This window comes from Myodes glareolus, chromosome 7 (assembly GCF_982192425.1).
Source record: "Myodes glareolus chromosome 7, mMyoGla1.1, whole genome shotgun sequence".
NCBI lineage: Eukaryota > Metazoa > Chordata > Mammalia > Rodentia > Cricetidae > Myodes > Myodes glareolus.
Window position 1 is genome coordinate 77,104,242 of NC_142032.1, and position 271,945 is coordinate 77,376,186.

Sequence of the window (271,945 nt, forward strand, 5' to 3'; positions counted from 1 at the left end):
ACTGATATCTGATGCCGTCTTCTGGCCTGCAGACAGACACACAGACAAAATATTGTATACATAATAAATAAATAAATAAATAAATATTAAAAAAATGTTCTACATGAATCAAATACCTCAACATAAAACCAACCACACTGAACCTCATAGAACAGAAAATGGGAAGCACACTTGAATGAACTGGCACAGGAGACCACTTCCTAAATATAACCCCAGCAGCACAGACACTGAGAGAAACAATTAATAAATGGGACCTCCTGAAACTGAAAAGTCCTGTAAAACAAAGGACATGGTCAACAAGACAAACAACAGCCTACAGAATGGGAAAAGATCTTCACCAACCCAACATCAGATAGAGGACTGATCTCCAAAATATACAAAGAACTCAAGAAATTGGTCATCAAAAGAACAAATAATCCAATAAAATTGAGATCAGACCTAAACAGAGAACTCTCAACAGAGGAATCTAAAATGGCTGAAAGACACTTAAGAAAAATGTTCATCATCCTTAGTCATCAGAGAAATGCAAATCAGAACAACTCTGAGATTCAATCTCACACCTGTAAGAATGGCCAAGATCGAAAACACTGATGACAACTAATGCTGGAGAGGTTGTGGGAAAAGGGGAACACTTCTGCATTGCTGGTGGGAATGCAAGCTGGAACAGACCCTTTGGTTATCAGTGTGGCGATTTCTCAGAAAATTAGGAAATAACCTTCCTCAAGACCCAGCAATACCACTTTTGGGTATATGTCCAAAGGATGCTCAATCGTGTCACAAGGACATGTGCTCAACTATGTTCATAGCAGCTTTGTTTGTCATAGCCAGAACTTGGAAACAATCCAAATGCCCCTCGACTGAAGAATGGATAAGGAAAATGTGGTATATTTACACAATGGAGTATTATACAGGGGAAAAATGGCATCTTGAAATTTGTAGCCAAATGGATGGATCTAGAAAACATCATATTGAGTGAGGTAACCCAGACCCAGAAAGACAAATATCATATGTACTCACTTATAAGTGGCTTTTAGGCATAAAGCAAAGAAAACAAGACTACAATTCACAATCCCAGAGGACCTAGACAACAAAGAGGACCCTAAGAGACACATATTTGTATCAAATCTACATGGGAAGTAGAAAAAGACAAGATCTCATGAGTAAATTGGGAGCATGGGGATCATGGGAGAGGATAGAAGGGGAGGAGAGAAAAAGGGAGGGAAGCGGAGAAAAATATATAGCTCAATAAAAACAATTTAAAAGGAATTCAAATAAAAATTTAAAAAAATTCTGTAACACACACAAAAAATAAATTATTGTATTACCTGATTTTACCTAGAAATCTATTTCTGTTTTTCTCCTAGAAAATCAGGCTGGGCGGTGGTGGCACACACCTTTAATTCCAGCACTTAGGAGGCAGAGGCAGGTGGATCTCTGTGAGTTGGAGGCCAGCCTGGTCTACAGAGTGAGATCCAGGACAGCCAGGACTACAGAGAAATCCTGTCTCAAAAAACAAATAAACAACAACAAAAACAAAAACCAGAAAACAAACAAACCAAGAATTTAGAAAGATGAGCTGGTGCGTGTCTATAATCCCAGCACTTGGGAATGGAGGCAGCAGGGTCAAGAGTTTGAGGCCAGCCTGGGATGCCTTGTGAGGAGCAGGAGAAGGGTTCGGAGATACTCAGGAACATACATTCTGTACGAACACAGGGACCTGAGTTCGGATTCCTAATATCCACACAAAAGCCGGGTAGGGAGGCATGAGTCTATAATCCTAGCACTGGGAAGGTGGAGCAGACAGGTCCATCCCAGGAGTTCATGGGCCAGCCAGCCTGTCCAAATTAGAGATTTCCAGGTTCCGTGAGAGTCTCAGTCTCAAAAAAAAAAAGGTGGAAAATGATTGAGAAAGATATCAACCTGTGTCCTATAGACACACACATGCACACGCATCTACGAGCATGTGTACACACATTCACACAAGCATGAACATACATCAAAAAACAGAGATGGGGAAGGAGTATTTATTGAGATTTAGGGGGGTAAACATTGTTGGTATTCTGTTTTGCGAGGGTCCATGAAAGAAAAGGTCCCACCAGAACGAATTTTAGGTTTAGCCAAAACAGCAGAGGAGCTAGTTTCTGGTGAACTGACTGCCTCTTGCTTCACAAAAAGTTTTTTTTTTTTAATTGTTACACAATTTACACCCTTAGCAAGCAATTTCCGCTTACCAAAACCTCTTATCTGGAGTTGTTTGAAGGAACCATTTTTTTGCCCAGGCAATTTCCAGTCATAAGACTTCTTGGTTTGTCAACTAAGTTTTGCAAAGACTCTGAACCCCTCAGGAGGAACCCAGATGAGAATCAAACACTGCAAACAGGAGGTGACAGTAACAAAAGGTAGCATCGTGAAAGGCAGTTCAAAGCCCAGGTGCCAACTCTGGGGGGTTCAAACCAGAGGCAGTGTTCCGCCGGACCTCATGCTACAGGGCAGGCAGTCAGGCATGGCCTGGGAGCGGAGGTAGAGGGAGACGACTGGGAATGGCGTGGGCTTTTGAAATATTATCAGCCAGCCCCAGGGACACCCTTCCTCCAACAAAGCCACACCTTCTAATCCTTCCTAAACAGTTCCTACTGGGACCTAAACATTCAAATAGAGGAGCCTATGGCGGGGGGGGGGGGGGTCTTATTCAAACCACCACACTGACTGTGGGTTGAATGTGAGCAGCTGCTTCATGTTCCTGAGACCACACTTCCCTTTCCAGGAGGGACCACAGCCTCCAGCTTGGAGATCGAAATGAATCCTTCCTCCCTCCAGTAGTTTCTGTCTGGTATTTTGTCACAACCATACGGCAGGTGACTAACACAAGATACACTGTGAGAAACGGAGGGAGACAGGGCGGTAGTTAGGAAAGGAAGTGGGCAGACTAGGGGCGGCTTGCGATGGTGGGGGTGGGGCACGAAGCAAGCTTCCCTGAGTGTGTGTGGGAACACACCTGAGGTAACTGTGAGGGAGTGGTTAGGTGTACTAGGTGACTTGAGTACAGGAGGGACCTGAGGGTATCTGGTCACTCGTGGAAGGGAAAGTGACTGCAAGAACATGAAGCATTTTAGTCAGGGCATAGGTTTTACTTCAGGTTACACAAACCCGCAGTGGCAGTGATTTTTAGAAAATGAAATGTTAGTTTTTAACATGCAATAGCACTAAGTGGTGTTCCATAGACCCTCCAGTCCTTTCCCTCTGAGAGTTTAGCTCTCTCTAAGACACTGCCCTTGTCTGTGATCTTTCATACCATGTCCGGATTCTAGTGCAGCTACATAGCCGTTCTTAGCTGCAATGGATTCTCGGAAGTGGAGCCTCTTTTGGGCGGCCATGAAGCCCGTTACAAACAGTACCATTGTTACTGCAGAATAACAGGAGGACAGATTTAGAGGGGCCCTATTTGCTGCAGCTGGAGGCAGGAACTCTGGAATCATTGAGACAAGAGGCAGCTGAAGTTGGAATCATGGGTGAAAATGCCCAGGACGAGTGTGCGGAGACAGGGAAGGGCTATTCAAGATGAATCTCTAAGGAAGCAGACAAGAGATGGGGTCGAGGGAGGAGTAGGCACCATAGGGTCACAGAAACTGAGGGAAGAGAAGGTCTCAAGCTGAGATCAACACATCTAATACTAGGCTGAAGATATGGCCCAGTGAGTAAGATGGCAGGAAGAGTGTGAGCTCAGCATGCTCATGAACCAAAGGTTAAACGAGAGTGATGATGCTCAGAGATTAAGAGCACTGGGCGCTCTTCCAGGGGACCTAGGTTCAATTCCCAGCACCTACACGGTGCATCACTGTATCTCTAACACGAGTCCTAGGGAGTTGACGCCCTCTTCTGGCCTCCTTGGGCACTGCACACAGGTAGCACACAGTCGTGCATGCAGGTAGAACACCCATACACATAAAATAAAACTTACAAAAATAAATAAAGTGGAGCGGGACAGTGAGATGGATCAGTGGCTAGAGGAACCTGCTGACAGCTCTGATACCCCAAGTTCAATTCCAAGGACTTACAAGGTAGAAAGAGATAACCAACTCCTGCTGGCTGTCCTGAGACCTTCACATACATGGTGTGTGTGTGTGTGTGTGTGTGTGTGTGTGTGTGTGTGTGTGTGTGTGTGGTCTAGAAGAATAGTTTACATTAACTTCTGGCCTCCACAAGTCATGTGTGTGCCTGTAAATCCAACATTTGGGGGAGTGAGGCAGGAGGATTGGTAGTTAAAGGCCAGCCTGGGCTACATAGTAAGACTTTGTTTTAAAAAACAGATAAGGGCTAGAGAGATAGCCCAGCTGGTAGGAGCACTCTCTGTTCATGCAGAGAAATCAGGTTTAGTTCTCAGTACCCTCACGGTGGCTCACACCATCTGTAGGCACGCGTGTGGTGCGAATACAGAAATACAGGCAAAGCTCTCCTGCACAACATAAAATAGATAAATCTAAAAAAGAAATTAATTTAAAAAAATACCAACTTGGTGTTCCTCCCCTGGACCCTCTCCCATTCTTGGGAGTTCCTTCTCACTTTTATTTAGTAAATCTACGTTCAGGATGACGAAGACAAAGAAAACTCTAACACAACTCCGTTGTCCTCTTCAGAGAAGAATTCTTCCAATTCATAGTTTGTTTGCTTTTCTCACTTGGGAAGGAATTTTATTACGCTGCTCAAACTAGACTTAACCCCTCGGGCCAGCCTGGCGACCAGCCTGGCTAGCTGGAGCTGCAGACCCTGGGGCATGCCTGGTCTCAGGTCTGCTGGATTTGATCTGTTGATCGGCTGGCCTCTGTCACATGCTTTTCCTGCAGAGACGTGAGCAAACATCTCTTCATCTCAGACAGTATGCAGAAGCCAGACCAGATAAACAAATTACCCACCCGAGTCCAGCGAGAACCTGTCGATTATTAGGGTTTCTCACTGAAGCAGGGATGACTCAAAAAACATCTGCTGTCAGCGAAAGACCTACCTCAGCCTGGGGACAGCTCGGGGGCGCAGCACCGGGGACTGGCAGCTCCTGGAAGGGGTCCCCCCCTCTTCCCGCCACTGCTCATTACTGTTTCCACGGAGAGGAAAGAGCTGTATGACACCAGTTGCCTTAGGCCTGCATCTGGACAGCTGCACATCCTGCTCAAAATGCTTGCAGAGCAAACTCACTCAGAGTGGGGGCCAGACAGTAGAGAGACCGGAAGGGTCAGGGTAATATCTCCGCCTACCCATCCTTCCATCCGTCCATCCCCCATTTATAGAACCTTCCCCGCCAGTTTCACAACTAGACGCGCCCAATCAAGCACCTGTCCAGCTCTGAACTCCCTTATTGTTCAGTTAGAGTATGAGACCAAAAGGGAAAAAAAAGGCCACAGAAACCACTTTTCTGAAGTCTCCAAGCGGATGGTTCGAGGGTTCGGCAGGGCCAAGTCAGGATCCAGCAGGGTCAGGTCAGGATCCGAGAGGAGGAGCCCTGCCTGGGTTTGCCTTCTACACTATGATGCCTCTCCTGGTTTCCTGTGATGTAGATGGACAGGCTCTAAACTTTGTCCCTTCTGTCTCCCTGGTGAACTGTTCTCTCCTCATACTAGAACCCAAAGCTCAGTCCTGTTTGCTGATGGCGAATGAGAAACCACTGTTCCCCCAGCTCCTGAGTCAGAGGCAGAGCTAGAGCCCCACCCTTCCATCCTCCTCCACCCACTCTTGTCCTTCCTTTCCTTTGAGACTAAGTAGCACAGGTTGGCCTTGAACTTGGGACCCTCCTGTGTCTGTCTCCAGAGTGCTGGGATTTCAGGCACGTACCACCTCTTTTCTTTTAACGAGGAACAGAATCTGAGGACAATGTCTCCAGTAAGCAACCTGCCTCCTTAGGACTTCATCGTCTACGCTGTATTTATTTTCATATTCTTGGTTTCGTTTGAGTCATGTCTCAATGCAGCATTAGCTAGCTGGAAAATCATAGACATCCTCCTGCCTCAACTTCCTGTGTGCTGGGATTAAAGGTGTGCACTGGCATGCCCGGTTTATTTTCACACTATCTTTTAGTCGTGGCAAATAATACTGATTTTCCATTAATAGAGGCCATACCAAAAAAAGGTTCCTTTTAAAACAAATTTATTAAGCAAATAGTGAGCCAATTTAAGTAAAAGTCTGCAAAAAGTAAATAATAAGACAAGAGGTGGCAAACCTGATATGGCAAATCTTCATATTTTCGACTGAAGTTTGGGAGCTCAGCCTTCCAAGGACTAGCAACTCTCCCCCTATTGTCTCCTCTCCTAAAAGGGACGTCAGCCATGGAGGCCACAGATAACTGGGACTCCGTTTCTGTGGGATGGGTCATTATAACTAAGTCTGTCTTGTAGCAAGCCTGCCTTTGTGGAAAGATGGCGTTTGGGGAGTTTCTCTTCTCTGGGACAATCTTCATTTCCAGACTGGGACAAACTCAGTTCTTTTCAGTCCAGGCTCTCCTTAACATGAAAGAATAAAACTCCATGTTCTAGGATGTATGCAGCCATAAGCTGACGGGCATAGGAACCTGCTGATCCTTTCTGAGTCTGTGTCCCGACTCTAGTCAAGAGATGGCCGCTTCAGCGTGGCTCAGCAAATTCCATGTTGCCATTGAGTGGACAAAGCCAAGGTTTGTATGTAGTCACAGACTCCTTCTGGATCTGACCTTTATTTTGCTGGAGGGCCTCGGAGTAGTCAGTGAGGGTGGCTGGACACTCTCAGGGTCTGTGTCTCTGGAGAGCAAGATCCCTGCCACCTCCCACCCACATGATGGACACCAGCACCACACAGTTGGTCAGCATCCCATATGGGACCTCTTCATTCTAATATGGTGTCTTAGGTAAATTTGTACCTTGACATGCCATCTTGAAACCTTCTGGCCCACAGTCAACTAGCCTTGTCGCCAGTTCTCAGAGTCACAACCTGGGCAGTTTAACCAAAGCCGAACTTGAATGCAAGCCATGGCCTACAGGCTGTCTACACTCTAGCCTGCCCACCAGGCAGATGTCAAAGATAAAAATTTCCACAACAAAAGGCCCTAGGCTTTAGGCAGGGCCTAGAGAAACATCTGGAGTGAGGTCCAGGCCTGAGTCTGGAGCTGACCCCTTTCAGCCCCTCTGGAGTGGAAGGCTAGTCTTACAGGCTCTGAGGATTCAGAAGCCCACACTGGTCCGGCCTTCCCTCTTCCAGAACGCAGAGATCTGTTCCAGGGTGACCCGAGGCTGGAGACCCCAGTCAGGCTCAGGGCTCCCTGGCCTCGTCCTCCAGGCCTTAGGGCTCCCAATCTGCATTCCAGCCTCTAGCCTGGTCTCAGGCTCAACCCAACTCACTAGGCCTGCAGCATGGAGCCTCTCAGCTTGGGTCTGAGGCCTCCAGAAGGTGCTCTGGGCTGGGACTTCCGGTGCGGTCTGGGGAGCTAAGGAGCTGGGAGAAGACTGTGGGATTGAAGGGGCTGGTGGGGCAGTTGCTCTGCCCTCCAAGGTTCCCCCAGGAGTCGGGGGATCTGGAGCCCTGTCCATCAGCAGGGGAATGGAGGAGCCATACCAGTCTTCAGAGCGCTCCCGGGCGCTGCTTGTGGGCTCAATCCACAGCTCTCCTCCAGGGCGCCATACAAGGGTGGGTGCACGCTGACTGGGGTCTGGGTGCGGGCGACGGAACAGGCGTTCGGCCAGTACTGCCGTGGTTATGATAAAGAAGGCTACAAGAGAGGCCAGGCCCAGCATGATGGGAATGCAAGGACCACAGGGCAGTACTGCCCACATGGCCACCTCCTCTGTAGGCTCTGGGAGCCCCTCCGTGTGCCCTGAGGGCTGCCCAGGAGTTGTAGGCATCTGGGAGACTCAGTGGTGCGGAGGGACAACAGGTGAAGCAGGGAATGCCTCTGCTAAGAGAAGGAACGGCAATCAGTGAGAGTCGGGGTCCTGAGTCCTGAAAAGGCGATTTCGAAACAGTTCTAACAACCTGACTACCTCACAGTGAGGCAGTGGGTGGACCACATCATTGGCCTTCTATTTAAACTGTAATTTCACTTCAGAACCTCAGAGACAGACTCGTATGTGTTTGTGTATGTGTGTGTGTGTGTGTGTGTGTGTGTGTGTGTGTGTTTGCCCATCTCCCCAGTGTGGCCACATCCACATCGAATAAATTTCCCTTTCCAGCCTCCAGCTATCAATCGGCTCCTCTAATTGGCTTATTGAGGATGGGTGGCAAGGCTAGAGAGGAGCAGAGGCGACCCAGAGAGGACAGGAATGAGCCAGGGGAGGCTGGAGAATGAGCCAGCTGAGGCTCCCCTGCACAGGCCTTGTTTCCCCTCCCAGTCCCCCGCGGTGGCAGATCAAGGTCTAGGCTCGGAGGTCTTGCTTTAGCCTCGAGAAGTGGGGAGACGGGAATGAGAGAAACTCCCTTGCTGGCCTGCTCCCGCCTATGCGCACCCGCCTATGCGCACCCTCTCTTCCAGCCGCTTTGCCATCTTCCTAGTGACCCAGCTGTTGGTCCTGCTGTGCTGTCGGCTGTACCAGGTCCGTGGGCTGAACACCTATCCAACTTGTCCAGCTCTGCCCAGTCACTAGCCTGTCTGCCTCCCTCGCTGGTGGTCACCGACGTCTCTGCCATAAGCCCCCCTCCCCATTTGCACTTGCTTCTGAACCCCTCACCTCACCTTTCACCTTGAGTCAATCTTGGATTTCTCTGTCTTCAGAGCAGTTCGTCCCAGTGCATGCCGGGAGGGTGTGTGTGACTATCTGAAAGGCCCTTGAGGGCTGGCCTCAGAAGAAGGCGGAAGGGAGGCTACCACCTGTTGCTGGGTGACTGTGCCCCAACTCTTCCTGCCCCCAAAGAGTGTTTCCAAGGCAACCTGGGGATGTGGTCAGCGTGGTGAAGAATCACTTCCTGAGTAAGGTGGGGCCAGAATGAGAAACGGCTCTGCTGAAGTTGGTCTCACCCCTTAGCCCAGAGCCGAGCTCAGACCCCAGCACGGTCTCCCAGAGGTGGGGAAGACTAGACACTGGCTCAGCTGCCCCCAAAGCACTTCGGTGTGGCCTCCTGCTTGCTCCCTGGAAGGTGTACAGTCCCTGTCCCCAGCAGGGCCCTCTGCAAGCCTGTCCTGCCTTGGAGCCCCTGCACAGCTCTGCTCGCTTCATCCAGCTGCCTCCACACTTCTTGTTTTGTTTTGTTTTGTTTTGAGACAGGAACTCAAGATATAGCCCAGATCGGGCTTGAATCCTCCTGCTTTAGCCTTCTGAGTGCTGGGGTTTCAGTCCTGAGCCGCCATGCCTAGTCTCATATGGTTACTTCTGACACCTAATAGATACAATGTAAACACTACTAGAATACTGCTACCTGCCTGCCATTGTTTTGGCCACCTTTGCAACTGTGTATGTAGTGCTTGCACGTGTGTGTGAAGACCAGAGGTCTATGTCATATCTACTTAACTGATTTTCACCCTATTTTTTATTTCATGTGTTTGGGTGTTTTGCTCACCTGTATGTATGTGCGCCATAAGCATTCCTGGTGTCCAAGGAGGCCAGAAGAGGGCAGCAAATCAGATCTCCTGGAACCTGAGTGATAGAGAGTTGTGAGCCACTTTGTAGATGTAGATGCTAGTAATTGAACCCAGGTCCTCTGTAAGAGTATCAAATGCTGAGCCATCTTTCCAGTTGCTACTTTACTTTTTTGTTTTTGTTTGTTTATTTGTTTGTTTGTTTGAGACAGGGTTTCTCTGTAGCTTTGGAGCCTGTCTTTGGAACTAGCTCTTGTAGACCAGGCTGACCTCAAACTCACAGAGATCCGCCTGTCTCTGCCTCTGGAGTACTGGGATTAAAGGTGTGCACCACCACTGCCCGGCTCCACCTTATTTTTTAAAGACAGGGTCTCTCTCTCTCTCTCTCTCTCTCTCTCTCTCTCTCTCTCTCAACACTGAGCTCATTGATTCTTCAAAACTGGTTATCTAGTGTGAGAACCAAAGATCCTGCCTGCTTCTCCAACCTGAGATTACAGGAACACGCTTCTGTGCCCAGTGTTTTGAAGTGGATACTAAGGCCTGATCTTAGGTCTGCCTGTTTGCCAAGCACACTTTTCGACTGTTTAAGATATTTTTGTGTCTTGATGTAAATTTATTGTTATTTTGGTTCTACTTTATATATGTTTCTATTCTTTTTTAAGGTATTATACCTATGCAGCTCATTTAAAAATAATGTGAAGTTTTAGTCCTTGACAGCTATTTAGGATAATAAAGAGCTATAGGTTAATGATTATTCATCTGTAATTATCAAACTTAAAATCATATTATTAAGTTTTCAAGGTCACTCAGAGATATTTTACATTGACAGGTGATCTACAAACACATCAGAGATCTACAGAATATGGCATTTAAAATGTGTTACTGGCATAAGGCTTTTCTTGACAGTGAGACATGTTTGTTCCTGGCAGCACCCGTTTACTTTGAAAAAGGATACTGGGCATAGTGGCTGGATCACACCCAGAAAACCCAGACAACAAAGAGGACCTTAAGAGAGAAATAAATGGATCCACCTAGGAAGGAGAAAAAGATAAGATCTCCTGAGTAAGTTGGAAGTGTGGGGGCATTGGGGAGAGGGTGGAAGGGGAGTGAGGACAAAAGTATAGCTCAATTAAAAACAATAAAGTATAAAATAAAAAAGAATTTAAAAAGTGAAAAACAATTCCTGTAGGGTGAGAATATTAAAACAAATGACAAAATCCAAACAAATAAGCAAATAAACCCTGAAATTTTAGTTATTTTTTCTGGGTCTTTGTAGCTCCAGCTGGCCTCCAGCTCACTGTGTAGTTTGAACATCTGATCCTCCTGCCTCCATCTCCTAAGAGTGCATCACACCTTGTTCACGTGGTGCTGAGACTCGAACCCAGGGCTTGGTATGTGCTAGGAAAGCTGAGTACTTGATTAGCTGAGCTAACATCTCAACTCTCTTTTAATTACTACTTCATCATAAATAGAGGCGAACTTCTTAGAGTAATGCTAAATACTGGGAAGACCAGACATGACTTCCCTGTTGTTAAAGGCATCAAACTATCTATTTTGATTCTTGTTTTCCATTGCTTAAGTTAAAAAGATTAGCAGTTTTTACAATTCTTATGAAAGAAACCATTATTATATGATTCAAAGGTTCTGTGTATATATACATACATACATACATACACACACACACACACACAAAAGAACCAGAACTAGTAGATGTTATTGTTGAGGTAAGATCTTGCTAGATAGCCCAGGCTAACCTTGAATTCATGATCCTCTTGCCTCAGCCTCTTGAGTGATGGAATTCCAGGTGTGTGCCTCCATGCCTAGCTGTCCTCTCCTTCACAGGTATGTGCCACCGTGCCCAGTTGTCCTCCTCCTTCACGGAGGAGCCTAGCTGCCCTTCCCTCTCCTCCACAGGTGTGTGCCACCATGCCCAGCTGTCCTCTCTCCTTCACAGGTGTGTGCCACCATGCCCAGCTGTCCTCTCTCCTTCACAGGTGTGTGCCACCATGCCCAGCTGTCCTCTCTCCTTCACAGGTGTGTGCCACCATGCCCAGCTGTCCTCTCTCCTTCACAGGTGTGTGCCACCATGCCCAGCTGTCCTCTCTCCTTCACAGGTGTGTGCCACCATGCCCAGCTGTCCTTCTCTCTCTTTCACAGGTGTGTGCCGCCATGCCCAGCTGTCCTTCCCTCTCCTTCACAGGTGTGTGCCACCATGCCCAGCTGTCCTCTCTCCTTCACAGGTGTGTGCCACCATGCCCAGCTGTCCTCTCTCCTTCACAGGTGTGTGCCACCATGCCCAGCTGTCCTTCTCTCTCTTTCACAGGTGTGTGCCGCCATGCCCAGCTGTCCTCTCTCCTTCACAGGTGTGTGCCACCATGCCCAGCTGTCCTTCCCTCTCCTTCACAGGTGTGTGCCACCATGCCCAGCTGTCCTCTCTCCTTCACAGGTGTGTGCCACCATGCCCAGCTGTCCTCTCTCCTTCACAGGTGTGTGCCACCATGCCCAGCTGTCCTCTCTCCTTCACAGGTGTGTGCCACCATGCCCAGCTGTCCTCTCTCCTTCACAGGTGTGTGCCACCATGCCCAGCTGTCCTCTCTCCTTCACAGGTGTGTGCCACCATGCCCAGCTGTCCTTCCCTCTCCTTCACAGGTGTGTGCCACCATGCCCAGCTGTCCTTCCCTCTCCTTCACAGGTGTGTGCCACCATGCCCAGCTGTCCTCTCTCCTTCACAGGTGTGTGCCACCATGCCCAGCTGTCCTCTCTCCTTCACAGGTGTGTGCCACCATGCCCAGCTGTCCTTCTCTCTCTTTCACAGGTGTGTGCCACTGTTCCCAGCTGTCCTTCTCTCTCCTTCACAGGTGTGTGCCACTGTTCCCAGCTGTCCTTCTCTCTCCTTCACAGGTGTGTGCCACCGTGCCCAGCTGTCCTCTCTCTTTCACAGGCTTCTGTAGTGTGGGGATTGGAACTGAGCGTCTTTTTTTTTTTTCTTTTTCTTTGCGGTTTTTCAAGACAGGGTTTCTCTGTGTAGCCCTGGCTGTCCTTGAACTCACTCTGTAGACCAGGCTGGCCTCAAGCTCACACAGAGATCTGCCTGCCTCTGCCTCCCAAATGCCAAATTTGGGTGTCTGAACTCACAGACTCCCCACACCCAACCATGCAAGTGGTCCCGAAAGGTAACAGGAAGTTACTCAATGAATCTCTACCTGCAGCAGTGGCCACTGGCCACGTGGGAAGTCTGAGCAGAAAGCTGCTCCTGCTGCAGGATTTCAGGAATGAGTTTGACCAGGCTTAGAACCAACAGGAGGAAAGACCTTATCTCTCCACTGATTAAGGAACTGGCCTTTCACCAAACCTGATAGCAGGCTGGTGACCAAAAGACTCTAGTCATTCTCCTGCCTGTCCCCCAGACACCGAGTTTACAGATGTGTGCAAGCTTGGCTCTTTACACAGGTTCTGGAGGTCTGAGCTCAGGTTGTCCTGCTCACAGCAAGTACTCTTGCTCACGGAACCATTTTCCCACACCCCGGGATAGTTGTTGCTTGCTTTCAGCCTGGTGTGCTTGCTGACTAAGGCCGGGAACTTTCATGTCTTTGGCTTGGATCCTACTTCCCCAGTCTGGCTGCCCCTTCCTTTAAAGTCCTCTGTTGCCCTAAACAGAAGCTGAAGCTCAGAGGCCCCAGCAGGAGAAACAGGAAGTACCAGCTTTCCGATGCTCCCCGGAAAAAGCAATTCGCTGAGCTGAGTATGTGCGGGGGCAGCCTGCCTACTGCTACTCAGTATGGGTTAGTCTTTCCAGACTTGAGTTTTCAGTGGCCAGTGCCCGACCCTATGACACACACAATGTCATGTATGTGATGTTTCCAAAGCAGAAGAGGACTTAAAGGACCCCCACATCTCTCTAGGCTCCAGCCGCATGTGACAGCTTGATCAAACCGAGGCTCTTCCCCCAATTTTGTCGGAGATGGATGCGCCAAAGAAAACATTGTGCTTGGGGCTTGGATAGATAATTCAGTATTTAAGAGCACTTGCTGCTCTTGCAGAAGACACAGCCGTGTTGAGCAACTCACGGTTGCCTGTAATGCTACTTCCAGGCACCATCTCTGGCCTCTCAGGCACCTGCACACACAGACGCACACATACACATAATTAAAAAGAAAGTAAATCTTAGAGAAACTGTAGTCTGGACTGGAGAGGTGGCTCAGTGGTTGCAGAACTCACAGCTGCTGTAACTCCAGTTTCAAGGGATCAGATGCCCCCTTCTGGCCTCCTTGGGCACCAAGCGCATAAATGGAGCACAGACAAGCATGCAGGCAAAACACCTATGGAAAAAAAAGGAAAATATAGGTCGGATGTGATAGCATGCACCTAGCACTTGGGAGGCAGATCTGGGTGGATACCTCGAGTTCAAGGCCAATCTGATTTACGTAGAGAATTCTAGGTCAACAAGAGCTACACAGGGAGATTCCATTCCAAGAAGAATGAAAGGGAGAAAGGAAAGAGAAAGGAAGGAAGGAAGGAAGGAAGGAAGGAAGGAAGGAAGGAAGGAAGGAAGGCTGTGTTGGGGCTGGTGAGGTGACCCGGTGGGTAGAGGCACCTGCTACCAAGTCAGTCAAGCTGAATTTCATTCGTGGAACCCACATTGTGGAAAAAGAGAACGCACCCGTTCAAGCAGACCTCTGACCTCTACATGTGTACATGCCCCCCCACACACAAAATAAATAAACAAAATGCATTTTTTCAAAAAGAAAGAACATGCTTAATACTTCTTGGCAGGTGTGGGGAAAGGACCCAGAAACTGGGCAGGGGGCTGGACTTGAGGATAGCATGTATTTGCTGCTGGACCCTTGCAGGCTTGTCTGCAAGAGGATCTGAGCCAATGCGGGGTTCAGAACCTGGGGGTGTCTGAACTGGAGCTAGTTCAGTCCTTTGAACCACTTTACAGCTATGTGACTTGCTGCCGCCAGGGTCCCCAGAAGTGTTCCGCCTGGCATGAACCCAGGACTTTTTGGCATGACTCAGACTGACTGACCTCTAGGGAGGTTAGAATTGTCTTGAGCATGGGGGTGTCTTGGTGACATGAGCACCCTAACTGAATACTGCAGAGACCAGAGTGCCTCACTCTGACTCCAGACAATAAACCGAAGGCAGATTTCCTGCAGCCCATTCCATCTTGTTTCCTTGGAAACCTCTAGACCAGGACTTCTAAAGCCGCGTGTGCTGTTTCAGAGAAACAGTGATTTGGGGTGAGGGAGTTTTTAGTTCAGGTATGGTGGGGGACAGAGACAGGCAGAGGGTACCTGAGGACACCCGAGCTTCCTCCCTCATCTCTGTGTGCCACATGTGCGCACGCACACATACACAGCTGTTTGGTATTTCCTTATGTTTTTTTTAATTGACATTTGCTTTGTTTTGCTGGTGTTCTGAGGTAGGATTGTAATATGTAGTCCTGGCTGGTCTTGAACTTATCATCTCCTGCCTCAACCTCCTCCATGCTAAGATCATGAGTGTGCACCATTCTGACTGGCAACTCTTTTGATTTTTGGGTTTGGTTGTTGTTTTATTGGGTTGGGGTTCAAACCCACAAGTCTCTGCAATTAGGCAAGAACTCTATACTGAGCGGCATGTTTAGCCCCACTGACAGGTATAAATTTTATATATATATATATATATATATGTATGTATGTATATATATTAATAGAGTGCAGCATACTTTCCTTCATTCATAGGAGGTGTGCCGATCAAGCTCTCTCTCCCTTAGTCTCTCTCCCCATCCTTAAGCCTTCCCCACCAAGCAGTTTATTCATTTATTATTTATGTGTATAATCGTTTTGCCTACATGTATGTCTGTGCCCCCACGTGAGTACCTGGTGTGTGCAGAGGTCAGAAGAATAGGTTAAATCCCCTGGAACTGGAGGGAAGAATGGTTGACCAATTCTGGAAGCTTCTCAGGCCTCCCTGACCTCAGACTCCCCATCTCTGCTTCTCCTCACCTGGGGACACTGCAGATCTCCAGTGTGGTGGTTGTGGCCTGTGGTGTGTGCACGTTTGTATATATGTATTTGTGATACATGAAAAGAATGGTGGGCCAAAGGGATCTCATGGCAACCCCAAACACCTCAGGCTATTTCCAAAGACTGTTGGCTGTTCTCTATAAACTGATGCTAAGGCCCAATTACTGAAGATAACGTTTAAATATCTCATTCAACACTGAGAAGCCAAGCTGGTGCCTGCCTAGAGCCTTCACACCTCCTGACTAGTGTTCATGCTTCTGGAAGGTTCACTGTATGCTACCAGAGGAGAAAGGTAACCAGCAACCCAGCTACAAAACCTGAGACCTGCAACAGTGACCTGCCTTCAAGACATGCAGCGTAATGGTGGCACAAACGTTGTGGGAGTAACCAACCACTCTCATTGGAATTGAGGTCCACTCTGAGAAACAGAATCCATGCCTGACGCTGCAGAAAGTCAAGAACCTGAGACTAGATAGGCCTTGGGAAAAACAAAGTACTATTTATTGTTCTGCTAAAGGACCATGGCAGTAAAACGACCCCTAATGACATTTGCTGTAGCATAGAACAGCGACTCGCTCAACCATCCTCAGAGAAGCTGCTTCTTACAGCAGATGAGAATTAACACAGGGACCCACAACTGGACAGTGTGCAGAGAATGAGAGACTTTGGAATACTCCATCCTAAATAAATGAGACATTTTCACCAAACCCTTCCCCTCAGGACTTGGAGATCAATTCGGGAGAGGAGGTGAAAAGATGGTAGGAGCCAGAAATGATGGACGTTGCCAAGGAAACAGTGGCTTCCGGACAGACACAACAGGGCTGATACACATATGTCCTCACAGACTGTGACATCATATCAGGGTCTGCACAGGTTTAATCCAGATGAGGTTTCAGCATTGAGAGGGCAAGTGGAGGGGCCCCACCGCTAACCAAGATAAAACAACGGCACCGTAAGCTTGGTCAAAAGCTCCAGACTGGAGAGCTCACTGGTCCTATAGGGAGCCTATTGCTGCTGTCTTGCTAAAGGATGTGGTGTCTTCTCAATATTTATGTTTGTACACAAATTAGTACATCCTTCAGTTTTGGTCAGGAAAGCTTTTCCCTGCAGTAGGCAGCAGTTAATGCAGGACTCATAACCAATCAGAGCGCTAAGAATTAATGATGGTGGAGTGATCGGCCCTAAACAGGACACCTGTGTCATACCCTCCTCCCAGGCGCAGGGAACTTGCACGGAGAGAAAAAGTTTAAGAAACGGTAGGATGTGGAGGCTGTATTCCAGGTGTGACAAGGCTGTTGCACCCCTTAGCTCAGATCAGCAGCAGTTAACCTGCCTAAGACTGGGGCCGTTCACTCCATCATGCATGGGTGGGGGTCATGAAGCCCCACCCCTCCCTGAGAAACTATAAGCAGTTAATGGTGGCGGGTGAGGGGCAGTTATAGTTTCAATGATGGAACCCACTGGTAAATAGCCCTTGCTTGAGTGAATAATCTCAGCTCCCTCCCCATGTTCACACAGGCAATCCTAACTAAATGCATCAAGGGATCTGGGTTTGGTGGGAGAAGGGGAGTAGTAGAAAGAATAACGGGCCATACATAGCAGGGCACACCTTTAATCCCAGCACTTGGGAGGCAGGCCAGGTGGATCTTTGTACATCTGAGGCCAGCCTGGTCTACATAGAGAGTTCTAGGTCAGCCAGAGCTACATAGGGAGACCCTGTCTCAAAAAACAAATAAACAAAAAGAAAGAATAATGATGTTAGGTATGTTGGCATATTGGCATACACCTTTAATCTCAATGCTCCAAGGCAGAAACAGGCAGATCTCCATGAGTTCAAGACCAGCCTGTTCTACATAACCAGTTACAGGCCAGCCAGAGTTGGACACTCTGTTTTCACTTTCTGCCTCTCTGGATTTTTCTGTCTGTGCTGGGTATTCTGTACAAAGGGAATCATAGGATATGTAATCCTTTAACACTGGCTTTTTTTTTTTTTAACTGACAAAATCTTTTCAAGATTCATTCATTCTGTAGTATGTATGAGCTCTTTCTTCTTCCATTTCATTCCTTTATTTTTAATTCTCTCTGCTTGTCTTTCTGGGTGTGTACATGTGTGAGTGCCTGTATGTGTGCACATATGTGTGCAAGCCTGTGAGTGCATGCATACGTGTGTGTCTTTGTGCCTGTGTGTGTATGTGTTTATGTCTCTCTCTTGTACCTCTGCGTGTGCCTGTGAGTGTAGTACCCAAAGAGGCCAGAAGAGGGAGTGAGAGCTTCTAAACTTGGAGTTACAGAGCTAGTTGTGAACTGCCTGGGTTAGTCTTGGGAATCAAACTCAGGAAGTGCTTTTAACCACTCACTGATCTATTCCTACAGCCCCATTTTATTTGTTTTTATTTTTATAGAATATTCTATTATACGATACCATTTTGTTTATCTAGTCACTGTTTGATGGACATGTGAGCGATTTGCTCTTCCTTACTATCATGAGTCCTGCAGTGAAAATCCATGGGCATGTCTTTGTGTAGACGTACTTTCAATTTACCTTGGTGTACTGGTTTGAATGAGAACAGCTCCTATTGGTTCATAGATTTGAATACTTGGCCCTTGGTTGGTGGAACTGTTTGGGAAGGATTAGGAAGTGTGGCCTTGTTGGGGGAGGTGTATCATTGGGAGTGGACTTTGAGTTTTCCAAAGTCCACACCATTCTTCGTTAGTTCTCTGTTTCTGCCTCCCACTTGGGGATCAGATATGAGCTCTCAGCTCCTGCTCCAGAGCCATGCCTGCCTGCTGCCATGCTCCTTACTGTGATGGTCAGGGACTCACCTCTGAAACCATGAATTCCCAACAAGCTCAAAAGCCTCCTTCTTCTCTAAGTTCCCTTGGTTATGGTATCTCTTCACAGCAATAGAAAAGTAACTAAGACACTTGGGCACGTGCCTGGGAGTAGAATTGCTTGACTCTATGGTGCCTTGGAGGCCCTGTGAGTGAGCACATTTATAACAATTAGGCTGACTCAGTTTCAACTGTTTACTTAGAACTCTTCCTTCCCATCAACAACAGTTCCCACATGTCTCCAGCCCCTACACAGAGTAACCACCAGACTCATGTAAGAGGAGATTTGATAGCTGGTGTGGGAGTAAGGAATCCTTCACGAAGACTCTGGCTATTGGCTTGTCCGTGCCTTCCATTAGGGCTAAACCTTGAGCATCTGTTTCTCTTTCCTTTCCATTTTTTCTTCTCTGTCTGTATTATACTTTAGTTTTGTTTTATGTATATTTAGGAACATGCTCTAAGGTAGCCCAGGCTGGTCTTGAACTTGCTAGTCAGCTAGAAATGACCTTGAACTCCTGATCTTCCTGCCTCTATTTCCCAAGTGCTGTGATTATAAGCATGCAACACCATGCCTGGATCTGTCTTACAATTCCTCCTTGCACACCTAGATCCTATCTAGCTCAGTTCACTGCTGAGTATGGTGTGCCTGGGCCTCACTTTGCACCCCTGGTGATGAGACAGAAACTGTGAACATAAGGAGAGAGCTTGTGGTTCAGACGGCAACACGAGGAAAGCTGAGACCTTCACACACAAGGGTGGCAGAAAGTGCTTTGCATTTCAGTAGACAGAGGAAAATGTGACCAGCCCTGAGTTCTTCCTGTGCAGAAGTCAGTAAGGCCCCTGCCCTGGTGTCCTCTGAAAGGCACAGCCTGATGGCAAGGAGGAGCAAAGGCAGGCTCACATTAAAGCCAGCAAGCGGGGGGATTCCATGTCTTATAGTTGGAGACTGAGGCGTGGAGGGGTCCAGTGGTCTGTCTGGGAGGAGCGTTTATCCTGTGTCACCTGCCACTCTTCTGGTTTTAGGATTGAGCCCTCTGATCTTGAGAAAACAGAACCTAGATCCAATAACTTCAAATGCCCCCTCTGCTGCTGATTTCCTGTCAGACCTGCCAATCACGTGAAACATTTGGGCCTCCAGTGAGAGAGTGCAGGGACCCCCTGTATTTTCTTACCCTTTGCTCTGTAGTAGAGACTAGCCTAGCAAATAGCTCCAGCCCCAGCCTGGATCTTCCTGCTATCCATGGGAATAAAGCCAGGGCTGAGCTCTGGAGAATTCTGTCACCACACAGTGTCTGCCTTGCTGTCTTCTAGGGTTGTCTTTAACTGGTCATCAAATTCCCCGGGCTCTGAGCCTGTTCTACTTCACTGTTTGGCCCATTGTGCACACACCTCATTTCCCTGGAACTCATAAGCTGTATGGAACCCAGCACAGATGACTATCTTCTCAGACCCCATTCTGGCTCCTCTAAGACTGGTCTGACAGAGAATTGCTTCCTTCTCTCACTCCAGTATGTGCAGCCTTATCTTCCAGCCACACCTTCCTCACACATCCTCTACCTTGACCATGGCACCCACCTTCCTTCCGTCTTGTGACCAGGTGAGGACTCCATCTCTGGATGCTCCCCACAGCAGGAAGACATGTTGCTCCTTGTCCCCAACACTGACCTTTCTTACTGCTCACAACTGGAACCAAGTGTGAGTCCATGTCCCTAACAGATTCCTAGGCACCCCTGTGTATTTCCCTCAGTCCTGTGATGTAGACTCTTTTAAGCAGGGCCTTGTGCATGGCAGGCGAGCGCCACTGAGCCCAAGCCTCAGCCTTTTTCCTTCTTTTACTAACACAAAGCAGGCTGACATTTTCAGTAATTGGTCCAAAGTGACAGGAGAGAACTTCAGCCTCCTTTTTTTTTCTGTCTTGATTTACTCTCGTCTGACCCCAAGTGTCCACTCTCCCTGGGCAGTGAGAAGAGCTGGGCTCCCATGTGTCAGGAGAGGTGTGGGGGAGGCAGCAGAACAAAGCCAATGACATTACAGAAGCAATCTTTAAAATCCATATAGCTCCCAGAGAAAAGAGGGCCAACGGGAAGAGGCAGCACGGTGAGCAGGCACTGACAGAGACTGCTACACTAAAAGCCCTTACAGGAGCCTTTGTGTCAGCCAAGCAGATTTTCTGGGATTGCTAACTGGTGGGTTCAGTGCAAGTAGGCAAAATTCCAGAAATTACCACAGTGGCGGAGGGAGTCTCTGTGGCATACCTACATAGACCAAACAGAGTGAGGGGGTCTGTTGGGGGAGTCAAATGGTCACCAAGAGGCAAATATCTGGATTAATCCCACCAAGGAACTGGGAGGAAGAGGAGAACAGGGCAGTGTCCAGGCAGAGACGCCCTGCTTCTGGAAAGGGGGAGTTAAACATACTAATTGGATGACAAGGTGTGAGAACACAGGAATTCTTGGTGTTCTGACTCGGCTGAAATTCTCTCACTCTTTGGCATCTGTGGGCGCCCTTCCCGCTCACAGGCAGGGTCAGCCCTGTGCTGTGCATGGCTGTGCCTGAGCAGGTCCCTGTGCTGTGAAGAATTATCTGCTTGTGTCTGCCCTTCGTGAACCCGTGAACCCTCTGGAGCAGGAGACCCTCACTTTACACAGGGTGAAGTGGGGGCACCTTCAGGAGAGGAGGGTACACAGTGGCCAAAAGGGCGCAGAAGGGAAAACCGCTCTCACTGTGTTTCACTATGCAGCGTGAGGGGCCTGGGCAGAGTGTATGTGTGGGGGTGCGGGCTATAGCCTGCCACCTTTGCTAAAACAAACAGGGAGACAGAGATTGCTGGACAATATTTCATTCAAGTCCAGGCTTGATAAAATGTGATAAAGACCATCTTTTCCGAGGGGCATTTTCCTATCTAGGTGACTGACAGACCTCTTTAGGTGATCTCTCCTCTCTCTCTCTCTCTCTCTCTCTCTCTCTCTCTCTCTCTCTGTGTGTGTGTGTGTGTGTCTGTCTCTCTGTCTCTCTGCTTTTTAAGACAGGGCTTCTCTGTATAGCCCTGGTTGTCATGGAAATCGTTCTGTAGACCAGGCTGGCCTTGAACTCACAGAAATCCACCTGCTTCTGCCTTCTGAGTGTTAAAGGCAGATTAAAGGCATGCGCCACCACCGCTTGGCAAATGAACTCTTTAAAAAATTATTCAGACTTCCACGCTACTAGGCCTGTGCCAGGGAGTTGACAGAACTTGGTTGGCCTCGGCTAGGGTATAACTCAGTGGCGGAATGCTTGCCTAGTTTGAGTGATGCCCCAAGTTGTGACTGTCGTTTTCATTACACACACACACACACACACACACACACACACACACACAGTTGGTCTTGTTAGCATCTGTGTACAGAAACTAGTGCTCCTAAGGTTTTGTAGAAGTAAAGAACTGCAGTCCCTGGCTCTTCATAATACCATTTCCGTGAGGTGTTTCTGCCCACTTCCAGCTTGACAGCTTGACCAGAGTCCTGCAATGCAGAGAATGCATTACAAGGAACCTTGAGGAAGAGAGACACATACCTGGGAAGAGACCAGGGGCGAGGGCTGAGCAAAGTCTCAGGAGTACGTGTCAGCTCAAAAACCCTGCCTCGCCTACTCACTCAACAATCATTTATGGCATCGACTACTCTGGGCCAGATGTGATGCCTTCGTTTATATTGGCAATGCACAGGTGACTCAGACATGCCTAATATGAGTTTAGTTTAGTGGAGGAGTCCTTCATGTAAACAGACAAATTACAGCAGGGTAATCAGAACCACAGTAGAGGAAGGCAGCTGAGGTGTGGGGTGGAGTGGAGAGCGGAGGAGGCGGGGGCAGGGCGGTGAATCCTGGAGTGGACTGAAGCCAGGGTGTCTGAGGTAGCTGAACTTAAGATAAGGGAGGAGCAGAAGGTGAAAAACTAGGCTGCCACACACTCGAGCTGGGGGGACAAGGAGATGGGAACAGAGTGGCCCCATCGCCAACCTGGCAAAGCCACTTTTGCTTGTGAGCCTTGTGTATTTATTGGAGCTGTTGAAGGCGAACTGAAAATGGAGTACTCGGGCGGTCTTTGTGACAAGACTCTGCTGTTCTGTACCCATCGGCCTGTTGTGTTTAAAAAGGAAGTAGAAAAGGCTTTTTCTAAACAGGAAACAGATCTGCCATTGTTTGGCAATACATTTATTTGGGCATAATTTGTTTGGGATTTTGATTTTCAGATAGGGTCTTTCTCTGTCCTGGAACTCCTTTTGTAAACCAAAATGGCCTTAAACTCACAGAGATCCATCAGCCCTGCCTCCTGGGGGCTGGTGTTAAAGGTGTGAGCCACCCTGCTCACTGCCTCTCCTCTTTGTTACACAGAGCAATAGACACCTTTATTACATGAGCTGTGAGAATGACTAACTTGCCTTTCTGGGATTTGATCTTGCGCACGTAGAACTCCAGCTCCTTGCCCTCTAGCACATTGCCTTCTGCTCTAGCACACAGCCCAGTCCTGAGACGATGACGCCTGCTCTACCACACCGGCTCAGTCTTGAGGCCATGAATCCTGCTCTACCACACAGGCTCAGTCTTGAGGCCGGAAGCATGCCCTGCGATGCTCCTCTAGAAGTCTGGACGAGGAGAAAACTACTTCCTGCCGAAGGCCTTCTTTTTCCTTTCACTATTTTCATTTGAATTTTCTTTGATCAGTTTTGTTTAAAATCTCTTCCTCCTCAGGAGCTCCTTCCTGCAGCCAAGGGGCAGTACACAGTGGGACTATACCGCTGTTAGTAATGTTTGCACCATGCAGTTCTCCACCAGGGTCCTCATTGGATGCATTGTCCATCATCAACCTCAGTGATCCTTGATTTGCTGGTTCAGCACTCAGAGTCCCAGAAGAAGTTCTTACACACATTCTCAAGGTGCTGGATACTCCTAAAACTTGGACTGTGTATATATGCTGTGGGAGCAATCTTAGCGTTGACAGCAGGCTATCCCAGCATGCACTCTGCTTCCTGTGGGAGGATTTTTCTTGCCCCTGTCTTGTGGCACTTGTGACAGATGTCCTTAGAGATGTCCATTGATTGTCACTGGCTGAAATGAGCCTCCCTCTTTTTTAAAAAGATTTATTTTCATTTATGAGAGTGTGATTGTATGATACATGGGACTGCCCATGGAGGTCAGAAGGGGGCGTCAGATCCCCTGGACCCAGAGTTGCAGCTGGGAGATGCCTGATGTGAACCAAACTCTGGGTCCCCCAGAAGGTACTCTTAGCTGCTGATGTGTCTCTCAGCCCTTGTTTGCTTTTTAAAGACAGGGTTTCGTGCAGCCCAGGCTATGGAGCTGCAGATGACTTAAGTTAAAACTTAGGAGACTCTTGTCTCAACCTTCCAAGTGCTGGAATTGCAGACACGGGTCACCACAGCCAGCTCATGTGGCATTAGGGAATGACGCCATAGCTTTGTGCATGTTAGGCAAGCACTCCATCAGCTGAATCTCGAAGGGGTTGTCAAGGGTCATGCTGTCTTGTCATATAGCACAGAATGTAATAGGACACAAGGACGTGTTTTGACTTAAACCATGAATCACTAGCTGTTTTAACGTTGTTTCTGAAAATTCTCAGAGAAGGCGGAAGAGCCCTTACAAGAGGACTTGGAAGTCAAAATTCTTGACTCTTAGGAGCTGAGAGATGGCACAGTGGTTAAAGAACACTGGCACAGCCGTCTGTGACTCCAGTTCCAGGGGACCTGATGTCCTCATCTGGACTGCAATGGCACCAGGCACACATGTGGTGCACAGACATATACGTAGGCAAGACTCTGATTCTAATACTGGATGTGGGATTCCCCTCTGTATGCTGTGAATACCATTAGTTAATAATGAAACTGCCTTAGGCCTGTGGTAGGGTAGAGTAGAGCTAGGTGGGGCAAACTAAACTGAATGCTGGGAGAAAGGAGGCAGAGTCAGGGAGAAGTCATGGAGCTGCCAGAGACAGACATGCTGAAACTTTGTTGGTAAGCCACAGCCTTGTGGCAATACCCAGATTAATGAAAGTAGGTTAAATTAAGACATAGGAGTTAGCCAGAAATACACTTAAGCTATTGCCCAAACAGTAATGCAAATAATATAGTTTCTATGTGGTTATTTCGGGGCTGAGCAGTCGGGAACAAACAGGCAGCTTTTTTACAACAAATACTAATATATTCATGCTAATACTATACTCATATTCATATTAATACTAATACTATATTAATATTATATTCATGCTACACTAATACACTTACTACACTAATATTAATACTCATTCTATATATTATTACTAATACCATACCTATATGAATTCTTGGCTCTCAGCCAGTGAGAGCCATAGCCAAGAGCTAGGGGAGTAGATTTTTCTTTCCTTGACCATGTCCCTTTAATGGACCCTTTTTTCGTTTTCCCTCTTTGAGACCTCAGTCCTTTAATTAATTAATTAATTGGTTTTATGAGACAGGATTTCTTTGGGTAACAACTCTGGCTGTCCTGGAACTCACTCTGTAGACCAGGCTGGCCTTGAACTCATCACAGAGATCCACCTGCCTCTGCCTCTCGAGTGCTGGGATTAAAGGTGTGCGCCACCCCAACCATCAGTTTTGATCCTTTAATATCAGGGCTTAACAGCTGTTGAAATCAGTGTGGGTCCTGGGAACTGAACTCAGAAAATGTGGACCCTGTCTGACCTACAGGGTCACGAGAAGGTCCAGGCTTGGATTCTGGAGGTTCATCACTCAGTAGATCAGAAAGAAAAGACGTCATTCTTGAGGTTATATACTCAAGGACGTAGCAGATTGTTACATATAATCCTAATGTTAATACCAAAAATAGATATACTATATTGCACCGAGAACCATAAAGCTAATAAAGAATTAAATCTTAAGGACCCACGTGGTATAAGGAGAGAACCGCGAGCTGTCCTCCAAGTCCCACGTCTGTGCTGTGGTAACAAATGCAAAATAATAATTAAAGAGACAAGGCAGGCAGTCTGATGCTGCCTCCAAAATATCAAAGTCAGTTTAGGACCACTGACTGTGCCTGACTTAACTTCTGAGTTAGTGGTGATGTTCCTACAACCATATCAGTAAGGACCCTCCGTGCATATTTGGGGACTCTAAATAAACGCAGAAGCTAAGTTGTCATGGCAGTGAAAACAGACCTGTGCTGTGAACCAAGAGGTTTCCCAGGGTGGTTTGTAGTTTTCAGCCAGCACTGGTGCCACCTGACGGCATCCCAAAACACAGCTTCATCCATCCTAGGGCAGGGTCAGCCAGAAGCCGCTACTGTAAAGCGTTTGGTACCACTAAGAGCAGGTCGTTTGATTCCACGTCTTCAGGTCCAGCTAACAGTGATTCAACCTGCTTAGTTTACAAATACTGTTGAAGGACATCTGGTAGCAAGCACCCATCCGAACTGTTGAGAAATTCCATACACAAATTCCCCTATCAGTAAAGTGAATGCTTTCTTCCCCCTGAAAAAGTGGAGCCAGCTGGTTCATCTGACTTGGGCTGTCTGGATGTAACCATCCCAGGCCTTAAAATATCTTCCTTTATATCTATGGTTAACCTCTAAAACTCTCCAATCCAGGGAACCATCAATTGGAGTTTCACCACAGAAGATTCGAAAAATTTCTTCCATGGCTGGATTGGTAATATTTATAAGCCATAGAGAAGCGTTCGAGACGTGTGGCTGTCTGAAGTATGGACGAATCATTGCTCATCATCAATGAGCTGTCAGAGCTGTAGTCGTGACCTTGTGAGAGGGATGCCCACTAGGCCGATCCAAACACTAGAAATACAAACCCAGCACTCTTCTCTGCAGACAACACACGCCTGTGGCCAGCTAACAGGAATTTTTCACAGGGTAAACAAGACTTAGTGGAATTGGGGTAAAGAAGCTGAAAGGCTGAAACACATTCTGATGTCATATGCTGGGAATGCGGCAGAATCCAAAAGAACAACCCGAGAAGAAATCCAAGGAAAAAGAGATGAGGGAAACAGCGCACGTTCGCGGCTGTTGAGTGAACACGGCTGCATTAGCAAGCAAGCCTCAGGCAACAGCAAAGCCAGGGGCAGCGAGAGGCTCAGCAGGTAGAGGGGCTTGCTACCAGCCCTACCAGCCTGACTCCGATCCCCACTGCCCACCTGCTGACAGGAGAGAACTGACCCCTGACCTCCACACACTGTGGTGCCCACGCATGCATGTCTGCACGGGTGTGAATATGCACGCAAGCAAACAAACAAATGGAGAGGAAAGAGAAAGGTTAGGAGAGGCCTGTCATAGTCTGGGGTGGTGGCACAGTCCTTTAATCCCTCCATTTATGGGTGATCAACAGTTCGGGGCCTTCCTCAGCTCTGCGGTGACTACAAGGCCAGGCTGGGTGACCTGAAACCCTGCCTCAAAACAACACTTTAAAAAAAAAATCTGTCATAAAGGTGATCATTAAGGCCAAAGTCATTAGTCAGCCTTAGGAATGATTCTGCTTTTTTATTTTCATAATTGTACTTTACTTATTAGTTGCAGTGTTAGTACTAGGTGTGGGGGAGGTCAGAGGCCATGTTTTTGGGAGTCTGTTCTGTCCTCCTACCGTGGGATCCAGAGATTGAACTCTGTGAAGCAAATATTTTTAATGGCTGAGCCACCTCACTAGCTCCTGACTTGAATTTTTAATAAAACAATGGACAGTAGTGCTGGCTTTTATGTACTTGACACAGCTGGAGTCATTTGGAACTGAGAACCTCAATTGAGAAAATGTCCTCCAACAGATTGGCCTGTGGGCAAGCCTATGGTGCATTTTTTAGGTTGCTGTTTTGTGTGGGAGAGCACAGTTCCCTCTGGGCAGTGCTACCCCTGGCCTAGAGGTCCTTGGTGTTCTAATAGAGCAGGCTGAGCCAGCCATGGGGAGCAAGCCAGCAAGCAGCACTCCTCCATGGCCTCTGCATCAGCTCCTGCCTCTAGGTTCCTGCCTTTGAGCTCCTGGCCAGACCTCCCTTGCTGAAAGAGCGTGACCTGGAATTCTAAAATAAAACAGACCCTTCTTCCCCAAGTTGCTTTTGGTCATGGTGTTCTTATCACAGCAACAGAAACCTTAACAGAGATAAAAGCAAATGCAGCCAAGTTTCTGAATGGGGTTTCTTGACCCAGTTTGTGGGTTTGCCTTTTTACCTTCTACCAGACGGAGGGTGCCAAAAATCGTTACGTGGAAAGCCTGTGAAACCTCTTGGCTTATTACAACAGAAAAGGCCTATTGTCACTTTGGGAGACTTGGGGAGTTCAAAATGAGGAATGATTCCTTTTAATAAGGCCTCAACAACTTGCTCTGGTATTCCCAGTGGTAGAATAGTCCTCTATCCACCATGATAGCAAACACTTGACTGTACTTGTACCCTTTTCAGGGATCTGAATGAAATCTAACTGCCAGTCTTCTCCCGAGACTGCCCCCTCTGCTTTGAACTGCGTAGGATAAGGTGGGGTCTTGGTTGCACACTCTGGGTTTGATGGAGATGAAGGAGACAGGCTCTCCCCACTTCTCTGATTGTGTCTTTCCCCCTAGAGGAGGCACCAGACGGGTTAACCCCTCTCTTTCCCGGTGTCATGGGTCATGAACTACTTTCGCCATTTCCCCCTGGTCTGCTTGGGGCACCAGAATCTTGTTACTTACACTTCCCTGGAGCCGTTTTCTGTGCCCTCTGCTTCTGCACAGCATGGGCATTTAAATGAGGTAACAGGGCAAAAGTTACCCCATCTCTGTGACCTCCTGGAATGCTGTCTGTTTGTTGGTCCGTTTCCCCGGGTAATGAGGGGATTGTCATTCTGATGTCACTTACATTGCTACTTGTGTGAACTGTCACAGAGTCTCTAAAAAAGATAAAGCTGCAAGGTCACACTTCATAGGAGATTTTTTTTCCATTAAAAGCCCTGTGTAAATCACTCCACAACTGGGTTTATTCCCACCTCACACCACCCGACTGTACTCTACACGATTTTTACTCAAGGTTGGTTTTCGTTTTGACCCAGTGCCTCGCTATCTAGCCCTGCTGGTCTGGAGCCCACTGTGTACAACAGGCTGGGCTTCAAACGGCTTCTCAAACAGGCTTGCTAGAAGACATTTGGATGACTTCCACACAGTGCTCAACGTTCTCATTTGTTTCTAGAAGTAAAATCAAAGATGCTCGGCATCTGACGAACTATTTAGTTTAGTTCAGTTCCGTTTAGGTGTATGAGTGTTCGTCTGCACGTGTGTCTGTGTCTCCAGCATGCCCGGTGCCCTCAGAGGCCAGAAGAAGGTATCGGATCCCCTGGAACAGGAGTTACAAACATTTGTGAGTCTCTCTGTGGGTGCTGGGACTTGAACTTGGGTTCTCTGGAAGAGCAGCCAATGATCTTAACCGTTTAACCAGTGCTCTGTGTCTGGAAAGCTTAAAGGATAAACTAGTTTTTTTCTTCAATGCTTTGGGTTGAACCTGAAACCTTCCACATGTTGGACAAAGCACTGAGACACTGAGCTGTCTTCCCATTCTCTTTATTTTTACCCCTTTTAAATGTGCGGGTATGTGTATGTTTGCTCGGGCACACGTATGTGTGCCTCTATGTGTGTATGTATGTGTATGTGTGTTTGTGTACATTCATGTAGAAGCCAGTGATCATCCTAGGCCTGGAATTCACCAAGTAGGTTAGGCTGACTGGCCGTCCAGCCCAGGGATTCCCCTGTCTCTGCCCCCAGTGCTGGGATTGCAAGTCCATCTCATTATACTCGGTTTCCTTATGTGAGTTTAGGGATCAGACCTAGCAGTTTACTGGCTGAGCTATTGCCCAGCCCAGTTTTTTGCTTGTTTGATACAGGATTCACTAAGTTGCCCGGGCTCACCTTGAACTTTTCTTTAGCCTAGGGTAGCTTTGAACTAGTGATCCTCTTGGATCAGCATCCCTAATATCTGGAATTATGGGCCTCTGCCATCACGTGTAGACATTTCTGATTGCTCAGAGGGGAAAGGCGTCTGCTGCCAAACCAATGACCTGAATTTGATCCCTACAACTCACATTGTGGGAAGGGAGAACTGACTCCCAGAGATTGTCTTCTGACCTCCGCACAGGCCCTTACAACCACTTAAATAAAATAAATAGATTTTATTTAGTAAATAGATGTAATTTCTAAAAATCTCTTGGGGTTCTAACAAGAGAGCTTGGCCCTCAGATAGCAGGTGCCAGTTAGGTGGCAGTACTTGACTTTAGGAGGCTTTGAACTTGAGGATTGACCTCTGAGAGTCACTCAGCCAGCGCTGCTATAGTTGCTGCCGTGCACAAGCGCCCCCATCCCTCACTCCCCTACGGATCATAGCTGTCTGGACAGTCAGACTGGAAGTCTGGTAATATCCCTGTAACTGTTGGGTGAGGACACCCAATGCCACATCCTATCGTTCTACTGCAGATTGAGCAAAAGGTCTATCCAAATTGGGAATTCTCCAGGCTGGGGCTGCTACCGGTGAATCTTTAGATTTCGGAAAGCCTACTCCAGCTGTTCACTTATCTCTTACAGGGATTCAGAATATGAGCCTGTGTAAAGGGCTTAGCTATGAAACCAAACATTGGAATCCATAGTTGGCAGAATCTTGGCAAGCCTAAAATGGCTCTGAATTGTGTTTTAATTTTGGTTGTTGTAATCTTGATTAGATTTGAGATCACCATGGAAACAAACCTCTAGGTATACCTGTGAGGGAGTTTCTAGGTTATGCTGAAATGAAAAGACCCACCCTAAGTGAAATCACACTATTCAGTGGACTGGGGTGGGGACTGAGTACAAAGGAGAAACAGAACTGAGTAGCAACTGGGTTGGGCTAGATGGCGTCTACCACCAATTCTGATAACTCAAGTTCGATTCCCCTGAGGTTCACACTGTAAATGGAGAGAACAAATTCTATGTGCTTGCACATGTATGTAAGATAGAGATAGATAGATAGATAGAGAGAGAGAGAGAGAGAGAGAGATAGGATAAGTGGATGGATGGATGGATAGATATAAAAAAGAACTAAGCACCAGCATTCATTCATTCATTGCTCTCTGCCTCCTGACTGTGGACACAGTATGAACATTCCTACATTCCTACTTTCCCTGCATGAGAGACCGTATCCCCTGGGACTGTAAGCCAAATTACTTCCTCCCTTCTTTATGTTGCTTTTATCCGCTATTTTGTTGCAGCAATGAGACAAGTAACTAATTCTGTAATCCTATTTTTTTTAAGTTTGTATTTGTGGGTATGTGTGTGTGTGTCTGATGTGCATGTGAGTAGATGCACATACACAGGTGCCCTCGGAGGCCAGAAGAAGGTAGCCCCGGAGCAGGAGTTACAGGAGGTTGTGAGCCACCCCATGTGGGTGCTGGGAAATGAACTTAGAGCCCCTGTAAGAGCAGCAAACACTCTCAATCGCTGAACCATCTCTCCAGCCCCCAGTGGTTCTGCTTTTCAGGTGGCTTCCCTTTTTCCTTCCTAGGCCCTGAGTTACAGTCTGCCCTGCCCATTTTACCAACGGTGGAGAAAGTTGAGCCTTCTGTGGAGCTGCTCGGAGGACTACATTTTCTGGAAGGGTTACAATGTTAATTCTATTGATTCCAGAGTCTCATTTGTGGGGCTACAAATCACATCATCTACATGCTGAAGCAAACTCTCGTCTTGAAGCTAGAGACAAGTTCTTCAGCTAATGTGTGCAGGTGAGAACAATCTCTAAATCCTAGAGCCAGCATTGTCCAAGGACGTTGAGAGCTTCCACAGTACCAGGTCAGTCCATGCACAGTCAAACAGCTATTGAGAGTTTGAATACAATGGGATACAGAGGAACACACCCTGTAAGTACGGTAAACCAAGTGTGTTTATGTAGAATCTAAATTAAAAATGCTATTGGGATTTGGGATTACTTAGCGGGAAGAAGTCACTGGACTCAGGATCCTTAGGTTTGGGGCTAGTTGAATTCTCCATTAGGTGGTAGTGGTGGTGATGGTGGTTTTTTGAGACAGGGTTTCTCTGTGTAGCACTCCTGGATGTCCTGGAACTAACTGTAGACTGGGCTGGCCTCCAACTCAGAGATTCACCTACCTGTGTTTCTAAAACAAAAAGGGAAAGAAGAAAAGGAAAACTCAAAAGAAACTCAAGACACCCAACACCTTTGAGCCACTGCCCTTTCATCCTCCTCTCCGGACATCCCCGGGCCAGACTTCTCAGGCCCAAGCCTGGGTCCTTGCAGCCTGTCAAGCTAGGCTCAGACATCATCCTCAACTAATGAGGGCTCAGCAGTTAAAAGCACTGGCTGCTCTTCCAGAGGACCCAGGTTCAATTCCCAGCACCCACATAATAGCTCTCAAGCACACGATACTCCAGTTCTGAGGTATCAGACACCCTCTTCTGACCTCCTCAAGCGTCAGGCGAAACACTTTGTTTTATTAAACACTTTGTTAATAAACACTTTATTTACATAAATAAACAAACTAGGAATCAGTGTATAAGTAAACTACAACTTTTATAAAAATTAATATTGAGCAGCGGAGAAAAGAGCTTATCTAAGCGGAACACTGAGAAGAGAAATGAAAAGACAGCTTCCTAAGTCCATCTTCTGGATGCTGACAGCAAATTTAGATTTACATCTAAGGAAAGAGACATGCATAACTAAGCAGTCCTGGCCAAGGTGTGGTCTCTTCTGTTGTCGTTGCTACCACGGTGTGGGTTCCACTCTCTTGGGTAGGATGGTCTGACAAGTATGGAAACTCTGGAGACAAGCTCCTCCGTCCGCTGGCACTAAGCTTCAGTATTTTTATCTCTTCCTCTCAGCTCAGGCGTCCTAGGGAAATTCCAGTTCCTAGGGTAGCAATTTGAATGGCTTGATAATCAGAAGGAGGGCATAAGCATCCTTTTAAAACATCTTCATTCCTCCCAGGAGAACTACATCACTGCCCTGGCTGCTCCGTTCTACCATGGAAAGGCTTTGGGAGTCTCTGAGGCTCCAGTGTGTGGGGACCTCTAAGCAAATGAACCACATCATATCTCTACAGTCATTTTATTTTTTTTTTTGTTTTTATTTTGTTTTGTTTTTGTTTTTTATAAATATTTAATTCTACTAGTTTTTTTCCCCCATGATATTTATTGAGCTCTACATTTTTCTCTGTTCCCCTCCCTGCCTCTCCCCTCCCTGCTTCAACCCTCCCCCAAGGTCCCCATGCTCCCAATTTATTCAGGAGATCTTGTCTTTTTATACTTTCTACTTCCCATGTAGATTAGATCTATGTAAGTCTCTCTTTGTGTCTGCATTGTTGTCTAAGTTTTCTGGGATTTTGGTTTGTAGGCTAGTTTGCTTTGCTTTATGTTTAAAAAACCACCTATGAGTGAGTACATGTGATAATTGTCTTTCTGTGTCTGGGTTACCTCACTCAAAATAATGTTTTCTAGCTTCATCCATTTTCCTGCAAAATTCAAGCTGTTGTTATTTTTTTCTGCTGTCTCTACAGTCATTTTAAAAGACATTAAAATGTCTAGGTCAGGTGTGGTGACTCACATTTTTAACCCAAGCACTCAGGAGGCCGAGGCAGGGCAGGGCAGCCTGTGAGTTTGTGGCCAGCCTGGTCTACAGAGCAAGTTCCAGGATAGCCAACGCCATACAGAGAAACCCTGTCTTGAAAAAACAAAACAAACTGTCTAAGCTTGAGTTTTTATTGCTGTAAAGAAACACCATGACCTTATAAATGAGAACAATTCATTGAGGGGGCTTGACTACAGTTTCAGAGGTTCAGCCATTATTATCATGGTGGGGACATGCCAGGGAGCAAGCAGACAGGGCATTGGAGCTGAGAATCCTAGATCTTGAGGCAACAGGAAGTTGACCATCACACTGAGGGAAACTTGAACCAAAGAGATATCAAAGCCCGCCCCCAACAGCAACATACTTCCTCCAACAGGACCACATCTCCTAATAGTGACACTCCCTTTGGGGGCCGTTTTCTTTCAAACCACCACACAAAAAAAAAAGAGAGAGAAGGAGGGAGGGAGGGAGGGAGGAAGAGAGGGAGGGAAGAAACAAAGCAGCTTAAGATATAGATGGGTCAGTTTTTACACAGATGTCTTCTCTGACAGCTGTCATTGTTCCATCGAAACCAGGAGGGGATGAAAATCCGGTCAGTGGATGCCTGTTTCAGCACCCATAGTTTATTATACACTAGGTGGTCTCTGGAAACAAAAATCAAAATGAACTGGTCAAGTAATCAACAGTCAGAAAAGCTCACTGACATGCTCACAAGGATCCTAGAGAGTATCCCAAAGAAGTTGGGCACGGTGGTGCATGCTCATAAAATCCCCACACTTGGAAATTAGAGATGGGGTGCTAGGGGTTCATGGTCATCCTCATACTGAGTTTGAGACCAGCCTGGTCTCCATGAGATCCTGTCTCAAAAACTCTGAATTTGAAAACTAAAAACAAAGTAGAAATCACTGGCAGTGAATGAGGTAACTCAACATTGCAAGCTCTGTGTGAAGCCTGAGGTTGTCCTCCCAGACCTCTACGCTGGTGTAGTCAGAACCTTGACTTATGCTGCAGGAGACAAGTTCAACCCAAGTCAGAATGAAGCAAAAATTGGAGGTTTTTAAGTGAAGAGTGCAAATTCGGAGAACAGAGTGCAGCCTTAAAGAGAAGTACACATTTGAAGGCTGTAGGAATAACCACAGGAGCTAGGCGTGGCCGTGGTCACTTGTGCCTGCAACCAAGAGATGGAAGACAGACACAGACAGATCCTGAAAGCCTGCCTGGCCAGCCAACCTAGCCAAAATGGTGAGCATCCCATTCAGTGAGAGGTCCTGTCTCAAGGTGACCAAGGCAGAAAGAGAGAAGGAAGACGCTCGATGTTCTGTTGTGGACAATCTCTTTGTGCACTGTGAAGATGTGTCACTCTGATTGGTTTAATAAAAAGCTGAATGGTAATAGCTAGGCAGGGTTTCCAGGGCAGAGAGGATGCTGGGAAGAAGAAGGCAGAGACACCAGGGGATGCAGAGTGAGCTGCATTGGCAGTATAAAGTAAAAATAACCAAGTCACGTAAAAGGACGTTGATTAAAAGATATGAGTTAATTTAAGTTATAAGAGCTAGTTAGAAACAAGACTAAGCTATCGGCCAAGTTCTTATAATTAATAATAAGTCTTCGTGTCTTTGGGGAGCCTATGGTCCTGATGGAAAACTCTGATACAAGGTCCTGTTTCAATCTCTGCACATGTCTGCTCAGCGCGTGTACCACACATATGCACTAGTCAGACAGACAAACAGACACATACACACACATACAAACAAACACAGTTAAATATTAAAGAAACAAATAAACAATAGTGATATTTAGGTTGTATTCTTTAAAGAATATAGTCTAGATATTTAAATATCAAGGAATTCTTACACTACACAGGACATGACTGGTTAGCTGTTTATTTTGTTTGTTTGTTTCTGGATAGCTGATTTAATAACCCTGTTTGTGATACTTCTAAGAAAAGAGAGTATATAGCTCCTAGGATATTGTGAGATTTGATCAAATGTATCAAGATTCTTGACTTTTGGCCAATGAGAAATGTAAAGTAGATCTAGGAGTGGGAGGCACTGTTTCCGTTCTCCTTCCCCCTTAACTTTCCCTATCGTCCCATCTTGCCTCAGGCTCCGCTCAATGGAACGTTTCTCCTGTTTGATGAAATGAAGTGTTGCCTGTTCCTTGGACTGCAAATAAAAGCCAATTAGCATTTTTGAACTAAATTCGCCATTTTTACTTCCGATAGGGTGGGGAGGCAGATCCTTACCATGGGGTCTGAGTTTGCACCTAGGGAGCGAGGCCTGTTCTCTTGGAGAGACTGCAATCTCTGCAACAGTTCAGGAGAGGGGAGAGGACTGAGTAAAATGGGAGGGCTATGCCACTTTTCCTATGCACCCCGTTTCCGCCTTTACTCGACCCATTCTGCCTTCCACTTTACCAAAATCCAGAGAACATTTATTTCTTCACAGTTCTGACTAAAAAGACTCCTCACAGAACAGCAGCCAAATTCCTAACCCCTACTTCCCAGTCCTGCACCAGCTGCCACCGCTGCCACCAGCTGCCGAGGAGACATCACCTCCTGCTGGCTCCCTCTGCAGACTACCCATCTTCCCACCCTCCTTTCTCTTCCAGATTCTCACACTCACTACCCAGGGCTTTGACACTTCTGTCTGGATCAGCAGTCACCCCAATACCTACCTTTCTCTTCCTCACGCCAGTCTTCCCCTTGCAGAGATGCCTCCCAGCTCTTTGCTTTCCCGCTTCCCTAGTGCCCGTCACGCTCTCACTCCGCCTTACAGCTTCATAGCTTTGACATACTTTATGGTAGCATCCACTTGTCTAGTTCCTCTCACTGGGAGGGAAGAAAGTCCCTGAGGTGCACTCTTGGCGCTCCTGCTACCTCTCCGACAAATGAGGCCTCCAACATAGGTTGAGTGAGTCTCTTTATCAAGAGGGCAGAGAAAAAGGAGAAATGCCAGGTACCCTGCCGTAGCAAATGACTTTGGAAGGTATGGGCTATTTGTTATGTCCAGGGGAAAGGAAAGACTATAAAGAAAGAGCCTCAGAGTAAGAAAAGTGGGGAAACATTCGGACATAAGAACTGAGACAGAAAAGCAGGGAGCACAGTGGACATAACAGGACAATGGGAATGGAGCCAATGTTCTCTGCTTATCTTGAACTTAGAAAAAAGGAAAGGAGGGGGAGCTGGAATCTGGCTATGTTCCTGGAAGCTGGCACCCGGCAGCCCTGCCCTATTCCCGGCCCCTCGGGGCAGGACACCTGTGCTATCTGGGATGAGTCTCCAGTCCCAGATGGTAAGCCTGCGAGGAAAGGGTGGATGATCTGAATGTCTGACTGCTGCGGGTTGTTAGGGTTGTTGTTACTGCTTATTCTAGCCCCTCCCTAGGCTCCATCCTCTGTACCAGAAAAGTCCTGATGACGCGGCGGGATCAAAGGGCCAGTCTAACAAGGGCAAGCACTAGGACTTGTGGTCAATTCTAGGGACTTTAGATCAAAAGGGAATCAGTCCTGGAAGGAAAAAAACCTAAAGAGAGGAGAAATCTACAGCATTGTTTCTGGTGCTGTTTCAGGCTTAAGGAGAGGGGCAATTCGCTCTGGTGGTCTACCACCGCGGTACCTAGAAGTCCTGAGGTTCCAAGTCCAGAACTCACAGAGGAGGACTTGTACACTCTCAGCTTCCCACACGCCCATTGGGCTGACTGGGTCTGGAGGAAGAGATGGGGAACCCACAGATTTAGAGCCCACCTACAGCCCTAAGTTCCCCTTCTCAGAGAAAAAAGTCTTGAGAAGGGTCTGGACTAAGGATGGCTGGATGTAGGCATAGAGAACAGACAACCCAATGTTGGTCACAGCAGACTTTGTGATAGAGATGTTCACTATATAAATGTTTAAACTCTATGAGTGACTTTTTCATAAGAAGATGTCAACACACAGAAAAATTGTCAGGCAAATATTTGGCACTGCTCAGTGTTGAAAGTGGTTTTGTATTCTGGGAGAAGGCATATTACAAATGACTGAAGAGGGCAACATTTACCCAGCAGAAGGCAAGAGTACCGACAGACCATTTAGGGTAGGGAGAACCTCCCTCCAGGACTCTTGGAAGGCATTCTCATTTGCTTGTGTCTTCAGACAGGGTCTCCAACTGTAGCCCAGACGGACCTGGAAGTCACAATCTCCTTGCCTCAGCCCCTCCCCACCCCACCTCCCACCCCCCAGTCCAGACCTTGGCATTGTGCACGGGAGCCACCATGTCTAGATCAATTGCACTCTTGAGAAACGAGCTGCTTTTCCCACCCTTCAGCTGGACTTTAAACATATTTATTCTGTCTCTTCACAAATCTTCACTGTATCTAGAGTGGACCCCACCTTGCCACCTGGAACCCTTGGGGAGAGGCAGAATAAGATGTTCCAGACCCTGCTTGACACCTGACCCCAAGAGGCTGGTCCTGTTTGCTCAGCAGGTGAGGTTCACATGGTAAAGAAGAGTGAGAGGGCCAGGACCTGGTATAAAGGCCTGGGAATTTCTAGAAGATCTGCACCTGAAATTGCTAAGGGAAAGGTGAGTTGGTACAGGGGGAATGGGGAGATGGGTATTCAAATCTGAGCTAGAAAAGACAATGCCTGGACGGTAGCAGGGGAGACCTGGGCAGCAGTTCCTGGATGTGAGCTATTTTGGGGTGCAAGGATGTCTGGTTTTGGCTAAGGGGGTGGATAGGAGCAGATTTAGCTGGTGGAGACAGTTGTGACACATGGGCAAGTTGCCTTGAACCTGTTGTCTGAGCTCGTGCAAGCTCCTCCTGAAAGCTCTCAGCCTCTTGGCTCCACCAGGGAGGGATCCTTGGACGCTGGTGTTGGTGCACCATCTTCTACTGTCTCCTTTGCTTCGGAGGGGACACAGAGGCCCTCACAGATGTTCCTTGCCTTCATTTAGGAGTAGGGTGACGCTCTAGATTTAGCTGTGCCTCAGATAGCTCATAAACCATCAGATTTCAGGGAAGTTAGGCTCTGACTGTCAGAGCTGGGAGAACCAGAGGGATTAGGGGCCTAGAAAATCTGGAAGGAACGAGACTGTTCATCGACAGTTTTCTCTAGGCTTGGGGCTAGGTCTGCAGTGATGCATCGGAACAGCGTGGGTCTGTATTCCAGGCCAGAGATGCCTGGGCTAATGAGGTTGGAAAGAAAGGAATGAGCCCTCCTCTCCCCCTTCTTCCCACTGCAGCCTCAGAATGTTGGCCATCATTCTCTTAGCCCTTCTTTGTGCCTCGGCCTCCGGCAATGCCAGTAAGTGAAATGCCACGGAACCGGCCGTGGGACCATGGGAAGGCAGCCTGTGAGCTGCCACTCAGCAGGGCTGTCAGACTCTGCATTGGGGTGGCATAGGAAATGAGGGTAGCTCCCAGAGTGTTTGTCCCTCCAAGCCTTTCCTTCTCCTCTAGTTCAGTCTAGGTCCTCCTCCTACAGTGGGGAATATGGAGGCAAAGGAGGAAAGCGGTTCTCCCATTCCGGCAACCAGCTGGACGGCCCCATCACCGCCATCCGTGTCCGAGCCAACTCACTTTACATCACTGGGTGAGCATCTTCATGTTTCTGTGACGTGGGACTTTACTAGGACCTTACTAGGTTGAGAAAGTCTTGTTCACTCTGGATCACACCTGTTTAAATGGGTAAGTCACAGTGAAGTGGCGTGCACCCTGAGTCCGGAATGTGCTATTTAGTCCCCTAGTGCACATAATCTTGGTGAGTCATAACCCCGGACTCTCAGGGGCCTCTCATTACCTGGGCTGGATCTAAACCTGAGATCTAAACTTCTTTTCAATGTTTCTTTCAGGCATCCTTAATCTTTGCTTGTTTCTGTCCTGGGATAGTGCCATTCCTCCCTCTAGCTGGAACATTTCCTTTTAGTCTGAGTTCTGAACTGTGACCCGGTGCTGATTTGCCTCCTCTCTGTCTCGCCCGGGGCACCTTCCAGTGTTTGAAATCCTCAGACTTCTTTAAAGTGTGTGTTGGGGGTGAGCTCAGACTCGCTGTCTGAGTGACTCTGAGAAACTTACCTTAGTTCCACAAGCTGATTTTCAGCAAAATGAGAAGTTGAGATTCTCTGCATGGTCTCCTAGGGCTGACACAGTCTTTGTGTCTTGTAGAACATGTCACCAGTTCAAGATACAACATATAGACTAAGAAGACTTGATTTTTATATATATAAATGATATTATATATAATATATATTAAATATATGTGATGTATATAAAATGTATAATACATTTATTTTATGTTTGTGTGTACGTGTGGAATTGCTCAAGTGTCCTCTTATACATGTGGAGGCCAGAGGTGATCTTCTGGGAATGGGTTCTCTCCTTCCACCCTGTGGACCTAGGGGCTGAACTTAAGTTGTTAGGCTTGGGAGCAGGAGCCTTTACAAGCTGAGCTACCTCACCATTCATCCCAGTCTTGATTGTGATAACCAATGTGTTCCTTCTTCCTTCTCACCCCTGCCCCCAGTCTCCAAGTGCGCTATGGCACAGTGTGGAGCGAATACGTGGGTGGCAAACAGGGAGACCTGGAGGAGATCTTTCTGCACCCCGGGGAATCCGTGATCCAGGTGTCTGGCAAATACAGACTTTATGTGAAGAAGCTGGTCTTCGTGACAGACAAAGGCCGCTACCTGTCTTTTGGAAAAGACTCAGGCACGAGTTTCAATGCTGTTCCCTTGCACCCCAACACCGTCCTCCGCTTCATTAGTGGCCGATCTGGCTCTGTCATTGATGCCATCAGCCTACACTGGGATCTCTACCCTAGCCACTGCAGCACTTGCTGAAGCCCACCTTTCTTTCTGGTGGGGTTCTGTGGTGGGTGTGAGAACTCCCTCATCACCAAGCCCCATGCAAATGTGCAAACAGCTTAATAAAAGGATATGACTGAGACAGTGTTTGTTTACATCTTAATTCTAATAGAATTGTGAATTTCTTACTTCTGGATTTTTAAAAAAATTTAAAAAAAATTTTGAGACATGACCTCTGGACATACCCTGGTTGTCCCTGAACTCACTATGTAGACCAGGCTGGACTCACAGAGATCTGTCTCTGTGTCTGGAGTGCTGGGATTAAAGGGGGGTGTGCCACCATGCCTCACTATATCTGCTGCTCTTGAACATTAATCTGGAAAATGGGAGAACAAGAAAGAGAAGCGCTAGAGGCTTTTCTTTACATGTTATTAAAAAAAATAGGACAAAATCATGCCTGTACTGATTCTTTCCAAGGATAGCCCCTGAGAATTTTCCCAATAGGAGTTCTGAGGCTAGGATCCGGCTCAGCTATTCCAACTTGCCAAAACCCACTCTCCAGCTCTCCTCTACTCCTTGGCTTGGAAAAATGCTTTCCTGCCCCAGATGTCACCTTCTTCCATCTACATGAAGCCTCTTGCTGTCCGTGGCGGGAGCACTCTCCTTTCTCCTTTCTGGAACCCACTTAACTTCTAAAGTTTGCCACGGACTTCACTCTGTTGTCCTAGCCCAGATCCTCTTAATTTGACTCCCAAGCCTGGGTGTTTCTAACTTAGATCTCTCAAAACTGAGACTCTTTCCTCAGGAAGCTAACACATTCCCAGTAGTGTGAACTCTATCTGTGCACAGAAAGGAAAAACCCCTGGCCTGACATGGTGAGCTGACAGCTTTAATGGCGGCACTCGGGAGGCAGAGGCAGAGGCAGAGGCAGAGGCAGCAAGCTGTCTGTGAGTTCCAGGACAGCCAGGGCTACAGAAAAAAACCTATCTCAAGAAATCAAAAACAAAAGGGGAAATCCTAAGTGAGCCATGGTGGTGCACACCTGTAATCCAGAACTTGAGAGACTAGCCTAGCCTGGTCTACATGGTGAGTTCAAGGCCAACAGTTCTACATAGTTAGACCCTAAGAGGTTTCAGGAGACAAAAAGATTGCCACAAGTTTAAGGCCAGCCTGGGGAACAGAGTGAATTCCTGGTTAGTGTTAGGATATTTTATTTGTATTGTTATAAATAACGCTTGCCTGAAGATCAGAATGCAAAGCTAGAGGCCAGAAAGTGGTGGCATATACCTTTAATCCCAGGATTTGAGAGACAGAGGCAGATGGATCTCTGTGAGTGCAAGACTACCCTGGGCTACCCAAGATCGATCCAGAAACAGATCCAGGTGGTGGTGGCTCACACCTTGAATCCCAGGGTTTGGGAGTCACAGACCTTTAATCCTAGCACTAGGAAGAAGGAGATAGGAGCAATATGGCTGGGCAGAGAGAGGAATATAAACGGGGAAGAGACAGGAACTCAGTGGAGTGTGGAGTCTGAGGATTCAGAAAGTCAGGATCTCGCACATTCGGTCTGAAGATCTGGTAGAGGTAAAAGGTCTCTCTAGTGACCAGCTGCTTTGCTTTCCTGATCTTCAGCTTGAACCCCAATATCTGCCTCTGGGTTTTTATTATTTGTTCTACAGGTTAATCTTGGATATAGTGAGACACTGTCCCAGAAACCTCGATACGTGAATAAATAGATAAACGGGCAAGAGGGGAGCTTTTCATTGTGGGCATTCATGAATATAAGGGGTTGGTGAGAATATGGGTCACTAGATAAATTCAGCAAAGATATAAAGTTACTTTGAAAATAATACTTAGGATCCAAGTTCTGAATTCTACAACACTAAGAGGTTTAATGGGTAGCAGCATGGAGCTAATGAAGTCTGGGTTACAGAAGTATGCCACCACATCCATATCCCATTTATAAAATACTGTGGCTTCATACATGGTAGGAGAACATTCTATCAAAGAGCCATGTCCCCAAGTGTCCTTTCTTTCAAACAGTTACATGAAGGGGATTATGCCATTGTCTTTTATATGTAAATTATATAGCATGAAATTCACCCCTTTAAAGTATGCAATGTGGAGTAGGGATATAGTCTATGGTGTGTGTGTGTAAGTACATGTAATGACATGTAATGAGTATGTGTGTGATGGGTGTGTGCTCACTTGTGTGGAAGCTAGATGTTGATATCACATGTAATAGATAGATGCTGATATCACATGTAATAGATAGATATTGATACATATGTAATAGATGTTGATATCACATGTAATAGATAGATGATGACATCACATATTTCTGTTGCTCTCCACCTTTTTGAATATTTCTTTTCTTCTTTCATTTTTGTGTGCATTGTATATGTACAGGTACACACACTTGTGTACATGTATGCATGGGGAGATCACATTCATCATTGTGTCTTCTATCACATGCCTCCTTGTTTTGAGACAGGGTCTCTCGTTGAGCCTGAAGTTCACTATTTTGGCTACGCTGTCAGCCCAGAGACCTCCCCAATGCTGAAGCTGCAGGCATTCTAACGGCCACACCTGACTTTATGGAGGAGATTTGACCTCTGACCCTCTCGCTTTTAAAACCAACCACATTTAGACTTTTTTTTTTCTTTTTTGCAAAACACATGTATTTGAAGAATTTTAATCCCAGCATTCTGGAAGCAGAGGCAGGAGGACCTCCGTGAGTTTGAGGCCAGCCTGGTCTACAAGAGCTAGTTCCAGGACAGGCACCAAAGCCACAGAGAAACCGTGTCTACAAACAAACAAACAAACAAACAAAAACCCCACAGAATAAGAAGAAGGAGAATGAGAAGAAGAAGAAGTTCATATATTTTAAAAAAAGAAGTTTTTAGCAGTGTTTGGGAGACAGTTTGGAGAGGAGGAGCAGCAGGCTGCTCTTGCAGAGGACCTTGATTCAACCCCCTGTGCTCAGAACACTCAAATGGCAGCCCACAATCTTTTCATGGTGTGGGGCAGAGGTGGGGGGGTGTGGAGAAACAAGGTTTCTCTGTGGAACAGTCCTGGCTGTCCTGGAACTCTCTCTGTAGACCAGGCTGGCCTTGAACTCACAGAGTCCTCCTACCTCTGCCTCTCAAGTGCTGGTACTAAAGGCATGTACCACCACGACCGGCCGGCTCACAATCTTAACTCCAGTTCCAAGAGATCTGATAACCCTCTTCTGGTACACATGTGGTGCCTGGACAGACATGCAGGGAAAATATTCATTCACATAAAATAAAATAAATAATACTTAGCATGGTAGAGATTGTCTTTAATCCCAGGGCTGGAGAGGCATAGTCAGGCAGATATCTCTAAACCGCAGGCCAGCCTGGTCTACATAGTGACTTCCAGGATAACCAATGCCACAATGAGAGACCTTGTCTTTAAAAAAGCAAACAACAAAAACTCACTGATGCTTGCCCATAACAGGCAAGGTAACTTCTTTTGCAGTGGTATTGATGATGGTGGACTCAAAAGTGAGAATCAGAGACATTGAAGGCATCTGTGACAACCTCCCACCACACCCCACCCTACCTCCTAAAGAAAAAGATAATGTTGTAAAATAATCCTCTTGTACACTGTAAAGACTTATCACTGAAACTGGTTTAATAAAACACTGATTGGAAAGTAGCCAGGCAGGAAGTATGGGTGTGGCAACCAAACTAAGGATGCTGGGAAGGAGAAGGGCGGAGTCACAAGATGCCAACCAGATGCAGAAGAAGCAGAAGAAGCAGAAGATCAATGTGCCTTGCTAATAAAGGTACCACCATGTGGAGGAGCATAAATATAGAAATACAGATTAATTTAAGTGCAAGTTAGCTAGTAACAAGCCTGAGCTATTGGTAAAGCATTTATAATTCATATACACCCTCTGAGTCAATTATTTGGGAACTGGCTTCCAGCTATTTGGGAAAGGGCAGTCGGGAGAGAAACATCTGTCCACAAGAAAGTCTAGACAGGAAGTCACTGAAGTAAATCCTTTAAAAATGTGATAAAGTGTAGTTCTTTATAATTGATGATTTCTGGTGGGTGGAGCACAAGGGGACAACATGGGACTCAGATGTTTTCAAGGACTGGCCACTGGGAGATTGACCATGCTCAATGAACAGCACAAACTGGACTTGGATAATATAGGACAGAGGGCACGGGGGTGGGAGGGTGGACCTGGGAGGAATAGGAAATGAGTGTGATTGGGTGCATTGCATGAAGTTCTCAAACAATCAATAAAAATATTATGTTGGGGAGAAATAAATAAATAAACCTGTTTTGTTTTAGTTTTCAAGACAGGGTTTCTCTGTAGTTTTAAAGCCTGTCCTGGAACTAGCTCTTTGAAATCAGGCTGGTCTTGAATTCACAGAGATCTGCCTGCCTCTGCTTCCCAGTACTGGAATTAAAGGCATGTGCCACTACCGCCTGGCTAATAAAATGAATCTTAAGAACATTTTCCAGGAGGCTGTGGCTCTGGGTCTGATTCTCACCTCATCATTTCATCCTTGATTCCGGCTGGACTTTCCCATCTTCTCCATCACACAGCTTAAAGCTGAGAAACGTGGCTGAGGGCAAAGTAAATGGGCTGCCGGATGGGATATACTTCAGAGACAACCTGCAGAGCTGAGGCTGCAATGTCCAATGTGGTAGCGGTGGGAGGTAGGGTAGGGGTGAAGCTGCTGTGTGAAGGTGCAGCCCACCCCAGCTCACCAGCCCTAAGGTGTGCTACCAAAGCATGGTGGACTGTCTCATGCAGATTCCTCAGACAACAGTTTCGTCAGCTATCCGTGTGGAAATTTGGCAAGTATTGATATTTTCTAAAACAAGCTTCAAATTTTGCTGTTCAAGACAATACATCCATTTCTGTCTAGAGCTAATGAGACCATTCTGGAGCTTTTTGTTCTGTCTTGTTTGTGAACCTGGCTGTGGTGGTTCCCATAGCTCATATATTTCAATACATAGTCACCAGAGAGTGGCGTTATTTGAAAGTATTAGAAGGATTAAGAGGTATGGCCCTGATGAAGGAAATGTATCATGGGGGTTGGCTTTGAGGTTTCAAAAGACTATGCTAACCCCTCTATCTTTATCTACAGATCAGGATGTAGTTCTCAGATACTGCTTCAGCGTCCGCCTACCTGCCACCATGCTTCCTGTCATGTGAATATGACTAAACCTCTGGACCTGTAAACAAGCCTCTTTGGGCCACCAACTCACAAAAAATGACAATGACTTTTATAATTAATTGTAAAAGCTCAGCCTATACTTTAGACTTATCCCATGAGCTCTTATAACTTAAATTAACCCATTTCTCTTCATCTACGTGTTGCCGTGTGACTCGTGGCTTTTACCTGTCCTCCTGCACCTCTTGCTTTCTCATCATCTGGCTGGCATCTCCATTCCCCTTCCCAGTATCCTCTGTGCCTGTAAACCCAGCCTAGCTATTGGCCATTCAGCTTTTAATTAAACCAAACAGAGTAACACATCTTCATAGTGTACAAAAAGGCTATTCCACAACATTTCCCCCTTTTTGTCTAAATAAAAAGAAAAGATTTGAACTCTAATACCGTAAGAACAATTATCAGGTAAAATTTACATTAACAATGTCCAGTCCATTTGTGGTTGGCAAATTTGGAGAAAGTACACCATTATCTATCCTATCTTAGTCCAAAGTTATATACCTAAATCATTTTCTATCATAACTTGTATTACCATCTCAAAATTATCTTTTTAGACCTCAAAACATTCTCCTAAATGAATAATTCAAGCTTTGAAGTCTCTCGACCCCATATACTTTATACCCCCTTTGTGACTTTTCTCTGAATTTGGTAACAGAAAACTGTGACTATAACTAACTCATCATTGACTCCATCAGCAATGCAAGAAGGAGATAATATTACCTGAGTAAAAAGAAAATTCAGAGCAAACATCTTCCAAAACTATAGAATGACAGAAAAAGCTGACTGCCTGGACAATCAACCACGGTTCCTCTGTGACATTACGGCATCCATCTTCGGGCTGCAGGCCTAGCAATCCTATAGACTATTCTGTGAAGGAAGAATTTTGAAGGACTCTCCCACTTTGTCTTAACAAAGATCAGCAGCTACTTTCTTGTGTGTCCTCCTTGTCCACCTGGACACCATACTGTCAGCAATTGAGGCAGGGCAGTCTCTTGCTCAAATGGCTAGTTTTTGTCACAAAGAAAGCAAAGTGCATATGGAGGTTCTTTGATGCCAACCATCCTTTTTGAAGTAAATTGGTGCTGCCAGGAGCAGACGTGTCTCACTGTCATGAAAAGCTGTATGTTATTAAAACACCTTACATGTCATATTTCTGTAGATCTCTGACGTGTTTGAAGACCACCTGTATACATAAGTACACCTCTTTCACCTTGAAAACATACCTAACACAACTACAAGTTTAATTGTTATAGGTGACTAACTACTAACCTGCTTTTCATTATTATCCTATATAGTTTGTAATAACAACTTTCAAGGATTAGAAATTTACATTAAAGTGTTAAATGAGCTGCATAGGTACAATAACTTAAGCAAGAGTAATATATAGGGGCTGGAGAAATGACTCAGCGGTTAAGAGCACTGATTGCTCTTCCAGAGGACCTGGGTTCAATTCCCAGTACCCACATGGCAGCTCACAACTGTCTGAAAATCCAGTTCCAGGGGATCTGACACCTTCACACCAATGCACATAAAATAAAGATAGAGAAATCATAAAAAAATTTTAAATCATCAAAAAAATTTTTTTAATTTATTTTAAATTTTAAAATCCCATATATATATATGTGTGTGTGTCTGTGTGTGTGTGTGTGTGTGTGTGTATGGTATGTTCAACAAAAACAACCTTAAATTTTTATCATTATAAAAAATTCATACCATTGTAAAATATTTAAGACTAGTAGTAGTTGCTTTTTTAGTTTAAAAGTAGTTTCAATAATCTATCCTTTCATCCTGTCATTTCTATACTCCCTTTTTTTCTTTACAGAATGAAATCCCTGAATCTAATTTCCTCTGTTTAACTTTTTTCCTGAGCATTACTAATAACAACTTGTAACCAACCCCCATAAATGATGACAAACATCCATAATCCACTGATTGACCAAAAGCCACCTACCCTACTTCTTGGGAATGTGGGTGTTGTGTTCTCTAGACTGCTTCCTGTTTCTGGGGCATTGGCTGGGAGACCCTGACAAAATTAGTATAACGTTCAAGTCCTGGGTAGAATAGTCTGTGAGCTGAACCATCTCAGCCATGAAACTCCCAACTCCTGCCAGGTGGTGGTGGCACATGCCTTTAACCCCAACACTCAGGAGGTAGAGGCAGGTGGATCTCTGTGAGTTAGAGGCCAGCCTGGTCTACAGAGTGAGTTCCAGGAAAGGCTCCAAAGCCACAGAGAAACCCTGTCTTTAAAAATCCCTACCCCCCCCCCCAAAAAAAATAGAAAAGAAAGAAAGAAACTCCCAACTCTCTAGCCTTCCTTTTTAGATAAGGTCACATATACTTCAGGTGAACCTGGAACTCCTTCTGGAGCTGAGGACCTCAAACTTCTGGATCATCCTGCTTCCACCTTTCAAAGTGCTAGAATTACAAATATGTGCCACCACACTCGGTATACAAAGTACTGGGAACCAACCACAGATGACAGCCTTGCTTCTTTGCATCACTGGGTCCCTCCACCTAAAATTGGCATGATTGGTGGTCCCTCCCCTTTTCCACCTCTGTCTACTTCTTGAGTGACGACTTGCCTCTCAAGTGTGGTTCCACAGAGCCTGGTCAATGAAGTGAAATGGTTGGATACTCCAGGTATGTGGCCAACACCCCTGCTTTCCCAGGTTCCGCAAAGATGAATGACGCCCCCAGGTCAGCAGGAAACATCCTCATCAGGCCTCACCTGATATCCCTTTCCAATGCCTCACCTTTAACAAAAAAGGGAGAGGTTAGTATTCAGGCATCTACACTGGCCTGCCCTTAGGGTCCTGACAGAATACATTCACAGCTACAGCCACTAGGATCATCCCCCAACCCCATGCACATTCACTAGGGCCCTGCCCACCTCTTGTGTCTCACTCTGCTTCTTTCTCTGCTTCCCTCAGGTTTTCCTTCTCACTCTCCCTCCTTTCTCCAGAGGCCTGACTCCCCTGTCTCTGTCCCCCTTTTTCCATCTCCTTTCCTCTAATAAAAACCCCTTCACATGCCCTCTGCCGCATGGCGTCTTTCTCTCTCGCTGGTTTTTAAATTACAAATTGGGTATAGTGGCACACGCCTTCAACCCCAGCACTCAGAAAGCAGAAGCAGGCAGATATCTCTGTGAGTCTGAGGCCACCCTGGTCTTTATAGAGAGTTCCAGGACAGTCAGAGCAACATCGTGAGACCCTGTCTTGAAGTAAACAAACAAAACACCCCCACAAAAAAGTGCTCTTATATTGAAAGAATTATACATGCAGTACAGCGCAATGCTTTGATATATACTTACAATATGGAATGATTAAGAAAGCAAATCTGGGGGCTGGAGAGATGGTTCAGTTGTTGAGAGCACTGTCTGTTCTTCCAGAGGTCCTGAGTTCAAGTCTCAGCACCCACATGGTGGCTCACAGCCATCTGTAATGAGATCTGGTGCCCTCTTCTGGTCTGTAGGCATATACGCAGGCAGAACACAGTATACAGAATAAATAAGTAAATAAATCTATAAAAGAAGAAAAAGAAAGAAAGCAAATTTATGCTTGCATACTGTCTTGTGTGGTGAAAACGTTTTAAATATTTTATTTTGCCAGGTGTGATGGCTCAAACCTGCAATCCTAGCATTAAGAGGCTAAGGCAGGAGGGTTCCTTAGAGTATGAGGCAAATCTGGCCTACATAGTAAGACCCAATCCAGTCTGGAGTACTGAGTGAGACCCTGACCCATAGAATAAGAATGAGGAGGAGGAAGAGGAGAAGGAGGAGGAGGAGGAGAGGAAGAGGAGGAGGAAAGAAGGAGGAAGAGGAGGAGGAGGAGAAGAACAGGAGGAGGAGGAGGGAAGGAGGAGGAGGAAGAAGACGAGAAGAAGAAGAAGAAGAAGAAGAAGAAGAAGAAGAAGAAGAAGAAGAAGAAGAAGAAGAAAACAGAGAGAAAGAGAGAAAGAAAGAAAGAAAGAAAGAAAGAAAGAAAGAAAGAAAGAAAGGAGCCCAGCCCTAGCAGCTCATACCTTTAAGCCCTGCACTCAAAATAGAGGCAGGCGGGTCTCTGTGAGTCTAGCCTGGACTACACAGAGAAACCCTGTCTCAAAAAACAAAAACAAAATAAAATAAACAATAACAACGACAAAAAATTCAGAATGATGGAAAGTTTATACAACATCAAACAGAAAGTTTCCATTCAAGAATTCAAAAAAAAGTAATAAGCAAGATTCCGAACAACCCAGCTTCCGTTGCCACGGTAATGCAGTTAACCTAAAGTCAACAGACCATAACCAATCAGTATTTACTGTGTGGAATGTGGTCCCATTCTAGAACTGTAAATAATGCCAAGCAATATTTTTAATTGAGCTGGACATGGTGGCACAGAACTTTGATCCTGGCTTTAATTCAGCCCTAGGGAGGCAGAGGCAGACAGGTCTCTGTGAGTTTGAGTTCAACCTAGTTATACATAGTGAATTCTGGGACAGGCAGGGCTACATAAAAATACTTTGTCTCACAAAATAAAACATAACCAACACTTTACATTGTAATACCCCTTTATGGACCATAAATCTAAACCTTGGCTTTTATCATTCATTTTTGTTTCAAGACTGAATTTCTCTGTGTATCCTTGGATGCTCTGGAACTCACTGTTGGACCAGCCCGGCATAGAACTCACAGAGAACCGCCTGCCTCTGAGTTCCGAGTGCTGGGATTAAAGGTAGGAGCTGTTTGGGCTGGACTTCTGAACCCTGGCCAGGCAATGGTGGTGCACGCCTTTAATCCCAGTACTGGGGAGGCAGAGACAGGCAGAACTGAGTAATGGCCAGCCTGGTCTACAGAGTGGCTTTCAGGACAGCCATGGCTACACAGAAACCCTTTTTCTTCTCTTCTCCTCCTCCCACTCCATTTTTTTTTTTTTTTTGGAGACAGTGTAGCCCTGGCCCTTGGAACTCACTTTGTAGACCAGGTCCAGGTTAGCCTTGAACTGAAGAGATCAGGCTTTTTTCATGAAAAACAAACGCAGAAACAGAAGAGCATGGTGGTGTCATTTATTCTGGCAGAGGCAAAGGCAGGTACATATTTGTGATTTTGAGGCCAGCCTGTTCTACCTAGTGAGTTCCAGTTGCGGGATAGAAACCTAAAGACCACTCAGCATGACCAAAATTCGAGTTGAGAATCTGTAGTAAGCCGATCTGCAAATGCTTGGAGAGAAACTCCTCATGGAGAAGCCCCAAATGCATTTTTCATGGAGCTTTTATTTTAATCACAGAAAAACGACATCCCGGTTGGCAGTTACAAGGAAAAGTAAAACAAGCAGTTTAGCTGGGGCATTTCAACCCCAAATTTCTAGAACAGGGTTGGGTAATTTCCCACAGTAGAAAAGGGATGAGCGTGTCAATTTCGGGTTACCACAGAGAAACCTTTGCCCTGCCTGTCACTCCGGGACAGCCAGGGCTCTATAGAGATCATGTCCGCTCCAAAAGGCAAAACTTGTATATTCAGCGCCGATAACGTTAAGATAAAAGCAATCAAGGGTTTTCAGATTCGTAGCTGAGGAGGAAAAGTTTGCACTTTGCCAATTCCGTGCCTGGAAATCCAAAATCCTAAAGGTGCAGCACCCTCGGGTGCGCACCACTTAATGACAGACTGCAGGGCCTATCCCTTGGAAGCGTTGCTTCTGGGACCGGAAGTGAGCCCAAGAAGGCGGAATTGTAGTACGTTATAACAGAGGCTTCCGGTAGTGAGAAGTCGTGACTGGTCGAATCTGATAGAGGGGCGGGACCCGGGCAATTCAAAAGAGAGAAGCGGGTCCCGAAGAAGAGAGGCGTATGGACTCTGGGGCTAAGGCGAGGCCGAGGCGGCGGGAGATGGCGGCGGCCACTTCAGGTGCGCGGGCCGGGAGGGCGAGGCGAAGCTGTGTTCAGCTTACGGAGTAGCGGTTGTCTCGAAGAATCCGGGGGGGCCGCGGCGCGGGGCGGAAGTGCGGGGGTGGACACCGCAAGCCCCTGCCCTCCACTCCCCGCCTTAAGCCCGGTTGAGACCCGCTGCCCGGGCTCCGGTGCCCGTCTAGTGTCTGCACATTTTGTGCGCTGCCCTTTGCTTGTCTGTAAAGCCGGGCAGCCACCCCATCTGTGAGCACTGAGCAGTGAAGAGACCTGGTGTCTGGGTCCCCAGAGATCTCAGGGGATTCGCCGGGACGCCTGAAGGCTCTGCTTGGCATCGCTGCGAGTTCTGGCAAAGACAAATCAAAGACTTGAACTTCCCCTCTAGCCGTAGAATTGAATTCTATTTTCATGTTGGAAAGGCAGTCAGAAATTTCGGAATCGTTTTTAAGTGGATTTGCATATGCCTGTCTTTTCTTTCTTTAGACCGAATTCTGGTCTGTAACTGCTGTTTGTTCAGCCTTTGGGGGAGGCAGACATAAGGAGAACGCCACGCCCCAGGCACGGCTGCAAGCATTTTATAATGAATGGTTTAATGTTTGTACAGAGATCCGAGATGGTAACTGCTTTCAAGAAAAAGGTTTATTTTTATCTTGTGTGCGTCACCTGTGTGTGGATGCCCGCAGAGGCCAGAAGAGGGAGTTGGGTCCACTAGGGCTGGAGTTACAGGTGTTATGAGCTGCCTGATGTGTGCTGAGAACCAAACCCGGGTCCTCTGGAAGAGCAGTAGACACTCTCAACCTCGAAGGCTCACCAGCTTCCTGTACTTGGACAAGAGGAAACAGGCATGCATGAGCTAAGTAGCTTGTTCACCCAAGGTGACACAACTAGCTAGTACTGGGAATTGGGGAGGTCTAAATTCACACTCCAGCAATGCGCTTCCCTTGTCGATTATGCCCAAGTACAGGCTGAGACCCCCTGTGTCTGGTCCATAGTAAAACTGAAGTCTTTGAATGAATGCTGCTCCTGTCCTAGAGGTAGCTAGGTCCTTTTCAAGCAGTCTCATGAACTAATGTTGTATCATGAAAACAATGGTAGATAGACAGAAACTTGTAGAAGCTGAAACAAACCCTTCAGTGTTTTGAGAAGGCTTTTGTTTAGTTTAGCTTTGCTTTGTTTTGTTTGTTTGTGAGATAGGGTTTCTCTGTGTAACTTTGGAGCTGTCTTGGAATTTGTTCTGTAGACCAAACTGGCCACAAACTCACAGAGATCTGCCAGCCTCTGCCTCCTGAGTGCTGGGATTAAAGGCATGTGTCACCACCACCCAGTTTGAGAAGGCTTTTTATTAAAAGAAACAATAGTTCCATGCGTCAGTGGTGGCCCACATCTTTATCCCAGCTCTCAGGAGGTACAGGCAAGCAATCAGGTCTCTAAGTTCAAGGACAGCCTGGTCCACAAAGGGAGTTCCAGAACAGGCAGGCTTACTCACAGGAAACCTTGTCTTAAAAAACAAAAACAACAACAAAAAGAAACAGTGATAGTTAGGGCTGGACTTGTTCTTCCAGAGGATGTGGGTTCAGTTCCCAGCACCTCATGGTGGCTCCCACCTCTCAGTAACTCCAGTTCCAGGGGATTCTAGGGTATCAGGCATGTACACGGTGGAAATACATACAAGCAGGCCAAACTCTCATACACATAAACAGAGAAATATGAAAATGGTGGTCAAAACAGGTTTCAAAGTTTGGGCAGGATTTACTCAACCTTGAAAAGGACCAAAAGACCTAGTGTTATTAGACATAAAGAAGGCCAAAATGTTCTTTGATTCATTTTTCTCCTCTTAAAAGAGAGGAGTGGCCTGGGAAGATAGCTTGGTTGGGCAAAGCCCTTATCACAGGACCTGAGTTTCATCCCGTCTTGGGGAACACCAGAGGTTGACCTTCGGCCTCCATGCATTCCCACAGACACGTGTAGGTCCGCACACTCGGAGACGAGTTAAAGCCCACCACTGGTGTAACCCTAACATTCAGGGGGCTGAGGCAGGGGGATTGGGAGGTCAAGGCAGCCACTCTCACAAAACAAAAATAAATATTTAGAAAGATAGAGCAGAGGCTAGGGAGGTGGCTTAGCAGCTAAGACAGTTGTATGCTCTTCAGAGGGTCCTGATTGGGTCCGCAGCACCCAATGGGAGCTCACAACCATCTGTAACTCCAGTTCAGAAGATCTGATCTCCTCTGCTGGCTTCCACAGGCACCAGGCACATACAGGCTTTTGTAAATTAGCATAGCTGTGATGAAGCTCCATGGCCAAAAGAAGCTAAGGGAGAAAGGGATTATTTGGCTTCAGTTCCACACTGTAACCCATCACTGAAAGAACTCAGGGCAGGAACTCAAGAAGGGCTGCAACCTGGAGATGAACTGGTGTAGAGGTGAGGCCTTAGAGAGGCGCTATTTACTGGCTGCTCATCGTGGCTTGCTCAGCCTGCTTTCTTATAGACCCCAAGACCACCGGTCCAGGGATGGCGCCACCCATAATGGGCTGGGTCCTCCCCCGTCGATCACTAATTAAGAAAATGCCCACAGCTGGATCTTATGGAGGCATTTTCTCAGGTGAGGTCCCCTCCTTTCAGATGTCTCTAGCTTGTGTCAAGTTGATATAAAACTAATCACAACAGTGGTACACAGACATACATAATATTAAATATATTTTAAATTAAGAAGAACTGACAGGTATTGATGATTATGTGGAAGAAAGAAGACAGTTTAAAATTCCTATTTTGGAGTCTGAGGCCTTTGTGAGGAACCTGTTGCAGAGAGATAGATGGGAAAGGTTTAGCGCAGGTGGAATTAGAGGCACCTCAGAACCATCCTAGAGATGGTAGCTTGAACGGAGGACCTGCAAATTGGAGTCGGCTCTCTGCTATGAAGAGGCTAAAGGGCATCATCGGCTTGAAGATGTTCGTTGAAAATGACAAAAAAGGTGATTGGTGTTGAGAGGAGGTGGCTGTTGCCTGTGAAGTGAATCTGAGCTGTCTCATCGTGGGTGACATTTGTGCCCCGGGAGCATGTGGAAGCGTCTGAAGACATATTTTGTTTGTTACGACTTGGAGACGAAGACGGAGAATGCTGCTGGGCTCTAGTGGGTGTATGTGGAGCAGCCTGCAGTGTGAGCCCCACAACAGAGAATTACACAACTCAAAATGCTAATCATACAGAAGCTGACAGGGTGTAGGTCATTTAACCTGTAGCTGACAGGTTAAATGTAGAAACATTTAACACCATTAAACTAAGGAATAATCGAAAACTAGTAAAACAGTCAGGGAAATGGATGGCATAGAAACCAAGGGAAAAGGGTATCTCATAAGTGTGTTGAATTCCGGGGGCTGGAGAGATGACCCATAGGTTTAGAGCACTGGCTGCTCTTCCAGAGGTCCTGTGATCAATTCTAAACAACCACATGATGGCTCACAACCATCTGTAATGAGATCTGGTGCCCTCTTCTTGTGTGTGTATACAAAGAAACGAAGGAAAAAAGAGTGTTGAATTCCTTAGGAAGACAGATAGGGTTCAGGCTGAGACTGAGTGTGTCTGCTGAATCTGGCAGTATGAAGTCCCTTAGGATCCTGGGTAGAAGCAAGCTGCTGAGATTAAAATATGTCAAGAAAGAGAATGATAATTATAATAGCAACAACTGACATTGAGACTTGCAGGGCACTATGCTGAACGCTTTATATACATTTTTTGTCTGGATGGGTTTTCTGTAATAAATACTGTTATTTTTGTAGAGAGAAATTAAGTTTGGAGTGGCTAAGTGACTTTATTGGGGTCAGAGAACTGCCAGACAGCATTGTCTTTGACTCCAAATGTCATAGGTATACACAGAAGGGGTCTGGTAATTCGTGTGTGGACTTCAGAATTAGACCTCATTTGAAGCTTTGACATTAACAAGCTGTTAGAGGAGGGGCAAAGTGCCCAAACTGTGGTTCTCCACCGTCCTAATGCTGGGACCCTTTAATACAGTTCTTTGTGTTGTGGGTGATCCAAACCATAAAGTTGTTTCATTTCTACTTTATAACTTTGATTTTGCTACTATTATGAATAATAATAATGTTAATATCTATGTTTCCCGATGGTTTTTTCTAATTTTTTTAATATTTATTTATTTACTATGTATACAATATTCTGTCTGTGTGTATGTCTGCAGGCCAGAAGAGGGCACCAGACCTCATTACAGATGGTTGTGAGCCACCTTGTGGTTGCTGGGAATTGAACTCAGGACCTTTGGAAGAGCAGGCAATGCTCTTAACCACTGAGCCATCTCTCCAGCCCTCCCGATGGGTTTTTAGAGACTGCATAAAAGGGTCCTTTGACTCCCAGGGGGTCAAGGCTCATGGGTTGAGAATCCCTGGCCTAAATCCTTCATACTGTGCCTGTAAGTGGGAAGTAGGGGATGTCAATAAAACAAAGCACTTACTAGCCTGGATCTAATACCATGTACCTGTAATACCAGCACTTGAATACTGAGGCAAGATCGTGCAAATTCTAAGCTACCTGGGCTATACAGTGAGTCCCTATCTCAAAAACAAGGGCTAGAGAATTCACTTCAGGGTTGAGCTCTTGCTGTTCTTAGGGGTTTTTTTTATTTAAGATTTATTTATTTAGTTAGTTTTGCTTTGTTTTTCTAGACAGGGTTTCTCTGTATAGCCCCTGCTGTCCTAGAACTGGATTTGGAGACCAGACTGGTCTTAAACTCACCGAGTTCTACCTGCCTCTGCCTCCCAAGTGCTGGAGATTAAAGGCATGTGCCACTATCACCTGGCTGTTTTAGATTTACTTAGTTTTGTTATTTTTATGTGCATGAGTGTGTTTACCTGCATGTATGTATGTGCACCACGAGAGTGCCTAGTGTTTGTGGGGTCAAAAGAGGGCATCAAATTCTCCTGGGACTGGACTTAATAGACAGCTGTGAGCTGCCACATAGGAGACCTCTGCGAAACCAATAAGTGCTCTTAACTGCTGAGTCGATTCTCCAGTCCCACTTGCTGTTCTTCCAGAGGACCTGGATTTAATGCCCTGCTTTCATGTGGAGATGGTGGCTTATAAACCACCTGTTGGCACACATGTCGTGCATATACATCCACACACGCAGAATACTGATAAAATAAACGAAAATAATTCAAAACAACCCACCAAATAAATAAATAAAACTGGATTTCTTTTTAAATCAAGTACCAGAAGATAAGCACTTTTATATGAATTACATTTATTATTATAACAACCCCAACAAGTAGGTTTTTTGTTTTGTTTCGTTTGTTTATGTTTTTGAAGACAGAATTTCTCTGTGTAGCTTTGACTGTCCTGGAACTTCTCTGTAGAGCAGGCTGGCTTCCCGAGTGCTGGGATCAAGGTGGTGTCACTGTGCTCTCCTTGCTTTCAAGCTGCCATACGTAGGATGCACAGGGTGTAGCGATTGTCAGATGAACAGCAGAGGTCTGGATTGGAAACAGCTTACCCGCTTGTATCTGTCTTATGTTTCGCTTCCCCTTAAGAGGCATCCCTGGGCCTCCGGGAAAAGTTGGCTCCCGTTTCTCTGTGCTTCCATCAAAATTTAACACCGAAAACTGGTCTCTTCCAGGAGCTGGTCGCTGCCTAAGCAAGGTAGGGGCTAGCCGGCGCCCACCTCCAGCGCGAGTGAGGGTGGCTGTACGACTGCGGCCATTTATGGATGAAGCAACAAAAGCAAGCGAACCCTCCTGTGTACGAGGCATAGACAGCTGCTCTCTTGAGGTGGCCAACTGGAGGAAATACCAGGAGACACTCAAATATCAGTAAGGTTCAAGCTACTCCTCTATCTAGACCTGCTCACTTTATCACTTTCCCAGGTCCTGAGATCTGTCTCTCAGGATCCTACTCCTTGCTAGGCCAATCTTTGTTCCCCAAACCTCATTTGATGATTTAGGTGCTCGTGGTGTACAGGTGAATACTGAAGACAAAGACCAGAGGTTGAACTGGATCTCAGTCTTGGGGAAATTGGGACAAAGGGAGGAAGGAGCAGTGTTGCCTCAAACAGGTTCTAGAAAATACATAGAAAGGGTAGGAAAACAGATGTGGTAGCCAATCCAGAGAAGACTGTGCAGATTTGGGAATGGCACACAAGAGAGCAACTCCTTAAGGGAGTCTATGGGATTTTAAAGTTTAAACTTGGCCTGTAGTCTGGCCTAGAGGGTAGCAAACCACAGCCCACAGGTTAAGTTCAGTCAGGAGTCTTCAGTTTGGTTGTTTTATTTGTTTGTTTTAAACAAGGTCTCATAAAACACAGGCTGAGCAGGGTGGTGGTGGTGCACACCTTTAATCCCAATACTCAGGAGGCAGAGGCAGGTGATCTCTGAGTTTGAGGCCAGCCTGGTCTACAGAGTGAGTTCTAGGACAGCTAAACTGTTACACAGAGAGACCCTGTCTTGGAAAAACCAAAGCAAACCACAGACTGGCCTTGGCTTCCCAGTTTTCTTTCTTGAGGCACCTTCTGAGTGCTGGGAGCTCAGGTGGTGTGCTGCCCGGCCCACTCAGACTTTTCCATTAAAAAAAAAAAGTTTATCTTTTATTACACAATAGAGCTGTGTGACTAGCCTTAGAGTTAAGTGGTTTTGGAAGGTCCACATGGTCACAAAACCTAAAATATTTGTTGTCTGGTTCTTTATAGAAGATCAGTTTGCTCCAGTTGTAGGTCCTTAATAGCTTGGCTTCCTTCCTTCCTTTTCAGCCTTCTCTTGCCGCAGTGTAGTGAATGAGCTGTGTTTGAATCTAGACTGGCCTTTTATCCGCCCTGTTAAAGTGCCACCTCAAGAAAAAGGTTGAGAGGCCGTTTCACACCATGTTGTGTGACGCTATTGCTGGGGATATAATGAACAAATGTCTACTCACCCCAGAGTGGGAACCAACCGCAGACCAAGTAAGGACACCACCAACGTCCAACTCGGTGATCCAGTGCATTGTATTGGGTTTACTTACAGGAATAAGTAAGTTACTACAGGAGCAGAAGTGACCCAAAGATAGCTGCATCACCAAAGCTTAGCCCAGAACAGCTGACAGCTCAGACAAGCTAGGGACCTGGAGATGACTGCACAGTCTGCAGGCAGTGAGCCTCTTCAAGCTGCTCTGCTGGTCTGAGAGCGACTCTCGGCAGCCCTTACTGCTTTATATGCTTGGGGAGGGAGATGCCTGGTTTACCTGGTCATTCTTGGGACTTCCTGAGCTTAGGCTTCCCTCCAAAATGGAAATTGCTGCACAAAGCACCATGTCTTGTTTCTGTATTCTTCTGCTTGGCAGTGCTTCCTTGCCTTAGCACAATCATTTATTCCTCCTAGTGTGTTCTTATCTTCGTCTCCTGAATCATTGCAAAGTATGGGTATCTGATTGCAATGTGAAATTAATTTCTGTTTCCTATTATCAACACAGTGACTGGAATACAGTAGATTTTCCAGGGACACTTTCAAGGTCTTTGTTCAAGAAATGGAAGAGCCTTTAAAGCCGGCATCATCTAGGTTTAGGGTGTCAACCTAATGCCCTAATGCCTTCCTTTTTCTGCCTACAGGTTCGATGCCTTCTATGGGGAGAAGAGCACTCAGCAGGACATCTATGTCGGCTCAGTACAGCCTATCCTAAGGCACTTGCTGGAAGGGCAGAATGCCAGTGTGCTTGCCTATGGGCCTACTGGGGCAGGTGAGAAGCCAGAAGAGAACTGTACATGAGAAGGAGTCAGGAAAACTGAGAGGAAAACCTCACAGCTTCCTCTGCTCATTCCCTAGGGAAGACACACACAATGTTGGGCAGCCCAGAACAACCTGGAGTAATTCCCAGGGCTCTCATGGACCTCCTGCAGCTCACAAGGGACGAAAGTGCAGAGGGCCGGCCATGGGACCTTTCCGTCACTATGTCCTATTTAGAGATCTATCAGGAGAAGGTGAGGCGTCAAAGAGTGCCTTCTAGAGCATGAAGCTCCGCTCTAGATTAAGGAGGTATATGTAGTGAGACCTGGAAAGGTGGAGTGGGCTATCAGATGGAAGAGCTCTGGCAATCCAGTAGAGACAAGAACCCTAATCCCCGTGAAGCAAACACCCTCTTCATGGAGAAATGGCCTTACTATCACTGCTCAAATAGGTATTAGACCTCCTGGATCCTGCATCAGGAGACCTAGTGATCCGAGAGGACTGTCGAGGGAACATCCTAATTCCCGGCCTCACACAGAAGCCAATCGCTAGCTTCTCTGACTTTGAGCAGCACTTCCTGCCAGCCAGTAGAAATCGCTCTGTGGGAGCCACCCGGCTCAACCAGCGCTCTTCCCGCAGTCATGCGGTACTCCTGGTCAAGGTAAGACCACTGACAGGAAGAAGGGCCTGCCCTGGGAAGCCCCTGAAGCCTAAACTCAGTCTGGGCCCCTTGATCTTCCCCTAGGTGGACCAGCGTGAACGTTTGGCTCCATTTCGCCAGCGGGAAGGAAAACTCTATCTTATTGATTTGGCTGGTTCAGAGGACAACCGTCGCACAGGCAACCAGGGCATTCGGCTAAAAGAGAGTGGAGCCATCAATTCCTCCCTCTTTGTACTAGGCAAAGTGGTGGATGCATTAAGTCAGGGTCTCCCTCGCATACCATACCGGGACAGCAAGCTCACTCGCTTATTGCAGGTCATGTCTACCCATATTGGGCCAAAGGGGACTAAAGAAGGTGGCTCTTAGGCCTGCTGGTTAGGGTAGTGGGAACTGTCGTCAAGGAATAAGAAGGCTAGGAGTCTGAACCATACTCCAATTCTTACCCCCTAGGACTCTCTGGGTGGCTCAGCTCATAGCATCATCATTGCCAATATTGCTCCTGAAAGACGTTTTTACCAGGATACAATCTCAGCGTTAAACTTCACCGCTAGGTCCAAGGAAGTGATTAATCGGCCTTTCACCAATGAGAGTCTACAGCCTCATGGTGAGGACAATTGGAGTTTGTCAAAACTGCTGAGCACCAGCACCAGGGGGACCGTTCTGATTCTCCTTGCTATCCCTCCACTCTTCTCAGCTTTGGCACCTGGTAAGCCGTCTCAGACAGAACTGCCAGGCCCGTCAGAGGCAAAGAAAGCCAAAGGCCCTGAAGAAGAATCAGCTGGGAGCCCTTCGTCTGTAGCAGCTCCAGCCCCTGCCTCCGAGAAACTGAGGTGAGAGTCAGGTCTTCCCTGCGGCATCTGTAATAGCTGTTGGCTAGCAGGAGGTTTAGCCTGTCAAATCCTTGAACCTTTTCCCCAGTGAATTCACTCTTACGACCTAAACTCACCAAAGGGCCAAATTGTCACTCTGGATAAGAGCGAGCTCCGAAATGGGGCACATCAAACTCAGACCTTGACCTTGAGGATTCACTTTTAGGAAATGGGGAACCTAAGTTTATAAAAAAGCCAGGTAGATAATAGAGAAAAGAATGGTACCAGGCAGTTAATCCCATATCTTTACTTCCAGCACTCAGTAGGCAGAGGCAAATGGATCTCTGAGTTCTAGGCCAACCTGGTCTACAGATCAAGTTCTAGGATAGCCAAAGCTATGGAGAGGAGCCCTGTCTCTAAAAACAAAACCAAACAAACAAAAAGAATGGCTTGTTCTGTGAAATTTGGGAAGAAAAATTACTTGTGCTGTTTACCTAAGCTTTCTGCTGCTGCTCTTCTGCGACCTCTGCATAAAGAACAGGACAGGATCGATTCCGTGTTTTTAAGGAGCTAGTTCAGTGTAGCACAGATAATCTAACTAGGCATTATGGGAAAGACAGTTTTCACCAGGGGTGAGGGTGAATATTTCAGAGAGAACAAAGATGGCTAGAAGTTACTGTGCTCGGATAGCCAGGACTGCTGGAACAAGACTCCTGTGTGTACAGCCCACTGGACAAAGGGTCTTATCCTAAGTAGCTGTCATATACCTGCTAACGAGGACCTCTTCTGTGGCGTTTTCCCCACTTGCTTCCAAATGGCTAATCCCTCAGCTCTTACTCTTTAGTTCTTCGTGTATACATGTTTGTAGCATTTATGTATGTGTGTACACACACGTGCTGAGAATCTTCTTCAATCACTCCTGTACCTTATTCCTTGAGAACTCCCTGTTGTGACAAATATACCTAGCCTGCTTGCACTTGGGGCACCCCGAGTCTGCCTTCTGAGGCTGGAATTATAGGCAGGCCGCCACACCCGCTTGCCATTTATTGTGGACTCTAAGGATCCAACTTCAGGCCCCTTGCTTGCATGGCAACTATTTTAATTGCTGAGTTAGCTCCCTAGCTCTCTTTTCTTTACCACACACAAATGCTTCCTAGACAGAGCAGAATGCTAGGTCCCTAATGTGTGGCATTCAGTGCTTATTAGCTGCTTTTAACCTAATATTCTGGTATCCCTGAGGATTTACTTCACCTGATAAAGACACTATACTCAGAGGCTAGTTAACTGTTTCCAAACAGATGACACCAAGGTAAGGCGTGACAAAGGTAGTCCTGCTCTACTGGAGGTGATGAGGTAGGTGCAAGCAGCCCTTTTTCCTACTCAGCCTCTTAGGGAAGCTACGCAGTATGGACCCAGCCACATTGGAGAGCCTCCTGAGCTTGGATCGTTTACTGGCCTCTCAGGGGAGCCACGGGACACCTCTACTGAGCACTCCAAAGCGAGAGCGGATGGCGCTTATTAAGACAGTGGAGGAGAAGAACATGGAGATTGAGGTAACTGTTTGGGAAGCTGACCTAGTATTCTAACCAGCTTTGAGAAGCAAGGAAGAACATATTTTCATAAGATTTATTTATGTATATGGGTTTTTATGCTGACATATATGACTATGAACTACATGTATGTATGTTCATGGGAGGCCAGAACAGGATGCCGGATACCGTGGGTCTGAAGTTAAGACAGTTATGAGCTGCCATGTGGGTGCTAGGGTTCAAAACTGAGTTAAGAAATAATTGAGATGCTGGGCGGTGGTGGTACGCGCCTGTAATTCCAGCACTTGGGAGGCAGAGATAGGCGGATCTTTGTGAGTTCGAGGCCAGCCTGGTCTACAAGAGCTAGTTCCAAGGCAGCCAAGACCATTATACAGAGAAACCCTGTCTTGAAAATTAAAAAAAGAAAAGAAAAAATTGAGATCAGATAAGAGGGGACGTCCAACTTAGAAATACATTACTTAAGTCTAGAGAAATGGCTCAGCAGTTAAGAGCACATTGTTCTTGCAAAGGACCAGAGTTCGATTCCTAACACCCATGTCAGGCAGTTCACAACTGTCTAGAACTTTCAGCTTCAGAGAGCCTACATCTCTCTGGCGTCTTTGGGCACATATACAGACACAAGTACATAGACATAATTACCTAGAGACATGACTTAGCAGTTAAGAACACTGGGGTGGTGGCGCACACCTTTAATCCCAGCATTTGGGAAGCAGAGGAAGGCGGATCTCTGAGTTCATCGCCAGCATGGTCCACAAAGTGAGTTCAGGACAGGCTCCAAAGCTACAGAAAAACCTTGTCTTGAAAAACAAGAAAAACAAACAACAACAAAAAAAGACGGGCTCACTTTCTAGCAATCGCATGACAGCTCCCGACTACCTATAACTCCAGTTCTAAGGGATCCTACCCTGTCTACTGACCCACAAGGGCACCATGCATACATATAATGTACAAATATATGTGCAGGCAGAATACCCACACACATAAAAATATATAATCTGCCTAGAGGCAGGCAGCTCTTTGTGAGTTTGAGGTTGGCCTGATCTACATACCAATTTCCAGGCCTGCCATGGCTACATAGTGAGACATTGTCTCAAAAACAAACAAAAAAAAAACTCCATTTCACAAGGCTTCCTTGCTTGAAGACTTATTCTCTTAAGTAGCCCCCTGATCATTAGAATACCCTTAGTTATTTTGAACTCTGTCTCCTCATCGATTCTCCTACTGGTCCTACATCTATCCTCTTGGACCTCAGAGCTCTGCCTGCTCACCTTCCTAATCCGCTACTTCGGGACTGAGGCTGAGTCACATATTCCCATGATCCTTCCCAACAGAGGCTTAAGATGAAGCAAAAGGAACTGGAGGCCAAGGTGCTAGCCCAGGAAGCGCTGGATCCAAAGGATAAAGAGAACACTCCGACAGTTCTCCAGCCCCTTCCCTCTTGTACAGACACAGTGGCAAAGCCTCTGAAAAAGGCTGTGGTGATGCCCTTGCAACTGGGTAAGTTTAGCCCCACGGTCTGGGCTGACCCAGCTGTCCTGTCGCTCACACCCTCCCCTGGGGTCTGAAGATGCCCTGGTGCTTGTCATGCCAGTTAAAGACAGCAGGGTCTTGGCTGGATATGGTGGCACACACCTGTGATCCCAGCACTCAGAAGGGCGAGGTAGAAGGGTTGCCCTAAACCCCAGGTTAGCCTTGGTTATAGAGTGAGACCCTGTCTCAAAAAACAAAGTTCTTGGAAACAACAAAACCTAGAGGTTGGAGAAATGGGAGGCAGGGAGGGAAGGAGGTTGCCTGTGCCCTGACCAGTTCCTAATCCTGCTTTCAGTTCAGAAACAGGCAGAGCCAAAGATCCATATTCTGAAGAGAGGCCACAAAAGAAAGGTGAGCCCCACCCCGCGTTTCCACTTGGGAATGTTTTACATACAGTGATGCCTTAAAAAGACATTAGATGAAATGTGGTGTATCTCAGAGTGGGTATCCACCATCTGTTGGATGAAAAATGGTGTATCTCAGAGTGGGTATCCACCATTTGTGAGTTTCCTTTTTGGATGCCCCTTACACTTGGACTTGCTACTGATTGGTTCTCTAAGCTGTAAGAAATTTAGGGAAAATGACAGGCATTTAAGAATCTCTCATGCAGAATGGTCTTCACACAAAATGAACACTAGTTGAACTGCCCCAGAACTGACAAGCTGGGGATGTTTTTTTTTCTCCTGTTTTTTTTTTCTCGAGCACCAGTCCTCAAGCACGGTAGGCACTCCCGGTGCTCCACTGCTGAACTGTAGGCTCCTCCTAGTTACTCCATGTGTGGTTCATAGTCATTGAATCTTCACAGCAACTGGGAATTACACCAGGCCAGCAAAATTAGTACGGGTGGGGGGGGAAGGTGATTAGGTGTTCGCAGTCATCCACAGACCTTTGCTGTCATTTCTGTTACCTCATAGCTGGAGCCATCAATTGCGTCCAAGCCTGTGGAAAAGGCAGAGGACTGCTGGGAGCTACAGATTAGCCCAGAGTTACTGGCACATGGGCGCAAAAAATTATTGGATCTGCTGAATGAAGGCTCAGTTCGGGATCTGCGCAGCCTGCATCTCATTGGCCAGAAGAAGGCCCAACTCATCCTGGGCTGGAGGGAGCTCCATGGCCCCTTCAGCAAGGTAACAACCTAGGAAGGCAGGTGGAGAGGGGTGCCCCTGCTCTCTGTCCACCTCCTTCCTACTGACGCTGTCTCACTAGGTGGAGGACTTGGAACAGGTAGAAGGCATCTCTGGAAAGCAGGTGGAGTCTTTCCTGAAGGTAAGAGCATCTCTTACCTTTCTCTACCAGCCTGCAGGCTGTGCCCCAGTCCCGCCCCGCCCCGCCCCGCCCCGCCCCACCCTAGCCCAGCTGCTACACTGACGCATTTTATGCTTCCTTACAGGCGAACCTCTTGGGCTTGGCTGCCGGCCAGACCTGTGATTCCTCCTGACTACCAGCTCTTCACACTCTTTCCCTTTAAAAACCCTTGTATAATGTTTTTATTGTAAATACAGTTTTTGTTCCATGCTTGAGTCTGGTTTTTAGGGATGGCAGGGCTGGGGTGGGAGCCACAATTGGCCTTGGGATCAGGGTCACGCTCTGCGGGGATACTTATCTGGGCGCCATCTTTGGGAAATCCCGACTAGGCCAAGATTGTAAATAAACCACTGGAACTGGAAGGGGACGGTGGCCTAGATGAATCAAAAAGCTGAAGCGAAAGCCTAAGAACAACGACCGTTAGGCGGGCACGCGCTTCTAGCTTAGCCCCGCCCCACTGTAACTCCCTGGGCGCGCTCCCCATTCTGCTCTGGACGACGTCCGTGTTGTGTGCGCGTGCGCGCGGAATAACGGCTGCTAGCAGAGGGAAGTGGGGGGTGGAATCGTTGAAGTGGGGGAAGAGAAGCCGCCTAGTCTCCCGCGCGCCCACCACCTGCACCATCGCCAACCAATCAGCAGCCGTCTCGAGGGTCTCGCGCTCGGGGCGACTCGGGCTGCTGGGTGGCTCCCCCGTCCCTCCTCCCTCCAGAGTCCCTCCCGTGCCTCCCCCTCCCGCTGGCCCCGCGCGCACCCGCGCTCGCGCCCGCTCCAGCCTCTTGTGTGTCCTCGCGCCCCCCGCCCGCCCTCCGGCGCGCCGTGTGCTCCGCTCCCCCACCCTCTTCCCCCCTCCCTCCCTGCGCGCCTCCTCCCCGGGTCCCCCTCCCCCCCACCGCCTCCTCCCGCCCCAGGGTGAGCGCGAGCCACCTCCCTCCTCCCTCCGCCATGGATCCCAGCAACTGGAGCAGCTTCATCTTCCAGGTAACAACCCCCGCCCCCCCGCCCCTGCCCCCCCTCCCACACCCCCTTCTGCCCGCCCTCCCTCCCGTCCCACCCCCCCTCCGCGCGCCCGGTGCGCGCGCAGCTGTCCCCCTCCCTCCCTCGCGCCCTCCCCCGCCCTCCCCGAGGCGCCGGCTGGGCGCGCGCGCGCGGCGGGGGCCGAAGCTGCTCCCTCGCTCCCCCCACCCCGCCCCGCCAGGCTCCAACTGCCGCCACCGCCGCCGCCGCCGCCCGGGCCCCCCGCCCCCGGCCCCGGCCCTCGGCCCCGCGGGGCCTCTCGCCCCCACCCAGGGGGCGTCGCCGCCGCCGCCGCGCTCCGCGCCCCACAAGACGCCCTCCTTCCCTCCCTCCCGCCGGCCGGGGTGCGCGGGCGGCGGGGCGGCCCTCGGGCCATGCGTTCGGCTCGGCCCAACCCGGCCGGCCGGGGGCGGCGCCCCGAGCCCGGGCCCCGCGCGGCCCGTGCCCCCGGCTCCCGCTGAGCTCCGGGGGCCCCACTGTGGCCGAGGCCATGTTCCCCGTGTTCCCTTGCACGCTGCTGGCCCCCCCCTTCCCCGTGCTGGGCCTGGACTCCCGGGGGGTGGGCGGCCTCATGAACTCCTTCCCGCCACCTCAGGGTCACGCCCAGAACCCCCTGCAGGTCGGGGCTGAGCTCCAGTCCCGCTTCTTTGCCTCCCAGGGCTGCGCCCAGAGTCCATTCCAGGTGAGTAGGGGCCGGGCCGGGCGGGCAGGCGCCGACCAGCGACCGCGGCCCACACGGCGCCTTGTCTCTGCAGGCCGCACCGGCGCCCCCACCCACGCCCCAGGCCCCGGCGGCCGAGCCCCTCCAAGTGGACTTGCTCCCGGTTCTCGCCGCTGCGCAGGAATCGGCCGCGGCGGCTGCAGCCGCGGCGGCGGCGGCCGCTGCAGTGGTTACTGCACCCCCAGCCCCTGCTGCCGCCTCCACCGTGGACACAGCGGCCCTGAAGCAGCCTCCGGCGCCTCCTCCGCCACCCCCTGCCGTCTCCGCACCAGCCGCCGAAGCCGCGCCCCCCGCCGCGGCCGCCACGATCGCCGCCGCCGCCGCGGCAGCCACCGCTGTCGTCGCCCCAACCTCTACAGTCGCTGTGGCCCCTGTTGCATCTGTCTTGGAGAAGAAGACAAAGAGCAAGGGGCCCTACATTTGCGCTCTGTGCGCCAAGGAGTTCAAGAACGGCTACAACCTCCGGAGGCACGAAGCCATCCACACAGGAGCCAAGGCTGGCCGGGTCCCTTCGGGTGCTATGAAGATGCCCACCATGGTGCCCCTGAGCCTCTTGAGCGTGCCCCAGCTGAGCGGGGCCAGCGGGGGAGGGGGAGAAGCCGGGGCTGGCGGAGGCACAGCCGCCGTGGCGCCCGGTGGCGTTGTGACCACGACTGCCTCTGGAAAGCGCATCCGGAAGAATCATGCCTGCGAGATGTGCGGCAAGGCCTTCCGCGACGTCTACCACCTGAACCGACATAAGCTGTCGCACTCGGACGAGAAGCCCTACCAGTGCCCTGTGTGCCAGCAGCGCTTCAAGCGCAAGGACCGCATGAGTTACCACGTGCGCTCACATGACGGCGCTGTGCACAAGCCCTACAACTGCTCCCACTGTGGCAAGAGCTTCTCCCGGTGTGCAGGGGCCTCGGCTGCCCACTAGGCCGATGGTGGGGGGGAGGGCAACGAGGTGGCCTGTCTTTGCCTAGTGGGGAGGCGGCTCCCGCTGCTGGGGACGGGAACCACTCCCCGGGAGGAGGGAAGTGAGCCTCGTGGTTACTGGGAGCAGGGGGTGGTACTTTAGAGGAGGTGGGTCCTTGCGCTGAAGCAAAGCTGCCTCCAGGGCAGAGATAGAATCCCGGCTTGAGGGATTTCCTGCCTAAGGACCGAAGCTCTGTGGGAAAACGCTGGGGCTTTTGGAAAGGCACTTTGGAGGAAGCTAGGCAGATTTGAGGCACACTTCACCTTGGAACCTTAGCCCTAACCCCCCTCCCCCACCTCAACATATCCCTAGGCCGGATCACCTCAACAGTCACGTCAGACAAGTGCACTCAACAGAGCGGCCCTTCAAATGTGAGGTAGGAAGACCGCTGCCTCCTGTCCTGGTGTTCATGATTTTGATCCTCACTGTAGCTGTCTGAGTTCAACCTCTCAGACCCCCTTTTTCTCTCTCTTTTTGCCTTTTCACTCCATTTTCGCATTTCTCCTTCAAGGCCTGGTCATCTCACGCCCATTTCCTACAGATCAAAGATCCCCAAGGCTCTGATCCCTTTATCTTGCTCCCTTCTCTCTACTCCCCGAAGCTTTAACTCTCCTGTGACCCCTCACGCCCTCCCCCCCAGAAATGTGAGGCAGCTTTTGCTACGAAGGATCGACTCCGGGCGCACACAGTACGACACGAGGAGAAGGTGCCATGTCATGTGTGTGGCAAGATGCTGAGCTCGGCTTATATTTCGGACCACATGAAGGTGCACAGCCAAGGCCCTCACCATGTCTGTGAGCTCTGCAACAAAGGTACATGCTAAGGGATGCCAGGAGGGCAGGGACAAAGTGGGTGGGTGGGTGGGCACGAAGCTGTTGGTGTGTTCACGGATGTGGGTTAAAGGTGCTGTAGCCAAGAGCTCGTGGCATGTAGGAGAGCCCTTTAAGAACTAACTGGACCTCACTAAATTCTGTGCCCTGGCTCAGAGTCCATCTCCTGGGTGCGCCTGGGGAGAATGAAGTGGGACATGGTTGATTTGTGAAAGGAGGGCTCAAGAAAACCAGTCCCCAGGGTTTCAACTTCACAGCCACAAGTTCTTGTCTCCAGCTCCTGGGGTAGGTGGAGCACAGCAGCACGGGTGTAGCAAGCACACACCCTGCCCGGTAACAGAGAGAGCTGTTTTCAGTGTGGTTAGTTCACTAAATGAGCTGAGACCGGGGCACTGGAGAGGGGGGACACAGCCGTCTCTACTGAGAGTCAACCCTTCAAAAAGCTAGGCAACAGTGTCCTGTCAAATGGGAGAGGTCTCCCGGCTATGGGGGAAGATCTCTGTAGAATACTGTTAAAGATCAAGGACCAGGAACCGTTCAAACCAGGCCCCAAGCTCAGGGAAGGGCTATGTCCCAGTGGAGTAGTTGGCCCCAGCCTACCAAGGATGTGGTGGGAGGAGGACAGTGCCATGTGAGGAGGGTGTCCCCAGCCTAGGAGAACAGCCCTGTCTCTGGGGTCTCCACCAGGCTGACCCCCACCCCCCATCGCAATCCACCCCCCCCCCCATAGGCTTCACCACAGCAGCATACCTGCGCATCCACGCGGTGAAGGACCATGGGCTCCAGGCCCCGCGGGCTGACCGCATCCTGTGCAAACTGTGCAGCGTGCACTGCAAGACCCCTGCCCAGCTGGCCGGCCACATGCAGACCCATCTGGGGGGGGCCGCCCCTCCTATCCCGGGAGATGCCCCCCAGCCACAGCCTACCTGCTGAGGGGGACCCCTGCACCCACCAGGCAAGGCGTGGGACATGGCTGGGGGGGCAGGATGGGATGTGTGGGACAAGGGAGTTCAAAGGGCCCAATAGGGGATCTCAGGAAGGCTAGGGATGCCAATCTGTCACTCAGCTTAGGGAGATGCGGGGTCAAGAGAGGGCAGTACAGAATTGTTGTTGGGGTAAGCAGGCAGGCCAAAGCCTCTGGGGGCCAGATAGGAAGTGAGTAACGGCTGTGTCCCAGGGGAAGTAGGGAAATAGTTGGAAAGTCTGGGACATGGAACATATTTCTTGCCATTCAGGTTGTGCTGTGATCCTTGGTGTTTCTCACTGTAGGTACTGGTGAGGTTTGTCCAATGGCGGCGGCGGCGGCAGCAGCGGCGGCGGCAGCAGCAGTGGCAGCCCCTCCTACAGCTGTGGGCTCCCTCTCTGGGGCAGAGGGGGTACCAGTGAGCTCTCAGCCACTTCCCTCCCAGCCCTGGTGAGCTCCAGGTTGATGGGGAAGAGGGGAAGAGTGGAAGAGTGGAGGAAAGCTCTTGGTACAGTCTCCTCTTCCCACCAACTCACTGCTCACCATCAACCACGGAGCCTCCAGACAGAGGAGGAAGAAGGAATTCACTAGGTTTTAACAATGTTTCTCCTGCTCCTTTCTTCTCCCTATCAGAGCTGACCCTACAAACACCTGTCCCCTAAGTTGTGTTGAAGTCCCTTGGACAGTGAGCAGGGGTGGCAGAGGACAGCAGCAACCACTGCCCTCAACCTTTAACCCCTTGCCTTTCCTCCCAGGGATTTGTGAGCCTTTCCCTAGAAGGTCCTGTGCTCTCCTCCTTGAGTCCCCTCTCCTACTGTCTGCTGCCCCTTCCTGGGGAGTTGGTGCTTTCTTTTTTTGTTGTTGTTTTTTCCCAGGGGGAGGGAGGAGAGAGAGGAGGGGGATTAAGATTCTGTCCCAGAGAAAGGATACAGTAGTATTGAGGGGCAGAACCAGGGAAGGCAGAGGGATACTTCAGTAAGGTGGAGTGACTAAATCCTAACATCTACTGGAGTATCTCCAGGGAAAAGCCAAGGGGAGCATCAGAAGGAGCCACTAGGGCCAGAGGCAGAACAAGAGAGATGGAATCTTAGGGGGCCAGGGTAAAGGAGGAGAGCCAGGGACAAGAGGTGCTTCCTGGGGGTGGGGGAATGCAGCCACGGTGTCTCCCCCTTCCCTCTTCCACCCCAGCTCCAGCCCTGGTCTTTTCTCCTCTTTCCCACAACAGAAGCTGTGGCCCTGGCCATGTCATCGTGTTCCTGTGTCCCTTGCATGTTTCCCCCCTTCCCCTCCCTCCTTTTGCGCAGACCCCATTACAATAAATTTTAAATAAAAATTTGTCTCTGGGTTCCTAAGTTATCTTCATCGTGCCCCCCATCGTATGTGCACCTCACCCCTTTTAGGGAGAAGAGGGAGCTCTTTGTTGGCCTTCATCTTGGTCTCAGCTTTTCTTGTCCTGCAAAGTGCTGACTCCCCTCCTGAGATACAGCCTCTAGCTATAGCACCGATTTAGGATGGACCCAAGAATCCTGAGGCTGTGGGGAGCAATTTCCAAGTCTCTAGGGAATACCCACTGGAGGTTTGGGGTGCCCAAGCTGGCTGGCTATTCATGCTATCCTCCCTTCCAAAACCCAGCAGCAGTCTGTATAGAGCCCTGCCAAATGCCTGCACATTTAGATCCCGGAGGCCATGGTTGGCGCAGATGCAGAAGCATTGGATAAACTGTTCAGTTCTACCATGGTGGTCGTGGACTGCTTGCCCTACCCATTCCAATGTGGCCCAGCACATCTGCCTAGCTTGCTGGAATTTCTTTCTGGGTTTTGCTCAGATCTTTCCATAAACCCTCCCTTAAGCTTTTCATCAGGCATTGCTGTTGCTTTCCTGGAGTAGCAAGGCTTCAGTTCTGCAGGCTCCCCTCTCTTGAAACCCGATGCGGTACCCCTGCAGCTGCCCCAGACTTAGACCTGTCTCCTTAACCCATCTATGCTGCTCAGGATGCCTCCTCCCAGTCTTCACTGGTCGGCCTCCTCACAAACCCAGGTCTCTGCCAGGATCCCCCGGTGACCGTTGGCGGGAGGGGCCGAGGACTTAAGAAGGGGGTGCCCCACCAGGAGATGCGCGTGAGAAAGGGCAGGGAGGGGGCACGAGTGGTCCCCGGGCTGGTTACCCAGGTAACACGGAGCTGGCACGAGGCTCCCTTGTGCTGTCCGGGAGGGGCAGGAGGCGTGCTAGGGGCGGGGGCGGCGCGGCAGCAGTGCAGCTTAGGGGAGGGGACCAGAGAAGAAGGGCCGAGCAAACCCGGAGGAGAGAGGAGGGGAGATCCGCCACCTCCCTTCATTGCTCACAGACTTGTTCCCTCCCGGTCTGCGGCTGCTGCGGCAGCAGTGGCGGCGGGACGCAGGAGCAGTCCCGAGGTTGGCAGCGGATGAGACTGGGACGAACTGAGGCCGCTGGTAGGAGTGGACGACAGACAGCTGGGTGGCATGGGAATGCAGGTGCCAGGCGAACTAGAGGGTGGTGCTGGGTGCGCCATGCCATCGGGAGAAGATCCCCTCCCCCTCGACCTCTCTGAAGGCAGCAAGGGAACCCCTAAATGAAGGGCTGAGAAGGGACGGACAAGATGCTAGGTCTCTCTGGAAAGGGGCGGGGAGGAGGTGTGGGGGGATATTTGAGCCCAAATGCGCAGCAGGAAAACCCCGCACTGCTCAGGTGGTGCCCAGAAAGGAGGGAAGGGCACAAAAGGAGCAGAATGTGTGGGGTTCTCTGTCAGTCTGCCTGTTGGAGTGGCTGTTATATGCACAGATTTTGATGAGCTGGGGGTACCTTCAAGGTGGGATCAGAGAGTCTGGGTCTTGTTGGCTGTGTTGGATGGATTCAGGAACAGACCTAGGGTGGTTCTGTTTAAAAAGGGATTGTCTTCCCGGGACTTTCCAAGCAGACTTTAGGTAGAACACTTCTCCACCAAGGGTGTCCCACCTCAAAGCAAAGGGATCTCCAACTTTTCCTCCTCTCCCTAGGGACAGTACAGGTTAGCCTTGGCCTGTGGTGATGAGAGCCCTCTTCCCTCCTCACCAAACCTGTCTCTCTTCCAGGACTTGCCACTGTCACTGCTGGTTCCTCTTCCCCACGGGCCCTCTCCTATCTCCCTTCTCTAAGATGGCAGCCAGCAGCTCTGAGGTCCCTGAGATGAAGGGGGTAGAAGATAGGTCCAAGACCCAGAGAGAAGGACCTGACCATTCTGAAACTGGACTAGGTCCTGCCCAGGTTGTAGCAGAGATTCCAGACCAGCCAGAGGCCCTTCAACCAGGCCCAGGTATCACTGCAGCCCCTGTGGACTCAGGGCCTAAGGCTGAGCTGGCCCCAGAAACCACAGAGACCCGAGTTGAGGCCCCAGAAACAGCCCAGGCCACAGACCTCAGCTTAAACCCAGGAGAAGAATCCAAGCCCAGCCCCAGCCCCAGCGAGGCATGCCAAGAGCCGGCACCTAAACCAGATGTGAGCAAAGAAGCTGCAGGAGAACAGGGGTCCGAGCCGCAGTCTGCAGCCCCTCCTGAGCCAGTCTCAGAGCCTGCTTTCCAGTCAGACCCTCAGCCAGCTCCCCAGCCTTCTCCTAAGCTACCCCTTCAGCCAGAGGCCCCCACCCAAGAGGACCCTACCCCTGAGATCCTGACAGAAAGCATAGGGGACAAACAAGAAAATGGAGCAGTCGTTCCCCTTCAGGCTGGTGATGGGGAAGAGGGTCCAGCCCCCGAGCCTCACTCGCCACCCTCAACTAAAACACCACCAGCCAATGGGGCTCCCCCTCGTGTGCTGCAGAAGCTGGTCGAGGAGGACAGAATAGGAAGGGCTCATAGTGGGCACCCAGGATCTCCACGAGGTAGCCTGAGCCGCCATCCCAGCTCCCAGCTGGCAGGGCCTGGGGTGGAAGGGGGTGATGGCACCCAGAAACCTCGGGACTACATCATCCTTGCCATCCTGTCCTGCTTCTGCCCCATGTGGCCTGTCAACATTGTGGCCTTCGCTTATGCCGTCATGGTGAGCCCCAAGGGACCCTGGCCCAGGGATATCGTGGCTCCCAGCTTCCTGCCAGTGCCAGAAGAGAGCCCCAATAATGATACCTTCCCAACCCTCTCTCTGCATGGATCCCACTTTCCCAGTTGCTGGGCCTTTGCTTGCCTCTCCCCAGGGCCTAACCCTCCCAGCCACTCCTGGCTGCCCCTTCAAGCGGGAGGGGACCAGAAAGATGTTTCATATGACCTTGCTGACCTGTGCCCTCTTCCTCCTGCATTCCCAATCCTTCCTTTCTTAACCCCACGGGGCTGACCTCCTTCCTCTGGACTCTCACCTGATCCATGCTGGGCCGGCTCCTGCTGACCTGGGCCATGATACCTCCAAACCCCTCACCCTCACCCTAGTCCCGGAACAGCCTGCAACAGGGGGACGTGGATGGGGCTCAACGTCTGGGCCGAGTAGCCAAGCTCTTAAGCATCGTGGCTCTGGTAGGGGGGGTCCTCATCATCATCGCCTCCTGCGTCATCAACTTAGGCGGTGAGTGGGGGTCGGGGACAGGAAAGGGAGGAGTGGAAGGGTTGACAAGGGCAGCTTTACTAACCCCTGACCCTGCTCTCTCCTGTCTGTTCTCCCTATTCCTTTGTCTCTTCCTGTCTCCTTCCCTGTCTGTCTTTCCCTCTCCTCTCCCACAGTGTATAAGTGAGGGGCTCTGCCCTGCCTTCCAAGACTTTTCTTCCTGTTGGGAGCTGTCTTGGGTCCATCCCTACCCTGGGGGAAGCCCAGTCCATGGCCCTGGCCCCCATCCCTAGGGACCAAGGGAGCCTGAGCAGCCTTGTTTACAGCTTATGTCCTGCTCCTGCATCCTGCCAGGCTCCACTGCCAGCCATTGGCTTCCTTTCTTCCTGCACTTTTGCCTGCGGATCTCCCTTCCTGCCTCTTGGCCTCCCTAACCCTGCACTCTGAAAAACCTCTCTGCACTTCTGGAAAGCCTCCTGAACATCCAAATTGTACTCCACACCTCTGCATCTCTCCCCCCCACCCCCGCCCCCAACACTTCTTCCTGCCTCTGGAATCCTCTGAACCTTAATTAACCTCGACCTCCTGACTTTCATTGTCTCGGCATCTAACCCATTTTTTCCTTCCCTTCCTTAACATCTTTTCCCCTTGCCACATCCCCTGACCCCTTCTGCCTTCTCATCTTCCCATCTTCAACCCTCCTGCCACCATTTAGTCTGCAAAAACTGCAGTACTTAGGTCAGGCTGAGGGAGGAAGGACGGTGTGGGAAGCGGACTGCCTAACTAGGGGCTCTGACTGTTCTCTGCTGGGGACCACCCGGGCCCAGACCATACCCCGACCCCAATCCCTAAGGTGCCTATTGGGTCGCAAAGTTGGCCAGCCAGGCCTCTCCTGGGGGACTTACACCAGAGTGGACGTCCTTATTCTGAACATCCAGGGGAGAAAGGAGTGCTGCAGCGGCTGAAGGGTCAGCCTGAGTTGACCTGCCCATTTGGGCTTAATTATAACCTCAGAGTTTCGTATTTGAAGGTCTGAGGGGTTTGGGCCATCCACTTGCTTTGTAAACAGGCGAATTTAAAAAAGAAAAAGAAAAGGACCAAAGTTTCCAGCTACAGGGAGCGAGGGAGGGGTGGAAGAGCTCTGTGATTATTTTCTAAGAGGATGAGGGAGGTTTGTTGCACGTGACAGCCCTCTGAGGAGGCAGGGAGCCAGCTGCGATGCATTTCTGAGTTGGTGAGGGTTTTTTGTTTCTTTCAAAAAAAAAAAAAAGTTGGGGGAAACTAAAATTCCTTTAAAAAAAAAGTAAACTGAGTCTCCCTTTTTGTATGCTGAATGCTGCATGAGTTTTAAAAACCAATAAACAGAGAATGCATGAGAGTCGCCTCAGTTGGTCCCTGTGTTCGTTTGCAGTGTCAAGGCTCTGCTTTCTGGCAGGCCCTAGTGAACGAAATACGCATGCGCTGCCGCAGTGGCCATCTTTAGTGTGGGCCGAAGCTAGTGATGCCTATGGGCCTATCGCACATGCGCAAGCCTTCTCTTTCCTCTTTCGAGTAGCTTTGAGTACAGTGGAGTCTCCGCGCGCCATTTCTCTGCGCCTGCGTCCTGCGGCCCTGCGCAGCCTGGGAGGCGGGTTTTAGTTCCAGGTTTGTACAGCCGCTGAGTTGAAGCGAACTAGGTCTGCGAGGTCCAAGGAAATGACTCCCATCCCGGTGTTGGAGAGGGCGATGTGAAAACAGGCCCTTCCCTTTCCAGCTCTGAGCGTGGTTTCTGCGGGTCCCCGGGAACGGCAGGATTCTGGATTTGGATCCGTGGGGTGGGGTCTGTCCTTGCCGGGATCTGAGCGCCCCCTCCTGGGGACGGTGCTCTGGCCGCAGTCAGTGTTGGACTGACTGCTTGGAGATTTCGTAAAATCCGGTGGGATCGCAATCCTTTTGGGGAGGCACCCTGGTTTGGTACTCCAGACTCTCCTATATTGCTGGGCTTCCCTAGTGCTCTATGTCCTTGGGCCATGGAACCATTGCAGGCAGCACAGCGGCGCCTCTGTCTGAAGAAGGGGAAGTGACTTCCGGCCTCCAGGCTCTGGCGGTGGAGGACACCGGAGGTCCCTCCGTCTCGGCTAGTAAGGCCGAGGAAGAGGGGCAAGGAGGTCAGGAGGAGGCCGGCCGTGAGGGATCCAGGGCTGAGGAAGCACTAGAAGCTCCCAGCGCTGTGGACGACGAGCGCGCCGAGGGAGAATCCGAAGACTGGTGCGTGCCCTGCAGCGATGAGGAGGTGGAGCTGCCGGCCAATGGGCAGTCCTGGATGCCCCCACCCTCCGAAATCCAGCGACTCTATGAACTGCTGGCAGCCCAAGGTACTCTGGAGCTTCAAGCGGAGATCCTGCCCCGCCGACCCCCTACTCCTGAAGCCCAGAGTGAAGAGGAGAGATCAGATGAGGAACCGGAGGCCAAAGAGGAGGAGGAGGAAAAGTGAGGCAATAACTTTACTAACTTTACACGCTGTCCCTGGGACCACTCTCCTAAGCACAGAAACTGGAGGGAGGGAGAGCGGGAAAGGATGAGTCAGCAGGCGGGGGTGTACCAGTAGGTGTTTGGGAGGGCCTCCCTCACCCTCATTCTCTGTTCACCCTGTCTCAGGCCGCACATGCCTACAGAATTTGACTTTGATGATGAGCCCATGACACCGAAAGACTCCCTGATTGACAGGAGACGTACACCAGGTACGAGTAAGAGGGAAGAATTGAGGGGAAGTAAGGGGCTTCTGCATGCCCCAGAGTGATGCACCAGCTGCAGGAAGGAGCAGACACGGTGGTAGGGTCGCTGGCTTAGGTCAGTGCTTACCTCACTGGACCTTCCCACCAGATTTCCTGTTCCTTTCGTCTTCCCAGAACTCCAAAGTTCCCTGGTCATTATTCCCCAGAACACAATTATGTAGTGCTGTGTCCATCACCAGAACTGACCCGCTATCCCAGCCCACGTGCCTTCCTAAAATTTACTCTCAGAGTCATTGAGTTCTCTCCCAGCTGGTCCAGCCAGCAGCAAGTTCCATTCACTCCACTTCTACAGATCTACCTCTAACACCATCGCTCCCTTGCTCCACAGTCTCCCTGCTTCTGGTCTCAGCTGCCAGAGTACGCCCTTTAGGTGAAGTCCTGTCATTTCTCTGCTTATAGTTCTCCAGATGATTCCATTGTAGGGAGGATGAGCATGTCCAGGGAGAGTCTGTCTGTCCACTCTCTCCACCCCAGTGCCCCAGGACCTTTGCATACCCCCCCAGCCACCCCTGCTAGGTATGTTCCCTAGGCATCGCATTATGGAGGTCAGTCATCCTGTGTTTGGTCCATCCTGAAGCATTAGCTCCTCTGTGCTGAGGCCTAAAATGAATGTGCCCAACAAAGTCTCTACAAGTGGGGGGGCAGGGAGGTGCTCACTGCCTCAATCCTGTCCCATCCTGTCCCGTTCCCGTTTTCCTACCTTCTTAGGGAGCGCGGCCCGGAGCCAGAAACGCGAGGCCCGCCTGGATAAGGTCCTCTCGGACATGAAGCGGCATAAGAAACTAGAGGAACAGATCCTTCGGACTGGGAGAGACCTCTTCAGCCTAGACTCAGAGGGTCCCAGCCCTGCCAGCCCTCCACTCCGATCCTCGGGGAGCAGTCTCTTTCCCAGGCAGCGGAAGTACTGACTGTTGCTGCCATGGCCTGCAGGTGCAGACTGTTGCTGCTGGGTGTGGCCAGCCTTTCCCAGCCCAGACTCTGGGAAACTTGTCACGGAGAAAAGCCTCAAGCTCCCAGTGCAGTGCCTTGTGGGAGAGTGTGTTCTGTTGAATGTCTCCCTGTAGTTCTAAGCTGGATTTGCTGAGTCTTAATAAAAGATACAGAATGGTCTTTTCTTAGCAGAGACTTCCACTGGACCCAGGCAGTTGTTCTCACTTGGGCGGAAACAGAGCTGTATTCCTCCACACTGGAATATTGAAGCCAGATAGGGCAACAGTGTACCCAGCTGTCACCATAACAACCTCCACTTAGGTCCTCTGACCCTTCTCAGTCTCAGTCTAGCCCCACCAGATGGTGCTGAGGCCGAAATTGCTGCTGAGTATGGATCCAGCCCTAGTGTCTTCAGAAGCAACCTGGTGGGGGAAAGGATCCAGTGGCAGGGCCCTTTAAATCTAAGCTCCACCCCTGCCTGTCCAGCCCTATGGGGAAGTCATCCCCAGAGTTGGTGAAGGAAATTCCAGCGGGCAGCAGCCAGCTAGCTACACAGCTAAATGTGAGTACGGGATTGCCACCCAGGCAGGACCCCCTGACTTCAGCCCATGAGTAGGTGTTTGGCCCATGGCTCTCTAATGCTCCTGCTCTCCAGTGCCTTTGGGAGGGGCAGAACCCTTTAGTTACAAAGGGCAGGAAGGAGGGCGGTGGCAGCTCTGCCTTGGGAGGTTTCACTTTCTAGTAGTGTTCAGGGTTTTGAAACGCCCTGCCAATATCACTGCCCCCAAACCTTAAGCCTCCCTGACCGCAGGATCTCACAGAAGATTGGAGGTGAGGGGGTACTTTGGTCGGGCCCAGCTGCACACATGTATTAGTGACCTACTCTGGAGGCTGAAGCAGAAGGATGCCTTGAGGCCAGAAGCTCTGAGCCTCATGTGGGAGGCCCCCACCTTTTTGTTTCTGATTTGTTTCGTTGGCTTTTGTTTTTATGAGAGAGGGTCTCATGTTTCCTAAGTGGTCTTGAACTCTCTTTATAGCCCAGGATGACCTTGCCTCCACCTCTTGAGTGAATGCTGACATAGGTGTCTGCTACCACTATCAGTTTTGTTCAGTGCTGGGCCTCAGGCCTAGGGCTTCATACATTTTAGGCAAGGACTCTACAAACTGGTGGATGGGGTGTAACTCAGTTTCACTACATAACTACATACCCAAGACCCTGTTTTTAGCCCCAAGCACACTTTTTTCTTAAAAAAGAAAAAGCAAACGAAGGTACCTTGCCAGACACAGTGCATGCCTCTAATCCCAGCCCTTCAGTAGCTGAAGTAAGGGTCTCCAGAGGCTTGCGGCCAGCCTGAGTTACATAGTGCCACCCAGCCTGAGCTACAGTGTAAGATCCTGTCTCAAATAACAAAAGCCAATTAGAAAAAGTTACAGCTTCCATTCAGACTCCATCTTTGATCTTACTTCCCTGCCCTCCCTCCCTGAGGACCCAGGCTCTGCTTTCTCTTCTTGAATGACTGGCATGTGACTTAACCCCCTGGGTTCCCTTCTCTACCAGTTGTAGAAGCTTTCCTGCTGCCCTGTGCAGGGCTGTGCCAACAGAACTGGCCTTGGCCAGTCACTTGAGCACTGGCTGGCAGGACGATCAGAAGGGTAGCTTGATTTCCAGAAGGCACAGAGTGTAGTGAGAACAAGCGTCTCTGGGAAAGAGAAAGTGAGACTAGTAAGCTCGGTTAGACAACCAGCCTGTGTTCTGGGGCCTTGGAATCTCTGGTTGGAGCCCAACTCTGGTAGGAGATGGTAAGTGAGGCAGCTAACTGTTCTCGGCTTCCTACCTGAGGACCCAGGGGCAGAGAAGAGGGCTGGCCAGCACAGTAGCACTGGATGGCCCTCCCGGAAACTGTCTTCTTATGCCTTTGGTATATATCTACCCTGCCCTGAGGTGGGGCCCTTGGGCAGGACAGCTATTACCTTGTGTGCCTAGGTGCTGGTTGCTCAGTCCTCCTGTGGTGGTGAATGCCACACTCCCAGCTTCTCGTGTAGCCAGGGCTGGTCACTAGCTCAGGCTATGGAAAATGTTTTTACCTTTGGATGTCCATTGGTGTTGTTTTCTTAACAGCAACAACCCACCCATAGTCTCCATGTCCCATGGCCTCCCAAGCCATATTGCCTCTAGTGATGTTGACAGGGACACTGCGGGGCGCCATCCTGTCCAGCAGGAATGAACCCCACCAAAAACGAGAATTCCTTCTCTGGTCACATCTTTATTTGGAGCATTCCCTTGAGGAAAATTGGGGGAAGGGACGATAGAGCAGGGACGAGAGAAAGCTTAGAGAGAGGAAGTAGGGTCCCGAGGCATCTGCTTTTAAACGGTGGAGCAGCTTGAACGCTGTCCTGATTGGTTAATGCCATTCTGCTGGTCTGAGCATGTGCAGGCAAGGGTGCAGGCAGGGTTGCTCAGCCCCACGTGGCTACCTCCAAACTGCAGGACCACCTGTGCCTCCAGGTGGCTCCCAACATCTCCCCCTAATTATTGTCTTTAAGAGCAATAAGGCAAAACTATTTTCCAATCTGGTCCCCACCTAGACGCAGCATGCCAAGGATATCTCTGCTCCCACCCATCTCCAAGGAGGGAGAAAGGCGTTGCGGGGCGCCATCCTGTCCAGCAGGAATGAACCCCACCAAAAACGAGAATTCCTTCTCTGGTCACATCTTTATTTGGAGCATTCCCTTGAGGAAAATTGGGGGAAGGGACGATAGAGCAGGGACGAGAGAAAGCTTAGAGAGAGGAAGTAGGGTCCCGAGGCATCTGCTTTTAAACGGTGGAGCAGCTTGAACGCTGTCCTGATTGGTTAATGCCATTCTGCTGGTCTGAGCATGTGCAGGCAAGGGTGCAGGCAGGGTTGCTCAGCCCCACGTGGCTACCTCCAAACTGCAGGACCACCTGTGCCTCCAGGTGGCTCCCAACATCTCCCCCTAATTATTGTCTTTAAGAGCAATAAGGCAAAACTATTTTCCAATCTGGTCCCCACCTAGACGCAGCATGCCAAGGATATCTCTGCTCCCACCCATCTCCAAGGAGGGAGAAAGGCAGAATAGAGTCAGTCAGAAAATTGTTAAGAGATAAGAGGTTGCACAGGGTGTTGCTCAAGTCGATGTTGTGAAACAGCTGCTCTTGGCACCGCCCAGAAGGTCATCTCTGCTGTCTCCGCACGAATCTTCCACAGCAGGACACTCAGCATCCACTGGGTCATCTTTCTTCTTTACTTCTCTCGTCAGTCTTGCTGGCATCCAGATGTATGTCAGCATTCCTAGAAAAACATAAACAAAACTCTCCTCCCAAATTAACATTTAAGAGTACTAAAAACTCTCAGTGTAAAAATTCAGCACAATCAGTACTGGAAGTAGGCTGGTTTTGAACTTAGAGATCTGCAGGTCTCTGCTTCAAAAAGCAAATCTTGTTTGCCTGTACCAGCAAAATTTTGAATTAAAAATTAAGTGTAAAGAATGCAAGAGAAATCCTTTCTCTGGGGGAAGCTGTCACTGGTAGTGTAGTCCCCCTCTATTGTTTAAAAACCAAAGCAGTTGTCATTGGGAATTGAACTCATAACCTTTGGAAGAGCAGGCAATGCCCTTAACCGCTGAGCCATCTCTCCAGCTCCCCTATTCAGATGGAAAAACCTCTAGGTAGCATTGTTTATCTCACCAGGTGCCTCAGGCAAAAGGTCCGCCTTTCTTTGTTACCTAGGATACGGTAACCAGGTAAACATGCCTTTATTATGATAATCACGACCAGTTCTTTAAGGGAGAATGGGCGTAGCATCGATCATCTGGCTACTTCCTGCTGACAAAGGGGCGATGTTTGGGGGATAAATGTTTTTATCTGACTGAATTCTTGGCGACAAATGTTTTTATCTGACTAAATTCTTAGCGACCTTGGCTGAGGGCGGCAGCAGCAGCGGACGGTGGCGGCTGCCACAGCTCCGCCTCTGAAGCCCATAATGGCACGCTCCGCATGGCCCAAAGGCATGGCTCCGCCCCGGGCCTTGCGCGGGCTCTCCGTTTCACCTCAGGCAATGAACTCGCACCGCCGGCTGTGAGTCTTTTTCAAGCTCCGGCGAGGGGGGGCATCCGCCCACCCGTGGAGGGGCTTCTCCTGCCCGGTCCGCCCGCGCGCAGAGCCCCGTTCTCTGGGAACTCATCTCCCCGCTCAGGGAGGGCCCGGCCATGTTGCTATGGAAACACAGTTTTTCCGCAGAGCCGATTCAGCTCCTCTCTGCCTTCTATGGCGCCGCTGCTCACCACGCAGCTTCCGCCTCAGTCAGGCGAGTCCGCTCAGGTGCTGAAAAAGTCCTCCAAAAACCATAGCCCCGCCAGAAGGCCGGGACATATAGCCTCTGATGTCACACGGACTTTAGCCTGCCCGTCGCCATGGCGATCTGGCTTTCCGTAGGCCCCCAGCAAACTCCCCGCCAGCAACCGGTTGCGTCTCCCTCCTGAGTAGCTGGGATCACAGGTGTGCACCACCGTGCCTGGCCCACTTCCGTGTTTTTAATCAGGCATTACCGCTCAAAGGCGGGCCGGCTGCCGCCAGCACTCTCAGCACGATCAAGCAGCTTGTCTTTCTCAGTCAAAAAATTAAAGTTTTTTGTACGTGAGAGCCAGAGACTGAGCTCTCTTAACAAAATTAGGCGAAAATCACCTCAGAAACTCTGTGGCTCTTTAAGAACAGGGAAGGCAGTCTTAGAACACGATCAAACTCGCCTCCCTACGAGACTGTTGCCCCGAGTCTCTTATCAGCGAGTACGCACGGAGGAAGCCGCGGATCTCCCAACCGTAAACCTCGCCCTTTTTGCTGCTGTTTACATTCCTCCTGCACTGAACTTAAGGGATTTTTCTTCCCCGTTGCTTTCTGTACCTTCTTTCAGATACCTTAACTTTGATTTTTTTTTTTTTTTTTTTTTTTTTTTTTTTTTTTTTTTTCTATTTAGGCCTATCCTTTGAAATTCCTTTTTACATTTCTTTTCCTCCCCTTTCTGGGGATTTCAACCGACGTCACTCACCGCTCCATGTTCTCAGAGTTCTGAAATTCAAGGCTCTCTGTGCTGGTGTCTGATCTTGGCTTTTTCTCCCGGGCTTTCTCAGGGTCCCCCGGCGTAGTTGTCAGGGTCCCTCAGCGTCCCGGAGTTTCGAGCACCAGTTGCGGGGCGCCATCCTGTCCAGCAGGAATGAACCCCACCAAAAACGAGAATTCCTTCTCTGGTCACATCTTTATTTGGAGCATTCCCTTGAGGAAAATTGGGGGAAGGGACGATAGAGCAGGGACGAGAGAAAGCTTAGAGAGAGGAAGTAGGGTCCCGAGGCATCTGCTTTTAAACGGTGGAGCAGCTTGAACGCTGTCCTGATTGGTTAATGCCATTCTGCTGGTCTGAGCATGTGCAGGCAAGGGTGCAGGCAGGGTTGCTCAGCCCCACGTGGCTACCTCCAAACTGCAGGACCACCTGTGCCTCCAGGTGGCTCCCAACAGGACACCTTCAACATCAACCTTCTGGTCAACCTTCCAGAGCAGAATGACTGAGTTAGACCCTGCCGGCTCAGGTTACAATGAGTCAATCAAAGATATTTAACTCATGGTGGGTTGGGTTACTCCAAGTAGGAGCTGGTTATGCCTCAGCCAAGTTCCAGTAAAGCCTGGGAGACAGTGTGGATAGGCTTAAATGTCAGCCAGAAGCCAGGTATGGGAGCATGAACCCCTAGTCTCATCTACTTGGGAAACAAAGGCATGAAGATTGTTTTATCCCGAGTTCAAGGCCAGCCTACCAGTAAAATAAGACTCTTAAAAAACAGAGTGTGTGTGTTGGCGGGGGCAGGGGAGCTAGAGAGATGGCTCTGAGGTTAGGAGCACTGCTCTTCCAGAGGTCCTGAGTTCAATTCTCAGCATTCATGTGGTGGCTCACAATTACTTTAACTCTGTGGGATTGGATGCCCTCTTCTGACTTTCACGAGCCACCTGCACATACGTACACTCACAGACTGAAAAGTTAAAAAAGAAAAGAAAAGAAAAGAAAAAAAGATAGAAAAAAAGAAAAAGAAGAAAAAAGTCCCAGGCAAGACTTTTCCGGGAGAGAAAACTTGGCTCTAGATTAGAAGTTCTGAGCCCCTTCTACTCTACACACTCACTCACCTTTGGTGATTGGCATTTATTTATAACATCTGGGGGCAAAGTTCTGGGCTGGCAGAGCACCTTATCGCATGGTGAAGCCACCAAACTGTTCCCCTACCACAAAGTGACCTGGCCGGGCCACAGTTCAGGTTAAGATTGTCTTCTTCTTCCAGGGTGTCATTCTATCTAGCCTTCCTTAGCCTGGCATGCCTATGCTACAATACTGCAGCGTGGGCTGCCACTCCAGGCATAGGTTGGTTAAGATTTTCCTAGGAGGTACTAGTGAGCTTGCCACCAAGCCTCACTGATGAGCTGAGTTCAAATCCCCAAATTAACATGGTGGAAGGTGAGGTCACCGAGGGAGCGTCCCTGCTTTACTGAATGTGAATCTTTTCTTAAACCCAAAGCCGGTGATGATCTGGTGGCTGGCCTGGGTCACCACTTTCCCTGTGTGTCTTCTCCTGAGGCAGAGAGCAGTGCTGGGGACAAAGAGAGCTACTTGAAGCTAGGCTGGGGAAGGAGTGGAGAGCAAATAGTTTCTGGGTGTTGGTGTCACAGGCCTGTAATCTCAGAACTTGGGAGGTGTGTGTAATGAAAAGAAAAATGAAGAGACTTCAGGCTGTGTGTGTGGGAGGGGGGCAGACAGGTTAATGTTTGGAATGAACCTCAGAAGGGTTCTTACCAGAGAAGGCAGGAAAGTGAACTTTGGTAGTGTTAGCGCTTAAACTAGGAAGCGCGGGGCAATTGGAACTATTATCCACAGGAGGGAGGCTATTCAAACTGGAATGTTGGCACAGGGCGGGGTTGAGGATACAGGTCATTGTCAATGAGCCTCACAGTTGGCTCAGTGCTACCCTGGACCAGATAGCCCCAGAGAAGGGAGGAAAAATCTCTGTGCTCCAGACGTGGTCTGGCTTATTGAGCTTGGAGTGCTTAGGATGGATGCTCCCCCAACAGGTGATGGTTGTGCGCACCTTCGGAGGCAGAGGCCATCTGTTCTCTGTGAGTTTGAGACCAGCTTGGTCTACAGAGCAAGTTCCAGGACAACCAGGGCTACACAGAGAGAAATCCTGTCACGGAAAACAAATAAAAAGATGGGTTTCTCCACCACCACCCCTCTGGCCACAAACCTGTAGCTTCGGGACAGCCAATTTTCAGTCCTGCAGAAGTTCCGTTGCTGGTCGTTCAGAGTCACGGTAGCTGTAACAGAACCCTGATAGACATTTCCTGCTGTTGAGGTTTTGTTTTGGTTCTCAGAGACAGGGCTTCCCTGTGTAGCCCTGGCTGCCCTGAAACTTTCTTCCTTGACCAGACTGGCCTCGAACTCAGAGACCCACCTACCCAAGCCTCCCAAGCTCTGGAATTAAAGGTGTGAGCCACCACACCTGGTTCTGTTGAGTTTTTGAGATAGAAGTTTTGAGAGACTGTACATTCAGCTAACTGAAACGTGCTACCTGGCTCAGTCCTTCAAACTGCAGTCTCTGCCTACTACCTAAGTGCTGGGATTACAGGCCTGAACCCCTAGGCCCAGCTTCCCCGACACCTTGACATCTGTGTAAACCAGGCTAGCCTGAACTATTGGGGTCACCTTCACTTCCAGAGTGGCTCTCAGTTTTTGAGACATTGTGAAGAATGTTTAAAAATATTGGTGCTCAGACCCTACCCTCTACCAAAAAAATCCAAACTGGGCGGTGGTGGCGCATGCCTTTAATCCCAGCACTTGGGAGGCAGAGGCAGGTGGATCTCTGTGAGTTCGAGGCCAGCCTGGTCTACAAGAGCTAGTTCCAGGACAGGCTCCAAAGCAACAGAGAAACCCTGCCTTGAAAAACCAAAAAAACAAAAAAAACAAAACAAAAAAAAACCACCACCAACAAAAAAGACAAATCCCCAGATTTATAGGGTTTTAAGAATCTCTGGGGGGCATAGCTCAGCAGCTAAGGGCCTGCTCCTTCAGAGGACCCAAGTTCAAGTTCAACTCCCAGCACTCACATGCATATACCCACACACAGACACATCCAAGGGTCCTTTACCACTGGCTTATTTTGAGTCAAGGTTTCATTATGTAGTCCTGGTTGACCTGCAACTCACCCTGTAGACCAGGCTGGCCTCCATCTCAGAGCCTTCCCGCCGGTCTGTCTCCAGAATATTGAGGTTAAAGTCAAGCTCTACCACGCCCAGCATACCGCTGTCCTTTGAGGGCCTTGACTTAACGGAAATAAAAGCCTGGAACTACACGTATCATCCAGTAAGCCGCTAGAGCCTGCGCCCGGTCACGAATCCCGCGCTGGGGACATAAGGGCTATGTGGGCTCCAAGGGAATTGACTGGTGGTCTTCGCGGAAGGCACAGCTGTGGGGCGTGGCAGGGGAGCGGGGGGGGGGGGGGGGGGGGGCGGGATGGAATGGGATCCTTTTACTGAAGCAAGGGCTTGGCCTCAGAACAAAGCCGGAACCCAGCCTGATTGGCTTTGAGGGAGGCTCTTGCTGAGTCACCCGAGCTGGGAGAGGCTCTCAGGCCCCCTGACTGTTCCCAGCTGGGGTGACAGATGGTGGAGAGGCCTCAGTCTTGGGGAGTGGAGCATTGTACAGCGAGGAGCCAATAGAGGCTGTGCCTGGAGCTGACCCCCACCTCAGAGGACTTTCTACAGCGCCCTTCTTCCAGGTGGGGCCTCCGAACCCTGCTGGCATCCCAGGCCCTTCCTCTTGGCCCATCTGGCTTCCTGGTGAAACCTTTCCAGAGACCCTGCAGAGGAGCCCTGGAGAGACGCTCTGCATTGCTGTGCCCCGATGCTTGGTTAGGCTGGTGGTGCAAGACTAACCTCCTTCCTCACCAACAGACAAGTGAGGGTTAAGCCCTAATGCCAGGTGGGGAAGGAGGCCCCAACCACACCCCTCTCTGGGTTAGGAAAACTGGGCCTTGGGCCATGTCTATTCTCAGTAATAAACACAGCACTGGTGAAAACCCAGGCTTGGCTCTGGGTGCTTTCTGCGCAAACATGCAATCACAGTGCCGGGAAAAGACTGCCCGTCAGGCCAATTTTGTCACTGAGGAGGCAGATAGAAGAACAAAAGACTTGTCGAAGGTCGTCCGTTGGGATGTGGTGGCACATGCCTTTAATTCCAGCACTTGGGAGGCAGAAGCAGGCAGATCTCTGTGACTTCGAGGCCAGTCTGGTCTACATAGTGAGTTTCAGGTTAGAGAGAGTTATTCAGAGAGAGAGAGAAAAAAAAAAGTTAGAGTCACAGTTTTGGGGGCCCCAACCTTCCAAAGCCTTGAACGTTGCTCTCCTAGAACAGGGCTCCATTTCATGTCCTGGAGCAGCTGGAAAAGAGACCAAGTGCAGCCAGATGAACGAACAGTGGCCAGGAGGGCTCCGGGCAGAGGGATGAGAGTGGGCCCAGGGTCTGCAGGACAGAAGGCAAGCTCTGAGACTGGAACAGCTACTCCAGAGAATTAGGGAGCTTAGCCTCCTGTGGAAAGGGAGCCCCGGAAGACATCTGGGTTAAATCCCAACACGGCTGCAAGGGTAAAGAAAGAGGCAGTGTGTTAGTTACTGTATGTGTGGCAAAATCCCCACAAAAGCAGCTTCCGGAAGGACTTGATTTTTTTCATCGTTTGAGGTTAAGCAACACTGCATCCCTCTCGTGTGGGAAGCATAGCAGAAAACCATGGAATGGAAACTATAACCCTGGGCCAGGGAAAGGCTCAGTTTAAAGTGTTTGTCGTTCAAGTGAGAGGTTCCGAATTCGGTCCCTAGCACCCAAGTGAAAGCTAAACTCTGTGACTGCGATGTGAAGACAAATCCCTGGAGCTTGCTGGCCGGCTAGCCCGCCGGAATTGGCAGCCGCCGGTCCCCCCAAAAGGTGTTTTGGTTTGTTTTGTTGTCTCAGAAGAACCTAGGTGCAACAGAAGAGATGAGGTGAAGGTTCTTCCTGCTAAGCCTGACAAATTGAGCTTGAACCACGTGGTGGAGGTGTTGTGTGGTGTTTTACTCTTTTGGCTTCACAGAAGCTTTTCAGTTTCAGGAGGTTCCATTTATTAACTGTTTCTCTCAGTGTCTGTGCTACTGTGGTTATATTTAGGAAGTGGTCTCTTAAACCAATGCATTCAAGTGTACTTCCCACTTTCTCTTCTATGAGGTTCAGTGTGGCTGGCTTTATGTTGAGGTCTTTGATCCATTTGGACTTGAGTTTTGTGCATGATGATAGATATGGGTCTATTTTCATTCTTCTACATGTTGATATCTAGTTATGCCAGCACCATTTGTTAAATATGCTTTCTTTTTCCATTTGATATTTTTTTTTGCTTCTTTGTCAAAAATCAGGTGTGTGGGTTAATATCCAGATCTTTGATTCAGTTCCATTGGTCCTCCTGTCTGTTTTTATGCCAATACCAGACTGTTTTCAGTACTGTAGCTCTGAAGTAGAGTCTGAAATCAGGGGTTGTGATGCCTCCAGAAGTTTTATTGCACAGGATTGCTAAACTAATACATCTTAAGATAATTTTCCACAACAGGAAAGAACCAACTTTACTGTTAGAAGTTTTCTTATGACTTTCACAGGTGCACAATGGCACACACACTCATGATATAAAATTTAATTTAACAAATTTGAAAAAAAAAAAGTAGCTCTCACCTGAAGATAGCATCCAAGGTTGTTATCCAGTACACCTGTACACACCCCAAACAACAAACAAAAACACTTCATCCTGTGTGGTTTTTGGTTGCTGTTTTGTCTTCTTGTTTTGAGATAGGGTCTCATGAACCCCAGGCTGGCCTCGAACTTGCTGTGTAACTAAAGCTAAATTTAGACTCCTGATCTCCTCCTGGGTGCTGGGACTGCAGAGGGAAGCCGCCGTGCCAGTCTCTGTGGTGCTGAAAACTGGACCCAGGGCTTCAGGCATCATAGGCAACCACCAGGTCCCTAACCAATGTTGCCAGTGTTTCTAACTACCTTTATAGAAAGAAAAAATAAATAAAAAAATAAAGGCCAGCCGGGATGTAGCTCAGTGCCAGAAAGAGAATTTGTCTAGCATTTGTAAAAATCAATCCTCAGTTCTGTCAGAACAATTAAAAATAGTAACAACAATAATACAATTTTTTAAAAAAAAAATCAGTCATTGCCTCAGAGCTCTAGTTCCGATAACACCACATCTGTGTGACCCTGAGTGACTCCCAGTCTCTGAGTCACAACTACTTAGAGCTACAGTATCCAAATGGCAACATGGCATCAACCAGTCACAATGGCCTATTTAAATTAGCTTTTTTTTTTTTTTTTTTTTTTTTTTGGTTTTCAAGACAGGGTTTCTCTGTGTATAGTTTTGCAGCCTGTCCTGGAACTCATTTTGTAGGCCAGGCTGGCCTTAAACTCACAGAGATCCTCCTGCGTCTGCCTCCCTAGTGCTGAAATTAAAGGCATGCACCACCACCGCCCGACGCTAGCTTATGTTAAATTGACAAAAAATTAACCAGGACAGGAAGTAGTGCAGCTCAGTGCCCAGTTTGTGCAAACAAGGCATGGGTTACATTCTCAACTCGGCAGAAATAAAAATGCTTTGCCCAAGCATGGTGGAGCATGCGAGCGAGCATGTGTGTAACCCCAGCACTTCAGGAGGCTGAAGCTGGGAGATGGAGAGTTTAAAACCAGCCTAGGCTAAATGAAAAGTTTCAAAATCTTATCAAAATAAACAACAACAACAAAAAACTCTATTTTCTCAGATGCACTAACCACATTCCAGATGTTCGGTAGAAGCACATATGGCTAGTCTAGAGATAGAAGACAGAATATTTCCAGGCACAGGAGAGAAGGCTCAGCACTTCAGAGCACTTGCTACTCCTGCAGGAAACAGGAGTTTGTTCCCAGCGCTGATAATAAGCAGCCCACAACTGCCTGTGTCTCTAGCACCAGGAAATTCAAAGCTTTCTTGTATTCTCTGCAGGTACACGCACTTGAAAGAACGGAAGGAGGAACAGCTCAGGTATAGTTTCTGGGTGAAGGCTCTGTATTGCCTAGCAAACTTAATTGCCTTTCCTGACTCAAACAGACTTGTCCAAAGTCCAAGGGGTGCTGGGTATAAAGATGGGCAGTGGTAAGGGTGTGTGGCACTCACAAATAAGCCAAGCACTGAATGAAACCACCTGGGATTCAGAGGTAAAAAAGAAAATGGAGTGGGAATCGGGCAGTGGTGGCACGCACCTTTAATCCCAGCACTTGGGAGACAGAAGCAGGAGGACCTCTGTGAGTTCAAGGCCAGCCCGGTCTACAGAGTGAGTGCCGGGAGTGTTACACAAAGAAACCCTGTCTCGGAAAAAAAAAAAAAAAAGTGGGGGGAATGGAGTGGGTAGATGCCAACTGCCACCATTTGCCTTCTTTTTTTTTTTTTTAACATATGATGGATTACATTGACAGATTTTCGTATGTTGAACCATCCCTGCATCTGTGGGATGAAGCCATCTTGATCCTGGTGGATGATGGTTCTGATGTGTTCTTAGATTCGATTTGCCAATATTTTATTTAGTATTTTTGCATCAATGTTCATGAGTGATATTGGTCTGTAATTCTCTTTCTTAGTAATGTCTTTCTGTGGTTTGGTTTTGGTGTGAGGGTAATTGTAGCCTCATAAAAAGAGTTTGGCAATGCTCCTTCTGTTTCTATTGTGTGGAATAATTTGAGGAGTATTGGTATTAGTTCTTCTTTGAAAGTCTTGTAGAATTCTGAGCTGAAACCATTGGATCCTGGGCGTTTTTTGGTTGGGAGACTTTTGATGACTGTTTCTATTTCTTTAGCAGTTATATAGGTCTGCTTAATTTGTTTATCTGGTCTTGATTTAATTTTGGGAAGTGATATTTATCCAGAAAGTTATTCATTTCTTTTAAGTTTTCCAATTTTCTGGAGTACAGGTTTTTGAAATATGACCTGATGATTCTCTGTATTTCCTCCATGTCTGCTGATATGTCTTCCTTTTCATTTCTGATTTTGTTAATTAAGATATTCTCTCTCTGCCTTTTGGTTAGTTTGGATAAAGGTTTGTCTATTTTGTTGATTTTTCTCGAAGAATCAGCTCTTTGTCTCATTGATTCTTTGTATTGTTTTCTTTGTTTCTATTTTGTTGATTTCAGCTCTCACTTTGATTATTTCCTGCCGTCTAGTTCTCTTAGGTGAGTTTGCTTCTTTTTCTTCTAAAGTTTTCAAATGTTCTGTTAATTCACTAGTGTATAATTTTTCCAGCTTCTTTATGTAGGCATTTAGTGCTGTGAACTTGCTTCTTAACACTGCTTTCATTGTGTTCCATAAATTTGGGTATGTTGTGTGGTCATTTTCATTGAATTTTAGGATGTCTTTAATTTCCTACTTTATTTCTTCCTTTACCCATTGATGATTCAGGTGAGCATCGTTTAATGTCCATGTGTCTGTGGGTTTTCTGGAATTGGTATTGCTGTTGACTTCTAGTTTTAAAGCATGATAAGGTACATTGGGTTATTCCAATTTTTTTGTATTTATTAAGGTTTGTTTTGTTACCGAGTATATAGTCAATTTTTGAGAAGGTTCCATGAGGTGCTGAGAAGAAGGTATATTCTTTTCTGTTTGGATGGAATATTCTATAGATGTCTGTTAAGTCCATTTGAGTCATAATATCTGTTAGTTCTCTTATTTCTCTGTTCATTTTTTTGTCTGATTGACCTGTCCAGTGGTGAGAGAGTAGTGTTGAAGTCTTCTACTATTAGTGTGTGGGGTTTAATGTATGATTTAAGCTTTAGAAGTGTTTCTTTAACATATGAGGGTGCCCTTGTATTTGGGGCATAGAGTTCAGTATTGAAATTTCCTCTTGATGGATTTTTCCTGTGACTAATATGAAATGACCTTCCTTATCTCTTTTGACTGATTTTAGCTTGAAGTCTATTTTGTTAGATATTAGGATAGCTACACCCACTTGTTTCTTAGGTCCATTTGATTGGTATATTTTTTCCCAACCCTTTACTCTGAGACATGCATGTCTTTGAGGTTGAGATGTGTTTATTGTATGCAGAAGACATTTGCCTTCTTTTCCTCTCCTCCCCTACTCCTACCTGTAATACTGTGGCAGCCTGACAGTGGGAGCTGGGGCATCCACAGACCAGAGAGCCCAGGAGGGTGAGACTAGAGAGGGCTTTGCCATTGCGTTATGAATCCACCGGCCCCATGGGAGTGGCGCTTGGGTCTTTTCTGTGATAGGGGCCACTTCTGCCACTTCCGAAAGGCTCACCTCAGGGCCCCTTAGAGCACAGGAAGGGAGAGGGGTGCGGATAGACATCTGAACACAGCCAGCCCTTCATGAGTCATGGACAAAAAGCTGCTTGATGCTGGAGAAACCAGCAAGCTTCACAGAGTCATGGCTCCCTAGCGTGTGCAGGACAAGGCTGCATAGTCCCAGCCTGATGGGCTTGCCCAGCTTGGCCTGGTGCACCTCAGGAACTGGGAACCTTTGATCTACAGGTAGTGGTGGGGGAGTGGCCTGGAGTGAGGGAAAGGTGGCAGTACCTCTGGGGTAACTGAAGCAAGCAGAGGTGAGGTCCAGGGTGGGGCTAAGAAGAGGAGAAGCAGGTGTGGCAGAGCCTACCTTTCCTTCCAAGACACTGAGACGGGAAGAGCGTGAGCTCAGAGTCAGCCTAGGCTATAGAGTCCGACCGTCTCAGAAGTGGGGCAGGGCAGGAAGAGGGCGTCGGAGCAACAGCAGCAGCAGCAGCGCTGAGAGTCGGCTCAGAGGTGAAGCGTGCTTGCAGGGGACCCAAGTTTGAGTCCTAGCACCCACATCGGGTGGCTCACAGTTACCTCTAACTCCAACTCCAGGGGATCTGACACCCCACTTCTGACCCCTGTAGGGCACCAGGTACTACACATACATACATGCAAGCAAAACATTCATACACATAAAATAAATCATATATACACATTAGGAGAAAAAAAAAAAAGAGGGGCTAGAGAAGCGGCTCAGTTGAGCACTTACTGCTCTTGAAGAGGACCCAAATTCAGTTCCCAGCACCCATGTGCTGGCTCACAACCACCATGAATTCTAATTCCAGAGGATCTGGCTTCCGGGGTCTCCTGTAAGCAAACACACGGTGCACATAAACTCATGCAAGCAAATGCACTTGACAAGAAATAAAATATTTTACTTTTTAAAAAACAGAAGAGGAGGAAGTGGGAGTGAGATGAGAAGGGGAGCTGGAAAGAGGAGGCCATTTGTGAACTGCCCTGCCTCGTCCCAAATGCCCTGTGTTTATTTATCTTCTATCTTCTCCTGTCCTGCTCCATGCTGCCATCAGGTTTGGCCGGGGCTTGGGATTCACCATGGCAACTGAAGAGGCCATCATCCGCATCCCCCCATACCACTATATCCATGTGCTGGACCAAAACAGCAATGTGTCCCGTGTGGAGGTTGGACCAAAGACATACATCCGGCAGGACAATGAGAGGTTGGTGTGGAGGTCTCCCAGCTGAGGAGAGCCTGGCTGGCAGGAGAGACCCTTGCCTGGGTGGCTGGGAGGCTTCTCTTGCTTTGGCTGCCTCCTTTGGAACAGCATCCTGGGTCCTCACATCCCTTCTTACGTCACAACAGGGTACTGTTTGCCCCAGTGCGCATGGTGACAGTTCCCCCACGCCACTACTGCATAGTGGCCAACCCTGTGTCCCGGGACGCCCAGAACTTGGTGCTATTTGATACCACAGGGCAGGTTCGACTTCGCCATGCTGACCAGGAGATCCGACTGGCCCAGGACCCCTTTCCTCTGTACCCAGGGGAAGTGCTGGAAAAGGTATTTGACTTTCCTCCCTTGAGACGCACTCTGCCTGCTCTGCCCCTGCTCCTAGGGCTCCTCACTGCCTTCTGATGGGAAAACAAGGGGCCTGTGGGAAGAGTGAAGGAGGAGGGATATTAAGTTGACTCACTGTCCCTCTGCACGCACACCTCAGACTTGCCCTGGTGTCCACACAATCCTACATGCCTGTGCCTGTTGCAGTGGGGGCCTGCCCCACCACCACAGCCAGACCCTCGTCCACGTTGCCCTCAGGCCTGAGCCCCCAAGCAGGGGAATCTGCTGAAATTTCTTTAATAGTTCTATCTTTATCTGCTTGGTATTTTATACCTTTAAACTGACTTTCTACAGAGCAGTGCATTTTATGCTATGATTATATTTTATTTACTTATTTATTTGGGGGACGGGGTGTGATGCGGGCTATTGATTGCATGTGGAGGTCAGAGGATAACTCGCAGGGGTCAGTTCTCTCCCTCTATCATGTGGGTCCTGGGGTTGAACTCAGGTCATCAGGCATGGCAGCAAGTGCCTTCACCCCTGAGCAATCTAGCCAGCTCCCTTTTAAATTGTCCCCCTTTTGCCATGCTAAGGATAGAACTTAGGGCATTGAGTATGCTAGACAAGTGCTCTCTGTCCATAAGCCCTAATCAGTGCCTTTGCTCTTGAGTGCCAAATGGCAGGACTCCGGGAGAGCACAGAGATACACACAGCTGGGGGGAAGCACGGCACAGGGAAATAATGAGGGGTCAGGGGGATGGTACAGCAGGTAGAAGCATTTGCTGCACATGCCTGTCAATCTGAGATCCATCCCCCACAGCCGTGAGGGGAGAGAGCCTCCTCCTGTAAGTTATCCCCAGACTTCTGAACTTGCATGGTCATTCATGCACATCAACACGCACACGCACGTGCACAGAGAGAGAAGTAAATACAAGAAAAAATTCAACGAAACTAAAAATAATGAGGAATGGTTAAGACAGCAATCCTTAAAGAATCCGAGTGAAGTTCAGCAGTGGTGGCGCAGGCCTTTCATCCCAGCACTCAGAGACAGAGGCAGGCGGAGCTCTGTGAGTTCAAGGCCAGCCTGGTCTACAGGGTGAGTCCAGGACAGCCAGAGGTACATCGTGAGACACTGCCTAGAAAAACAAAAAACAAACAGAAAATCTATACCCTTGTCTTAACTTCGACTAGCCAAGTCCCGATCTGGGTGCGGGAGCCCACAGAAGTAGTAGGTGCAGGAGCCCTGTGCTTAGTAAGATGTAAGCCCTGGAGTGAGGAGCAGAGCTTTCTGTCCCTGCCTCACTTTAACTGCTCCCCCTACAGACTCCCACCGATGGTTCATCCTCTCACTCAGGCTGGGAGGGCTGGGGTGTCACAGAGAAGGGTCTTTCCATCTTGAATCAATATTCAGCCTTCCACGGTGCCACCTTCTCTGAGGCTGGCAGCATTTGCTGACGGCATGAGAGACATTTTCTGATTCAACCTCCTCTTTTGCTGTGACCATGACAACCGCTTGACCTTTGCCTTTGCATTTTGTTTTGTTTGTTCTTGGTTTGGTTTTGTTTTTGAGAGAGGGTCTTACTTTACCGTGTAACCCCGGCTTGCCTAGAACTCTCTATGTAGATCACACTAGCCTTGAACTTGTGGCAGTTCTCATGCCACAGGCTCCCAGGTACTAAGATTACAGGTCTATAGAGCACCAGATCCAACTCTAGGTATTTTTTTTTTTAAAGAACAGGATATTTTATGATGCTGCTGATGATAATGATGGCGGCAATGGTGGTGGTGGTGCTGGTGCTGCTGCTGTGTGTGTGTGTGTGTGTGTGTGTGTGTGTGGTGTGTGTGTGTGTGTGTGTGTGTGTGTGTGTGTGTGTGTGTGTGTGTGTGTGTGTGTGTGTGGTGTCATGTGCAGGTCAGAGACTAACTTGCAAGACTCAGTTCTCTCCTCCACCATGTGGGTCCTGGGGATCAGATTTGGGCGGTCAGACAGACTTAGCTGCGAGTGTAGCTTACACTCTGAGTTACACACTGAGCTACCTTTCCAGCTCCCTCAGATCTTTGTTTTATTTGGAGATAGTAGTCCTGGCTAGTCAGAAGGCAAAGATTCACCTGTCCAATGGCTCCCAAGCGTTGGGACTAATGAGACTTGCCAGGTGGGAGGGGTGCATCTTCTACTTCTTTTCTTCTTTCTTTCTCTCTCTCTCTCTTTCTCTCTCTCTCTCTCTCTCTCTCTCTCTCTCTCTCTCTCCTTCCCTCCCTCCCTCCCTCCCTTCCTTCCTTCCTTCCTCCCTTCCTTCCTTTTTTAGGTTTTTCAAGACAGGGTTTCCCAGTAGCTATGCAGCCAGTCCTAAACTCGCGCTGTAGACCAGGCTGGTCTTGAACTCACAGAGATCTGCCTGCCTCTGCCTCCTGAGTGGTGGGATTAAAGGTGTGCACCACCACCTCCTGGCCACATTAGTTCTTTGTTGGCTTTTTACTAATGACCCTGTGAATCTGTTTCTAGTTGTCTGTGGCTTTCTCTCTCCTCTCTACTCTTTTTTTTTTATTTTATTTTTTTTTTTAGCAACCTGTACTTAATGTCTCTAAGTTACTCCTTCACAAACCCCTCTGGCCCCCCATCCCACCTCCACTGAACTCCTAGGACAAGCCAGGCATGGTGGTGCCTGCATGTCATCCCAGCATTTGGGAGGCTGAAGCAGGAGTTCTAGGCCAGCCTTGTGTCCCTGTCTCTGCTGCTTTTACATTATGTCCTGACCTCCTGTGCACCCTTAACTACTCAGGGCTGACTTGTAGCCCTGGCTGAATCTGGGGGTTACTCTTCTTCTACAACAGTCCATTTTCAACATCTGAACCCAGCTACTTCCCGCCCCTCGTTCTCTTCCTCCATACCCTCAGTATGGATTAGGGATATCACAGCGTAACCATGTGCCTAAACTAGACACCTGTCGGGGAATGGGGGACAAACTGGAGAGAAATGGTGGGGGCAGCCAGTGGACTGTTAGGAAGGTGTTACTGCCATCCCAGTGGCTTACAGAGGGAACATGACAGGGAGACGCTGTGGTTTTGCGATGCTGCAGACAGGAAGTGACAGTGAGGTGTGCTGGCATGTGCCTTGGAGAGCAGAGGCAGGATGTGGTGATTTTGAAGACAGCCGAGGCTAGACAGAGGCTGTCAGGGGGTCTGCCTTTCTCCAGCCCAATGTGAGGCCAGGGGGTGAAGTGACCTTCCACCTCCCACAGTCCGGCCAGTCTGTCTGTCATAGGGACATGTGCATTACTGGGGCTCATGTCTTTCCTCCATTCTTTAACAGCTGTGTGGGCTTGCCCCACCCCCAATGTGTCTGCACCTCTCTCTTGCCTGCCTCTTCTAGAATATTTCCAAAGACCAAATCAAGTTGTATTTGTAAAGACATGTCTACAAACTTTAAGGTTGGCTGGTTTTTGTAAGGTGCGGGAGGGGATCCTGTGAGCATGAGGTCACCCTGAAAGCGAAGCCACAGGATTAAAACCTGCTTTGTATAGCACTTATTGTAATTTTACTTTCTTTCTTTTTCTGTTTGCTTCTGAGACAAGGTCTCGTGTAGTCCGGGCTGACTAGGACCTGCTGTGTAGTTAAGGATGATCTTGAACTTCTGCCTCTTTTGTTGGCATTTCAAGCGCTGTGATTATGGGCGTGTGCCACTGTGCCCAGCTTTATGTTTGTGCTTTTAAATTCTTTCTAGAGCAGCGGTTCTCAACCTTCCCAGCGCTGCGGCCCTTTAAGACAGTTCCTTCTTGTGTTGTAGTAACCCCCATAAGATTATTTCTTTTTTTTTATATCTGTTTATTTATTTATTATGTATACAATATTCTGTCTGTGTGTGTGCCTGAAGGCCAGAAGAGGGCACCAGACCTCATTACAGATGGCTGTGAGCCACCATGTGGTTGCCGGAAATTGAACTCAGGACCTTTGGAAGAGCAGGCAATGCTCTTAACCACTGAGCCATCTCTCCAGCCCAAGATTATTTCATTGCTGCTTCGTAACTGTAATTTTGCTACTGTTATGAATTGTAATGTAAACGTCTGATATGCAGCCCCGTGGGGTCGCGACCCACAGGTTGAGAATTGCTGTTCTAGAGCATCAGGTCCTGCAGTTGTCATGGTTCGGCGTCCGAGACGTCTTCCCAATCTTTTACCAGTTTTGCTCCTCGCTCTTGTCCTCGGCAGAGGGCGGTGCTCTTGACCCGTCCGTCCGTGCTGACTTCCTCGTCAGCTCTTCAGGTCAGGTGACCTCGGGCCCACCCCTACCTTGTGTGTTCCACTACGGCTTTAATGGAGATGCACAGACACGCTGCGGGGCCGGATGTGTGGCTCAGCGACAGAGCACTTGTTCAGCGTCCTCCAGGCCCCGATTCCATCCACAGCAGTGCGGACTTCCCCCTACTGAGGCTGTGGGCTCTGATCTCCAGAATATCGGCACAGCTCGAACACCCCGACTTTTTCCCCTGTAGGACATCACCCCACTGCAGGTGATTCTGCCCAACACTGCCCTGCATCTTAAGGCCTTGCTGGACTTTGAGGATGAGAATGGAGACAAGATCATGGCGGGTGATGAGTGGCTGTTTGAGGGGCCTGGTGAGTTACAGCTCCATCTCCCCGGCTTCGTCTGGACCGGGGCTTCCTGCCTTCCTGCCCCAACATCTTTGACAGCCAGCACTGACTTCCTCCTCCTTCCCCAGGCACCTACATCCCCCAGAAGGAAGTGGAGGTCGTGGAGATAATTCAGGCCACGATCATCAAACAGAACCAAGCGTTGCGGCTAAGGGCCCGGAAGGAATGCTTTGACCGGGATGGCAAGCAGAGGGTGACAGGTGAGGCCCACAAAGGATAAGTGGGCAGGAAGGGCTCCCTGCGGGAGAAGCAAGAGAAATTGTGTGAAGTCAGGACAGGGTTTTCCCTGGTGTCTGTCTGTCTGTCTCTATCTGTGGGGATTTTTTTGGTTTTGTTTTTTTTTTTTCCTAGAACTCAGAGATCTGCCTGCCTCTGTCTGCCGAGTGCTGGGATTAAAGGCGTGCGCCACCACCCAGCCTGTCTCTGTCTTTCACTGTTTGTTCTTATTATTGACTTTAAGATTTTAAAAACTTTACCATTACTCTATTTTTATGTGTATGAGTGTTTTGTCTGCATGTATGTAGTATGTATGTCTGTGTACCACTTTATGTCTGGTGCCCATGGAGACCAGAAAAAGGTGTCAGATCCCCTGATACTGGAGTTACAGACAGTTGTGAGGCACCATTTGGGAGCTGGGAATCGAACCCAGGTCCTCTGGAAGAAGAGCCAGTGCTCTTATCCAACAAGCCAGGTAAGAGGTTCCCCAGGTCTGTTGTTTTTGAGACAGTATCTCATGTAGCCCCAACTTACCTGGTAGTCATCACGTAGTCCAGGATGGCTTCAAACTCATGGCAATTCTTCTGCCTCAGCCTCCTGAGTGATGGGATTATAAGTGCACCACCACGCCTGGCTTTTTCTGGGGTCTCTTGAGCTGATGAGTCTGCCTGTTGCTTCTTTACACCTGCTTCCAGGTTACCTCTGCCCTAGCCCTGATCCTGCAGTCACACCACGATCAGACGAGATTGGGCGCGTTCAGGGTGGTATGGATGTAGACAATATCACACCATGATAACAGTCTTGCCCGCCCCAATTTTTTGTGGTTGTTATTTTGTTTTTCAGGACAGGTTTTCTCTGTGTAACAGCCCTGGCTATCCTGGAACTCTCTGTGTAGACCAGGCTGGCCTCGAACTCACAAAGACCCACCTGTCTCTGCCTCCTGAGTGCTGGGACTAAAGGAGCGTGCCACCACACCCGGCTACCCTCCCCACTCTTTACCCCAAACTGTGGGCAGAGGCCACCTCTTACCTGGTTCTAGATCAAAAAGTGAGATGTTCAAATACATTGACCCGATGTTGGATCAAAATGATAGATGGTGTTTTATTGAACTCCCTGATAGCTGCGGGAGTCTGCTGTTCCCATTTTCTCCATGGCAAGACTGAGGCACTTGCCTGGGGTATGTGGCCAGGAAGGGGGAGTCTTTGACTTGCTGCTGGGCATGCTTGCTGCCCCAATAAACAAAATGACATTCACAGACCTAGTAGGGGCCCTTCTGCCCCTTGCAGGAGAATGGAAAACTAAGTCTTTGGTGCTTAGAGACAGCGTCACAGGGTGTAGCTGTAGCAATGACTTGATATTCTAGAACAGCCTCTGTGGTTTTGGCCTTTTGAGACGGATCTCCCTGTGTAGCCTAAATTGCCCCAAACCTCCTAATCCTCTCACCTTGACCTCATGAGTGCTAGGATTATGGGTATGTGCCACCATGCCAGCGTCTAAAAGGTTTTTGTGGTTGTCGTTGTTTTAATTCTTCTGGGATAGAAGTTCGTTTTCCTCTGGCCCCAGAGAAAAGAGTGGCTGCAGGGACCTTGTCAGGCGCTCAGCCTGGAGATGGAGGCATATCTTTGGTCCTGTCACCTAGGCTGTGTTGAGAAGCCGTGGTGAAGGCTGGTTGTGCTGACCCCTCCTTCCTGCTCATCACCTAGGTGAAGAGTGGCTGGTCAGGTCTGTGGGTGCTTACCTCCCGGCTGTGTTCGAAGAGGTGCTGGATCTGGTGGACGCTGTGATCCTTACAGAAAAGGTCTGTGCTCTGGGTGTGGGTTAGGGAGTTGGCTAGGTGGTGCTCAGAGAGGCAGACAGAGTGCAAGGAAGGGAGCAGCGGCATCCTTAAGGTCACAGGGGGAAAAAAGATCAGGTCTCCAGAGGACAGCCCTGGAGTACCCTTCAGTGGGTAGGAATTGTCCCTGAGAACTGGGGTCAGTTAGGGGCCTGTGGTGTTCCCAGATCCAAGGTGCTGGAGGGAGGCCTCCACAAACACCCTGTGTTTCCTCCTGCAGACAGCCCTGCACCTCCGGGCTCGGCAGAACTTCAAGGACCTTCGGGGAGTGGCCCACCGCACTGGGGAGGAATGGTTAGTGACGGTCCAGGACACAGAAGCCCATGTGCCAGATGTCTATGAGGAGGTGCTGGGGGTCGTACCCATCACCACTCTGGGACCTCGACATTACTGTGTCATCCTTGACCCCATGGGGCCAGATGGCAAGAACCAGCTGGGACAAAAGCGTGTTGTCAAGGTAAGCGGCTCTCCTCCCAGAGCTTGTCAGGATCAAGACCCTCGAGCGACAAGAGGCCTTCTTATCTGCCTCCCTTCACTTCTCCCAGACAGCACACACTTCTAGAAACACCTTTGTTGTAAGGAGGCTGCTTGTTTATTTCCCGACCACCCAGACTCCTGAAATAATCACACAGAAAACTGTATTATTTAAGTCACTGCTTGGCCAATCATTTAAGTGTATTGCTAGCTAGCTCTTACATCTTAATTTAACCCATTTCCATTATTTTATATTTTATGATGAGGCTCATGGCCTACCAGCTGGCAGCTCACATCTTTCGCCTCTCGTGGTTACATGGTGTCTCCCTGACTCCACCTTCTTTCTCCCAACATTCAGTTTAGTTCCCCCCCCATCTCTATTCTGCCCTGTGCAGGCCCAGGACAGCTTCTTTATTCATTAACCAATAAAAGCAGCACATAGACAGAAGGACCTTCATACCACAGCTTCAGTGCTTTTGTACGCTTGGTTTATATTCCTGACTCACTGTCCTATTTGGTTCCCCTAGTAGCCTGGGTTTCCTCTTATGTACCTGCTACTGTTTCTGGGAACTTTTGCCCCTCCTGAAGTTCCTGGAATTTGCTCTTCCATGTTCCAGAACTTTTGTCTTCTGTATAGGACAAATCTCACAACCTCCCCACTCTCTCCCCTCCTCTCCATTCCTCTCCTCTCCCCTGCATTCCCTGCTTCCCTGCTTCCCCTGCCCTCCTTGCCCTCCCCTTCCCTCTCGTCCCTTCTCCTGCCCTCCCTTGCCCTCCTTGCTCTCCCCTCCCCTCTCCTGCCCTCCCCTGCCCTCCCCTGCCCTCTTTGCCCTCCCCTCCTCTCTCTTGCCCTCTCCTGACCTCCTTGCCCTCCCCTGCCCTCCTTGCCCTCCCCTGCCCTCCCCTGCCCTCCCCTGCCTCCTATAAGAGCTCAACTGTCTACCTCTCTCTGCAAAGGCAGGGACTAGACAGTTTAGGGCTTATGTGGATGAGATTTCTGTAGAAGTTACTCAACTAGACTGTTGTCACAGCACCTTGGAGATAATATGAAAGCAAAGCCAGAAATTAGTTTTGTTTCATTGGACTAGGGGAGTTAAGGCAGAAAGATCAGGAGTTCAAGACCCATAGTAAATTCTGGGCCACCCTAAATACATGAGAAAGTGTCAAAAAAAAAAGAAAAGCAAGCAAGCAGGCAAGAAAGAAAGAAAGAAAGAAAGAAAGAAAGAAAGAAAGAAAGAAAGAAAGAAAAAAAGAAAAAGGGATGGAGGAGGTAGTAAAAGTCAAAATAACCCTTGTAGGACATGGTGGCGCACACTCTTAATCCCAGCGCTCGGGAAGCAGAGGCAGGCCAGTCTCTGTGAAAACAGCCCAAATGCCTCTCATTGATGGATGGACTTTTAAAGGGTGGCGTATCAATATGGTGGAATGTTAAAAGAAGTAGTTCTTTATACCACAGCAGACTAAGACTGAAAACACAGCTAAGTGAAAGAAAGCAGATGTGAAAGACTAGCTACTGTATTATTCTATATATGTGAACTGTCCAGAACATGTAAATCCAGATGCTCAGGCAGTAGATTGCTGGTTGGTGGGGCGGGCGTGGATTGATGGGAGCAGCAGGTACAGGTTTCTTCTCAAGGTGGTAAAAATATTATAGATGGACACAGTCAAGACAGGCAACTGATTCTGAGTCTCCTCACGTGAACTGCGTACTCTTAGTACTTAAACTTCTGAATTCTTTGCAATAGAAACACAGCTCGGCTGGTAACATGCTTGCTGGGCAAACATGAAGACCTGAGCTCAATGCCTACTTCCCATGTTTTAAAAATCTGGGCATAGTGGCATGTACTTATCATCCCAGGGCTGGGGCTTAGAGCCAGGAGGACCGTGAGGCTTGCTGTTCAGCCAGCCTAGTCTAGTCAGTGAGCCACAGGTTCCAGTGAGGGACCCTGTCTCAGAAAACCAGGTAAGGCTGGCTGGCAAGGGACGTCGGTGGGTAAAGATGCCCCCGACCAAGAATGATGATCCAAGTTCAATCCCCACAACCCATTTGGTAGACTAGGAAAACTGACTCCTGCAAACTGAACTTTGACCTCTACGTGTGTGCCATCGTATGCAGGTGTACATATGTGTGTGCACACACATACAAAATATTATTAATAGTGATAAAGTAATTTAAACATCAATTTTTTAAAAAATTAAATGGCTTCTGAGGAGTGGCATCTAAGGCTGACCTCTGGCCTCCACACAAATTCACACACACATGCAGACATACCCGCACACACATACATACACCCACCTATATACACACACACAACACAATCAGTGTTCTTTATCCACAGCGCCACATCTACAATTCAACCAACAGCAGATTAAAATTTTTAAGAAAAATTGCATCTGAACAGAAAATATGTAGTTTTTATTATTTTTCCTAGTACAGCCTTTACATGATATTTTGTATTATCAGTAATCTACTTATGATTTATGACTTAAAGCTCACAGGAGATTGTCTGGGCTACATCCATAAGGGACTTGAGTACCAATTTGGGGTTTTTAGGTAACAAGTTCTAGAACCCATTATCCCAAGATATAGAGAGAAGTCTGTATATTTCTTAAGATATAAGCTGAACCGGGCGGTGGTAGCGCACGTCTTTAATCCCAGCACTTGGGAGGCAGAGGCAGGCGGATCTCTGTGAGTTTGAGGCCAGTCTGGTCTACAAGAGCTAGTTCCAGGACAGCCAGAGCTACATAGCGAAACCCTGTCTCGAAAAACAAACATAAAAACCCAAAATATATAATATATATGATAATCCAGGTGTGGCTCGCACCTGTAATCACAACACTCAAGAAGCTGAGGCAGAAGGACTGTGAATTTGAGGCCAATCTGACCTACACAGCAAGACTTCGTCTCAAAGGAGGGGAGAGAAAAGGCCAGTGAAGTGTGTACCTGCCGCTCCACCCACTTGGAAGACAAGTGTCCAGAAGTCCAAAGCCAGTCTGGGAAACATGGCTAGGTCCCACATCACCGACACCACCACCAAACACCATAGGTGGCAGGTCAGATTTGACCCTATGACTAAAGTTTTCCCACCTTCAAATTCCACCATATCAAGAAAAAAACAGACTGTGGAGAAATGAAAAGTGGCAGTAGGTTAAATATATATCATTTCTTTATGGACATTTTATTTTCTTTGGGGATTTTTCTTTTCTTTTTTTTTTTTTTTTTTTTTGGATTTTGTTCTCACTTTGTTACCCAGACTGGCCTTGGATTCAGGATGATCCTTCTTTACTTTTCCAAGTGTGGAGATTACAGGCACATGCATTGCGCTCAGTTTAGGGTAATTCTCATTTGTTTAACCTGAGGACCTAGGTCTCGACTGTTTACAGATTTGACCTGGTGATCTGCCGGCATTTGTCCAGACACACAGACAGACAGGGGCTATGCTGGGGTTGTGCTTTGGACTTTTTTCTTCAACACAAGCCCAAGGCAGCATGTGGGTGAGCTAGTGTCACCAGAAGACCTGGCTCAAGGTCGTGCAGAGGTGGCAAGCCAGAAGACTGTATCAAAGCAGTGCGGTTCTGCTATAGGCCTGAGTGTACCGTGTCCTAACCTCCCCTCTTTCCCACTAGGGAGAGAAGTCCTTTTTCCTACAGCCAGGGGAGAGGCTGGAAAGAGGCATCCAGGATGTGTATGTGCTGTCAGAGCAACAGGGGCTGCTGCTGAGGGCCCTGGAGCCCCTGGAGGAGGGGGAGAACGAGGAGAAAGTCTCCCACCAGGCTGGAGACCGCTGGCTCATCCGTGGGCCCCTGGAGTACGTGCCCTCTGCAAAAGTGGAGGTGGTGGAAGAGCGCCAGGCCATCCCTCTGGACCTAAATGAGGGCATCTATGTGCAAGACGTCAAGACCGGGAAGGTACCAGCTGGGGGCTGGGAGGTGCCAGCTGTGGCTTCCTCGGGGCCAGCAGGTGCTGCTGATGGGAAGAGGCAGGGTGGGGGAAGGCGTCACAGCACACACAGCTGCCGCCAGGTGGCTGTCTGGCAGATGCCAGGCCTTCTCATGCCCCATTTGTCATCTCTGTGCTAAATATCTAGTTCTGCATTTCAGAGCTTCCAGCTGAGAGAATGAACTAGGCTTTAGGACAAGGGGTCTGCCCTCCTGCAGATGTGGACCTAGCGTAGAGGTCTCACTGGAATATGGCCTGCGTCTCAGCGTCTCCGTAGACTCTTTTGCTACTTCACCTAAAACCTTGACCTTGGTTTGGCTGAGGACTGCATTGCAACCTCTTTCCCTGCGAATCTAATGAGGAACAATTTAGCATCCAGGATGATGTTAGTGTGTGTGAGGTGCTCCCTAGGGTCACATCTGTCACTGTGATGCCCACCATGCGGCTCCATTAAGGAAAATCCTAGAAATAATATCAAGCACTTACTACATACCAAGTGCTGTTCTTTGAATTGGCCTTGTGAACCCTCCTCATTGTCTATCCCCTAGATGGCCCATTATACAGATGGGGAAAGTAAAGCATGGACAGAGCTTGAGAAAACACCCAGCAGATGACAAACCAAGCCTGAGTGCAGCCTTCCTGTAGAGACCTCCTTTAGCCAGGATCTAGTGCTGCCCCTGGGCAGGATCTGCTCAGGACAGCTAGGGGTAACGTTCTCCCTCTTATCCTCTCTGAAAACACCTTCCCTAGGTGCGGGCTGTGATTGGAAGCACCTACATGCTGACCCAGGATGAAGTCCTATGGGAAAAGGAGCTGCCTCCCGGGGTGGAGGAGCTGCTGAACTTGGGGCATGACCCTCTGGCAGACAGGGGTCAGAAGGCCACAGGCAAGAGCCTTCAGCCCTCAGCTCCAAGGAACAAGACCCGAGTGGTCAGCTACCGAGTCCCACACAATGCTGCCGTGCAGGTGTATGACTACAGAGCCAAGAGAGCCCGGTGAGCCAGTGGAAGGCCTCTGCGGGGGGCCTCGGGGACGCTCTCAGGGCGTCTGACCTCCGCCTCTCTCCGCAGTGTGGTCTTTGGGCCTGAGCTAGTGTCACTGGATCCTGAGGAGCAGTTCACAGTGTTGTCCCTGTCTGCCGGGCGGCCCAAGCGTCCCCACGCTCGCCGCGCTCTCTGCTTGCTGCTGGGACCCGATTTCTTCACTGACGTCATCACCATTGAAACGGCGGATCATGCCCGGCTGCAGCTGCAACTTGCCTACAACTGGTGAGACCGCGGACCCAGGGGGCAGCCTCAGGAACAGGGAGGGACAGAAGGCAGGTCTTGATGCCCTGGACCAGAAGGAGGAGCAGGAGCTGGAGAGATGGCTCAGTGGTTAAGAGCATTGCCTGCTCTTCCAAAGGTCCTGAGTTCAATTCCTGGCAACCACATGGTGGCTCACAACCATCTGTAATGTCTGGCCTGCCGACATACACACAGACAGAATATTGTATACATAATAAATAAATAAATGTTTTTTTTTAAAAAAGAAAATGTAAGGAGCATATGGCCTACCCTTCTAGATGAAGACTTCAGGACCCCAGTAAAGGGGGACTACCCAACCACACCTCTATCTTTTATCGGTGCAAGCTGTTTTTTTGATTCTATCTATCTATCTCAAGCTGTTTTTTGATTCTATCTATCTATCTATCTATCTATCTATCTATCTATCTATCTATCTATCTATCTACCCATCCATTCATCTATCTTTGAGACAAGGTTTCTCTCTCCTGGAACTCATATATAGACCAGGGTGGCTTCAAACTCACAGAGATCCGCCTGCCTCTGCCTCCCTGGTGCTGGGACTCAAAGCATGCGTCACCACTCCCAACGTCTGCAAGATTTTGTTTAAAAGAACAGTTTTTTGTTTTTGTTTTTTTTAAACAACCAATGGATGTGAGCAGTGTGAACATGTAGCCTGAACACACTCAGGAGGCAGCAGCAGGGGACCAGGTATTCTAGGCCAGTGTCAGTGAAAGAGCTCAAAGCCAGCCTGCGCCTTCTGTGTGAGGGCCTGTCTCCGGGAGTCACCTGGAGAAATGGTGTTCACCAGTGTCTGGTGAACAGCTAGCACTGTGGCCAAGGCAGATAGGGTGCTGGCTTAGTGACAGTTAAGAGAACAGACCCTAGAGCCATCTTGCCTGGATTTGAGTTTTGGCTTGCTACATGTGATGTGACCTTGAATTTAATACCTCTAACCCTTTACTTGCTCTTCTGTAAAATGGGAGACTAGGCATCTCCACTGTAGGGACTCTGAAGATTTAGCAGGAGCATAGGTGCTTGCTAGGCACAAACTTACATCTCCCTTGTAAGAGCTGCCGCTGTTCATCCCCAGAGGATGAATGTTGAAACCCTGTTCAGAGAGGGTATCATTTCTTGTGGGAAAATAGCTTCCCCACTCTGGGTCTCTGTTCACAGGCACTTTGAGCTGAAGAACCGGAATGACCCTGTTGAGACAGCGAAGCTTTTCTCCGTGCCTGACTTTGTGGGTGATGCGTGCAAGGCCATTGCATCCCGAGTCCGAGGGGCTGTAGCTTCTGTCACCTTTGATGACTTCCATAAGAACTCAGCTCGAATCATTCGCATGGCTGTTTTTGGCTTTGAGACATCCGAAGACACGGGTCCTGATGGCACCCTCCTGCCCCGCGCTCGCGACCGGGCGGTCTTTCCCCAGAACGGGCTGGTGGTCAGCAGTGTGGATGTGCAGTCAGTGGAGCCAGTGGACCAGAGGACCCGGGACGCCCTTCAGCGCAGTGTCCAGCTGGCCATTGAAATCACCACCAACTCCCAGGAGGCAGCAGCCAAGTGAGTGGTGCAGGGGGCCAGGGGAAACATCTCAGCTGGTGCCACGACCCGAATACGGTGTGCTTGCTTGCCATCTGGTCCCCAAGGCTCTATTCTCTCCTCAGCAGAACCATTAAAACTGGAATAGTTTTTAAAACTATTAAATTTCTGCTCCTATGGCTTCCCACTCTTTCCAGGGCCCTCCAGGCTCTCCAGGAGAATTTGGCCTCCCCTGTCCTCAGCCTTCAGCTTGGTCCCACCTCGGACCTTTGGAACTTCCTTCCTAGTGTAAACTTTTTCAGCCCCAAGGTCACCTCCTTGGAGAGCCCCTATTTTCTCTGCCCTCTTTTCCCCACTCATCCACTTGCTCATCACTGTCTGAGAGCATCCTTGCCTGTTTTCTTCCCATGGCAGAGTCCTTCCAGGGGGAGCAGAAGCGTCAGGCACGCCTGTCTTCCACAGGCCTCGAGCCACACCATGGCTGCTTGCTGTTTGCTCATTGTTCTGGGCCCAGGTGCTTGGGGAAGGGGAAGGGTCAGTCTCCACACCAGGTGCTCCTTTCTCAGCTCTGGCCCCGCATTAGCATCTTATCTGCTCCTCTTCTTACCCAGGCATGAGGCTCAGAGACTGGAGCAGGAAGCCCGTGGCCGGCTGGAGAGGCAGAAGATCTTGGACCAGTCAGAAGCGGAAAAAGCCCGCAAGGAACTCTTGGAGCTTGAGGCTATGAGGTGGGTGGAGAAACGGAGGCGGGAAGACTGGCCAGTCTGAGGGTCTTGGCAAAGTTGCCGGCTCAGGCAGGGGTAGGGTGAGAGACAGGTAGAGCATGCCTCCAGGCATAAATCCAGACTCAAGAAGGGCGGAGCGCTGGCCTATCCTGTACAAGGTGCTGGGCTCCATCCCCTAGTACTGGAAGAAAATTAAAACATATGGGCAGCAGGGTAATACACTGGGTAAAGGCACCTGCTGCCAAGTCTGATGATCTGGGTTCCCAGGGACCCTCATAGTGCACAGAGAGAGCTGATTCACAAGTTGTCACAAGGACCTTCAGACCTGTGTCATGATGTCCCCCTCAAGTCCCTGGGTGGGTGACCTTCTCTCCTAGACCTTCCCCAACTCTTTCCCCTGCAGCATGGCTGTGGAAAGCACCGGAAATGCCAAGGCAGAGGCCGAGTCCCGTGCAGAGGCTGCCCGGATCGAAGGAGAAGGCTCTGTGCTGCAGGCCAAGCTAAAGGCAGAGGCGTTAGCCATTGAGACGGTGAGTTCAGGTTGCTGTTGGAAGGGTGCCACTGGGGCCTGGAAGAGGCCAGTTCATCAAAGGCTCTGAACCCCAGTGAACCGAGTAGGTAGCCGGACACAAAGCACGGCTCAAGCCCCCAGTGGTCTGCAGAGACTTCTGCCCTGTAGCCATGTGCATTCCCAGAAGGGGATTATTACAGCCATTCCACAGACGGCGCTGAACGCTGCCCCTTTGTTGTGTGTGTTTTACATCCATGACCTCATTTCATGCTTGAGGTACATGTCACCTCCATTTTACACCATTTGACTTCGGGGACTCCTTCCGAAGAGTCACTAGCTCAACAGTGGCATGACTGGGGTTCGCACCTGCGGTTCCCTTCTGCTTCGGTTCCCTAGGGGCTGCTGGCTTGGGTGACTTGCTGGACAGTTCCTGGGCTACATGACCTCAAGCTAGCCTGGTCTCCCCCTTCCAGGAAGCTGAGCTGGAGCGAGTAAAGAAAGTGCGCGAGCTGGAACTGGTCTACGCCCGGGCCCAGCTGCAACTAGAAGTGAGCAAGGCGCAGCAGCTGGCTGATGTGGAGGCAAAGAAGTTCAAGGAGATGACGGAGGCTCTGGGCCCCAGCACCATCAGGGACCTGGCTGTGGCTGGGCCAGAGATGCAGGTGAGAACAGAGACACAGGAGGAGGGTGGGTGTTTGCCTTGCAACGGAGAAGGTAAAAGACAAGCACATTTGGGGAAATGTTGGCTTGTTTGGGATTGAGCTGTTCCTGTGACCTGTCACTGACACCGTGAGATGCCATCCCAGCACCAGGCACTGTCCTAGACCCTGCAGAGCTAGCACTGCGAGGAGACAGTACGGGGTCAGACACCAGATCCTCAGAGGACGTCAAGGAGGGTGATACAATGAAGGGGGTGGTGGCTCTTCAAAAACTACTCGGTTCACGAGGGCCGCTCTGAAGGCTGGCCCCCTAGGGAGGAAGCAGCTGAGATAAAGAGCCAGTTTCTGAGGTGTCGTCCTGCCTGACTTGCTCCTCCCACCCCGCAGGTGAAACTTCTTCAGTCCCTGGGCCTGAAATCCACTCTCATCACAGATGGCTCTTCTCCCATCAACCTCTTCAACACAGCCTTCGGGCTGCTGGGGCTGGGGTCCGATGGTCAACCGCCAGCGCAAAAGTAACGTGGGCAGGCCCAGCCTGGAGAAAGCTGCTCTTTGCCAGGCCCTCCTGCTCCAGGCTCTTTGAGGCAGCCACCCTGTGCCTTAGGTCAACACTGACTGTACTGACAATGGATAAAATAAAATGATCATTTTGGAATTTTTTTTTTCTGTCACCTCTAGCCTGGGCAACAAGGGAGCTTACTGGTGAAGAGAAGATGCCCCTCAAATCTTGATATAATTACCGGAGACTGTGCTGGTCTCCAAGGAAATGGGGGGGGGGGACCTAGCCTGACGCTACAATGTTAAGGATGCAACCCAAAGCCTTTCAAGCCTGCTGTCCACAGGCTGTAGACCACGACTTTCTAGAACCCAGGCAGGGGAGAGTGGTACTGTAGGAGAATTCTGTTGGACCAGGACAAACTGGGACCACTTCTGCACGTGCAGCCTTTCACAGTGGTCCTTCCACGAATCCTGGTCATTCACTGAGTCTCCCTCAGGATGTAGAGCCTGCCCAGCCTGTCCCTGGAGACTCTCCTTTGGCGCCACCTGCCGGCCTCACCTTGTAGCGCCTGTAGCGCCGGCAGATGTGCCAGGCTGCACTAGGCACCCGTGTACTACTTGTTCCCGCCTAGATACGGCTATTAGACAGGGGAAGAGGACCCTGCTAGGGGCAGCAGGGTCTAGAACACACTCTGGACCCTGCTAGGGGCAGCCTCTGGTCTGGGCTCTTAAGGAGTGTGAGGGTGCCCTCTTTCCTATTTGACCCCAAAACTTTATCCAAACTTGTGAAGGGCTTTTATTTGGTGAAATGATGTGGGCTCTGTTTGGAAATACCAGTGGGGGCTCCAGGTATGCCGGTTTTATGCCAGGTGGGGCTTTAGATATCAGGCCTGCCCCGTCACTACTGTGGAAGTTAAATGATCCTAGAGTAGAGAGAAAACTTTGACCCCATTTCCTGTGTGGCTCTGAAGGGGACCCAGCTGCTCTCATCTCCTCCCATTTGTGAAATGGGCCCATGGTTTCCCAGTTAAGCAAGGTTAGCGATATTGTTTTTGTTCCTTTTTCCTCACAGAGCCTCCTCTCACGAGTCTTGCCTCTTCCCTGAGTGGCTTCTGAGGTGCATTTGTGTGGTTGGTGTCTCTGCTAAAGCCTGAGTTTGATGAGGCCGAGGGTCTGTCTGTATTAAGCCCCAGCCCTGGACCATTCTGGCTTGGCTGTGTATGAGTCCTGGCCCCGTCCTCCCCCAAGCTTTTCCTCAGGAGAACTAATTAATTTAAGGTTCTTCAGCTGGTACCTGCTGTCTATTCCATGTTGTGTGTCACCGTGGGCCTCCGGGTACAAGTGAGTTTGTACATGGCGGTGTTTCTTTAGGCCTCAGCTATCGGCTCCCAAAGCTGTCCTTTGACTGAACAGCACCTTGGAGAATGTCATTCGTTCATTGCCTCTGTCCCTACAAGTCACCAATAAAAACCTGTGACTCCCTTCTCTTCCCCACCCTTGTGATGTTTAGTGGGAAAAGACCCTCCCCTCCCTACCCTCTCCCATGGCAGAATGTTAGGAAGGACCCTCACTGCAAATGCACCATCACCGAATTATACCCCAGCATTTCCTTCTTTCTTTTCTTGCCTCCTTTCCCTTCCTCGATCCCTTTCTCTCCCCATCACCCTGCCCCCTCCCCTTTCTTTCTTTTTATTGTTTTTTGTTTGGTTTTTCAAGATAGGGTTTCTCTGTGTATCTTTGGCTGTACAGGAACTCACTCTGTAGACTAAGTTGGCCTCACAGGGATCTGCCTGCCTCTGCCTCCCAAGTGCTTGGATTAAAGGCGTTGGTGTGCACCACCATCACCTGGCTCCTTTCTTTCTTTGAGACAGGGTCTGACCATGAACTCACAGGCCTCCAGCCTCACTGTCTAGAGTGTTAAGATTACTGGCATGTGTCACCTGCCGTCCCCCAGCTCCCCCTTCCCTGTGTAACCCCGGACCAGAGGCTTGCTGCTGGGGAAGACCCCTGCACGTGACCATACCCATTTTAGACTGCAGTCACAATCCCCAGGGAGGCCTGTCCCCCACCCCCAACTATCTTCTCCCAGATGCCATCCCTTCAGAACAACTATTCAGGCCTCCTCTTCTCACCTCCTCCTCCCCTGCCCACTCTTTCTCACCTCTCTGAAGAAAATAGAAGCAAACTGGGCAGGAAGGCTCTCTCCCTCCTGGCAGCAAACTGAAATGCCTGTGCTCAGCATGGTGCCCACCAAGGGTCCTCACCTCGTGCCCTAGACCCCACCCACCTTAGGCCCATCATCTCCTGCCTCGGCAACCAGCAATTCTTCCTCTCTTTTGGGCCCCAGTCCTCAGCTATGAAATCCTTCAACTCTATGACACATAAAACAAACAGGCAGAAGTCATTCCTTGTTAAGAGCATGAGTCTGAGTTTGGATTTCAAGTACCCACAAAAAATAAAATGCCACTGTGTTGCAAGGATGTAACTCCAACCCTGAAGGTCAGAGACAGGATTGCTGGGGTTAGCGCAGCCATAAAACTGCAGGCTGTAGACCCTGTCTCAAGGAAATACGATGGGGTTGTCTCTCTCTGACCTCCACACACGTGTGCATGGACCCCACAAAAACCAAAAATGCTCCCCAAGTCCTACACCCCTTCCTGTCTACCTCTCCTCTTTTTCTTCCCAGCAGATTTCCCCAGTTCTGTATGGTCTCAGTTCCCACTCCTCACTGGCTTTTCAGACTGTCCTCACCAGTGCACCTCCACTTGTTTTTCAAGACAGGCTTTCTCTGTGTAGCTCTGGCTGTCCTGGAACTCACTCTGTAGACCAGGCCGGCCTTGAACTCACAGAGATCCATCTGATCTACCTCCTGAGTACTGGGATTAAAGGTATGTGCCACCACCACCCAGCCTCTCCACTTCTTTATAAACATACATACACACATATATATACACACACACATTTTATTTTATTTTATTTTGAGATAGGGTTTCTCTGTATAACAGCCCTGATTGTCCTGGTACTAGCTCTGGTAGACCAGGCTGGCCTCGAATTCATTGAGATCCATCTGCCTCTGTTTTCCAAGTGCTGGGATTAAAGGCGTGAGCCACCATATCTGGCTAAAACAAAGACAAAGAAACCACCTTTTATTTATGTTCGTGTGTGCCTGTGCATGTTGGGCATGGGTGCCTGGGAGGCACTGGGTTCTCTGGAGCTGCAGTTATGCATGGCTGTGAGCTGCCTGGTATGGATGGGGGCCAGGACTGGATGCTGATCCTCTGTAAGAACAGCAAGGACTGCTCCCTGCTAAGCCATCTTTCCACACTCAGGGTCGTTTCTAACTGCAGCATGAGATGGAGGAGACTTGACAGCACAGAGGATCAGCAGACTAGGAATAGCTATCGCCTGCCCTCTCCAAGACAAGGCCGTGGCATGGAATGCACCTCTGCTTGCATGAGGTTGTTCATTCAGCCTGAATGGACATAGCTGATTTCTAGGAAATTATTACTATCAGCCTTCTGTGCCCAACATGGAACCCAAGATCTGTGTCCACCCATAAAAAAAAAACAAAAAAAAAAAAACAAAAAAACAAACAAACAAAAAACCCAGTGTTTTATAACTTACATAATGCTCTCACACACTTCAGATCAGCCCTACATTCCTGTAGTGTCTCACCATGCAGATGTTATGGAGCTAGCTGGTATACCATGTCATACGGGAAGAATGACAGAAATAGTGTCTGGACACGGCCACTAGACACAGAGTTTCTTTCCCAAATATTTTTCATTCAAAGTTGGTCAAATCCCTGGGGAATCCCTCATATCTTGAGGGCTGGCTAAACTGCACACATGTGACTCCACTCTATTCCCTAGACTAAGTATAGACTCAAGGACCAAACTCCAGACTCCACCCCATCCAGATCAAGAGCCTCTAGGTTTTAAGGCTGCGCCTTGCAGGTTCTTCCAAAGTTCAGTGCAACCACCGAATGGAAGACCAAAGGTCCTACACTGCCTTCAGGCTCAAGGGACACAGGGGCCCTTCTGTGCAGTGATAGCCCTGTCAGGCTCCATCCTGCGACAGGGTATCCACCCTCTCCTTCCCATTCCCCCGTGAGGAGCAGTTAGCTGTGCTCCATATAGCAAGGCTGCTAATGTCATCATAAACGGTTACAGCCAGAGCCCTAGAGTTAGATGGGGCTGTGGGAGAAAGGACAGCAGGACTCAGAAGACCCACTGGGTGGGAGCGATGGCTACTTCCAGGAGGACCCCCTCACCTCCACCAGAGCAGGCCTGATGGGGTCGCTAGACCATGCGAAATGTGATCAGCTTTGTGTGGGTCCAAGAGCATCCTGCATGCCCCCAAAGAGAGATGAGACGAGCTACCAGCGTTGGCATTCAGTCATGGCAGGATCTGGTCACATCAGGAAGAGGGCAGTCCATGTTTTAGAAGCCTGCTGATGTGAAACAGCAGAGGGCAGGCTCTGGAGCCAAACCAGCTTCTTCACCCCTCTCCGCGCTGCCCCCCAAGGACGAGCACATCCACAGTAGCCATCTCATTCAGAGAAGCGTGGTTGGAAGATGAAGCGTGCATGGAAACAGCACTGTGAAATGGTAGCCCACACATGAAATGAATCTTCACATAAGAAAATAAATAGAAATAAAATAATGTCCTTCTGAGCTCCTCAGGCTGCTCAGCTGGCTGCTGGGGCCTCAACTCTCACCAGCTCCCCTACATCCCAGCAGTTAGTGTTCCAGACACACGGATCAATCTCTATTTCAACCTCTCTTAATTGCCTGGGTGATCTCTGGATGCCTGCCTCTGGGCTGTTTATTCTGCCAAGAGCAATCACTACCCCCACTCCATCCCCCACCCCCAACTGAGTCTTACCAACTATCTACTTAAGATATCAACACCCCATCCTACTGGACATAGTGGCACATGCCCAAATTGAAAAATCTGAAGCGAGGAAGGTTCTGAATTTGAGGTGAACCTGGGCTGTATAGTAAGAGCCTGTCTCCAAAAACTCCAAAATCGCACCTGAATGTCAGCTTCCCCAAACACAAGCTGGGTGAAACAGCCAAGCTGTTAAGAGGAAGGAACAGGTGATGCCTGACAACAACCCCAACGTGGGGGTCTCACACTACATGTCCAATAGACTTAAAAAAGGAAGCCTGAGGGCTTACTGGCACCTACATATAGTAATCTTAGGTGGGAGGGAGGTAGAGGCAGGAAGATCAGGAGTTCAAGGTCATCTCAGCTTCCTAGAGAAACTGAGGTCAGCCTGGGCTACAGGAGACCTTGTCTCAAAAACCCAAAACAAAGCAATCTGGTGCCAGGTAGTGACACCCGTAGATCCGGTTGACTGAGGCGGGAGACTCATTTGAACCTAGGAATTGTGTCAAAGCCAGCTAGGATATAGCAATACTGTTTCAAAAAATTCAATGGGTATGGTGGCACATCCCAGCACTCAGGAGGCAGAAGAATTAGGAACTCAAGGTCAGCATGGGCTATGTGAGACCATCTCAAAAACAAACAAACCAAAAGCCTCAGAGCTGAGAGATGGCTAAGTGTCTAAGAGCATTAGCGAGCGGCTCTTCCAAGGGACCCAGGTTCAGTTCCCAGCACCCACATGGCAGCTCTTCACTGTCGGCAGCTTCAGTTTCAGGGGACCCAGCACAGACATGCAGGCAAAACAGTAATGTACATAAAATAAACCATTCAAAAAAAAAAAAAAAAGCCAAAACCAAACCTAAACACAAACCCTTAAGTTGACATATAAGAGTGTAAACCCAGAACCTAGAGGCCAAAGCAGGAAGGCCAGGAGTTCCCGGAAGCACGATGGGGGGGGGGGGGGGAGGCCTATGCTATAGGGGGCCTAAGAACCACGCTCTGAGAAGACCATCCATCTTTCCATGAGTATTTATTAAGCAGCCACCATATGCCAGGCTAGTTTTCACTCTAGGCAGAGACAAGAAAGACGTGTCTACTCTCAGGAAGTTTACATTCTTGTGAGGGTAGAAAATACCAAGGTTACAATGAAAGTGGCCAGCCAGGGACATAGAGCAAGTGGGCAGAGACATTGTTATGAACCTGAAGAGCCGGCAGGGCTTCTCTAAGGTCACTGGAATGACAGGGAGGAGCCAGCCACCTTCTTTGGGAAAAGCGTCCAGAAGGATCTTTTATACCCAGTTCCTTTAACCCTAGGCCCTCATCTAAGAATGTCTCAAAGTAAACAAGTCCAAAAAGTGTGAAGGTCCCCCCTTTATTATGGAGGCTTCCAAAGCAAGAGGACAGGATAGAGGAGTCTGCCTCAGGGAAGGATCTAGCTGGCCCCTGGCCCCTTCCCTCCACGGCCTGGTACCCCAGGCTTCCTTGGCCCAATGGCATCAGACTGATTCTTCTGCCTTTTGGGAAACCTGGGACCCATATGTCTCTCTCCCTCATATGTCCCCAAAACCTCAGGTCAGGCTGGACCCTAGGGCTGAGCCAGCGGGATATGAGGCAATATCCAATCCTCAGACAGGCCTCCTGGAGCGCCAGTGGGATGGGCGAGGCCTCCTAAGCACTCTTCCTGCTTTGCAGTGCTGGGTCCTCGGGGTCACAGGCATGGGTCTGGTCCCCAGGATTAAAGACAGTGACAACACCCAAGAGGCTGACCCCCATCCCAGGAGGTTAGGGAACACACGAGAAAGACATGACACTAGGACCTCTTAGGAGGAGGAGAGGAGCCGTGTGGCACAGCTGATGCCCAGGGCAGGCGGGCAGCAGGGAGCCAGCATGGATCATTTCTTCCTGGCACGGTCTGCCGCATCCAGAGCAGCCATGTTTCGCGCAGCTGTGACGAGGTGGATGACACTAATGACGGACTTGAGCAGGGCGATGGGAGCCGTGATCCAGAGGCCCATTCGGAAGAGCCCCACGGAGCCAACTGTGGGGAGGCAGAGACAAAGAACGGTAGCAGGGGACCGAGGGACAGGGGCGAGAGATCGAGGCCTCTTTCTTCCCCAGCAGGGCAGGGTGAAACCTCACCCCCACCCCCTTTTCCTACCTAGCGGTCCCTCGGAGAAATTGAACAGGTACAGGAGGCAGTAGAAGAGTTCATTTCCAGCACACAGCGTGAACAGAGCAGGCTGCACACAATACAAGGCTGCCTAAGATGCAGGGCCACGTCCCTACGGTAACCCACAGGGACTTCTGCCAGACAGGAGAATCTCAGCCAGCTGCATACTGCAACCTCCTGCAGACTTCTTCAGCCTCTGTCTGTCTGTCTGTCTGTCCGTCTGTCCGTCTGTCCCTCCGTCCGTCCCTCCTTCCCTCCCTCTTTCTCTCAGAGGCTCATTCTCACTGATTCCAGGAGCCCTCCCGTCAGTTCTCCTTCACCATGCCTCAGCCCAAAGACCACTGCCGCTTAGGTGGCTGTGTCAGCCACTCCCTCCTGACCGCGCCCAGCCTAAGGCTTTCTATCTCCAGATCAGGTAGGGGAGGGGCAGGAAGTGCTCACCCTAGAAGTATAGTAGATGCGAAGCACAGGGTTCCCAGAGAGGTCGATCATCTTGTGGCTCTCACTGCCTCTTACCACAGAACTAGGGGAGAATATCACAAGACTTCATGAGCTCTCTCACCGCCACTACATCCGTCCAGCCATCCCACCAACTGGCACTGCGGCTACTGTCTGGCCGAGCTGGTGTGAAGCGGAAAACTGCCTCTTGTTCATAGCCCTATCATTCCCCAGGTAGGGGCAGTTAGGATTAAATGTCCCACCGTAAGCACCCATGCTGCTCCCCACATTTGGAATCCAAAAATATCCAGCCAGGCCAATGCTAAAAATTGTTTAGGCCACCTGTACGACAAGGCCACTCAGAAACCCAGCACTCACCCAGGGACCTTTCACAAAGCAAAAATTTAAAAAGAGGCCTCCGCTAAGGACAGGGGTATGCTGGTATACAATTCCAGCACTCAGGAGGCAGAAGTGGGAAGACTGCCGTGAATTTGAGGCCTGCCTGGGTACACACAAATTCTAAGCAAGCCTTGGGCTGCTCTCTCAAGGGGCAAAGAAAAAGGAAGACACCTCCCAGGGAGCCTGAATCATCCCCGTCTCCCTCCCACTGTAATATCTTCCCCCCATCAGCACCTCCAGCATCAAAGCAGACCTGTGCAGATGCAGCCAGTGGCTGGCCACGTCTAGGCTCATGCTGAGCTGGAAGAGAAGAGTGGCCCGGGGGTATAACAGGGCCAGGTTGACCAAGAGACACATGGTGGAACAACGGTCCGTCAGCATGTCAAGCATGGCCCCGAACCGGGTCCCTGAAAAATAATTAAGTTGAAAATATTAAGTTGGAAGGGACTGTTTGGTCTATCACTTGGGGTCAAATATGAAAGGAATTTAAAAATGTCTACCATCTACTGCTTGAGGAGGAAGGCAGGTTGCTGTCAAGAGATGGAGGGGCCAGAAGGACGGGATATGAGGACAAGAAATGAGGAGACCAGGGCTGTGGCAGGAAAGCTGATGGAGGAGCAGAGAAGCCCCACCCTCAACTCCTCTAACCCAGAACCAAGCCCCCCAAAAAGGCAAGCAGACCCTAAGGCTCAGGGGCAGTTTTAGAGTTGGCTCTGGAGAACACATTAATGAATTAGTCAGCAATTCAAACACCACCTGCTTCCCCCGACCCAGCTCCAACCCCTTTGGGTGTTCCCTATTGTCTGTGCACAGAGTAGCCCCTAGCAAACACCTGAATAGAAGTTTATTTTCTTATTTATCTTTTGTTTTATGGTATGAGTCTTTGCCTTCATATATGTATGTAAACATGTGTGCCCGATGCCCACAGAGGCCAGAGACAACACTGGACCCCTGAAACTGGAGTTATAGATGGTTGTAAGCCACCATGTAGATTCTGAGAACTAAATCCAGGTCCTGTACAAGAGCAGCAAACATTCTTTTTGTTTGTTTGTTTGTTTGTTTTGAGACAGAGTTTCTCTGTGTAACAGAACTGGAACTCGAGTAGTAGGCCAGGCTGGCCTTGAACTCAGAGATCCACCTGCCTCTGCCTCCCAAGAGCCTGCACCACCACCGCCCAACCAAGCAGTAAGCATACTTAATTTATCCTCTGAGCCATCTCTCCAGCCCCAATGACTTTTATTTTTGTAGGATTTTGCTGTGTAGCCCTGGCTCACCTGGTACTTAACATGAAGTCTAAGAGGACTTTTGACTTGGAGCAATCTTTCTGTCTGCCTCTCCTGTGCTGGAATTACAGGCATGAGTCACCACGCCTGACCCAAAGGGAATTTATCCAGAGACCTCTTCCATTTACACCACTATGCCCAGTTTAGGTCACACCCTTCATAAACCGTGAACAGCCCTCAAGAGCAGGCTTAAGTGTCCTCCCTCCCCCAATCCCTGTCTTGTTTTCTCACAGAGATGGGCATGGAATACTTCTGAGGTCCTGGGAAAGCAGGAAAAGGGCAGGGGGATGTTGGGTCCCCAAGTAGCGGTAGTGGTAGAGTTCTGTCACCTTGATTAAGGGTTCGAGCTGCGTGTCCATCGAAGGCGTCCAGAAGTCCACTGAGCAGATAGAAGGAGGAAGCCGTGAGGGGGCAGCAGGGCATGAAGTAGAAGGAAATGATGGCGAAGACAATCCTGGCATAACCTTGGGATGGCAAGGGAGAGGGACAGGTTGTGATCGGGGAGCCAGCTCATGGTCCCTCGCCCTCCGCTGGTGCTGGGGCCGCAGAGAGCACTCACCGATGAGGTTAGGCACGAACAGGAAGATATTTTCCTCTGGCATCTTGGCGGCTCCCCTTGTCGCCCTGGTCCAGCTCTGGAGGTGCAAGGACTTGTCCCAGTCTCACCAGCGCGGCCTCACCTTTCAGCCAGGGACATCAGCCGCTCCACCTGAGCCCTGGGCCCAGTTTCCCCGCGCGATCCCAGCTGTTAGAGCCCGCAGGGTGCCAGGGCGCGGGACACCCCTGGGCGCAGTTCCCGCACACCTGGTCTTCCGATGGGCAGGAGCTGCGGTCTCCAGCAGCTGGCCCTGCTGCAGGCTGCGCAACTAAGCTTACTCTTCTGTCGGGGACGTTAAGAGCATCGGAGGAAGGCGAGAGCGGCTTTTAAATATAAATAAATTAATTAAATAAATAGTAGCTGGGCCCCTTTAAGGCCGGTCTGCTTCCTTTTCCTGCCGGCGTCCTTTGGCTTCGGCGCGTACCAACTCAACGAGGGAGGGGTGGGTGCCGAGAGCCATCCGCCAAGGAAGAAACTGCCAAGGGAGGGGCAGAAGAGATCTGAAAAGGAACCTTCATTCTGCCTTTTACAGAGGGCATAAACTCCTGGAGGCAAAGGTGCGGCGGTGAGATTCCGACGTTCCGAGTCTGAGCCTCCCCGAGAGACGGGGTGACTTAGTACAGCCCACATCGCTTCCCCCGCCCGCTACGGCCGCGGCCTCGGTCGCTTTCCCGGACCCAGGCAGAGAAGAGGTGGCTAGAGAGGCTCGGGGCGCGCCTGTCGCTTGCTTTTAGCGCCGCCCTGGTGGTGGGAGGATTAGAGCCCAGGTTCCGCCCTACGTCATCTCCCAAATGTCTCGAAATAACGCTGTGGTCACCAACTCCAAGGAGGAACCTGGAGAGCAGCCGTGGTACCCAAGAAAAATGTCTTTAGTTCTAGAACCATTAGTCTCCTAGCAACGGAACTATAGAACCTCCTCAAACTTTTAGGTCTTTATAGCAACCCGGAACGGCGCTTCCCTGGCTCTCCCTCTTTTCAACCTTCCTCCCCAACTCCAACTCCCTATCCCCTGAGGTCTAACATAGGGTCTCCCTTTAGACCTCTCCGTCTCCCCTCCCGCCGAGTAGCCCAAGATTTCATCAGCCAGGTCGGGGGGCTGCTTGTTGGCTACCTTGCCTTTGGAAGGGCCTTGGCAGAGAAGAAGGAGGAAGGGCATTGGATGGAATGGGGGAGGGAGCTATTCTGAGAGCCCCTCCCCTCAAAGTTGTAGGCAGGGCAACTAACTTTTTCCAAGGACAAGACTAAGACGGTGTTCGAGTTATAGGCGTGGACTAAACCTGGGCCCAGGGAATGGTGTGAGATGGGGTCTGGGAGGAAGTGGGCTGGTTCCTCAGTCTTAACACAAACTTTGTTTCCAGGGTGATGGCATCCACATCTGCCAGGAACGGAGAGAAAAAGGACAGCTGGCCATCTCAAGCTGCAGCCGCCTTAGGTGGAGGGCAGGTGAACAACCATGGGATGTGAAGGAGGAGAAGGGAAGCTAGGCAGGCACTCTGGTTCTGAGTCCAGGATCCAGGGCCTTCCATCTCAACCCGCTAATACCAGCCTGGAAGACACCGGACCTGTGGGAGTTTGCAGGCTCAATTCTAACTTCCTTTCCAGAAAGTCTCATTATCCCGTTCTGAAGAATTCCTGACCCAAATCAGCACAGAACTCACAGATGAAGCACTATTTATTGCTCGCTCCCATGTGAACTCTGTGCCCATCAAGGAAACAATGCAGACAAAAGACCAAGGGACTCAGATATCAGCTAGACATGGTGAGCTCTCTCTCTCCATGTAGGGACGAGTTCCTGACCTCCCAGGGAATCTGCCCATTTTTTCCTCCTCAATGCCAGTCCTAGGCACAGTGCCCCTTACCCTCTAACCCACTCATTCTTGCTAGCCAGCGGGCCCCTTATCCCCATCCACTCTAGCCCCAACTCCTTCTAACCATGGGGAAAGTCACTTCTCTGACTGGGGCCTCTCTTTCCAGTGGTCTTCACCAAGACCCGCGGCACAGACACCCGGTGAGTGATGCTCTGTCCAGGGAGGAGGGTGAGGAGCCTGGGGGGGGGGGAAGAGGGGGAAGAGCAAGGGTTTATAACATCTCAGCAGGGTAAGGGGAGTTTTGAGCCATGCTGATCTATTCTGTTCCTTCCTGATCCTGCATTTTATGATTCTCAGCCTTCTCTTTTCTTCCGCTGCCTCCAGCACTGACAGAAATCGCACCCGCTCTAAGGCGCACCTTCTACCATCTCCTCGTGAAAAGGTTTGTGCGAGGTCGTTCAGTTACAGCATTTCCAGTGTCCACTGTGTGCTGCTCCCTGTGTTTGGAGTCTGGGACACAGAATGCACAGTATAGACTCAGCCCTTGAAGAATTCAGGGCTTTGTTGGTTTGTTTTTGTTTGTCTTACTACTAGTTTAGTTGGCCTGAAATTTGCTACACAGGCCAGGCTGGCCTTGAACTCACAAAGATCCACCTGCCTCTGACTCAGTGCTAGGATTAAGGGCGTGTGCCACCATTCCCAGAAGAATTCAGTTTAGAATGAGGCCAGGCCAAGCTAATGGCCAATGACAACATAATATGGAATGCTACCCACCTAAGAAGAGAAGCCAGTAAGATTGAGCCTCGTCCTCAGGTAGGCTAGGAAGGAAGGTATCATGGAGCTGCCCGAAGAAGGAATTTACCTAAGGAAGAATTTGTCAGGGAGGCAGCTCTAATATAAGTATCCTAAGCAGCAGGGATTGTGTGACCCAAGGCACAGAGAGGTATCTTACTGAGGTTGTGAGCAGCTTGTATGCTCTAGGGCCTGCCAGGCTTGGTGGCACAAGCCCTCAGTTTCAGCACTCTGGAGGAGGTGAGGATGATTTCTATGAGTTCAAGGACACCTTGGTCTGCATAGTCAGTTCCTGTACACTCAGGGCTACATAGAAAGGCCTTGTCTCAAAATAAACAAATTTAGGGATTTAAAAATTATATATATGTAACATACAATATATGAGAGATAATAGAAATATATAACATATAATCGAAATTATATGTATGGGGAAACAAATTTTTTTTTTTTGATTTTTTTGAGACAGGATTTCTCTGTAGCTTTGGAGCCTGTCCTGGAACTAGCTCTTCTAGACCAAGCTGGTCTCGAACTCACAGAGATCCACCTGCCTCTGCCTCCCAGTACTGGGATTAAAGGCGTGTGCCACCACCGCCCAGCTGGGGAAACAGAAATTTAAAAATTTAAAAACAGAGAAATAAAGAGGCTGGAGATACGGCTCAACAGTTAAGAGCATTTGTTGATTCCGTAGAGGACCCAGGTTCAATTCCCAGCACCCATACCCATAAAATGGTCCACTACTGTCCACAACTCCAGTTTAGGAGATCTAATGCCCTCTTCTGGTTTCCACAGGGACCAGGCACAAAAGTGGTACTCAGATCTATCTGCAGGCAATTTAAAAACCATTTAAAGCCTGGTGTGGCACACACCTTTAATTCCAACATCCAGGAGGTAGAGGCAGGGGGAATCTCTGAGTTCCAGGCCAGCCTGGTCTACACAGTGAGTTTCAGGTCAGCCAGGGTTATATAAACCCTGTCTCAAAAAATAAGTATATAAATAATAAATAAAACTTCAATTTAAAAAGCAGACAAACCAGTCAGTGGTGGCACATGTCTTTAATCTCAGCACTCGGGAGGCAGAGGCAGGCAGATCGCTTTAAGTTCGTGGCCAGCCTGGTTTACAAGAGCTAGTTCCAGGACAGGCTCCCAAGCTACAGAAAAACACTGTCTTGAAAAAACCAACTAACCAAACAGCAGACAAATGTAAGATGGGAAACGGATGGACAGGCTGAAGGAGTAGCAGGCACATGGTGAATGGGTGAATGGATATGTTGACTGAGCATGTGCTAAGCACCTGCTGTATGGCAGGAAGCACTGTCCTGGGGTGCAGCACTGAACGAAACAGAGCCTCCCGCTCTCCAGAAGTGGGAGGGGAAAGATAAGCGGGGGAAGACGGGTAAGGAAGGGATGCGGAGCAGGTGCATGGAGTGATGGGGAAGAAATGGTGGATAGATTTGGATATGAATGCACGGAAGGAGGGTGTCGGTGAAAGTGGAGCACGGTGCTCTCTTCCGGGTGGTCTGTGGCTTTGGATGGCTGTGGGAAGGAAGGAGAGACAGGCACCTTGAGTGTGAAAAGCCTACAGCTCTCCCTCTCTTTCAGGGAGTACTTCCCAACAGCCTGACAACTGGAGGATGAGCCCCCCTCCCTGTGCTGCTCTCTTGGCCTCTCCCTCCCCTACTCTGCTCCTCAGTGAAAGCCTCAACGCCCCTCCTTTGCAACTGGCTAAACACCTCATCTCGGGAGGAACTCCTGCTCGCCAGCAATGCCACCTTTGAAACCAACCAAGTTCTTTGGACCTGTTGCAGGACTGTCCATCTTCTATGGGCAATCACACTACTGAGGAGAAAAGTTTTAATAAAGAGCCAGGGATCCTCCCTCTCCCTCCAACTTCAGGAGTGTTCTGCAGTGGCTTCTGGAGGGGGCGTGCTTTCTTCCAGAGGGCCATGGTGCGTGTCAGCATATTCCTGGAATCCAGTTGTTGGCCACCTGCTGGACCCAAATCTGTTCTCTAGCACCTTGTGGCTAGCTAGCTACAGCATGCAGGGGGCCACTCTGCTGCCAAAGGAGGGCCTTCTCTGTCACTTTGGGTTCTGAGGGCCAGGCCTCTGCTTCTCCCTCTGAGCTTTTGGGAGTCTCATGTCTATGAGAACATGCTGACTTGTTGCCAGACAGAAGGTGAGGTAGAAGGCCTGAGGAGTTTGTGTTTCGGGCCCAGTTTGGCCTCTTCTTTTGGCCCTCTGAGAAAGTCCATTCACCTTTCTCAATCTTAGTTTCCTAAATAGAAAACTGAGTGGCCTGGCAGTGGTGGCGCACACCTTTAATCCCAGCACTCGGGAGGCAGAGACGGGTGTATCTCTGTGAGTTCGAGGCCAGCCTGGTCTACAAGAGCTAGTTCCAGGACAGCCAGAGATACATAGTAAGACCCTGTTCCAAAAAACAAAACAAAACAAATAAAAAACAAGTCTGTGCTGTAGCAAGACCATCTAAAAACAATAATAGAGGCAACACTCCACAAAAGGTCAGCAGGAGAAAAAACAGCACAGAATACATGAATGTAGCCAGGCGGTGGTGGCTGACGCCTTTAATCCCAGCACTCAGGAGGCAGAGGCAAGTGGATCTCTGTGAGTTCAAGATCTGGTCAACAAGAGCTAGTTCCAGGACAGGCTCCAAAGCTACAGAGAATTCCTGTCTTGAAAAACCAAACAACCAAAACCAAGAACACATGAATGTATACAACAAACATTTTCAAAAGGGGAAACAGCTCATGAAGAGAACAGAAGGCTCACTGCTCCCTGGGTCTGTGGAAGGGTGTGGACAGTATGGCTCTTCTAGCTGGGGGAACCTAGCAAGAACTAGCGGAGAGGTTGTTGTGTCAGCCAGCTCTCTACAGGGGCTGAGCCTCAAGCCAGGCTCCTTTGGAGACAGGGTATCACCATGTAGTTCTTGCTGGCTTGGAACTTGCTATATAGGCCAGGTCAAAATCTGCCTGCCTCTGCCTCCCAAGAGCTGGGACTAACAGTGCTCACCATCATACCGGGTATAGCCAGGCCTTTGGACTCCAGGCCAGCACCTGGGACACTGCCCAGTTTGGGATTTCTATTTTCCTCCAGAGAGCTTCCATTTCCCCACCACTTGCCCCGACACCTTAAGACGCGCTTTCCCAGACTCACCAGCTCAGTTACAAGTGGCAACTTTCTGTTTATTGCTCAAAAACAAGAACTCAGAAGCAAAGAAAGGTGGAAAGAGAGTGGGCGGGGAGACACAGGGAAGGGATGGGACTTGGCCCACCCATTCCTCCGTCCTTCTCACCCTTGAGGCCCAGCAGTGCCGGACATCTGGGAGTAGGGAGCCTTCATGGCCGTGGGGATGGTAGTGCTAGGGGACAATTCTTGAGTGGGGCCCTGGGCTGGAGGGGCCCCAGGAATTGCAAGGGGCTGAGTTCCCTTCCCTGGGTCCAGAAGTCAGTAGGATCAGGGGGGCAGAAGGCCCCTTGTTTGGCAACTAAGAAGAGGCGGCTTTGGGCGGCAGGATGCTGGTTTATTTACTGTAGGGTCTCCAGGGCCATCAAAGCCCCCTCATGGGATGGGAAGACTATTTACACAGCAGGGGGAGGGGAGCCAGGTCCTATGCTCCTCACTGCCCAGAATGGCAAGAGAACGGGTGGTCCTGGGTCCTGCAGACTTAGACTCGGGGTTCAGATGGAGACTTCGTACTCCCGTGTATCCTGAAGACAGAAAAGCAGATAAGCTGGAGTAAGTGGGAGGTGAAGAGGCACCCACAAGGAGGGGGCAAGACATAATATCTGAGCTGAGACGGGTGGTACCAACTTGTAATTCCAGCTACTAGGGAGAGGGAGGCAAGAAGATGACAATTCAAGGCAGGCCTGAGCTACGGCAGTTCCTGGTCAGACTGGATAATTTAAACTCTTTCTCAAAACTCAAAGAGGATTGGAGAGCGCGGCATGATGACACATGCATTTAGTCCCAGCACTTGGAGGTAGAGGCAGGGGGCGGTGTCTGTGAATTTGAGGCCAGCCTGGTCTACATAGAGTTCCAGACTTGCCGGGGGTACATAGAGAGATCCTTGTCTCTGAATAAAAGAGGGTGAGACACTAGAGACACCACCCAATGCCTAGAGTCTGCCGACGGCTCACAAGGCACTAATCTCCAGTACTACACACACAGAAAGACCATGTTATTCTGAGACAGGGTGTCTCTGTATAGTCCTGGATGTCCTGGAACTCTCTAGGTAGACCAGGTTGGCTCCAAACTCAGAGATCTGCCTGCTTCTGCCTCTAGATTAAAGTCGTTGAGCTACCATGCCCAGCAAGACCTTCATATTTAAATTAATATAGGGAGCTGGAGAGATGGCTACTCTTTCAGAGGACCTAGGTTGGGTCCATAGCATTCACATGGTGGCTCACAACTGTCTGCAACTCCTGTTCCCTGGGGTCTGACGCCCTCTCTAGACTCTGAGGGCACTTCATGTACTTGGTGTAGACAGGCAAGCATAAAACAATTTTGTTTTTGTTTTTTGATACAGGGTTTCTCTGTGTAGCTCTGACTGTCTTGGAATTCACTTTGTAGACCAGGCTGACTTTGAACTCACAGAGACCTACCTGCCTCTGCCTCCCAAATTTTGGGATTAAAGGTGTTTGCCACCACTACCCGGCTACAATTTAAATTTTTTAAGATTTTTTTTCTTTTTTTATTAGATTTTTTGAGATAAGATGTCTCTGCGTGTAGCTCTGGCAATCCTGGAACTCACTTTGTAGACCAGTAGACCAGGCTGGCCTCAAACTCAGAGAGCTCTCCCTGCCTCTGTTCAAGTGCTGGGATTAAAGGCGTGCACCACCACAGCCCAGCTAGAAACTATTTTCTAGTAAAGATTCCAAGTCAGGCTTGGTGGTGCACATTTTAATCTCAGCACTCAGGACACAGAGGCAGGCAGATCTCTGAGCGTTCCAGGCCAGCCAGGGCTACATAGAACCCTGTCTCCTCCTAACCCCAAAAAAGAGAGAATCCTGGGTTGAATCTAGCTAATAGATATGTTTGGTTTCTCCAATAGTATCGTACGATGACAAAAAGGCATTTCTGAAATGCCTTGAACAGGAGGAGGATTTGGAGACTGGACCTAAGTGTCCACTATGGATTTGAGCTGCGTCCTGTAGACGGGCTCTGGTCCTCCACTTAGCTACAGACCTCACTATTCACTATTGTCCACACACAGCTTGCTTTGACCATCATCATGACTTTTGTAGGCATCTGAGTTTGAAATTTCCCAAAGAGACCACGGAGACTTTGGGAGAAGATTATAAAGTCCTGGGGGGAGACAGAGAGCTGGGGCTTTCCCAGCGGAGGGGAGGGACTCACCCCAGCTTCATACAGTGGGTTGCTAAAGTCTGACTCCACGGTGATGGGACTGTAGGAGTGGGACCCGGAGAAACCAAAAAGTGATTTTCCTTGCAGCCTGGGAAAGGGAGAGGACAGCGGGCTTATCGTGTGAGTCCATGGACTCCTTTCCCTGACTCCCAGGTTCGACACCCACCTTGGCCAGCAGTCAAAGGTAGGGTACTTACTTGGTGTAGTATATGTAAACACCACTGCCAAGGACAATGACCAAACCTAGGGGCAACAGGATGGCCAGAGCAAGGTTCCCACCCTCCAGCTGCCGTGATGGGTCAGTAGTCTGGGTCACTGGGGAGGGAGGAAGAATAGCAAATGAGGGAAGGCTGGACCCCCTCCTGGGCTCTCCCATCCTCCTGCCCTGGGTCCTGAACCCTTGGCTTCACCCCTCTGGGGCCTGGCCTCCTGCCCCCAGTCTTGACCTTGCCCTCCCAGCCTGGCCAGGCCTGGTCTCCACCTGCGCCCTCACTGACCTTCCAGTTTTCGGTTGTCCAGGAGCTCCTCATAGGCCACTGCAGGGAGAGGAGGGGGAGGAGGGACGGGGTCTGAGCCAGGGAGGGAAGGAGACTGGGGAGAAGGCCGAAGCCCGGTGCGGCTGGGCTGCACAGCCTGGGTCTCTACCCTCTGATCAGTCTATTCTTGTCTTTCCCTGTGTGTGTAGAGGCCATGGCGGTTGGTAAGCCAGGGCCTGTCCTCCTCTTCCAAACCTACTAAAGGTTCAAGGTTCCTGGAGAGTCTATTTCTCAGTGATAGCAGAACCGAGGACTTTGTGGAGAGGCAAAGGGGCTTCTATACCAAGGCCCCCCTGCTACATCCCTCAGATCTCCCCGGGTTTTCCAGTTCTGGCTGTGAGAATAAGCCCACACATTAGGGCACTCGGCAGTCAGGCACTGGTCTGGAGTTTTCTACCCTGTTCTTCCAGCTCAGTCACTCCCCAGATCCCGATATGCCCCTCTGCCCCGTTTGCCCAGGCACCTTTGCAGAGGGGGGGCTGGCTGGTCCACTGAGAGGGGTGACCGGGCACACAGGTGATGGTGACCTCGCCAATGAGCTCAAAGCCCTCATAACAGAAGAAACGCAGAGACTCGCCGGCTTGGTAGTGATGCTTGTACAGTGTCTGGTAACCGTTCTCGGGGACACCAGGGTTCAGGCACGGCTCGTACTTCACTGCAGGGAGCACCCGGCCACAGGGCTGCTTAGAAACTGGGTAGGGCCAGTCTGGGTTTCCAGGTCTTCCCTTCCCGGGGTGTCCCCCAAACTTACAGGCGCATTTGGGGACTCGATCGCTCCACTTGGGTGTTCCTGTGTCCCGGCTGTAGCAGGTGAGCACAGCTGCCCCTTCCAGGCTGTACCCTGGCAGACAGCGATACTGGACATGGGAACCGACTGGGAAACCGGCATCTGAGGCAGTCCGGTGGCCATTGGTGATCTCGCCAGGGTCAGCACAAGTCATAACTGGTAATAGACAGGAAAGGTTAGAGGAAGCGAGGGTCTTAGGGCATTGCCTGGAAATGGGGCTGACAGAGGCCCGAGCTTCCAGCCATCTCCTCAGGACCATCTTGTCCTCCTCCTACCAATTCCTCAGTGTGAGTCAGAAGCACTTCAGAGTCAATGGATTTGCCAAATTGATGGTACAATGCCTCTAATTCCACCACTCTGGGACTAAAGGAAGGAGTATGAACTCCAAACCTGCCTGGCCTAAACAAGTTCCAGAACAGGATACCCTTGGCTACAAAATTAGATTGGGGTGGGGGTGGGGTCAGTGTGTTTTATATTTCTTTCTTTCTTTTTATTTTTTGAGACAGGGTTTCTCTGTGTAAAAGTCCTATCCACTCTGGAACTAGCTTTTGTAGACCAGGCTGGCCTCGAATTCAGAGATTCATCTGCCTCTGCCTCCTGAGTGTATATTTCTTTTGAAAGCAGGACGAGTGGGGCAAACTCAGACCCTTGTCATTGGATTAATTCAAAATATTTAACCATTATATTACAGCACATATACAAACCAGTGCTGGCCCTGGCATGGCAGATCACGGTTCTGAACAGAAGGTGGCGTCCCCCACATGCGCACGGTGCCTAGCCCGCTGTGCACGCGCACGGTGCCTAGCCCGCTGTGCTCACCTACACTGCCTGCACTTTTATCCCAGTGCTGCTGGAGAAGGTTGTAGTCACGGCCTCTGCGAGTGTGAATCTATGTGTGCTCCTGGATGTGCTTGTAGAGTAGGGTTGACAGTTAGTGTCTTCTACAGCTTTCTGAACCTGGAGCTCTCCTTCAGCTGAACTGGCTAGCCAGTAAGCTCCTGACCCTCCATGCCCCTGCCACTGGGGTTGCAGACATGTGTGATTGGCTTTTATGTGGGTTTAGGGGATCGGGCTCAGGTCCTGATGCTTGTGTAGCATCTGAGCTATCTCTCCAACTCCATGGCCTTTGACTCCCATAAACCTGTGCTGAGCAGCCTGATAGATCTTTAATCCTGATTATCCAGAGAGATCAATGTCACTACCATCGCTCTCGGGGCCCCGGGCTTGGCACGCAGCCAAGCTGGAACCTGTCGAGATCATAGTCATGGAACAGTAGACAGATCCTGAGACGTGAGTCTCAGCTCAGCATCAGACTCAGTGTAGCCTGGGCAACTTTCCAAGGCCAGCCTTGGCTCACTCGGGTCCACTTAGGTCCACGGGTCTGTGAGTCCTCCCGGGGTTGAGGTGCAGGTGTCAGCTACGCGGTGTTCCTTGTTTCCCGTCCAAACCTGACTTTCTGAAATTCCTCCCCCCTCCCCCCGCCATTGTTTCCCTTCCCCGGGGCCTTTTGCAAGAACTACAGTGGTGGCACACCTTTAACCCCAGCACTGAGGAGGCAGAAGCAGGCGGATCTTTGAGTCCATGGCCAGCCTGGTCTACAAGAGCGAGTTCCAAGACAGCCAAGGCTACACACAGAAACCCTGTCTTGAAAACAAACAAACAAATAGAGGGAAAATGAAAAAAAAAAAACTACTACCAATCTTTGTGTCATTTTCTCCAAATTCAGGGAACAAGATGCTACTTCTTTCTGCTATTTGCTTTATTTTGTCTTTTTAGTTTTTGAGATGAGTCTTGCTAATAATTAGCCCTGTAGCTGGCCTTAAACTCATGGAAATTCTTCGGCTTTTGCTCCTGAGTGCTGGGCATGCAGAGCTGACTCTGCATATTTTTTTTGTCTGTTTTACTTGTTTTGTTTACCAAGTAAGTATTTTGCTATGTCCCCAGTCCTTGGGCTTTTCAGACAGGGCTAGCTTTGAATTCATAATTATTCCGCCTCAGCTTCCCAAGTGCGGGATTACAAGTGTGTACCACTATGCCCAGCCTTTTTAATAGATACATAAACAAAATCTCCAAGCTCCTGCAAAGATCATACCAAAATAATAATAATAATAATAATAATAATAATAATAATAATAATTAATACTCCTCTGAAGTAAATTTGTCTCATTCCTGGGAGAATGAAGCCATAATCTTGCTACAAAGCTGCTGCATGCTCAGAGCTGGGACAACTATTGCCATGCGCCAGGCGCTATGTGAACTGCTGCCTCTGCCCTGTACAATACCCTGCTCTCACCTCATTCACAGGAGAGCCGAAGCTCAGGGATGTTAAGTACTTTACCCCAGGCCTTGTTACTGTGTTAACAAGCCTAGCTGCTTATCTCTCTCCCTCCCTCCCAGGTCTGAGATCCTTCAGGATAGGAAAGAGCAAGGAACTGGTCCTATAACCACAACCCAGCCAGGCTTCAATGACTGCATTAAAGCGGATCAAATCCACTGACCAGCCTTGATTCTAACAGAGTGAGAGTTTGGGGGTGTCTACAGGAGAACTAAGAGTTGATGGGACAGAACCAGGGGCAATTTGGTGAAACCTGGTAGAGGTGGAAGGGGCTTGAGCCATGATGAAAAGTGGACTGAGCACAGGATGAAAGCAGTCTGAACTAAAGGCAGGTGTGTGTGTGTGTGTGTGTGTGTGTGTGTGTGTGTGTGTGTGTGTGTGTAGCAATTTCAAGGCACTGAACGCGATGGGCCCAAAAGGACATAGTGGTTAGGGCTAAAGACCCAGGCAGGATTCAGGGCGAAGGGATGGCATTCAGTAGGGACAGGGAGGAGCCAAGTCAGAGCGGAAGGACTGGCTTGGGGTGGGGCTCTACTCACTCTTTTGGCAGGCAGGTGGAGCGGCGCTCCAGGACAGATCCCATTGGCAAGTGAGGATGTCTGATCCCAGGAGTTCGTAGCCAGGCTCGCACTGGTAGGTGAGCACTGTGCCCCGGATAAGGTCCCCGTGGGATGCCGTCCTCCAACCCCACTCAGGAGGTGGCAGCTCGGGACATGTATCGTTCCTTGGAACTTCTGCAGTGAAGATGGAGCGCACTTCCAGTCTCCGAGGGCCTCGCGCTGGTGGCCCGTTCCTGCCAGACCCCTGGCCATCCAGAGCCCTCGCCCTCCATACCTTTGAAATGTAATACGAAGCCCTGGCCTAGACCCGGATTTGGGGGCCCTGGGGGCGCCTGAAACTGCAGAGTGAGATCGGGTCCGGAGGAGAGGAGGCGGCGGCGCGGTTGAGGTCCCCGCAGCTGGGCCAGGACTCGAGCGCTGGGACCGTCGCCATCAAACAGTGTCAGCATATCCCCTTCTCGGACATTCAAGCTGCAGTGAGGGGGGTCAGAGAATGAGGCGACTGTGACTCGCCCATCATCCGGTTCTGCCCAATCCCCCGCTCTTAACCAGCTCGCCTTCTAATTCCTCTCTCTCAGTGTTGACCAGTTTAGGGTTCCCTACAGGTTCCAGAGGTGAGTTGAGTTATTTTCCAAGTCACTGAACCCAGGTCTCCCACCTCTGTCCTACACCGACTTGGTGTCTTCTTTCTGAACCCCAATGTACCCACAAAGTTCCGTATGAACTCAGAGGAGCCAGTTGGGCTCCGAGTGCATTGTCTCACACACCTGATGGAGCCCACACCCATCGCCCAAACTAAGTGGCCCTAACATACATTTCAACTTGGAGCAAGATGCGCTTCTCTTCCTGGACGTGCAGGCCCCACACGCAGTCCTGGCCAGGGCTATAACTCTGGGGCCAGTCGGGAGAGAGGACCACACCAGCCGGCTCGGACAGCTCTCCTCCACACATGGCTAGGGAAGAGGTGTCAGGTTCAGGACCCCCGCGGGCATTCCATCTCCATTCGCCATACTCCCCATGGGGCTCAGTGCTGGGCACAACGCCACCTCAACAGGCTTTTTGTTGTGAAGATTTCTTTTCATATCTTGGTTTTAGTATGATTGTTTTTCCAGCCCTGCCCTTAATTAACCCTGTCCATTTTCCAGCTTACTCGCAGAACCACGACTCAACCCAATCCAGTTCTAGTTCTAGAAGCCTTTTTGGTCTGAGCCTGAATTCATAATAAGCCCAGCAATTACTTCCCCCAAGAAAGCAGCCTCTGAAAGGTAGAGCTTTGCCCAGGGTTTGGGTTTGTTTTTTGTTTTGGAACTGTTATTTTCCAATTTATCATTTATTTATTTATTTTATCGGTGTTTTGCCTGTAGGTATGTCTGTGTGAGGGTGTTGGATCCTGCAGTCACAGACAGCTGTGAGCTGCCATGTGGGTGCTAGGAATTGAACCCGGGTCCTCTGGAAGAGCAGTCAGTGCTCTTAACCATTGAGTCATCTCCCCAGTCTGCCTTTGGATTTATTAGGTCTTAATGTTCATTCAGATCTCCTTCACAATTGCCTTCCAGAGGTCCCAACTTCAGGGGCAGGCAGTCTGTAGGCTGAAGGACTCTGAAAGGTAGAAGACTCACCCTTACAGGCTGGCTCTGTGTCATTCCAGTGGGGTTCTGTGGGATCCACACATTCGATGGCATTTGGGGGCCCTGGCGGCTCCAGAGCATATCCTGGGAGGCACGAGAAGGTGGCCAGTGCCCCTGGGCGGTACTCGGGGTCAGTGGTAGTCACGTTGCCATGTGCCAGGAAAGGAGCGAAGCAGCGATCCTCCTCAAAGGCTAGAGAGGAGTTGGTCAGGAGAGGTAAGCATTAGGACAGGTTCAGGCATCTCAGGTTGGGCACTTGGGCTGAATTTGGGTGTTGGTCGGCCTTACATGAACTTTTCTTGAGGTGGTGGTCTCACTATATAGCTCAGGCCGACCTTGACTTTGAGATCGTCCTGCCTCAGCCTTCCAAGTGGCTGCGACCATGCACCTTTGCCAAAAGTACTACCCACCATTTCACAGATCAGGATGTCGTCAGACAAAAAGCCACCAGCCCAAGGTCACCAGGAGGCAACTACAGAGCCAGAACTATAATCCTGAAGGGTTTGTTCTCATCCACAGACATCTGGCTTTGGAAACAGCAAGGGGCCTGCGGAGGGGTGTTTCTGGAGAACTGGCTTGCGTGGGTGTGTTCTAGCCTCAGAAATAACAGTTGGATTCCGATCATGCACACTGTCGCTAGAATCCCAAACTGCAGCTAGTGCAGAAGCTGCTCAACTTTTCCGGAGGACCAAATCGGCACAAATGAACATCTCTAGAGCACTTTTTTCTGGCCATGCGATTGTGTCTCATCTACAAAACCACCTACAATGCGGGGGAGAAACTGAAGCTCACAGCACAACAGTGGCCCCCCTGGGGAGGTAGATTGGGATGCTCACCAAAGACAGAAAACTCTTAGCACTTCCAGACCCCATCAGGTGCTGGGGTTCTGCAGATTCACTGTTATGTTTCCTAATTTGATGAGGTATCATGTGCCAATCCTGCCCACCTACCGGGGCCCAGTGCCAATTCCACTTACTCGGAACCCATTCAAAACCATGCCCTTCTAATCTGTGAGCATTTCCTTCCCATTGCCCCTCCTTCTCTCTGTCTTTCCAAGACGTGGTTTCTCTATGTAACCCTGGCTCTCCTGGAACTCACTCTGTAGACCAGGCTGGCCCTGAGCTCAGAGATCTGACTATCTCTGCCTCCCAAGTGCTGGGATTAATTAAAGACGCACACCACCACTGCCCTCTGGTCCATTGTCTACCTATTGCTACTACTTTTATAAATACTCAGCCGCGCTGTTTCTCAAATGCATCATTGCCCCTTTCCCCGAGCTGTTCTCCACCTTCTTCTCTCTAGTCATCTGCTTAACCTCCATTCTGGAAGGCCACACCCGATGCCTCTTCTCCCATCATCACCGATTCCTTCTCATCTGTCCAACACCATTCTTCTTCCTTCTGGTCACAGCTTGCCTATCTTATTTCCTTTCCTTCTCTCTCTCTCTCTCCCCCCCTCTCTGTGTCTCTCTCTCTCTTGAGACAGGGTTTCTCTGTAGCTTTGGAGCCTGTCCTGGAACTCACTCTGTAGACCAGGCTGGCCTCGAACTCACAGAGACCCGCCTGTCTCTGCTTCCAGAGTGCTGGGATTAAAGGTGTGCACCACCACCTGGCAACTGCTCTCCTATTTTTATTAGCGCCTTACCTACTTCTAGTACACGAGGCTAAGTTGGAACCAAGCAGAGATAACCATGCCATGCAGACCTATCAATCATAGCATTTCCTGACTTAATTGAACTTAATCAAGTCAATAAGAACCTTTTCTGGAATTGTTGCCAAAGCCCTCCTGAGCATTTCCTCTCTCTGGTGGCGTTAATAGTCTGTAAGTCTGCAGTCAGATTCACCACATTGGGAATGCCTGCATGGGAATGAATTCACTGAACAGTAAAGAACTGAGAGACAGGTAATTGTCGGCCTGGCTGTATGCTGGATCCAGCCATACTTGGGATGCGCCGGTGTCCCTGTGAAGGGAACCCTGTCAAGTATCAGGAACCAAACACAGAGGCGAGCATGGAGGGAGGATGTGCTTCTGACTATTCCTAGTGGGTCCTAGTGTGAGGGAGAGGGAAAGGTGTTGGGGTTGGGCATGGCCAGGAAATGAGTCCTTTACCTTCAAATCGGAGGCTGAGCAGCAAGGGATTGGCTGGTGTCTCTGAAAGCAGTTCTACGTAGAGGGACTGGGCATCACTGATGAGGCCACGCTCAGGGACATCATCCATGTCAGAGTCATAAATCACAGGGGACAGGGGACTTCCTCCTGAGCGCACCATCAGCCTGGGATGAACAGAAGGACGGTAGGTGCTTTGCTGCCTCGGAAGCTGCCACCCTGCCTGCTCTCCCGGCTACCTTTAAGCTGTTTTGATGTTATCATATGCTAACCCGTGCCACGCACTCTGCTAAGCCCCAGCACATTTTATCTTGTTTGATCTTTACAAGAACTCTTGAGTCAGACACCATTGTTACCTCTCACTTTAGAGGTGAGCTACAGAGGCACAGAAAGACTTGGTGCTCAGCCTGAGAGCACACTCTGAAGCAACAGAGAAGACTGAGAAAAATGATAGCACACACTTCTATAGCACTTATCATGCCCTAGGAACCACTTCAATTATTTACATATCTTAATGCATTTATTAATTAAGCGTTTGGAATGGTGCTCTTATCTCCATTCTACCAATGAGAGAGAACTGAGGTGCAGTGAGGGGCACTGGCCCATCTAAAACTGCATAAAGTTGCACACTCTGAAGTTGACACAAGGATCCATCCAGTGTCACCTGACTCTCTGCTCTCCCAGCCTTCCCAAGGCAGGGACCTCTAGCCCACAGCCCAGATCCTCACCGGTCATTGTCCTCATCCAGAGAGACTCTCTCAAAATGCAGGTGTAGCCGGCGTCCCTCAGCTGCTTCAATGACCCAGCGGCAGGTAAGGTTGGGCCCTGCAGCTCCCCCGGGCTCAGGGGATACAATGCGACCCAGTGTGGCATTGTGGATGGTGCCCCCACAAGATGCTGTGGGCAGAGAAGGAGTAGGAAAGTCTCAGTTCTCTTCTCAGGCTCAATTCTAGAGCCTGAGGGCTACTGGCCAGGGATGGCCTTTGTCCCGTGCATTTGGCAGAGGGACAAGACCTTCTCCAACTACTGTCTAGCCTGAAATAGAACCCTATGCATGGGACTCCTGATAAAATGAAGCCTCCCAAAAGGTGGGCGCTTTGAGACAGGGAGCCTCAAAATTGAAACTCTCAGACGAGAAGTTAAGAATCCCTAGATTGAATGCATTTCATGCTTGGTGGAGGGCTGCAGAATGAAGACTTAAGGCCCAAACTCTACCAACCAGGGACTCCAAACACGATCCACTGGAGTGGAACCTCCAAAGGCAGGGCATCTAGAGTGGTAACAGGATAGCAAGCACCAACTGGGCATTCCAAGATGAAGCCCAGACAAGACTGGGGATTCCCTAAGGATGGAGACCCTCATGGTAGAGCACTCTGGGGAAGACACAGTGACGGGACTCTGCAGCTAGAAACTTCTTCAGTATGGCTTCTCCCCAGAGACAGAGACTCCCCAGCTCAGTCCCCCTGCCCTAGGACAGATGTGTGCACAAGACTCACCTATACAGCTGGGGGGCTCACCAGTCCAGGCCGGCCGTGTACCGTTGAGGCAGATAAGCATCTCCTCACCCTGCAGCTGGTATCCTGAGTCACAGTGGAAGGTGGCAGTGCCCCCAGGATGCAGATCCGTCACACTCACATCCCCGTGGGCTGGCCGGGGTGGGAAGCCGCAGCTCAGAAGGTACGCTGTACAGGTCAAAGAGAAGGAAGCGGGGCTCTGGTCTCACAGCCACTCCCTGGTGCTCTGCAAATCCTCTCCTGCTCCCAGGGGGCAAACAGGCTCATTGCTGGGGTGCACGCTGAGGAAAACAAACTCTTGACCCTGGATCCCTGCCTCAGGAACATCAACAGGGCTCACTCTGGTCTTTGTAATTTGCCCCCATTGGGCCTTCTTTTTATAGATAAACGTTATTTTAGAAACCAGTTTTTCTGGCTGTTTGATCTCAAGCAAATCAATTGACCACCCTGAAACTCTATCAGCACTAATAATAAACGGCATCTGCGAGATGGTTCAATTCCTGTGTCAACTTACACAGTTTTAGAGGTAGGCAGAGAGGGCATGACCCGCTTTCTTTCTTGTTTGTTTGTTTTTGTTTGTTTTTCGAGACAGGGTTTCTCTGTGTAATTTTGGGGCCTGTCCTGAAACTCACACTATAGACCAGACTGGCCTCGAACTCACAGAGAACCACCTGCCTCTGCCTCCCTAGTACTAGGATTGAAGGCGTGTGCCACCATGGCCCAGCCATGACCCGCTTCCTAGGAGAGGATGCTGAGGCTCCCTCCCACGTATGCTCTGTGCTGTTTTCTTTCACAGACCTTCTTGTATGGAGGTGCAGCCAGTTTTCAGCCAGGCCAACCACAAGAAACTGCTTTAGGAATGTTGACTTCAGACTTACTACCCAGTGCCCCTGACTGACCCTGCTGATGGAGCAGTGACTGTCTCCTTGAGAAGCTGATGTATCTCTTGCACTGAGAACTGTGTAACTTCCCTTTCTGCACCTGCTTCCTTGTACCTCAAGTTAGGACAACCATGGCCTGCTCGTCCACACGTAGGTCACTCCGCCCTCTCATATAATCTCTCCCTGGTGTCGCATCCCCTCTACACATCCTTCACAGGTATATTGCTTGCTTCTTTCTCAAAGCCTCTTGAGGTTATTTTTGGGGGCTGGGTGGGGTTGGTTTGGTTTTGAAACAAGGTCTTGTTGTGTAGCCCAGGTTAACTTTAGTTTCTCAGTCCTGCTATCTCTGCCTTCATAACCCTGCACCACCATGCAAGGCTGTGTCTTAAAGGTGCAGTCCGGCTCTACTCAGCAGAAGCTTTGGCTTCCTGACCGTGAAGCCTTCAGTGATTCTGTCAGAGACCTATCCCTTCCACATTCCAAAAGTCATCAAGCATTTATCTGGCTGGGCTGTGGGGCAGACAGGAGTAAAACAAAACACAAAACAAACCCATACCTTGCCTTTCCATGGGCCCTAGACTGCTAAGACCAGCACACATAAAACATCCATCCAAAACACAGCAAGTTCGGTAAATGCCAGCCCTCTGTGGCCAACAGAGCTAGCTCCGAATGCTTTAGCTTGATAGTCTAGTCCCTTCCCCAGCCAGGTCAAGCCCAGTCCTTAAATTAGTGCTCAGCTCCTGGGCCCGAATGTCCTACACGATGGTTGGTCTTACTATCTCACACAGTCTGCCCCCCTTTTCTTCTGGTGATGGGGTTAAATCCAGGATGCTGTACACGCTAGATAAATGTTCCACCATGAACTATACTCCCAGCCCTTGGGATTTTTGTTTTGTTTTTGAGAGAGGGACTGACTATGTAGCCCTGGCTAGCCTGGAACTCTCGACATAGACCAGGCTGATCTTGAATTCACAGAGACCCATCTGCCTCTGCCTCCTGAGTGCAGGGATTAAAGGCATGCACCACTAACACCTAGCTACCCTTTGATTTTTTTTTTTGAGACAAGATCTCACTATGTAGTCTAGGCTGGCTTTGAACTCCTGTACCTCCTACCTCAGCATTCAGAGAGCTAGAATTACATTAATGTACCACCACAGACAGACCACTTCCATATTTTTTGCTCACACTTGTGCTTCTGCATGCAAGGATTTCTAGCCTCTTTTTGATCTTTCAAAGAGTAACTTGAGTACCACGCCTTCTGGGAAGACTTCATGACTTTCCTTGCTCCCATAAGGTCTTGCCTGTGTTCAAGTCCACATATGTAATTTTCTTTCCTTTTTTTTTTTTTTTTTGAGGCAGGGTTTCTCTGTAGTTTTGGAGCCTGTCCTGGAACTAGCTCTTGTAGACCAGGTTGGCTCCAAACTCACAGAGATCCGCCTGCCTCTGCCTCCCGTGTGCTGGAATTAAAGGCGTGAGCCACCACCTCCCAGTGATATGTATTTTCTTATCATGTTACCTATTTTCTCTTATCCCTATGAGACTGAAGCAATGCCTGAACAGGTTGATCTCACACTGGGAAGGGATGTCTCGTACCAATAGTAATAATTCATACCAGTAATGGGTGGCCTGAAATCTAAACAAAAACTTTAAACGCAGGGTTGGGGATCTAACTCATTTGCTAACACCTAGCTCTGAATTAACCAGGCTTATAACCCCTGCCCTGGGGAGGTAAAAGTAGGAGAATCCAAAGTTTGAGGCTATCCTTGGCTACATAGTGAGTTCCAGGCCAGCCTAGGTTACCCATGACTCAGTCTCAAAACAAACAAAACAAAACAGGCAAAGGATCCCCCACCCAAGGGCACTCACGCAGTCATCCCCATCCTCGTTTTAGGAAGGAGCGTAGGGCAGGGACTTGGGCAGCTGATTTCTGACTCTGCCAGCTGTCTCAGAAAGCCCTGTGACCTTAAATCTTTTCCCTCCTCTGAGAGATGGAACTGACTTGGTCCTCTCTGGGTTACGGTGAGCAGCAGTGGTTGGGGGGGAGGACTTTGCACAGGACAAGCTTGCTGGGCTGTGCTGGCCCTCTGCACGTGAAGCCGCAGTTAGAGCAGGCTGAGAAAGGCTTAAGTAGTGCCTCTGTCTCAAAGATGCCTGCAGGAGCTGCAGACAAGGGAAGACCAGGGCAGGTAATGAAGTCCCTTTATGCAATAGCCCTGCTCCCCTCCATGTTCCACTTAGCCCGAGAGTCCTAGTTTTGATGCCCTAGGGAAATGGCTGCTTAAAGGAGCCAGTGAGTAGCTGTTTTTTTCCCCATCTGATGTCTAGTCCTTGACTCCCAAGGCAGACGTGGTTTTGCCTCTAACAACCAGGTCCCTGGCACCAAGTACAAGAGCCAGCTCACTGGTCTCTCCGATAGGCCTGATGGTGGGAGCTTCTGCCTTACACAATTTACCCTCAGAGCTTGAGGAGGGGATATATACTGCAACACACACAAGGAATCTGGGAAGGAGGAGGAAGTACATGAAACCAAGTGGCAGTGGCTCCTGTCTCTCTGAAGAGCACACGGAGGGACCTTGGAGAAGACAGACACGTTAATGGGAACATTGGCTGAGTCCCTTAGGTCATGCACATATATGTGTGCTAGAATATGCTTGTGCACTGTAAGAGTGGTCCCACACATGCGCACACAGGATAGCACAGGTGCATGTATATCTCGTCTGTGTCTGGATGCATGAAACACGCCCCCCTTCCTGCCCTAGAAATCAGGAGTTGCCGAAGTTACAAACCTAGGAGTGTCCCTTTTCTGCTGGTGCTGTTTCAACTGTCCACCTCTCCCCTGCAGACTGACGCCCTGCCTGCCTCCCTTCACTGCCGTCTCTGCTTTGACTGTGGTGGCATTGGCTGACATCTCTGAGAGTTGACTGTGTTCCAGACACTGTTTTAAATGCTCCCCAGGTCCTAACTCATTTGCTCTTCCTAGTAACCCTTCATACTAAGTATTACAGCTTCTGGTTTTCAGATGGAGCCACGAGGCACAGAAAGGTGAAGAAACTAGCCTGGGCCACACAGTACAGACAGTTCTACCTTCCATGCTGAAGTGCTTCACTCTTCAAAGTGTCACATCTCTCTCCTCTCTGGGACTCGGAATGTGCATCCATTAGACAGTTGCTTCTTTCTTCTCCTTCCTCCCACCCTTCCCCTGGCCAGCTCATTCAAGAGGCTTCCTCCTTAGCCATCACATTCCTCAAGAAGCCATTACCACATTCCCCAGAAAAAGCTCAGTCCCTTCTGATACCTGCTCCTCTTGCCTGAGTTTCCTCATAATCCTTATCTCTGACACAACCATTCTGATTATTTATGTTTCTACCCAGATCCTCAGCTCCTTAAAAACAGACTTTTATTCATTCTTCTCCCCAAGGCTAAAGCAGAGCCTGGTATGAAGTAGGCACTCAGTAAAAAGGCATTGAACCAAATAAATAAATTGCTACTTGGATTCATCCACACCTATTTACAGATCCATGACTGTGTGAGAAAAATAGTCATGCATGCCTTTTGAGGGTCCTGCCCACACAGGGTCCCGAGCAGGAGGAAGATGCTCTCAGTCCTCTGAGTTAGAAAAGCCCTGGAGATGCCTTCTCTACCCTATGTGGCTCTTGTCCCTCTAGTCGCTCTTCAGACTCCTCACCCTGATAGTGAATCCTGAAGCCGTTGCCCCTTGGGACCCGAGGACTTTGGAAATGCAGAAGCAGCCGGTTTGTTGGGCTCCGAAGGACCTGTCCTTCTCCCAGCATGGAGGAATTGGCCAAGAGTCTGGGGGCCAGGCCTGGGGATCCCCCACCGGCCAGCACCAGGAGCTCCTCCTCTTGAGACAGGTTGAGTGTCTGCACCTAAAGAAGCCAGATACAGGCAGGCCAGGGCAAGTTAGCAGGGGAGGGGTTAGCATGACAGCCTAAGCCCCCATCCTCTGGTAAAACCACCTATGTTGCAGAACTCTAGAAAAGTTTTCGAGATCATCTAGCTCAGAAAACAGCTTCACAGTCCCCAGGCCAGACTTAGGCACACTCAGTGGGCAGACACCAAAGAAAATTACCTGAATCTCAATGCCATAGCCAGGGTAGACATGGATGCTGTAGGTGCAGTCTAGGAGTTCCATAGAGCGGCTGGCAGTGCTCCCCAAGTCTGGAGACTCCACGAACCCTTCCCCCTCAGAGATGTTGTTATTGCACAGAACTAGAGAGAGAGAGAAGTGGCTTGGATGGAGAAGTCCTGCGTACTTGCCCTCCTGGAAGGCCAACCATCTTCAGTGGTCACCTGTATCCCCCACCATCCCTCTCCATCCTTACCCAGTGCTAGCTTGCTACCTCCACTGAGAATTTCCTTCCCCCACTACAGTACAAACAGATGGAAGCCCATGAGCCCATGGACATTAATACTGGTCTTTTGTCATCACTAACCACAAGCCCTTTTCCTACCTAAAGATTCTTCTCCCACACAGTTCCTCCATCCATCCCCACATGGGGGCTTCCATACCCTTTCCATCGCCTCACCTGGGCTAGTGACAGTAGTGGTGACAGTTGTTGTGGTGATGATGGTGGTGGTGGTTTCCTCCTCTCCTCCCTCAGGCCTGAGAGGTGGGACTGGGGAGGCGGGGCCGGATGGGGGCGGGGCTGTAGTTCCAGGGGGCGGGGTCAGCAGTTCTGGCGCGGTGGGGCCTGCCCCCCTGACCCCCTTAGGGGTGACAGCTGTCGTCAGAGGCCCTGTCCCTGGCTCAGTGGCACGTGGCAGGGAGGGCGCTGCAAGAGTCTGGCCGGCTGGAGGGGTGGCTAGTGTGGGGTCTGGGTCAGATCCTGAGATAGTTTGAGGGTAGTCAGAGCACAGGAGCAGCAAATTGGCCCATGGGGGTAGGGAAATGGCTTAGAATGAAATGGAAACCCCGAAGCCTCCCCACAAGGTAAAGGCCCCCATTTATTCCTTACCCACCCAGGCTCCCCACATTCTCTCAAGATTTTGCAAAGCTCCCTTTCTTTTTCCACCACAGCCTCGACAGCCCCCTTGAGCATCTCTCCACCCCCCAGATCTGGCTCTCTCCTGCCTACCCCTTCCTCTCATCTCCGTCTTGTTCTCTCTGGAGCCTTCTTCTGCTTAGTATTCTTATTGCTTTCTGCTTTTATGAGTGATCCTCAATCAACTGCTGGTTGTACATTACTCTTTTTCTCCCATTTTTGTGACTCTGGCTCTCTGAACTCACATGTCTCTACACATACATGTCCTTCTCTTGACTGTTCATCATTCTGTCCCTGTCTCTGGTTCTGTCTAGGGACAGTTTTGGCTCTTTCTTCTCTTGCCTGTCCCCGAAGTTCATTGGCTTTCTAGGGGGTCTTTCTCTCTGAACTCTCTACCTGCCTTTCCTCTGGCCGGGCACTCCATCTCCCAGAGCATCGTCTCTGCTTCTACTTTTATGCCACTTTGGGGGCCTCACCCGGCAAGAGGCCAATCTCTGGGCCCTTCCGCAGCAAAGCTCCATGGAGCAGCTCAGCCAGGTCCTCAGAGGCCACAGTGGGAGTCTCACTTCCAGGTTCTGGCATCATCTCATCCTCCTTCAGGGGCAGACCTAGGAGGTGAAGTCCTATGAGCCTCTCTCTCCATTCCCCTACATCCCCCTTTCTCTGTAGAGATATTTCCCAAAGCACTTCTTAGTGGACACTCAGAGGGTCTTAGACTGGGCTGAGGGCCAAGATCAGAAGAGAGGCTCCAATCTGCCCTCTCCCTCATACAGCCCCTGCTCCCAGTCTCTGGGTCTTCAGTAAGAGCCTTAGTTACTACTAACCCTGGACAGCTCTAGCGGAATGCGGGAGCCCGGCCTTTGGGACTGCTTTCCATTCTCCCCAGTGAAGCATTCCCCAATCCTAGAACTCGGAGAAGAGTCTAATAGCACCTCCCAGACCTTCCCTCCGCAGTGCCAGCTTTCTCTCTGGGTTTCTGCCTCTGCAGACTCTACCCCCCCCCCCCACAACGTCTCTGTTGCCTTCTCTAGAGTCGGGTTGGGGATCACAGTGCAGTCAGGGACTGAATATCCCTGCTTGTGTTCATCTTTGTCCATATGTCCAAGAACATTTGTGTGTGCAGCGCCTGGCATCTCTCCCAGCACCTCCATCTCCCACCCAGGTACCCTGGCTGCTTCTACCGCCTCCGCAGACATCCACCCAACTTCTCTTAGCTCTTCTTCCTGGATTTAACCCCTAAGATACAACTAAAAGCTCTCTTTATTCATTCCCCCATCTCCTTAACATTAGGAGTTCAAGGGCTCCATGTACCAGTCAGAAAGCCTTGGCTTGCCCCTTCCCAGTCAACTGTGTCCCTCCCCTCCCCCACAAGATCGGAAGACCCAATATGTTCAGAGAAAGGTGGAGGACCCCCCAGGGCCTCCCCAGGGCCCACCCCCACATGTCCTTACCCTCAATCCAGGCACAGCTCAGCAGAATTAGGAACAGCAGCTGGGAAGGCGGTGGGTGCTGGGCCTTGGGAGTCCCCATGGCGACTCACCCTAATCTCTCTCCTCTGTAGCTCTTCTGAATAATCTAGTTGTCACTTTCCTTCCGCGTCCTTTTATCTTTCCCTTTAATTTTGTTTTCCTGCTAAGGGTTAGCAAAGGAAGACAATTTTTCTCCCTTTGGGATGGAGAAGCAGAATTGGCCTAGGGGTTGCCTGGAGTCCGCCCCCTTTAGCTCAATCTTTATCCTTGGCTCTCCGATCTATGGCAAAGGGGGGCGCGGCTCCCGCTGCGGGGGGTGGGGCCGAGAGGGCCGAAGGTTATCCCCTTGTTCGGGCGCTTGGGTCCATCGGGATGGATAGATACCCAGCCGGGGGAAGCGGCAAGGGAAAGGCAGCTTCCGGGGGCCCAGGGTGGGCTTGAGGATCCAGAGGGTCCTTACGGGGTTCTAACGGGGCTTGTCGGGGAGAGGAAGAGGGAAGGGGTTGCGGAACCAGGGAAGCCAAAGCTCGACCACGGAGCTGCGGGAGGGAGAAGCTGAGAAAGGTGTCAAGCCCACGTCAGATCCTGGGGACGGGCGAAGGGAGGGGCCTGGGATTTATTCGCCGATGAGGGAGGAGGAGGAAGTGCAGATGGAGGAAGGAGGGATCCCGAGCCAGGACCGTAATCTGCACTCCGAGGCCCCTAGGGGAGCGAAAGGAAACTCTGGTCCCAGTAGTAATTAGGTTCTCTCCCGGCGCCATTCCAGCACATCTGGAATCTACACCTGGTCTTCCCAGGAAGCCGAGAGGGGTCGCAGCTTGGTTCGCGCTTTCCTGGCCTGTCCAGTATGTCCTCTGTTCACACCCGGACTTCCCCGAGGGCCTTCCCTGTGTCCTTTATAGAAACTCAGGTGGGATGGGCTCGCCCCTCCCCCAGGGAAAAGAGGAGTATATACGTTGTAAGGAGTCTGAGGGGTGCGGATTGAGGGCCCTCCTTCTGCACACGACCTGACAGCGGCCTGCGGCCCAGCGCCTGCCACTCGCGATCTCCCGGCTCTGCCTCGCAGCGAGCGGGCGCCCTTTCAGCACCACGGCGCGCGGACAGCTCCTCGGCCCCGCCTGCGCGGGCGAGCCTCGAGGCCGGTGATTGGCTGAAGCGGCTTTCCCGATCCCGCGTCCCGCTCAGTGCTGGCTCTGGCGAAGCCAAGCCAGGGGTAAGGGGAGTCACAGGCCGACCTCTCCAGGGACCCGCAGGCCTACGGCCCTCCTCGCAGTCCGGGAGCATCGGCCTCGCGCGCGGGTCAGCGTCCTCGCCCCGCCCCCGAGCCTGCCCCGCCCTTCTTTTCGCATTGCGGGGCCGCTGGAGGTTGGCACTGTGCCCCTGTACCCCACGTGGCGCTCGGTCAGGGCTGGGGGTGGGGGTCTAGAGAGGCCAATCTAGAGAGAAGTCTTCCCTCCCCCCAAGGCTGTGTGCTGCGGCTGCCTCTGGGAGGGGTCGTGGGTAGCTAAGCAGAGAGGGCTGCGGGAAGGAGTGACGTCAGGGTGAGTGGGCGCCCAGGAAGAGGTGTGTAGGAAACCGGGAACCAGAGAGGACGGACCCGAGCAGGTAGAGGGGAAAGACAGGACAAGGAGGAGGAAAGAGGAAGGAGAAAGAAGCGGCTACAGAGTGGGGTTGCTGGCCTGGTGGAGTAGGGACTGCTGTTGTCAGGGAAGCTAGAAGAAAAAGACAGGGTAGATTAGGGAAAGGGGGGCAGGAGTGCAGTGGAGGGAGGAGCGGTGAGTGGGAGATAGAGGGTGGAGAGAGAGGAGAGGGAGAGGAGACGTAGAAGGAGAAAGAAGAGAGGGGTCATAGAAGAAAGAGGACTAGAGCGATCTCAGAGTGGAGACAGTCAAATAGAGAAAGGAAAGGAAGAGGAGAAAGGGAGAACAAGAGGGAAGTGAGGAACCGGCTGTGGAGTGGCCTGCAGGAGGAGAGGGAGCAGGAGTAGGGATGTGGAAGGGCAGGAACCAGGAAGCAGTCATCGAGGGGACAAGGGAAGAACTGGGGGGGCCCGGGAGCTGGGGTCTAGAAGATGCAGGCCTCTTGGCCAGGGCCTCTTTGCCTGTTGTGTTTCCATGGCCACTGCCCCTAGGTTCGTCAGCTCTTACGGTGCTCCTGGGAGCCCTCACTTCTCTGTTCCTTTGGTACTGCTACCGTCTGGGTTCCCAAGACATGCAGGCCCTGGGGGCTGGGAGCCAAGCTGGAGGTGTTAATGGTGGGCCTGAGGTATGCTCTCAGACTGGCCCAAGGGGTTCTGGGGATCCTGGGGAAGGGCCCAGGGCAGAAGGTCTAGTTAGCCGGAGACTTCGAGCCTATGCCAGGCGCTACTCCTGGGCTGGGATGGGCAGAGTGAGGCGGGCAGCTCATGGAGGTTCTGGCCTGGCAGGAGGGACAGGGCTCCTGGGCATTCAGCGCCCAGGCCTACTTTTTCTACCAGACCTGCCTTCGTCTCCCTTTGTGCCACGTGATGCCCAGAGGCATGACGTAGAACTCCTACAGAGCAGCTTCCCCGCCATTTTGCGGGACTTTGGGGCTGTGAGTTGGGATTTCTCAGGGACTACCCCTCCGCCTCGGGGCTGGTCCCAATCCCTGGCCCCTGGGTGCTACCAGCTCCTGCTGTACCAAGCAGGCCGGTGCCAACCCAGCAACTGCCGGCGGTGCCCAGGAGCCTATCGTGCACTGAGGGGGCTGCGGAGCTTCATGAGTGCCAATACCTTCGGCAATGCTGGCTTTTCCGTTCTCCTGCCTGGGGCCCGGCTTGAGGGCCGCTGTGGACCCACCAATGCTCGGGTTAGATGTCACCTGGGTGAGTATATCCTGTCCACAATCCTTGCCTCCGCATTTTCTCCTTCCCTACCCTTTTCTCTGCCATTGAATCTTTTTGCACTATGGTTCCCATCATGCCTTTCTTCTCAGAATCTTCCCCAACCAGATCTCCTGAGTTCCACTTCCATACAAGCTATCTTGTCAGTGACGACTTGCAGTTCCACACTGAATCTCATTCTTCCCTACCCCCCTTTCTTTAATTGAAAAGAAATCCTCATTGTAAGTGGTCACTGTTACTTGCCCTCAAGAGAAAACACTCAGAAAACCAAATTTAAACTATACGGAGAAAGCCTTGAGGAAGGAGCAGTGCTGCCCGCCTGTAATCTCAGCACCTAAGAGACTGAGGCAAGCCTGGGTCTTAACCTTTATTGACTTAGTTTTAGAGAGTACAGTGAGACACTCTAGCCCCTCCCCCACCCCGATTTGTTTTTTGAGATAGAGGCTCTTACTATATAGTTCTGGCTGACCCCAAACTCACCAAGATCGTCCGTCGTCTACCTCCTGAGTGCAGGGATTGAAGGTGCTCGCCATTACATTTGGCCTACTTTATCTAGGCTTCTCCACTGATAAGTAACAAAGTTAGTGAGATGTTAGGTAGCACGGACCTGAGATTGTCTTAATGTTCTAAAGATTAAAAAAACCAGAAAAAAATGTTATGGCTGTTATTCTATGCTATGAATTTGGCTCACCCTGAATCTCTGTTGTGCTATCAGATAGATATGTCTTATGCTTTGGGGCACTCTGGCCTCACAATCAAGTCCAGATTCCCCCTCCCCCACTCACAAAGGCTTTCTGGCTGCTCCCTGCAGACACCATGCACACGTTAGACTTTTATCTTAGTAATGGTGAGAACATTACTCAGTCTTAAGGACTTTTCCAAATGCCACCTTCTGGAATGCCTTGTTTGTCATCAGCGTTGGCTCAGTTTTCTCAGCACACTTGACTGAGGTCAGGCTGGAGCCAGTGGTGATACCTCCTGGGAGAAGGGCCAGCACACAGTAGGTTCTAGAGCTGGACTGACAGAAAGTCCAGGAGACAGGCTGGCCTTGAACTCACAGAGATCCCCCTGCCTCTGCCTCCCGAGTGCTAGGATTAAAGGCGTGCGCCACCAGCGCCCGGCTGCCCTGTGGCTCTTTCAACAGCACTTCAGTCCGGTCAACCTGCAGACAGGGCAGTGTCGTCAATGTACCCCTGGCGCTCTTGAGGACCACAGATCCTTCCTATAAGGCCCACTGAGTAGGCAGGCTGCCTGAACACAGGCAGGAGTGGTAGATGCCCATTCTCTCCTCACAGGCCTGAAGATCCCCCCTGGCTGCGAGCTGGTTGTGGGCGGAGAGCCTCAGTGCTGGGCTGAAGGGCACTGTCTCCTGGTGGATGACTCCTTCCTGCACACAGTGGCTCACAATGGTAACGGGGCTCATTCTGCTGGGCTGGGGCTAAGGGAGCCAAGAGCTGAGGAGTTCCAGCCAACCTTGACTCAGTGGTACCGTTTTGGTGCTGAATAGCCCTGGGTAAATCACAGCTTCTCTAATCACCTAATGGGCATCAGCCTTCCTTAGCAAGTGATTGTATATGGCTATCAGCACAGGACTATGAGCGACTGTCTGCGCTCCTGTCCAACTATTGCTGTGGGACCGCAGGCATTCACCTAACCTTACGTCTCAGTTAGCTGGTATATAATGTGCCCATTTTAGGCACAGAGTTACCAACAGAAAGGGTCAGAATAATACTAGGTTCTAACCTGGTATTAGAATGCTGGCACTCACCTGAGAACTCAGCACCTGCACTTAGGAGGCTGAACCAGAATAGTGAGTTCAAGGGCTGGGCTACATGAGACCCTGCCTTAAATGAACAACTACATACTGGCTAGGGCCTGGCACTGTACTGCTTTCCCCAGGGTCTGATATGAATACCTTGGCAGAGCAGTACTTGATATCAGCTGCTGTCTCCATCCCTATGTGCCCTAGGGTCCCCTGAAGATGGGCCTCGAGTGGTCTTCATTGTGGATCTCTGGCACCCCAACGTGGCTGGGGCTGAACGCCAAGCTCTTGACTTTGTCTTCGCACCAGACCCTTGAGAGAAGTTGCTTCCTTCCAGCACCTGAGCTGGATGCTGCTGCACCCAAGGACAGCTTGCGTGGTGGTCAGGACCTCTTTTCCACTATGAGGGGGCAGCAGGGTGTGACTTACTCTGCCAACACTGAAATACAAATTTGGAATCCTCTCCACCTCCTGCCTCCTTCCTTCCCAGTTACCAGTCCCAGGTTAGGGCTCAGGGCTGGGGCTCATGTTTCTGCCATGCTAACAGCCAGACATCTCCTTAACACACGCCATCTTCTCATCCCTCACCCAAGAGTCAGCAGCAGACCCTCAGCTCAACTTTATTCCAATAATTTAATAGAAAATTAAAATAATAAATAATATGAACCAGATCAAGATAGCCGAGCTGGTACAGGTCCAGGCCAGCCTAGTACAAAGTTAAGGAGGTGGGGAATGGTGACAGGAGGGGAGGGGCTGCTCTGTGCAAGGGCAGAAAGCAGCTTGGAATGTGGCTGACGGTTCTCAGGTCTCTCTACACGTGTTTTCAATGCATTAACAAAAGAGAAGGGGGTTCTGCGTCATTCTAAACCAGATGGTAAGAGAAAGACAGCAGAACAAGAATGTGGAAAAGGGGTGGACGTTGGCTTTCCGAAGAGCCCCGCCTGAGGGGAATGCTGGAATGTATCATGTTGTTAGCAGTGAGTGGCAATGACTGGAAAGGGCCTCACTGAGCACAGCATGCAATGAAGGGACAGAGGGAAGACCCGCGACTTGGCCAGCAGAGCCGGGGCAAAGGGAGAGAGGGACTGGGTTCCAGAAGCAAGAGGAAGGCAGGAGAAAGATCAAAGATCAGTCCTTGAAGACAATCTGTTGGCCGTGAGGACGCTCATCGTGGGTGATATGGCGGCGGACATGAATCCTCCGGACACGGTGCTCTCGGTTCTCTTCATCATCCCCTCGGCCTGCCCCACCACCTCCAGCTGCACCCCCTGTGGCCTCCAGGAGAGCTAGATCTGGACCACGGGGAGTCTCATAAATCAAGATGTTCAGTGTCTCCTCGAAGATTCGAGCCTCAGGAAATTCCACCTGCAAAAGGCCAGCAACCTGTAGCTCCTACCCTCTGGCCCAGTCCCACAGCCCTTCCCCAGCAGCTCCTCTGCAGTCTCTCCTCCAGGCCTGAAGGCAGGCAGGGATCCTTTACTGCCCAACCTCTTGGAATGCTCTTTCATTTATCAAATCCTGAGTACTGCCACTGTCCCAGAGGCTCCTCTGAGCATCAGGAATATAGCAGTGATAACAAATGCTTGTCCTCAGCACACCGGAAGTCTAGGGGAAGACACAGACACACTTCCTAAAATATACATTAAGTCAGATGATGACATTAAAAAAGAAAAAAGGAAAAAGGGAGGAGAATGGCCTCTCCCAGGAGTGTTTCATCTTTCAAGAGCATTCAGGCAAGGCCTTGTGGGAAATGTGGTGTTTGACTACCTTGAGAGGGAGGCAGGTAGACAGAGAAAACACACTGAGGAGCAGCAGCAAGGAGTGGAAGGGTTTGGTCAGGAATTTGTCTCAAATGTCAAGAAGAAGCGATGAAGAAAAGCATGGAAATGAAGTATGAAAAGTGGCATTTTGCTGGGCAGTCTTGGAAGGAAGGATATAATGAATACAGCTTGCCTTTCCTTCTTTACAGTACTGAGGACTGAACCCAGAATCTCAAGAATCCTGAACCAGTTCTACTGCTGAGCTAAACCCATACCCGTATTTGTTTATTACTGAATTAAGATAGAGTCTCACTACGTTGCCCAAGATGGTCTTAAACTTGCAGTCCTCTTGCACAAGGTCTGCCAGTATAACTGAGTAAAAGTGCCTCTCAGTTAGGAGAAGTTACAGGGGCACACCACCAGGCCTTTCCCTTAAGCTACATTCTATCAGCTTGTATCTTCCTAATTGCAGAAGAAAAAAAAAAAAACCTCTGGAAGCTGAAGTACCTACTTCATGCCTTTAATCAATGTTTCTTAGTACTTCCACTAAGTCACAGGTACCAGGCAATAGTAGCTGGGGGCATCAGAAAGGAAAAGGTGCAACACTGCTCTGCAGCCATTGTTCTACACTACAACACTCTGTCCAACTAAAAAGGGAGTTGATCAACTTTGTCTGGGGCAATTATATTGAAATCTCATGAGCAAAGGTGTCCAGAGAGAAATGATGCTTGGCTTGGGTCTGAAAGCATAAGTTCATTAGCTGACAGGGAAAAAGAAAGATTCTCATCACATCCTACTGAGGAGGGACTTGCATGCTGTTCAACATGCCCTGTCTGTGGTTTGAAGTCTGGGGCAGTGCCTAACACAGATTGGGTACTGGCTGGTCAGTGGTGGCACACGCCTTTAATCCCAGCAGTTGGAGGCAGAGGCAGGAGGCTCTGTGAGTTCTAGGCCAGCCTGGTCTACAGAGAGTTCCAGGACAGCCATGGGTACAGAGAGAAGCCCTATCTTGAAAAACAAAATAAAAACAAACAAACAAAATCAACAACAAAAACCAATCATGTTCTATCTAAACAAGGCAGGGTGGGGGCTCAATCCCAGCATCGAAACCAAAGCAAAAAAGAGTCTGGCTCTACTCTCAGCCTCATTTCATAGGCAGAGAAATAGAGGTCACTGAAGTGAGACCTACCAAGCTATACAGCCCTGGCCCTAGAACTCTGGTCCTTAATGTCCACCAAAGATCCTGCCCTTGCCTGACCCACTGATCTGCCTCTGTCCCAGGTCCTACCTCCCACCCCTCCCTGATCCCCTCTGACCTTGGTCTGCTTCTTCTCCGTAGCATAGACTATGGAGGTGCAGCACACTTCGGCGATTTTTCGGCCCTGCCCGTAGAAAGACCAGCAGCAAATCTCGTCCCCCAGGACATCCTTGAGGAAGAGCAGCCGCCCATGGAAGCGCAGGGCCAGTTTGTCAAACAGCTCGATGTTCTTCAGTAAGTTGTCATCTGAAGTGCTGAGGACCAGGGTCCATCAGGCCTTAGGTGACTGGCTGTCTTCCCTCCCCCAACTCCCACAGAGGGGCCCAGATTCCCAGCACTCCAGCCCTGCCCTGCAGGGGACTTCCAACTGTGTAGGCCTCTGAAGGGAAACATTTGCCAAGCAAATCACTGCATGGCACAGAGGCTCCAGTGCAGGTCTTCAACCAGGCTGTCAGCTTTGCTACATTCTAACTGAGCAACATTAAGTAGGTTATTCTGTCCCTCAGTGCCACAGTATCATCTCTACATGGAGATCAACATTTCCTCAGACTGTAGGGAGAGTAGATAGTCAACAGACACACTGAGACCAATCCCCTTGGAAAATAAGGAGCTAACCTATGCCAGCCATTATCATAGTCTTAGCCTAAACCTCCTTTACTGATGGCAGGTGGCACAGCTGGAATGGGGCATTCAAAAGGCAGGCATTCTGTGGTCTCTTCATGTAACCATAATCCTCTAAGAGACAGAAGCAGAGCCTGCTTAACCCTAGGATTCTGCCCAGTGTATGGACACATACAGACACACCCACATGTCTGCCTAGTACGTGGACACACGCAGACACACACACACCTCTGCCCAGTGAATGGACACACACAGACACACCCACGCCTCTGCCCAGTGTGTGGACACATGCAGACACACACACACCTCTGCACAGTGAATGGACACACACAGACACACCCACGTCTCTGCCCAGTGTGTGGACACATGCAGACACACCCACGTCTCCCAGCTCTCACCTGGTATAGGAGTACTTGTTGTTACTGCGGTTGTGCAGAAGTTTCACCACAGGCTACGAGGAAAGCCAAAGGAGAGTGGAGTCAAGAGAGGACAGCAGCCTTCAGTCCCCCACTCCCACCCCCCTCACCAGGCTCCAGGGCCTCACCTTGGAGGTGCTGGCCAGGAGCTGCTGCTCTTCCCGGGGAGATGTCACTGTGGGGATGAGGCACAGTGGGGACAGGTTCTCCCGTTTTTGCTGAGAAGGAAGTAGAAGGTGATTAGCAGTACAACACGTGTTCACTCACTCCACTTAAATAAAGGCCTTCTGAAGCTGCATGGGGGTTGAACACACTCTTAAGTGTCTCTAAGGCTCACAGGGATGTGACCACTACAGTTTTAGTTCTGCAGATCCCTGTACTGGCTGGGCTTTGGTGCCCTCCCCACAATTCTACCGCTTCTCTGCCAACTTGCTGTTCCTTAGACACCCAGCTGTGCCCTCCTGGACTCTGAACTTGCTGGCCTGCCTGGGCTATGCTTCATTGACCTGTGTGCAAAGCTGGCTAACCCTTCAGTTCTCAACTCAGCATGCTGACCCCCACGAGGCCAGCCCCGCTCCAGCGCCTCACTACCATAGCTTCCTTGGGCTCAGATTATGGGTTCCTTTTCTTCACAGCACTTAAGTCTGCAGCTGTTTTTTATATTTATGGTCTGTCTTCCTGAGGACTGTCCTGGTGATGGTCAGCATACATTTGCTGAATAAATAAGCCTGGCTGAGTACAATGAGGCTGTTTTTGCAGTGCTGGATGTTGAACCCAGGACCATCAGGGAATACCAAGCAGTATTCTATCATCACTGACCTATACCCTTCACCTTTTTCTTAAAAAAAGATTTATTTATTTATATGTATACAGTGTTCTTTTCTGCATGTATGCCTTCAGGCCAGAAGAGGGCACCAGATCTCATTACAGATGGTTGTGAACTACCATGTGGTTGCTGGGAATTAAACTCAGGACCTCTCTACAGCCCGACCTTCACCCTTTTTAAAATTAAAATTTAATTTAAAATTTAAAATATTGAGACAGCCTTGCTAAATTGCTCAGGCTGGCCTTGAATTTACAATCTCTTGCCCCAGCCTTCCAATAGTGGAGCATACACCTTCAATCCCAGCACTCGAGAGGCAGATGCAGATGGATCTCTGTGAATGAGACCAGTCTGATCTACATAGTGAAAGCCTGTCTCAAAAACAAGAAAACAAACAAACAAACAAACCAAAAACAACCCTTCTGCCTCAGCTTCCCAAATGTTGGACATGTCTGTTTCTAAAGCTATAAATTCTGAGACAAATTACAGAAATATTATTATTATTATTTAGCTTTTCAAGACAAAGTTTCTCCATGTAGCCTTGGAACTCACTTTTGTTTTTTGTTTTTGAGACAGGGTTTTTCTGTAGTTTTGGAGCCTGTCCTGGAACTAGCTCTGTAGACCAGGCTGGCCTCGAACTCACAGAGATCCGCCTGCCTCTGCCTCCCAAGTGCTGGGATTAAAGGCTAGTGTCACCATGCCCGGCCCTAACTGTTTCTTAAGAGTTCTGGCTGGCCTCAAATTTACTATGTAGACTAGTTTGTTCTCGAACTTAGAGATCCACCTATTTCTGCCTCCTGAGTGCTGGGATAAAAGGTGTATACCACCATGTCCACCTAAGAGGTATTTGGTTTTTATTCCTTTGTTTGTTTTTTGATGTGTGTGTAAAATTAACATGGAAAGACAAGCATGGCAGCAGGTGCCTTAAGGCTCAGTTACAAAGAGGCTGAAGTGGGAGGGCTGCTTAAACATGGGAACATGAGAGCAGCCTAGACAATATACCCAGACCTCACTCTCAAAGAAATTATAGATGAAATCAGTACACCCATAACCCCAGAAGACAGATGTTGAGCATAGCCACAAACGCAAGGCTAGCTTGGTCTACATTAGAGAATTTGAGGCTATCCAGAACTTTGCATCAATATTGTTTCAAAACAAAAAAAACAACAAAAAGCCAGGAATGTGTACACCTGTGATCAAAACACTTGGGAGGCAGAGGCAAATGGTTATCGAGTTTGAAACCAGCTTCGCCTACTTAATAAAACTATTTCAAAACACAAGAACAAAAAAATAAACAACAGAGGCACAAAAGTCTGCCATTATTAAATCAACTTTGAAGCACCAACTCTGTAAGACATAAAGATACACTATGGAGGCAAAATAATGAAAACGGTAGTTTTGGTGCAGAGACAAAACTCACAATGACACAATGAAGCACACAGAACCTGGAAAGAGATGAGTGTGTACATCTGAGAACCGCGGAGGAAGCAGAGTGCATGCACAAGGGTTATCTATCACTGTGTAACAAAAGGCCCAAACATCATAGCTTAAATTAAAAGGTATTGATGATTTCCTTTTCCCGTGGTCAGGAAGTCCTTCAGGAGTGGCTGGGCCCCCTGGCACAGGTCTCCCATGAAGGCTTGCACGGCAGGGGCTGCAGACGTCTAGAAGCACGACTGCCTCTCGAGGATCGCTTGCTGAGAAACAGCTGCTATATTCACACAGCTGGTGTACAGAGGCTCTAACCTTTGCCACCTGGACCTCTCTGTATCTGTATAACAGTTGGTTTCTCTACAGAAAACAGTGCAAAAGATGGATGGCTCACTATCCTTTATGACTAGCTTCATCTGCCTGAAGTCACTGGGGGCTGTCTCAGGGTTGGCTCCATTGTCATGTCCATGGATTCACATGTTGGAAAAAAACAAAAAACAAAAACACTCCTAGGATTCTCCAAGTCTCATCCATTACATCAGCAGTTCAAAGCACAGAAAATCTAAACCAGGTCCAGGTTGGGATGAGGCCATCTGGGTACAGTTCACCAAATTCAGCTCATGAAGGGCACTTTTGCTTTCTACCTGAGGAGCTGTGAACTACAGGCACGTTGTCTCCTCCACTCGCCTACTAGGAACGCCCTTGTTTAAGGCGGTGGGACAACAGCAAGTGGAAGTCATAGAAGCCACTGGTCCTACAGTTTGCAAATCACTGGGACGAACGCCTGAGAACCCATTGATGCCCACAGTAATCAGTCCTGATGCCCAGAGTGATCACTCTTTTCTCAGGAGCTGGTCATAGCCCCAGTTTCCTTGGCTTGCTTCTCACATGCACAAATTTCCCTGTCCAAAGCCCCCCTTCACTTCAGCATACCTGCCCTTTAAGTCCAGGCAGGTGATGTCCCTGCCAACGTCTTAGATACTTATTGTCTTCTAAGCCTCGGGGCTCAGGTTATAAGACAAAAGCCACACCTATAACCTCTACAAAAAAGAGCTTTTGACTACTTTGGGCTTGTAAACAGGCTCCTGAGAGGCACACCTTAAGCTGTCTTTTTAAATTTTTTACTTTTTTTTAGGCTCGATCTTATTGTAAGGCCTCTGCTGGGATTAAAGGTGTGCCCATCAGGACACTGCAATCTTAAAATTCTTAAAAGAGCTGTCTTTAGATGAATAGCACATTCCTGCAGACGTTCTCAGAAGCCTGAGGCAGGAGGCTCACGAGTTCAGCTTGTGCTACAAAGGAAGGTCCTGACTGGGCGATGGTGGTGCACGCCTTTAATCCCACAGCACCTGGGAGGCAGAGGCAAGCAGATCTCTGTGAGTTCCAGGACAGCTCCAAAGCTACACAAAAAACAAATCAAAACACCAAAAAAACAAAACAAAACAAAAACCAGAGAGAGAGTGAGAGAGAGAGAGAGAGAAATCAGTAAGACAGAAAACAACAAAACAAAACAAAAACCATGGAGTCTGTTCTGTGCTGGCCATCTATCCCTGGACAGTGTCTCGGAGTGTGGTTGGTATACCCAGTGACACGCCACTGGAGAGCACTGATTCTCCCTTTCCCCAAAGGTATCCATTGCAAATAGACTCTTGGTTGGGGTGGGTCTTTGTATCTACTTCCCCTTCTCAGTGCTGGAAGTTGTCTGGTTTGGACCTGTACTTGGCATAGTTTGAGTTCATGTGTGTCAATCCTGTTGTGTCTGGAAGCAACAACACAATCTGTTACAAACACAGCAGCCCGCACAACAACCATTTATTATTGCCTCCTTAAATTTCCGAGGGTCAGAACTTCAGACTGGCTCATGGTCTCTCATAAACTACAGTCTAGATAATGGCCACAATTGGCCATAGTAGCACACGCTGTAATACCAGTCTTTGAGGAGTGAGAAGAGGAAGGTCTTAGTTTAGGGTTAGTCTGGGATAAGAGAACCTTGTCTCAAAACTAATAACAATACAAAAAAGATGCTGGACAGGAGTGCATCTTCTCAATGCTTGACTGGACCTAGAGGATCTGATTCCAATAAAACTGGCCCACATAGTTGGGAGTCTGTTGATAGCAAGCTCCAGTTTCTCACCTGCACGACTTCCCAAGGGCTGTTGGGGTTCCTCATATAATGGCTTGCTACCAGAGTGAATGTCCAGGGGGCAAAAGCTATGCCATAGAGCTGAGTGTGGTGCTGTATACCTGAAAGCTTGGCATTTAGGAGGTGGTAAGCAGACCATTGTAGGCAGTGTCTTTAACAACTCAGCTTTATCAGAAAAACAAGAAACAACGAAAACCAGGCCGGTCCAGGTGGGAAGAGACTTAGAGGACATCAGCAACAGACAATGTGAGGCTTGACTACAGGTCTTGGTTTAAATGAACTGCTTACCACATTTCAGGCAGAACTGGAGAAAAGGGAGCATATACCGTGGATGTTAGATTAAAACTTTATTGACATACAAAGTTATCAATTATTAACAATGTCAAAAAATAAAAGCAGTATACCAAACAGTACATACAATATGGCCACATTTAGTAAACAGATACACACATGTGCATACACACACACAAAAAAATAAACTAAAAACAATTTGGTGCTTTATTTTTTTTGTGATCCATTTCCCAAATTTCTATAGTTGATAATACTGATAATAATACTGCTTTAAAAATAATAGGTATTGGGGATGGAGAGATGGTTCAGTCGGTAAATACTTGTCATACAGCCCTGAGCACTGAGTTCAGAGTCCTACTATCCACTAGACAGCCCCTGACAAACATCTGTGACTCCACAACCGAGCAGTGGAGACAGGCAGGTTCCTGGAGCTCACTGGCCAGAAAGCCTCGCCAAGTCAGTGAATCCAGCTTCCGTGAGACCCTGTCTCAGAGTAAAGAAGATATCCTGGCACTCTAAAGCCAGAAGCAGATCTCTGGGGTTTGAGGCCAGATTGGCCTACACAGCAAATTCCAGGACAAGAACAATAGCAAAGTAAGACCCTGCCTCAAATTAAAAAGAAAAAAAAAAAAAGCCAGAGGGCAGTGGCACAGGCCTTAATCCCAGCACTTGGGAGGCAGAGGCAGGCAGAGCTCTGGGAGTTCCAGGCCAGTCTGACCTACAAGAGCTAGTTCCAGGATGGCTAGGACTATTATATAAACGGTGCCTCAAAAAAAACCAAAATAAATAAACAAACAAACAAATAAATCAGAGATAATAATGTGGAAGGTGACCAAGGAAGAAACTTGATGTGGGATGTCCTTCTCTGTGTGTGTTGCTTTTATTGGTTGATGACTAAAGTTTTTTTGGCCAATGGCTTAGCAGAGTAAAGCCAGGTGGGAAACCTTAACAGAGACAGAGAGAATAGGAGGAGTTGAAGGAGATGCCATGAAGCCGCTGAAGGAGTAACATGCCACACCAGTAAGCCACAGCCTCATGGCATAGATGAATAGCAATGGGTTAATTTAACATGTAAGAGTCAGCTAGGAATACGCCCAAGTCATTGACCAAAACAGCTTTATTCATTAACCAATACAAGCAACACATATACAGGACTTCCCACATCAGATACTTGATGTTAACATCTGGTCTCCACACTCATATGCACACATGTGTACACATCACACAAACACACACACACACATATATAACACACATATATAAAACACACACACACATATATACATACAAATATATGGCTATTTGTAATTTTAAAATTCAAGAATCTCAGGCCAGCAAATGGCTCGGCATATAAAGATGCAGCTCACCGAGCCTGACAGCCTGATCTGGTCTCGAGGCTACACATGTTAAAAGGAGAGAACTGACTCCCACAAGTTGTTCTTTGACCTCCCACATGCACACTGTGGTACACGCAGACCCACACACCAAACTGAATAAAATTTAATAAAAACATTAAACACACACACCTCTACTTTACAGATAAATGACATTCTAGGAGAAAATACTGACAATATCTAAATCCAACCCTTGAGAGCCAGAAAAAATTGGAAGTGTTTGTTTGTTCCTTTTTCTGGTTTTTGAGTCAGGGTTTCTCTGTGTAGTCCTGGCTGTCCTGGAACTCGCTTTGTAGACCAGTCTGGCCTCAAACTAGAGATCTGTCTACCTCTGCCTCCTGAGTGCTGAGACTAAAGGCGTGCGCCACCACCACCCAGCCTTGTTATTTATTTATTTTTTTTGTTGACATGGGATTTTTCCTTATATAACTCTTAAAAAAACAAAAAACAAAAAAACAAAAAACCAGCATAGCATTTCTTTGTGTAGCCCTGGCTGTCCTGTCCTGAAATTCAGAGACTGTTGGACTGACTCTCCAGTGCTGAGATTAAAGGTGTGTACCACTATGCCCAGCTCCTATGTAACTCTTGCTGGTCGCCTTGAGTGTACAATTCTACTACCTTTGCCTCCTGACTGCTAGGATTACAGGCATACGCCACCATGATTGGCAATCAAAGGGCATGGTAGGTACACAGTATCACTGATGCTTACGAGAAAAGCCAACTTTTTCATATGAATTATGCTTTAGAGGATAGGTAATACATGCTCTTATGTCTATGACTTAATTAAAATAGCCAAGGATCTCCCTTTAAGCAACAAGACAAGAAACTGGAGAGAACATCGGGTAAATATGTAAAGCAATTGCAGAAGGGGACTCTAAAAAAGGCGAGTGAGTATATATGAGAAAGATATTCAAACTCATTAGTAAGGAGAAGCTTGCAAAGTCCAATGAGATCACTCCACACCTATCAGCGTGGTAAAATTAGAAAGGTGGAGGATGCCAAGGATTACTGAGAATCACCGGAATGAGGTTTCTTAGGTACTGCCTGTCAGGACAAAGCAATGAAACCATCTGAGAAAACTGAAAACTGGCTTGCATGTGTCCCGTGACCTAGTAACTTTCTAGCTATAATTTTAAGAAATTCGAATAGGACCAGAGGGGACACAGAAGGATGCCCACGGTGGCACTGTTTGTGGGACAGGAAAGAAAGCAAGCTCCAAACTCAGGAGAATGTATGACTACAGTAAGCAGTCAGCAGAGTCCTGCGTACCATAGAGTGTGACTAGATCCCGAGAAGTGGTTGAGTGAGAAACAGTAACAGCTAAGTGATATTTATGTAAAGATATGCACACCAAAAGCATACATACAAAAATGCTTTAGTTTTTCAAAGGAAGAGATATAATCCAAGCATATGTATCCACACATTAGGATCTGACAGGAGTGGGAGTGAGGGAAATGGACAAGGGATTGGGCATGAAGGGGAGGGGGACAAAACTGAAAGAGAGAAGATTTGCCTAGACCAGTGACACTCTGGCATGCCCTGAGGACTAGTGGAGCTGGAGGGATGGGTGGGAAGAAGCTGCTGGAGCATGGAAAGGAAGTGCCACACTTGGGAGTCAGATAACCTGGAGCTGAAACTGAACACACTGGCTTTGAATGCATCCCTAATGTTTCTTTGTATCTGTGTAGGGTAACTGAGGGCACAAGCTTTACCAACAAGCAGACAGCAAATCCCTCCCGACACAGCCGGTGTGCAATGACATTAGCTCAACTTCAATTCAGAGCGGAGCTAAGCATGCACACCTGTCACCCCAGGACTCTGGAGACTGAAGCAGGAGGATCCTCAGATCAAGGACAACCTGGGCTACACAGTTAGACTCTGTCTTAAAAATGTAAGATAAAATTACTGAGCAGAACTGTACTTTCAAGATATAGGTCAGTGCCAGCAGGTGGCTCAGAGGGGAAAGGAGGCAGAATCTAACAACCTGAATCTGATCTCCCCCTCCCTGGGTCCCACAACGCAGAAGAGAACCCATTCTCCAAAGCTGGCCTCTAGCCTCTACACTTTAGATGTGACACACGCCACTCACAAAAAAATATATTTTAAAAAAGATCCAATTCAGTATTTTTCAAATTGCTACATGGTAACTCTTTAATGGGTCATAAAATAAGTATAATAGGACTCAAACATAAGAGAGATGGGGGCTAGTGAAGGAAGCAATATGTTAAGGGACATTTTATTAACAGCGCTCCTTCACAAAATGCTTTGAATTATAGCTCAGTCTTTTTAATTTGCAACTGGCATTCAAGACATACAATGTACAATCTACTTCTGTAATTATTACAAAAAAACCCTGGACAATACAAAAACTTGATTAAAACTTACTACATTGTATTTATTTTTCTTACTTATCTTTTGGAACGTGAGAACAGAATGCTAGAGGCAGGAACTGACAAGCTCAAGGTTACTAGGCATCGCAGAGATGGCCAGAGATGGCCGGGATCCTGAGGGGATCCCAAGAACCTGCAGAAGTGGAATAGAGTGGGTGGGGAGGGCCTGGAATCCCCAGCTCTGTTTATGGATTATGGCTCCACTTCTGTGACAACTTCATTTGAGGAAAGAATTTCACCATTGAAAAAACAAATAAATAAAGAAGCCCTTAAAGGTTGAAAGAAACAGGGTGGGGGTGGGCTGCCTCCCAGGGCAGGACCAGATCATGGAGGTTATTGCATTCCAATTTAAGCTAAGATGTGGTGGGAGCTGGCTGGTGAAAGGGTTCAGTGGCCAAACCTGATGACCAGTACTCCACCCCAGAATGCACTGTGAAAAAGGAGAACATGGGCAGACAGCTGCCCTGTGACTGACCTCCACGAGCGCTCCAACTGTGGTGCACACACACACTCAGAAATCAAAATTTTAAATTATATAAATTGAGGAACCCTCCTCCCCTCCCAACTAGCCTGGAGAACTACTCAAGACTTCAGAACAAAGGAGAGGATGAACTGGGGTTGTGTTTAATGACGTCACTCAGGTACAAGCTGGGTAGGAACAGCTGCAAGCACAGAGCAGGTATTTCGAAGGACAACTGTCCTGACAGCAGGTGTATTGCCGCCCTGCCTCAAGCAGCAGGGATACTTGGGAAGACTGTACCCCAAATCCCAAAATTCTGGGGGTTATGCCCAGTTCAAGACAGGCTCTCTAGGCTGTCTCTCTCCTTCTGTTATAATAAATAGCTAACTATTGGCTAGCTCTCCCAAGAACAGGAGCACAAGGACTCAGAAGGTGGGGGTGACGGCTCTCACCTGCAGTGCCAGCTGGCAGTCTTCAATCAGGCCCTGCACCAGGTAGTATCGAGCTTCACCTAGCAGCTCCCCGAGTTCTCTGGTACTCTCAGGCAATGGGACTGACCCATCCCGCAGGTAGTTGAGAATTGTACCAAAGTGACGACCACTCCGGTCAATCAGCACCCAACCTGGTGGAGTGGGAAAAGGCAAAAGGAAGGATGGATTGGTGGGGGATTGAAGATAACAGTTTTTGTTTTTGTTTTTCAGAAAACCAATTCCAAAACCAAAATAAAACCTAAAAACTTATCTGTTTCAAACCTCTGCCACATCCAAGAACTCTTTCAGACATCTCCAGTGAGTTATACACACACCTGTCACAGAATAACTCCCTCCAAAGTCTGCTGGACAATCAGGAAGCTCTCACCATGGGCAAGTCTTTTGTTTTTCAAGACAGGATTTCTCTGTGAAGCTTTGGCTGTCCTCTACTCACTTTGTAGACCAGGCTGGCCTCGAACTCACAGAGATCCACCTGCCTCCTGATGCTGAGATTAAAGGTGCCGGTTGGGAAGTTGTTTTCAAGGCTACTCTGTAGCCCAGACTGAGGGCTAGCATTATAGGCTCATGTCACCAAGCCCAGTTTACCATGGAAAATTCTTACTGAACTACCTTATCAATAAACTTAACCCTTTCTATTAATTTTAACCATCTCATTTAGTGAAAATGTCCACCTCAACCCTCCAGTTCACCAGAATAATAAAAATAATAACATTATTCAAAGAACTTACTCTCTGTGTGATTACATGTGGTTTTCTTGCTTCCTGGTCATTCCCACTCAATGCCCTCCTTGAATACCCCCCTGAGGGGGATAACTCCTCAAGACTCATCAGATCCCTTTACCAAACCTTCTCTAGCACTAATTGTCTCTTCACAAATACTTATCAAATAAGTGATTTTTCATCTTTAGTATTTAAAGGCTGAACTTCAGTATTTAAAGGCAAACTAAGCGTTTGCTTTCATAATCTTTGTTAACTCTTCCCTTTCAGGTTATACTACAGCAAGTGGGTCCCAAATTTAAAGGTAACACTCCTAGAAGGTTAAAGTTCACCTGCCAAGGAAAGCTGCACCCTTCACTGTGGTCCCTGGTAAACCTAAAGCAATCCTTCTCCTTCTACAATCTACATTTACGGATGATTCCTAGAGAGTGGCAGGGGCATGTGTTAGAGACAGACACACAAGACCGTTCGGTTCTCCAGGCTGCCTAGTGGCGGTTCTAAGGCAGAGAGGCAAACAAAAGGCTGGGCGGTAGGAAGAAAGTGGTAAAGGTTGTCTGAGGGGGCTGGTTTCCAGGCTTTAGGAACTAAGGGGCGACGAGAAGATAATCGGCAATGGAGTGTTTGGCAGAGGTCACTGTTGGAAGGAAAGGATTGGGGAAGGAGGGAGACTTTGAACAAGGAAAAGGTAAGATGGGACGGGGGAGCCGGGAACGAACCGGGGGCTGGAGGGCAGCACGTGTACCGGCGACACGCATACCTCCGGCGTCTGTGAGCACCTCCACGCGGCCGCTGAACATGGCCTTGAGCATGGTGTCCTGCCCAGTGAGGGTGCGCAGCGTGGTGTAGTGCAGCGAGCCGCCCACGTTCAGCTTCACATACTTGCTGTTCGGGGTCAGGGGCTTCAGACTGTACGAGGGGGAGCCGGGCTCCACACCCGAGGGCTTAGGGGACTCCAGGCATTCGGCCGCAGCCGCCTCCGGGCCAGAGGCCTCGGCCGACATGCCAGTGAGCGGACTCGGGTGGCGGTCGCAGGCTCTCTCCGCGTCCCGGACCGGTTCTCAGAGACCCCACGACTCCAGCGCGGGGCGCCAGACCGCTCGGCGCACACGCCCACTCGCCGCGGCTACACCGCGACGTCCACCCTCCGCCCCATCGCGCGCGTACTCTCCACCCGGAAGCCGGCGCGGGCAACTGCGCAGGCGCGGCCAGCCCGGGGGCGGGGCCAAGAGCTGGAGCAAGCGCAGTCTGCGGGTGCCGTTGCGGTCTGGAGTGCGGGTGCAGGAAGAGTCGTTCTTGGGGAGATGGAGAAAGCGCCCGCTCCATTTGCTCCTTAAGCATGTGGACAGAGAAGCTCGCAGCCCATGACGGTCTCAGCTCGCAGAGCGCTTCATTCACGTAAAAGGAAGCAAGCTCAGAGAGGGCTGGACGATGCGCATGGTATTTTCCCTACTCCAGCACAGTGCATTTGACTGTAGGAAGAACAGTCAACAAAAACCAAGAAAATACTCCAATGAGGCCATAAGGGTCCCAGAGGAAGTAAAACTAGGACGCCCAGGTTGGAAGGCCAAACAGAGGAGCGGTGATGGAAAGAAGCGTCTGTGATAAAAACAGTTCCAGGCAGAGAGAAGGGTAAATAGAAACCTGAGCCAAGTGTGACTGTAATTTCAGCCCTGGAGGCTGAGGCAGGAAGATAGTGAGTTCCAGGCCAGACTGGGCTGTGTATAGGTACCTGTCTCAAAACAAAAGGAACCTGGAAATTGGAAGCATATGACCGGACAGACTAGTGAAGATCTTAGAATCCCAGCTGTCATGAGACCTACCACTGAGTCCCAAAAGAGAAGAAAGAAGTAGAGTGCACTGTGGACAAGAGGGTTTTGGTTTAAAAGCTTTTAAAAAGTTTTTGTTTTTAGAATCTGATACCTCAGAGGTTTAACAGCCCGCCCTAATGTCTGGAAGGGGGCTTTGCTGGATGGAAAACCCAAGTCAGTGTTCTAGTTTCCAACCTGTCACCCCGGAAGATCTGGGCAAAACTCCTCTCGCTGGGTCTAGTTGGCTGCTTTACCTGCTTAGTGTGGGTGCAAACCTAAGTGTTTGCCGTGGACAGGGAGAGGTGTGGAGAAGCCAGGTGAATCTGTTAGAAGATATGAGAAGTGTAATTGAGGGGACTTCGTGTTCTGACACAAAGGGGTTGCCAATTCTATTTCCCCCTCGAGTGTGGCGGTGAAAAGGAAAAGGCAGTTCTTAGCAGCTGGGCTTGCACGCTCCTTCCTGAAGTCTTGGTGTTGCGGGGAACCAGCGTGGCACCAATAGTGAGGCTGTGGTGTTGTCATCCGGTTCAGCACAACTTCACGAAATACCAATTTCAGACAAAGTCACACTTGGTGGATAAAAAGACTACCACATCTGAACACAAACACAACCTTCCTCTATGATGTTTCTGCCGACTTTATCATAGGCAGCAGTTCTCAACCTTTGGGTCTCAGCCCCTTTCACAGGGGTCACCTAAAACCATCAGAAAACACAAATGTTGACATTAGGATTCATAACAGCAGTAGATTGGCAGCTATGAAGTAGTAATTATTGAATTTTATGGTCAGGGGTCACCACAACATGAGGAACTATGTTAAAGGGTCGTAGCATTGAGAAGGTTGAGAACCACTACACTAGAGTAACCTGGAACATTAACACGCAGGGCTGTTCCCTCAAGGGAAGGAATACTACAACTGTTACCTGTCTAGAAGGCTGGAAGCAGGCAGGTTTATTAGCCTGGTGACACTGGCTCCCTCTGTTTGACTAGAAACTTGCCTCCACCCTCCAAGAGTGTTGTAAATTTGTTTTTCTCAGTCAGTCTTTAGAACCCATCTTTATGGACTTCATGGAGTGTCAGTGTAGCCATTCTGATCTGTGTTTAGCTTACTTTGTTCCTCAAGGAAATTTATATTTGCTTTGTTGTGTACACAGGATTGCAGGACTGGGTTAATTATCATCAGTATAAGCTTTCACCAAATTGCACTGTGATTAAATATGTTTAAAATAAACTACTTGGCGTCAGACTTTATCTAAGTTTGAACCCACACTGGCTACTGAGCCATGCTGAACTGAACTGCTGCCTTGCCTTGGACATCTCTCTACAGGACTGTGAAGGTCTCAGAGCCCCCTGCACTTTACAAATACTGTGTTAGCCCTGATTCATTCCTTCTACCTGTAGATGAGATTGAGGGTGGAGGGAGTTGCCCACATGTCCCAGGCGAGCTTCACACTTGACAGACAGCCAAGGCTGACCCTGAACTCCTGCCCCCACCTCCCAAGTGATAAGATTACGAGTACGGGCTACCTCACCCAGTTTGTGTGATTCTGGGGATCAAATCCAGGGGTCTGGACATGCTAGGCAAGCACTCTACAAACTAAGCTGCACCCTGGCCTACATAAAAAATTACTAAGATAACCAAAAACAATTATTTCCACTTCTGAGGCTAGAGGGATGGCTCAGAAATAAAACACATGGGTGCTCAGCCAGCGGAGCAGGAGCCAGCGCACAGCATCAACATGGCAGTTCAGGATGGTCTGTGACTCCAGTTCCAGGGGATCCAACTCACTCTTCTGGTACCTACATGTGTAGGCAAATACAGGCGAATCCCACAGCAGCCCGTTCAAATGGATATCAGAGATTTATTAGGAAAACACTCACAGGAAATAGCCGCTGAGGTCTTCTGCTCTGTCTGGGGATGAATGAAATCAGCAGTCTGATCTCTGACCACCATGTGAGAGTGTGAGAGCCTGCCCCCTCTTTCTTGTAAAGCAGTTACATCAGCAGACAAGAAACTCCGCCTCTATTGGGCCAAAGAGCCCAAGGTCATAGATGGGGCAAATACCCACTACCCTTCCCCTTTTGGTCTAAATAAGAAACTTCTAAACAAAACTATATACAATAAGAACAATTATCAAGTTTTGTCCAGGAAAGGGCAATAACATACATAAAAATAACATACATGTAACCAGCGAGAGCAACATCAAGCAAGAAACACTTGCTAATTGTCTATCCTTCCAACAGCTGTTCTATCCTGAGGAGTCTAAGTCTTGTACCTAAAATACCTTAGTGAAGATATGAGAGGACAGTGGCTGTGACTATCTAGTCTTTAACCCCATCAAAGTCCTGAGAAGGAAAATAATACTACCTGAGTAAGAAGGAAGTACAAGCAAGCAACTTCCAAAAGGTGCAAGAAATGACAAACAACTGGCTACCTGGACAGTCACCTAAAGTTTCTTTGCAACGTTGGGGCATCCAACTTGTCTGTAGGCCTAGAATATCTGACAGACCATTTTCAGAAGCAGAAAAATTCAAAAGACTGTCTTACCCTGTCTTGGCAAGGTTCAACAGTCGCTTTTCCTTGACTCTTGCTTGTCCAGTTTGGACAGTGTGTTTATACTGTCAGCAGTTAAGGCAAGGGCAGTTCTTTGTCCAATAGACAGTTATGCTGAGAAGAAAACAGGCTCCATGTGGAGGGCCTCTGGTGCCCATCATTCTCTTGGGAATAGTTTGGTGCTGCCAGGAGCAGCCATGTCTCACATCCACAGAGTTCTAAATTATTAGAACATTCAATTAATTAATTAAAAAAATAATTATTCCCTTGCTGAGCAATGGTGATGCACACCTTTGATCCCAGCACTTGAGGCAGAACTCTGTAGAGCTCTGGGAATTCGAGATCAGCCTGGTCTACAGAGCTAGTTCCAGGACAGCCAGGGCTACACAGAGAAACCCTATCTTACAAAACAAAACAAAAACACCACTTCCTGACAGTATACAACCTACAGTAAGTCCTTCCTTTCTTGAAACCTATTATGAGATCAAATAACAATTCCCAAATCCTGTAGTAAGTTCTCCTAAACATGTGATTGACTAAAATATGAATCCCTATGGTGCTCTCTTTCTTTTTTCCTTTTTGTTTTGAAACCTCTTGCTACTTATTCCTAAACACTATGGTTTATTCTTAATGGTCTTTGGTTACAGGGCATTGCCAGAAACAGAGGGTCAATAGAGACTCAGCTGAGCCCTCACTACTGGGATGAGGACTCTGTTTTAGTCACAGTGGATGCTGCTGAAATCTGTGTTTCTCTTTAGGTCACCAGTCCTTTTTTTGTTTTGTTTTGCTTTTGTTTTTGTTTTCTTTGAGATTTAGTAATTGGTCTTTCTGCGCACCAGAAGAGCGCACCAGATCTCATTCTAGATGGTTGTAAACCACCATGTGGGGCTGGAGAGATGGCTCAGAGGTTAAGAGCATTGCCTGCTCTACCAAAGGTCCTGAGTTCAATTCCCAGCAACCACATGGTGGCTCACAACCATCTGTAATGAGGTCTGGTGCCCTCTTCTGGCATTCAGGCATACACACGGACAGAATTATGTATACATAATAAATAAATAAATAAATAAATAAATAAATATAAAAAAACCACCATGTGGTTGCTGGGAATTGAACTCAGAACCTCTGGAAGAGCAGCCAGCACTCTTAACCTCTGAGCCACCTCTCTAGCCCCTGGGGCACCATTCTTAAGATTAGAAGTTAAGTTTTTACTAAATTGAACTTTGATATTTTGTCAGAATCCATGAACAAAATGTATCTTTTATTTTTGCTCTTGTGTCTTGGAATAAGGACTCCCTGAGCCTTTTGGTTTTTATTAGATTTTCATCTTTCCTTGGTGAGATTATCCTCTGGGCTTCAGTGCCAGTTCCTAATGGCTGTCTTCTTGCTGTCCACATGTAAGGCATTCAGGTGCGGCTAAAAGCATCATAAGTGCTTTCTCTATGGTGACTGAATGGTACTTGTCCCTCCAAGAAGCTGGAGGCGGTCCAGACATGATGGTGCATGACTATAACCCCAGATCCCAGGTACTTGGGAGTCTGAGCCAAGGGGTGTAACTGACTCTCTTGGGCTGCCCACCCCCAAATCATGACTCAGAGACTTATTAATTATGAATGCTCAGCCTTTGTTTAGGCTTGTTTCTAGCTAGCTTTTTTTTTTTTTAAACTTAACCCATTTCCATTCATCTGTGTGCTGCCCCAAGGCTGGTTTACCTCATCGACATACTGTCTGTCCTGCTTTCCTGCTTCCTCTGTGTCTGCCTGACGGGCTCCCCTTTTCTCTCTGCCTGCCAGCCTTGCCCATCCCTCCTCTGCCTAGTGATTGGATAGTCAGCTTTTTATTAGACCAATCAGGTGCCTTAGGCAGGCAAGGTGCCTAAGCCTATACACCTCTATATAGTTAAACAAATTCAGCATAAATAATAGTAATATATCTTCACACAGTTAAGCAAATGCAATATGAAGGCATAAGTCACAAACAATCCCACACCAGTTTTGAATTATGATTAATAGAATGGTTATTTATTCAAAGGGGAAAAAACTTACAGATTACCGTCCCAAACAACAGTCCCTCTGAGCGATCAGGAAAGGAGCCGGAAGCCAGAGAGGGAGTGGAGGACAGCGCTGCTTTTTTAAAGAGAGAGAGAGACCACGCCCCAGTGGGCTGGTATCTCAGTGGCTATTGGCTGAAGGAGCGGAAGGAGCTCCTGCAGCAGCAATACATATTTACACAGGTAAACAATTATTCTACAACACAAATGCAATACATCTTTACATAGGTAAACAAATATTCTATTCCACAATGGTGGGGGGTGGGTCTCAAACTCAAGGCCTGCCTGGGCTTTACACAGTGAACTCAAGGCCGACCTGATCACTTTTAGGAGACTTTGTCTCGAAAATGAAGATGCAGATGTCTGTCAATGTTATAACACTTGCTTAGAGTATTCGAGGCCTTGAATTCAATCCCTAGTACTGCAAAAAGTTGGACACACCACCTTCACTGGAAATAGACAGCTGGGTAACATCTCAGAAACTCCCACACAAGAGAGAGAGAGAGAGAGAAAGAGAGAGAGAGAGAGAGAGGGAGGGAGTCTAGTGTTCTATTGCTATGACCTGACCAAGGCAGCTAACTTAGAGAAGATGTGGTTACAGTTTCAGAGGGTTAGTCCATCATCAACATCATCATTGTGGTGGGGGCAGGTGGCAGGCACACAGACAGGACGGTGCCGGAGAAGTTAGTAGCTGAGAACTCTACATGCCAATCCACTGGCAGCAGGCAGAGAGAGACCCCTCAAAGCCACTCCCAGTGTCACTCCCAGTGACACACCTCCTCGAACAAGGCCACACTCCTAATCCTTCCACACAGTTCATCAACTGGGGACTAAGCATGAAAATATATGAGCTTATGGGGACTATTTTTATTCAAATTGCCATATATGATATGTGTATATACCTATATGGTATGTGGGTTTTTTTTTTTATTTGGTTTTTTGCTTTTGTTTTTTTTTTTTTTTGCCTACTACTCTACGTGGATCTACAGTGGACGGTGGAAGATTGTGTGTGGGTCATTTTGCAGACCACGGGGTGGGGAGGTGCTGACAGACGGTAACGGAACTACTTGTGGGCTGGGAATTGAACTCAGGTCCTCAGGTGAAGCGGTCGGGCACTCTGCCCCCTGAGCCATCTCTCCAGCTTGTATGTGTGTTTTGTCTGCATGTTTATATGTGTCTGGCCTTAGGAGGCCAGAAAAGGGCATCCGATCCCCTAGACCTGGAGTTACAGACCACCACGTGGATTCTGGGACTTGAACCTGGGTCCTCTAGAAGGGCAGTCAGTGCTCTTAACCGTGGAGCCACCTCTCCATCCCCTTATTTTTTTTCAGACACATCTCTCCATCAACCAAGGATTAGTGAGTCCTACAACCATCTCCACAGGTTGTAAAACGACGATTTTTTATTTTATTTTTTTTGAGACATGGTTTCTCTGTGTAGTCCTGACAGTCCTGGAACTCACTCTGTAGACCAAGCTGGCCTCAAACTCACAGAGATCCACCTGCCTCTGCCTCCTGACTGCTGGGATTATAGGTGTGCGCCACCACTACCAGTGAGAATATATTCTTAGAGTTTTTGTTTTGTTTTGTTTGGATAGCTTTGTTTAGGTCACTATTTTAAATCTTAAGGAATTCTTAGTTTTGTCTGTGTCTCTTCACACCCATTTATTTCATGTTGCCTACTCAGAATCAGGTTGTTTTTTGTTTGTTTGTTTGTTTTCTGGCTATGATGAATGACTCTGAGTCTTTAGCCAGGTCTAAGTGGAAGTGCGAGGTTTGACACCATCTTCACGGGCCCTCATCTCCTGCGGGCTGTTTCAGTCTTCCCTTTCGCTCTTTGTGCTAACATCTCAGATGTGCTAGGTAAGGGCTCTATTTTTGGGCCCAACCCACAACCCCACTTCATACTTCTCATTTTGAGACAGTCTCTCACTAAATTACTCAGGTTTTTCTTGAACTCACTCTAGGCAGACCGTGAACTTTTGATCCTCCTGCCTCATCCTCCAGAGAAGCTGGGACTTCAGGCTTCTGCATCGAGCCTAGTGTTCTGCACATTTCTCACGGTTATATTAACATGTGTCCTAATTTTTCTAAGTACAGAGTTGCACCAGGGACAATTTGGAATTCCAGTGGCCACTTGGGGGAACTTTTGATAATAATACGATAATTTATTTGAGAGATACCCCAAAACCAAAAAAGGAAGGAATCTAAGGATATTGTCTTTATTATCAAAAACAGAAATACTTCATTTAACATGGTTAAATTTTCATTTGAGCATTAATAAATTCTGGCTTCTTCTGTGTTTTGTATTTTGAATTTTGAGACAGGGCTTTGTGTAATCCAGGCTGGCTTTGAACTCAGCATGTGGCTGACACTAGCCTTGGTCTCCTGATGTCTGCTTCTGCTTGGCTAGTGCTGGGGTTTTAGGCCTGCAGCACTGTGCCTGGCATAACAGTGCCTTTTAGTCTGGGTCTTCATTAAGCATTAAGTATCTGAGTTACTGTCTGGTTTGGTTTTGTGGTGCTGGGGAAAGAATCCTGAATCTCGCACATGCTAAGCTGTTGCCCTAGCACTGAGCTACCCCCAGGGGGCAGAGACTTGTTTAGCTTGTTCTAGCCCAGCATCACAAAAGTAAATAAATGCCATATCGTGTTATTATATACTGTAATAGTAATACAGTGTCACTCGGTGTATTAAAATTTGGGGTTTTGGGGGAGAGTTTTTGTTTGTTTGTTTGTTTGTTTGTTTGTTGGCAATTCAAATGGGTGTCCTCTCCATGAAGGGGGAGATGGTTTTGGCCTTTGAGGACGATAGCTTCATCTTCCCTGAGGTGTCCGCCTCTCATTCTTGCTGTCCTCTTCTCCCTCATCCTCTCCTTGAAAGCTTTTAAAACAAACTAATAAAAAAGTGTTCAATTGTGTATGAATGCTCTGGGAAATCCAGTCCAATTAAACAGTCAAGGATGCTTAAAGGAAATAAACGATATTCATTTCCAGATGTGTCCTCCGCTGGCCCTATAATAGCTTTTGTTATTCTAGCTACAAAATGAGAAAGGCCTACCCTGTTGAGGCAGACAAAATAGTTCTCGGCATTATCTAGTTCTTTCGGGTTTATTCTATTTTTTGAGGCCAGCTGGCCTGGAACTTGTTATGTAGATCAGGCTAGGCCTTGAACTTGAACTCTGCCTTTGCTTTCCATGAGCTGGGATTGCAGATTCGTACTATGCCTGGTAATAATTTGGGTTTTTTTTCCAATTTAAATCACATATAAAAATAATATCAGTTCTTAACTGGTATGGGATAAAAAAATAATATCAGTACAATATCTTTATAGAACATCAAAATTCATTTTCCATCTTTTTAATTTTTTGTATCTATGTGTGTGTGTGTGAGTGTGAGTGGGGGGTGGGAGGAGTCTTACTCTGTAGCCTCTGCTGGCGGTCACAGACCCACCAAGTCTCCCAAGTGCTGGGATTAAAGGCAGTCACAAAGCCTTACAAAACAATCAGCCTTCAAGGACAGCTTTAAGACTCAACTTGAGCACAAAAGCTCAATTCTCCTGAGCAAAGGTGAATTTGGCCCCTCCTCCCTCTCTTTCCCTTCCACCAGAGGACTATAAAATGACAAGGCCTAGCCCAAATGCCACCTCCTTGAGATTGTATTTCCCCTTCTCCAGAATGGTGAGAAATACACCTCTTTTCATTATAAACTACCTAGTGTTGTATGCTTTTTTAGCAACACAAAATGAATTAAGACACATAGTTTTTATATATTGCTTATATTAAAGAAAAACCTATATATTTGTATACTCCTAAAAAATAATAATGCATGCCATTTTTTTTGGTTTAGGGCAAATGTGTATATACATGTCCTATACATGTTTGTATGTATGTGTATTCACATGTGTGGGTACAGGGTATATATGTGAATGAAGGCCAGAAGTTGATATCTGGTGTCTTTTCTCAATTTCTTTTATTGAAGCACAGTTTCTTGTTTTTTTTTGTGTGTGTGTGTGTGTGTTTTTTTGTTTTTGTTTTGAGACAGGGTTTCTCTGTAGCTTTAGAGCCTGTCTGAAACTACTCTTGTAGACCAGGCTAGCCTCAAACTCACAGAGATCCACCTGCCTCTGCCTCCCGAGTGCTGGGATTAAAGGCATGCGCCACCATTGCCTGGCCAGTTTCTTGCTTTATTGTTGTTATTATTGGTTTTTGATCGCTTGGGGTTTTTGTGTGTGTATGTGTGTGTATACATGTTTGTGCACATACAGATACATATTCTTTTATTATTATTATATATACAATATTCTGTCTGTGTATATGCTTGCAGGCAAGAAGAGGGCACCAGACCTCATTACAGATGGTTGTGAGCCACCGTGTGGTTGCCGGGAATTGAACTCAGGACCTTTGGAAGAGCAGGCAATGCTCTTAACTGCTGAGCCATCTCTCCAGCCTCCAGATACATATTCTTTAATTCTGGGGATACAGATCAGTAGTAGAATGTGTGTATAGCATGTAGAAGCTCTGAGGTTCAATCTTCAACACTGGAAGAAGAAGAAAAAAAAAAAGAATGAAATTTGAATAAACATGTCTACTACAGAGTTTGAATCAGTAATAAAAACTCTCCCAACAAAGAAAAGCCCTGGACTTGATGTCTTCATTGGTGAATTCTTGTTTTCAAACTTAAAAAAAAAATTTTTTTTGAAGGATGTGGGAGGTACTCAGTGGTCGTCTTGCAACGTATATATGAAACCCCAGGATTTAATCTCTAACACCATAAAACAAAATAAAAACCTTAAGCAGGCCAAGGTGGCATGAGACTGTTCTCAATGCTAGGGAGGCAGAGAGAGGAGGGTCAGTGCAAGTCTAAGGCCAGCCTGGACTACCTAATGAGTTCTAGGCCAGCCAGGGATACATATTAAAACTCTGTCTAAAACTGTGTCATGGTGGTGCCTGCCTTTAATCCCAACACTCCAGAGGCAGAGTTTGAGACCAGCCTGGTCTACAGTGTGAGTTCCATGACAGGTTTCAAAGCTACACAGAGAAACCCTGTGTTGAAAAACCAAAAAGAGTAGCTGGAAAGATGGCTCAGTGGTTGAGAGCACATTGACTGCTCTTCCAGAGGACCCAGGTTCAATTCCCAGCACCCACATGGCTCACAGCTGTTATTCTAAGATCTGACACCCTTGCACAGACATAGATGCAGAGAAAACACCACTGCAAGTAAAAATAAATAAGTTTAGAAAATAACAACAAAAAATAGTACACATGCTGGCTAGTCAACTTGACACACAAACTAGAGTCCTCTGAAAGGGAAAAAATTGAGAAAGTGATAAGATCCAGCTATACGGCATTTTCTTAATTACTAATTAATGTGGAGAGCGAAGGGTGGGGGGAGCAACCCATTGTGGGTGGTGTCATCCCTGGCCTGGTGGTCCTGGGTTCTGTAAGAAAGCAGGTTGAGCAAACCTTGGGGAGAAGCCAGTAAGCAGCACCCTTCCTCTGCATCAGCTTCTGTCTCCAGGATCCTGCCCTGTTTGAGTTCCTGTCCTGACTTCTTCGGTGATATGGAAGTGTAAGTCAAATAAACCCTTTTCTCTCTCCAACTTGCTTTTTGGTCACAGCAATAGAAACCCTAATTAAGAGAATAACACTAGTATAGGGATGGAGAGATGGCTCAGTGGTTAAGAGCATTGCCTGCTTTTCTAAAGGTCTTGAGTTCAAGTCCCAGCAACCACATGGTGGCTTAAAACCATCTGTATGAGATCTGGTGCCCTCTTCTGGCCTGCAGGCATGCATGCAGGCAGAATACTATATACACAATAAATAAATAAATCTTTTTTTAAAAAAAAACACTAGTGTAGACTTTTCAGACCTTAACTGCTTCTCTGTTGCCCTGCCCCATCTCCTAATCCTGCTGGCAAACAATCTAATAGCTTCAAATGCTTCAGAAGGTAGAGCCCTTCCATAGGTCCCTTCTTAAGTTTTCTTTAGGCATTTAATTCCAAGCTTTGGTATTGTAAAAATTGGACCTGAGCAAAAATGCTTCTGCTGAGATCTTTTTTTTTTTCCTGCTGAGATCTTTATCACCCTAGTCATAAAATCTAGCCTGGTCTTGGCATGGCAACACGTATACACTTTTAATCCCAGAATTTGGGAGGCAGAGACAGGCGGATCTCTGAGTTCAAGACCAGAAAGAGTTCCAGGACAGACAGAACTACAGAGAAACCCTGTCTCCAAAATATAAATAAGTAAGTAAGTAAATAAATAAAACCTAGCTTGTCAGGACTGGGAACTAATCTAGTATCTGGGCTCTCCTTGCCACAGAGGTCTGTTTTCCAGTCATGTCCTAGCCTGTCCTGTCCCCGTCCTTCCACATACACCAACCCGATGCACACACACAGGTTCTCGCGATGTTAGCCAGGGTCTCACTATGTATTAGACCAGGCTGGCCTGGAACCCACAGAGATCTTCTTCCCTCTGCCTCCTGAACTGGGATTAAAGGTATGTGCCACCACCATCCAGCCCAGTTTAGCCTCTTAAGGTTAGGATTAGGATGTATGATACCGAGTCCCCCACATGGGGACTGTAACTTTGGTTTTTTTTTTAATATTTATTTATTATGTATACAGTATTCTGTCTGCATGTGTCCCTGAAGGCCAAAAGAGGGCACCAGATCCCATTAAAGATGGTTGTGAGCCACCATGTGGTTCCTGGGAATTGAACTCAGGTCCTCTGGAAGAACAGTCAGTGCTCTTAACCTCTGAGACATCTCTCTAGCACCAGGACTGTAACTTTGAACACTGAATGTGTCCACTGCAAAAGATGAGAACTACCCGTGCCTTTTGTGGATGAGTGACACCTGGACCCCCTACCCCCGGAACCTATGCCCTACCTGGTCCTACTTGTTGGCAGACAGCAGGCTCTTCTCTTTCCTGCTACATGTGAACATGTATATTTGTGGTGGCTGTAAGAATCTTTTTAAGTGACCTCTTCTCCAGTGGGTCTGAAAGACCTGGATAAATCCAGATCCCCCTAACAGGAAAATAGAGCCAAAAATCTAGCAGGAAGAGAAGAATCAGAAATCTAAGGTTAACCAGTTCCAGGGTTCCAGGAACTAGCTAAAGATAAAGGTGGATTGTAATCTTGAGAGTAATCTTGAGAGACTAAGAGATTCCCCCTAGTAATTGTCACCCCCTAGTAATTATCACCGGAATAGGAACTAGCTGATTAGGACCTTAGAGAATGATCTTGAGAGGCAGGGAATTGCCCCTTTGTAATCATCACTGCAATTTTTGAAATCTTCTGTGACATCCTCCCTGCCCCCCCTTTCGGATTACTGGGCTATATGGTTTCTTCCTATAAAAACTACTTCTCCCGGTCCCGGTCACTCGAGGTCGAACTCTTCCCCTGCGTGGGTTATGAGTCTCGGCCCCAGTGCACTGGTTCCCGTCTTGGTCTTGTCGTCTTGTCATTAAACCTCGTGTGATTGCAGCAAGGACGGTCTCTCGTGAGTTACTGGGGGGGTTCGCGTCACCCCGAGGCTCGAGTGAGAGTCTCCCCTAATCGGGGGTCTTTCAGGTCATGTTTTCATCTAAATCTCTAAAATGAGGCAAGAGGCTACTCATACTGTCTCCCAGGGAGGGAGACTGAGTCCCTTATCATGCACAGTGTGTGGGCTAAACTTCTCCAGGTAGAAATGACGCTACTGGAAAAGGTGATCCAAAACTCATCTCTAGCTCAGCGGGCAACGCAGAGAATAGACCTTTTACTCCGAAGCTCAAAACCAATTTCCACTTACATCCATTGACCAAAGGAAAGGCACACTGCAGCTGTCGCTCCCCACTGTGCCTGCATTCAGCTCAGGCAGAAGAGTCTGAGGCTTCACTGACAGAGACAGCCAGAGCTGGAGAGCTGGCTCAGTGGGGAAGGGAGTTCAGTGCCTGACACCCAAGATGGGTGGTTCAAAGCCATCTCTAACTCCAGCTCCAGAGGTTCTAAAGCTCTCCTCTGGCCTCCAAGGGACCCCAAACACACATGCGCATGCACAAAAATAATAAATTAAAAGAAAGAAAAGACAAAATCACTTGGAGCTTTTAAAAAGACGGACCCTGGACTAGGGCTGCAGTGCTGTTCCAGAACTTGTCTCACTGGAGAAGTCCATTCAAGAGAAACAGACAAGCTGCCTTTGGAACCCTGTTTCGCTCTTGCTGTGTTCTGTTTTTTTGAAACAGGGTTTCTATGTATAAGGGCCCTGGCTGTCCTGAAACTCAATGTGTGGACCAGGCTGGCCTCCAACTCTCAGAGATCCACCTGCCTCTGCCTCTCAAGTGCTGGGATTAAAGGCATGCTCCACCACGTCCATCAGGGGACCTCTTTTTAGGATTCCTAACTATTTCTATTTATTTTTTAAAGATTTATTTATTGGGCTGGAGAGATGGCTCAGAGGTTAAGAGCACTGACTGCTCTTCCAGAGGTCCCGAATTCAATTCCCAGCAACTACTTAGTGGCTCACAGCCATCTGTAATGAGATCTGGTGCCCTCTTCTGGCCTGCAGGAGTACACCAGATATGAATAGAGCACTTGTATACATAGATTTATTTATCTATTATGTACACAGGGTTTAAAGCAGATTTTTTTTTAAAAAAAAAAGTTTGCTCCAAAACATTTTTTTTTAAAAGTCCAGGTCTCACTAAAACACCCTGGTTAGCTTGGAATGCTTTATGTGACCGAGAACTCATAATGATCCACCTGCCTCCCTAGTGCTAGAATTAAAAGTATGTACCACCATCCTTGGCTCCCAAAACAAATTCTTAATTACCATGACTAAAATGAGTTAGATTTGACCACTGGCTATCACTAGACAACCTCTCAGTTGAACGGTCCACTACCCATATGTGGAGATTAATCTTCTGATGAAGGACTCAAAGCTTCCATGCGCCTTGGTAATCCAGGGGTAGAATCCATACTTCCTCATGTCTATTCCATAATGTTCCTTCCGACTGCCATTCTGAACTCTCTGAACTCTTCCAGCTCGGCCGTTTGCGAGAGTTCCTGCTGCGTGCTTGACTATAAATGAGGTCAGATTCCTATTTTACAGAAGCCGCTGGTGTATACCCATTCCTTCTCCCTATGAGCCTGTAGCCATGGGAACTGCAGTCAAGTACACAATAACACCTCCATGCACAAATCCTCAGGGAACAAAGTTCATTGGAATACAGCTGGCCTGAGCACAGCGGAATCGGGGAGACTCTCCAGACTTGGCGGCATTGTGCAGCCTCTGGAGGAGGAGGACATGGAGCTATCTCAGGTAGGGCCTCTCCCTGGGAACTGGGACTTGGGCCAGGCATGGAGGGAGAGTTCTTTAGGGCTTGCTCTTCCTGGGGAGAGCAGCAGAGGGACCTTGTGTACCAGGTCCTGGGTATTTAAGAGCTCTGCTGGTCTGTGAATATGTAGACCAGTCTGGATGCTAGAAGCATTTCTACCATTACCAAGAGTATTGGCTAGAACATCTATATAGGGATCATCCAGCCCTGCAGCCAGGAGTGAGGACATCAGTTTTCTGTTGTTTTGGGTGCTGAGTTGAACCCACCCGAGGCCTTGCCTCTGATAGGCAAGTGCTCTACCACTAAGACCATCCCCAGTTCTGTGATGGCTGCTTAGGTCTGTGGGGCAGGGAGGAACAGAAAGGCTTCAAGTTAGGTGATGCCTGTCCTGCTCACCAAGTCACTTTTCTGCATCCTTGATGATATATCCTTCACTCTGTTCTCCAAAACCTCCTTGAACTTTGCCTTCTTCTGAGCACCTGAAGGTGAGTCCTTAAACTTCCCCTTTCTTCTGCTCTGTGGACCAGGCTAACATCCCAGTTTCTTTAGGACTGGGGATGGTCCTGAGTCAAGACCATCTTCCTGTGCTCTCAGCGCCAGGCTGGGCCCTGCTGAAAAGGAAAGAGCTTACTCAGAACCACCACTGGGAACAGAGTTACTCTCAGGGGTCACAGGCTGCCACAAACACACTGTGTGAATCTTGTTTGCGTGTATGTTTGAGAAAGCATGTCATGGAGGCCAGCCTCATAAATCGCTCACCTCTCAAGTGCTGGGATTACAAGCCACACTCAGAAATTACATATACTGAAGAGCTAGAGGAATGAAGTCAGGGTCCTGCCCACTCTGGGCAAGCACTTTCCACTGAGCAAAATCTTCAACGATCCACGTGGCTCTTAATGACATTTCTAATCAAGTTTCTCTGAACATAGTCCATTGGATTATGGCCACATGTCCACGAAGAGGATCAAGGTCTATGATGACCTGCCAGCTGCTAAGAAACTGATGAGTCTCCATTTTGGGATTCAACAGAACCAGGGGACTCTAGATGATACTGCAAAGAGCTCCTTCCTGGGCTTTGCAGAAGGTTTTGCTTTGCTTTTTAAGATTTATTTGTTAAGTATACAGTGTTCTGTCTGCATGTATGCTTAGATGCTAGAAGAGAGCACAAGATCTGATTACAGAAGTTTGTGAGCCACGTTGTGGCTGCTGGGAACTGAACTCAGGACCTTAGGAAGAGCAGCCAGTGTTCTTTTTTTATTATTATTTTATTGCTATTTATTGAGCTCTACATTTTTCTCTGCTCCCCTTCCTGCCTCTCCCCTCCCTGCTTCAATCCTCCCCCAAGGTCCCCATGCGCCCAATTTACTCAGGAGATCTTGTCTTTTTCTACTTTCTACTTCCCACATAGATTATGTCTATGTAAGTCTCTCTTAGTATCCGCATTGTTGTCTAAATTCTCTGGGATTGTGGTTTGTAGGCTGGCTTTCTTTGCTTTATGTTTAAAAATCACTTATGAATGAGTATATGTGATAATTGTCTTTCTGTGTCTGGGTTACCTCATTCAAAATAATGTTTTCTAGCTCCATCCATTTTCCTGAAAAATTCAAGATGTCATTATTTTTTTCTGCTGTGTAGTACTCCATTGTGTAAGTGTACCACATTTTCCTTATCCATTCTTCAATCAAGAGGCATTTAGGTTGTTTCCAGGTTCTGGCTATGACAAACAAAACTACTATGAACATAGTTGAGCACATGTCCTTGTGGCAAGATTGAGCATTCTTTGGATATATACTCAAAAGTGGTATTACTGGGTCTTGAGGTAAGTTGTTTCCTAATTTCCCGAGAAATAATCACACTGACATCCAAAGGGATTGTACCAGCTTGCATTCCTTCCCACCAGCAGTGCAGAAGTGTTCCCTTTTCCCCACAACCTCTACAGCATAAGTTGTCATCAGTGGTTTTGATCTTGGCTATTGTTACAGGTGTAAGATGGAATCTCAGAGTTGTTTTGATTTGCATTTCTCTGATGACTAAGGATGTTGAACATTTCCTTAAGTGTTTTTCAGCCAATTTAGATTCCTCTGTAGAGAGTTCTCTGTTTAGGTCTGTACTCCATTTTTTTTTTATTGGATTATGTGGTCTTTTGGTGTCCAATTGCTTGATTTCTTGTATATTTTGGAGATCAGACCTCTGTCTGATGTGGGGTTAGTGAAGATCTTTTCCCATTCTATAGGCTGTCGTTTTGTCTCATTGACCATGTCCTTTGCTTTACAGAAGCTTTTCAGTTTCAGGAGGTCTCATTTATTAATTGTTGCTCTCAGTGTCTGTGCTGCTGGGGTTCTATTTACGAAGTGGTTCCCTGTGCCAATGCTTTCAAATGTACTTCCCACTTTCCCTTCTATGAGGTTCAGTGTAACTGGCTTTATGTTGAGGTCTTTGATCCATTTGGACCTGAGTTTTGTGCATGGTGATAGATATGGGTCTATTTTCATTCTTTTTTTAAGATTTATTTATTTAGTTAGTTAGTTAGTTATTATATTTACAGTATTCTCAGTATTCTGTCTGCATGTATGCCTACAGGCCAGAAGAGGGCACCAGATCTCACTACAGATAGCTGTGATCCACCATGTGGTTGCTGGGAATTGAACTCAGGACCTTTGGAAGAACAAGTAGTGCTCTTAATCACTGAGCCATCTCTCCAGCCCCCTATTTTCATTCTTCCACATGTTGAAATCCAGTTATACAAGCACCACTTGTTAAATATACTTTTTTTCAATTTGATATTTTTTGCTCCTTTGTCAAAAATCAGGTGTTCGAAGATGTGTGGATTGATATCCGGGTCTTCTATTCGGTTCCATTGGTCCTCCTGTCTGTTCTTATGCCAATACCAGACTGTTTTCAGTACTGTAGCTCTGTAGTAGAGTTTGAAGTCAGGGATTGTGATGCCTCCAGAAGTTCTTTTATTGTACAGGATTGTTTGACTATCCTGGGTTTTTTGCTTTTCCATATGAAGCTGAGTACCATTCTTTCGAGGTCTTTGAAGAATTTTGCTGGGATTTTGATGGGCATTGCGTTGAATCTGTGAGTAACTTTTTTTTAAAGACAAGAATTTTACTATTAGCCCAGGCTGGCCTCAAACACAAAATCCTCCTGCCCCAGCTTGCCAAATTGTGCACACCTAAATTTTTTGTTTGTTTGTTTTTGGAGATAGTGTTTCTCTGTGAAGCACTGGCTGTCCTGAAACTAACTTTGTAGACCAGGCTGGCCTTGAACCCACAGAGATCCGCAGGCCTCTGCCTCCCCAGTGCTGGGAGTAAAGGCGTTACCACCACTACTTGGCTCTGGGCATACTTTTTTTTTTCAATGTGAAATTGGACTGAGATGTCTCAACAGGTCAAATGCTTGCTGATCCCCCAAACCCTTGGGAAATGCTAGGTGAAACTAGCCCTATGGCTCATGCTCAGCAGATGGAAACAGGTAGATTCCCAAGAGTTCAAGGCCAGCCTGGTCTACACGCTGAGTTCTTGGCCCTCCAGAAATACACAGGGAAACTCTGCCTCAAACAAAACAAACAAAAAAATCTGGGTGTGGTGGCAAACCCGTGTAATCCTGGTACTGAGGTGGCAGAGGCAGGAGGATTCCTGGAGCTCACTAGCCAGTCAGTCTAGGTTCAGTGAGAGACCTTTTCTCAGAAGATAAGACAGAGTGTGACTAGCGAAGGCCTAAAGATACCGGTAGATCTCTGCTCTGGACTCAAATCACTTGGACTCATACATAGATATTTATATCCTTGTACCTATGTATGCATATGAACACACATACCTCACACACACACCACACATGAACACACATACCACAGCACACACACACCACACATACGTGCATGCGTGCACACACACACCAGAAAAATTTAAAAGCATACCTTAGGCTATTTTTTTCCCTTTTCTCTTTTGGAGATAGGATCTCATATAGCCCAGACTTACCTGAAGTTCACAGTCTACTTGAGATGACCTTGAACTTCTGATTTCCTGCTTCTGCCTCCCAAATTCTGGGACTACAGGCACACACAGTCATGTCCAGCTTCATTTTCCTCTAAAAAAAAAAAAAAAGTCGGGCGGTGGTGGCACATGCCTTTAATTCTAGCACTCGAGAGGCAGAGGCAGGCAGATCTCTGTGAGTTCGAGGCCAGCCTAGTCTACAAGAGCTAGCTCCAGGACAGGCTCCAAAGCTGCAGAGAAACTCTGTCTCAAAAAAAAAAAAAAAAACCACAAAAAACCACAAAAAACCAAAAAACAAAAACCTGGAGAGATGGCTCTGCTCTTCCAGAGGAGCCACATGGTGGCTCACAGTCACCTGTAACTCCAGTTCCAGGGAGTCAGACACTGTCTTCTGAACTCTGCGGCCACCGGGCAGGTACAGGGGCACTTACATGCATGGAGGCAAAACATGCATATAAAAATAAAATAAATTCTTAGAATCCTCCGTTGAGTTTCTAGTAACCTGGGGTCTCGGCCATGGTTTGTTAGTAGGCTTCAGCCACAGACTTGTGACCTAGCCTCTTCCCCAGCCCCAGGCAGAGCCCCAGCACCTGCCCAGGAAACCACTCTCGCCTCTGCTTGTACTGCTGTTCCTTGTATCTGAATCTTGGCCTCACAGACCTTCCTGAGTGCCTGAGCGTATTCCTGGGCATAGGAATCAGCTCAGACCGCACGCGGAAACCATCCTTGGCTTCACTGTTTAAGGAACCCTGACTCTAAAGGTCTGCAAACCTCATACTCATTTCCCTTATATACATTTCAAAAATCTCGTTAATCCCCTTTCTCAGATAAACAGAGGCTAACTCATTTCTCATGGTAATCCCGGCACCTAGCCAGCTAGAATTGCTCCGTAAATACTTGCAAATGGATGAAGGTAGAAAAAGAGCGAAAGCCGCCTGGAGACGAACGTACAGGGAGAGGGAAAAGTGCACTAGCGTACGGAAAGGATTAGCCTCGGCAGAAGGGCTCTGCAGAGGTCCTTAGTAAAAAGCAGCCTAGCCTTGACATTGTTCTTTTAGGAAAAGGACGCGGAAGGAGGTGTAGAGGAATGGCGGGAACGAGGTGGAATGAGGTGGGGGGAGCTCGAAGCAGAGAGGAGGGTGAGGCACAGCTGCGGCAGCATTGACAGGAGAGCCTGGAATAAGAGATGCCAGCTGCAGGGGGTGGGGGCGGCTCCAGATCAACTCTGATGACAGACGCGATGCGTGGGAGAGCGGTAGGGGGCGCAGTCAAGGTTGACTGAGGGTTCCGGCTTGGGAGACAGGGTGGGGTGGAGATGCCTGCGGTGGACGCGGTTCCTACTCTTTTTCCTTGTTTCCACTTTCTATTTGGCAAAACACACACAGAATAAAATTTGCTATTTTAGCTATTTTTGAATGTATAGCCCAGAGGCAGCCACCCCTCCACCCATCCCCAGCACTTATTTCATCTTCTCAATTTGAAGCAAATTAAGCTTTTCCCCTCCTCCCAGCCCCAGGCAACCACTATTCATTCTACTTTCTGAGTCTAGGAGTTGGACTCCTTTGGGTGTCTGGAATAAGTGGGAGCAGAGTGTTCGGTTTCTTGTGCCTGGCGTATCTCACTTAAAATCTCATCCACAAAGCCTCTTCAGACTCCAGCATGCCACCCAGCCTCCTTCATTTTTATTTTTTTTATCGTTTAAAGATTTATTTATTTATTTTATGTATATGAATGCACTATCTGCATGTATGACTTTACGCCAGAAAGAGCATCAGCTCCCACTATAGATGCTGTGAGCCACCATGTGGTTGCTGGGAATTGAACTCAGGACCTCTGGAAGAACAGCCAGTGCTCTTAACTTTTGAGCCATCTCTCCAGCCCCTTACTTTTATTTTTTTTTAAATTATTTTTTATGTATATATGTGTGCATTTGTGTGAATTTACACCACTTGCGTGTGGGTGGGAAGGGGTGCCTTCATAAGAAACCTCATCTCCTGCAGCTGGAGTTGCAGTAGATTTTACCCCCGACCCATATAGGTACGGGGAACTGAACCCCTGGCCTTCTGGAAGAGCAGCCAGTGCTCTTAACTCCCCAACTTCTCAGACCCTGCATTTCTTTTCTTAAGGCTGAAGGACGCAGTGCTGTATGGTATCACACATCTTGTTTGTCCACTCATCTACTGGGGGCGCAGGGTTCGTTCTCCTTTTCACTATTACAGGGTCGGACGCCTGTGCCAGCACACGAGCTCTTTCCTTTGAACACCTGTTTTCAAATGTGATGTTGTGTGTTTAGCAGCGGAGTTGCTGGATCGTCTAATAATGCCGTGGCTACATTATCTAGGAGCTGGCGATCTGTTTTCCATAGCACACGCAACTGTGAGCAAGGGCTCTCGATTCTCCACAAACTTATCAACACCTACCTGCCTTTAAAAAGTATTCCATAGTGAGTTCCAGGCTTGCCTGCTCTACAGAATGAAACCCTGACTAAAAGACAAACAACAACAAAGCTCTAATAACCAGCAATAAAACAGATACCATGCAAAAATTATTGTGTGTGTGTGATATGTATGCATATGTGCAGCCACATCCGGACATACCTGTAGATGCCACAGTCAACCCTGGAAGTCAGTCCATGCTTTCGGGGTCTTTGTTTACTGGGTAGGTACCAGGCTAGCTGGACTCTGAGCTTGCAAAGATTCGTGTCTGTCTCATCTTGCCGTGGGAGACTGGGATTGCAGGCTGGGCCGGCTCCCCTAGCTGTGTGTGGGTCCCAGGCTGAGCTCAGGCCCCTAGGCTGTCACAAGCTCTTTATCCACTTAGGCTATGCCCCAGCCCTAACTGCTTGTTTATTTCTGACAGGCTCTTTGTTTGTAGGCCAGGCTAGCCTCATGTTCACAGAGAACCACCTGCCTCTGCTTCCTGAGTGCTGGGATTAAAATCATGCCCACCTAAAATCACCAGCCTCGAAACTGTGCTCTTGTTCTGCGTCTCCAAAATGACTGACGATGTTGAAAAGCGTTCTGTCTGCCTATTTTTTTGGTTGAGCAGTGTATTCAGCCTTTGCTTGTTTTAAACTGAGCCACTTCCTCTCCTTTCTCCTCCCACTTCTACCCAGCACTGTTATGTACTCAAACCTTTACGGTTTGCCCTTATTCCAAACATAGTTGCGCAGACAAAGAGCCCTGTGGAAGCAGCTGAGATTCTGACATGGCAACCTAAGGTTGTGTCTCGTGAGATTTCTAACAGTGTGGTGACGGAATACATTTGAATTCATAACTAATGTCTAGCCTTTCTGACACAAGTCAGCTGAGCTATTCTGATTTCTAGGTTGGTGTATTTCCCCCACAACATGAATGGAAGAAGGCCAATAAATGATGAGCAACAATTCAGGGTTTGGCCACAATCTATGGGGAAAGGCCTTCTATCCCCCGGTGCCTCACTTAAGCGGGGTCTGAGCAGAGAGTTTTCTCTTCTCCGCATCTGTACCATGTTCTTCAGTGCAGATCTCTGCTGCTCTCAGCTCTGCACACTTGGCAGAGCTCCCCATTCCCCAACCCCCCTCATAATTCCACACACAAGTTTCTACTAAATTGGATTTCCTGATCCTCAAGAAGGACTGAGATTTGATTAAAGGCCTTGATATTCTTTGCCTTTACAGGGCTTATTTCCAGTATGGATTCTCTGATGCCAAGGAGTGTGAAGCATCGCTGAAGGTACTGTACCGTCTCGATGTCTGCAGAGTTTGGCTCCAGTGTCAACACAAAAACAGCTCTCACATCAAAGACAATGAGACAGTTCATTCTGGAAACAACTATGCCCAGAAATTCCGAGCTGGGTTGCCCCCATGCCATGTTCCAATATAGTAATAGTTCTCTAGAGATTTATAGTTACAGAACAAGAAAAAGGCATGAGTCAAGGCACTTCAAGTTGTTACATTTATTCAGTGCGCATGAGTGCATATGCACATGGGGTCAGAGAAGAGCTTGTGGGACTTCTTCTGCCCTGTGGGTGGGGCAGCTCTTCAAGCGCTTCACTGGGCTGGCAGTAAACACCTTCACCTGCTGAGCTTCTCACAGGTCTCAGGGCGCTTTTCAAATCCATGTGTGGGAACAGGAGATAGGCGGGTTAGAGAAAAGTGTAAAAAAAAAATCTGTTACAGATTTCCGATGTTACCTTAGCTTTCGGGGTTGGTGGGAGCTGGTGGTCTCTTAAGGTAATAATACATCCCAAAGGTTTCACATGACAGGCAGAAGACTATAAGGCCAGATACAGAGGTGGGCAAATGTTGATTATTAAGGGGACTAAAGACAGCCCAAGAGAATTTGCATATGGTTCTGCCATCCTCCAACTCTCCACAATCACAAAATTCTAGTTCCGTTAATCAGCCACACAGAATCTTTAGCATAGGGATGGCTTTTCACTGGAAACATCTGTTGGTGCCCACATGGTAAAGGCTTTGCTTCCTATTTCACTTGCTGGGTTTCGATCACACAGGACAAAGTAGGAATCCTTCGGTGCTGCGTTTTCAATCTTTCACCACTAGACATATGGCTCTGAGTGTCTCCTTAGTGGCCTTCATTTCTCTGAGAAAGTTCTCTAGGTTATTGAGCATTTTATCATGAAAGGGGGTGTCCCCCCTCTTCATTTTATTTTGTATGTGTATGAACATTATGCCTGCAGGTGTGTCTGTGTATCACATGCATGCAGTGCTCTTAGACACCAGAAGAGGGCATTGGGTCACCTGGAACTAAAGTCAAAGATGTGAGCCACTGTGTGGGTACTGGGAACTGAACCCCGGTCTTCTGGAGTAGCAGTCCATGCCCTTAACCTCCGAGCTGTCTCTCCAGCTCCTTATCAAAGGTCTTTCTTTTTCTTTACCAATTTTTATTATTTTTTAAAAAATGTTTTGTGTTTTGCTTGCTTGGCATGTGTACCATGTGCAGGCTTGGTGCCCATGAAAGTCAGAAGAGGATGTTGAATTCCCTGGAGTTGGAATTACAGATGGTTGTTAGTTATCGCGTAGGTGCTGGGAACCACACCCAGGTCCTCTGAGCCATCTCTCCAGTCCCTCACTAATTTTTTGACAGTCTTGTCACATAGCCTTGCCTGGCCTGGAACTTGCTTTGTAGCCCAGGCTGGTCTTAAATTTGTGGCGATTTTTCTGCCTCTGCCTGAGCTGGGATTACAGCATGCACCACCAGGCTTGACCTCCACCACTACTTTTGTTTATTTGTTTGTTTATGTTTCGGTTTTCTGAGACACTCTGTAGACCTCAAAATCAAATATGTAGCTAAACCTAACTTTGAACATCTGACCCTCCTACCCCAGCTCCTGAATGCTGGCTGGGATTACAGTTTGGTGGTCCCACATCCACACCCATCAAAGAATCCTTTTTATTAACTAAAATGATTATTTCTTCCCCTTCATTCTAGTAATTTGCTGTATTGCATGGGTTGATTTTTGTTGCTGTTGTTGCTATTTTTGAGACAGGGTCTCATGATGTATCCATGATCGCCTAGAACTCATAATGTATACCAGGCTGGCCTTGAACTCATGGAGATCATTCTGGCTCTGCCTCCCTAGTGCTGGAATTAAAGTCTTGTGCTGTGCTATAGTTTACAATCTATTTATTATGCTGCTTTGTTTCTTCGTATTTTGCTGGGAATTTTTTTGCATATATACTATATCCCCAATCTCTCCCTCCTTCCGTGTGTGTGTGGGGGGGGTGAGGGCTGTATGTCAACAAGCCCATATTTGGTTTTTTTTTTTTTATAACTTTTATATTTACTTATTTAGAGAAAGGGTCTCATCTATTCCAGGCCATCTTTAGCTGTTCTCCTTCCCTGAAAAGACTCAGAGTGAGGTAAGACAAAGGCAGTCAGCCAGGTAAGGTGGCAGCTGACTGTAATGCCAGCACCTGGGAGGAAGAGGCAGGAGGATTAGGAATTTAAGGTCACCTTCAGCTATGCAGTGAGCTAAAGGCAGGCATGGACTACATGAGATCCTGTCTCAATGTCAGAAAACATAACTAAGCACTCTAGAGGCAGAGGTTGGCAGATCTCTGTGAATGTGAAACCAGCCTGGTCTTTATAGCAAGTTTCAAGCCAACCAGAGCTACACAGTGAGATCTTGTCTGGAAAAGCAAACCAAGAAACACAACAAGGGACTATGTGTTGGGTCAGTGGGTAAAGGTACATCCTATCAAGACTGATGACTTCAATCAGACCCTAGTGGCCCACACAGTAGAAAGAGAGATCAACTTCTGGCTTTCACATGCACGCCCAACCTGAGGATCACAAATAAAATACTTTAATGTACGGGAGGGTGTGAGACTGGAATGGTGGCTCAGCAGTTAAGAGCAAATACTGCTCTCGGACAGGAACCAGGGTCAGTTGCCAGCACCTGTGCTGATGGTTCACAACCACCTGTAGCTCCGTCTCCAGGAAGACTGGTCATCTCTGTGCTCTTTGAGCATCTGCACTCATGTAAAACACACATACACACACATAAGTCAAAACGTAAAAAAAAAAAAAAAAAGAAAAGAAAAGAAAAGAAAAGAAAAAAAGAAGCAGCATGGCAGTGCCTCAGTGGGAGGGACTGGTCAAAGTTAGTTGGAAAACTCGCCAGCCTTCACATTTCTGTTTCTTTCTCCTGCATCAGGAAGTCTTTGCTGCAGGCTTCCAGTGCACTGATGTGTGATTTTTCTTAGAGCTTGCTGTGTTTTCTTGACAGAGCTGGGGAGAGTTCCCACCCTGCCCTTTACCCTTTGCTCTGCATCAAGTGTTTCCTCTGACATGTCAGAGGAAAAGCTCTGACATCAGAAATCCAGCTGTCACGTTCTGTCTTGAGCCCCCAGCAACATGAGCATGGTACACAGCAGGCATCCCCGAACTGTCTGTTGACCTTCCTTCCTTCCTTCCTTCCTTCCTTCCTTCCTTCCTTCCTTTCTTTCTTTCTTGTATTTTTGTTTGTTTGTTTGTTTGTTTTTCGAGACAGGGTTTCTCTGTAGCTTTGGAGCCAGTCCTGGAACTAGATCTTGTAGATCAAGTTGGCCTCGAACTCAAAGAGATCCTCTGTCTCCTGAGTGCTGGGATTAAAGGCGTGCGCCACCACCACCCAGCTGAATGCAGATTTTTCAATAACTTCTTTAAGTGTTTATTTCAGATTTGCTTTTATTTTATACCTATGAGTGTTTTGTCTGCATGCGTGTATGTGTACCACGTGCGTGCCTGGTAACTACGGAGGCCAGAAAAGGGTTTCAGATCCCCTGAAATCTGAGTTAGAAAAGTTTTGAGCCATTGTGTAGGAACCAAGACTAGATTCTCTGCAAGAGCAGCAAATGCTCTTAATCACGGAGCCATCCTAACTACCCATCTTCCTTTTGAGACCAGAGACTCACTATGTAGCTTTGGCTGGCCTGGAACTGCAGGTGAGTCTGAGCCTGCCACGTGGGTGCTTGGAACTGAACCCAAGTCCTCTGCAAGAGCAACAAGTCCTCTTAATGGTTGAGCCATCTCTCCAGCTCTATTTGTTTCTTAAGATTTATTTATTATATATACAGTGTTCTGCCTGCATGTATGTCTGTGAGCCAGAAGAGGGCACCAGATTTCATTACAGATGGTTGTGAGTCACCATGTGGTTGCTGGGAATTGAACTCAGGACCTCTAGAAGAACAGTCAGTGCTCTTAACCTCTGAGCCATCTCTCCAACCCCCCAGCCCTATTATTTTTAATTGTAATAAAATATACATAAAAATTATTGCTGTCACATATTTTGAATTGTTTTTAATTAGGTGCATGTATATGTGTCTCAGTGTGTGTTTTTTGCGGGTGAGGGGCCACAGAGGACAAAGGTGTCAGATCCTTGTAACTGAAGTTAAGTTACAGGTAGTTGTGAGGTGCCCGATGTGGGTGCTGGGGAGTCACACTCAGGTCCTCAGGAAGATCAGTACATGCACTTAAACCACTGAGCCATCTCTCTTGCCAGTCCCTCCTCCCCCTCTGGGACAGGATCTTGCTATGTAGCTCAGGTTTGACTCTGAACTTGTGCAACCCTCCTGCCTCAACCTCCAGAGTGCCGAGACTAAAGGCACACACCAGCTCACCTAGTATTTCTTTCACCATTTTAAGTGTGTCATCCGGTAGTATCAAGGGTGTTCACTTGCTGGTGACTATAGACAGTTACCACCGCTACCCATGGCCAAGATATTTCACTGTGCAAAACTAAAACTTCTATTTTTGTCTTTGTGATAAGGCCTTGGCACACTGCCTTGACTGGCCTGGAACTTGCTTTGTAGACCAGACTGACCTCAAAAACAGAAATTCACCTGCCTTTGCCCACCAAACACATAACTTTGAATCTATTAAGCAATAACTCCCTATCTTCTGCTCTCCAGGTCCTGGGAGCTATGGCTTTCCATCTCTGAGCTGCTGTGCGTCTCACAACAGTGAAATAGTATGCTATTGTGTTGTGCACAACACGTTGTACATATGTGCAGTTGTCTACTGGCTTTTGCCTCTCATAATGGTGAACTCATATGCTATTATCTAGTGCATCTCATATAGGTTGAATCACTTGTCTGATGTGTCTCATATAGGAGGAATCATTCACTATTGTTTTGTGCTTCTTATGCCACTGGAATCTATTTTCTTTCTTTCTTTATTCGATTTTTTTTTTTATTTTTCAAGACAGGGTTTCTCTGTGTAGTTTTGGAGCCTATACTGGAACTCACTCTGTAGACCAGACTGGCCATGAACTCATAGAGATCCGCCTGCCTCTGCCTCCCAAATGCTGGGATTTAAGGCGTGCGCCACCACTGCCCGGCTAATCATCTGCTATTTTCTATTGCTTACAGGTGCAATCATTTCCTATTGTCTTTGCATCTCATCGAGGTGGAATCATTTGCTACTTTCTTGTGCATCTCCTTTTGTTGCAATTATATACGATTGCCTTCTGTATCTCATATAGGTGGAACTATACGCTATCATCTTACGTAGTTCATGCCCAGAGAATCATAGGCTGTTGTATTGTGAATCTCAGGGGGAATCATTACATATTGTCTTTCGCATTCCATAGAGGTGGAATACCTTGGTGCATTTCATTTTGCCAGAATATGCTATTGTCTTATTTACCTCACACAGGTGGAATCACATGCTATTTTCCTGTGCATCTCCTTTAGCTGGAATCATTGGGGGGTTGTTAGATGGGAAGGGGCAGCCACTCAGGCAAAATGGTGGCATGGGTGCTAGCACCAGTCTGGGGCTGAGCGAGGATTTCAGGACAGTCAGCTGGAGGTGGGCAATATCAATTGACCAATTTACTCTTTTATTTGGGACATTTCCTCTTGTTGATCTGTCCTTTTTCTTCAGCTGTTTCACTTGTCCAGTAGTCTCTGGATTCCTTAGTTGGATGCTTTTATTCTCCTTGAAAGATAGGAGCAAAACCCTGCCTCACTAACTATGGGAGGTTCTATTTTTGGCAGGTTATATTTTTACTAGGGCAAAATGTTTTTCAGCAACAGAAAAGTGTTATCTTTCAATTAAAAGTATTCTCTTGAAAAATTGAAACTAAATATACCTTAGTATGTGTGGATAAATAAACCTATAGTTTCCCTCCAAACTTCCCTCTCCTCCCCGCTCTTACTCTTGCCCTCCCTGAGTCTCCGGATTACACTATTTTGGGTGAGTCAGTTCTACTTCTATTTTTGTGTGTGTTTTATATGTGTGATACACACACTCTCTCTCTTTCTTGATTTCTTGTATCTATATAAAATCCTAGAACCTCAAATGGGAGAAGACACATATTTATCTTTCTAAGGCTGACTTAATTCACTAAATATGGTTATTACTAGTTGTACTTGTTTCCTGCAAATATCACAACTTTGTTCTTTTCTTTTTAAATCTTGTGTGTGTGTGCGCGTGCGCGCACGCACAGGTGCACGTGTGCTCTGGAGGTCGGGAGACAATTCTCACAAGTCTGTGCGCTCCTCCCAGCATGGGTTCTGGGGATAGCACTCTGGTCATCAAGTTTGTGGCTTTAACTGCTGAGTCACCTCATTAACATTTTTTTTGATGGGCTTTTGAGATATGACCTTGTGTAGCTTGGACTGACTTCAAATTAGTTGAGGCTGGTCTTGAGTTCTTGATCTTCCTACCTCTGCTTCCTAGGTGCTGGGATTAGAGGGATGACAATGTTCTAAAGGTTTACTTATTTTTATTTTCTGTGTATTAGTGCTTTGCCTGTCTGGGTATGTGTACCACATGTGTGCCTGGTGCCTGTGGAGGTCAGAGAGGACATCAGAGCCCCTGGCATTGGAATTACCACTGGTTGTCAGCTGGAATGTGGATGCTACAAACTGAACTTGGATCCTCTGCAAGAGCAGCAAGTGCTCTTAGTTGCTAAACTATCTCTTCCATATTTTTTTTTTAAGATAGTCTCATTGTGGAGCCCTGACTGGCTTGGCACTCACTGTGTTCTAGACTCATTTTTTGTTTGTTTGTTTCTGTTTTTTTCTTCTTTTTGTATTACTGATTTTTATTGAACTCTACATTTTTCTCTGCCTCTCCCCTTTGCCCTTCAAACTTCTCCCATGGTCCCCAGGCTCCCAATTTACTCAGAAGATATTGTCTTTTTCTACTTTCTACTTCCCATGTAGATTAGATCTATGTAAATCTCTCTTAGGGTCCTCATTGTTGCCTAAGTTCTCTGGGATTATGATTTGTGGGATGGTTTTCTTTGCTTTATGTTTAAAAACCACTTGTAAGTGAGTACATGTGATAATTGTCTTTCTGGGTCTGGGTTACCTCATTCAAAATAATGTTTTCTAGCTCCATCCATTTTCCTGCAAAATTCAAGATGTCGTTATTTTTTTCTGCTGCGCAGTACTCCATTGTGTAAGTGTACCACATTTTCCTTATCCATTCTTCAATCAAGGGGCATTTAGGTTGTTTCCAGGTTCTGGCTATGACAAACAAAGCTGCTATGAACATAGTTGAGCACATGTCCTTGTAGCACGATTGAGCATCCTTTGGATATATACTCAAAAGTGGTATTACTGGGTCTTGAGGAAGGTTGTTTCCTAATTTCCTGAGAAATCACCACACTGACATCCCAAGGGGTTGTACCAGCTTGCATTTCCACCAGCAATGCAGAAGTGTTCCCTTTTCCCCACAACCTCTTCAGCATAAGTTGTCATCAGTGTTTTTGATCTTGGCTATTGTTACAGGTGTAAGATGGAATCTCAGAGTTGTTTTGATTTGCATTTCTCTGATGTCTAAGGATGTTGAACATTTTCTTAAGTGTCTTTCAGTCATTTTAGATGCCTCTGTAGAGAGTTCTCTGTTTAGGTCTGTACTCCCTTTTTTTTTTTATTGGATCATTTGTTCTTTTGATGACCAATTTCTTGAGTTCTTTGTAGAGATCAGACTTCTGTCTGATGTGGGGTTAGTGAAGATCTTTTCCCAATTCTGTAGGCTGTTGATTTGTCTTGTTGACCATGTCCTTTGCTTTACAGAAGCTTTTCAGTTTCAGGAAGTCCCATTTATTAGTTGTTTCTCTCAGTGTCTGTGCTGTTGGGGTTATATTTAGGAAGTGGTTCCCTGTGCCAATGTGTTCAAGTGTACGTCCCACTTTCTCTTCTATAAGGTTCAGTGTAACTGGCTTTATGTTGAGGCTAGACTCGTTTTGAACTCATAGATCTGCCTGCTTCTGCTTCCCAAGTGTTGGGATTAAAGATTTGTGCCACCACACCCCAACTGGAATAACTGTACTTTATGGCTGAAAAAAAATCCCACTGTGTATATATACATTTTTTATACATTTCTCTATGAATGTAGCACAAATAATAAAAACCCAGAGACAGACATTGGGGTTCAGCCTGAAAATCAGAAAAGCAAAGCAGTCAAGCCACTCGAGAGCTCTTACCTTTACGAAATCTTCAGATTGAAAAAGAGCGAGTTCCTGGCTTATCCAGCTTTATATTCCCCTCCAGGGCTGAGATTAAAGGCATGCACCACCGCCAGCCTCTATGGCTAACTTTTGTGGCTGCTGGGATTAAAGGTGTGTGCCACCACTGCCTGGCCTGTATGGCTGACTAATGTGGCTGTTTTGCATTCTGGTCTTCAGGCAAGCTTTATTAATTAAAATACAAATGAAATATCACTATAGATGAACTAGGTAGTGAATAGTGCTGCAATAAATGAAGACTAATGTGTGAATATTTCTTCTATGTTTACCTGTAGTATTTTGATACTCAGGACTGATATAGCCAGGCCATGTTAGGTTTATTTATACTTTTTGTAGAACCTATATATTGACATCCATAGTAGCTAGACTAGCTTACATTCCCAGTATCGGTACATAAGGGTTCTTTTTGGTCTACATCCTCACCAGCATTTCTTTTTTTTTATAAATTTTGATTGAGGTAGGATAGGATTTCAATGTGGTTTTAATTCACTTTTCTCTGATGTGCAGTGAGCATGAATGCTTCCTTATATGTCTAATGCCCATCTGTACTACTACATCTTTTGAGAACTGTTTTGACGCAAACCCGGCGCTACAAACCTTCTTCTTTAGAGGGCCATGTTCCCCACCTTTAATCCCAGCATACAGAAGGCTGAGGCAGGTGGATCTCTGAGTTCAAGACGACTCTGGTCAACATAAGTGAGTTCCAAGTCACCTACACAGTGAGATTCTGTCTCAAAAAACAAATGGTCTCCTTTAAAAGGAACAATATTAATCCCAGGACAGCATGGTTTTAATAACTTATGCTGAGCTATTCTTTTGTTGTTTGGGTTTGGTTTTGGGGGTGATCCTAGGCTGAACTCGACTGACCTTTAGCTCCTGATCCTCCAGCCTCCACCTTATAAGTGCTGGGGTTACAGGACTGCGGTGTCACACCAGGACGGAGAGAGGATTTGAACCTGAGGTCCTAGTTCGTTTTATGCTGTTTCAGGTAAGCCGATCTCCCCCTCTAAAGAGACGCCTCCTGTTGAGCAGACTTGTAGCTCTAGGGTCCTGTGCATTTAAGAGCCAGTAAGAGCCAAGGACCAAGCCAAGGTGTAGACCTTAACTATCTGAGAGGGCAGAGAAGAGCAGAACCTACAGGCTGCTCGCAGGGCGGAGGAGTGGAGCCCCCTAATCCTACCCAGAGGACTCGAAAACCTGGGCGTGGTCGGGCTGTGCGAACAGGTCGCGGCAAGCAACAGCAAAGTGATTTTGGTGAGGTTCCGCCGAAACCCTACAGCGCACTCCCGGGAGGAAAACCTGAGGTGTCCACGACGGCTAGCACGGCCTCCCTCGCCTGTTTCTGGTTTCCTCACCTCCCGGCGAGTTATTTTCTTTACTTGGCCCCTAGAATAAATTTCCTCTTGGTTTGGCCTGACGCAGACCGGGGAGAAGCCCTCAAAGGCCCTCGTGGCCACCACGCAAGCGCATCCGGGCGGGTTGGGGAGGGGCCGGAGCGGGCGCACGCCTGCATGGGCCCCGCCCCTCTGCCGCGCCGCCCGTGACGTCACGGGGCGCCGGCCTCCGCCCGGCTGCAAGCGGTGAGAGCTAGTGGCGGTCCGACCTGAAGCCACTGGATCGGGAAGGGATTCGGGTGTCGAGATCCTTCTGGAGGGGGCTTTGGGGAGGACGGGAGGCCGAGATGCACCAGCCGCTACTGCCCCTCAGACTCTGTCCTCCTTCCTCCTACCCTCCCTTTTGCAGAAGTTCCGGGACGTGGGGCCGCGCAGGGGCCGAGCATATGTGACACTTGGCGTTTCCCAGGGGCTTCCACACTCTCCCGTGCTCTCCCCCCACTCCTTATGCTGAGCTCCTGCCTTCCAGATGTTTATTTTCACCAGTCTATCGCTTCTTGCCTGGAATAGGGTACTCGGAAGTTGGAGACGGATTCCAAATCTTAACCCTACTACTTCTGTGTTAAAAGCCACAATTTTACTTCTACTGGCGTCTGGTCTTAAGGATCATTATGATACCAATAATAAGAAAGGCGATGGATGTCTGTTGGATTCCTGCATGGCCAAGTACCGACCAAACTACTGCCCCATCGAATCCTCATTACTTGGTGTTCTTAGAACTCCCAGTTCACATCTTAACTTCGCTAGAGAGCAGCAAGACAGATTCATTCGTTCATTCCTACCTAGCTGGTTAGCTTAGCTCCAAAGTACGAACTTTGACCCAAGACACTTCCGGTCTGGATTCTGGCTGTACTGTTTGGCTGCCAAACCCCTGGCCTCATATCAACTACTTCCTCTTTTCCAGGCGAGAATTCTTTTCACATCCTCTTTGCTAGTACAGAATGCTGTCCCCTGCTTCTCCCTTGGTTATTTTAGCAACGAAATTGAGCAAGCATTTCTTAAGTGCTCTAAGGAGGTGAACTTTTTGGGTACAGAATCTTAGATTTTGGTCCTGGCTCTGCCATCTCCTGTGTGTCCTTGAGCAAATTTATTGTCTTCTAGCTTTAGCTTACCTTTGAGTAACATGGGTGAGGGCCTTCTGACCTGCAGGCTCTTGTCCAGTTCTCCCTCACTGTCCTCCAGCAGGCACTCCGTGGAGGCCCAGACCCCTCTGCTCCCCATGGGCAGCTGCCAGGCAGGGCACAACCTGCATCTCTGTCTGGCTCATCACCCACCTTTGGTCTGTGCCACTTTGATCCTGCTGCTCCTTGGCCTCTCTGGTCTGGGCCTTGGTGGCTTCCTCCTCACTCATACATCTGGCCTACGTAGCCCTGACATTCCACAGGTAAGTACCCGGGTGCTCACCCTGCTGGTATATGTCTGCCCCTGTTGCTAATCTCACTTCTCTCTCACTCCTCTTTTGCACACAGGATTGGGTTGCCTTCTTGAGGTCTTTTGGCCAGCTGAGCCTGTGCCCCGTGAATGGGACAGTCACAGGGAAGTGGCGAGGGCCTCACGTCGTCGGCTTACGTACTACTTTGAACTTCGGAGATGGTCCAGATAGAAACAAAACCCAAATATTCCAAGCCCAGATCCATGGTAGTCAGATAGGATTGAAAGGTGAGAACTGGGGAATATGGGGGTCCAGCACCAGAACAGGTAGGGTTGGGCCCCATCTCTGACTTCAACAGACTGGTGACCTTGGGTACAGCTGTGCATCTTAGTTACCCCTGCTGCAATGCAGACTGGATAGGAGAAGATGCTTGCAGTGAATATTGTTCACATTCACTATGTTTTGACTTTGCTGTTCCAGTTCTAAGTTTCTTCAGTTCTGTCCTAGCATGCCCCAGGAGGCCTTAGGTTTAACACCAAATACCCCTCCCCAGGATGAATATATATATAGAGAGAGCGTAAGCATGCCAATACTGCCAGGGTTACATTGGGAGTTCGTCTAAGACTACATAACAAGTTCCGAAACTATCTCACATACATGTATATGTCTGACAACACTGAAGTATGAGTCACTGCGGATGTGTGTTCCCCTCATTTAAAGTAAGTCACTTTTAGTCTATTTACACAATTGGGAGTCATCCTGAGATTTTGTTTTGTTTTGTTTTTGTTTTTGTTTTTGTTTTTCGAGACAGAGTTTCTCTGTAGCTTTAGAGCCTGTGCTGGAACTAGCTCTTGTAGACCAGGCTGACCTAGAACTTTTTTTAGTCGTCTAAGTAGATCTGCACCTTAGCTGTCCTTGCCCTCTTTCCCCCAGGTTTCCTGGCCTCTTGCTCTCTCTGGTGGCCTATCTATTCTGAACATTGCTACGACACGCAGTCCTTTGTGACTTGAGATTTTTAAGGTTCATCGTGGTGCTGCATACTTTTAATCCCAGCGCTGGGAAGAAAAAGGTGCCCAGGTGGATCTCTACAAATTCCAGGCCAGCCTAATCTACATAGCAAGGCCCAGGCCAGCCAAGGAAGGAAGAAAGAAATTATTTTTGTTGTTGTCGTCGTTTTTTAGACAAGGTTTCGCTGTAGCTTTGGAGCCTGTCCTAGACCATACTGGCCTTGAACTCACAGAGATCTGCCTGCCTCTGTGCTGGGATTAAAGGCATGTGCCACCACCACCCAGCTGTAATTATGCAATTCTTAACACCAGTTTTTGTGTGGACATACATTTTAGTACCATTGAGAATATAGGCACAACTGGAATATGGGGTAGTTCTGTGGTTAATCTTTTGAGGAACATCCAAACTGTTAAACCATCTTTTTTTTTTTTAAGATATATTTATTATGTATACAACGGTCTGCCTGCATGTGTCCCTGCAGGCCAGAAGTTGCACCAGATCTTATTCCATGTGATCGTGAGCCATCATATGGTTGCTGGGAATGGAACTCAGGACCCCTAGAACCATCAGTGCTCTTAACTGCTGAGCCATTTCTCCGGCCCCTGTTGTACCATCTTACAGTCTAACAGCTGGAACTTTGTGTTTTCTTCCGTCCCCACTAGCCCTTTGTTTTGTGTGTCTGTGTTTGAGGCAGGGTCTCTCCATGTGACTCTGTATGCACTCATTGTGTAGATCAGGCTGGCCTCTGCCCTGAGCGCTGAGCCAAAGGCGTGCACCACCATTCTACTCACCAGTGTTCACACTCCCGCCCTGATCACTGAGAAGCCCTGGTCCGCTGAGGTTCTGGTAGTGATTTTTCAGGTGTGTCAGCTGTCCCTTTAAGTTGTTTACAGTCTAACAAGAATACAGACACAGCAGGAGTACACACCTGTCAGTGTATGAAGTCGGCTGGTGAAGGAAGACCTTCCAAGGATACAGCATTCAACCTGAGGCTTTTAGAATGTGTAGCCATGTACCATTCCAGGCAAAGGGAGCAGCAGACAAAGGCATGTAGATGGAAAGGAACCAGGATGGCGTGTTTATGAACTTCCCAGTGTCAGTGTGGATGGTGCCTACAAGGGACGGAATACTGAGCTGGGAAATAGGTCCAAAGCAGGAAGTAGAAACTCATGGACAGTCTTTTAGTTAATTACAATTACTTAGTTACTTGTTTCTGTGTGTGTGTGAGCATGGATATGTGCCACGGCATACTTGTGTAAGTAAGTCAGAGGACAACTTTCAGGCATTGGTTCACTCCTTCTAGGTATGAGCTGCTGTCGCTGGCATCCCATAAAAGATTTTGTATGTACTGGGCGGAGGTGGCGCCCTGGCTATCCTGAAACTTGCTTTGTGGCTGGTCTCAAACTCAGAGATCTACCTGCCTGTGCCTCTCAAGTGCTGGGATTAAGGGAGTGCACCACCATGCCTGGTTTGCATGTATGCATATGTCTATGACTGCTGTGAGTGTGCATGCTTGTAATGTGTGTGGTGGGGGTGTGCTTTGTGTGTGTGTGTGGTATATGTGTATGTGTGTGTGGTGTGTGTGGGTGTATGTGTGCAGGCTTGTGAGGGGTATATGTGGGGGTGTGGTGTGTGTGTGTTTACTGGAGGAGACCTGGAGAAGGGATCAGATCCCTTGGAGCTGGAGTTACAGGCATTTGGAAACCTCTAGATGTGGGTGCTGAGAACTGAACCCTTTGCTGCTGCCCATCTCTCTGGCTGCACACTCAGTTTTCCATCTCCTGTTTTGCTCCTCTTTAGGGTCCTTTGCAGGGGAGTCTATCCTTGTCACAGCCAGAGGGGCCTCAGGAAGAACTCCAGAGACCTGCCTCTATTTCAGTGCTAGTCCAGAGATCCTGCCCTCTAGCCAGCCACCTATATCCTGCTCAGAGGAGGGAGCTGGAAATGCTGTCCTGAGCTCAGTGATGGGTGAAGAGTGTGTCAGGGTGTGGAGCCACGAACGCCTCGTGCTCACCAAGCTCCTGACTTCGGTAAGTGCCTCAGGTTGATCCTCAAGGCTTCGTGTGCAGCGCTGTCCGAAAGGGTTGAGGAGGCAACCTCACGAAGCAGAACTTGGTCTGTTGTAGTGCCAGCTCTCTTCCAGCTCTGGTACGCCAGAGTCTGAGGCTGGAGGATTGAAAGCTCACTGCCAGTCTGAACTTTGTAATGACAGTCTGTTCAAATAGAAGGACAACAGCGAACAAGCGTGGGTTTTTATAACCCTGCCTTAGGTTAGAGGCAGCGTGGTCTGGAGCAAGTATCGGAGCCTCTCTAAGCCTCGTCACCAGTGACGTAATTTACAAAATCCAGTAACTAAGGACTGAGTACAAATGACCTAAAGTAGGACTAGAGAGATGGCTCAGTGGTTAAGAGCATTGCCTGCTCTTCCAAAGGTCTTGAGTTCAATTCCCAGCAACCATATGGTGGCTCACAACCATCTGTAATGAGATCTGGTGCCCTCTCTGGCCTGCAGGCACACATGTAGGCAGATATTGTATGCATAATAAATAAATAAATAAATAAATATTAAAAAAAAATGACCGAAAGTACTCAGTGCAGCGCCTGATGCGAAACAGGTTTGATCAGAGACCGCAGCCATTTGCTGTTCTCTGACTTGGAGACTAACATGGTCTACAAAGAGAGTTCCAGGACAGCCAGGGCTACACGGTGAGACTGGGTAGGGGTCCAGCTCCTTTTCCCAGGGAAGATGATCCTCCAAGGAGGAAGTGAGCGCAGCCAGCCTGTTGGGATTCACGTGAGAGCCTAGGGATGACAGAAGGAAGCAGGAGATCGCAGTCTCAGCCGCTTTGGGAGCTGCTATGTTAGGCCAAACGGTACAGTCGATACCGATGGAGCCGCCTAGAGCTCTCAGAGAAGAGAAAGAGACACCTGCAGGGTGGAGGAGCTGAACCGAGTGGAGGAGGAGACTGGGTAAAGAGCTGCTACAATCTCACGCCCCATAATTTAAAAAGCCTCTTGGTGGCCCATGCCTTTAATCCCAGCACTCGGGAGTCAGAGGCAGGCAGATCTCTGAGTTCAAGGCCAGCCTGGTCTACCGAGTTCTAGGACAGCCAGGGCTACACAGAGAAATCCTGTCTTGAAAACAAATAAACAAAAAGGCCATTAGGGGAAGCAGAATCTGGCTCTACTTGCACAGTCCTTAAGCAGGTAAAGCCATTTTCTGGCAATGAAAGTTTTGTGGCTGGAGAGACAGCTTGGTGGTTAAGAGCACAGGCCACCCTTCCAGAGGGCCTGGGTTCAATTCCCAACACCCACATAGCAAATTACAACTATTTGTGATCTTAGTTCTAGGAAATCCGATGCCCTCTTCTGGACTCTGCAGGTACTGCATGCAGGTGTTGCACAGATAATGTATGCAGACCAAATACCCATAATACAAATATACATATAAAAATATTTTAAAAGGGCCGGGTGGTGGCAGCGCGTGCCTTTAATCCCAGCACTTAGGAGGCAGAGGCAGGTTGGTCTTTGTGAGTGCTAGGCTAACCCGGTCTGCAAAGTGAGTTCTAGGACAGCCAAGGCTGTTATACAGAGAGACCCTGTCTCAAAAAAACAAACAAACAAACAAAACCCCACCCACCAACTTAAAAGGAACATGCCTGGATGTGATGGTAAACATCTCTCAGCCCAGCACCCAGAAGGCTGAAGGCAGGAGGAGCAAGAGAGTTGAGGCCGGCCTGAGCTACATAATAAGGCCTTGTTTTATTAAAAGGGAAGGAAGGAGGGAGGGAGGGAGGGAAGAAAGACTGGTGGAATGTGGAAAATAGTGACTCCTGGGAGTTCAGCTGACTGGGCAAGAGAGCAGTTTGGAACCCATCAGGACAAATGTTCTCTTTGACCTATCCCAGAGCCGCTCCCTGGGTGTCAGGAGGACTCTGCCTCCTGGGGCTTACCTCTGTTTTTCAGGGTGTGGGGCAAACTGTCTTCCCACTGGGAGATTCCCAACCCTCTCTGTTGTCATTTCCCGTCCCCTGTCCCCACCGCTAGGAGGAGCTAGCTCTGTGTGGCACCAGACTGCTGGTCCTGGGCTTGGTCCTGCTGCTCTTCTGTGGTTTGCTCTGCTGTGTGACTGCTGTGTGCTTCCCTCCGCGCCCAGACTTCCACTGGTCTCGAACACGGCTTTGAGGGCACGGCCTGCCCCTCCCTCTGTTCTCAGGTGAGATTCTGTGGGAACCGGTGGGGAAGGGATGGCATTTGTAATTTGGTAAAGCAGATCCTTTGACTCCATCCTCAGATGCTGCTTCCTGTAAGTCCCTGAGAGCCCTATTCAGCTGTCTCCTTATGGGAACTGGAAACAATTTTTTCCAGAAACATACAGTGTTTTTATTATTTTTCTTTTTTCTTTGTGTGTGTGTGGCCGAGCATGTGCCGTGGTGTGCATGTGGAGGTCAGAGAACCACCTTGTGGAGTTGATTCTCTCCCACATTTATGTAGGGTCAGGAGAACTAAACTCAGGGTGTCAGGCTCGCTTTCATGGCAGGAAGCTTTACCTGCGGAGACGTCTCGCTGGCCCTATTTTTACTGTGAAATAAGTAACTTTCATGTAAAAAGAAAAACCAAGCTGGGCTTTGGTGGCGCACACCTTCAATCCCAGCACTCGGCAGGTGGATCTCTGTGAGTTCGAGGACAGCCTGGTCTACAGCGTGAGTTCCAGGACAGGCTCCAAAGCTACAGAGAAACCCTGTCTCAAAAAACCAAAGAAAGAAAAAAAGAAAGAAAAGCCATAAAAGTACATTTTGGGAAATTATTGTAAAGTGGACACACCACCCAGGGAGAAAAAGACTATTACCAACAATTCCGATGCCTCCCCTAAACTGGGTAGTGGCAGCGCCGATGCACGCCTTTAAACCCAGCACACAGGAGGCAAAGGCAGGCAGATCTCTGTGAGCTGGAGTCCAGCTGGTCTACATAATGAGTTCCAAGACAGCCAGGCCTACACAGAGAACCCCTGTCTCAAAAAAAAAAAAAAGGCACCTCCTCCCCTTCATTCCTGACAGTGCTCCCACTCCTCCTGTGCACTCCGAACGTGTGATTAGTGAGTGACAGGATCACAGCCAATGAAGGTCATTGGAGGTGTGGTTATTTAAATGAAAGCTTTCCACAAATATAGATGTGGTTTAATTTTATCTGTTTCTATTTTTTTACCCCCCTAAAACCCTGCCCTTACTTTTTTGTAAGATTTATTTATTTTTATTTATGTGTGTATGTGTGCGCCTGCATGAGTTTATGTACATCATATGTGCACAGGAGCTCAAGGAGCCCAGAAAGGGTGGCGGATCCCCTGGACCTGGAGTTACAGGTGGTTTTGAGCTGCTAAATGTAGGTTCTGGGAGCCAAACTCAAGTTCTCTTCAAGAGCAGTAAGTGCTCTTAACCTTGGGACCACCAGCCCCTTACTTTCCTTTTTTTGTTTGTTTTGAGATAGGGTCCCATTTGTAGCCCCAGCCACCTGACACGTACTGTGTAGACCAGGCTGTCCTCAGAGTCACAGAGATTCACCTGCATCTGTCTTCCAAGTGCCGGGATTGAAGACATTTACCAACATACTGGGGCCTAATTCTTTGACTTGCTATGCTTTTGTACACATCCTTTGTGACTGCTGTCTTCCGAGTCATGTTCTGACTGTAAGACTCAGCAGAGCTTCTCTTCACGCCTACGTTTATGGCAGCAATGATGAATTAAGAGGGTTCAGGTTTGGTGATCTGTTCTGAATATGTAGTCTTGCTTTTTTCCTGAAATTTATTTAATATTGGTTGATTCATTTTGAGACAGGATCTCACTATGTAGCTCTGGATGGCCTGAAACTTGCGGGGTAAGCCAGACCCAAAGTCATAGAGATCTACCTGCCTCTGCCTCCTGAGTGCTGGAACTAAAGGCATACACCAGTACCCCTGGCAAAACTATTATTTTTTAAATTCCTTTTATTTATTTTAGGAGAGCCATGTGTATGTGTGCACACAACAGTGCACATCTGGAGGTCAGGGGACAGTGTCCAGCAGTTTGTCCTCTCTTTCCATCTTGTGGGTCTTGGGAATCACACTCAAGCTGTTAGCCTGGAGACAGCCATCCTGCTGGCCTTTCTGGAATTCTACTCAGACAGCTCAAAAGAATCTAATTAATGGTGATGCCTATTAACTGGACATGTACTCTGCCCAAGCATTCTGTGTGTTTTTCTTCATGTAGTCATCATTGCATTTAGAAAACGGCTTTCTCTACTAACTAGACTTTTGGAGGGAATGAGCTTGGCAAATGTAGCCAAGGATGGCCTACTATTAATACCACCAGTTACATCCTCTCATTGAGTGAAAAAAATCTATCCAAAAAAGATCTCCATCTTGTTGGGAGACTTGCACCCCATTTGAAAGTATTATGCAGCTGGGTAGTGGTGGCGCACACCTTTAATCCCAGCACTCAAGAGGCAGAGACTGGTGGATCTCTGTGAGGTCGAGGCCAGCCTGGTCTATAAGAGCTAGTTCCAGTACAGGCACCAAAGCTACAGAGAAACTCTGTCTCGAAAAAAAAAAAAAGTATTATGCATCCAGCTCTTAAGTCTTCCTCAGGTTCTGCTGGCCTTTGTGTGCTAGGAAATTACTGTGGGAGAGTGGAAGCAGTCTAGACTATGGAACCGCTCCAGCCTTTGTTAATGTTCCTTGAAGCTCTGTCCCATCTTCTAGACTTAGAATAGCAAACAGTGGAGCCTATTCAGTCCTGGAGCGGGAAAAGGCTTTCAGCTTTCTGGCCCCTGGGTGATTATAGGGTCTTGAGGCTACCCCATGGGATTAATGCCAGAACCTGTCCTCAGATGTCTCTTCCGCTCTTCCTTCCTCAGTTTTTGGGCTTTCTTACCTGTTCTGTTTTTACTTTTTCTCCAGGTGAAGATCAAATTCTTGGGCCTACTTCTGAGCTTAGGAGACCTATTACAAAAAAAGAAGAACTGGAATGTGCGAAAATAAATGGCTTTTTGACTACTGTTGTGTAAGGTATTTATTGGGGATTGGATTAAAGTAAGCCTTTTGGGGGATACTTTTGCTTGTTTACTTAAAGGATTTCCTTTTATTGTGTGTGCACATAGGCATGATGTATGTACATGCCATGGCATGTACGTGGAGACCACAGATCGATGACTGTATTCTCTTCTTCAGCCTTTTCGTGGGTTCAGGGGATGGAACTCAGGTTGCCAGATTTTCACGGCAAGCACCTGCTTAGCCGTTTTGATCCCGTCCCCTTTGTGGTGCTGTGAATTGAACACAGGGCCTCAGAAACGCTAGGCGAGCACTCTGTCGCTGAATGATATCCCTAGCCTTGTTTCGTTTTATTTGTTATTTGAGACAGGATCTCACTATATAGCCCTGGCTTACCTAGAACTCACTCTGTAGACCAGGCTGGCCTCAAACTCAGAGATCTGCCTGCCTCTGCTTCCCAAGTGCTGGGATGAAATGCCTGCTCCTTGAATTATTTTTTTCTTTTTTGAGATGAGCTCACACTGTGTAGTCCATGCTGACCTGGATCTCAAAATCTTCAGATGTAACCCTCTTCAGGGTACAGATGACTAGCATCCTTGTTATCCTTAGTTTGGAATATAGGTTGGCATAGGGCATGGGTCACTTACTACTTTGCCCATGTTTGTGAATTTGTTTTGGAAAACATTTGTGGGTTTTTGTTTGTTTGTTTCCGAGACAGTGTTTCTCTGTGTTCCAAGCAGCTCTGGCTGTCTTGGAACTCACTGTGTAGACCAAACTGGCCTCGAACTCACAGAGTTCTGTCTGCCTCTGCCTCCTAAGCACTAGGGTTAAAGTCATGTACTACCACGCCCAGCTTGGTTTTTTGGTTTTTTGTTTTTTTTTTTGTTTTTTTTTTTTTTTTTGGATTTTCAAACTGTCACTCCATTAGGTTACATGCTGCTGAACTTGTATTCTGCTTCAGACTCAGCCTGCCGAGTGCTGGAATTGTAAGCATTGGCTTCACTATATCTTTTAGACATACCATAGCCCCCAGTTGTGGTCATTTGGTCACTTGTTTTCTTCCATGAACTCAAATTGTTGATTCTGTTTAGGTAGGGGCTTTCAGATAGTAGAAATACTTTGACATAAATGCATCATGACTTTTGGCAAGTTATGCAACCCTACTGAACCTCAGTTTTCCTGTAGGGATTTGACCTGTTGAGTTTCCCCAACTTTGGCAAATCAACCTCGCACTTGAGAGCTCAGGTCTAGTTTTGATACTTAGTTACATCATAATGGCCCGTTTTCGCGCCTTTTTCGCGCAGCTGCTAGCACCCTTGCTTTACTCCTCTCAGCCTTTATCCTGCACGCAGGCGCAAACCACAGCTTTCCTTCCTTGCGCGCCCCCTCGGAGTTTGCCCTAGCAACAAGCTCAGTCGCAGCGCGAAAGCTGGGCGGGCGCATGCGCCACAGCTCTTTCCACCGGCAGTCCTCGGACTGCGCGCTCGGGCTCCTCCCCAAGCAAGCCCAGCCTTTCTCCTCTCTTCCCACCCAGCATCCGCGTGGCGGGGCGCGCGCGCACTTGGGCTCCAGGGCAGCTTCTCGTCTTGGCCCCGGCAGCTGGAGGCGAGGGGCGGGGTTATTTCCTTTGGGGTCCCACCCCCTTTGGCCTGGCGTCCCTGCCGCGCCTGCGCGCTCCCGCCCGGTCTCCATCTTGGAATTGGGAGGAAGAGGGAGAGGGAGGCCGGGACGAGAGCAGGGCTGTGGTGCGGTGGGAAGCTGAGACGAAGAGGAAAGGGAGTGAGGACGCAGGGACGATCAGCAGCGCCTCAGCTACATTCTTTCAGCTGTTCCGGAGAGAGAGGACGGGAAAGGGAGGAGGCCAGGGCTGGAGTGGGGGCTGTCACTCTCGGACCCCAGCTTGAGAGGAGCCGTGCAGCTGGGCGTCCTCGGGGTGGGCCCCGTGTCGGTGGCCGAAGACCTGGGGCTCAGGCCCCTGGGTCCCAAATTTTGGGACTCGGCCCCTCCTTTCTTAAATACCCAGGTATCAAGCCCTCATATATCAGATATCTGGGACTCGAGTCCCAACCTTTACAAACCTGGGTCTCTGTTTTATACAATTTAAAATACCTGGGATTCAGGACCTTGCGTGCACCAGTATCCGGGGCTCATTCTCCAGACGTCCAAATATCGGATTCATTTTTGGTCCTTGCAAATATACGGGGCTCAGACCCCACAATCGGAAATCCGGGATTCAGCAACTGTCGCCCTCGAGTTGGGGGAGGACTGGACCGCGAGGTCAGATCAGGTTGTCACCCCCTCCCCTCCAGGGGAGGCTTCCCAGGCCCGCCCGTCAGGAAGGGCGAAAGCTGAGGAAGAGGTGGCAAGGGGGAAGGTCTCCTTGCCCCTCTCCCTGCTTGTCAGAGCAACTGGAGTACCTCAGGCGGAAGCGGAGGCGCTGGGGCACCATAGTGACCCCTACCAGGTGAGACATGGGTGCATGGGCATGAGTCTCTGTGGCCAGGTCCTTTCTAAGAAGCCGGGGCTGGGTAGGCCCTCTCCCCAGGATGGGGAAGCCCTGCTGGGCCCATGGTCAGTTTCTGGCCAGCCTTGCCTTCTGCTGCCACCTTTCTCCCTTCCTCTTCCCTTCATTGTGTCTGGTTGAAGGGGGACCTCGGGTGACAGGGCCTGTCAAGTCTCCAAGGGTCACGCCCTAGGATGCTTAGCTAATCCAATGGATTTCCACCTTTCAAGTCTTCTCCCTCGTTAATTTTGCCATCATAACCACCTCTTCTACATGATTTTATTATACTCCTTTCTCTCTAGACTGCTCTTTGGTGTTGATTCCCATGTTGGTGGGCTTATCCATTTGTTTGTTTGTTTGTTTGTTTATTTATTTATTTATTTATGGTTGAGACAGCCTTTCTGTAGCCCTGGCTGGTGAATCTGGCTTTAAACTGGAGGCAGGCAGTCCTGCCTTAACCTCTGCTGCTTTGACTGGAGGTGCAAGCCTGCTTTATATTCTTTTCTGGCTTGGTCTAGTTGGAGTTTTTTTGCCCGTGTGTGTGTGTGTGTGTGTGTGTGTGTGTGTGTGTGTGTGTACTTGCTAATATTTTCCTCCAGCTGCATTTACCCACCTGTCCCTTGCTGTGGCGGTGTAAATAACCTCACACATTTGCCAAGTGACCTACCCTTTACAAAGTACTTTAGAATACATTTTTCTCATGCCACACTCAGATCCATTCAACCCATGAGAACTCTTTTATTATTGTCTTCCCATTTTACAGTTGAGAATATTGATGCCCAGAGAGGTTGTTCAAGGTCACCCAATGGCAGAATCAAGACTTTAACCCAAGTCTTGTCCCTGCTTGGACCCATTTCTTGCCATCCCTTTTCTTTGGAGCCTGGGCTTGATTAGGGCTCCACAGGAGGCAGTATCAGGGTGAGGTTTAAAATGGGGGTATAATGATCTTCCTTTCCAGAAAGGTTATACTCAAGAGCTTTTCCTGAGAGGAAACCCTGCTTGTGTTCTGCCCCATGGGTCTTTTTTTCTAATGTGACCTTCATTTTTACCCTGATCCCAGACTTTGGCCTGGGTTCCAGAGATAGCTTTCTCTTATGACAAATGATAGCTCTAATGACTTTTCTTAGCTATTAAGTTAGAATGAGCCCCTCTCCTCCCCACAGCCCCAGGATTAAGCCTTGTGGCAACCCTAGAATCAGGGAAGGAAAAGCATTTGTTTAGGGTCTACACCGTGTTCTGAGTGTGGGATCTCATGGAGTTGTGCTCTGTAATCCACTTAACCAAAGAGAAGTAGAAGGAACTTACCTGAAGCTCTGATGCTGTATGTTGCAGATGGGATGCACTGCAGGATCATTTAGGGACTCTTTTGCAACATGGGTTTTAGAAGGTGATTGTGATTTAGCGCAGGCCATGGTAATTGCTCAGATGTTATTGTAAGGAAGGGGGCCTGTATGATGTTTTTCCAATGGCTAGCACTCTTTCATGTGGCCTGAGGTTCTGGTTTGGCAGTCTTGGGCTTGTTACTGGTTAAGAAGTCATGAGGCAAGTTGTGAGCACCTGCCTTTTGTGTGGGTATGTGGTGAGGGGTGGTTACCACTATTACTCCAGAAGAAGGGGGCCTGCCTTAAGCAGACTAAAGGCTGCTGGGGGCAGTCAATCAATCAATCTTAGGCTATTCTGAGCCCTTCACACCCTGGGGGCCCACCAAAGACTCAGGCTCCCTCCCTACCCTCCAGCTTCCAGTTGAGCTGAGGAGACAAAATTAACAGCGTGGACAGGAAACAATGCACCGCGGAATATAATTATATGCTGAAATTGTTAGGTACTTTTAAGTAGCTAGAACTCTGCCTTGGGAGTCCAACTCTGCTGAGGGCTCTTTATGTCTAAATCCCCCATTAGTTCTTAAAAAAAGCCTGTCTTGGAGTACCTCAGTGTTCTGGTTCTGGTGCCCTGCAGCAGCTTACTCTCTGAATTTGGCTTGGAGCACCCCACCCCCTAAGGGCTGGAATGACCTGGGAGACTTTGCTCTAATGGAGAGGCTGTGCTTGGTTGCCCTCCTAACAATGCTGTCCTGAGCAGAGAGGAAAAGGTCTTATTCTGTGACCTTGGGAAAGCCTCAGTTACTCTAGAAAATGGTGATCCTGGTCATGCTTTGCTGGTTTTATATGGTTGTCCTGGATGCCTGGTGGTGACAAACCAGCTTTGGGCAGATCATTTTACCTTTCTGAGCCTGTTTACTTATCTATAAAGGATAAAGGTGACAATAGTGTTGATCTGTAAGTTTGTAGGAGCCCAGTGAGAGGTGATGCATGTGAGATGCTTCGATGTCTGTGCTCAGTAAATGTTCTTTGTGACCCACAACCTCCCATGCTCATGTGTGCTGCTGATACAGTGATTGAATAAGTAAGACAACCCAGAACACAGAAGTCCTCAGTCAGTGCCAGTCCCTACTGTTTCCATTCTAGATGTCCTCCTTGCCACAGTGTCCCTATGTTTTTTTGCAAATGAGTCTCCTGGTCCCTTTAGGCTAGTACCCACTTGTAACAATGGACGGATATCACCACATCCGGCCTGACTGTTTCCTGTTCTCATCCAGTGTGTGAGAGCTTGAAGGAGGAGATAGCCTCAGCACCAAGGGGGACAGGAAGGTGCCTGGAAATCACTGGGCTGTGAGAACTTGTGGGGCAGGACATGTTGGCTTATGAAGCTCTGATTGGGAGGCAGAGACTTTGATGTCTGAGGGGAACGGTTGTGTATAGGGAACTGGGAAATGGTTGAAAACTGAGGGGGTTATGAGGATGCTTAGCTTCCCAGAATTATCTTCCTAGCAACGTGAGTATTGCAGGAACCCAGCGCCCCCTCCCCCACCTTTTTAAAATTTTTTTTAATTTATAAGCTTTGGTGTTGCTCCTAATAGCCCCCTGCCCTTTCTCAACAGTACCTCCCTCATTAGCAGATGAGGGGCAGAGAAGGCAGAAACTTGAGGGAGGCTCCTCATCTCCCTCAGAGCCCTGTCCTTGCTCTAACAGTACTATCTGCTTTTCCCAGGCAAGGTCCCAATCTCAGGGCCCCCAGGGGCCATCATGCCAGCTGGGGGCCGGGCCGGGAGCCTGAAGGACCCTGATGTAGCTGAACTCTTCTTCAAGGATGATCCTGAGAAGCTTTTCTCTGACCTCCGGGAAATTGGCCATGGCAGCTTTGGAGCTGTGTACTTTGTGAGTTGGGTCTTAAAAGAGGGTAAAGCCAGCAAGGGTGGAGTCTTTTTAACCTGTGGGTCACTATTCAGGCTTTCTGTGCCACTCCACCACAATAGCCCTACCCACCGTCTCCTGCTGACTCAGCAGGTCCTCCTCCTCCTCCACACCATGCCTAAAGTATCTTTCCCATTCTCCAATCTGGTCCTCTAGGCCCGGGATGTCCGGAACAGTGAGGTGGTGGCCATCAAGAAGATGTCCTATAGTGGGAAGCAGTCAAATGAGGTTAGTTGGGTTCATTGAGATCAGGTTGTGGAAAGCAGAGGACCCCCTAGTCTCAACATGCAGGCTAGGTAACCCCCCTCTTCTCTTGTCCTCCTAGAAATGGCAGGACATTATCAAGGAGGTGCGGTTCTTACAGAAGCTACGACATCCCAATACCATTCAGTACCGGGGCTGTTACCTGAGGGAGCACACAGCTTGGGTGAGCCAACCTACAACTGCTACAACACTTTTACTCAGGTCCATCTTTTCCTGGTCTAGCCTCACAAGTGGGAAGTTCTCAGAAAAAACATGAGCCAGGCATAGTGGCTCACACCTAATCCCAGCACTGAGGCTACAAGCACAGGTAGCTCTCTGAGTTCAAGACCAGCCTGGTCTACATAGTGAGTTCTGGGCCAGCCACGGCTACACTGTGAGATCCTGTATCAAAAAGAAAAACAAAAATATAAGTATTTGTATAGGCACAGGATGAGAGGCTGATCCAGAGAGGCATAGACAGTTGACGAGCTGCAAGGGACATGTGTTCTTTAGGAGGAGGTGATTGAAGGGGACTTTAAAGGGATCTGGATGGGAGCAATGGTAGGTGTCTTGGAATCGTTCTCGGGGAGGCCTTGAATCCAGAGACTCTCCTACCACCTCTGTTTTCTCTAGCTTCCCTTCCTCTCTGTCATTACCCTTTTGGCATTGCCTGAGTGGAAGATAAACAAGAAAGCTCTGTTTTGAGTTTCTGCTCAAGGGAGCTGGGCCAGGGGTGGCCAGAACCTGCTGATCTCTAACACTTGACCCTTCCTTAGCTGGTGATGGAGTATTGCCTGGGCTCAGCTTCTGACCTTCTAGAAGGTAAGTGAACCAGAAAGTGGGGTGAAGAAGATAAGCGGGAAAGCTGTAGGAGAAAGTAGCCCACTCCACCCTGTGGCCTCCTCAGTTTGTTACTTCACTTCCTTCTGCAGTACACAAGAAGCCCCTGCAGGAGGTAGAGATTGCAGCCGTGACCCATGGGGCGCTTCAGGGCCTGGCATATCTACACTCGCACAACATGATCCATAGGTATGACGGTGTCAGGGCTAGGAGTGGGGTGGTTTTGTACCAGAACTCATTTTACTAAAGCCTCTCCACATCTTTTCTGAGATGCATTTTCATCTTCCTTTTGCCTCTGTCAGGGATGTGAAGGCTGGAAACATCTTGCTGTCTGAACCAGGCTTAGTAAAATTGGGAGACTTTGGCTCCGCATCTATCATGGCACCTGCCAACTCCTTTGTGGGCACTCCATACTGGTGAGTGGGAGAGGAGGGGTGGTAGGTGAGAAGAGTCCAAAGATGTTGGAAATAAGACATGTACGATCTGGGTTCAGTGGGTAGCCTTTCTTTCCTACTGTCCTCCCAGGATGGCTCCAGAGGTGATCCTAGCCATGGATGAGGGGCAGTATGATGGCAAAGTGGATGTCTGGTCGTTGGGGATAACCTGTATTGAGCTGGGTAAGGATGTCCTCTTCGCCTCAGATTATTCTCCACTCCTGTCTACTCCTCTCCCTGTCCCACCCCATGGACCCAGTGCCTGTCCATTTTGACTACCCTGGAGCTTCTCTGATACAAGCAGTTGTCAAACACCACCTTGATTTTTAAGAAACAGTTTCATTGTGTAGCTCTGGCTATCCTGGAACTTGCTCTGTAAACCAAACTGACCTCAAACTCAGAGATCCACCTGCCTCCTGAGTTCTGGGATTAAAGGTATGTACCACCATACCCGGCTCCCTGCCAATTCTTATACCTAAAAGTTTTTTAGCAGTTCTTGCCTCTTGTCCACTCCCTGGGTTCTAAATCTGTTTTAAGTGCCCAGTGTGCTGGGTTCTGGGGGCACAGTGGTAAAATTCCTGCCTTCGTTAAAACTGCATTCAAGTAGGGAAGACTAGGCATGTTTTCTGTCAATGGGATAAGAGTGTAGAAGCTCCAGGAGTGGTACAGAGCCAAAACTTGACCTAGTTTAGGGGCTAAGGAAGCCCTGTGTATAATAGAAATGTTTAAACAAACCTGCAAGACAAAGAACTGCTAGAAAGATGCAGGGTAGAGCATTCCAGACGGAAAGCAGCGCTGTAGAAGCTTAGAGGGTGAGCAGACCTGAGGAACTGAGACTAGCTTTTGGAAGTAGATGTGTAATGCAGAGGAGTAAGTTGACAGGTCCCAAAAGTTAAGCCCAGTGAGTTCCTCAGGCCTCGGAGCCATGTTGGTGCTCTCTTTGCACATCTCTTTGCACTACCGAAGCAGTTGTCTAATGTAAAGCTTGTAAGACTTCCAGCATAACATCAGTCCAAGAAAGAGTAGTTCTTACTGATTGCTTTCTGCAGAGATCTTTCCTCTACAGTTGTCCACCCTCTACACTCACCTCCCATAACACACACACACACACACACACACACACACACACACACGCTGGCCTCACACTCAGAGAAGCTCGCTGCAGTCATTTCACTCCCTTCACAGAGCCATCAGTGGCTTCCTGTGGCCTCTAAGCCATCTTATACCAGGCTAGAGCCTCTGCTTCCTCTTTCCTGCATGGGCTCTGCCATGTGGAGCATGTTAGGAGCTTGTGCCTGCCATCAGAGTGTTAGTTGTGCTTGTGCCCACTGAGGCCATGGCCAGACAGGTGGTGAAATGTATGAAATAGGTCATAGAGACGAGCTGTCTACCATATTAGTAGATTTTGTAGAGATGTAGATACACAGGTTCTCCACTATTGAAAGCCTCATTAGAAATGGCAGCCAGTAGGGCTGGAGAGATGGCTCAGCAGTTAAGAGCACTGGCTGCTCTTCCAGAGGACCTGGGTTCAATTCCCAGCAACCACATTGCTGCTCAAAACTATCCGTAACTCCAGCTCCAGAACATCTGGCATCTTCACATAGACATACATGTAGGCAAAACACCAATGCACATAAAAATAAATTATTAAAAAGAAAGGAAGGAAGAAATGGAGAGAGAGAAAAGAGGAAGACAGGAAGGAGGAAGGAAAGACAGACAGGAAGGAGAAAAGGCAGCCAGTATTCAGTGTCTGGATCAGTGTTGGGGGAAGGCAGGATAAGCTGGAGGCCACCATTCCTATAGAGGACCACTATTGCTTAGTTCCCACTCATTGTTATATAGGAATAGAGACTCCATTTTACCATATCTGATTCTTTTTTTTCATAATTTATTTAACTTTATTTTATGTGCATTAATGTGAAGGTGTCATCTCCTAGAACTGGAATTATAGACAGTTGTGAGCTGCCATACGAATGTTGGGAACTGAACCTGGGTCCTTTGAAAGAACAGCTCTTAACTACTGAACCATCTCTCCAGCCCCCATATCTGATTCTTAAAGAAAGACTGCAAATTTATATTCTTGTAATTATTGTTGGCAAGTAAGTTTTTGAATTCACTATTTAGGTCAAAAACAACTAACCAAACAGGTGGTGGCGGCTCATGCCTTTAATCCAAGCACTTGGGAGACAGAGGCAGCTAATGAGTTCAAGCCCAACCTGGTCTACAGAGCTTGTTTTTCTTTTTTGAGACAGGGTTTCTCTATAGCTTTGGAGCCTGTCCTGGAACTAGCTCTTGTAGACCCAGCTGGCCTTGAACTCACAGAGATCCACCTGCCTCTGCCTCCCAAGTGCTGGGATTAAAGGAGTGTGCCACCACTACCCAGCTACAGAGCTAGTTCTAAGATAGTCAGAGACATACAGAGAAACGCTGTCTCAAAAAACAAAACAAAATAAAAACATTTCTCTGGGCTACAAGGAATTCCTGGTCAGCACTCTTACAGCTACTGCCAGTATTCCCTTTTCTAAACACTTCTCCTTAGTCTCTTAGCCATTTACCTGTTTCCCCTCCTACCCAATTAGCAATGTTAACTTGGTGTTACTGGGTTTTTGTTGTTGTTGTTGTTGTTTTGTTTTTTGTTTTGTTTTTGTTTTTGTTTTTTGGATGGTTCTGGGAATCAAATCTAGAGCCTGGCACGTGCTAAGCAAGTGTTCTACCACTAAGATACATTTCCAGCTCTTTCTAGTGTTGCTGGTTTAGTTAATTTTAGACTGGAAGTTTCTTGAACACAGAACATGTCTCTGGTTTTTTTTCTTTCCCACACTGGTAGGTTTTGTTCTATGATAACTTGAGTGCATTTCTTTATGCCTTTTTGCTGTTTTCTCTAATCCTTTCTCTGCCCACATGCAGCAGATAGGATGGGCATTACATTTTACTGAGAGCAAATTAAGACTCAGCAGGATCGGGAATTGCTCAAAGTCAAGCAGAAAGGAAGCCAGGGAGATGGGATTTTTGAGTTCCCTTGTAGTTTCTGATCATCTACCTCTTCTCATCTTCTTTCTTTGTCCTTTCTATAGCGGAGCGGAAGCCACCACTGTTTAACATGAATGCAATGAGTGCCTTATACCACATTGCACAGAACGAGTCCCCTGCTCTCCAGTCAGGACACTGGTGAGGACTGGGCTTCTTGGGCCAAGGGGTTCTGGGGTTTAGCTGCTTGGCTCATGCCTTCTGTCTCATCCTTCCTGGGATGTCAGGTCTGAGTACTTCCGGAATTTTGTTGACTCCTGTCTTCAGAAAATCCCTCAAGACAGACCAACCTCAGAGGTTCTTCTGAAGGTGAGCACTCCCTGGACTAAGTGTTCTGGAACAGTAGCTGGTAGAGCCCCTGAAAACGTGGGTCAGTGAGTCCCAATTCTTTATCCAGGAATCTTCCTTTATAAATTTTGCCTCAGGCCCTGATGCCTCAAGGCCCTATGTTTTGCTAGATTTTATCTGCCATACTATCTTAATTTAAGTAGTAATTTGTTTTTACATTTTTCTTAGTCAAAGATCATGGATAAATGTATGGTTTCCCTGAGATGTTTTTAAGTTTTCCAAACTGGAGAAACCTCATTCCCTTCACAGACCCAAAGTGTCCTCTAAGAAGCCCTAGTTGGGACTAACAGATTCCTAGATTGACGTCCTGGCTTTTTAAAGGGTAACTTTTGAGGGCCTGAAGAGGTTATGTGATACCTCCAAAAGCATTTAGCCTTTGGTAAGCAAAACTGGATTGGGGTCTCCTGAATACCTTACCTATCAGGGATGCCTGGAGAAATGAGCTGTCGGGTAGTAATACAGTTACTGTGAGAAACAGGGATAAGACAAAGGTGAGCATCCAGCTGCAGTGGGCATGGCCTCAGGCCAAGGAGATACTGAGAGGCCTGGGATCAAGAAGGATGGGGAGAACTGACAGCAGATCTCAGGTGTTCTGTTTCCCTAGCACCGCTTTGTTCTCCGGGAGCGCCCACCCACAGTCATCATGGACCTAATCCAGAGGACCAAGGATGCTGTTCGGGAATTGGATAATCTGCAGTATCGAAAGATGAAGAAGATACTATTCCAAGAGGCACCCAATGGCCCTGGTGCTGAGGCCCCAGAGGAAGAGGAGGTGACCTAGCTTGTCCTGACAACTCCCCATACTGGGCTTGGCCCTTCTTCCCAACCTGTCTTCATCTTCTTTCCTCGTGCTACTCCATATTCTTGTCCTTCCCTTTCACTGCCCAACAGCTCACACCCTGTTCGCAGGAAGCAGAACCCTACATGCACCGAGCCGGGACACTAACAAGTCTAGAAAGTAGCCACTCGGTGCCCAGCATGTCCATCAGCGCCTCCAGCCAAAGCAGCTCAGTCAACAGCCTAGCAGATGCCTCAGACAATGAGGAGGAGGAAGAAGAGGAGGAGGAGGAGGAGGAAGAAGAGGAAGAGGAAGGCCCTGAAGCCCGAGAGATGGCCATGATGCAGGAGGGGGAGCATACAGTCACTTCGCACAGCTCCATCATCCACAGGCTACCGGTATGCAGTTCACCCTGAGCAGCTTGGGAGGCAAGAGGCCACGTCTGAGCTGTTTTGCTGAGGAGCTGCCTAGGTCCCTATTCTCAGTTCAGCCTGGATGAGTCTTCTTAGGTAACTCTCTGGGGTTCACTGGCACCTGAACTTTGGGCATCCCTTCTTCCTTCTCTTTTTCTAGGGCTCAGATAACCTATATGATGATCCCTACCAGCCAGAGATGACCCCAGGTCCACTCCAACCACCTGCAGCCCCTCCCACCTCCACCACCTCTTCTGCTCGCCGCCGGGCTTATTGCCGTAACCGGGACCACTTTGCCACCATCCGTACTGCCTCCCTGGTAAGTGTGGCCAACCTCACTCAGTTTTTTTGTTTTTTTGTTTGTTTGTTTGTTTGTTTTGTTTTGTTTTTCCTTTTGGTTTTTCAAGACAGGGTTTCTCTGTGTAGCTTTGGAGCCTGTCCTGGCACTAGCTCTGTAGACCAGGCTGGCCTCAAACTCAGAGATCTCTTGCCTCTGCCTCCTGAGTGCTGGGATTAAAGGCGCGTGCCACCACTGCCTGGCCTCACTCAACTTCTTTAAAGTCTTTTTTTCTCTGTTACCTGGATACATCAGAACGAAGTCCAGAAATGACTTTCTTCTTGTGACACATGATTTACATCAAGATTCTCTACTCACTTTGCTGCTGTCTTTGCCTGCTCCTTTACCAGCAGACTGTTTAGTCACATTACCTATTCTGGGTATTCTTAGCCTAGCAAACTGTTGCTGTTTTCAGGCCTTGTTGAAATAACAGCTGTGGAGACCTTCCTGGGCTCCTCTGGCTGCTCAGGTGCTTTACATGCCTGCACAGGCATGTGTCCCCTGCCGTGGTGCTCCTGGTGACAATGTGCAAGTTTGCTGGATTCAGTGCTTCAGAGTGCAGGGGCGGGGTTCAGAGATCTGCCTCATGTCAATGACTTGTTTTCAGGCCCACGCACATGCTTATGTTTAATCTTTCCAGCTTTTCATGGGCGGGAAAGGGTTGAATCCCGTTTAAGAATTGATGCTGCTGGGGCTGGAGAGATGGCTCAGAGGTTAAGAGCATTGCCTGCTTTTCCAGAGGTCCTGAGTTCAATTCCCAGCAACCACATGGTGGCTCACAGCCATCTGTAATGGAGTCTGGTGCCCTCTTCTTTCTGGCCTGCAGGCACACACAGACAGAATATTGTATACATAATAAATAAATAAATATTAAAAAAAAAAAGAATTGATGCTGCCATGACTTCAGGAGGCTGTTTGCCCAGGATACTTGCCCAGGCACCTTTGGGTGGGGTTCTATTTGTGTAAATAGGATCTTAGTCTTCTAGAATCTCACTTTTCTCAATTCATAGGGGAAAAAGTGTTTGCTTATCAAGATGGGTTCTACTAGTAGCTCAGCCTTGAACTTGTGATTCTTCTGCATTAGATTCCCAAGTCCTGGGGTTTATAGTCACGTGTTACCATGCCCAGTAAGTTCAGACTTCTCATAAAACATAGTTTTCTGTTTGTGCTCTTGATAAAACTTTAAGTGGCATTCCACTTTTGGCTGCATTTGAGCACCAGCAATTCCCTTAGAGGCCACTGGGCAAGTCTAATGTGTTTTTCAAGCTTTTGCTTGTGCCTGGCCAGGAGGGACGGTGGGTTGCTAGGACCACTCTAGAGCTGCTGCTGCCTTGTGATACTGTGCAGAAAAGACTGGTTTTCCTGGGCCTTGGCAACCTAGACTAGCTTCAGAGCCACTGATAGCACAGTTAAGGTGAGACCAGAGGTTGGAGCCAGAGATCTTGATCTAACATATCAGGACTCAGATCCTGGCTTAGTACCTGGAACATGGTAGACCCTCAGTAGTGTTTGCTGAAGGGAGGATGCTGGCCAGCTCTCACTGGTTCATTTTTCTGTGTGTATTGCGCTTGTCTGTTCAGTATAATTGTTGGCCTGTGTCACAGATGAGGTTTGGTGGTTGGAGATGTTAGCTTACTTGAGATTAAATTATAATAATGGACAGAGCTGGGACCTGAGCCCAGATGTATCTGATTCATTCTTTTGCACTTATCTAAGCTGTACCTACCTTTGCACCAGGACCTACACTTACCACGTTTTATCTTCTCGGTCTACTACATCAACCCATGAGGCAGATAATTATTCAGTTGAGGAAATAGATTCAGAGAGTTTAAGTGTAGGAGAGATATTTAATAATAATGAAACCTTGTTCTTCACCATATCTGTGTAAGTGAAATGGGGCTAGGACTGAGTCCCACTGTTTATTCTTTCTCCTACTCTAGGTCAGTCGTCAGATCCAGGAGCATGAGCAGGACTCAGCCCTGCGGGAGCAACTAAGTGGCTATAAGCGGATGCGGCGTCAGCACCAGAAGCAGCTGCTGGCCCTGGAGTCTCGTCTGAGGGGTGAACGGGAAGAGCACAGTGGGCGGCTGCAGCGGGAGCTTGAGGCACAACGGGCTGGCTTTGGGACTGAAGCTGAGAAGTTGGCCCGGAGGCACCAGGCCATTGGTGAAAAAGAAGCCCGAACTGCCCAGGCCGAGGAGCGGAAGTTCCAGCAGCACATCCTGGGGCAGCAGAAGAAGGAGCTGGCTGCCCTGCTGGAGGCACAGAAGAGAACCTATAAGCTTCGGAAGGAGCAGTTAAAGGAGGTTTGACTAGATCTGCCTTGGGTGAGCCAAGGGCCATCAGGTAGGTAAGACAATGGCAGACCTTGACCCATTCCCCCAATGCCCTTCCCAGGAACTCCAGGAGAACCCTAGCACACCCAAACGAGAGAAGGCTGAGTGGCTGTTGAGGCAGAAGGAGCAGTTGCAACAGTGCCAGGCAGAAGAGGAGGCGGGGCTGCTGCGGAGACAACGCCAGTACTTTGAACTGCAGTGTCGCCAATACAAGCGCAAGATGCTACTGGCTAGACACAGCCTAGACCAGGACCTGCTTCGAGAGGTAGACCTGGCCCACCTGCCCTTCTTCTCCTCACAGTCCAGGATCCTAGCACCTTTCTTCTCTCATCTGCCTTGCTAATGTCTTCTTTCTTCTCTGCTTTCCTAGTGTTTGGGTTTGGCTTTTTTCAGCATTCTTCTGGCTTTCCATCCCCACCGGACCTTGCTAAGATGTCCTTAGGTGTCCCTTTCCTAGGCCAATCAAGAACTTATACTCCTCACCTCCCCGACTCTCGGCTAAGGAATCTTGTGCTCTTAATTCTTCAATACCAAGAAGGCTCCCTGACTGGGCTGTGGGTCCTGCCTCTCTTCTGACTTAGGACCTGAACAAGAAACAGACACAGAAAGACTTGGAGTGTGCTCTGCTGTTGCGGCAACACGAGGCTACCCGAGAGCTGGAGCTTCGGCAGCTCCAAGCTGTCCAGCGTACACGTGCTGAACTAACCCGCCTCCAGCATCAGACAGAGCTAGGCAACCAGCTGGAGTACAACAAGCGACGGGAGCAAGAGTTGCGGCAGAAGCACGCGGCCCAGGTTCGCCAGCAACCCAAGAGCCTCAAAGTACGTGCAGGCCAGCTACCCATGGGCCTCCCTGCTACTGGGGCTCTGGGACCACTCAGCACAGGCACCCCTAGTGAAGAGCAACCCTGCTCATCTGGCCAGGAGGCAATCCTGGACCAAAGGATGCTGGGAGAGGAGGAGGAAGCAGTGCCAGAGAGAAGGATTCTGGGAAAGGAAGGGACCACTTTGGAGCCAGAGGAGCAGAGGATTCTGGGGGAAGAAATGGGAACCTTTAGTTCCAGCCCACAAAAACATAGGAGTCTGGTTGATGAGGAAGATTGGGATATATCTGAGGAGATGAAGGAGATTAGAGTCCCATCAACGGCATCCCAAGAGAGAAGTATTATTGGCCAGGAAGAGGATGGGGCATGGAGTTTGTGGGGGAAGGAGGGTGGGAACCTTGTGGATGTGGAGTTCAAGCTTGGCTGGGTCCAGGGTCCTGTTCTGACTCCAGTCCCAGAGGAGGAGGAGGAGGAAGAGGAGGGAGGGGCTCCTATTGGAACCCCCAGGGATCCTGGAGATGGTTGTCCTTCCCCAGATATCCCTCCAGAACCACCCCCATCACATCTGAGACAGTCCCCTGTTAGCCAGCTCCCTGGACTCCTATCTCATGGCCTCCTGGCTGGCCTCTCCTTTGCAGTGGGGTCCTCCTCTGGCCTCCTGCCCCTACTCCTTCTGCTGCTACTCCCACTGCTGGCAGCCCAGGGTGGGGGTGGCTTGCAGGCAGCACTGCTGGCCCTTGAGGTAGGACTAGTAGGCCTGGGGGCCTCCTACCTGTTCCTTTGTACAGCCCTACACCTGCCCCCCAGTCTGTTCCTTCTCCTGGCTCAGGGCACTGCGCTGGGGGCTGTCCTTAGCCTGAGCTGGCGCCGAGGCCTTATGGGTGTGCCTCTGGGCCTTGGGGCTGCCTGGCTTCTAGCTTGGCCTAGCCTGGCTTTACCTCTGGCAGCTGTGGCAGCTGGGGGCAAATGGGTACGGCAGCAAGGCCCCCAGATTCGTCGAGGCATCTCTCGACTCTGGTTGCGGGTTCTGCTACGCCTGTCGCCCATGGCCTTTCGGGCCCTTCAGGGCTGTGGGGCCGTGGGAGACCGGGGACTGTTTGCGCTATACCCTAAGACCAACAAGGATGGTTTCCGAAGCCGACTACCTGTCCCTTGGCCCCGTCAGGGAAATCCTCGCACTACTCAACACCCGCTCGCTCTATTGGCAAGAGTTTGGGCTCTGTGCAAGGGCTGGAACTGGCGCCTAGCACGGGCTAGCCACAGATTAGCCTCTTGCTTGCCCCCCTGGGCTCTTCACACACTAGCCAGCTGGGGCCTACTTAAGGGTGAAAGGCCCAGTCGAATCCCTCGGTTGCTACCGCGCAGCCAGCGCCGTCTTGGGCTCTCTGCTTCCCGACAGCTACCACCCGGGACTGTGGCTGGACGGAGATCTCAGACCCGCAGGGCCCTGCCTCCCTGGAGGTAACCAGTTCCAACCCTCTACCCAAACTTAGGGCATTGAGCACTTTATCTCCTGCAACTCAGTGAAGTTTCTCCAATCCCCTGGCCTCTCCTCCCCTCTGACCTTTCTTCCTCAGTATATTTCCCCAGGTTCGGTCCCAGCCCCAGAGATCTCTAGACAGGCAGCCTCCTCTACTGTGGAGTCCAGAAATGACACTCTGTGTTTTCCCCCAATCCCCTAAGTTATTGTTGTTCCCCTGCTGTGTGTGTGCTCATCCTCACCCTCATCGGCTCAGGCCTGGGGCCAGGGGTGGCAGGGAGGGAAGTCATGGGGTTTTTTCCCCTCTTTGATTTTGTTTTTCTGTCTCCCTTCCAACCTGTCCCCTTCCCCCTCCACAAAAAAAAAAAAAAAAAAGAGAGAAAAAAAGAAAAAACGAAAAACACAAATAAAATATCTGAGCGGAACTATACCTTTGGCCCAGGCTGCCTCTGTCTGCTTTGTCCTGCCGCCTAGCCTCCCTGGTTTGCCCCAAATCTGGACCCTTGGCCCTCAGCTCCATGACTCTTCACCCCATCTCCGTTGTCTTCACTCCTCTCACTCCTCAGCCTCATCCTCTGCCTTCATAGCTTCATTGCACCATGACCACAACCAGCTCTGGGCGGTGAACCCCTGTGGAGCTTCCACAGACCTTCTGACCCCAGTTTCCGCTGTGGTACCTTTGCAGAGAGTACCTAAGGTTAAAGTCTTTTGATCACTTTGCCCCTTCCTTTACTGTGAACATGATTTGGAACTGCGTCTATCAGCTGGATCAGGCATTAGTCACAGGGTTGGGGGCTGGGGCAGCAGACCCTCTACAGTCGAGGGTGGTGAGGTGGGACTAGGTAGAATGTGCAAACTAGAGGCCTGGGATTACTGTGGACTTGGAGTGGGGGCTAAGTATGTTGGGCTGGGCTAATCATGAGTGGATCTGGTCAGGGTAGGGTGGCAGCTGCTCTCAGTGGAACTTCTCAGACCTTTTCTGGCCACCCTCTGCTGCCCTTTCCTTTTTGTGGCCTGATATGGGGTGACCTCTAACCCAACTTCTTCCTGCCTTCCCTGAGGTGCTGCACCCGGGCCTTCCTCTGCCTGCCCTTAGTCATGTTGCCCTTTCGTCAGTGTTGTGTGTACCTCGGTCTCTCAGTCTTTACATTCCTTAAACATTTGGTCACATGCTTCTGTCTCAGGGTGATTTTCTCCCTCCCTCTTTGCATGAGCTGAGCTTCTTTGTGTCCCCAGCCCTCTTAGACTCTGAGTTCCCTGTCTAAGATCTTACATTCCTTCTTGTGACGTCCATGCAACTCTGATGTACTCTCAGAACCTCCCGTTTCTCCGCCTCTCTTGCCCATGGAGACTTTCTTCATCTCAACAGTTCCATCTCTCCATGTCTGTCTGTGTACAGCTCCCCCCGCCCCCTCTGTCTAACATGTTTTCTGTTTCTCTCCCTCTCCCTGTCTCTGCTTCTGTCTCCTTCCTCTTTCTCCTTTCCCCTCGTGTTCCTCTTCTTCCTCCTTCTCCCTGCCCCATTTCCCTTTGATCCGTTCACTGCACAGTCGAAGGAGCTGCAGATCAAGAAGCAGTTCCAGGAAACGTGTAAGATCCAGACACGGCAATACAAGGCTCTTCGGGCACACTTGCTGGAGTCCACACCCAAAGCTCAGCACAAGAGCCTCCTTAAGCGGCTCAAGGAGGAACAGACCCGCAAGCTGGCGATCCTGGCCGAGCAGTATGACCAGTCCATTTCAGAGATGCTCAGCTCACAGGCGGTGAGGCCTGGGATCTGGGAGGGAGACTATGGAGGTTGGCCTTTGCTTTAAACGTTGTGGCAAAGGAAGGTGGGAGGTGTGAACAGAACTTTTTGGACTTAGGAGACTCGTGTGCTCTTACTATTGGCATTCTTCATAGTGGTTTTATTTCATATTCTTTGCAGTGGTCTTATTTTTTTCTCCTCCGTTTTCCTAATGTCTTAACAAAGTCATCCTGCCTGCTCTGCCAAGAAACATCAAGGAAAATAATGGCTGTAATATTTTTTTTCTGGACCAGAGTTTACTTTGTGTGAACAGGGAGCAGGGGAGCAGATTACTGTGAGTGTGGTTCTCAGGCCTTTTACTCAGACTTCCGGAATCTGGAAGGTTGCTCTTAGGAAAACTGTACACAGCACTGGAGTGGGCTGCTTCGAATGCACATTGACTCCAAAGAGCTAGAGGCCCCACTCTCACCCAGTCCTACCTCTCAGAGGTAATTTTGCAGTGATTAACTTGCATAGTTTCCAGTGCATATCTGGAAAATTACATAAAAATTTTCAACACAAAGGAATCAGACTTTAGTTTTCTGACTTCCCTTCCACCCAGTATTTCTTGGACATCATTCCATGTCACTATACATAACACATATCTCATTTTTATACAGTATAGAATTTTCCATGGAATGGCTATACCATAATTTATTTAACTCATCCCTTACTGGTGGACATTTAGGTTGTTTCCAGCATTTTGCTATCACAACGCTTCCGTGAACACTTGGAGCACATGTGCAAGTATACCTGGGGGATAGATTCCTGCAAGTGTAATTGCTGTCCACAGTGTATGACCATCTTCCATTCTGGTAGAGGTTGAGACTGCCGCGCCTTGCTACCTTAGGGCTCAGACCTACTGGGGCAGGGGAGTATAGTGGGGAACAGAGGAGGAGGTCCCTAAACCCTCCCCTCCCTGTCCTCCAGCTCCGGCTTGATGAGACCCAAGAGGCAGAGTTTCAGGCCCTGCGGCAGCAGCTCCAACAAGAGCTGGAGCTCCTCAATGCTTACCAGAGCAAGATCAAGATCCGCACAGAGAGTCAGCATGAACGGGAGCTGAGGGAGCTGGAGCAGAGAGTAGCACTGAGGCGGGCACTGCTAGAGCAACGGGTAAGGGGCTTGCCCCCCAACATGGGAAAGGGAGAGCGGGTTCTCCATTCCAGTCTTCTCACCCCTGTTTTGGGCGTCCCAGGTGGAAGAAGAGCTGCTGGCCCTGCAAACAGGGCGTTCTGAGCGAATCCGAAGTTTGCTTGAGCGGCAGGCCCGTGAGATCGAGGCCTTTGATGCCGAGAGCATGAGGCTGGGCTTCTCCAGCATGGCACTGGGGGGCATTCCAGCTGAAGCTGCTGCCCAAGGCTATCCTGCTCCACCCCCAGCCCCTGCCTGGCCCTCCCGTCCAGTTCCCCGTTCAGGGGCCCATTGGAGTCACGGCCCACCTCCACCAGGCATGCCTCCACCAGCTTGGCGTCAGCCAGCTCTGCTGGCTCCTCCAGGGCCTCCAAATTGGCTAGGGCCCCCAACACAGAGTGGAACACCCCGTGGAGGGGCTCTGCTACTGCTAAGAAACAGCCCTCAACCCCTGAGGCGGGCGGCATCAGGGGGCAGCAGCAGTGAGAATGTGGGCCCACCTGCTGCAGTACCAGGGCCGCTGAGCCGAAGCACCAGTGTTGCTTCCCACATCCTCAATGGCTCCTCCCACTTCTATTCCTGAAGTGCAGGGTGGTGAGCTGAGGAACAGGGCAAGGTGGGAGTGGGTGACGCCTGATCCTACAGGCTGGCTTGAAGCCTACCCAGTGGGGGTGGGGACAGGATGTTGGCTCCAGCTCCCCATCAGACCTCCACATCTCATGAGCTTCTTGGGGCTGGCCAGTGACCCCAGGCCAGCTTGGGCATTGGTGCCCCAAGGCTGACCAGGAGCCCTGTCTCCCCACCATGGTGCCAGGGTCTCTCTCCATCACCACCTACAAAAGGTGGGAACTGTGAGTGTCAAATATTCATCTGGTCCCCTGGGGGAGGGGAAGGGTGGGTCTAGATATATTATATTCAGAGAACTATACAACCCTTGTGATGGGGCCATGAACTGGGGACAACAGGGTCCCCAGACCTGGATATGGCAGGGCAGGTCTGGTGCCCAAGGCAAGGAGAATGGGAAGAGGCCTTCCTCCAGAAGGATTGGGGGTCTTAAAGTCAGGATGCCTGGGTTTCACCATTCTCCTGTTGCTGTCTGATGTCCTGTGCCGTCTTGTCTTTTTTTTTTTTTTTTTTTTTAAATTGGGGTCAGGGCTGGGGCGGGGTACAAGGGAAGGACCTTGGAAAGGGCTGCTGCCAAGCCTGGGAACAGTCAGGGGAGCCCCTCTCAGCTATGGGGCTGGCACAGAGCCCTAGGGCAAGCTTTTAATAAACTGTTGGTTATTCTAACAGACCCTGGGACTTCTCCCTTTCTGTCTAAGGTGTGTGTGAAGGACTGATGAGTAGCAAGTGATAGTGTTACTTGTACTTAACTGGGTTGTGTGATTAAAAATTCTAATGACTTTAATGACTGCACATATGGTTGGGAGATCATCAGCTTGTTGATCCCTTCATTTCTGCTTTGCTTTGGGTTCAAAGCTTCTCAGAAAACCTTGGTACAGAAACTCCCCAGCAGCCCCATGTCTGTGTCTTACTAGATGCCTGCCTGGACACGGAATTCTGCAGAGGCTTGTCATGCTCTGATTGGTCAGGAGTATTTACTATACCTACCTCTTGAAGGCTAAAAGTCCCTGGCAGTGTGGGGAAAGAAGATTAACTGAGCTGGGGGGGAGGGGGCGGTGAGTGGGTGCTGGGATTGAGACCAGACCCTTGTTCATGTTAGGCGTATGTTCTACCATTAGGCTTCATGTTGGTCAGGCAAGTTTGACTAGAGACCAGGTCACACTGAAAGGACAACTGTATCCTCCGATACAGCCTTGCAGGCCAGGGGCTGGGGCAATTGGGAATATAAAAGAGACTACTAGCTAATAGCAAGGGCTACATCCCAAAGGATGGGGCATGAGAGTTGGGGTCTAATTCAGATGAAGTAATTACAAACATTACTTTATTGACTCTAAAAACAAACCCACAAACCTTAGAGAACATGAAATTGAATACTGTGCCAACAACTTAGGTCCTTGGGGCTATAGTATCTTTTTAAAAGACTGCTTCAGTGCCACAGGCTCTTTGTATAGCAGGACAGGGTCCATGCTGGAGCATGGAGTTCAGCTACTCTCACCATCACTGCTAATGATGCCCCGCATATGAGACCAGTCTGGAGGTGCTTGGCGTGGTTGCTCCTCTTCTGAATCCAGGGTTCGGCGATAAAGCTCCCCTGGGGCGATTCCTTCCCCTGAAGGGTTCCAGGCATTACTTCTTCGTGATCGGCCTGGGAAGTGGGGGAAGAAAATTAATTATCTGACCCCAGCCTCTTCCTTTCCTAAAGAGAAAATTACTTACCTGAACTGCTGATGATATTGGCAACATCCAAGGAAGCCACCTCAGCTGCCTCTTCTCGCTGCTCCTTCAGGGCCCGACACTTCTCCAAGGAAGGATTGCCTGGAGCAGAAGTGGCTCATGAGCTTCTCTTGCCCAGTACCCACGCCCTCCTGCAGCTCTTGGGCACACCCAGTCTCACCCTTCATGCCCAGCGCTTCCAGCTCAGCCCTGAGGACACTAAGGCGCTCCTTGTGGGAGTGACAGGACCCCAGGAGCTTCTTGTAGTTTCGATGGGCACCACAAGCCCGAATATAACGCTTTAGTCTCACCACAGCTGGATGGTCCTCTCCACAGCGTCGAGACTTAGCCTAGTAAAGGAATTCGCAGCTGAAGGCCCAGCCTTTCCCCTGGCAGAAGCCACCCACCTGGTATGCCCTCTTACCTTCCGGCTTGTGGGTTCTGGACTTGAGTCTGATGAGGAAGAGGAACTTCGTGCCTTGCCTTTCTTGGAGCTCTTCTTGGAGGAGCAGTTCTTCCTCTCCTCTTTGGTGCTCTCTCCTGCCTGGGAGTCACTCCCTTCCTCCTCCACATCACTCTCCCCATTACTGCTGCCTTGTGTGCCTGCCTCTGTAGTGTCCTGAGCAGCTGCTGGATCCTGTGTGCCGCTCTCACCGTCCTCGCTGCTGGCGCTCTGCCTTCTGCTCTCAGTCTGGGACCCGGCCTTGCTCCTGTTTTCCTCCCCTTCCTCCCCACTGCTGTCCCTACTACTTACTGCCCCCTTTTCCTTCTCTTCCTCACTGTCTCCCACGCCTCTAGTTCGCCTCCCAGCCCGGCTTTTCTGCTTAGAGCTCATTCTCTTCCCTTTGTTGCTCCTCTGTCTGGGTTCCCTGTGCTCTTTCTTCTTGGCTAGGGTCTCCTCGTCACTGTCGTCACTTTCCTTGTGGCGTTTAGCACCTGTGCTTTCCCCCATCTTTGCTCTACCCTGCATAGCTTCTTCTTCACTGCTTCCACTTTCTTCCCTAACCTGCTGCTTAGTGGCTGAAGCCTTGCTTGGTGCTTGCTCGTTCTTGGTCTCAGCTTTCTTTTTAGTCCCAGCCTTCTGCTCCTTTTCCCCATCCTCCTCCTCAGTGCTCTCTTCCTTCCAGACAGAGCCCTCCCCTTCCTCCTCACTGCTCTCTAATCCCAGCTCAGCCGACAGGTCTGTTTGCTGTTCTTCATCTGTGCTCACAACTGCTTTCTTTAGGGCTCTTCTCGAACATGACTTTTCCTTGGTTGTGCTGTTCTTTGTTGGATGTTCTGAGCAGTCTGGACTGGATGGTGTAGAGCTGGAGTCTGGAACATGGGGATAGGGCTAGGATAGGCTCCTCCTGCTCCTTGCGTTTAGGATAGGGTACCTTTGGCTCTACTCTGGTTAGAATTGAAAGTGGTGTGATTCCATCTGGTCCCTCCCTCCCTGACCCTCATTTACTGCCATGCAATGTAATACATGCGCTCTGCCTTGTCAAACCAATGATGCTGTAGTCACACACAGATAAATGCAGGGGAGAAGGTACTAACCTGACTCTGAATTGAAGCGGAACCTTTTTGCCTCTGGGTCACTGCCGGGAGCAGGAGACCTCTTCACTTTGATAAAGTCTAGCTTTCCTTCCCTGGTACCAGCATCCACCTGTGGGTGCAGCATGAGGGCAAACCAAACCAAGGTTGTCCTAGTCCCTCAGCAACAAACCCTGTCTCTCCTGGCCCAGGCTCACGCCCACACCTGCATCTTCAGCAGTTCCTCCTCCACCAGCCGCTTCAACGCCTGCTTCTCCTCAGGTTCAAGGTGATCCCGGCCCACGTGGGTCAGAAATTGCTGTCAAACGATGGCGTGCTTAACCGTGCTACAAAGACACGTGTCAAGACAGAGTCCCAGTCCGACTCCTGCCCTTTCCAATCCAGATTCTTAATGCCCTATGTACCTGAAGTCAGGGGAAGTCGGAAGAAGCTGCGCGTGAATTCCAGCATCTCATCCCCGGCGCCATTTTACGTCACCGGGAATTGGTGGCTCCCGCCTTTTTTCTTCCGGGCCGCCTTCAGTGCGTTTGACAGCAGTTTGCGCACGCGCAGTGACGCCGCTTCGTGAGGGGCGGGACCATTGGACCGCCGCCTGCAGTGCTGGACGGACAACTTTGCCAGATCTTGCTTTCCCTAAGCAATTGGTGGGTCGCTGGACGGAGAACTTTGTCAGATCTTGCTTTCCCTAAGCAATTGGTGGGTCTCGAGGTTTCTGCTCTTTGCTAAAACTATTTATTAAAATTCTCATTAGAAGTAGATTCGCCGCCGGAAATCTCTGGCTGTAACGTAATCAACTCTTCACGCTGCTCTGTGGTCAGGATCACCAAGTCAGGTCTCTGTTGTTTCGAAAGGCAGAAGGGAAAGGGTATCCTCGCCAACATAATGCATTTCTGGTTATCTTTTATGGCTCCAAATCTCTAGTCAGTTTAGAATCAACCGCCCTTCAGCGTCCGGCTCCTCTGTGACCTCAGCGCACCGCGAAGCCATTGGAAGCGGCGTAGCTTTCAGGTCTTCCCCTGGAAGACCGGGGGTGTGATTACGCGCCTTGCGCGCGGAGCGCGCCGGGAGTTGTAGTCCGCTTCGTGCGGCGTTGCCAAGTCTCCGGAAGTGGAAGTGTAAGAGGCCGGGCCGATTTAGCTCTGGGTAGCGGGACTCCACACTGGGGCGATACTCCCAGGCGGGTCATGAACGGACCAGCGGACGGCGAAGTGGACTACAAAAAGAAATACAGGAATCTGAAGCGGAAGCTTAAGTTTCTCATTTACGTGAGTGCTGGTGTGAGGAGGTTGTGGAGTGGGAGGCCTAGCGCTGAGAGGACCTCAGTTTACCCATGTGGTAAAGGGAGTAGGTAGGAAGAGATGTCTTTGGGTTCTGGGCATTTTACGGATTGCTCTTGGCTCAGCTCCTGCCCTGTCCGATACAGGAACACGAGTGCTTCCAGGAGGAGCTCAGGAAGGCACAGAGGAAATTGCTGAAGGTCTCCCGGGACAAAAGGTAAGGCTTCTTGAAGAACAAGAGCGATGATACCTAGGGAATCCTCCTTTTGGCTCCATCCTGAAATAGGACCACAAATACATGCCCTCCTAGGAGGATCCAGTGGACCTTCTAGGAGGAACTAGATAGTTATCTTGCCGGAGAACATTACTAAAATGAGAATAATTCTTCTCTTTTCCACTTCTCCCAGTTTCCTTCTAGATCGACTTCTGCAGTATGAGAATGTGGATGAAGATTCTTCCGGTGAGCAAAGTCAACATTTGCAGGAAGACATGAGATACTGGTGCTTTAAACAATTGTGCCTGGCTCTATCCTCTTAGGATGTGGAAGCTGGTGCAATCCCTTCAATAGTTTTGGTTGTTTTTTGTATTTTTTTTTTTCGAGAAAGGGTTTCTCTGTAGCTTTGGAGCTTATCTTGCAGCTAGGTCTTGTAGACCAGCCTTGAACTCACAGAGATCTGCCTGCCTCAGCCTTCCGAGTGCAGGGATTAAAGGCGTGTGTCACCACCCAACCCTCCAATAGTTCTTAAGTCTTACTGCTTACCTTCTGCTGCTGCCTGCCTTCCTCCTTTTTTTCTCCTTCTTTCCTCTCTCTCTCTCTCCTCCTTCCTTCCTTCCCTCCTTCCTTCCTTCTTTCTTTCTCCCTTTTCTCTTTTTTTTCTTTCTTTTCTCTGTGTAGCCCTGGCTGTCCTGGAACTCACTCTGTAGGCCAGGCTGGCCTCGAACTCATTGAGCTCCACCTGACTCCCAGGTGCTGGAATTAAAGGCATACAACTGATAATGAGAGTTTGATGAAAAGTAAAACAGGATTAAAGGGTAATAATTATAGTATAACAGGAGTTGATAAATTTCCTTTGCAAAGGATCAAGAAAATATTTTTGATTTTGTAAAATATTGTCTCTGAAACAAACCTCATAGCTCATGTGAAAGTGGCCATAGCCAGCATATTAATTAGCAAAATGGCTGTTTTATTAGAACTTTATTTGTGAACATTGAATTTTATGAATTTTATGTAGTTTCATAACATTATTTTTGACATTTTTTTTTTGAAGTGTGTTTTTCATTTGTAGCTTTTGTTGATCCCAAACTCACAGTCCTCCCTCAGCCTCCCCAGTACCAGGGCGGGATTTCACGCTCGTGCCACCTCTACCACACACTTCACCCCTGCCCCCACCACTCAGACACTACCATCTCCTCCACCACACACTTCACCCCTGCCCCCACCACTCAGACACTACCATCTCCTCCACCACACACTTCACCCCTGCCCCCACCACTCAGACACTACCATCTCCTCCACCACACACTTCACCCCTGCCCCCACCACTCAGACACTACCATCTCCTCCACCACACACTTCACCCCTGCCCCCACCACTCAGACACTACCATCTCCTCCACCACACACTTCACCCCTGCCCCCACCACTCAGACACTACCATCTCCTCCACCACACACTTCACCCCTGCCCCCACCACTCAGACACCACCTGCTCCACAGACATCACCCCGGCCCCCTAGCTTCTTCTGTTTTTTAAAAGATGTTTTATGTGTATGGGTTTTTTGCCTGCATTTATGTGTCCCATGTATATGCAGTCCCTATGGAGGCCAGAAGAGGGCACCAGATCTCTTAAAAACGAGTTATAAATGGTTGTGATCAGTGAGGACTTGGAATTTGATCCCAGTTTCTCTGGAAGTGCTCCTAGCTACCAAGACTTTTCTCCAGCCCCTCACCCAGCTTCTTTTGATATGATTCACTGAGCAAAGACACTTGAGTTCAGTCCCTAGCACCCACTATGTAGGAGAGAATGGCTCTTAGGTTGTTCTCTGACCCCTACGTACATGCACTCCTATACACACAAATAAGTAAATCTAATTTTTTTATATTTAAAAAAAAGCAACCTAGTTACATAATGAGACCATGTTTTTAAAAAGGGGGTGGGGAGTAAAAAAGCAAGACATTATATCTTGGCCTTTAATCCCAGTCCTTCTTAGGAGGTAGAGGCAGGAGGACCAGAAGTTCAAGGCTAGCCTCGGCTACATAATACCCATCTCTAAACAAATAAAAGTGAAAAGCTACAAATACAGTAGCTGCCTGGCAATGGTGCCCTATACCTATAATCCAGCACTGTGAGGATGAGGCAGGAGGATGGGGCTAAATTCCAAGCCAGCTTGAGCTACAAAGTAAGATTCTGTCTCAAAATAATAATAATAATAATAATATAATCAAATAAATGAAAACCAGTTAGTCATGGTGGAACATGCCTGTAATTTTAGCACTCAGGAGGCTGAGCCAGGAGAATCACCACTTTGAAAGCTAGCCTCGTCTACACATTGAGTTCAGACCGACTGGGATTACAGAGAGCCTGAAAACATCCAGCGAAGTGTTAGAGACATTCCAGCTTGTAAATCACACAAGTGTGATGTCTGAATTGTGTGCGATGAGAGAACCGTTGAGAAGGGTTTAGGAATTAGGATCCGTTCCACACGTGAAGACGCGGCTCAAGCTTTCCGGATGAAAACTGATGAGAGGAGGCCAGGCTGGTGCGCACCAAGGCACAGGGACAGGTTCATCTTTTTCCCATCTTTTTTTTTGTTCTTTGTAGCCCTGGCTGTCCTGGAACTGCCTCTGTAGACCAGACTGGCCTCAAACTCAGAGATCCGCCTGCCTCTGCCTTTCAATTGCTATGATTAAAGGTGTGCGCCAACACCAACACATAGCCCAACTTGATTTTTTTTTTTTTAACAATTAACTTTAAATTGCAACCAGAGAACTAAAGAGTAGTTTAGAGCACATCCTGCTCTTGGAAAGAACCTGGGTTCAGTTCCCAGCACCTGCATGGCAGCTCACAGCCACCTCACTCTATTCCAGGAAGTTGAATTCCTCCTTCTGACTCCCTCAGGCTTGGGCATGAACCTGGTGCACATACATACACTCACACGCAAACATCTAAGTAAGAATATTATATTTTCTTTTCTTTTTTTTCATATTTATTTATTTATTATGTACACAATATTCTGTCTGTGTGTATGTCTGCAGGCCAGAAGAGGGCACCAGACCTCATTACAGATGGTTATGAGCCACCATGTGGTTGCTGGGAATTGAACTCAGGACCTTTGAAAGAGCAGGCAATGCTCTTAACCACTGAGCCATCTCTCCAGCCCCCAAGAATATTATATTAGGGAGGCAATAGCAGGAAGATCTCTCTGCGTTCGAGGCCAGCCAGGGACGCGCATATACTGAGACTGTCTCACATATAAATTAAGGATTTGAGTGGGAAATAACATATATCACGTACAGTGATCGGTAAGTGAAAGGCGAGCCTTCTAGGGAGAAGACTGAGTTAGGAAATAGATCTAGAAGAATGAGGCCTGCCGTTGTGGAGGCCAGGATTGCAATTCTGAAGAAATGAATTAGCCCGAGTGCAGGAGGTCCTGCACTTAATCCTTACTTAGTCTTCCTTAAGACTGAAGACAGATATAAGAATATGCTAAAACATGTGGACAGCGTTATTAAATTGTGCTGAACAGTAGGGGCAGTGAGTGGTGAGATGGCTAAGTGGGGGTGGGGGTTGACATGTTGGTGGCCTGAACTTGTGGCAGTTGGAATGTGGAGCAGAGAAAGAAAATATAGTTTGAGGGGTGTTTGGTTTTTTTGTTGTTGTTGTTGTTGGTTTTGGTTGGGCATTTCTTTTCTTTTCAAGACAGGGTTTCTCTGTGTAGCAGTTCTGACTGTCCTGGAACTCACTTTGTAGACCATGCTGGTCTTGAACTCAGATCTTCCTGCTATTGCCTTCCTAATATAATCCGCTGCCTCTGTCTAGTGCTGAGATAGAGATGTGCGCCACCCCCGGCTGGCTTGAGGGCTGTTTTTAACGGGTCTCTGAGTAAAGGTCCTTAGGTCCTTAGAGCATGTGAAAGGGTGGCCGAGGTTGATCACAGAGTCCCAGACCTGCATTCAGGCCCATTCATACCTTCTGAGCTCAGTGAGGCCATCTGGAAAGCAGAGGTTATGTGCTTGCCCTCCCCTTCAGAGCTTAAAAAGACCAGGAGAGTGTCTAGGAGCCTGTACGTGGTATGTGCTGGCAAATGTGCCGTGGAGGTTCTAAGTAGGGAATAGGTGTGAGAGCCGAGGGGCTCTCATAATCACGTGCTTGCACGTGTACCAGCTGGGAAGTCTTCTTCCCTACAACACTCTGTATTCTTGGGGTCACAGCCCCACTGACCAGCCCTCCCCACAGATTCAGATGCCACTGCCTCTTCAGATAACAGTGAGACCGAGGGGACGCCCAAGTTGTCTGACACACCAGCCCCCAAGAGGTAAGGAGGAGCCGGAATTGTCCAGGGCAGGGGTTGGGGATCTGGGCTTTCCAACTGCCCCTGACCCTTCTCCCTATCCCTTCTCCAGGAAGAGAAGCCCTCAAATGGGCGGTGCCCCGTCCCCTTCCAGCCTCTCCTTGCCTTCTTCAACAGGATTTCCGCTGCAGACTTCTGGGGCCCCGTCCCCATACCTGAGTTCGGTGAGTTGGGATCAAGACCAGGAAGTAGTGCATGCACTACCGAGCCTGGGAATACAGTGGGCATCATTCGGGCAAAGGGGCTAGGTCTCAGGGCGAGGCTTCCCAACTCAGGATGTGTCCACATGTGGCCAGCAAGTAACCTTTGGAGGGTGTGAGTCAGGCTGCCTACATCTCTCCCGGGTAGGACTAGGGGCAGACCCAGGACACAGTCCTGCTGCTGTCCCTCCCCTCTGTTCTCAGGAGCCTGGGAGCCACACTCATCAGCATCTCTTGTTTTTCCATTCTCCTGTGTACATTTCTGCCCTTCACCCCTCGCCTTTACCTACTCCATTTCCCATCTCCATCTTCCTTACTCCCACCTCAGCTGGCTTCTCCCCCTTACCCCCCATTCCCTTCTGACTACCTGGCCCTGCAGCTGCCTGAGCCCAGCCCCCTGAGGCCCAAGCTGGAGAAACGGCCCCGCCTACCCCGGAAACTCAAGGTACCCTGATGTGGGGACTATAGGGAGGGGCCACAAAGGCAGGACATCCACCTGAAGGAAGCTTAAGACTAGAGAGCGTGCACAGAGACTTTGGGTGTTTTGTTTTGTTTGAGAAAGGGCCTCTTGTAGGTAGTAGATGATTTTGAACTGTTGGTCCTCTTGCCTCCACGTTCCAGGCGCTAGGATTACAGGCATGTGCACCACATCTGGTTCACACAGTACTGTGTTAGGCACACCCTGTACTAGCTGGGCTGTATCCCCAGCCTGATATCCAAAATTTGAAAGATTGGTTTGAAATGCTAAGTCTCGGTCCAAGTCTCAGCCCTGAAGGGCAGAGCAGAGGAGCCCTGGCTCCCTAGCAGTGCCAGAGTCAGTCTTGGAAGATTCCCAAGTTAGGCTGCTCGAGGTTCTGCCTCACAGCCGGGCTCTCTGGCCAAGCCCTGCAGCATGGCTGGAGTGAGGCATGTTTGTACATAGTCCTGTTGGAGCTGGGGCAGGACTGTGATGTGTAGAGTCCCAGCTCCCCGAGTTCAGAGCAGTGTGACTTTGACAGGGGATCCTAGACTCAGAGTGATGAAACGGGGAAATGAGCAGGTGGCCATGGAGCGCCTCCTGTGCTGAGAGCCTTTCTGCAGGGCTGCTGCTTGTGACAGACAGGGAGCCAAACCCTGTAACCCTGTACCGAGCTGCTACTCTGTCTGCGAAATGGGCAGAAGGTAAATAAGGTGGATTGGCCACAGCGAGAAAATGAGGACAGTGGCAGGACTTTGAAGGTAGATTATCTAGGGTGCTGTTGAGTGGGTACAGGACGCACACCATGAGGTGTCTGGTGGTGAGTGTGCTTGTTGAAAGACAAGGGGGAACAGAGCATGCTGGCACACGCCTTTAGGCCCAGCCACCTGGGAGGCAGAGGCAGATGAATCCCTGTGTGTTCAAGTCCAGCCTGGTCTGTAAAGTGAGTTCCAGGCCAGCCAAGGCTACATAATGAGGTTGTATTTCAAACAAGAAAAAGAAGGTGGGGGGGCTGGGCAGGTGGTCAGAGACCTGGTGCCTGAGGAAAGCACATAGGACCCTGAGGTGAAAGAGAGAAAGGAGTGAGAGCCATTTGGGCAGGGTAAGCAGGGCAGGATGTAGTTCTGCTTGCATTGTAGACACAGTGGGAAGGAAGGACCTTCAAGAGACCCAGAAGAGCTCCATGTCAAAGACGGGCTGCAGGGTTTCCTCAGAGACCCAGACTAACTGTGAGAGGGAAAAGGGAGCCAGAAGGGTTCCAGGGCTCTTTTTTCTGAGCAGTGAAGAAGTAGGGGGCAGTTTTTCTGGGATGAGGATGATAGAGAAGCTAATTTTAGAGGAGAGATGAAGAACCGGCCTTGGGCCTGTTGAGAAGGCATCTGGGAGTGCTAACTAGTCAGCAGCCTGTGTGAGCTGAGTCTCTGGAGGGCTGCAAGACTGGTGAAGGAAAGAAGCCAACCATGAAGCCCCAGGAGTGATGAGAACTGAGCCAAAGATGAAGGAAGGTGGGGATGGCCATCATTGGACCAGGCTAAACAGCTCTCGGTGCTCTGATACCACAAGCAGAATCAGAGGTTGTATTTATTAGTGGCTAAGAGCGGGAATTCTGCTTGGCCTAGTGGTATGCACCTTTAATCCCAACTCTTGGGAGGCAGAGACAGACTCTTAGTCTAAGGCTATCCTGCTCTACAAGTGAATTCTGGGCCAGCCAGGGCTATAGCCTCAGAGAGAGGGGATGGGCAGGCAGGAACAAACCATGGAAGGATGAATTGCAGGCTTAGAGAAATGACTCAGCAGTTAAGATCCTTTGCTGCTCTTCCAGGGACTCAGGTTCAGGAGTTCACACCAAACGCTCGCAACCTCCTGTACCTCTAGCTCCTGGGGGTTAAGTATGAACTCTGGGGACTAGGCATGTGACTCAGTAGCAGTTCTTGCCTGGCATTTTCAAGGCCCTAAGTTTGACCCCTGGCACTGGAGGAAACAGTGGGGCAATAATACACACTGGCCTTTCCTGAGAGGTTTTGCTTCTGGCTTTCAGGACAAGTGGGAGAAAACAGCTCAGCAACCTAGGGTAGGAAAGAGGTTTGGGTGTTTAGTCTGGGTTGATAGGGAAAGACTAGAGTCAACTGCTTTAGGTGGGGGCATGGGAGGATCCAGGAAGGGCTAGTGTTGGAGCATGGGGTCAGTAAGATTAGCTAGTTCCTGCTGAGGTGGCAGTGGGAGTGGAGGGCAGGAGAGGCTAAAATGAGCGAGGCGTGGAGAACATAGCCTAGCCAGCGCCTGGGCCCTGGCAGCCCATAGAGCCACACTGATTGCTCTTGGTCATACTGAGGGAATACTGGTTAGGGTAATTCCTGGGGAGCAAGGTGGCAATGCAGAGGGAACCAGCAGAGGTCTGGTTCTCATTATGCATATCATCTCCGGCACATGGCAGTTGTCTTGGTTACTTTCCTATTGCTATGACACCATGACCAAGGCAACCTGTAGAGTCCATGATGCCGGGCAGGGGGGGCAAGGGGCAGAGGGAGGGAGAGATGGAGAATGAGAGCATCTGAGGTGAGAACCGTGAGGGCTTTTGAAAAGTCAAAGCTCACCTCCAATGACACACCTCCTCCAACAGGGCCAACTTCTTAATTCTATAAAATTTCAACAGCTGGGGATCAAGTATTTAAACATTAGAGCCTCTGGGGGGTGGGACAGCATTCTCATTCAGATCACCACAGGGGTCCCGGTTCGGGAATTCCCAGAGCTGGCCCTCCAGTCTGCATCCATGTTTCCTGAGGCCTTGCCTACTCTAGCACCGTCACATGACCCACAAACAGGTAAGGGTCTGGAAGCAATCAGGAGGCCATGGGGAGACCACACATAGATGTCGTTTGCTACCCCAGTCCCAGAGGCACCTTGGGCCCTGCCCAGTGTGGACTAGCATTCTGTCCCTTTAACTTCCCTTTCCACACCTCTTTTCCAGGACGGTCCTATAAAGTAGAGATTATTGAACACCTGGGCATGCTAGGTATTCAGTTTGTGCCCACGACATGTGAGCTGTCACAACATGTAGAGAGCTCTCTTGAGGGAGGATGTGTGAGGACCTGGCAGGGCGGGGCAGAGCAGAGGCCCCAGCTCAGAGGACAAAGATGACCTTGACAAATGGAGCAGGGTCAGCCTGTTAGGCACACTGCACAGACCACCCTGAGGGTAGCCAGGGCCCTCAGGCAGAGGAGTGACATGCTCAGGTTTGTGTTCTAGAGTGATCACTCTGGCCGCAGTGTGGAGGAGGAGCTGGCTCTGGGAGAGGCTGAAGGCAGGGAATCCAGTTAGGAGGCTGGTACCTAGACCAGGTGAGCTGAGAGGAGGGCCTGACTCAGGCCGGTGACTGCTGGGGTCCCAAGGAGGGGCTCATCCACAATGCCATAGAAGCTGGGGAACAGAGCTGCTGCTTAGGCTTCTGGCTCAGGTAGCCTGTGATTCCCACCATGAAACAGTGAATCCCACAGGAGGAGGAGGGAAAGCTGACCAATGGTGGCAGATGACACCCAAGGTGCCCAGAGGCAGGAGGAAGGCACTCTGAGCTAGTCCTGAATCTGACTTTAACTGCTGGCACAGAGCAACTATGGTGCTTTGCTAGTGAGGGAAGAGCCCAGCTTTTCTGTCAGGCTCCCTATGAGACTCCCCTCACCCCATCCCCATCATGCCTCCATCACCGCCCCTCACCCAGGCACTTCACGGCTTGAGACTGAGGGGCTGCGGTGGGGCTGCCCCCACCCCTCGAACTGCCTTTCAGTGGGCGTTGTGCAGCTGCCTAGTGCCAGTGCATCTGACAAGTCCTCCTTGTGTTTCTCCCCTGCTGCAGATGGCTGTAGGACCCCCTGACTGCCCTGTGGGTGGGCCACTGGCCTTCCCTGCCAGGGGTTCTGGGGCCAGTGTTGGGGCAGCCCTGACCCCCCTGCCTCCTCCCAAGATGCCCCCACACACGATCCTGAGCACCGTCCCTCAGCAGATGTTCAGCGACGCAGGCAGCGGGGATGACGCCCTTGACGGAGACGACGACCTGGTAATCGACATCCCGGAGTAGTGCCCCGTGACCTGCCGAGCCCACACAGCACGCGTGAGCCCACTTCTTCAAGAGATGTTTATTGATGCCCAGTTGCCATGCTTCGGCCACTGACACAATCAGAAAAGGCGTAAACATGCACAAATGTCCCCGAGGAAGGTGGCAGGGGCCCTGCCCTCACATCCCAGCCCCATCCAGGGGACAGTTATTTAAACGAGTGGCCAAGAGGATCTGCCACATCTTAGGGAGCAGAGACCCTGTGGAGGCCGCCCCTTTAGAAGAGCAGCTGAACAGGGCTGGGACTTTTTAAAGAAGGCTCTGTATTAAAGGGCTGGCTCTTTCCTCGTTCTTTCCTCCTTTGGAAATGTCCTCCTCTAATCTCCCCTAATCCGACCTCCTCCCTGTGCAGCAGGGGGCCGGGCAGCCTGGAGAGGCCAAGAGAGGAGTAGCAGGGTGGGGTAGGGACCCTGGCAGGAGACCCCACAGGGCCCCGTGCATGGGGGTTGCATATTTGCGGTAACAGCAAGTTAGGCAGAAGAAAGTTTGCATATGTGAAATAGCTCTCATGGTCCCTCACAAGAAGACAGACCCACAGTCACAGAGACTCACAAAAATAAGACAGGTAGTGTGGGGCGGGCATCCCACCCCGTGTAAACGTGCAACACACTCGTGCGAAGGTTGGGTACTGGACCCGGCCCCAAGGGCCTATGCTGGGCAGCTACTGTCTGCTCAGGCCAAAGGGAAAGCCCCTGCAGCTGGGGGCAACTCGCTGGTCAGGGTGTGCCAGCGCTCCAGGGCTGTATCCGGTTGATGTAAACAGTCACTCCAATGTTTCTGCGCCTCTCCCCGGGCTCCTGGCCCCAGAGACACACCACCTAGAGAACAGCCAAGGCAGGCAGACCCAATCAGTGCCCATTCTCCTGCCCTACTTCCCTCGGCACCTGGTGGGCCTCTCCACTCACCAATGAAGTCATTGGATTTGCCAATGTCATAGTCCCAGACTGTGACTTCCAGGGTTTTGGTGGCCAGAGTGGAGAGTTCCATTTCATAGAAGAATTCCTGTGAACAAGGCAGGCAGCGCTTTCTGTCAGGCCTTCTGACCACATCCCCACCCCCAGCCCATCTTCACTTCTGCTCCTTGTCATGTTTACTTCATTAAATTCTGGGTTTAATGTCTTCTTCTTTACACATGTTTTATGCTTGGATTTCTTATCCACATCTGGTCTCAAGTACCTACAGAGAGAGGGGAACCATGAAGTTAGGGACAGGCTAAGCCCCAGAGCAGTCAGGCTGGGGTCAGGCTTAGGCAAGGGCTCACGTCTTCACATAAGGGTCAGAGTAGCCGTTAACATCCATGGCAGCCAGGTGAGCACAGCGAACAATGCCCACCAGCAACCCATGCCGCCTGGAGCTGTAGCTGAGACTCAGCAGGATGCGCCCACGCTCTTCCAGCAGCCCAGGTCCCTGCTCTGCCTGCTCTAGCTGCCAGAAAAGGAGGCAGGGGTCAGAGGTCAGTCTAGGCCCTCTCCCACCTCCCACCCAGACAGGGTTCTCAGGATGTGCCTCACCTCCTTTAGGTAACAGGAAATGCCCCTCAGTGCCGCAGACATTGAAGAGGGTGAAGGAAGCTGAGGGGGCAAAGACAAGGTTCTGGCAAGCTGACCTCTCCAGGTCCCCTCCCCCATACCCGTTAGCCCCACACGGACCGGGACCTGGCGCTCAAGGCAGATGTTAAAATGCTTCTTCTGTGAAGGCTTGAGGCGGCGGAGGGGCACTCGAATCTCCCCGATAAACTCATTGTGGCTCAGCTTGTCCTCGTCACAGACAGAGATCCTGGCGGGGAACTGCAGGGTCAGGGCCCTGGGTATCTGAGCCCCGCGGAGGGAGAAAGGGTCCTTGGACCAGTCCCAGCTCTGCCCTAAGTTTGACACCTCATCTGTAAAATGGGTGGAAGCTTGAGAAGGGCGATTGGGTGTGCCCTGTCCGCCCTGAGCTGTCTTGTATCCATCAAGAATTACCCACCTGGGACAGGTGCCAGCTGAACCCCCACGGGGTGTGGCCACAGGCACAGTGGTAGTCCCCTGTGGGTGTTTAGCTGCTTTACACAGCCACAGACTACTGATAGACTTGGGTGCCCTGCTCTTTCCTGCTGGAGCAGGGAGCCAGCCTGTCCCAGATAGAGCGGTACAGGCTTAAGGGGTGAGTAGCTATGGTTTGAAGGTGTGTTGAAGTTCCAGCCCTGCCCATTAGCTGTGTGACCTTAGGCAGGTCACCTGACTGTCCATTTGTAAAGTGGGGGTAGAGCATAACCATCTCCTAAAACTGTCACGAGGTAAAGCAAAGAAATGCTCTCTAAGCACTTGGGAGGCAGAGGCAGGCGGATCCCTGTGAGTTTGAGGTCAGCCTGGTCTACAGAGCAAGTTCCAGGACAGCCGAGGCTACACAGAGAAACCCTGTCTCAAAAAAATCAAACAAAAATGCTCCCTAATAATGGGCTATGGTGGCACACTGCAAGCCTGGCATTCAGAAGGCTGAGGCAGAAGGATCTGAGTTCAAGACCAGCCTGGGCTGACCCTGTTGAAACAATAGTCGCGTTCTGCAACCCTGAGGCTTCCTTGTCTACCCTGAGGAGCATGAGGCCAAGTCTGCGGCTTCTGCCTTTGTCTCACCCACCTCTGATATCCAAGGTGGGCTCTGTAGAAGAACCCTGGTAACAATGCCTCTCCCATGGTAAGAAACCCTCTGTGGCTCCCTATTACCCAAGAATAAAGGACGAGGTCTCTCTGGACCTGCACTTGGCTGATGCGCTCCTCTTTGAGGTACTTCTCACACCTATGGTGACAGGGCAAGCTCCCCAACCGGGAAGACTTTCCTCCTCAGAGAATGTAGGTAGCAGCTTGAGGTGTGAAGGTCTGACTAAAGCCAAGGGCTCTGGGGAGGGGTCTTGGAGAGCAGAGAAACCTTTCCAGAGGCAGGTTTGGGGTTGAGCCTCAGAGGAAAGATTTAGGTGGGCAGAGGAAGCCATGAGCAAATGCAGCACCCGGCCCCACTGATAAGGTCTTCAGCTGCCAAACCAACAGTCCTGTGCTAGAGGACCAGTGGGAACATTTGGGCCGCTGCGGAGGGGGCTTGGCAGCCACTAGTTACCATGGAGTGTCAGCAAAACAAGCTTACTGGGACACGGGGAGATTGACCAACCAAAGGTTCCCATGACAGCTATCCCAGAGGCGCTGGCCTGGAGGAAAAGTCCTCACCTGAGCACCTTGTGTGTGATGTCATCATCTGTGATTCCGCTGTACGTCAGCTCCTCGTTCCACACGGGGTTCAGTGTGTTCCTCTGGGTCTTAGTTTTTAGCTTATTGGCCTGGGGCATGGGGACAAAGGGCTCTGATGCATGGACCCTGGGGCCCCAAAGGCCGCAGGTCGGCACTGGGAGGGACCCATAAGTCAAGCCAATGCTGGAAGGAGACATACCTTGCAGGCTCCCGGCAGGAGGTGCAGTTTGACATAGGGGTCAGCCAGGCCATTGAAATCCATGGGCTTGAGGCCCTGCAGGATATGTGCAAAGGGGGCTTTAGACTCCCAAGCCTTGTTCCCTCCTCCTGCAGGACTGGAGCCCCACAGAGTACAGTTCCAGAGATGCGGGAGTCTGCACTGGTTGGGGGGAAGATGCAGCCCCCACCCTAGGGTAGCAACCCAGGAAGGAGGGACACGCACCTTGGCCCTGAGGATTCTACAGTGCAGAGTGCAGGAAGCCTGATCATAGAGAAGGTCGAATTCCAGAGTGCCCAGGGCAGCTGCAGACAAGGGAAGAGAAGAGGGAGAAGGTAATGTGGTTTTGGTCCAAGTCCAGAGTGTGAGACCTAGTGGCTTGAAGACCGTGTCCACATCTCTGCTGGCCTGCCAGTGTGTGTGCAAGAGGCTGAGCAGCCATGTGCATGCCTGCGTCTGGGTCTCTGGCTCGGCCGCAACTGACTGTGTGGGTGGTGGAGTGTCTCAGCAGAAATATTGAATATTGAGCCTTGCTGAAGCTGTAATCTGCACCCAGACTGCAGCTGTGGTGGCAGGACTGTCCTCCCCTCCTCCCCACCCTACACACACGCGCGCGCGCACACACACACACACACAAACACTTGGGAGCCCGCTGAGCCCCCAGACTCACTGGTATCATCCGAGTCGTAGCTGTCTACCTCTACCTCAGCTCCATCATCGGGTGTGGTGGCCCCAAGGAGAGCCGCAGGGGGGGCCAGAGCCAGAGGGGTCAAATGAGCTGGGGCATCCCCGCAGCCCCTGCTGCCAGCAGCCTCTGGTCCTGGCCCCCTGCGAGGGAAGTAGTCCGAGATCTGGCGGATGGGCCTGATAGGTCCAGGACACACGTTGATGGCCATGTGCTCCTGGATGTTGATGGTCATGCGATCGCCCCTGCGGCCCCTCATGCAGCACCTCTGGCTGGGAGACGGGTGCAGAGCTGGAGTCGCTGGCTGGGGTCTGGAGAAACCTCACTGCCCTCCCTTCCTGGATGTCAAGGGAGAGGTGATCTGTGCTAGCTGGTGGGCAGACAGGAGGCCTGGCCTCACAAGGGGCTGGCTGGGTTGCCAGATCAGTCCGGGCAGACAGATCGTGACTCCCCTTAACACTGCCCACTACCTGTACATTGTCCCTCTGTCACCTTTCCAGGACTTTCCTCTCATTCTAGACTCCCCCTCTGTTTCCCATCCCCTCAAACCCTCCAGAGACCCCACAGCTCCCCCTTCTTTGCTGCTCTGAGGCTCTCTGGCCATTTTCTCCATCAGGCGCGGATCTGGCCAGGGTGTCACCCACCTCTGCTTCTCTTCGCTCAGCCCAAGCTTCTGCCTGCCTGCCTGCCTGCCTAGTCCCTAACCCCGGCCAACCGCTCTACCAAGGAGGGAACCCCCTGCCTCGGTGTTTTTCTCCTCTCACCCTCACCCGCGCTCCCCTGGCCGGCCCGGCCCCCGCACCTGTCCCTGGGCCTCCAACAGGTGCCCAGCACGGGCGGCCCGCGGGCTCAGGCTGGGCGGCAGCGGCGACTGCGGCGTGGCGGGCGAGGACCGAGCGACGGGAGACGCGGGGCGGTAGTGGCGGGAGCTGCCGCGGGCGGCCGGGAGGGGCGCGGGGCGCAGAGGGCCAGGCAAGGGCCCCAGAGCGCACGCGAGTGCACACCCGACACGTGTGCTCGCGCTCACACCCGCCCGTGCTCCTCGGGCCAGCTCACACGCGTGCACACTCACCCGAGAACTTGGCGTGCACCTCCGCGAGAGGCGCCCGGTGTTCCCCAGCTCCTCCCGGGAGACCCAGGCCCCCGCCCCGCCGCGCAGCCCTGGCGCCTCCCGCTGCCCCGCCTCTCGCCTTCTCTGGCTCCCTGGGCTCCAGGGCCCGACCACCCGGCCTAGTTGCCATAGCGACGCTGGTTCTCACGCACACCCTCAACCCTCAAAGCACCCGAGGGGGAAGGGAAGAGGGCAGCTGTCCTACCCCTGGGTGTCCGTGGGCGTGGCTTAGAGATCCGCAGTGACCTAGGGACCCGCCAGGGAGGGAGGGACCTGCCTGCCGCTCCAGCTGCGCTGGGGAAACCTCATTCGAAGGAGACTGATTTCCCCACGCCGGCTTCCTTCTAGTAACCCAAACCAGCCCCTAGGACCTAGTCTCTTTACCTCCTGCCACCCTCTGCCATCTCCAGTTCTGTCCCTCAAGCGGGGAAGACCTCAGGGCTTGAACCTGCAGTCAGGAAGAGTCTGCACAGCATTGCTTCCCGCCTCACCCCACCGCCTCACCCCAGTAGGCGTTTTTTTGTTTTTTTTTTTTACTATTTGACTGAGTCTAGAGAGGCAGCTCAGGTTGGCCTTGAACTCCTGACCTCCTGCCTCACTGGGGTTACAGACTGGTGCTACCTCTTGTGTCCTAAACTTGCCTCCTGGAAGACCAAGTCCTCGTAGAGGCCCTTCAAACCAGGAACTCCCTGCCCACCTCAGGCCACCAACAAGCAACCTGCGATTTCAGAGGTCACCTCCTGCTCTAGCTCTCTGGGCCTTTAGGTTCTCTGTTCCTGAGAACTGTTCATTCCAGGTCATTCCAAGTCACCTGTCCCTAGCACAACCACCTTCCTTCCCCTTTAGCTTTAGTCGCTTTAGCCCCAGACTCAGCTCTGATGACAGTTGTGTCTGCCCGTTGACGTCCTGTCTCCCATCAGCTCTGGAGTTGCCGCAGTGAAAATGGGCTGATTCATCTCTGAGTCCCAAGTGATCCAGACTGGGCCTGACATTAAGTCAGCCTCACTAAATACTGGGACTCAATAGAGAAATTCTGCTGCCCAAAAGCTTAACACTGACTAACTGTCCCCTTGAAGACAGCCGAGGACTGGAGACTCTGGTACATTACAGTGTGTGCTTGGCGTGCAACAGTTGATCCCCAGCACCAAATAAAGAAGATAATATGGTAAATGCTACCTGTAAATGTTATGTGTTCATATTTTAAAACTTTTTAAAGGAGTACTATAAAGTCAAATTATATAACACACCACCCGTCACCTATCAAATGCCGGCACACTAATACTATGGGTAAGAAAGTCAGTGACTCTTCTGCTGCAGCTGCTCTGACAATGGCTGCCAAGATCACAAACACACATACTCCTTGACCGGAAGTCCCAGCTCTCTGATCTTATCCTATGCATATACCAGGCGATAAGCAAAATAATAGAAGTTGGAGACTCTTCCCTACAGCTTCTGAAAAGGAAACAAATGAAATGTTCATGCAGGAGAAACTGGTCAATTAGCTATGACATAATTTCCCATATCAAAATAGTATGCAGCCATGAAAAAGGAGGCAATAAATAGATAGGTAGATAGATAGATGATAGATAGATAGATAGATAGATAGATAGATAGATAGATAGATAGATCTATCACACACACACACAGAGATTCATCTTCACAATCTCATTCCTTAAACCGAGATGCAGAGTCAGAGCCACACACGTGGAAAACGCTGCCATTTGATGAGGAAAGACCTTACACATGTTTAATTGTGCATGTATTATTTCCAGAGGACTGCACAAGAAAATGGTAGCTATGGTGACTGCTGGAGAATGAGGCTGCTGTGGAGCAGGAAAGGGCAAGCATAGGAAAGACTCAGTCTCCAACATGCAACTTTCCACATGTTTTTTCTTGTTGAGTCAGGGTCTCACCGTGTAGCACTGGCTGACCTGGAACTCACCATGTAGACCAGGCTGGCCTCCGTTATCTGCCTGCCTCTGCCGTCAAGCACTGGGATTATATGCCATCTGAATGCTTCTAAATTGTGCCACATGCATGTTACCTCTTTGAAGAGCATATACATGTGAGGAAGTGAGAAAATTCAAATGACAGTGGCGCATGCCACACGAGCCTGAGTTGGCTTCCAGGAGCCTGCATGGTCGAGGAAAGAGAGAATTCCTACAAGTTTCCCTTTGACCTCTACACATGGGCCATGGCCCATGATGGTACACATACACAAATCAATAAATACTAAAAAGTTTTAGATTTGTTCATTTGTGTATCCAAGACCAGACCCAGGGCCTTGTATAGACAAAGTGTGTAGTCTTCCACTGAGCTATAGCCACCAGCCTAAAGTGATAAGTTTCTCAAGCAGCCACGAGGGTTCTTTTGTAACTCTCCAGGGTAAAGAAGGAAGCCAGAAAACAGGCCTGCTGGCACATGCCTACATCCCAGTACTTGAGAGGCAGAGGCAGAAAGATTATCCATGAGTTCTAGGCCAGCTTGGTCTACATAGTGAGTTCCAGACCAGCCCAAACTATAGAACAAGGGGTAGGCGGTCAAGGGAGACACAGGGGCGGGCAGTAAGGGAACAGCGTGATCCGTGAGTCCCCCGCTGCTGTCTTCTCATAGTGCACAGCTTGGAACCATCCTAGCATGCCTTGCAAAGACTCCCCAAAGGCAGGAGCCCAGAGGAGCATGGCAGACAGTGATGAGCCTTACCGATTCAGAGTGGGAAAGGCATGGTCTCTGACACACTTATGTCCCATTACCCTGTCATTTCTTGAATGCCTTCTATGCAACAACCTCCAGCCTCACAGCCCTTTAGGGAGACAGACACACAGATGATTCCAGCAAGTGAGGTGGGCAGGAGGGTGAAGGATGGGCTCAGGGCTCCCTTCTTATGGGAAATGTGTCAACCTGCATTTCTAAGATGAACTGGATCTAGAGTGGAGCTGGGGCGGCTTGGGCAAGGTCTGAAAGCGTCTGGAAGGCAGTCAGGACCCTGCATGTCTCATGAACAGTATATATGGAGGGCAATCCTGTGATCCCAGCACTCAGGAGGCGAAGGCCGGAACCCAACCCTGAAGCCGGCCTGGGCTATGAAACACAATCCTATCTCAGAAAAAAACTAATCAATCAATTGAAAAGAACTTAGAATATAAAGAGTGGCCTGAAACCAGTGTGGCTAAAAGCTTGGAGATGGGAAATGGGATGAACAGGTAGACAGGTTGGCGGGGAAGCTCTCACACAGGAGGTCTTGTGTAGTACGTTGGGTCAGAATGGTTCTTGCTGAATGGTTGAAGCTGAGACTTAGGAGGCAGGAATCAGTCAGTGTAGCTTAACCAGAACAAAGTCTGTAGCAATCCACACATCGAATGAAAGGCTTGAACAGGAGGGAAACCTGGGGAGAGAGGTTTCTGCCTTGCCTTGCCCTCCTCCTTTCCCCTTCTGCCCCTTCTTCTTCATTCCCCCCCCCCCCCCCGCCTTCTTTGAGACAGAATCTTGGTATACATCCCAGGCTGATCGGGATCCCTGATTCTCAGTTTCTCCTATGCTTGGTTTGCAGTTGTGTGCCACATCTACACAGATAAGCTTCCTATCAGAAATGGTGCCAGCAGATGCTCACCTGGGGACTGTCAGGTAAGAAGGAAGACCTAAGATAATTCTTGTGTTCCCGGTAGAACGTCTAGGGAAATCATGGAAGCACTAGTTGAAGTGGAGAGAGAGGAGCAGGCTTGGAGAAAGAGAATGGAGAGCTTCGTGTAGGGTTATTGCACTCGAGATGTTTTTCGACACGGAGACATAAAGCAGGAAGTTGGGTATAGGAGTCTGGAGCGCTGAGGAGAGGTCTGGGCTAGAAATATACATTTGTGAGTCATCAGCATATAGATGGTATTTAAAGCCCTGAGAATGGATGAGATCACCTAGGGAAAGGGAATATACATGAAAAGAGAAGGCCGAAAACTAGTGAGGGTGCCTCCATGCTGGGGTGAGGGACAGGGCACCCTACTGAGATGCAGAATGAAAAGGGAAGTAACCCCCAGGGGCAGACATCAGCAAAGGGGCGCTAGTGAGGAGAGTGGAGAGCAGAAGGCCCTTCAGGGGGACTGAGGGGCACAGGCAGCAGGTGCCTGCCAATCCTGTCGGTTGGTTTTCTCTGTCCCAAAGCAAAGTGCACCTGTGAGCTGTTTCTCGGGCTCCCACAAGGCAGAAATTGCCCATCCCTCCCTCCTTGCCTCCTTCCCTCCTTTCTTCCTTTTTCTCCCTCCCTCCCTCCCTCCTTCCCTCCCTTCCTCCCTCCCTTCTTCCTTTCTCTCCCTTCCTCCTTCCCTCCCTCCTCACGTGTTTATGTGTGCCATGGGGACACATGTGGAAGGACAGCCTCACGTATCCGCCTCATCTTCTGCTTTGAGACAAGGTCTCTTTCTCTACTTTCCCCAGCTTCCAAGAAGTTTCTGGCCCCATCCCAGTTCTCTCGTCTCCAAGTAGAAGGGCTGGGGTTACATGTGTGCAGCTCTGTATGGATTCTGGGGACTTTGGTTTGTTTTGTGTTTTGAGCCAGTGTCATCTCATTATGTATCTCTGGCTGTCCTGGAATTCACAAAGATCCACCTGCCTCTGCCTCTCTGCCTCTGAAATCATGCTCTATCTAAGCCATAAATTGAGCCCAGTGCAGCACATGGCAGGAGTACTATACATTTTCTTTCTTTCTTTCTTTCTTTCTTTCTTTCTTTCTTTCTTTCTTTCTTTCTCTCTCTCTCTCTCTCTCTCCTTTTCTTTTCCTTTTCCTTTTCTTTTTTTTTTTCCAAGACAGGATTTCTCTGCAGCTTTAGAGCCTGTCCTGAAACTAGCTCTTGTAGACCAGGCTGGTCTCGAACTCACAGAGATCTGCCTGCCTCTACCTCCTGAGTGCTGGGATTGAACACGTGCGACACCACTGCCCAGTCTCCAGTACATTTTCTAATTAATGGTCAGACAGATGAAAGCATGGGAGAGCTCCTTGAGGGAAAAGGGTTGCAACTGCCTTACTGACTGGCCGGTAAAATGGGGGTGGGTTTTTGTTTGTTTGTTTGTTTTTGTGCATTGATATTTTGCCTGCATGTATGTTGTCTGAGGGTGTCAAATCTTAGAGATAGTTGTTAGCTACCATGTAGGTGCTGGGAATTGAACCCAGGTCTTCTGGAAGAGCAGTCAGTGCTCTTAACCACTGAGCCATCTCTCCAACCCCAGGGGTTTTGTTGTTGGTTATTTGTGGGAATGGGTGGGGGGACTGTGCATTTTTGTGGGGTCACATGCATAGAGGCCAACAGTTACATTTCCTCAGGACTTTCCACTTTGGCTTCTTCCTTTTTTTTAAAGACAGAGTTTTGACTGGGCGGTGGTGGCACACGCCTTTAATCCCAGCACTCAGGAGGTAGAGGCAGGCAGATCTCTGTGAGTTCGAGACCAGCCTGGTCTACAAGAGCTTGTTCCAGGACAGGCTCCAAAGCTACAGAGAAACCCTGTCTCAAAAAACAAAAACAAAACAAAACAAAAAAATTCTATCCTGGAACTCACTCTGTAGACCAGGCTGGCCTAAAACTCATGGGGTGTTGGGATTAAAGGCATGTGCCACCACCACCACCCAGCTTCCACTTTGGCTTCTTGTTTGTCTTTCTTAAGCAGTGTTGGGAGTTGGTAAAGCTATTTTAATATAACTCAGAAGATCACACCTGAGTACACAGGCTTCTCAAGAATCACGAAGGTAAAATATGCCAGGCGTGGGTGCTATGCTATCCCCAGAGGGTAGCCTCTGCCTGTTTTTTGTTTGTTTGTTTGTTTTGTTTTGTTTTTAAGCAGGGCCTCTCATACATTTTTTTTTTAATTTCAAATGGGATCTTTCTACGTATCCCCCCTGCTCTAGCCTCCAGAGAACTGGCATTTCGAGGTGTATATCCCCTGCCTAGTTCTCTAGGTGTTTTTGTTTAGAAAATAAAAGCTGAGCCAGATGTAGTGGCACACGCCTTTAATCCCAGCACTCCGGAGGCAGAGGCAGGTGGATCTCTGTGAGCTCAAGGCCAGCCTGGTCTACAAGAGCTAGTTTCAGGACAGCCAAGGTTGCATGGTGAGACCCTGCCTCAAAAAAAAAAACAAAACAAAATAAAACAAAAAGAAAGACAGGAAAAGCAGATCGTGGCAAGGTTGGTAGGTGGAAAGCTGGTGGGTCGTCAGTGCGGGGAAAGACAGAGGCGCCTTTAAGGAGTCGCCACCTAGGGGCCAAGAGGAGTAACAGTATTTAGGAGTCTCTATAACAAACGCTGGCACCGGCGCTACCAAGGAGACCCTGAAGTGTCCTTGGCCCGGGTGGGCTGGAATACGTTTGTGATAGACAGGCCTAACTGCCAATCAGAGGAGAGATACCTCTTACAACTTGAGATGGGGCCTGTGAAGCTCAAGTCGCAATTAGGGAGTGACACCAGGAGGACTGTGGGAGCTAGTGGGGTGAGGCGGGGATGTGGGGGTGTGGTGTGTGGTGGGTGCGCACACATGCCAGCAATACCACCAACAGAGAAACTGACTTACGGTGAGGTGAATCAATTAGATTCTTTGAATGGTCAAGAGACTATCCTTGGGATGAGCTGGGGGAGTTCCCAGAACGACTCCTGACAGCCAGTCCCGGGAGAGGAACCTGCCTGCCGCTCCCGGTGTGACCAGCGGGAGCGAGGATCGCACGGTCAGAGGAGCATTGCTGCCACCCGGTGGGGAAAGACGGCTATTTCTCTTGTTCCTCATCTCTGCGCTTCTATCTCTGCTGAGCGCTAAGACCAAGTCTGGAGATGGATGGATGCGGACTCCTGAATCTGGGGACAGAAGGCAAAGGGGAGCCCCAGATAGAAAAATGCACACCCGTGGGAAGCATAGAGCCTCAGCGTACCTCTCTTCCCACTGCACACTGGTTTGCTCCTCCCTCTTAGGGCTTCTGCAAATTACACGAGCCAATCTGCGCAAATTTCTTGGCATTTTAATAAGCGTTCGATAAACAACAGTTGTGGTCGGTTGGTCCAAAGGACAACTGGAGGTGTGTAGCCCACTTCACCTCCCAAATACACCTGCTGTACAAATACATTGTCGCATAGTCCCAGCTAAGTTCTGGGACGCCAGTGACTGCTTGACTTATGTATGCTGAGCAAAAGCTCCACCACTGAGCTACATCCCCAGACCCCCTCCACTGTTGCTATCAGTGCCATCCCCAAGGATGAGGCTCGGGGGTCTCTTCTGCATCAGGAACTGAAGCAGCCCACAGTCAGACTCCCGGAATGTCTCTGGCCTGTGACATCATAGAATCCTCCGCACTTAGAGCAGGGAAGGGGTTATGGAGCTGTGGCAGTGGATGCCCATGTGCGTGTGGATGTGGATGACTGAGCTGGGGGCTGTAGAGACAGGTGGGAAGCTGGGCTCGGGAACGGCAGGAGTGAAGGAGGCTTGAGAATAAGGAGGAATTTAGGCTGTGACCTGGAGGCTGTGACCCTTCCCCTCCCCTTTCATTTTCTTCCCCTCCCTTCCCTCCTTCTCTCCTTTCTTTTTTTTTTCCCCCTCCCTCCCTTCCATTTCATTTTCTTGTTTTCAGACAAAGCTTCACTGTGTAGCCCAGGCTGAACTGGAGCTCACAATACAGCCAAACTGGCACTGACTTGCAGGACCTTTCAGGCTTTGCTTTCCAAGCGATAGATAGGATTAGAACCGGGAGCCAAGGCACTTGGGCAGGCTTTTCTCTTCCGTTCCGCAGCCAGGTGCTGCCCTCCCCGTCTCAGACACGGTGGGCGTCTAATAGGAGCTCACCCAGCCCAGGCAACAAAAGGAGCAGGGCCCTGAGTTTGCCTGGCTTCTCAGGGTAGGCACAGTGGCCTGCTGGACTCATGTCACAGATTTTGCTTTGATTCCTAGCACCCAGGAGAGTTGGCACCGACGCCTCAATACCAGAAGCCAACTCTGGGCTCTTTGTAGACAGGCCTGACTTCTTTGATTACCCAGACTCAGACCAAGCTAGCCTTCTTGCTGTGGCCCAGTTTATTGGAGAGAAACCTGTGACCTTTGTAACAACAGGTACAACTGGCTTGATAGAGGGGCCTGCCTCCCAGCAGGACCTGGGAGAACTCTGCTCTCTCTTGTCTTGCAGGTTCCGGCCCTGGGCTCTTTCAGCACATTCTGGTGGGCGCATTGCTGTTGGCCTTCTTCCTCTTCCTTCTGCAGTTCTGCATGCACGTGTGAGTCCTGTCTCCATGTCCTGCCCTACCCCTTCCTGAGAATTCAGGTCTCCTATGAGCCCTCCCCATTTGATCTCCCTCCACATTCCTCAGGAGCTTCCAGAAAGGGGCCTGAGGAGCCAGACAGGAGCCCCCAACTCTGCTGTGTGCCACACACCTACTGGTCTTCTGTAGAGAAATAAAGGCAGTGCCTCCTTCCTTCCTGACTGCCCCTTATGTGGCCATCTACTCCCCAACCCACCTCCTTCCTTGGCTGCCCAGTGACTCTCTTATGTGGCCATTCACACCTCCCCTTCCTCCCAGGCTGCCCAGGGCTCCTCCCTGTGGCCATCCCTCCCACCCCCATGTCCTCCTTCCTCCCTCTATGGAGTCATCTATCCCCTTACCTCTTCCCTTCTGGGCCCCCAAAAAGCGGACCCGAGAGTCTTGCTGGCGTTCTCGAAGATCATCTTTATTAGCGGTCTGTAAAAGCACCTCCCAGGGTCTGTGACCCCAGACCGGAGGAAGCCGTGAGAGATCTGTAGCACCAGGGACAAGCCAGGGCCCGAGGGCAAAATGTGCAGCCAAGGAAGGGGCTGATGCCCTTGCCTGCCCCCAGGATTGCTCAGCGCTGGGAAGGTTGTAAGGGAGCCACACCTCCCTCCCCCTACCCCAACAAATCGGAGACAGGCGAAAAAATAAATAAGGTTCCTCAGATTGGTCTCCGCAGGAAGGAACTGTAGGGGTCACCTGCCCACTTGGGATGAGTTAGAGTGTCTTCTCTCTCCCAGGTGATAGGGAGCAGGGAGGAATTTGCAGCAGCGGAGCTGGGATGTCCTTAGCAGCGGGGCCACCCCCATGTCCCTTGACTCCTTGGTCCCATTGAGCCCAGCTCTCCAGACCTCAGTACACTGTCTGACACTCCCGCTTCCCTTCCTTCTGTTAGCACAGAGGCCGGAAGAAGCTCTTCATCCCGGTCCGGGTCCCCTCTCTCCCCGCCTTCCACTCCTCCGACCTCAACTCCTGAGGGTATTTAGCTCCTCCCTGTTCTGAGTCCTTCTGTCTTGGGGTTGTCAAGGCAAGGGACTCCTGGCTCTCACCCCCAACCCACTGGCCCCAAAGCCCTGTCTCCGCGGGGCTGGGGAGGAGGGCTCCCAAGCCCCAGCCTCAGTCCTGAGTCTGACAAGGAGAGGGTGGTGGGGAACCTCGGGGTCGGAAGAGGCGGCAGGCCCCGCGGCAAATGAGGAAGAACCAGTACAGCTGGGGTGCGAGGAGCAGCGCGGCTCCCAGGTTGACGTGGGCCGGGATGGCCAGGGGCACTGAGAGCAGGGGCAGGCCGGCATGGCGCCCATAGGCCCAATACAGGTAGGGGAAGAGCAGCACCCGGCAACACAGGAAGCTGAGCAGCATCAGGGCGCCGTTCACCTTGTGCAGCAACGTGTGCTGTTGCTTGTACTGTGGACAGAGCAGCGTGACAGGGCAGGGAGAGCTGTCTCCTTGCCCGTTCCCACAGCGACCTGCCCTCCACGCCGCCTATGGCTCCTCCCACACCCGGCCAGTGCTCTTATTCTTGGTCTTACTTTTTGTTTTGTTTTGTTTTCAAGACAAAGTTTCCCAGTGTAAACACTCCTGGCTGTCCTGAGAACTCACTTTGTAGAGCAGGCTGGCCTCAAACTCACAGCAATCCATCTGCTTCTGCCCCCCGAGTGCTGGGATTAAAGGCATGCACCACTACCATGCCACCCAACCTTAGTCTTGCTATGTAGCCCAGGCTAGTCCCAAATTCATGATCTTCCTGCCTCAGTCTTCCTAGTGCCAGGGCTGTAGGCACACACCTGCATGCTGGGAGGTTGCATGGTCTTTGAAGGATTCCCTAAAGTCCCCAGCCGTGTCCACCCCACGCGCCCTTAGGCCCTCAGATCCACTCTCACCTGGATGAGGATCTTGCCCAGGCAGACGAAGGGTGTGCTCACTTCAGCCATCAACATGCAGCCCAGGAAGAAATCCCCCTTGCCCTGCCGCCACACCTGAGGGAAAAGGCAAGGCCTAAGGAGCTGTGTCTGCATGCCTGGCTCCCGTTACCTTCTGAGACTTGTGTGTGTGTGTGTGTGTGTGTGTGTGTGTTCATGTGTATGTGCACATGTGTGCAGGCATGCATGTAAAGGCTAGAGTTCTATTTCCTCAATTGCTCTCTATCTTACTGTTTTGAGGCAGGGTCTCTCACCGACCCCGGAGTTCTCTCATTTGGTTGCCCTGGCCAGCGAGCCCCACTTCTCCTGCTTTCACTTACTTCCCCAGAGCTGGGATTAAGCACACACTACCAAGTCCAGCTTTTCAAGAAGACTCAGGCCCTTGTGCTTGAGAGCAATTATTGTATCCTCTCTCGGCCTTATTACCAACCCCTCCTCAATCTCTCTCAGACAGGGTTTCTCTGTATAGCCAGAGACTGTCCCGGAACTCACTCTGTAGACCAGACTGGCCTCAAACTCAGAGATCCGCCTGCCTCTGCCTCCCAAGTGCTGGGATTAAAGGCATGTGCCACCACTGCCCGGCAGCTTTTTCTTTTGTAAAACATGTACCCCAGACCAGCTTCAAACCCACTGTGTAGCCGAGGCAACTTTAAACTTCCTGTCTTCTCACTTCCACTCTCAGGTGTGAGGGTTACAAACGTGCTGTCTGGCCTTACAAAATGCTGGGGATTAAACCCGGGGCTTCACACATGCTACAGAAACACTGTCAGCAGAGCTAACTCCTCTGCTCAGAGAGACATGTCGTCCTGGAATCTGAGCTCTCCGAGGGCACTGCCAAACAGGCAATAGCCTGTTTTACAATCCTTCAGCTTAGGAAGGCTTGTCTCACACCACAGGGGAAGGACAAGCTCCCAGACCTGTAGCCAGTGCTCCAAAGCCCTGCAGGCTGACTTCCGGGAGCTCTTGAGGCTCTGCGTAGAATGCTGCTCAGGAAACCCACCCTAAGTCCCACCGCCCGGGACCTCTGTACGGCAGCGCTGGCATGCTGGGGAGGAGCAGCTTTTCACAACCACCCCTAGGTCTCCTGACTCCAGGAGGGAGGACTCACCACCGAGAGCGGGAAGCACACCAGCACCATGGCAGCATGGTGGAGCACCATGAGGAACTCCTTGTGCAGGTAGCCACGGACCACGGCCCAGGTGCTACCCAGGGCTCTGGGCGTCCCGTCTTCCCCTCCGTGCCCTTTAACCTGGTGTTTGTGCCAATGGCAGAGGAACATGGCATAGATGTCGTAGATGAAGTAAGGAACCGCAAACTGCGTGTAGGCCGAGGATAGCCAGTGCCTGTCGGGTGGAGAAAGAGGAGGGAGCGGACAGGTTGGAGGGGAGCAGTTCCCAGAACAGGATGCTCAATGGGAGTGAGCTAGGACACACGGGGGCTCTCAGAACAACCCCCAAGGCTTGAGTTGCAGAGGCTGGAGTTGGAGGCTGCTAAAGGTGGGAATCCACCACTCAGCTTCTGGGGTTTGGGGCAGACCTACCACGTCTCTGTCTTTCTCTCCAAGGGTCTTTACTTCTCACCCTCCACCCACCCCTGCCTCTGCAGTGTCATAGGGAGAGGAGACCAGACCACTGCAGATGCGGGCAGGTACAAAGATGGCCCCGGTTAGCACTTCCAAGCGCTGTAGAGATCCCGTGGCCCAGCACCAGCTGACACGACAGCTTATCACATGCCAGACTCTACGCCGGTACTTAAATCTTTACACAGCGGCAACTCGCTCACTGCTCGTGAAACACTGTGTCGTGGAGTGGCTAAGTAATGCGGCCAAGGGATAACCACAGAAACCCTTGCCATCAGCCCCACTGTCTCAAGAAGGTTCGAGAAGGGTTGGAGCCCATCCCTAGTGAAGCAGAGGGCCGTCACGGCAGCTAGCCTTAGCTCTGAGGTGGTGTGCCTATTGTTAGTTCAGGTACGGCCAGCAGTAAAGAGAAAATGCTGAGCAAAGATGCCAAGACGAGAAAAAGTTCTACAGACTTTGGAGTAAACAAATACGGGAAGCATAAGAACACGCAACGCTGCGGTTTTTCTCTTGAGTCAGCACTGAGGCTTTCTCAAGGCCAGGAATCCTCAGGCGGGCCTGGGGTGAGGGTGGGAGATAGAAGGAGCAGAGCAAAAGTCAACCCAGCTGGTCACCATACATCAAGTGAGGGTTCTGGTGAGGAGTGGGGAGAATTGAGGGTACAGGCTGACTGGGGATGGGGTGAGCATTAAAAATAGCCCCAGCTTGCCCAGGCTGGCTGGCTTGGAAGCGGGGAGCAGCCCACTCTCAAAAGGACCCACATTGCAATGGTGTGGGGGAATGTAACCCAGAGTCACGTAGGGAGGGCTGGGGAGAGGCTTTGGCTAGAGAGAGCAGAAATACTGGCAGGATCCAACCATGCTCTGAGAAAATTAGGAGCCTGCCTAGGGATGTGCTGGAAGAATGGTCCCATGGGACTCTGGGCTATGGGGGAGCCAGAGGGGCTCAGGATCCTGAGCTGATAAGTGAGGTGTCAGATTCTGTCTCTGCTCTGTCAGCAATTAGATGCTCAGAAGCAAGAACAGCTGTTGCCCCGGATTAGCCCTGACCCTCCCACCTACCTGAGGATTAAAGGGGGAACAGGGTCAAGACCAGACTAGGGGGTGGGAACGTAAGAGCCAAAAGGTGCCCTCTAGGTGGGAATAGGTGAGGAGGAAATGCCCAGTGCCCAGGCTCCTTTTGGACCCTCTGGCTGCGGAAGGCATTCGGAGAGGGCAAGCGGGAGTCAAGTCACGGAGAAGGATCCTAAGAGCTAAACCCTTGCATCATGGAGCCAAGAACTGTTCTAGGCACTTAGCACACTCAATTCCTCCATGCAGAAGCCCTTCTGGGGAAGGATGTGACCTCACTCTAGGGCTTAGGAGGAGAGAACTCACTCACCGGAAAAAGAGACAAATAGACACCAGAAGGCGGATGGAGACCAGGGTCACCCAGACAATGTCCCCTGAGGCTCAAAGGACACCACAGAAGGGCAGAGGAGCCAGAAAGTACGAGTGAAACTGTCCTGAGCACACAGCAAGCTTGCAGCAGCCCACCACCAGCTAAAATTGGGCGGATCAGCACCACGGACAGGGCCAGTGTTTTCCCCTTCACCCTCCTCCTGCCCCACCTTTCAGGCCTGGACCTTTTTGGCAAGCACCAAACACTGCAGTCGCTGCCAGTGCCAAATTTTGGCCTCTTCACCCTATCCCCGCCCCCACTGCCTGACCCTCAGTGGCCTTGTTTATGTCATCCCTTTCTCTTCCCCCTGAGACAACTAGACTCCAGAAGGAGTTGAGAGGTGAGTCTGGCCTGGTGCGGCGGCACTCAGGAAGGTTCCGGATGGAAACAGAGTCTGAGGGATGTAAGAGTTGATTGGCATTCAGAACTCATGACAGGAGGCCGGGAAGCTGCCTGGGAATTACTTTGAGGAGTTTCTTTGGTACCCACCCCTGCTTCCTTGCTTCTGACCTTTTAGGACAGGGTCAGATAAATTTATCCCTGGTATTGAGTTGCAATAATCACATGAACTTGTTTGGGCCCAAGTTCAGGGACCACTACAGATCTGGGGGACCCTGATTCCCACACCTCCACTGCTGGGGCATGGCAAATTTGGTCATGGGGCACTTACTGGTCATCAATGATGTGCTTGCAGGAGGTGGAGACTATGTAGCCAGCTGTGGAGGCCATGATGGCTTGGACAGAGGACACCAGCCTAGGGAGAAAGAAGGAGGGAAAATAAGGTGTGTGCCTCCATTTCTCTTCTTGCTACCACAGTGGACCCTGTGCTTCTCAGGGCCATTTCTCGTCAGCTTCCCCCCAAGCCATGCTCTCCCACTATTGCTTTCGGCTAAGCCACGCTTAGCTGCGATCCCTCAGTTCCCGCCTCTCCAAGCCTTCTTCATTCCTAGTTTGTGACGGCAGAGTCTCCTTCCTCCCAGGACGCCAGGGAGATCATTCTGAGGTGAGCCAGTGCTGGGAATGGCTGACAGTGAGATCTCTCCCTGGGGAGGGAGGGAAGGGACCCGTGAGGGACACGGGAGTCCCCAGTTGCTCCTGCACCATTTAGTTACCCCGTCATTATGCTCCTTGTACCTACAGTAACTGGCCCCACAGTGACCCCAAGCACCCCTGCCACTTTCCCACTATTTCCTTGACTGTTACCATGGTCCTCTTCCTGATGGCCCTATTCTGGGGATACACAAGTTTCCCCATCTACTTCTCCGTGCCTTGACCCGCAAACGCTAGCCCTGAAAAGCACGATCTTGCCCCTTGACTTGCTCCTTGTATCTTGTGGGACTCTTTAGGCACATGCTGGCCTGCTTTAGAGGGTAGGAGAGGGACAAGCAAGAAGATCAAGCTGGATAGTAGACCAGATGGCTGAGTTTCAATGAGGTCTCCAGGGAAGGTGAGGTCCAAGGTGGGAAGGAAGCTTGCATCTAAACCTCCCCACTGCTACAGAGCCCAGGGAGGTGCTGGGGTCCCTTCCCCAGGAAGCCTGTTGGGGGGAGAGGGGCTGAACTCAGGGAAGGCATGCCATTTACCTGGCGGAGACAATGACTGCGTCGGCTTCCTCCCAGCGCAGCTGGGGCAGCCTCTGGAGCGTGTTCTTGGATAAGAGGAAGAGTCCGGGGAACACCACCCCTCCAGCCACCATTGGGGTGAGCATGGTGACTCGGACCCAGGCAGGGAGACCAGAGGGGCCAGAAAGGATAAGAAAGCCAAACTGAGGGAGTCAGAGGTGGAGAAGGGATGCCAAGCCAGAGAAGGAGAGAGAAAGAGGGAAGGGGAGGCACAAAGGGGCCAGGGCGGGGACAGGATGGGACAAGAGGGCTAGTCCAGGGCAAGGGAGACAGGGACTTCAATGAGACTGGGGACACAGAGAGAAAGCTAGCTAGGCAGAGTAGAGAGGGGGTGGGAGGACGCCAATGAGAGGGATGGGAAGAGACAACCAAGGGAGGACCTGGTGAGAGGACCAAGCAGGAGAGGGGACAGGAGGAGGAGGAGGAGGATGCAGTTGGGGGAGGGGAGGGAGAGCCGCGGCAGGTGGGGGGGCTTACGTGGAGAGGCTGGGAGGGCCCAAGGAGGCGGGGTGAGGGGGGGATAATGGTGCCAGCCCGGAAAAAAGGGAGGGAGGGAAGGACCGAGGCAAGCCGAGGAGCAGCCGGGCAAGTGGTCACCAGTCAACACGGCTCTCCTGCCACCACAGGCCACCACCACCTCCTCTTGCTGCTGCCACAGCCCCAAAGCCCTGTGCAGACACTGCACAGGGCATGATAGAGTTGGTGCCCAGCCCCCTGCCCCCTCTGTGAGGAGGGGGAGGGGGAGGGGAAGCCACCAGCTTGGGGAGGGTGGGAGAGGGGGAGGGAAATGATGGCACCGACCAGACACCAAGAAACCGGACCTGCGGCAGCTTTGTCTCCCATGCAGCTCTGAGCCACAGCAGCGGCTGCGACAGAGATGGGGGGGGGGGACAGGGAAAGAGAGAGGGGGAGGCCCTTAAAGAGACAGTAGCTGCAGCGCAGGGGGCTGCTAGGGACCAGGGCTAGGGGAGAGATGGCTCTTCTCTTGGGAAAGAAGGTGGCCCAGACTCCTTCGGCTGGCAGGGGGTTCTGAGCCCCTTTCCCATCAGCACTTTGGAAATGTCTGGCACTCCCTCCTGCCAAGGCTTATAAACATTAATGTGTGTCCCTCAGTGACCTGCAGGGATCTCAGCTCAGGGGTGCTTGCTCCAGCTGAGAAGATTCCCCGGGGAAGGCAGCCCAAGTAGGTGGGGCTTCTTGCTTTGCCGAAGGGAACACTGAAGGCATGGCTAGGAACACAACCACCTCACGGTGCCCTTCAGAGCCAGAGGTCCCCCCCTTCACCAGTCAGGAGTGGAAACTCACACGCACCAGGCACCTCCCATGTACTCTACCTCACTCTGCCTTGTGTCCTTGCCTCACTGTTGGGGACAGCACCAGGCTTCTATGCTCAGTCACTTTCTAGAGGTCAGGAAATAGTCCTGAGGTGTGAGCCGATATCATCAGGGTCAGAAAGTTAAGAAAGAGTAGGAACAGGGCTAAGCGGGGGAAGAAGGTTCATTATGAGCGCCCATGCCAGCATCGCTGGCACTAGGGTTAAAGACACAGTGGCTCCTCATGTGCTCCTAGCAGCATGACACGCAGGGGACCCATGCAGGAGGATCGCACGTGAAAGCTAGCCTGGGCTACAGGGGAAGTGCCAGCCTCGGGGAGAGGGGAACAAGAGTGGGCCTGAGGAAAAGAAGATGCTACCTTGAAAGCCCCTGTGGCTCCATGGAAGCCAGACCCCTTCCCAGGCTGCACGGCCTCCTGGGTTCCCTTCTCCTGCTGCCTTGGCTCCCTTTCTTCTGCCACTCCTCAGAACAGTCTAGTTTATGAAGGAGGAAGAGCCTGGGGGTTGGTTGACTCAAACCCCTCATTTAATCCAAGGGAAAGTATGGCTAGTGCTTTGACCAGGGTAGTTTGACCAGGTAGAGCGGCCCCATGGCTGCTCCTCACTGGAACATGGCCTTCCTGGAGTCCTGCCTTTCCCAAACCCAGAAGTCTTTCAGACTTGTATGGCATGGGGCCTGACATCCTAACACTGTAGTTTGAGTTTCTGGCTGCCCCTGAGATAAGCCTCAAAAATCTACTGACAACTGACCTTTCTAGCCCACAGCCTACTCCCTGTCCTCCCTAGAGGAAGGGGATGATTTGTTATTTTGTGCTGCCATCTAGTGGCAGTTTGTGGGAATGGCTGAGGGAAGTCTAGGCCCGGGCAAGTGCTGGAGTCAGTGCTGGAACCCATTGTAGACCTGGAGATATAAGAGAAAGGCCCACCCTCCTGGGTGTTACTACCAGTCCGGGCTCAGAACAAGGAGATTTATGTCGCTGTTCTTTTGATCTTCTAGGGTTGAGGAAGGAGAAACCAAAGCTTAGAACTTAAAAAGGGCCTTGCCAAGATAACATAGCTATCTACGGGCATTGGTAAAGAGGAATGTCCAGCTTGGGTTTGCTTCAATCCAGGAATCGCAGGCAGACTCCTGGGAGTTCTAGGCTGGCCAGAACTACATGGGGAGATCCTGTCAGTAGACAGATGGACCTGGCCTAGCCTGAAGGCCGAGGCAGGAGGCTCACCAAGAGTAAAAGAATAAAACAAAACAAGCAAACCTGAAAAAAGTTGCAAGACAGCCTGGGCTACAGAGTAAGAGTCTACCTCAAAACACAAAAACCCAAACAACAAAACAAACAATAACACAATGACGAGCGGAAAGTCGGGCTGATGAGCTGGCATCAAAACCCCTTGACTGAGGACTACAGACATGGTCAAGGGACTGTAAGCGGACTGTAAGCTAACTGTGGACAGACAGTGCAGATTAAAACAGAGGGAGACAGGGGCTTGGGTGTCTACGCTTCTGATTTGTTCTCTCTGCTAGGGATTTATATGAACACCTTGGTAAGTTCTGCCGCTGGGGACAAGAGACACAGATCAGTGGTTGTCTAGCATTGCAGAGGCTCTGGGTTCCATACCCAACATTGATAAGAAAAAAAAAACACCCAAGCATTGCACACTCCCTGTCCTAGCCATGCCTTGGCAGTGCTCAGGTTTATATTAACAGCCTGAGGGTCTAACCCATCCCACAAACACGTTTGCCCAGTACGGTGTTGCCAACAGAAGACAGTGTCTCCTTACATTGCAGTCTGAGTCATCAGTTAAAAAGCAATACACTTCAGTTCAGCGAGATGGCTCAGCAAGTGAAGCTGACTGTTGCCAAGCGTCATGACTGAGTTCATGGAGGACTGGAACCCACACGGAGGAGGGGCAGAACCAACACCTGCGAGCTGCCCTCTGCCCTCCACATGTGAGCGATGGTATGTGCACCCCCTCCAACAATTCTTACAAAACCTATTAGCTGATTTCACCTAAACACTCAGTTGCAAGCACTTGGGAGACCGAGCCAGGAAACCCCTTGTATGAGGCTCAGTTGGACTACAAGGTAAAGCTACATCTCAGGGGGACAAAGATTGGGATGCAGCTGGGTAGTAGAGCGCCTACCCGGCTCACACAGGCCCTGCCTTGGGCTCACATGTTGGCTCTGTGATACCTTGCTGAGGCCAGGCCCCTTCTGCTCTCGCTGGGTGCCCTGTGAGTCCCACCCTCCACCTCCCCAGAGCCCAACGGCCCTTAGACACTCATTCCCACAACCCACGTATGTCTCCGTGGAAAAAAAGAAATGGTCGTTAGTATTAAGCCCATTTCCAAAGGAGGGTCTAACCTCGGACAGCCAGTGACATGCAAAAGAGTCTACTGAGGCAGCCCCACTCACTCTCCCCTGCATCCTTCTTTGAGTCTGCCACCTCAGCTCCACCAGCTCTGGCCCCAGGAAAGATAGCCCACCTTCCCGTCTTACTTTGACGCCACCAAAACAGCCTCTTGCCTCTCCATCTGCAGGTTGGTTTGGTTCTGAAGCCCCCAACAGAGGCCAGCAAAGCACAGTGGGAAGAAAACACAGCCCAGCAGGAAGAGCAAGGCCATGCCGGTCTGCAGGAGAGAAAATATAGTCATGAAAATAATTCTCTCCGAATACTCCCCTCCCCCAGCTACAGTCTGTAAAGACACAAGGGCCCATGAGTCCCTCTCCTCTGAAGGCACTGCAAATCACCACCCACACCTGCAGTCTTATCTCTTTTGGACCCTTAGTGTTGTTTGGTCTAAGACAGGGTCTTGCCATGTCGGCCAGGCTGGCTTTGAACTTTGATCGTCTTGTCTCAGCTACCTACGATCTGAGAGGGTAAACCTGAGCCAGCGCTCCTGGCCTTGATTGTGCTTCACATTTATCCAGGGCATCTGGACATACTGTTTGTTTGATTTGTATGCCTGTTCCTTTGGTATAGGGTCTCACGTAGTTCAGGCTAGCCCTGAAATTGCTATATAGCCAAAGCTGGTCTTGAACTCCTTGTATTCCACATCCACCTCCTCAATGCTGGGGTTAAGGTATGTGTCAATACCTTACACCTTACTGCTGTAAGCCCAGTTCAGGCTATTTCAGTTTTTCCTGAAGACCTGGAGCTGGTGTAGACCCCTAGAACTTATCCCAGGACTCTGGAGGCTAAGGAAGAAGACTCACAAGCTGGAGAGAATCATGGGCTACCTTAGAAAGACCCTATCCCAAAATACAAAAGCAGAGGGCTGGAAAGATGGTTCAGTGGCTAAGAGCACTGGCTGCTCTTGCACAGGACCTGGGTTTGGTTCCCAGCACACACGGTGGCTCACAACCATCTGTAACTCCGGTTACAAGGGACCTGTTCTGGCCTGCTTGGGCACTTCATGTACATGCAAGCAAAACACACCCTAAGACATATAATTTTTTTGAACAGGGTCACTCTATGTAGCCTGGCTGTCCTGGAACTTGCTACATAGACCAGGCTGACCTTGAAATAACACAGATCTGCCTGCCTCTGCCTCCTGTGCTGGGATTAAAGGCCTGTGCCACCATTATTGGCTAATAAATCTTAAAAGGGGGGCACTTGCCTAGCATGTGTGAAGCCCTGGTTCGATCTTTTGCGTGCGCGCGCGCACACACACACACACACACACACACACACACACGAGAGAGAGAGAGAGAGAGAGAGAGAGAGAGAGAGAGAGAGAGAGGAGGGGAAACAGAGAGAGGGAGAGGGAGAGGAGAGAGGAAAGAGGAGGGGAAAGGAAAAAGTAAAGAGAAAACTCCACAACCCAGTTCCTCTTTTCCTTCACCCTAGTGATCCGCGTTTCTCAGCGCTGCCCCCACCGGCCTCCCACTCCACCCCACCCCCACCCCCGCCTCTGCAGATACACACCCGGCTCTGTGTTGTCTCAGACTTCCAGGCCTCACCTCCCTGAAACAAAGGTGGGAGGGCAAGGGAGAGGCTGAAGCTTCTCCTCAGCACCCAAACTTGGAAAAAGGAAGGGAGGGGGTGTTCAAATTGTCAAAATACTTGAAAATTTAAAATGTTAAAAGAAAGAAATTTTAAAAGATTATTATCCCATAAAAATAAAAAAAGGGCCGGGCGGTGGTGGCACACACCTTTAATCCCAGCACTCAGGAGACAGAGGCAGGCAGATCTCTGTGAGTTCGAGACCAGCCTGGTCTACAAGAGCTAGTTCCAGGACAGGTTTCAAAAGATACAGAGAAACCCTGTCTCAAAAAACCAAATAAAATAAAATAAAATAAAATAAAAATAAAAAATAATAAAAAATTAAAAAATAATAAAAAATAAAAATAAATAAAAAAAAAACAAAAAAGGGCCGGCCGATGGTGGCACACACTTTTAATCCCAGCTCTCGGGAGGCAGAGGCAAGGGGATTTCTGAGTTCAAGGCCAGCCTGGTCTACAAGAGCTAGTTCCAGGACAGGCTCTTAAAAAACTACAGTGAAACCCTGTCTCGAAAATCCAAAAATAAATAAATGAATAAGGAAGGCAGAAACCCTGGAATGCATATCTTTATATATTATTTTTGCCAGGAAAAGCCTCTCCTCCCATCCACAGCATGGAGAGGAGTCAGGGAGGCTCAGGAGTGAAGGAGGGAGTTTGTAGCCTGCTATCCTGCTTCCTTTGAGGGGCTTTTAAGGGACCGTCCCAGCCCAGAAGGAAGGTGTCGAACTGCAAGGGCGCACGAGATTGCTCCACCGAGGCAGTCAGACAGAAAGGAACCTCAGCCTCCCATTGACCCGCAGGTGTCCTCACACTGTCCTTCCATTGGTCAGTCTCTTGACACAGCGCCCTAGCATCTGCTCCTGTTCTCGAGGACGGGAACGGGGCGGGGCGAGGCGTTCTAGTGCTTTAGGTAGAACTGACCAATTGGAATTTGTTGATGATCTGATAGACAGTTACATTTCAGGGGTGGAGCCCACAAGAAAGAAAGAGTCACTGATTTGGAAGACGCACACGATAAAGCTGACAGTTTCAAGGATGGGAGGGTCTGCATCGCAATATAAGATGTTACAGGAGGGGTGGTGTGCTCCAAGTCCCAGCTACTCATGATACTTTTTTTCTTTATGAGACATGGTGGCTCAGGTAGCCTAGATTGGCCTCAGATTCATTACCTAGCTAAGAATGGCCTTGAATGTATTTTGTTTGTTTGCTTGTTTGTTTGTCTTAGTTTTTCTTTTTCTTTTATTTTTTAAAGATTTATTTATTAATTATGTTTACAGCATCTGCCTGCATGTATCCCTGCAGGCCAGAAGAGGGCACCAGATCTCATTATAGATGGTTGTGAGCCACCATGTGGTTACTGGGAATTGAACTCAGGATCTCTAAAAGAACAGTCAGTGCTCTTAACCTCTGAGCCATCTCTCAGCACCTTTGTTTTTGTTTTTCGAGATGGGGTACCTCTATAGCTTTGGAGCCTGTCCTGGAACTCTCTCTATAGATCAGGCTGGCCTTGATCTCAAAGAGATTCACCTGCCTCTGCCTCTTGAGTGCTGGGATTAATGGCCTGCGCCACCACCGCCTGGCTGGCCTTGATCTTCTATCTCTCAAGTGCTGGGATTACTGAAGGGCATTACCGTATCTGGCTTCACACTTGCTTGACAATGCACATTGTAACTGAACTACATCTCCAGAGCCCAAGACCCTGTCTCTCAAAGTAAATATAAGTAGGAGCTGAGTAGGCTCAATGGTAGAACCCTTCCTAACATTCACACGGCTTGTGTTCTCTCCTCAGCAACCGCCAAAGGAGAAAATCAACAAATAAAACACACACACACACACACACACACACACACACACACACACACGGGCCTGTCATTCCCAAACTTGGCGAGCTGCAGCATCAGATCACAAATCCAAACTTGATGAGCTGCAGCATCAGACCACAAATTCTGGGCTAGCCTGTGCTATGGAGAATCCTGCCTCCAAAACCCCAAGCCGAGCCAGACCAACCAGTGGTGGGGCGTGGTGGTAAGCAGCCTTCTATATGGCTTAATTGCTGTGATGTAACTGAGTGAAACCCACCAGAGCCTTCAGCTTGGGGAATGGTGCAGATAGGAGATCCCAGAGAAGGGCCAGAACGCAGTGTGTCCACGAGAATGTACAATTAGACATGGCGAAACATTGGTTTTGTTTCTAAGCTTTCAAGACACAGTCTCACTGTGTAGCTCTGGCTGGCTTGGAACTTGCAGAGATCCACTGAGATCCACCTGCCTCTGCCTCCCCAGTGCTGGGATTAAATGTGAGCTATACCACACCCAGTGATTTGTTGGTTTCTATAATATTATTCAGATGTAGAAATCCTAAAGGAGCTGAAAGGGTTTTGTTTGTTTGTTTTGTTATTACTTAGTCCTGGGGGTTGAACCCCTGACAGGACTGTGTCCATGCCCAGGGACAGTTAACTGTTTTCTTCTGACCGCGAAGCTTACCCCGAAATGTAGAACCAGGAGCAGGGATGGGTGGGTCAGACCAGAGTCTCACTGGAACCTTCTAGACTCCTCTACATTCCTTTCTTTCACTGTCAGTGCCGTGTGTCTTCAGCCAAACAGCCCGTAGCTGCCCAGGGTTGTCTGAGATGTGAGAGACAGGGGACACAACGCTCACTCTGGCTTCAGGATTCATAGAAATGTGCTCTCCCCCTGTGCTCTCCCGCCGAATTACCCCCAGCCCAGTTCACTTTCTCCCAGTACTGATGGCCCTTCTAGGCAGTGTCCTGGGATTTTTTTTTTCTACATTCCCTGCCAAATACAGTTCATGATTTTGTAACCCACTTAGGAAAATCTGGCTTTATTGCAATCCTCAGTAACTACATTCTTAAGGCACCTTTCATTACCTTCCCCTAATCTATGCCTATAAGGAAAAAAATTTATAAAGATTTATTTACTTGGGCTGGAGAGATGGCTCAGAGGTTAAGAGCATTGCCTGCTCTTCCAAAGGTCCTGAGTTCAATTCCCAGCAACCACATGGTGGCTCACAACCATCTGTAATGGGGTCTGGTGCCCTCTTCGGGCCTGCAGGCACACACACAGACAAAATATTGTATACATAATAAATAAATAAATATTTTTAAAAAAAGATTTATTTACTTGGGGCTGGAGAGATGGCTCAGAGGTTAAGAGCACTGGCTGCTCTTCCAGAGGTCTTGAGTTCAATTCCCAGCAACCATATAGTGGTTCACAACCATTTGTAATTTGATCAGGTTCCCTCTTCTGAAATGCAGACAGAATATACATAATAAATAAATAATTTTTTTTAAAAAAAAGGAAAAAAGATTTGTTTACTTATTTAATGTTCATTGGGGGTTTTGCCTGCATGTATGTCTATATGAGGGTGCCGTATCCTCTGGAACTGGAGTTATAGACAGTTGTGAACTGCCATGTGGGTGCTGGGAATTGAACCAGGTACTTTGGAAGAATAGCCAAGTGCTCTTAACAGCTGAGCTGTCTCTCTAGCCCCAAGGAATATTTTAATAACACATGTACACTGTCTATCTGTTTATGTGTGTGTGTGTGCTCACTTCAAAAAATTTAAATAGATTTTTTTGTGTGTGTACACTAAGAATCAAGTTTTTGTCGAGTGTGGTGGTTCACCACTCTAGTCTGGAACACTCAGAAAATCGAGACAGGAGAATCGGAAAATTGATGCCATCCCGGGTTACATAGTGAGAACGTGCCTCAAAAACACAAGGGCTGGCTGGACGGTGGTGGCACACGCCTTTAATCCCAGAACGTGGGAGAAAGAGGCAGGTGGATCTCTGTGAGTTTGAGGCCAACTTGGTCTCCAGAGTACTTCAAGATAGGCAAAGCTACACAGAGAAACCCTGTCTCGAAAAACCAAAAGACAGTCAAACAGAACAAAAAGCACAGGGGTCAGTGAGATGGCGCAATGGATGGAAGGGTTCTGCTGCGGAAGACTCGTGATATTATCTGACCCTCAGAACCAGTGTAAGATAGAAGAGAAGGACAACCCCATGAAGTTGCCCTCTGATGCCACCATGACACGAGTATCCAGTCATAATGAATAAAAGTAAATTTTAAAAAAGAACTTAAAGGGGACTGGAGAGATGGCTCAGTGGTTGGGAGCCCTGACTGCTCTTCCAGAGGACCCAGGTTCAATTCCCAGCACCCACAGGGTAGCTCACAACTGTCTGTAACTCCTGTTCTAGGGGATCTGACAACTTTACACCAATGCACATAAAATAAAAGTTAAATAAATCATAATAAATTTTTAAAAAGTAAAAGAAAAAGAACTTAAAGAAAACAGCTGGAGGGGGAAGGGATAAGGGGAAGAGTAAACGAGGATAAATACAATCAAAGATTGTACCTGGTGTGAAGATATCTGTGAAACCCATCACCACCTGCGATGAATACATGCCAACAAAAAGCAATGTGTTTTTACGGAGACAATGCTGCCCATTGAAAATGCACAGGACGTCATCATGACACTCAGTTTCTAAGTCACACACGGGCCTGATAGCCAATAAGACAGGATCGGTTACAGTTGGATGGATTATATCCCCAGCACAAGGAAGGCAGAAGTAAGAGGATTGTCATGAGTTTCAGGCCACTGTTTGAGACATACTGGGATTCAGGTCAACTTAGGCTGCAGATTGAGACTCTGTCCCCTTCCTAAATAAATAACAAAGGAATAAGCAATAGCATACAGCTTTAATCCCAACACTCAGGACCCCGAGACGTTTGCTTGCTGGCTTGCTTTATTCCTTTCTTTTTAACCTTTACTGACGCCATGCAGAATCTAAATTCTTTAATATGTCTCTACTGTCCTCACGATTCCCTAAACAGATGCCCCCACCCTCTGCACAGAGAAGTTGACACGCTCCAGGTTGTGTGTGTGTACTTGCTGTAAGTAGTTCCTGGCATAGCTGGGATTTGTTGTGTGTTTGCGGGACTGGGGAGGTTGTTTGTTTTTGTTTTAAGACGATTCTTGCCTGGAACTCAGAAATCTATCTACTTCAGTTTCCCAAGTGCTGGTATTAAAAGCATATTCTACCTACCCACCCACCCCATCTTTGTTTGTTTGTTTGTTTGCTTGTGTTTTTAAAGATTTATTTGTGTGGGAGTTGGAGAGATGGCTCAGCAGTTAAAAGCACTGGCTGTTCTTCCAGAGGACCCGGATTCAATTCCCAGCATCCACATGGCAGTTCACAACTGTCTTGTAACTCCAGTTCCAGGGGATCAGGCATCCTCACAAAGACATGTAGACAAAATACCAATGGACATATCTTTTTAAAAAAATATTTCTTGGGCTGGAGAGATGGCTCAGAGGTTAAGAGCACTGCCTGCTCTTCCAAAGGTCCTGAGTTCAATTCCCAGCAACCACATGGTGGCTCACAACCATCTGTAATGAGGTCTGGTGCCCTCTTCTGGCCTTCAGGCATACATGCAGACAGAATATTGTATACATAATAAATAGATAAATATTTTTTAAAAAAAGGACATGGAAAACGAAGCTTTCAGTTAAAAAAAAAAAAAGATTTCTTGGGAGGCAGAGGGCAGGCGGCTCTCTGTGACTTCAAGGCCAGTCTGATCTACAGACTGAGTTCCAGGACAACCAGAGTCGTTACACAGAGAAACCCTATCTTGAAAAAACCAAAAATAAATAAATGAATAAAATATTTATATGTGTTTGTGCACACCGTTGCACAAGTTTTTATGAACCACATGAATGTGTGCATTCAGGAGATGCTTGAACACTCTGGGAACTACAGTTACAGGTGGTTTGTGAGCTGCTGTTGGCGCTGGGAACTGAACCCCTCCCCCACTTTTTCGTCCAGGAAACAAAGTTGCAACTGTCGCTGATTGGCCTTGAACTTGCTATTTAGTAAACTTCAGATCTCTCTCACACTGTGCCAAGAGGCCTGCCTTAGCAGCTGGAGTTTGAGCCTCATGGTGTGAATTCCACAGCACCATCTTGTGCGCTCCAAAAAGAAAGCTTTAAGGCTGTTGGAAACGGAATGACGGGAGAGGGGGTGGAGGGCTGGAGAGATGGCTCAGTGGTTAGAGCACAGGTAGTTTTTCCAGAGATCCTGGGTTCTATTCCCAGCACCCCCATGGTGCCAGCATAAACTGTCTGTAACTCCAGTTCCAAAGGATCCCGTTTCCTCTTCTGGCCTCCATCTGCTCTGGGCACCAAGCGGTAAATATACATGTGGGCAAAGCACCCATACCATAAGAATTGTAATAAAATCAAACATATTTTAAAGATGGAATGCCAGGCTAGACAGTGGTGACACACACCTTTAGTGCCAGCACTTGGGAGGTAGCTGCAGACAGATTTCTGAGTTCAAGGCCAGCCTGATCGACAGAGAGATTTATAGGACAGCCAGAGTTACACAGAAAAACCCATCTCAAAAAACCACCACCACCACCACCACCACCACCACCACCAACAACAACAACAACAAAGCATCATAAGTGACAAGACTTGGCTGTCCTGGCCAGATCCCATCGCTGTGCTTTCGAAGCCGGCAGGGGTGGTGCACACCTTTAATCCCGGCACTCAGGAGGCAGAAGGATCCCCAAGTTTGAGGTCAGCCTGATCTACAGAGTGAGTTCCAGGACAGCCAGGGATACACAAAGAAACCCTGTATTGAAGCTCCCCCACCCAAGTCAAAAAAAGACAGATAAGGGACTGAATCTGGCAGTAAAAGGGTGTTGCTCAGGTCATCAAAGAAAGAAGGTCACTCTGTGAGGACCTGACTTTGCAAACTCCATTTTAAAGAAGGGGCTTCATCTTAAGTCCTATAGTGAGCTGGAGGGCGCGGCAGAGATCAGCTCCAGAAATGTGCTGCCATAGCAGAAATTTGAACAGATACCCTAAAAATAGTCAATTAAGTTAAGGAGCAGGTCCATAAAATTTAACGAGGTCCAGATATTCCTGGGAGGCATCCTGTCCTTGAAGACACCTTGTCAGTTATTAATGGCTCTTTGTTAGGTTTTCATGCCCCCAAACTGACCAATGGTTTCAGAAACTACCTTACCCTATGCCTTCCTTACCCAACCCCAACTCTATA

General features: G+C 49.3%; 19 protein-coding genes, 2 long non-coding RNA genes and 1 pseudogene across 55 annotated transcripts; 12 read left to right on the forward strand and 10 right to left on the reverse strand.

Moving 5' to 3' along the window:
* Nucleotides 1-6,115: 6,115 nt before the first annotated feature.
* C7H16orf54 (chromosome 7 C16orf54 homolog) lies at nucleotides 6,116-11,412 on the reverse strand. Of its 3 annotated transcripts, XM_085693119.2 has the most exons (3): nucleotides 11,278-11,412; nucleotides 9,505-9,581; nucleotides 6,116-7,909 (listed from the first exon to the last, which is right to left on the reverse strand). In XM_085693119.2, the coding sequence occupies exon 3, from the start codon at nucleotides 7,854-7,856 to the stop codon at nucleotides 7,179-7,181; it is 678 nt and encodes a 225-aa protein (XP_085549245.1). In that variant the 5' UTR covers nucleotides 7,857-7,909; nucleotides 9,505-9,581; nucleotides 11,278-11,412; the 3' UTR covers nucleotides 6,116-7,178. The 3 variants fall into 3 exon arrangements, with proteins under 3 accessions (XP_085549245.1, XP_048310929.1, XP_048310928.1); XM_048454972.3 differs by lacking the exons at nucleotides 9,505-9,581; nucleotides 11,278-11,412 and adding an exon at nucleotides 8,684-8,856 and having other exon boundaries at nucleotides 6,116-7,906; XM_048454971.3 differs by lacking the exons at nucleotides 9,505-9,581; nucleotides 11,278-11,412 and adding an exon at nucleotides 8,684-8,854.
* A 20,467-nt stretch (nucleotides 11,413-31,879) lies between these two features.
* On the reverse strand, nucleotides 31,880-36,071 carry LOC146893466 (uncharacterized). Its single transcript, XR_015003090.2, has 3 exons — nucleotides 35,628-36,071; nucleotides 35,197-35,256; nucleotides 31,880-32,234 (listed from the first exon to the last, which is right to left on the reverse strand). It is a non-coding gene; the product is annotated as an uncharacterized LOC146893466 (long non-coding RNA).
* A 1,349-nt stretch (nucleotides 36,072-37,420) lies between these two features.
* Zg16 (zymogen granule protein 16) lies at nucleotides 37,421-39,871 on the forward strand. The gene is made up of 4 exons (XM_087908423.1): nucleotides 37,421-37,509; nucleotides 38,170-38,231; nucleotides 38,387-38,519; nucleotides 39,450-39,871. Exons 2-4 carry the CDS (start codon nucleotides 38,177-38,179, stop codon nucleotides 39,763-39,765), a joined length of 504 nt encoding a protein of 167 aa, XP_087764549.1. The 5' UTR covers nucleotides 37,421-37,509; nucleotides 38,170-38,176; the 3' UTR covers nucleotides 39,766-39,871.
* Nucleotides 39,872-50,674: 10,803 nt separating this feature from the next.
* Kif22 (kinesin family member 22) lies at nucleotides 50,675-64,592 on the forward strand. The gene is made up of 14 exons (XM_048454969.3): nucleotides 50,675-50,829; nucleotides 56,457-56,649; nucleotides 58,413-58,540; nucleotides 58,627-58,781; nucleotides 58,979-59,188; nucleotides 59,273-59,503; nucleotides 59,639-59,792; nucleotides 59,883-60,018; nucleotides 61,382-61,550; nucleotides 62,879-63,044; nucleotides 63,373-63,428; nucleotides 63,992-64,204; nucleotides 64,284-64,343; nucleotides 64,468-64,592. The coding sequence occupies exons 1-14, from the start codon at nucleotides 50,772-50,774 to the stop codon at nucleotides 64,513-64,515; spliced, it is 1,977 nt and encodes a 658-aa protein (XP_048310926.1). The 5' UTR covers nucleotides 50,675-50,771; the 3' UTR covers nucleotides 64,516-64,592.
* Nucleotides 64,593-65,221: 629 nt separating this feature from the next.
* Nucleotides 65,222-70,202, forward strand: Maz (MYC associated zinc finger protein). 5 transcript variants are annotated; one of them, XM_087908426.1, is made up of 7 exons: nucleotides 65,222-65,360; nucleotides 65,992-66,078; nucleotides 66,152-67,008; nucleotides 67,388-67,451; nucleotides 67,716-67,887; nucleotides 68,636-68,860; nucleotides 69,175-69,314. In XM_087908426.1, exons 1-6 carry the CDS (start codon nucleotides 65,325-65,327, stop codon nucleotides 68,836-68,838), a joined length of 1,419 nt encoding a protein of 472 aa, XP_087764552.1. In that variant the 5' UTR covers nucleotides 65,222-65,324; the 3' UTR covers nucleotides 68,839-68,860; nucleotides 69,175-69,314. The 5 variants fall into 5 exon arrangements, with proteins under 5 accessions (XP_087764552.1, XP_087764553.1, XP_087764554.1 ...); XM_087908427.1 differs by lacking the exon at nucleotides 68,636-68,860 and having other exon boundaries at nucleotides 65,225-65,360; nucleotides 69,175-70,202; XM_087908424.1 differs by lacking the exon at nucleotides 65,222-65,360 and having other exon boundaries at nucleotides 65,664-66,078.
* Nucleotides 67,790-71,142, reverse strand: LOC148121470 (uncharacterized). 2 transcript variants are annotated; one of them, XR_015738428.1, is made up of 3 exons: nucleotides 70,903-71,142; nucleotides 70,261-70,401; nucleotides 67,790-69,267 (listed from the first exon to the last, which is right to left on the reverse strand). It is a non-coding gene; the product is annotated as an uncharacterized LOC148121470 (long non-coding RNA). The 2 variants fall into 2 exon arrangements; XR_015738429.1 differs by having other exon boundaries at nucleotides 70,831-71,142.
* A 23-nt stretch (nucleotides 71,143-71,165) lies between these two features.
* Nucleotides 71,166-75,031, forward strand: Prrt2 (proline rich transmembrane protein 2). 2 transcript variants are annotated; one of them, XM_085693112.2, is made up of 4 exons: nucleotides 71,166-71,319; nucleotides 71,959-72,901; nucleotides 73,282-73,414; nucleotides 74,949-75,031. In XM_085693112.2, the coding sequence occupies exons 2-4, from the start codon at nucleotides 72,023-72,025 to the stop codon at nucleotides 75,029-75,031; spliced, it is 1,095 nt and encodes a 364-aa protein (XP_085549238.1). In that variant the 5' UTR covers nucleotides 71,166-71,319; nucleotides 71,959-72,022. The 2 variants fall into 2 exon arrangements, with proteins under 2 accessions (XP_085549238.1, XP_048310922.1); XM_048454965.3 differs by lacking the exon at nucleotides 74,949-75,031 and adding an exon at nucleotides 73,570-74,771 and having other exon boundaries at nucleotides 71,168-71,319.
* A 354-nt stretch (nucleotides 75,032-75,385) lies between these two features.
* Pagr1 (PAXIP1 associated glutamate rich protein 1) lies at nucleotides 75,386-77,277 on the forward strand. The gene is made up of 3 exons (XM_048454966.3): nucleotides 75,386-75,862; nucleotides 76,031-76,113; nucleotides 76,876-77,277. The coding sequence occupies exons 1-3, from the start codon at nucleotides 75,390-75,392 to the stop codon at nucleotides 77,073-77,075; spliced, it is 756 nt and encodes a 251-aa protein (XP_048310923.2). The 5' UTR covers nucleotides 75,386-75,389; the 3' UTR covers nucleotides 77,076-77,277.
* A 329-nt stretch (nucleotides 77,278-77,606) lies between these two features.
* Mvp (major vault protein) lies at nucleotides 77,607-109,534 on the forward strand. 3 transcript variants are annotated; one of them, XM_048454964.3, is made up of 17 exons: nucleotides 77,607-77,659; nucleotides 89,197-89,235; nucleotides 90,377-90,415; nucleotides 92,561-92,710; nucleotides 92,854-93,049; nucleotides 97,536-97,659; nucleotides 97,764-97,895; nucleotides 99,615-99,709; nucleotides 99,966-100,202; nucleotides 103,847-104,128; nucleotides 104,910-105,154; nucleotides 105,230-105,427; nucleotides 106,619-107,005; nucleotides 107,596-107,712; nucleotides 108,113-108,239; nucleotides 108,694-108,882; nucleotides 109,267-109,534. In XM_048454964.3, coding segments are annotated over exons 1-17 (2,691 nt in total). In that variant the 5' UTR covers nucleotides 77,607-77,657; the 3' UTR covers nucleotides 109,399-109,534. The 3 variants fall into 3 exon arrangements, with proteins under 3 accessions (XP_048310921.2, XP_048310918.1, XP_085549236.1); XM_048454961.3 differs by lacking the exons at nucleotides 77,607-77,659; nucleotides 90,377-90,415 and adding an exon at nucleotides 77,910-77,928; XM_085693110.2 differs by lacking the exons at nucleotides 77,607-77,659; nucleotides 89,197-89,235; nucleotides 90,377-90,415 and adding an exon at nucleotides 89,385-89,524.
* LOC148121471 (Nuclear RNase P) lies at nucleotides 81,159-81,359 on the reverse strand (annotated as a pseudogene).
* A 5,746-nt stretch (nucleotides 109,535-115,280) lies between the features above and the next one.
* Nucleotides 115,281-119,546, reverse strand: Cdipt (CDP-diacylglycerol--inositol 3-phosphatidyltransferase). Its single transcript, XM_048454955.3, has 6 exons — nucleotides 119,117-119,546; nucleotides 118,887-119,021; nucleotides 117,528-117,681; nucleotides 116,879-116,960; nucleotides 116,426-116,507; nucleotides 115,281-116,305 (listed from the first exon to the last, which is right to left on the reverse strand). The coding sequence occupies exons 1-6, from the start codon at nucleotides 119,157-119,159 to the stop codon at nucleotides 116,160-116,162; spliced, it is 642 nt and encodes a 213-aa protein (XP_048310912.2). The 5' UTR covers nucleotides 119,160-119,546; the 3' UTR covers nucleotides 115,281-116,159.
* A 48-nt stretch (nucleotides 119,547-119,594) lies between these two features.
* On the forward strand, nucleotides 119,595-123,641 carry LOC125413515 (putative protein T-ENOL). 6 transcript variants are annotated; one of them, XM_085693116.2, is made up of 6 exons: nucleotides 119,595-119,712; nucleotides 120,514-120,598; nucleotides 120,758-120,914; nucleotides 121,130-121,163; nucleotides 121,321-121,405; nucleotides 123,354-123,641. In XM_085693116.2, exons 2-6 carry the CDS (start codon nucleotides 120,518-120,520, stop codon nucleotides 123,387-123,389), a joined length of 393 nt encoding a protein of 130 aa, XP_085549242.2. In that variant the 5' UTR covers nucleotides 119,595-119,712; nucleotides 120,514-120,517; the 3' UTR covers nucleotides 123,390-123,641. The 6 variants fall into 6 exon arrangements, with proteins under 6 accessions (XP_085549242.2, XP_048310917.3, XP_048310913.3 ...); XM_048454960.3 differs by lacking the exon at nucleotides 119,595-119,712 and adding an exon at nucleotides 119,799-119,847; XM_048454956.3 differs by lacking the exon at nucleotides 119,595-119,712 and adding an exon at nucleotides 119,858-120,005.
* Nucleotides 123,642-124,932: 1,291 nt separating this feature from the next.
* Nucleotides 124,933-144,487, reverse strand: Sez6l2 (seizure related 6 homolog like 2). 2 transcript variants are annotated; one of them, XM_048454951.3, is made up of 18 exons: nucleotides 143,937-144,487; nucleotides 142,962-143,093; nucleotides 142,030-142,329; nucleotides 141,573-141,712; nucleotides 141,168-141,369; nucleotides 136,584-136,769; nucleotides 135,816-135,984; nucleotides 135,091-135,254; nucleotides 132,973-133,173; nucleotides 132,168-132,306; nucleotides 131,628-131,824; nucleotides 131,333-131,527; nucleotides 128,423-128,614; nucleotides 128,135-128,326; nucleotides 127,633-127,671; nucleotides 127,333-127,450; nucleotides 127,127-127,223; nucleotides 124,933-125,478 (listed from the first exon to the last, which is right to left on the reverse strand). In XM_048454951.3, exons 1-18 carry the CDS (start codon nucleotides 144,013-144,015, stop codon nucleotides 125,449-125,451), a joined length of 2,772 nt encoding a protein of 923 aa, XP_048310908.1. In that variant the 5' UTR covers nucleotides 144,016-144,487; the 3' UTR covers nucleotides 124,933-125,448. The 2 variants fall into 2 exon arrangements, with proteins under 2 accessions (XP_048310908.1, XP_048310909.1); XM_048454952.3 differs by lacking the exon at nucleotides 127,633-127,671.
* A 635-nt stretch (nucleotides 144,488-145,122) lies between these two features.
* Asphd1 (aspartate beta-hydroxylase domain containing 1) lies at nucleotides 145,123-149,046 on the forward strand. 2 transcript variants are annotated; one of them, XM_085693109.2, is made up of 4 exons: nucleotides 146,084-146,219; nucleotides 146,623-146,799; nucleotides 148,113-148,226; nucleotides 148,787-149,046. In XM_085693109.2, the coding sequence occupies exons 2-4, from the start codon at nucleotides 146,694-146,696 to the stop codon at nucleotides 148,894-148,896; spliced, it is 330 nt and encodes a 109-aa protein (XP_085549235.1). In that variant the 5' UTR covers nucleotides 146,084-146,219; nucleotides 146,623-146,693; the 3' UTR covers nucleotides 148,897-149,046. The 2 variants fall into 2 exon arrangements, with proteins under 2 accessions (XP_048310910.1, XP_085549235.1); XM_048454953.3 differs by having other exon boundaries at nucleotides 145,123-146,799.
* A 147-nt stretch (nucleotides 149,047-149,193) lies between these two features.
* On the reverse strand, nucleotides 149,194-163,941 carry Kctd13 (potassium channel tetramerization domain containing 13). The gene is made up of 6 exons (XM_048454954.3): nucleotides 163,531-163,941; nucleotides 162,019-162,188; nucleotides 152,763-152,852; nucleotides 152,617-152,669; nucleotides 151,656-151,851; nucleotides 149,194-149,944 (listed from the first exon to the last, which is right to left on the reverse strand). The coding sequence occupies exons 1-6, from the start codon at nucleotides 163,772-163,774 to the stop codon at nucleotides 149,708-149,710; spliced, it is 990 nt and encodes a 329-aa protein (XP_048310911.1). The 5' UTR covers nucleotides 163,775-163,941; the 3' UTR covers nucleotides 149,194-149,707.
* Nucleotides 163,942-178,379: 14,438 nt separating this feature from the next.
* On the forward strand, nucleotides 178,380-205,264 carry Tmem219 (transmembrane protein 219). Of its 5 annotated transcripts, none has more exons than XM_085693108.2 (8): nucleotides 178,380-178,485; nucleotides 186,158-186,212; nucleotides 195,352-195,451; nucleotides 197,040-197,241; nucleotides 197,327-197,516; nucleotides 200,038-200,267; nucleotides 202,285-202,453; nucleotides 205,169-205,264. In XM_085693108.2, exons 4-7 carry the CDS (start codon nucleotides 197,077-197,079, stop codon nucleotides 202,420-202,422), a joined length of 723 nt encoding a protein of 240 aa, XP_085549234.2. In that variant the 5' UTR covers nucleotides 178,380-178,485; nucleotides 186,158-186,212; nucleotides 195,352-195,451; nucleotides 197,040-197,076; the 3' UTR covers nucleotides 202,423-202,453; nucleotides 205,169-205,264. The 5 variants fall into 5 exon arrangements, with proteins under 5 accessions (XP_085549234.2, XP_048310898.3, XP_048310897.3 ...); XM_048454941.3 differs by having other exon boundaries at nucleotides 197,043-197,241; XM_048454940.3 differs by lacking the exons at nucleotides 178,380-178,485; nucleotides 186,158-186,212; nucleotides 195,352-195,451 and adding an exon at nucleotides 195,961-196,043 and having other exon boundaries at nucleotides 197,043-197,241.
* Nucleotides 205,265-206,970: 1,706 nt separating this feature from the next.
* Taok2 (TAO kinase 2) lies at nucleotides 206,971-226,282 on the forward strand. Of its 5 annotated transcripts, none has more exons than XM_048454931.3 (19): nucleotides 206,977-207,722; nucleotides 210,810-210,976; nucleotides 211,169-211,240; nucleotides 211,338-211,439; nucleotides 212,032-212,077; nucleotides 212,188-212,284; nucleotides 212,398-212,511; nucleotides 212,621-212,712; nucleotides 215,604-215,697; nucleotides 215,784-215,865; nucleotides 216,509-216,676; nucleotides 216,796-217,080; nucleotides 217,256-217,414; nucleotides 219,373-219,738; nucleotides 219,830-220,033; nucleotides 220,350-220,589; nucleotides 223,622-223,834; nucleotides 224,788-224,970; nucleotides 225,053-226,282. In XM_048454931.3, exons 2-19 carry the CDS (start codon nucleotides 210,845-210,847, stop codon nucleotides 225,569-225,571), a joined length of 3,168 nt encoding a protein of 1,055 aa, XP_048310888.1. In that variant the 5' UTR covers nucleotides 206,977-207,722; nucleotides 210,810-210,844; the 3' UTR covers nucleotides 225,572-226,282. The 5 variants fall into 5 exon arrangements, with proteins under 5 accessions (XP_048310887.1, XP_048310883.1, XP_085549233.1 ...); XM_048454932.3 differs by having other exon boundaries at nucleotides 216,814-217,080; XM_085693107.2 differs by lacking the exons at nucleotides 223,622-223,834; nucleotides 224,788-224,970; nucleotides 225,053-226,282 and adding an exon at nucleotides 222,448-223,523 and having other exon boundaries at nucleotides 206,976-207,722.
* Nucleotides 226,283-226,916: 634 nt separating this feature from the next.
* Nucleotides 226,917-229,407, reverse strand: Hirip3 (HIRA interacting protein 3). Of its 4 annotated transcripts, none has more exons than XM_048454935.3 (7): nucleotides 229,266-229,406; nucleotides 229,067-229,187; nucleotides 228,865-228,973; nucleotides 227,750-228,639; nucleotides 227,507-227,675; nucleotides 227,329-227,427; nucleotides 226,917-227,257 (listed from the first exon to the last, which is right to left on the reverse strand). In XM_048454935.3, exons 2-7 carry the CDS (start codon nucleotides 229,070-229,072, stop codon nucleotides 227,094-227,096), a joined length of 1,437 nt encoding a protein of 478 aa, XP_048310892.3. In that variant the 5' UTR covers nucleotides 229,073-229,187; nucleotides 229,266-229,406; the 3' UTR covers nucleotides 226,917-227,093. The 4 variants fall into 4 exon arrangements, with proteins under 4 accessions (XP_048310892.3, XP_048310893.3, XP_048310890.3 ...); XM_048454936.3 differs by having other exon boundaries at nucleotides 229,067-229,159; nucleotides 229,266-229,401; XM_048454933.3 differs by having other exon boundaries at nucleotides 228,865-229,187; nucleotides 229,266-229,407.
* Nucleotides 229,408-229,465: 58 nt separating this feature from the next.
* Nucleotides 229,466-240,602, forward strand: Ino80e (INO80 complex subunit E). Of its 4 annotated transcripts, XM_087908436.1 has the most exons (8): nucleotides 229,466-230,126; nucleotides 230,285-230,355; nucleotides 230,546-230,598; nucleotides 234,594-234,672; nucleotides 234,761-234,872; nucleotides 235,237-235,353; nucleotides 238,612-238,703; nucleotides 239,216-239,354. In XM_087908436.1, the coding sequence occupies exons 1-7, from the start codon at nucleotides 230,046-230,048 to the stop codon at nucleotides 238,681-238,683; spliced, it is 585 nt and encodes a 194-aa protein (XP_087764562.1). In that variant the 5' UTR covers nucleotides 229,466-230,045; the 3' UTR covers nucleotides 238,684-238,703; nucleotides 239,216-239,354. The 4 variants fall into 4 exon arrangements, with proteins under 4 accessions (XP_087764562.1, XP_087764559.1, XP_087764560.1 ...); XM_087908433.1 differs by lacking the exon at nucleotides 238,612-238,703 and having other exon boundaries at nucleotides 239,216-240,602; XM_087908434.1 differs by lacking the exon at nucleotides 238,612-238,703 and having other exon boundaries at nucleotides 235,288-235,353; nucleotides 239,216-240,602.
* Doc2a (double C2 domain alpha) lies at nucleotides 239,481-244,749 on the reverse strand. 4 transcript variants are annotated; one of them, XM_087908432.1, is made up of 11 exons: nucleotides 244,666-244,749; nucleotides 243,579-243,931; nucleotides 243,134-243,213; nucleotides 242,891-242,965; nucleotides 242,671-242,780; nucleotides 241,123-241,249; nucleotides 240,985-241,044; nucleotides 240,735-240,898; nucleotides 240,568-240,649; nucleotides 240,379-240,475; nucleotides 239,481-240,291 (listed from the first exon to the last, which is right to left on the reverse strand). In XM_087908432.1, exons 2-11 carry the CDS (start codon nucleotides 243,850-243,852, stop codon nucleotides 240,146-240,148), a joined length of 1,215 nt encoding a protein of 404 aa, XP_087764558.1. In that variant the 5' UTR covers nucleotides 243,853-243,931; nucleotides 244,666-244,749; the 3' UTR covers nucleotides 239,481-240,145. The 4 variants fall into 4 exon arrangements, with proteins under 4 accessions (XP_087764558.1, XP_087764555.1, XP_087764557.1 ...); XM_087908429.1 differs by having other exon boundaries at nucleotides 239,481-240,475; nucleotides 244,666-244,748; XM_087908431.1 differs by having other exon boundaries at nucleotides 239,481-240,475; nucleotides 243,579-243,865; nucleotides 244,666-244,741.
* Nucleotides 244,750-251,768: 7,019 nt separating this feature from the next.
* On the forward strand, nucleotides 251,769-253,138 carry Fimp1 (fertilization-influencing membrane protein 1). The gene is made up of 4 exons (XM_048454925.2): nucleotides 251,769-252,110; nucleotides 252,613-252,771; nucleotides 252,845-252,932; nucleotides 253,026-253,138. Exons 1-4 carry the CDS (start codon nucleotides 252,041-252,043, stop codon nucleotides 253,045-253,047), a joined length of 339 nt encoding a protein of 112 aa, XP_048310882.1. The 5' UTR covers nucleotides 251,769-252,040; the 3' UTR covers nucleotides 253,048-253,138.
* Nucleotides 253,139-253,362: 224 nt separating this feature from the next.
* Nucleotides 253,363-260,382, reverse strand: Tlcd3b (TLC domain containing 3B). The gene is made up of 5 exons (XM_048454923.3): nucleotides 259,484-260,382; nucleotides 258,571-258,654; nucleotides 255,990-256,224; nucleotides 254,843-254,938; nucleotides 253,363-254,366 (listed from the first exon to the last, which is right to left on the reverse strand). The coding sequence occupies exons 1-5, from the start codon at nucleotides 259,606-259,608 to the stop codon at nucleotides 254,079-254,081; spliced, it is 828 nt and encodes a 275-aa protein (XP_048310880.3). The 5' UTR covers nucleotides 259,609-260,382; the 3' UTR covers nucleotides 253,363-254,078.
* Nucleotides 260,383-271,945: the final 11,563 nt, after the last annotated feature.

Excerpts from the sequence above, each read along its gene's own strand:
- Cdipt (XM_048454955.3), bottom strand. The coding sequence starts at position 119,159 with ATGCCAGAGGAAAATATCTTCCTGTTCGTGCCTAACCTCATCG. Across the intron at positions 116,961-117,527 it reads CACTGGCTGCATCTGCACAG|TTCTGTGGTAAGAGGCAGTG; the intron begins GTCTGCTTTGAT and ends ATTCTCCCCTAG. Across the intron at positions 116,508-116,878 it reads GCATCTACTATACTTCTAGG|CCTGCTCTGTTCACGCTGTG; the intron begins GTGAGCACTTCC and ends TATTGTGTGCAG.
- Hirip3 (XM_048454933.3), bottom strand. The coding sequence starts at position 228,988 with ATGCTGCACCCACAGGTGGATGCTGGTACCAGGGAAGGAAAGCTAGAC. Across the intron at positions 228,640-228,864 it reads CCGCTTCAATTCAGAGTCAG|ACTCCAGCTCTACACCATCC; the intron begins GTTAGTACCTTC and ends CCCATGTTCCAG. Across the intron at positions 227,428-227,506 it reads GGAAGCGCTGGGCATGAAGG|GCAATCCTTCCTTGGAGAAG; the intron begins GTGAGACTGGGT and ends CTTCTGCTCCAG.
- Maz (XM_087908424.1), top strand. The coding sequence starts at position 65,887 with ATGTTCCCCGTGTTCCCTTGCACGCTGCTGGCCCCCCCCTTCCCCGTG. Across the intron at positions 66,079-66,151 it reads GCGCCCAGAGTCCATTCCAG|GCCGCACCGGCGCCCCCACC; the intron begins GTGAGTAGGGGC and ends TTGTCTCTGCAG. Across the intron at positions 67,009-67,387 it reads TGTGGCAAGAGCTTCTCCCG|GCCGGATCACCTCAACAGTC; the intron begins GTGTGCAGGGGC and ends ACATATCCCTAG.
- Fimp1 (XM_048454925.2), top strand. The coding sequence starts at position 252,041 with ATGGAGCTGTGGCAGTGGATGCCCATGTGCGTGTGGATGTGGATGACT. Across the intron at positions 252,111-252,612 it reads GCTGGGGGCTGTAGAGACAG|CACCCAGGAGAGTTGGCACC; the intron begins GTGGGAAGCTGG and ends TTTGATTCCTAG. Across the intron at positions 252,933-253,025 it reads CTGCAGTTCTGCATGCACGT|GAGCTTCCAGAAAGGGGCCT; the intron begins GTGAGTCCTGTC and ends CACATTCCTCAG.
- LOC125413515 (XM_048454956.3), top strand. The coding sequence starts at position 119,947 with ATGTCTCGAAATAACGCTGTGGTCACCAACTCCAAGGAGGAACCTGGA. Across the intron at positions 120,915-121,129 it reads TCAGATATCAGCTAGACATG|TGGTCTTCACCAAGACCCGC; the intron begins GTGAGCTCTCTC and ends CTCTCTTTCCAG. Across the intron at positions 121,406-123,353 it reads TACCATCTCCTCGTGAAAAG|GGAGTACTTCCCAACAGCCT; the intron begins GTTTGTGCGAGG and ends CCTCTCTTTCAG.
- Tlcd3b (XM_048454923.3), bottom strand. The coding sequence starts at position 259,608 with ATGCTCACCCCAATGGTGGCTGGAGGGGTGGTGTTCCCCGGACTCTTC. Across the intron at positions 258,655-259,483 it reads GCAGTCATTGTCTCCGCCAG|GCTGGTGTCCTCTGTCCAAG; the intron begins GTAAATGGCATG and ends CTTTCTCCCTAG. Across the intron at positions 254,939-255,989 it reads TGTGCTTCCCGCTCTCGGTG|GTGTGGCGGCAGGGCAAGGG; the intron begins GTGAGTCCTCCC and ends CTTTTCCCTCAG.
- Zg16 (XM_087908423.1), top strand. The coding sequence starts at position 38,177 with ATGTTGGCCATCATTCTCTTAGCCCTTCTTTGTGCCTCGGCCTCCGGC. Across the intron at positions 38,232-38,386 it reads CTCGGCCTCCGGCAATGCCA|TTCAGTCTAGGTCCTCCTCC; the intron begins GTAAGTGAAATG and ends CTTCTCCTCTAG. Across the intron at positions 38,520-39,449 it reads AACTCACTTTACATCACTGG|TCTCCAAGTGCGCTATGGCA; the intron begins GTGAGCATCTTC and ends CCCTGCCCCCAG.
- C7H16orf54 (XM_085693119.2), bottom strand. The coding sequence starts at position 7,856 with ATGCCTACAACTCCTGGGCAGCCCTCAGGGCACACGGAGGGGCTCCCA.
- Asphd1 (XM_048454953.3), top strand. The coding sequence starts at position 145,944 with ATGTGGAAGGGCAGGAACCAGGAAGCAGTCATCGAGGGGACAAGGGAA. Across the intron at positions 146,800-148,112 it reads TCGGGTTAGATGTCACCTGG|GCCTGAAGATCCCCCCTGGC; the intron begins GTGAGTATATCC and ends CTCTCCTCACAG. Across the intron at positions 148,227-148,786 it reads GCACACAGTGGCTCACAATG|GGTCCCCTGAAGATGGGCCT; the intron begins GTAACGGGGCTC and ends TATGTGCCCTAG.
- Taok2 (XM_048454926.3), top strand. The coding sequence starts at position 210,845 with ATGCCAGCTGGGGGCCGGGCCGGGAGCCTGAAGGACCCTGATGTAGCT. Across the intron at positions 212,285-212,397 it reads TCGCACAACATGATCCATAG|GGATGTGAAGGCTGGAAACA; the intron begins GTATGACGGTGT and ends TGCCTCTGTCAG. Across the intron at positions 216,677-216,795 it reads AGGCCCCAGAGGAAGAGGAG|CTCACACCCTGTTCGCAGGA; the intron begins GTGACCTAGCTT and ends ACTGCCCAACAG.
- Doc2a (XM_087908429.1), bottom strand. The coding sequence starts at position 243,852 with ATGAGGGGCCGCAGGGGCGATCGCATGACCATCAACATCCAGGAGCAC. Across the intron at positions 242,781-242,890 it reads TCCTGCCGGGAGCCTGCAAG|GCCAATAAGCTAAAAACTAA; the intron begins GTATGTCTCCTT and ends CCCATGCCCCAG. Across the intron at positions 240,476-240,567 it reads TAAACCCAGAATTTAATGAA|GAATTCTTCTATGAAATGGA; the intron begins GTAAACATGACA and ends CCTTGTTCACAG.
- Kif22 (XM_048454969.3), top strand. The coding sequence starts at position 50,772 with ATGGACTCTGGGGCTAAGGCGAGGCCGAGGCGGCGGGAGATGGCGGCG. Across the intron at positions 58,782-58,978 it reads TAGAGATCTATCAGGAGAAG|GTATTAGACCTCCTGGATCC; the intron begins GTGAGGCGTCAA and ends CTGCTCAAATAG. Across the intron at positions 60,019-61,381 it reads CCTGCCTCCGAGAAACTGAG|CCTCTTAGGGAAGCTACGCA; the intron begins GTGAGAGTCAGG and ends TTTCCTACTCAG.
- Kctd13 (XM_048454954.3), bottom strand. The coding sequence starts at position 163,774 with ATGTCGGCCGAGGCCTCTGGCCCGGAGGCGGCTGCGGCCGAATGCCTG. Across the intron at positions 162,189-163,530 it reads GGTGCTCACAGACGCCGGAG|GTTGGGTGCTGATTGACCGG; the intron begins GTATGCGTGTCG and ends CCACTCCACCAG. Across the intron at positions 151,852-152,616 it reads AACAAGTACTCCTATACCAG|CACTTCAGATGACAACTTAC; the intron begins GTGAGAGCTGGG and ends CCTGGTCCTCAG.
- Tmem219 (XM_048454937.3), top strand. The coding sequence starts at position 196,981 with ATGGGTGAGGGCCTTCTGACCTGCAGGCTCTTGTCCAGTTCTCCCTCA. Across the intron at positions 197,517-200,037 it reads TAGTCAGATAGGATTGAAAG|GGTCCTTTGCAGGGGAGTCT; the intron begins GTGAGAACTGGG and ends GCTCCTCTTTAG. Across the intron at positions 200,268-202,284 it reads TCACCAAGCTCCTGACTTCG|GAGGAGCTAGCTCTGTGTGG; the intron begins GTAAGTGCCTCA and ends CCCCACCGCTAG.
- Pagr1 (XM_048454966.3), top strand. The coding sequence starts at position 75,390 with ATGTCCTTGGGCCATGGAACCATTGCAGGCAGCACAGCGGCGCCTCTG. Across the intron at positions 75,863-76,030 it reads AAAGAGGAGGAGGAGGAAAA|GCCGCACATGCCTACAGAAT; the intron begins GTGAGGCAATAA and ends ACCCTGTCTCAG. Across the intron at positions 76,114-76,875 it reads TGACAGGAGACGTACACCAG|GGAGCGCGGCCCGGAGCCAG; the intron begins GTACGAGTAAGA and ends CTACCTTCTTAG.
- Prrt2 (XM_085693112.2), top strand. The coding sequence starts at position 72,023 with ATGGCAGCCAGCAGCTCTGAGGTCCCTGAGATGAAGGGGGTAGAAGAT. Across the intron at positions 72,902-73,281 it reads CCTTCGCTTATGCCGTCATG|TCCCGGAACAGCCTGCAACA; the intron begins GTGAGCCCCAAG and ends CCCTCACCCTAG. Across the intron at positions 73,415-74,948 it reads CTGCGTCATCAACTTAGGCG|CTTTGAGTACAGTGGAGTCT; the intron begins GTGAGTGGGGGT and ends TCTTTCGAGTAG.
- Sez6l2 (XM_048454951.3), bottom strand. The coding sequence starts at position 144,015 with ATGGGGACTCCCAAGGCCCAGCACCCACCGCCTTCCCAGCTGCTGTTC. Across the intron at positions 128,327-128,422 it reads TCGAGTCCCCAAATGCGCCT|TGAAGTACGAGCCGTGCCTG; the intron begins GTAAGTTTGGGG and ends TGCTCCCTGCAG. Across the intron at positions 127,672-128,134 it reads CCAGCCCCCCCTCTGCAAAG|TGGCCTATGAGGAGCTCCTG; the intron begins GTGCCTGGGCAA and ends CTCTCCCTGCAG.
- Ino80e (XM_087908433.1), top strand. The coding sequence starts at position 230,046 with ATGAACGGACCAGCGGACGGCGAAGTGGACTACAAAAAGAAATACAGG. Across the intron at positions 230,127-230,284 it reads AGCTTAAGTTTCTCATTTAC|GAACACGAGTGCTTCCAGGA; the intron begins GTGAGTGCTGGT and ends TGTCCGATACAG. Across the intron at positions 235,354-239,215 it reads GCCTACCCCGGAAACTCAAG|ATGGCTGTAGGACCCCCTGA; the intron begins GTACCCTGATGT and ends CCCCTGCTGCAG.
- Mvp (XM_048454964.3), top strand. Across the intron at positions 105,428-106,618 it reads CTGCAACTTGCCTACAACTG|GCACTTTGAGCTGAAGAACC; the intron begins GTGAGACCGCGG and ends CTCTGTTCACAG. Across the intron at positions 108,240-108,693 it reads AGGCGTTAGCCATTGAGACG|GAAGCTGAGCTGGAGCGAGT; the intron begins GTGAGTTCAGGT and ends TCCCCCTTCCAG.